Genomic DNA, 243,793 nt, shown 5'->3' with positions numbered 1-243,793 from the left:
GTTTGTGTCCATGTTTTCCCTTTTATTTTTCTAAGATCTTATCCTACCCTGTGTCCCATTCTCACCTTCAGTAACCTCACTTCCTCACTTTCATGCCTGGAAGCCCTCTCCCTTCAACTCACATTGAATATACTCATTTATTTGCTGATATGTAGTAAGAATATTTCTATTTAAGTTATTTAATTTTACACTATTTTTAGAGTTGCAAACATGTTATTTTCTGGGAATTTATCCATTGTTTTTTTTTTGTATGTCAATATTATAGTAAGAATTTTTACTTGGCATGATATAATTTATAATCTGAAATCTAAAAGATAAATAGCAACATTCAATTTATAAAAATTTAAAAAACCACACACACACTTTCTACTTTAAATGGTATTTAATTATTCTAAAAAGATATCATATGAAAGACAAGTAGAAGTATGATATTTTAAGAGATTAAAAAATAGATTCACTATATTGAACATAAGACAGTCAAGACAGAAAATGTCTTATTTTTTTAAAGTGATTTTTAAGAACTTTCCAAAGTTTGCAGTGTATTCTGGGGCAGAAATGATGGTGAGTATTTTTAAAACCTATTCTGGGAAGGTGCTTTCAGATAGTCCCTGTATTAGTTTCCTGTTACCATTGCCACAAACCACCACAAATTTAGTGGCTTAAAACAACACACATATATACTCTTATACAGTTGTGGAGGTCAGTAGTCTGCAATCATTTTTACTGGGCTAATGTCAAGATGTTGGCAGGACCGGTTCCCTCTGGAAGCTCTGAGGGAGGATCTGTGTTGTTACTTTTTTCCCTTCTAATGGTGTCTGTATTCTGTGGCTGGTGGCCCCTCTCTCCATCTTCAAATTGTATCACTCTGACCTCTCCTTCTCTGACTCTAATCCTCCTTTGTCCCTCTTGTAAAAACCGTGTAATTATATTGAGCCCATCTGGGTGCTTCAGGGTATCTTCCCCAGTTCAAAAGCCTTAATTAACCTAGTCACATCTGTAAAGTTTCTTGTACCTTAAAAGGGAACATACACAGGTTCTGAGGATTAGAATGTAGACTTTTTTGAGGTGGGGAGCACATTATTCTATCTACCACAATCCCACTTTCCACTGAAAACACTGCTCTTGTCTCCTTCCTCAGCTTTACTTGATTTGCTGTTACAGCTAAGATAATGGGGTTCCCTAACATGTCATCTAGGTATCAATCTGTTTTAGAACAGATTTAGAAAAATAAGTTCTTAGGGGGTGGGTATACCGCAGTGGTAGAGCATGCATGAGGTCCTGGGTTCAATCTCTAGTACCTCCATTAAAAAAAAAAAAAAAAAGAAAAAAATTTCTTGGAGCCAGAAGCTTCTGAATGAATTCTTCTTCTCCACAGAATGGCTCATCTTTGAATATGCCAAGTGGGTTTGCTAGGTCCATCTCTTACAAAAGCAGCAGACCTTATCTCTGCCCTCCCCACAGCCCCTCATCCTTCCCGTTCAGCGCATCTGCCTTTAGACTGCTAAGTGCTGGCTATTTGCCTCCCTCAGCTGGAAGGCTGCCCTGGTCTCTGAGCCTGTTCTGCCTGTGCTTGGACAGGCTGGAAATGCTGTGGAAATGAAATCCCATCCCTCAGCAGCCCTGACTAATGCATGGAGCTAATGTATACATATCCCAGCTCCCTCATTTCTTGTAATTAGTTTTATTGAGATATAATTCACATAGAATTCTTATTAAAGTATAAAACTCAGTGGATTTTAGTAAATTCACAAAATTCGAGAACATTCTATCCCTCTCTCAAAGAAATCCTATACCTGTTAGCAGTTACTCCCAACCCTCCCCTCCCTCTCCCCTGGCAACCACTAATCTAATTTCTGTCTCTATGAATTGGCCTTTTTTGGATATTTCATATAAATGGAATCATATAGTAACTGGTCACTCATTTCTGGATGGGTAACTTCAAGGCACATGTCCGCTGCTGGCTCTCAGATTTCGCCAGCAGGATGAGGCTGATCGCCCACAGCTGTGATGGGTAATTAATTGGCTGCTTTGCCTTTCTGATCTCACTTGCCTGCTTTCCCACCAGTGTTTCCTGGAATCGCCGCTCAGATAAAGGGTTTGTACTCGACTCCCTGCTTTAGGATCTGCTTCTGGGAGAACCCAAACTAAAATGCAAGGTATGTCTAGTTAACTAATCCATTCATCAAATAAACGCTGAATATTGACTCTGCGTTTGGCACATCGCTCAACATTGAGGACGCAGCACAATCCAGCGGGACATCTTCCCTGCTCTAACGGACGGGTGTGCGCAGGGAATAAAGGCATTAGGCAAACTAAGTGAGATGAATGTTATAAAGGAATGGGTGAGGGAAGGCCTTCCTAAGAATGAGATCTGAGGAATGGGCAGGAGTCAGCCGGGGGAGAGGGTAGAAAAGCGTTCCAGGCAAGAGTCCCAGACCAAGATAAAGGAGAGCGTGGTGATTTGGCGAGTGGAGAGAAATCCGCAGGGCTCTTGCAGAGAGTTGGAGGAGGACAGTAGTGCTAGATACTCGCATCTCCCTTCAAGGAAGGATTTGGTGTCCAGCTGTGGCGCATGAAGTGATCAGGGAACAGGATACAGCTGTCGGCACCTCAGTAAGCCTCGCCTCTCCTCTCCTGCGCAGACTCGCCCAAGGTCACGCCCTTCCCGGGGTCGCTTGCCGTCGTCTGGTGGCTGGTGAGACGGGGAGACCCAGGCACAGCCAGCGGCCCGGGGTGCGGAGAACACCCTCCCGGGCAACGCTCACCCCAGAGCTCCCGGCTTCGTTGGGTCTGCATCGCCCTTCAGCTGCTTCCCCGCGCTAACCCGGCGTCTGCCCGCCTCCTTTCACAGGCGCGGATCCTTGCTCTTCACCTCGCTTCTTAAACTTGGTGCCAGAGCCAGCTCCAGGAGGACCCAGCCTCCCCCAGCAAGGAAGGAGGAAGGTTTTTCTGGTCATGTGTGATCTCCTCAGACACGGGGGAGGTAAGAGTCCCTGAGGCCTAACAGGAATGGACCCCACGTCCGGTGAGCAGGAACAACTTTGGCGTCTTCATGGAAGGATCTGAAGGTAAGTTTGCGTTTGGGAGATTCGGAAAGTCTAAGAACAACTCAGGGGGGAGTGAGGATTGGTGGTGAGCATCAGCGTTTTGGGGGTTCATTTAAATTGCATTTTACTCTTTGTACGTAGTTTTCTACATTTGTCTCAAGTGATAACATTTGTATATACCTGTATAAACTAACCACAGGTCTGCTTGGGTTTATATATTTTTTCATCCCTGGATCCCCGAGGAATGTGAGCAAAAATGAACATAATGGAAATATGTTTTCCATAGAGGATAATATTAGATTATGTATGCTGGCATTTTACATTTTATGTTCTGTCTGGGTAGCAGACTTTTAAAATAATAATTAGATACTACTCCAGTGGGTACTTTGCAAAGCACTAAAATATTAAATAACTTGTATGTTTAACTTATTAGCTGGAACAGTGGTATCTACATTCCTCTGCCCTTTCTTTCGGGTGTATCACTATGGTCTAGTCTGCCCTCAGATTACAGATACAGGAGCACTTTCCCACCCTAAGGGTCTTAGGATGCTGCAGAGGTGGGTCTTCATTGCAGATATCCTGGAGCCCGTGGGCAGTCCCTACAGGCCTGGAGCTTAGTTGCTACAAAGCCAGTGGTGTGGCTGCCTCTTGGAGCCCACTGAGATGCTGGAGTTGTTCCCCATCTGGCACGGCTCGGAGCATTCTCTTGCAGCCCCTTACATTCAACGCCTTCTGCAGTTTCCTAACACCAGCACTTCTTGGGGACTCATCTCAAGAGGTCAACAGGGATCTCCGACCTCAAGCATGCTTTTCCTGATCCTCCCTCTAGTCATTCCCCTCAGACCTGAAAAGCATCCAGCACCCTTCCTGCCCTTGAGGGTGGGGGATGGGGTACTAACTTGAGGGCTTTAGAGGCAATTTCAGAGAAAAAGAGAAATACCCTTTAAATTCCCTTCCATAGAGCCAAATGTTTTGAATATGTGAAAATGAAAGCAATTTGACTTACTCGAAGTTCTAGAGCAACAAAACTAATGTGTGGTGATAAAAATCAGAACAACGGTTGCTTCTGGTGGTGAGGGGAGGTTGACTGGAAAGGGGCTCGAGGATCTCTTCTGGAGTGAAGGAAATGTTCTGTATCTTGATGGGGTGGGGGTACACGTTTGTCAAAACTTACTGAAATGTGTATTTGAGATCTATATGTTTTATGTACATTTAAAAAGAAAATAGGATGACAGTTCAAAAATGAAAAAAAAAATGACTATGTAAAAGTAAATCAGGAAGGATTTAGATTTCAGAATTGTTTTGTTTTAATTGTCTGACTTAACTAGGGACGGTTGTGGGAAAGGACCCACCGTCAGCATGTGGCTCCAGTAAGGGATATAAAAATTTTTTTTGGTCTATAGTTAATTATTTCTTAATAGAAATCTAGAACCTTGCATGAAACATAAGGCTCTTGGAACAGAAGTTTTCACGTTTCATTGTGGAATCTGATACACATTTCTTTAGCTTTTGTCTTCAGCTGACACTCAAGATTTCTGCCTACAGAGTGCACAGGTGACTATCCTGTTCGACTGTGTTAAGTGACCACCAATTAGTGTATGCCGTTGACAGGTGAGGGGAGGTCACTCAGACACCAATCACCACGTAACATCAGTGGTGAGAGACGGGTAGAGTGATAATTTCTAAAATTATTATGGATTAGATGACGTAGCCCTGTGGAGGATGCTGACTGATGGCCAGATCAGAACACTTGTGTATGGATGCCAGAAAAACTCAGGACACAGGATGAAATAAATGTTCAATTTGAATCAGATAAGCAACAAATAATTTTTTAGTGTAAGTAGGCATGGAGATAGTTCTATATATCACTTGCATAAGTGGGATATATACATGGGACATACCTGCAAGGACGCAATTATACTAAAAATTTACTTTTTTATCTGAAATTCAAATTTAACTGGTGTCCTATATTTTTATTTGCTAAATCTGGCAACTCTATGCTTGGGGTATGCTGAAAGGGCAGAGTTTTTTGTTTATTTGTTTTTTACTTGGCAAAAAATCAGAGGCACAGGTTATCTGAGCCTGCGGTTCTCAAAATTTAGCTTGCATCAAAATCACCTGCAGTCCTTGTTAAGCCAGACAACTGAGCCCAAATTTCTGATACAGCAAGTCTGGGGTAAGGCCCTGAAAATGTTCGTTTTTAACACTCCCAAGCGTTGCTGGTGTTGATTTCAGGCATCACATCTGAGAACTAATGATGGAAGGCAATGTGTTACAGCTGTACGTGCCAGGACTGCTAGAAATGCTTCATTAATGCATCCTGTCCCTTGCCATTCTGCCCAGCACACTAAACTCTGCATCATTAATGAGGGACAACAATCAGACATATCGTGTATTGTCATGTAATAGCAATAAGCCTTTTATTTTATATGGTTGCCTATGTTTCCAGACTTGATGGCCACTCTGTATGTAAGTTATTTGCCTCTGTAGTGAATGGATTGCCTTTTAATGAGTGTGATGTTAAAATTCTGTATTAAAATTAGAATAAATTAAAAATTTGATAAACCCATAGAACAGTAATACCTGAGAAGCCTGGTTAAATTATATGCCAAATAAATATTTAACAAGGTTAGACACCAGAAATTATTTAGATTTTATTAAATACCATCACAATTTGCCTAGTGAAGTAGATACACATAGCCTCTGCACAACCGAGGATTTTTGGAGGACCCAGGATGGAATTTCCACATCATGACTTTTTTCTTGGAGGAAAATAAGAGGGATTTGCTTGTGTGTTTTGTGGAGCCTGAACATATTGAAATGTTTTAACGTAACCTTAAAGCTGACATTTTACATTTCTGCCATCAGGATGATTGGGGTTTGTTTCTGTTTCTTTTTACTTTTCTGTTTATTGACCTATTAAAATTGATGTGGATTTCCTCTTTTGAGGGAGAGAAATACATAGAGGAAAAAAGTGGAAGAAGGATACCAGTATATTTTGTTAGGTGTCCAAGTCCTTTGGCCACTTTTTGGAAATTGTTGATCTACCACAAATGCACATAAAATGTAGAGATAAGTATATAAATATAAAAATATTAGAGATATGCACTGAAGTGTATATGAGTGAAATATATCTAAGATCTGCTTCAAAATACTGCAGTAAGAAATTCAGAGGAGGAACGGTGAAATGTTTGGCAAAGTAAAATGGTGATAATTGCTGAGACTGGGTGATGGGAGTGTGAAGTTTATCATATTATACCACCTTTGTGTGTTTAGAAATTTCTATAAGTTAAAAGAACTCAATGACTTGTCTTATAGTCTCAGCTTTGCCACTAATTAGTCAAGAAAACAGACTCAAATCTTAAAAATACAGTGTCTCACTTTTTACAAATGACCATACTGCAAATAATCAGCAAGTAATTACTGAGCTAGGCTTACTGTGCAGGTAGCATTCTGAGGTTACTCTCTAAATTCCCAAGGATGTTGTCAGTTTACCAGAATGAACAATTTACGTTATTAAACTAAAACCCCTTTTTAAGTATTATCACAGAATTCATTGTTGAACTTCTTAGAGTACAAATGCTTGGAGCACTTGGTAAATAAAAGTTCCCGAAGACTTTTTTTTCATGTCTAAAAATAGTTATTTGGGTTAGGTGTCTGCTGAGAGAGCAGTTACTCAGACTCCCACGTGAGATTAGGACAGGGCAAAAAAGTAGTATGTTACAAATCCTGGCTCCTTTTGTGTTTCGGAGGTAAAAGCAAAACGGCCTTTAAGGTTTTAATCATACTGTCTGTATCTACTACACGGTAATATAATTTAACTCCCCAAAAGGCAGGTAAACACAGAAGGACACACGTAAAGGTTAAGAATATGCAAGCTTGTGTGTCTCTTGCTGTGTATGCTCGAGCATGAATGATGTGGAAAATCTGGAACACAGTCCAGGCATGGCTGTGTGGCACACTGCCAGACCAGGGGAAAGGATGTTCCTCTTTTTGTGGACCAGAAGCCATGGCATGGTTCAGGACCAGAAATGGCCTGTGGCTGGAAGGTCTGGGGGCAGGAGTGTGTGACCGCGTGCCTGGCCATCAGTGGAGTGGTTTACTGCATGTGTTTCACTGACACTGAAGAGCAGGAACCATGAGACATTGTAAATCAGAAGAGGTCGCTTTGCAGCCAGTGGAGCAGGGTAGGCACAGGTGCCGTGTGATAAATGTCCTTACCCTCCTGAATCACTAGAAATTCCTTCCTATGGTTATTAAGCAATTATTCCCTGCCAGAAGGTGCATTCTGTGCAAAGAGGATTAAAGTCCTTTCATCATGTGGTGTGTTTGAGTTAACTGTATCCCTTCTGTTCTGCACCGAATGTGGGTGTGTCCCCGCCCCCTGCAAATTCATATGTTGAAGCCCTAACCCCTAGTGTAGATGTATGTGGAGATGGGGCCTCTGAGGAAGCAATTAAGGTTAAATAAAGCCATAAAGGTATAGCCCTGATCCAGTAGGATTTGTGTCTTTATGAGAAGTGACCTCAGAGAGTTCGCTCTGTCTGTCTCCCTCGCTCCATGCCATGCACCAAAGAAAGGCAAGGTAGCTGCCTGCAAGCCGGGAGGAGAGGCCTGACCAGAAGCTGAATCAGCTGGAACCTTGGTCTTGGACTCTTAGCCTCCAGATCTGTGAGAAAAACGTGTTTGTTATTTAAGCCACCCAGTCTCCGGCATTTTGTTATGGTTGCTGGGACTGACTGATAACCCCCCAAAAGGCAGTTAGATGAGAGCGCTTCCTTGTGGGGCCCACCAGAGGGGTCGGAGTGGAGAGACCTATCTGGAAAGGCAGGTCAGAGTTGGGTGCTTCCGCTGGGGATGGGATGGTGGTAGTGGGATTTCCCGAGCAGTCAGAGGCATTAGAGGATGCTGGCTAGTCTAGCTGCCAGGAGAGATGGCACTGGTGATCAATTTATGCCTTCCTTATGATTTCCCTCCTGAATCACCTTGGCAGGAGGCCGTAGCAATCAGAGTCGTTGCTCAGTAAACCTTTGGGTAAAGCATGAGTTCCTTTGGGACGTGGATTTGCGCTGGCACGTTGCTTTTTTGTCATACAGGCAGAATGGTAAATGTATCCGGTAACTATTTCAATCTTGTTAGTGTAAGCTTTTAAGAATAAAATCTTTATTACTCTGGAGTACTGAGTAGAGATATTTTCTCCCATCAAAGCCTATATTTAAATGATTTCTTCTTCCTTTTAGATGAGATATGTATTGAAATATTTTTCTTCTAAGTTGACTTACTTTGTCAACAGTGTGCTATAGAAAAAAATTTCCTGTAGTTAAACAAGGTGTCCAGTAGCTTGATTGTGATAAAAGTGGATGAAGATGGACCCTTAATGATCATGTACCCATCTTCAATGAAGATCTCTGTAAGCTCTGATTAGGTTAAAAGCCCCCACCTGCCACCTCCATCCAAGCCCAGTAAAATCTGCCTGCATCTCCTACCTTATGTTCTTACATTTTAGTAAAATTTAGAAAAGGTTGCTCAGTATGAATGTGAGGGTCAGGCCCTTTGCTGATATTTTTCATATGTTACCTACTTTAATCCTCACTGTAGACCCGCAGTACAGGCCTTGGCATCCGTATTTTACAGATAAAAACTAAAGGAGGACTTCTCTGGAGATTTAAAGACCTAGGCTTGCTGATCACAATCTTCTTTCTCTTGTAAATATAAAGCCAAACATAGTTCTTGTCTCATGTGTCCTCTCTTGACGAGAGAAATTACATTTGGAATTTTGAAAACACCTTTCTTCCATGGTCTACTCATGTATTTTCATTAATATTTTGGAAACAAAACCTTACTCTGAAGTAAAAGCCACTGATTAAAATCCACAAGTAACATTATGCAGCAAATAATGCCTGGGCTCTGGAATATCAGAGTAAATATGGAAAACTGAGCCATTATTCTCATATGCAACCCAAAAAGAGTTTTAATGAAACATTTTGTGTGGCACCAGAAATTGGCACTGGCTGACTGATTAAACAGGAAAGGAGTTTATTATGTAAATATTTGTGGGAGAACCAGTCCAAAGCGAAATCTGGGGACGATGTCCAACTGCAGGCAGTTGAGCAGACCTGCTGAGTTTAACCACAGCCTCTACCACATCAGCACTTCTGCTGCCCCCGCCCCGCCACTGCTGTTTCTGCAGCATGAATTTGGCTGCCATTTTTGCCACCCCATGGATTCTGTGTGGAGCCTCCTTTCTCAAGTTGCTCACTTCTTTTTCTTTAAAAAAAAAAAATTCCTACACTAATTAAGAAAAAAATCTTGTTATGATTATATGAGATCTACCCTCTTAACAAATTAAGTATACATTCCAGCATTGCTAACTCTAGGCACAATGCTGTAAACAGATCCCTGGAGCTTCTATAACTGAAACTTATTACTGTTGAATAGCAGCTCTCACTTCTGAACCTATTCTCATTAGGGGAGCCTGAGTCATGCTTGTATGCTGCAAACGATATTACTGCTGGGTTCTATCTTGGGAAGACAGGATTCTTAAGAATTCATATTCCCTAGGCAAGGCAGGGCATTCTAAGGTGTGAGCCACACAAATTATAATAAATATCCAGTGAGACTTCAATGTTTATAAAACTAGGATCCAAATGGTTTATTCTCAAATAATGATATAGTCAAAAGAATATGGCCCACTAATTTCAAAGCCTTTGTTGAATACCACAAAAGCCATATATAATCTTCGGCGATAATTCTTTAAGTTCCTTCTTTACTCCTGTCCATCATCCTACAAACTGCAGCTGCCCGAGCCTCCTGGCCTCAAAGTCCCTGGGAAATTCCCATTCCTGCCTAAGGAGCCCCCTGCTCCCCTTCTGCCTTCTCATCTTTCCTCTCAGTTCCCCATTACAAAAGCTCAAGACCGCAAGAACAGGTCTACTAAGAAAGGACCGACCTTGGAGGGAGGCAGAGGCAAGAGATTAAGACAGGCAAAAGTAGAGTTCTCTGTAGCCCTTAAAAGAAGGGGAATGGTAGGGAAAGAGGGTGGTGCACTAAAAATTTGTATCCAGTCATAAGGAAACACTTACTAGTGATACTTACACACTTGGATTAATGTACTGGTCTTAATAAAATATGCAGATTGCTGTAAGATCTGTGTTTGAAATGTTGATTGTGATTCAAAGTCTTCTTTATAAAAGCAGCTTAGCTAAAGATGATAAATAAAAAGGAACAGACTCCCAAGTATTTTAAAGGAAATAGAAAGGCTAGTGTCCCCATTTATGAGTCTAAAAATTAGATTTCAAGCTCCCAGTACAGAATTACTTCTTTAGTAGTAACTCAGAGTTACAATTATCATAAATAATTGATTCTTGGACACCCCTAGGGAGCTCAGGACTACCTCTTCAGGATCCTCATGTATCTCCCATGATCGTTGGTGACAGGTGCAGTGACACTTCAAATATTCATTCTTTTGTGAGATTCTGTTGACCCTGTCCCAGAGCCTTTAGAATGTCTGTTCATGTTTGGTGCTCTACCAAATGAAAACCTTAGACAATATTCCTGACCAATATTGCTTGAGATAGACAGCTGGATATTAATACATTCAGTAACAGTTTCTGCTGAGCAGATATCAGATAGCCTCCCTTAGAATATTGAATACAGCTTTAAATTACTGAAGAATTCTACCTAGGATGGCAGGGACCTGCGCTTCTTACCAGAAGTACAGCTATAATAGAAATTCAATAACTGAACCCAACACCAGTCACTCGGTGGTTGTGAGTTATTTCCTCCAGAGCATGTACCCGGAACTGCTGGTCACTTTCGTGGTAGGGTTGGGTATTCCTGCGACCTTTTAAACTTCTTCCCAATCAGGGAAGCATTTACTCTTAAGTCAGTTTAAAACTTAGAACACATTATTTCAGTGTTTTGTGGGAAGCTATCCTCTTAGTTGAACTCATAACTAAATTATAAGGTGGATAGCATTCCAGAGTCTATGATGTCTTGAGTTATTTGATGTGCTTCTCTCCCCAAGCCTGGGCTGGTGGAATAAGGCGGATGCACTGGGGCAGAAACTCCCACAGGAGAAAGAGGAAGTGGTCCTAGAAGTCCTAACTGCAGAAACACAGTGTGGGGATCGGCAGCACATTGGAAATGAAGAATTAAGAGTCTGCTTTAGAAGAACTTCAAGTTGCCTTTATTTTCATGTGCACTGTTCAGGCGTCTTAGCAGTTCTCAGTGCCATTTGCTTTGTGAAGTATATTAGGTATTCAGTGTGGCTGTTTCCAGGTTTATTATGCAATATTCTGATTCTGATTCATAAAAATATTCCATTAAATGCAATCGCTCATGTAATTACTTTGCTTAATCTACAGCATACTTTAATTAACTTTGCATAGAATTCTGATTTAATCAATTAGACTTGATCTAGTATAACTTAGCTGTAAATACTTTCCATGGTGCCGCAGCCCCAAATCATTATCGGGAGCTAAGGTAATATATGACCCTACCTAAAACAAACAAATTTCCTAAGTTAAGAAAAGCAAATCATAATTTAAACTATAATGTTTGTATTTTAAAAAGTAAACTATAATGAGCGGATCATTCTATTTTCATTAGTGGTCTATTAAAAACAATGTCATTGGGAGTGCCAGAACTTAAAAAGTAGATTTTATTTGCATCTATTCCCAAAGCCTTGAGAACAAAAGAGTAAACTCAAGCAAGAGTCACCACATTTTGGCTTAGTAAACAGACTCATGAACAGCAATGTCTCATGATACTTGTTCACTGTTCTGGGTTGAGTTTTGTCTTCCCACAAAAAGATACATTGAAGTTCCAATTCCCCCAGGACCTCAGGATGTGACCTTATTTGGAAATAGGCTCATTGCAGATGTAATTATTTAAGCTGAGATCTTACAGGAGTAGGGTGGGCTCCCAATCTGATACGGCTGGTGGCCTTAGAAGAAGACCGCTGTGTGATGACACAGACACACAGAGGGCTATGAGAGAGGAAGGCTGAGTTTGAAGTTAAGCAGCTGCAAACCAAGGAGCACTACAGATTGCTGGCAACCAACCAGCAGCTAGGAAGAGGCAAGGAAGGATTCTCCTGCAGGTTTCAGAGGGAGCACTGCCCTGCTGACACCTTGATTTTGGACTTCTAGCATCTTAGAACTGTGGGAAAACAAATTGCTGTTTTAAGCAACCCAATTTGTGATGCTTTGTTACGGCAGACCTTGGAAACAAAAACACTCCCTAAAACTAAGCTGAGAGCTACAACTCAGCATAACCAGAATCTGTAAAATTACTATTAATAAAAGTGGGGGATGGGGGATTGTATCTTGCTAAACTATTTTTAATTTATTTTTATTTCTTTCTACTTTTTTAAAACATCTTTTTATTGAGTAATAGTCATTTTACAATGTTGTGTCAAATTCTAGTGTAGAGCACAATTTTTCAGTTATACATGAACATACATATATTCATTGTCACATTTTTTTTTTTCGCTGTGAGCTACCACAAGATCTTGTATATATTTCCCTGTGCTATACAGTATAGTCTTGTTTATCTATTCTACATTTTGAAATCCCAGTCTGTCCCTTCCCATCCCCTGCCCCCTTGGCAATCACAAGCCTGTATTCTATGTCCATGAGTCTGTTTCCGTTTCGTATTTGTTTTGTTTTGTTTTTTTTAGATTCCACATATGAGTGATCTCATCTGGTATTTTTCTTTCTCTTTCTGGCTTACTTCACTTAGAATGACATTCTCCAGGAACATCCATGTTGTGCAAATGGCGTTATGTTGTTGGTTTTTATGGCTGAGTAGTATTCCATTGTATAAATATACCATCTCTTTATCCAGTCGTCTGTTGATGGACATTTAGGCTGTTTCCATGTCTTGGCTATTGTAAATAGTGCTGCTATGAACATTGGGATGCAGGTGTCATTTTGAAGTAGGGTTCCTTCTGGATATATGCCCAGGAGCGGGATTCCTGGGTCATATGGTAAGTCTATTCCTAGTCTTTTTTTTTTTTTTTTTTTTTTGGTTTCACTTTGTTTTATTTATTTATTTATTATTCATTTTTTTTAATTGAAGTAAAATTCACATAACATAAAAATAACCTTTCAAAAGAGTACAATTAGTGGCATTTAGTACATTTTCAAAGTTCTACAACCACCACCTCTACCTGGTTCCAAAACATTTTCAACACTGTCAAGGGAGACTCCATACCGACGATGCAGGCATTCCCTATTTCTTCCCTTCTCCAGCCCCTGGACCTAATCTGCTTTCTGTCTCTATGGATTTAACTATTCTGGATATTTCATACAAATGGAAGCATATAATTACATGACCTTTTGTGTCTGGCTCCTTTCACTTAGCATTTTGAAGTTCTTCAGGATGTAGCATGTATCAGTACTTCATTTCTTTTTATGGCTGAATAATATTTCGTATTATGGATATACCATGTTTGTTTGTCTTTTCATCCACTGATGGAAATTTTGGTTGTTTCCACCTTTTGGTTATTGTGAATAATGCCACTATGAACATTGGTGTACAAGTATCTGTTTGAATACCTGTTTTCAATTATCTTAGGTATGTACCTAGGAATTTCAGATCACATGGTAGTTGTATGTTTAACTTTTTGAGGAGTCACAAATATTCCTAGTCTTTTGAGGAGTCTCCATACCGTTTTCCACAGTGGCTGCACCAAACTGCATTCCCACCAGCAGTGTAGGAGGGTTCCCTTTTCTCCACAGCCTCTCCAGCATTTGTCATTTGTGGACTTTTGAATGATGGCCATTCTGACTGGTGTGAGGTGATACCTCATTGTAGTTCTGATAATTAGTGATATTGAGCATTTTTTCATGTGCCTATTGATCATTTGTATGTCTTCCTTGGAGCATTGCTTGTTTAGGTCTTCTGCCCATTTTTGGATTGGGTTGGTTGTTTTTTTTTTCTTTTTAAGTCATATGAGCTGCTTATATATTCTGGAGATCAAGCCTTTGTCGGTTTCATTTGCAAAAATTTTCTCCCATTCTGTAGGTTGTCATTTTGTTTTGCTTATGGTTTCCTTTGCTGTGCAAAAACTTGTAAGTTTAATTAGGTCCTATTTGGGTTTTTTGCTTTTATTTCTATTGCTTGGGTAGACTGTCATAGGAGAACATTTTTGAGATGTATGTCAGATAATGTTTTGCCTATATTTTCTTCTAGGAGGTTTATTATATCTTATGTTTAAGTCTTTGATCCATTTTGAGTTTTTTTTTTTGTGTGTATGGTGTAAGGGAGTGTTCTAGCTTCATTGATTTATATGCTGCTGTCCAGTTTTCCCAGCACCATTTGCTGAAGAGACTGTCTTTATTCCACTGTATATTCTTGCCTCCTTTGTTGAAGATTAGTTGACCAAAGCTAAACTATTTTTTAAAATGTAGGTGCCGTTTTTAGTTTGAAGTTTACTTCTACATTCCTAAGCAAGTATAGATTGATAAATTTAACATGTTTTGTTTCCAGCACCCCCTCCTCATACACAGCGCCTAGTAGAGTGCCTTGAACATAAATCATGCATCAGTACATCTTGTAGCTTAATTTAAAAAGATTAAAAATGAAAATAGCCTATAAATATTAAAATACCCACTTATAGAACTTGAGCTGTAAAATATATATAGTGCTACCGAAATGTGAGAATAATCATTGAAAAGAACTTACATGAGGTTTTTTAAGGTAAAATTCTATCTTGAATCTGTATGTAGATAATAAACTATATACTAGTTAGTTTGTAGACTATTCAGATTCTATATTTTTCTGTTGCCCTCATTTTGACTTTGAAAAAATTACTCTCAGCATCTGCATTATGTGAAGGGCAAGGAAAAGTAAAATAATACAAATTTAAGTTCTTGGTATTAACTTGCTAACAGATCTATTGCATAGGGTATAGAATAGGTAGAAATTTAAAATACAATAAAAAAATGAATTTCAGGGATTATCTGTAAATTCTTTTTTTTCCCCCCTGAATATTCAAGAGTTGACTACTGTTTGGTTGTTACAGGAGTGATGTTTGGAAAGGCATCCATAGACACTAGCAAAGAATCTGGACACAGACAGCTCCCAGAGCAGGGGATACACTGTGCACTCCCAGTCAAAGGGGAAAGTTTCCTTACGGGTCCGTGAAAGTTGCCAGATGACCGTGGTTGATTGTGTGAGTCTTTGACAGGTTCTGTGAGAAGCAGCCCCTTCCCATTTTGGGGAGTCTTCATAAATCTCCGGCTCTCCTGGTTGTTTCTGGACACTTTTGGCTTTCACCTGTTCTGTGGGTAGAAATAACTAGTATAAGGCAACCCTCTCAGCCCCAGGTCATCTCTGAGCATTTACTGCCAGATGGGATGCACTGAAGTCCCAGGTGTGGTGTTCCTCAGCAGGACTGAGCCTCAAGCCTGCCTGAGACCATTCCTGCAAACATGTAACTGGGACTACAACAAGATAGAAAGATAATTTAGATTTGTAAAACATAGACAAAACTACTATTTCCTGACTACTATATTCTAGGTTCTAGGCTAGGCATTCCACGTACAATCTCATTTAATATGTCTTTTAAATTTAATTTTGATTATTTTTATTGAAACAATGTACATTTGATAAACATCAAAAAGACTGGATGGTGAGCAGTTGGGAGTGTTTTAAAAAACCAATCTTCCTTTTAAAAGGAATATACTCTATGACATTTTTTATCATTAAAAAAAGTCAAATAATATGATAAAGCTTACATTAAAAACAGCAGTCCTCTGCTCCATCCTGCCTTACTCTCAGTTCCCTCCCATTAGCCTAATAATTCTTAATCATTAAAATTAATTCTTCTAGTACTTTATTTCTAAAAAACATTCGGATACTGATTTTTTTGATTTTTTTTCCCTCCAGTTTTAAATGTTGTCTATTGACTTATTATGGCAGATGAGGAGTTAACCCTTTATACCCCCTCCTCTCACATACATTTACTTCTTTCTATCCTTTTACATTTATATCACAGTTATTGGTTAAGTCAGTAATTAGGGCTAACATTTTAACTATATAAATATTATTTATAGCTAAGTCATAAATAAAGTAGGCTGTGATTTTATTTCTTCTCTTGAATAACTCATTGTCTTCACCAGGGTTAACAATTGCTTTTTTTTTTGTTTGCTTGGTTTCTGTACTTTTATTATTAAATTAAAAAACTGAAGTATAGTTGATTCACAATGTTGAGTTAGTTTCAGGTGTACAGCAAAGTGATCCTATTCAATTACACATACACACACATACATAATCTTTTTCAGATTCCTTTCCATTATAGGTTAAGACAAGATACTGAATGTAGTTCCCTGTGCTGTATAGTAGGTCTTTGTCGTTTATCTCTTACAGATAGTAATGTGTATATGTTAATCCCAAACTCCGAATTTCTCTCTTCCCAACCTCCTTCCCCTTTAGTAACCATAATTTGTTTTCTATGTCTGTGAGCCTATTTCTGGTTTGTAAATCAGTTTATTCATACCACATATAAGTGATACCATCTTACATTTGTCTTTCCTAAATTTTTTGATAGAAGTAGAAGTCTGCACATGTTTAAGTGTTCTGTTCATATTTATCTTGGAGAATTTCATCTGAAGCCTTCAGTTCTCTTCCTCCTATTCCAAGGTAGTTGTTCTCTAAGCCTGGCATTTGCTCTTACTGGGATTTTTCCTTTCACCATTATCTTGATTCCCTCCCCCCCCCCCCCAATTCCTTTCTCCTATGTTGGATTTCCTATTTTCTGGGCTCCTACATCATTCTCTTAGTTTACTCCCTCATTTTGGTAAAGCATATCCTTCAGAAGTTTCCTGAGAAAGATACGTATCTAGGACCTCAGTTGTACAAAAATGTCCATATTCTACCCTCACATTTCATTGATTGTTTTGCTGGGTATAGATTTTTTAGGACAGAAATTTCCCGCAGAATTCTGAAGGCATTTCTCCATCTTCAAGCTTCAGTGGTGCTGTTGAGAAGTTTCATTCTACTCTAGTCCTCATTCCTTTATCTGTGACTATTTGTTTTTTGTTTTTTTCTCTCTCTGGGAGTTTTTAGGCTCATCTCTTTATCCTGGTGTTCATGATGTGTTTTGGTCAGATAAATCTGCTAAGAGGATTTGCAGTTGCTTCTACCAAATACTTGGAGACTATAATTTAACCAATCTGGGATTTATCAGAAGTAAAACTCTTGGCTAGAGGTTTATCAGACCAGTCAGGTAGTAGGAATTTGGGCTGCAAAATTGGGTGAGGGCTGACTTGTGTTTCCAAATTCTCAGTAGCAATTGCTCCCCTCTGTACTCTTGCCAAGATTTTAAATAGTCTATTTTCGGTGTGGTCCACTGGAAGTGGCATGGTGTTTGCTTGTAGTTTGTCCTTACACTGAAGGATTAGCAGGAGGAGAATCTGCTAGTAGACTCCCCACCTTGGAGTAGCGCTGGGTTTTGTTCTCTGCTCCCATTCCCCGAAGTGCTGTGAAAACCAGAGTCTGCACTCAGCTGCTCTGACACACTCTCTCAGGGTAACAGTGCACCTCTTACCTTTCTAGGACCCTGCCTTCACTTCATGTCCGGTCTGAGATTTCCTTACTTTTTTTATCTGATGTTTCAAAGATAAATTTTAAAAAATTGTGTTTTGTCCAGAAGTTTTACTTATTTCCAGCAGTCCCGACACTTATCCTGTCATATTCCTGGACGTGGGAGACTGTATCACCTTTTTAAGCCTCAATTTCCTCATTTGAAAAATGGGGATGATAATAGAATTTGAGGAATTGGTGAGATTATTAGTAAGTATAAATCTCTTAACACTCTGTGGAATCTCAATGTTTACTCTTTTTTTTTTTAAGTGGTATTTTCAGAGTCTGAACCTAAGTGCTCTTTCTTGCTACATTTTTATAGGTCCTTGGTGTGCTAATGCCAGGGGATGATGTGAGTAACTCGAGGTCTTATTAAGTTGTATATTTATTAAGAAATATCATTCTTTCCATTTCAAAAATCTGCGTTTCAGATGAGAACCAAGTCATTTAACATTAGTAGTCTAGATCTTAATTGAGAACGTGAGATTTATTGACATGGAATCCTCAATTTGTACATTTCTTGAGACAAAAGGGTTTGAAAATATCCCCTCCCCCCTTAAATAACGCTAAAGGGAGAGAAAGTGGATACCTTTTCTTACAACAGACTAGGTTATACTCTAATTTCTTTTTTACCGCCATTTTTTTTTTTTATTGCCATAGAGTGGGATTGCATGAGAGGGTCCTTTTAAAGTCCACAGATAAGTTCACTCTAAGCGGTCAACCCTCTCTTTAAAAACAATTTCCACCCACTGGCAAGCAGCTCTTGGGCAGAATCCGCTCCCTCTGGCAGTTAACCTGACCCTTGGGCCGTCTCAGGGACACTTCTTCAGTAGATGCATTGTGATGTTCTTCACAGCCAGCATGGTCTCTGTGCAGGTGGGTTTGATAAGCATCTCTGGGAGTAAAAATCCAAAATGCCCGGTGTCACGTAGTTCAAAAGCAAATGTGTAGGGTATTCCATTTTTGTAGGCCCAATCCATTGAGCTACCAGAGCTCACATCTAAAAGTTAAAAAAAAAAAACAAACAAAAAAAGTCAGCTTCATTAAAGAGTCTGCATAATTTTCAAAATGTATATATAGTACTTGCTTACGAAGCTATACTAAATCTTTCCAATTAAATACCCTTTCAACAAGAACGATTTAACCATAGTTCCTCAGCGTCAGGCTCATGGAACTTATAAATCATACCTGCTATCATCATAAATCACACCAGCCACTATCAGTCTGGTTCTTGCCTCTGCCATCTCTGAAAACTTTGTTCTCTGTTCTGAAAACTAGTCTAAGTATTAATGCTTTATCAGCCCAAGGACCTCAATTTCTCAGCCTCAACTCCGTTATCATTTATCTGCACCCGCACTTTATTCACCACACTGTGGACTTTTATCACTCAGTTCTCTTTCCAAGGTCTAGAATATTGAAGATCTGTTCCCAGAAAACCTTATTTCTTCTACTTCCCCTATTTTTTTCACCCCTGATGAATTTGCTCTTTGCCTTTACTTAGTTTCCAGACTCCCCCTGAGGCTTCTTAGAATTTCACTGAACTCTACAGGCTATGGTCAATTACTCCACTGAATTTCTCACCAGATCGTTTCTAATCCTTTCCTGCTTTTGTTTTGCTAATTCTCAATCCCTAGTCTAGTTTCTGTTTTCTCCCTTGCGAGGGAGATGGAGAAAGTCTTTGCTGTAAATTCATACTAGTCTCTGAAGTCCTTCTCCTTTACCAGTGGTGCTCCAGGGTCCTTTTTTCTAGATCTTCACTTACAGAACCTCTCTTATTCTCTCCTGGTCCTGCCCCTCACTTTGCCACTGTCTCCAGTCTCATGATGGGTAATTAGCCCATCATCTCCTCTGCTTACATCACAGTTCTGACTTTTGTCCTTCCAGCTCAGGAAGAAATGCTGCTGGTCGTCTACATGTGACATTGTTTGATACCATGTTGTCTCTGGTAGCAAGAGGTCCCCTTCTCCAGGACCTTGTTTTGTTGATAGAACCCCCACCCCCCGCATCTGCACTGACTGAGATGTCCAACCACCACTCTCCTAGAGCATTTCCTTCTCATGATCCTATTAGGTCTCATATTCTTTTACTTCTTCCTTCTGCTTTAGAACTCAAAAGAGAATCTATATGTGTTGTTTCTTCATCCTCAACCACTTTCAGTCTGGTTCTTGACTCTCCCTGGCTCTGAAACCTTTGTTCTTGAAGGCCACCAATGAGAGCAGGCCCAGTCTCCTTTGGGGTGTTTTTTTTTTTTTTCCTTCTTCCTTAGATCCCACTTCCAACTTCTCAGCAGCACTTAACCTAGCTGACAATCCATTCTGGCAAGTCTCCCCTTCTGGCTGCTGCCACCTCACATGCTTCAGCTTTCCAGCACAGAGCTGAAAGTGTGGACTTCAGGAAGCTTTAGGCAGACTGTGGGTGTGGGCTGTATCTGATCCATCACCTACTGTGGCTGTGCCTCAAGTCTCCCCTTTTGAAAACGGGATTGTAATACCTACTGCGTAGGGTTGTTGGGGAAATTAAATAATGTGCTCAGGATATATTAGATGTTAGTGTTTTGTGTCTTTACACTCCAAAGTGCCTAGTGTACAGTTTTTAGCATCACATGCTTTTAATAATTAATGAACAAATGTTTCATAGAAGACTATATACTTTTCCCCCCAAATTTATATGATCCAGCCTGACATAACACGATTTTATTTTTAAATTCCCCAATTCAAATGATACCACTTTTTATGCCACTTTTGCCAGGACAAGTTAGAGACAGAATTATGTGAAGATGACAATTACATGACTCTGCTGTTTCCCAGGCCCCCCTTGCTTCAGTTGGGGACAGATGGTCGTCTGTGGTTCATTGTCCCTCCGGGTTAGAGTTCACTGGAACTACAAATAGTAGTCATAGTAGCCAAAGTCAGGGACAATATTTGCCAACACTTACATCATGGTGATAGGACAGCCTCATTTCTATGGTAGCAGGTTATTCTCGGTAAATATGCTACTATGACTGTGCCTTGATACCAAACTGAAAAGGTCAACTGTGAGTAAGATTTTTAAAAATCAGTATTTTAAGATTATTAATATATATTGTGCTGGCATTAACTGATGTGATTCCCCCTCCCCCCATACTATATTTCAGCTTTCAAGGTGGTGCTGTTGAAAAAGCTATGAAAAGGTCAGTGTAAGACCAGTGATCATGGACTTAAAAAATTCTGATACATCAGACATTATCACTATTAGGATAAATTTATATGATAAGCAATGTTCATTAACAAACCAACGTTTTCTTCTGAAGACTGAAGAAAGTGAGTGATTAGGAATATAACAAGTAAATTAAAGAAATCAAGGAGAAATTTACTACCTCGCTGAAAAGCATTATTAGATGTCACCATCTATACATAAAACATGTGTATACACCTTCATATGCACACATAGACATTCAGATATATGTGACTTCTCGCTAGAGTTTGCAAGTTATATAGTCAATGAATTTTAGAGTTTGAAAGGCCATGAGAAATGACCTAGTCCAATTCCTCACTGAGCAGTTGTGGAAACTGAAGCCCGGGATTAATATCTTGACCAGGATGACATTAACTCGTGGCAGAATGAAGACTAGGATCCATGCCTCCTGGCTCTTTGCCCAAGGGCTTTCCATGTGCCCAGTTGCTCTTTACTTCACATAAAATAAGAAATATTTTAATAACCTTGTAAGATGCGTTATGTAAGAAACAGAATGTCATAACAAGAATTGTGGAGGAAAGGATAAAAGGGAAGCTCTTTTAGGGCTGAAACATTACTCCATTATCTTCTTGAGGCTCATTTCCACTTTTACAGTAGTTACAATTGCTTAAGGAGCTCATCTTGGTACTTTGTACTGTCATAAGATCTCAATTCAACTTCGCAGTCTTTACTACATGCTTAGAATATTCTCTGCTTAGTATTTGTTTGGATTGGTATAGTGATTTTTGTTAAGCAGTAGAAAACTCATCAAACTCCCTCCATCTTCCTTGGCTAATTGAACAGTCAAAAATTTCACTTTAAGGGGGGGAACACATTTTCTCTTTTTTTTTTTTTTTTAAGAAGGGAAGTCATTACACAGGATATTGGTTCAAGAGATGATTCCAACACAACATCCATAGGAAACTTACACAACGTGCTGGAGGCAGGTCCATATCTATACTGTACCCCATGTACCGACCGGAGTGCATTCACAGCTTTATAAGCGGCAGATTCCTGTGAGGTTGAATACAGAAATTATATCACTTATATCATTGGACTGAAACCTTAAGGAATACTGGCATGTTGTCTGAGCCTTAGGGGTCATTAATTTGGAGAACCGGGATAGGCATGTTAATTAATAGTCTAATAATTTTGTTACATGATGCACTTTTGCAGTACGTTTTAGAACACATTATTTCCCTGGATTAAGTCTCACAGTGAGCCAGTGATCACTAATATTTCCGTATACAGACAAGAAAGGAAGGCTCAGCGAGGTTAATGGGCCAGCTGGGGTTATACAGCAAGGTGTAGAGTTGGGATAAGCACTCAGTTTCTGATGCTGATTTAGTGTTCTGTCCTATTCCCTTTGTGGTTCAGGTACACCCACTTCTATAAATTACAAACTGCTTGACAGGGCAGGACCCCTGTCAGTCTTACTCAGAGCTACACATACAGTAGTTAGCAGTGTGTCTGTACATAACTGACACTTAATCAATATTTCTTGCATGAATGTTGAATAAGCATAGATCTGCAAGAATATCAAGATAATCTTATTGATCCTCAGTACATACTCCAGTGGCTAGGTACAAGGTTTTTAAAACACATTTGGATCAATTAAGAAACCAGTTCCTTCGGTAAGAATGACTTCTCTTGCTCTCTGTTTTCCCCACTGGGAATGGAAACAATTTCAGAGTGCTTCCTGGCATCTGAGGTTACACATGCCTCTGGCAGAGCTCATCCAGGCTCTGCTAAGATGTAGCAATTCTGAGGTAGAAATTCCTACCAATGCCCCAAGTCAGGAAAAATAAGCCTCATCAAATACAAAAAGGTGAACATTCTAACACGAACTAGAACAATACAGGCTACCCTTGAAAATATTTTCAAGTGGTATAAAAGCACTAGTTTCAACAGGGAGTTTGAGAAGTATTGTATGACCAGCGAGAGGAAAAGAATAGAAGTCTGTTGAAACCAGTATACAACTCTCCCATTTCCATTTGCCTGTGAATAATTTAATATGGCCACTGAAGCTCTCTGGGCAGCGTGATGCTTTGTGTTGGACCCAGCTTCAGCTTGCTGTCCTCACTCACCTCAAGGATGCAGAAAGCAGCACTGGCGGCAAATGCCACCCTTGATGGATATTCGGGGACCTGGCAGGCATTTATTATTGATCTCACTGATGATGGCAGTCTCCTCACAGGAGCCAGCAGAAAAGGAATGTAAACACCATAATGAGGGAGCTTTAAGGAGAAAGTGCTAAGACTTTTAACATCTTCTCCAATGGTCTCAGCAGTATTCCATGGCAAAGGCAGACATTTCTACATTTAGAAGATGACTGCATTCTGCTGCTGAGGAGACCTTTGTTGGTCATTATTTCAGATGATTAAACTCAAGGGGGAAAAAATCTTTTGAGAAAAACAAACTATTGAGGAAAAAACAAGCTTTGCCTATTTTCACAAAACATATGCCTATTTCAGCCCTTTGAGCTCACGGTACTTCTGCCACTCGGTGGGAGCAGGCTGATAAAAGGTTTAGATGTGATTCTCCCACAAAGAGTGGAAACTTCATCAAATTTTCTAAGAATTATTTTCCAGGGTGGCACCTGTTGGAAAGAGTTTAAGCAATTCTTCCTTTCTCCATTGCATCTGTTTTCCAATTGTCCGGAAGGACCCAGGCCTCACTTGTTGGACCTCGGCTTAGTAAGGTGTATATTTTTCTACTTAAATATTTTCATATTTAAAGCAATTTAGTGACCCAAAAATGTTAGCAGAAACACTCCTGCATATTGATGGAATGCTTTTGAACAAGTTTAATAGAATTCAGGGATTTCTGGTTAACATTCAGAGACAACGTAGTTTCAGAGAATTGGTTTTTTGTTGTTGTTATATGAGGCCATTTTTAGTTTCGGAGAATTGTAATCTTGGTTTTAGCAATTCAGCTTATCTGCAGCCCACTAACAGGATTTCTCAATGGTGGCACTACTGACAGTTTGGACTAAATCATTCTTTGCTGTGGGAGGCGGTCCTGTGCAAAGTAGGATGTTTCACAGCATCCTTGGCCTCTACCCAGCAGATGTCAATAGCATGTCCCGCCCCTGTTGTGACAATCAAAAATTGTCTCCAACATTGTCCAGTGTCCCTTGGGAGGCAAATTCATAGTCATTTATGAACCACTGATGCTCTCCTTATAACACATCCTCCAATGCAAGACAAAAGGAAAATAGGCTTAACTCCTGGTGGGAAGGTAAGTTCAAAATATGGAGAACATTCTCCTGTGATAGTTGTGATATATTGCATATTCCAGATAATCTGTTGTGAGACTATAAGTAGGCACTATGCCCCACTGAGAATGGGCTGAACATTTGCCTGTAGAAACATTGTGGTGCAAGGTGGTTAGGGTGCCAGGACAGCAGTAACAAGAAACCTATTTGACCCACCGAGGAGCTGAAGAGTAGCACTGTTAACCATCACCCCCCTCCCCACCTTTACAATATTTCTCAAGAGAGAGAATTTGCTCAGAATTCTTGCATGAAACACTTAAGAACAGAGTTCTTCTTTTGGACAGAATACAAGTCTTCCCCCAGGCCACCTTCTGACCTCCTCATGGTCCTCATTCTTTCCGGGTCCTAGGTATCTAGATCAGGAATTCCAGCAACCCCAAGCAACTGGGGTAGGATTTGGAGGTCAAGGTAGAGGGAGAAAGAGGATGCTTCTCTTTTATAAAAACTTTAAAATTCAAGTATAACATACATTCAGAAATGTACACAAATTTTAAGTCTATAGCTTAATGAACGATCGCAAGTTGTACACACTGATGTAACCATAGTCCAGGAAAGAATAGGGCGTCAACAGCTGCCCAAAGCCCGCCTGTGCCCCCTCCCAATCTCAGCTCCCTCCCTCTTCCTCACTTCTAACATTGTGTACTAGTTTGGCCTGGTTTTGAACTTTAACGGCCTTTAGATGCTATAGGCTCTGAACCGGACTCCCTTTGTGAGGAATTATGCCTTACAGGGGATAGCTTGTTGAGTTCCTGTAATGAGGAGAGGGATGAACCCTGCTTTTTCACTTTCAGCTAATCTCACGCCTGAAAGGCCGTTCATTCATAGCATTAACTTGTCAGATACACACCCAGAGACTTAGTAGCATTAAGCAAATAGTGCTCATAAATTAAAACTTGCTTTTAATGAATGAGAGTCAGATTGTAATTTATGAACAATTATTTACTCAATAAAGTTGATTACAGCTTTGCATATGTGACGAAGCCGTGATATTAATCAAATCCATCCTGACATTTTCCATAGAACCTGTGGTAAGAATGTAAATAGGTTTTGAAATGATTGCATTTGAGAAGCAGCATGGAACAGTGGTCGAAAGCAACAATGCTCGAGCTAGATTTGAGGTGAATCCTGGCTTTGTCACTTAGTAGCTGTGTGTTCTAAGTCTAATTATCTAATTTCCTTAGGTTTCAGTTTCCTCATCTGTGAAATTGGGATAATAGAGCATACAATTTATGAAAAATGAGCTTATATATGAAATGCTTATTAGAACAAACAATCTGTTTGCCATCATCATGACTACATAGAACCATCTTGGCGTTATAAAAGCATGAAACTGACACACATGCTCAGCTTCAAATACTTACCACGCAGCTGAAGTTGGGGATTGTTGCATATTTGTAGGAATAGGGATACAGCAACATCTGAGCATATGCGTGAAAAGAGAGGTAAGCCCTGATGTGCTTCCGGTGTTTCCGGAGGAAGTTAGCTACAGCTTTCACTTCCGGTTCAGATTCTGGGAAGGGTCCGCAGTACGTGTCATCACAGGGGTATGTAGAAGCTCCTTCTTCTGCAAGTTAGAAAATGGGGTGTAGGAGTGGGCAGGCAAGAAGCAAGAAACACAAACTAACGTGGTTAAATTGATTTTTCTTTCATTTCTATGAACATTCGATATTATTAAGCAATTCATCTAATTTCTCATTTACAACTATCAATACTCCGAAAAATCCAAGGTGGGTTCAGGCCTCCATACATCATAAGAGGTTAGCCTGAATAGGAAATCGGTGCTGCCCGTTTAACTGGCCTGCGTAAATTACACTTAAGGGCTGTCTGTATCAGCTGGGGAGAACTAATTCTATGTTGTCCCCCAGAGCAGTTTCGCCCGTTTATATGCTCCATGATTCTGACACTTCCCTTCCGTAACACTCAACACACTTTTAAATAGTGTCAAAAATTTACTCATTTAACATTCACTCAATATTTACACTGTTCTGGGTGCCTGGGATACAATGGAAAGCAATACAGAAAGAAAGCTCTGCTCTAACAAACTGCATTCAGCCTGGATTCTTTGTTAGACTAATGTTCTGTGAAGGCAGGGACTGTGTCTTTCGCTGGGCACCTGACAGCTAGAATAGTCACGTGGCAAGTGTTCAACAAATACTTGTTGAGTAAGTGAATGTCAGAGCAAAAGAAAAGGCTGGACATCTGTACAGGTGTCTGGTAAGACACCAATACTAATATGTCAAGAAGAGGGAGGCAAGACAGAAATAATTCCACAGAACATGCCAGACCAATTTCTATAATATTTTTAGATCAGGTATATCCAAACAGGTTTTGTAAAACCCAAAAGGCTTCTTCAGTTATCTTAGGGGTCAGTGAGGGTTCAGTTAAGAAATCCTCAAAACCAAATTTTAATAATTTTTGAATTAAAAAATTATATAAGTCTCTGAAGGGGAGGAAGGAAAATAAGATTCACTCAGACAATCACAAAGTATTAAGGTTCCAAGGAATCTTGGAAATAATGACACTTTCCATAGTAATTTGGCATTCTGAGTCCTTATTATCCCTCCCTGACCCCTAGAGAACTATAACTCTTTCTATAACAAATGGAAAATGTTTGGTGATTCTGTGTCACATACTCTGTTTCTGCTGAAAAGGAAAAGACAGCCAAGTCAGATCAGGCTAATTTTTGAGGACATTGTCTTGTTTATCCCACAGGAGAGTCAAGATGGGGAGCTTAGAGCAATTGTGGTTTTCCTCCTATGAGCCTAATTCTGGAGATGCCCCAAAAGCAAGTAGGATATGGATGGAGCTCAGCACTTAATATAAACACATAGCTGATATCCAAAGAGAATGGGAAAAATAGACATTTGAGGAACATTGATGTAAAACACTGTAAAGGAGAGTTCACAGATTGAGCAACAAATTCCAGAGGGAGCAGAAGTAATGAGCCAGAGAAATAAGGATTCACAATAATCCTAATAAATATTCTCAAGGGCATACAGGAGAGCATTGGAAACATTAAATAGGGATAAGAAGCTATATATATAAAAAAAGAACCAGTGAGTTATAATGGAAATAAAAAACTTAATTCATGGGTTGAATGAATACAGTTGATGAGTGATTGATGAGATGGAGTAAGTTTTGAAACATTCCCGGAAGGCATTAAAAAGGAACAAAGAATAGGAAAAATGAGAAAAAAAATTAAAGGGCATGAAAAATAGAATACTTGTCAACATCTCATTAATAGGGCTTCTAAAAGAGAAAAAAAGTTAAATATTTGAAGAACTGCTAATTGAAATTTTGCCACAATTAAGGAAAAATTGAATGGGCTTATTGTGCACCAAAAAAAAAAAAAGAAAGAAAGAAAAGGGACAATATTAACACTTTGAAACAGTAAAATGAAATTTAAGAAAAGGAAACAATTCCAGAGAGAAGCAGGTCATCTATAAACGAAGAAAAATTAGATTCACATCTGACGTTTTAAATAGCAGCAGTAGAGTAATATTTTCAAAGTACTTTTGAAAAAGGAAACTTGAATCCAGACTGACTGTAGTTGAACTCTTACTGAAATGTGAGAGTAAAATAAAGATGTCATAGATATTGTGGCATATTTTCATTGGTTATTGTTCCATTTTCAATGTTTTACTTTTAGGTATAGCTTTTAAATTTCACAGAATACAAAGTACAAAATTTTAAAGTTTTAAAAAAGATTTTAATTTTTGTAGATTTTTGCCAGTTGTTTGCTAAGATTGTTACTGTTCACACTTCCACAAGCAGTGTATGAGTACAATCTCTCCTTAATCCTTGCCAAAATACCCTGAAAGTGTATCACCTTTTGATTTTTCCCAGTTTGATGGCAAAAATTTCATTTGCCTTCTTTACCGCAAGTATGTTTGAGCTGCGATTCATATGTTGACTCTGGATTGGACTCCGCTCTGAATTGCTTCATCATGTCCTTAGCTCATGTCGGTTTCTCCTGTTTATCTTTTCTTGCCCATGTATAAAAGAGCTTTGTGTAGATGTTTGTCATCTGCGTTGCATTTTATCCTTGATTTTATAATTTTTCTGTTCAGTTGTTTATGATTACTTCTATCATTTTAGACATTCTAAATTTTGTATAATTACGATGTCTTTTCTTTTTGAACAGCTCTTGGGTTTCCTGTCTTGGTTAAGAAAGTTGTCCCTATTCTGAAAGATTTTAGGTAATTTATAGACTTTCTTCTGAGAACTTTATTATTTTCTTTTTCCATCTAAGTGTTTAATCCTTCTGGATTTATTTTTATACATATGGAACATATGGTTATACCTTCAGTTTTTCTATATTGATAGTCAATTCTATCAGCATTATTTATTAAATATTCTATCATTTCCCAGTGAAGTGAAACACCACCTTGGTCATATATTAAAGTCTGCTGTATTTGTGAATCTTGGGTTTTTATTCTTGGCTTCTCTGTTCTGCTGATCTATTTGACTAGCTCCATACTGTCACCCTATCAATCTGTAGTAGCATTAAGTTATGCCCTAATATCAGGCAAGACAAGTTCCCCTTACTATTATTCTTTTTCAGTTTTATTGGCTTTTCAGGGTCTATTTATTTTTCCATAAAAACTTTATGATCATTTTATCAATTCCCCAGAACATAAAGCAAAATGAAAAACTATGTTGAGATTCTAATTGGAATTGCATTAAATTTATACTGATTTTGGGATGATATTACTATATTGAGTCACCCAATCCAAGGACATGTTATGCCATTGCATTTGCTCAGATGGCGTTTCGTGTTCTTCAGTACATTTTATCATTTTTTCCTTTAGTATATCTTCTTGGTTGTTGTTGTTGCTGTTGTTATTATGAATTGGTAACTATTTTTAAAATGGTCTTCTCAGAGTGCGGTGGTAGAAGTCACTTCATGACACCACCAGAGTTCCTCCCATCCTCTCCCTTCCTGTCCTCCACCTCCAGCTCCATCCAATATAACTGGGAATTAGTTGCCCAAACTATTTCTTTAAATTTCATTTGGGAGGCTTATGTGCTATCAAAATAAAAATGTGACCCATTGAGCAAATTTTACATAAAATATTATATATATGTCATTTACATATATAAACAAACATAGTGTTCTAACTTAAAGATAATATCATATTTGGAATAATGAGTAACAATTCAAATGACATTTCCTTAGAAAATCAGACCCTCTTCTAAATAATATTCTAAGGTGCTAAAGATAAATTACTTGCTCTGTTACAGTGTCAAAAAAACGCATTTAATTCTTTAGTGTTTTCATTTTTTATTTTCTCTGTACATTGTAACTATTTTAAGCCACTCCTGAGTTTCGTAGAGGCTAAAGACTTGTTTTTCAACTAACATTGGGTAGGAATTGCGTCCTTTATCCTTTATAAGGGAAGAAAAACCAAACTTACTGATTTTCTTCTTCAAGATTAAGTAGCAAGAGGGATAAAGATTTGGTACTGAAAACAGGGCCAGCGCAGTGGTTCCTTTTTGGAGTGGGGAACAATTGGGGCTGTAGCTGGAGATGCGGGTGCTAAGTGCCTGGTATCCCTGGCCACATAGCCACAGTGATACACCTCTGTTACCTGAAGAACTTGCCTTATCCACATCATCCTCACTAGATCTTCTCTGGTTAGGCTTGAGCCCCCCTTATGTGGCTTCTCACAGAGCTTGAAATAGTCTCCTCCCTTGGCTTTTGACACACTGTTATTTTTCTTCCAGCAAGGCTGTTCTTTCCTTCTCAGTCCTCTTTATGGGTTTCTCTTCCTCTGTCAGTCCCTTAAAAGAAGGAATAGCCAGTTGTTCTGCCCTTAGTCCATTTTCTCTAGTGATCTCTCTCTTCAGTGAATATGGCTTCTTCAGCTACTACTTGTAGATTGATGCTTTCATTCATTCAACTAGTATTTACTATGTACGTGCCATGTACCACAGGCTGGGATATGATGATGAACAAAGCAAAGGTTTCTGCCTTGTAGCGCTTACATTCTAACAGTGGCCATGATGTTGGTGGGGAGACAATAAACAACACAGTGAATAAGTAATTACGCTGTAGTAGGAAGGTGTGGTGGGAAAGAGAAAAATGCAGAGGAGGGTAATAAAGATCAAGAATTCTGGGGAGATGAGTTGCAATTATAAATACGGAGATGAGGATTATTCTCAGAAACTGACTTTTGAGCAGACTTGAAGAACACAGGGAGTTAGCCATAGTTTTAGGCAGAGGGAACAGCCATTGCAGAGACTCCAAGGCCTGGAGTGTGCCTGGCCAGTGTGGAGGGAGCCAAGTATTGAGGAGAAGGTAGAGATTGATGATATCAGACATCAGTGGGGGCCCAGACCACGTGAAGTTTTATAGGCTGGTTTATGTCCTGTGGGTGAGTAAATTGGGAAGTCACTGTAGCACTTTGAGCTGAGGATTGACAACATCTGACTTACAATTCAAAGGCTCATTCTGTCTGAGGAGAGAGACAGTTTGTTATGGGGGTGGGAGGATGTGTACAAAGGTAGAAACTATGAGACTGGCTAGAAGACTCCTACAGTAATTTGGATGGGAGATGGTGGCTTGGACCAAGGTGGTAGTAATCGACGTGGTCAGGAGTCGTTGGAATCTGGAGCTATTCTGAACGTAAAAACAAAAGGATTTCCTAATGGATTAGATGAAGGTTATAAAAAAAAGGAGTTCAAGTTTATTCCATGGTTTTAGACTTGAGTGACTGGAAGCTTGGAGTTGCCATCACCTGAACTGAGAAATGGAAGAACAGGTCTGGCAGAGTAAAGATTAAGTGTTCAGTTTTGGATATTTTGAGTTTGAGATGTCTGTTAGATACTCCTGTCGAGGTGGCAAGTAGGTGTTATACACAGGAGTTTGGGAGAATGTTTTAGGCTGAAGATACACATTTAGGAGTCAGAAGCATGTGGTAGAGGATGAGATCGCTAAAGGAATGACCACACGTAGAGAGGAGAAAAGGTCTAAGACTGACCCCTGGACATGCCAGTGATCAGCATTTAGGGGGAAGAAGCCTCTTCTTCCCCCCAAAAATAGACTGAAAAGAAATGATCAAGCAACCAATGAGTTTAGAAGAGAGTTGAATATTCCAGAAGCCAAGTGAAGCTAAACGTATTGAAAAATAGAGCATGATCCACTTTGTCAGTGCAGCTTAGGAATCAAGTAAAATGAGATCAAGATTTGACTGCTGTATTTAGCAACATGAGGAATGATTTGATGAGAGTATAACACTATGTGTAGTGAGCTTAGACCACAGGTAGAGGATTAGATACTTCAAAAAGGAACAAAGAAATGGGGCAGTTGCTGGTAGAAGATGTGGAGACAAGAAAAGGATTTTTTCAGGTAGAAGGATTACCAGCATGTTTTTATGCCGAGGGGGAAAAGTCCAGTAGAGAACAAACACCCCACCTAACCAGCCAAAAAGACAACAGAACAAAAGAGCTGGGGAAATTCCTGGAGCAGTATTCCTGAGTAGGCAAGCAGACATGGGATCTAGCATGAGTCAATGACTTGAATCTCCATCTCTAGCTTCAAACTCATGTATACAGTAGCCTCATGCACATCTCCACTTGCTTGTCTCAAGAGGGCTCTGGAAGCTCAAGATGTCCTTAGATGAAACCATCTCTCTCTTTCCTACCCACCAACTTGACTTTTGCTATGTTTCTTGGTCTGTTTCCCTCATTCTAGTGGCCTAAGTCAGAAACGTAGGTGGAGCAATTCTTGAGGTTTTCTTCTCCCTTGTCCCTCCATTCAATTGGAGAGCAAACTTGGTTGATCTTGTCTACTGAATCTCTCTATGCCACTTCCAGCCAACAAAGTTCAGGCCCCCATTCATTCCCCTGCATTATCAGAAGAGTTCCCTATCTTCAGACTGGCCTGCCTTCTCAACAAAGTCATGGTCATCTTCTAAAAACATAAATATGATCTTACTGCTCTGCTGCTTCAAATCCTTCAGTGGTTGCCTTCCAGATGAAGTTCTGGAATCTTGACTCCAGCTTAAAAGCCATAGAAGTAATGTGATCAAAGTGTTTGAATGGAGCAGTGATAGGTACTATAGTTTATCTCGTGTGTGTGTTTTCCTGTCTTAAAAAACAATTTGTGAATTTTGTCCTGTTGCTGTACAGATAGGACTGTGATTGCTAATTTGCCATTTACTAGATAATTTCACATACTTTCTATGGCTCTGTAATAATATCAAGATTGTATAGTTTCTCCTTCCTTGGAAGTCAGGGTCGTGCTCCCTCCCTCTGACCAGATGCTTATGGGATAAGGCCCTTCATGTTTTTGGTTGACCTGCTTGAAATTTTAGTTTCTATCGGTCTGCCTCAAACCTTCTACTTGTCCTCCTACTACACTATTGGTCATTTTCTCGAGGTTCCATGCACTTTGTCTTTATGACTTGGCACATGCTGTTCCTTTTGTCTGAAGCATCTCTTTTCCTCACAGTCTGATCTTACGTGTCCTCCAATCCTCCATTCAGTTACCACTTCTCAGCACCTGCTCCAGTGCTCTTAGGCTGGGTCAGGTGCCTGTCCTCTGTGCTCATAATACCCTTTACCTGCGTTTGTCATAAAACTTCGCGTCCTGTGTTAAAATTGTAGGCATCCCCATTTCCCTACTCGATTAAGCATAGCACAGCATTTAACCAATCAATATCGGGCGTGTGATAAACTAAAAAAAATTTTATTTCATGATTATCACACATGAGTTAAACTGCCTTATATTAAGAAGGGCCATGCCTCAATTTAATGCTGTTTGCCTGAGAAACACATTAGACACTGGAATATTCTATAGCATTTTATGGATTGGCATCCTGCCAATGTTATTTACCGCAGATTAAGTATTGATTCAGCAGCAGAATGGGAATGTCACACTGAGACTTCTTTCTGCTAGTGTTTCTCTCTGATATTTTTTGCCTCTCCTATACCAACCCTGTCTTTAAAAAATAAAATCCAAATCCTGAATAGTGGGGCCTCTAAGAGGGAAATAAATTAATTCAGGTGGAAAGAAAACCACTAAAGCAATCTAATTTTATTTATAGCCTTTTGGGGGCACTATCCAGGCTTTACTAAAATGTGAAGAAACAGCTTACAAATATTATTGAACAGTAAGTCCTTTGGGGATTTTAAGTAGCTGTGCTGGGTGTACAATTTGAAGAGTCCTGTCCAGATGTGGCTTCAGTTACACAGATTCTGATCAGAAATATCGAACGAATAACAGAAGATCAAGAAAGCAGGAAGCTAAAGCACCAGGACACAACAAGGAAACAAAAAACACTGAAAAAGAACTTAATACCCAGGAAACAATGATAAAACAGGCTTCTAAGGGAACAGAACAAGAATCATTAAAACCCATCACTCTAGGTTCTAGGAGCACGAGGTTATTAGTTTTCTCTTAGTTTATGGGGGCCAATATATTGTTTCTGTAGCTAAAACAACATTCTCTTTCCCATCTTTACATGCAGAACTACTGCAGAATATATAACAAGATCTCTGCAGTGCAGAGTCTTGTCAAATAAAGCTGCATACATCTCTGTTCTGAACACTTCAGCAATTTAACTTCCATACCATACATCGCCTCTTTAGTTTTTGAGTATTGAGATGCAAAACTCTATAAGGACCTCATAAATCTAGACAGAAGACAAGATGTGGGCATATGAGGAAATTAGACAAGCCAATGTAGGATATGGTACAATTGTAAAGTGTGCATTGCAGGCTAAGTACACTCGAGCGTGAGAGAAGAAGGGAACAGGAAGGTGAGGCGCCCTGGTGAAGCTGCAGCAGCAGAGAAACTCAGTGGGACTCAGGGTGGATGAAACTTGAAAAAATATGATTTTACTTAAAAAAAAAATAGTAGCTAGTCACACATTATAAAATTACTTAACTAAAAAATTGGTTTAGTTCTCCTGATCAATAACTTTTAATTTATTCTTTTTTTTTAAAATTGAAGTATAGTCAATTTACAATGTTTTAGTTTCTGGTGTACAGCATAGTGATTCAGTTTATATACACACACACACACACACACACACACACACACACACACACACACACACACACACACATACATACATATATTCCTTTTCATGTTCTTTTTCATTATAGGCCATTACAAGGCATTGAATATAGTTCCCTGTGCTATACAGTAGGACCTTGTTTTTTTTTAAAATCTGTTTTATATGTAGTAGTAGTATCTGTAAATCCCAAACTCCCAGTTTATCCCTCCACCCCCTACCCCTTTGTGCCCTGGTAACCCAAAGTTTGTTTTCTATGTCTGTGAATCTGTTTCTGTTTTGTAAATAAGTTCAATTGTTTCATTTTTAAAGATTTCACATAGAAGCGATGTACTCTTGTAATGGAGGAGAGAAAAGATAAATCGAATGGATGTGCTTGGAATGAACCACAGGACGGTGCCCTCACCATCGGCCGAGTGCGTGGGAGTGGGGAAAAAGTAGGCTGAGAACTGATGGATTAGAGAATGATCGCTATGACTCTTTGCAGCACTGATAGTTTATGGTTCCAGGCCAGAGGAATAATTTTTTTTCAGTGTGATTACATACTTAATTTTCCTTAACATCCTTAGATGCCCCAGCCCCAGCCGTCGCTCGTGGGTCCAGCTCCCTCACCCCTCCCACACTCCTTTGCCTTTGTTTCTCTCCTCCCTTCAGCCTGGGCTGTCCAGCTCCAATCTTGAGACCTGCCAAAGTCCTCCCACACCTGGAGGGCTCAGCTCAAAAGTCACTTGTCTGCAGCTTTCCCATCTCATGCTTGTCAGAATTTCTCTTTCCTCTCCTCTTGTGAGGGCTCAGATTTCACTCGGCCTCAAATCACCACTGTTGTTTACTCGCCGGGTCTCCCTCACCGGACAGCTGGTTCCCAAGAACAAGAACTGAATAGTATTCCTATTTGCTTATCAGTCATAGCAGAGCTCAATAAATGTTTATTGTGTGAATCAATCTGCCCTATAGCAAGGTCCCTCTTAGTCTATCACATTAAAATTCCGCTTGTGTTTTACATTTTAAGGTCAGTTTTATTGTAAGTTAAGGTTGTAGGAAAAGGTAGGAGATGGCACAAGAGTCTGAACAATGATGTTTTCTAGCTTTCTGGCATATCTGTGAAATATGTGCAAATAAAATTATACCTGAGAGTAAGACTATGCCTGAGGATGAAAACACATAGAAAGGGAATTCAGCAGTTGTAAATCACATTACTGCTCTGTCTCTCACTGTTGCCCATGATTCGTCCCGATCTAGGGGTGATGAACGAGATGCATCAGTGCCATTTTTTGCTGTGGAACTTGCTGGAAGCCCATTCTGGAATCTCTCTCCCTCAGAATTACATAGTCTAAAATGGCATGCCGGAACCTCACTTTAAGTAGATGCCAGTATAAGAAAACAGATAGTGTGTTCTAATGAAATATGTCACGTTTGTTCAAAATTTTTGCTGACATAGTTTGTTTCTCTACCAGATAAAACAAGTTTTTGTAAAATGTTTTGAATCAAAGTAAAACTTTTTTCTCTCAATCTGTTTCCCAGTCAACACCTCTAGAGCAGTATCAAGAAACATGATGGGGGTGGGGAGGGTATAGCTCTAGTGGTAGAGCACATGGTTAGCATGCACGAGGTCCTGGGTTCAATCCCCAGTACCTCCTCCAAGAATAAATAAATAAACCTAATTACCCCCCCCACCAAAAACAAACAAAAATGAGACATAATGGGGAAGGCCAGATCGATAGAGGGCAATCAATGCATTTGGTGTTTGTTGGATTAAATGATATATAATTAAGTATCCTCCACCCCATTTGGTGGAGTGGTGAGTGGAGGCAGTGAAGAATGGTGCTGGAAGGAGTGTGATACGATTAGTGTACAGGCCCAAGGGATACTTGTTTTTGGTCCCACTCCCCTATGTTTTACTAATATAATAACTAATTAAACTAAATGACAGAAACTAACATAAAATGAGGGAAAGTGATTTGAATGGTAGTAGTGCATCTGGAGCTCAATTTTAGCTGAAATTTTATTTTTAGCTTTTTCAGAAAAAAATGTTGACTTATTTTTACTGGTTTTAATTTTTTTGAATGGCCAATGGATGTACATGGCTATGTCAAGTTCTCCCTCCCTCATCGGTCTAGCCATCCATTTCTTTTCCCCAGAAGCAATCAGTTACTACTCTCTTGCACTGTTCCAGGGTTTGGGCATTTATAAGCAAAAAGCCAAAGTTATATTATAATAAATATATTATTATATTTGTGGGAATAAAAACCTTTTTAAAAAACCTGGAGATTTTATGTAATCCTGGAGATTTTTCCATATCAACCCATAAAATAGCTACCTAATTCTATTTGTCTGTTTCACTGTATGACTGTAGCCTAATTTACTTAACTAGTCCTTTGTTGAAGGACATCTGGGATGCTTCTCTTGTTATGATAAAGAATACTGCAATGGTTATCTTTGTACATATGTTATTTTCTATGTATAGCCATAGGATAAGTTCCTAAAATGAGAGTTACTTAATTACTCAGTCAAAAGGATGTGCATTTTTTTTGGTAGACATTGCCAAATACCCTTCCACAGTTGTACCCATTCACATTCTCAAAAGGAATGTATAATATTGCCTATTTTCCTATATCCTTCAAATTTTATTCTTTCTCTCTTAACACACAGGACTGTGGTGAATAATAAAATTATAAGAATAGCAATAGGTCCAAGTTTTATGGTCAGAAAAGATGTTTTTATTTAAAGTGTCATTTGAACGTAGATAGGTAGAGAAAAATACATTTTGGAGAAGAAAATTGAAATCTGTTTCTTTGATCTGAAGAAACATTTATTCCAAAGTAGCATCCAAAGAGTACCGGCGTATAGTAGGTACTCAGTAAATTTGTTGAATGACTTCTGTGGCTCTGAGTTTTGCTAACTTCTCAGTAGTATAAGAGGATGGGCTTATTTAAAGTCTCATAGTGGAAAAAAAATTTCTTTTGTATAGCACAAGGAACTACGTTCAATATCTTGTAATAACCTTTAATGGAAAAATATGAAAATGAATATATGTATGTATATGCATGACTGGGACAGTGCTATACACCAGAGACTGACACATTGTAATTGACTGTACTTCAATTAAAAAAAATATATAAAGTCTTATAGTGGCAACAAGCTCATATATTTAAATGGCACTTATCTCTGAGATTCATTTCAATATATGCATCTTTAAAAAATCACGTTGCTTGATTGGTCATTTGTCTAATCTATTTGCAGTTTGAATGGGAAAAATAAATATAGAATATACATTATTTAAGGCAAATTCGTTCCTTAAAGTAAAATTCTAAAACTAAGTTAAGAAAACATTTAAAAGATGAAAAAACACTAGTCCTCCAATTCTAGCCTTTTTGTATATTTTTCCCAGTCTTTTATTCCCCCATGTGTTAGTGTGTAAATGTGTGTATGTCACACACATTTCTGTCATATGTACGTATGGAATCATTATATATTTTATAGAATTGTAATCACAGTGAAAAAATAATAATATAGCCAGAATCAGACTCAATATTATATAAATTGTATATATGTATACTCATATATATATATTTTATATTTACTGTATTTTAAAGTAAATTCTAATCCATTTTATGGCTTCCTAAAATTTCACCAAATGAATATATACTAATTTATTTAACCGTTGCCCTGTTCAATATTTGGCTTGTTTTCCATCTTTTATTATAAATAAAAGACCAGCATCCTTTTGTTTCCTTATACCCTGTTTTAAAAATGGAACACTTACAACAAGGGGAGTACGCACAGCCTTAAGGTTCGGCTCTTACTTGCTTCTCTTCACTCATGTGTACTGATCTGATCCATCCCTGAGGCTTCAATTACTCCCTGCGTGCTGAGGACCCACAAGTGTGTATGTTCAGACTAGACCCTTTTCAGTATCCAAGCCTATATCCAGCTACCTATTGAACATCCTTCCCTACAATCCCACAAGCACTGCAGATCCACTGCTCAAAACTAGACTTATATTTTCCACCAAATCCTCACCTCTTAGTAGCTGCCAAATCTTGGCAAGTGATGCCTCTATCCACCAGTCAGACACTCTAGCCAGAAACGGAACCATCCTAAACTCCGGTTTTCCCTCTGAACTTTATCATGTACATCTCGCTGGGGCCCAGTGAGTGCTGCTGCTTCCACATTTCTTGTGTGTGCATTTCCCCTCCATTCTTGCCACTTCCTCCTGGATGAGGGTCCTACTGTAGGTTACTAACCAGTCCTCTGCCTGACAGTCCTATTCAAATGGCACTCAGATCAGTCATTTTCTTCCCAGCTTTAAAAGCTCCCAATGATTCTTCCTTTTAAAGGTCCCCAATTATCCAGTGTTGGTAAAATTTTCCATCAAAATACTCCTCACGGGCAAAGTCAACAAAGACTGTAAGTCCATAACTTCTTTGAAATCTTTGTTTTACTTACCTTAAAAATTCATGTGAATTGTCCAGTCTACTCAATTATGTATTTGTGTTTGCTCTTACATAAAACATTTCTCCTTCTGGAATCTTCAAATGAAATTGATATGCACTGAAGGTGTGCTATGGCTTTTTGTGACTTTCTCTGTGACATGAATCCACATACATATAACCTCAGTTCAGTTTGAAAGTCTTGGCTTCTAGAATAAAATCCATAGAGCTCAGCACAGCACTGAACCTCAGCACGCCCTTCATGAACTGTACCCTGGGACTTCTCCTGCCTCATCTCTCACCAGTCCTTCCAGTCATCCTGTGTCCCAGCCACACAGGGCCACCTGCCCTCTTAACAACTCCCCAGTCTGTTTCATGTTGCAAGAACACACCTGTTTCCCCTACCTGGAATGCCCTTGGGACTCTGAATCCTTGCTCTGTTTACTTTCTGCTCCATGGTTAGTCTACTGAATGACAAATATATTTTTAGTATTCAGACCTGCTAGTATCTCTTCTATGAAGACTTCTCTGACTTTATCAAGTAGAACTGGTTCCTTCTTCCTTTATAGTTGCACTGTACTGTATCCATATAGATCTTCCCAGACTTCAATGGGGTTATGTCCAGATAAACCCATCATAAGTTGTAAATACCACAAGCTGAAAACGCATTTCATACACCTAACCTACCACGTATCATAGCTTAGCCTAGCCTACCTTGAATGTGCTCAGAATACTTACATCAGCATACAGTTGGGTAAATCATCGGACATAAAGCTTATTTGATAGTGTGTTGTATATCTCTCATGTAATTTATTGAATACTGTACTGAAAGTGAAAAACAGAATGGTTGTCTGGGTACAGATTGGCTGTAAGTGTTAAATCAGTTTACTTTTGTAATTGTATGGCTGACTGGGACTCACTGTCACTGCCCAGCATCATAAGAGAATATTGTACTGCACATATCATTAGCCTGTGAAAAGATCAAGATTCAAAATCTGAAGTACATTTTCTACTGAGTCCCTATTGCTTTCACATCATCATGAGGTTGAAAAATTGTATGTTGAACCATCATAAGTTGGGGACCGTCTGTGTAGGTATATCTCTAACATTTTGTTTCTTTTTCCTTTCCCTTCCTTCCCCCTCCCTTCTTTCCTCCTTTCTCTTCCTTGTCTTCACCAATCCAACCTCTGAGATTTTAAACCCCATGAGGACAGGGAAACGGTTGGATCTGTCTCTGCTTGCCAAGTGCCTAGCCTAGTGTGGCAAGTAGAATGAATGTGGTACTTTTTTTTGTTTTTGTTTTTGGAATGAATGGAAGAATGAATCATGTTTTCAATGTGTGGTAAAATTGCTTTCTGATGCCCCCAAGGATCCATGTTATCCCATTTTTACCACTGATTCCAGCTTAGGTTATCACATTAAACATTTTTGAGGACAATTTAATAGATGAAATGTTATCTTGTTTTATTTTAATGTTGACTTTTGATTACCAGGAGGTTGCCCATTTTATCATATTGCTTTATTTTCATGAATTATGACTTTTTAAAAATTTCACCTCTAGAGTCTTGAAGTTTCTCTTTACATTTTATATGGACTCTTAAAATTATTTTCATTATGTAATGTTTGATTCTGAAGTGTTTATTTAAAAATTATAGTAAAGCTTTCCCTGCTTTGTTTACTGCAAATATTTTTTTCTTGCATGGTTGTTTATCTTTACTATGGTACCTTAAAAAAATACCAACACGTAGTTCTTTATATAATAAAGATATGTTTATGTTTAGAATTCATTGTGGTATATGTCATGGTTGTCTCAAGATGCGAATAATACTCTTAGGTTAGACTTATTATATTTTGAAAGCAGTGCTTTCAAATGGGAAAGTATAATTTGAATCCAAATATCTGCCCTCAACCATCCATTTGGTACAGAGTGGCCAGAATAATTATCTTAAGAAGTTCGTTACATCACATAACTTCTCAGTTAAAAATTCTACAGTGATTTCCCATCCCATTTAGAGCAAAATCCGAAGTCCTTCCTAAGATGCTGGACCTACATCATCTTCCCTCTGGCTACTTCTCTGACTTCACCTCCTCTCCCTACCTCCTCCCTCTGTCCTCCCTCAGTTCCAGCCACAGCAGCCGTCCTTGCTCTTCCTTAAACACATCAGAGATGCTCCCATTCCAAGCCTTTATACTACTGATCCCTCCGCCTGCTCTTTCCCCAGACCTCCTCCACTCCCAAGTCTCATCAGATGAGATCATCTTCCCTACGCCACCTGAAACAGCTAACCCAGCCCCCACCTGCCATTCTCTTACTTCCCTGGTAGTAGATCTTTCTTCACAGCATGTATGACAACCTGACTGTTTTGTTTACAGCTGTTTTCCCCATAACCGTCTCAGAAAATAGTTGTTGCATAAACAAATGAATGAATTTAGTCACTTATCTGATAACCTCTGAGATGGCAACTATATCAAATACATTTGATATGCTTTTTTACATTGTTAAAAGAAATTTTTTTTTCTTACAACTTAAAAATACTACCATAATTAGTGTCAGTTATTGCTATGGTTTAAATTTTGTGTCTGTCCCAAATTCATACGTTGAAATCCTAATGCTCAGTGTGATAGTGTTGGGAGGTGGGGCCTTTGGGAGGTAATTAGGTCATGAGGGTGGAGCCCTCATGAATGGGATTAGTGACCTTATAAAAGTGAGAACACAGTGAGAAGGCTTTACTTGTGAACCAGGAAGCCCTCACTAAATGCTGAATCTGCTGGCACTGTGATCATGGAATTCTTAGCCTTCAGAACTGTGAGAAATAAATACTTTTTATAAGCCACTCAGTCTCTGGTATAGTTGACCCTTGAACACCTTGGCTTTTGAACTGCATGGGTTCATGTATCTGTGGAGTTTTTCAAACTTAAGTGCTATGGTATTGCATGATCCTGGTTGGTTGAATCCTTCCTCTAATCTGGAGGAACCACAGATAAAGAGGACAGACTATCAATTATACTTGGACTTTGAGCTGTGGAGGGTCGGCACCCCTAACCCCCATGTTGTTTAAGGGTCAATTGTATTTTATTATAGAAGCTTGAATAGACTAAGATAATTATTTGGGGGGGCACCTAGTAACTTCTCCTGGACTGCTAGGTTTCTACAGCTCACTAGGATTTTGTGTGATTTGGGAAATTCTGTCCCAGAAGACAGTGTAAAGGCAAGGTTGCGGCCTATGTGTTTCTTGTCATTATTCAGCACATCACAGCTTTTCAAACAATTATAAAAAGTGGTAGATAAAGAGAATACCATTGTTTTCCTATTTCTGCATGCAGGAATGGCATTCAAAAGAGACTTTTAGTAATAGAAAAGTTACTTCAAAAGGAGTTTCGATTAAAAATAAGCAGATAGATTGAAAGAGAATTGGGAATCTGTAAACAAGGAAAATATATAACAACATTAGTGACCCAGAAGGAACATGGTAATACTATGATGCTTATGAGATGTTAAAAACGGTAACAAGGACCACAAAATTCAAAGTGATAAGTTATGCAGGAATTTATGAAAATAAAAATTTACATGACTTGTGAAATGCAAATGATACAGCTGGAGGAAAATTATCAGAGATGCAGTTTGTTTCTGGCGAAATCCAATAATGCTGAAGAGCCAACAGCATCATGAAACAAGAATTAGTAGATAAAAGCTTTCAAATCCTTCCTCGTATGCCCAGTGTAAGACTAAGGGTCTCCTAAAGATTGAGTAGCAGGGTAGAGTTACCTGCTGAAACAGGTACAATGAAATTACTGGACTTAAAAATCAGTTACCAAATGAAAAATCAGTAGCTAAGTGTCCCAGGAGCCGAGGGAGTAATTCTACCATGTCCATCATGACTTTCTTCAAAAATATCATTTTTATATGCTACTTCAGTGATTTTTGAATATGAGCTTTTTGTAAAAGGGTTTTAAACTTTACTTTAAACATTATTTTCAAAAACTTCAGCAAAAATATTTGTTCATGATGTTGGAATAGATGTTATAAAAAATGAAGACATTATCATTCACATGCAAATTCTTACATAGTTACCCAGGAGAATGATCAGAGAAATAAAACAATGTATCATTTTGTGTATACACACACACACATGCACACACATACCCCAATACCAAACATTATTTAATCTATGGTTACAAAAAGCTCATTTTTAGAAGCATTTGGGTGTGTCTTGCATAAGGAACATGAAATATAAAACAGGAAGATGAAGTGAGTTTTGCATGTAATCAGTATCTGGATTAGGAAAAATTGGATTTAAAAGTGATTTTACAAAAGATAGAATAGCTCTTTTTAGTGGCATATTAGCTGGAAATTATGTGTTTGAATCATGATGGATGGAAATGAAAGTTTTTTGTATTTTCTTTAAGTCTCAGAAACATACGGATTTGCAGTTTGCCCTTGTAATCGTCTATCTTGGAGAGAATGAAGTTTGCAAAAACCATGTTTAAGGTTGATGAGTTAGAGTAGCACCGAAAGGAACTGACGATAAGGATACTTCAGCTAAGTAATACTACGGAGATGGAGATAATAGCCTACGAATATTGCTAATAGGTACCTTATTCTAAAAGGCCAAAATAGTATGGACGGTAATTAAATATGAACAGGTGGAATAGTAGCAGTAATAGAAACAAATAAATAGAAGAATTAAACTGAATATCAGAAAAAGCTTATGAGAGTGTAAAATTCTTGGCTGAGGTAGTAGATGTGGACTGGGAAGTGACATGTCTATGAGAGACTCTGTTGGTTAGGGTTTTACGAAAGGGCACAGAATTGACCGTGGCTACTTCAACCAAAGGGGACTTTTAAAAAGATGTTAAACGTCTTTCAGGGCCATTGGGAAAGAAACCCTAGTTTGAGCCTTCTTGGATGACCTCAAGAGGCATGACACAGTTACCAGGAGGGCACCTGCTGCTTCTAAGATGAGGAAGCAGCACATTTAGAGGAGAGCAGAGGTGGAGAAGCTGCCTCAGATAAACCACCCTAGCTCCACAAAGGTGCTGGACAGCTGGGATGGTAGAAGCCACGGAGAAATGACCTCTGTCTCTCCTCCACATTCTAAATTGCCCACGAGGACACCAAAATGGCAGGACTTAGATCACACTCAGTCCCTGTTTGTAAGGGGTTCTAGGATATGCAGTCTTTATCTTTCGGGCCTCAGCCGTACAGGAAGGCACACTAGAGAGAGGCTGGAATGGATGGCGTGCCTGTTCGTGACACACACACCACAGACTTCACTGCAAGAGAAATTGAAAAAGAAAACCCTACAGTAACAACACAACTAGATAATCAATAAGAACCAGTTCTTCCTAAGTTTCAGCATTCCTCGTCAGCTCTCCCCAAACAGTGAAAGGACTATTATACAAGGATTTAAAAGACAACATTTCTGGAGGGGGGAGGATAATAGTTCAGGGGAAGAGCGATGCTTAGCATGCACGAGGTCCTGGGTTCAATCCCTGGTACCTCCATTAAAAAAAAAAACAAGACAACATTTGAATTAAGAATAAGAAATACTTTAAAGCTACATACTTTTGTTTTGAAACCTTTATTTTGAAGCTGAGAGTATTGCTCTTGTGGCATTACTTGAGGAGGCAGCTGATAAGAAGGTTGCCTGGTGTTGGTAGGTTCTGTATGATCAGGTTCAGGTAGGATTGTTTTAGACAATTGGGTGATGATAGAAGTCTTAAAACCATCACCAACAAGTCAGGCCAACACTAATTCTAATCGTGTTAATGTCTAAAATGACAGCTGGGGTTTTCTGGCAACATGGCAGAATTGTAGCAGATACTGTGATAAAAGCCCCTGCTCTGAGCACCTTTATATGTTGAGTAATTCAATTTAAATACACAGCAGCATTCTCAGAAATGTTCCCGAGGGATCAGACACAAAGAGGGAGCAAATGAGCAGGGCTGAGGCAAAAGCTCTGGCCATTCTTGCAGGGTTTGCTGATCTCGCAGGCTTGTGCAGTGATGCGGTGGAGGCAGGGGATGGAGGTTTGGGTCCTCAATATGCAGGAAGGGGGAGGAGAGCCGGGCATACATCTGGGATCCTCAAGGGTGACACTTGCCATAAAAGTGGAAGCTATAAAAAAAATCTGCTTTCATGGGAGGACCTCGAGCTCTGGCTGGGAGAAAAGAAGTCTTTTTGGAGAATTCATAGTCACATTCCTGATGTCATGTGTAAATTCAAACCACATGCATAGTCTGAGGTGCCTCAAGATCAGAAATAGCACCTGGGGAGTCTTTCTCTCCCTCTTACCAAACATTCTCAATCTTTCTTTCTCTTGTCTGTGTTTCATAATTTTGGATAAAACTGTGCCAGTTCTATTATTCTTCTGATACCTAAACTACTTTGCAGCCACACCTTGTTTAACATCTTGACAACGTGGAGTGACCATTGATGGCCAGCTCATCCCTAAGGGTCAGACTAATGGCTGGAATCAGGGGCACCAGAATTGGTCAGACTTGACTTCTCATTCTGGCTCAGTTTGTGTGTAATCTGGAGCAAGTCTCCTCATTTCTTTGAATCTTAGTTTCTTCATCAGTTAAAGAGGGATAATAATAGCATAGACCAATGAGAAATTCATCTTGAGTGCTTAGCAAATACTTGGTACACAGTGGATCCTTAACAGATGTTAGCCACATATCAATGCCAGCGAGCAAATCCTGTGTGATCTAAATTTCTAAATCTCCAAGATTGTGTCCTTTACTCCCTTTATAAAAAGCACAACTAAGCGTAGTAATTTAACTCATTGATTCTCTAATTTCAAGTTTCTCTACCAACTTCCACAGATTATTTTAGGTGATTGATATATCTTTTTACACTAAACTCATTGCAAAGCAAATAGGATAAGCCAACAGATTTCCCCTTTTATTTTTCTAGAATCCCAAATAATTCCTTGGGAGTTAGGTCGTTAAATCTTTCAGGACATTGCTATATAACTTACAGCACCTTGAATTGTAGAAGGTGCTCAATACACTTGTTTTGATTTAAAATTGGATTAAATTATAATATGTTAGAATCACCCTTCACAGGGGTGGCGGGGATCTTAAGGCTCTAGTCTGACCAGCTATTTGGTTTAATTCATCACTGTCAGCTTGAAAGTATACAACTCTTGTCTGTAAATCTCTGATAGTATAAATTCACTTGCTTTCCTGTTGTGCATTCCATGCCTCTGGAAATTTGATGTGGAATAGTTCTCTTCCTGAGCTGACCTGGAGGCCAGACTTAGCACTCCCTGACATCCCCATATAGCAGATCCAATTCCCCAAAACCTTAGGAAGTGAAGTAGATTGTCCTGAATGTGAACAGAGGTAGTTTGTTATGAAACACATACTGAAGAGAATTTATATACGTCACAGTAACATTTAATTAAAATCCTCATTAGACATCTTTGAGTTCCAGACCCCTTTCTAGATATTCAGGCAACATTACTTCTCTTTTAACCCCTCATCTCCTTTTGCCCACAATTTTCTGAAATTCCCTATATTTTTACAGCAATTCAGGCCAGGTTCTCAGCTAGAATAACTCCCTAAAAACTGAAGCCCTTCAGCTGGAGGAACTTATTCTCTTAGAAAGCAGACCAGTGACCATCTACTGTTCTTTTATAGGCATTGGCTGAAAATAACCACTAGGTTATAGTTTCCTTTTCATCTTAGTTGATCTATCAAAATATTTGCCCAACTAAAACAGAGCCCTCTTATTTTGATAGAGTTGGGGGGGGTGTTGGCAGGAGAAGGGCAATGTGGAGGGAGCATATGCGATTGGGCTCCTAAAAAATATGGTTTTCTCTGTATTACATGTAATTTACAATATTAGGTAACTGAGTATTCTAAAAAGAGTAGTTACATTTTAGTAAGTGCCTAACTTGCTCCTAAATGGTAATTAAAATCCTTTATAACAGCTTTATTGAGCCATAATTATATGCCATAAAATTCACTCTCGAAGTGTACAATTCACTGAGTTTTAGTATAGTCACAATCATCACCACTATCTAATTAAAAAACATTTTCATCTTCCCCAAAGGAAACCCCTTACCCATTAGCCGTCACTACCCCATCTCTCTTGCCCTTGGCAACCACTAATAATCTGCCCTTTGTCTCTGGATTTGTCTATTGTGGACATTTTATATAAATGGAATCATATAATATTGTTATTTTGTGACTGACTTATTTCTCTTAGCATAATATTTTCAAGGTTCATCCATGTTGCAGCGTTTATCAGCACTTAATTCTTTTTTATGGCCAAATAGTATTCTATTGTATGGATATACCATATTTTGTTTATCTGTTCATCAGTTGATAGCTGCCATTTGGTTTGTTTCTACTTTTTGTTTATTATAAATACTGCCGGTAAACATCCATGTACAAGTTATTGTATGGACGAATGTCATTTCTTGTAGATATATGCCTAGGCCATATGGTAACTCTATATTTAACTTAGGAAAACTGTTTAATAGTTCTTCAAAAGTGGCCACATCATTTTACTTTCTCACCAGCAAGCATGAGTGTTTCAGTTTTTCCACACCCTCACTAACACATACTATTATTGTCTGTCTGTTTTATTATAGTCATCTTAGTGGGTGTGAAGTGATACCTTAATGTGCATTTTCCTGATGGCCAGTGATGTTGAGTATCTTTTTATGTGCTTATTCTCATTTATTTATCTTCTTTGGAGAAATATCTGTTCAAATCATTTGTGCATTTAAAATTGGGTTGCCTTTTTGTTGTTGAGTTGTAAGAATTGTTTAAATATTCTGAATACAATCCCTTACCAGATATATGATTTGCAAACATGTTTTCATATCTGTTGGTTGTCCTAATAGTGATTTATGTTCAGGCAACACTTGAATTATTCACGGATTAAAGCTCAGTATGGATATCACCCAAACCCTTTGCCTTTCTCCTGGATTTATTCCAATTTGGAAAAATCAGTGCTCAAGTGTTCTCTAAAAAGAGGGCATAGAGGAAAGAAAAAACAACATAGTATCTAGCAGAAAGCATGTGCTCAATTAATTTTGGCAAATGAATGAATGAAATGTATATATTTATTCTTGGTTCCTAACCACTACTGACTTGTTGAGTCCCTCTGCTGGGCTTGCGGAGCACTGATACTTCTTTCATGGCCTGAAGGCCCTGGGGGAGCTATGAAGTATTGCAAGGTGTCCCTGTGTCCATGTGTGTGCTCTAAGCTATCTGTCTCCTCCACGTTGAGTGTGCTCAAGATTCACACTGTCGTATGCGAGGCTAGAGTTTTCATGATAAAGAGCAGTTTCATGTTCAACTCTTTAAATTGGAGACTTGATCATTTTAGAGAAAGAAACATTTGTGGTAGCTCACAGCAAAAAAAAAAATGTGACAATGAGTATATGTATGTTCATGTATAACTGAAAAATTGTGCTCTACACTGGAATTTGACACAACATTGTAAAATGACTATAACTCAATAAGAGAAAGAAACATTTGTTTTTGTCAGTTCAATGTTGACTCAATGGTGTTTTCAGTGGTCCTGGGCTTTTCTGTATCAATTATATATACTATGGGTTTTAGTTGGACATTAACTTAGGGATTTCATTTCCTTTAATGCCCTTGACCTAAGAGTGGTTCCTTCCCTCCGTGAGAGTCACTGTCCCCTTGGCCAGGCATACAGCTGTGGGGAGATGGGTCTGAAGCTGGGAGGAAGCCACATCTGTCTGCCTGTCAGACCAGCCAAGTCCACTCAGAAGACCTTGAGTGGGAGATGGGCCCAGTGGGATCGTCTGCATTTCTACCTCATTTACAACGGTCCATTGAGGTCATTTTGCAACTGACAACGACGAAGTCCCTTGTACATATTGAGCGTTGACTCACAGGAGGAATCAGAAATGATTCAAAAATGGGGAGACTCAAAGGAATTCTGGTTGGGACTTCTCTTTGGAACTAAGAAATCAAAGAAAGCATATGCATGAGGGAAGCAGGGGAAAGGAAGAGGAGCAGAGGGAAGCTAGACACCTACTTGTAACTGGTTACTGACAGGAGTCTAACCTGACGCAGGCCGAGCTGGCTGACCTGAGCATGTGACTCAGCTCAGTTACCCTTTCAGTGGAGTCTCTCAGGTGATCGAGGGCGTCATGCCTGTGACACAAGTGTGGACACAGGTGCCTGCCAGCTAGTGGAAGGGGACACATAGTTGTGAGCATGCAAAGCGGGTCTATCCTAGAGATGGAAAAAAGAAGGTTTAAAAAAATTACTGGTCTCAGGGAGTTAAGGTGGACAAGTTTGCTGTCTCAGTCCAGGCTGAAGGAAAAAAATATCTAAACAGCCACAAATCCTACCACTTTATAGGATTTACACAATGCTTTGTCTTTTCCCATAAGTACAAACACTTTAAAGCTGGCCTCACGGCTTGTCATTACAACACTCTGCTAAAGGGAAGAGGCAGTTTTAGGAACGATTGACCTGAGGCTCAGGGATGAATTGACTGTTCCAGAGGGTGAGCAAGAAGGTTTGGGTCATTGAGATTTGGACCCCTGTTTGGAGCTGGGACTGAATCAGGCATTCAACATATGTAAAATCCTTTAATTCCTGTATGAACTCTATGAGGTGGGTACTATTACTGTAGTTTGGTAAATTGAAGAAAATCATCCAAATCACTGAGCTAATGCTGGTAACTCCAACCATAACTGCCATCTTCTAGAATCCCATTCTTTCTGCTCTACCATATTCTGATTTGTCAGTTCTAACTGATTGAGGGTGCCCGGAGGACTATGTGGAAGGAGTCTCAGCCTGTGCCCAGTTGTTCTGTCTGACGCTGGTGGGATGGGGGGAGTGGCCGAGATACAGAACCAGAGCATCACAGAAGGAGGGGTTTTGTGACGGGCCTCACTTCTAAGAGACCAACAGAAGACTTTCTATTACACAGTGGCCTGTATTTTGAGGGAACTAAGGAAGGACTCTGAGAAAGGGCAGCTCCTAACAACTGCATTTAGGTAACACTTCTCCCCTCTCTGCCATTGCCAAGTATGATACTAGCAAAGAAAACCAGAATACGTCACCTCCAAATATGCCTCTTTGACATAAAAATTATTTTGAGCTGAAGGCAGTTAAGCAGCAGCAAGTGCAGGAAAAGCTCTCTCTCTGCTGTCCCCTTTCCTGCCTAAAGACAGGACATAAATCCTCTTGCTGGAGACAGACTCTTAGCCCAGAGACAGCACCAGAAGAATCTGCAAACAAACCTTCTTCGTTAGTTTCCTCCCATTTATTTACCTTCCCACCGGGTGCCGCCCTTGGAAGCCTAAAACTGCTTCCCTTTGTTCTATCATTTTCTCTACAGATTTATTGCTCTTTGCTGCAGACGCTGTATAGCTGGAGTTCTAAGTTGCCACTTTGAGTTACTTTTCATAAGGTTTCTCTCATGTGACATGCGCTGCAGACATTAATAAGCTGTTTTTCTCTTGTTAATCTGTCTTTTTGAGAGCCCAGTTAAATACCCAAGATGGGTAAAGTTTTGCCTCCTTTATACTAGCCATGGCTAATTTTCTGTTTCTCTCCTTCTCTTTTGCTACCTACCTGCTTCTTTATTTTGCAACAAGAGTTTCTGTCCTTAAAATGACATCCTCTCCTTCCCTGAAAGGTATCATGAAAATGTAGTGGAAATATTTTCACTGTGTGAGGGGCCAATCAGTGCACGACTGTCTGGTTGGTAGATTCTAGACAAGGATTTGGCATCTTTGCTCATCGCAGACAGATGAAGGCAGAATCAGGTTGCTCTCAGTGAAAGGATTGAATACATTTCACTGGATTCATACCACAAACTATAGTTCCTGTTTTAGTTTCTGAATAATGAATATTCCTCAGTTTTCTGCTTTTTACATCTGTGCTTAGATTTTCAATTTTTAGGGTTAGGTTGACTGATTGAAATCTTTGATACTTAAGTATTTTTTATAAAAACGTTTTCATTTTCTTTTGCAAATTACAGCTACACTGTACAACGTACTAGGTTTTTGCAGACAGAAAAACATCGATCTTACAGTGGAGTCCTAACAGGCTCACCATCTTTGAGAGTGAAAGCTGTGGGAAACTTTGTACTGGAATCCCAAATAGTCCCCAACTTACCGCACCATTTCACCCTCCAGTTACGATTGGCATCCACCCCACGGCAGCGAAACCTCGAGTTCCTTGACCTTGTTTTTCTCCAGAATCTATCCTAGATGTAATTAAGAAAATAGGTACAGAAGAAATACTCAGGAAGGTTATTCACATGTATTTCAGTAGCTCAATCAGTGAATGAGTCACAGCACTGAGGGGAGGGAGGCTTCCTCGGGGACTAGACCAGTCCAGGGAGTGGGAAGAGAACGGGATTAGCAGTGGAGACACCACGTTCATGCTCCAGTTTCTGCCACAAACTTGTTCTCTCTTTTCTTCTCTTGGCCTCGCTTCTTCAAAGGCAAAATTGAATGAACTGGACTAGACCAGTGACTTTTCATAATTTATTTGGAAGGAGAAATCTTTATTTACATGAAATCTTATGCAAAGCCAAACATATATAAACAAAATTAAAAGGTTGCTGCTGTGCTAGGGGGGAGAATGGAAGTCTCTTTTGTGGCTCTGGAAGCACTAGGCTGGTGGCCCACCAAGCTTCCTTCCTGTTTTGGGACTGTTTTCCATGATTTATTCAGTCTCTCGTTTCAATTGGATAGGCTAAATGACTTACATTGGTCCAGCTAAAATGATATCCATCAACGTTAAACACAGGCATGATATAGAAATACAGATGAGTCAACATTTTTCTCATGGTTGGGTCACTCTTATATGTTAGAAGAGCCTAAAAGACAAAGGTGACATTTTTTGTTTTTCTTACACATTGACCCCAAATACACATTTAGAAAAAAAAAAATGAAAAATCCTTTCTATCCATGGGAAGTACCAAATATGTTGGGTTAAAGAGTAAAAAGTTAATATGAACTATACTCTTTGACATCACATGTTCTTTATTGAGACTTTTGTCTCTTCATTACTGATAATGTTTTAGCAATGGTGGCAAAATAGATTATTTGGGCAGCCTCTTGCAGTTTTTCAGATCTGGCTAAATTTTAGGCTGATTAAGAAATCAACAATTTAGATAGGCTTTTGAATAATCGGTTCTTTTTAAGATCCCAACAATTGTGGACAAAATAATTACCTAAATATTTTGATATCTTTACATGATATATTGTAATACAGGCTAGTTATATATGTTACTTAATTGTTTATGTCTAATTGGTATGACTCAAGTCTTGGAACTTACTGCATGGACACCCTTCTCTCCTGACTTTGCTACAGAAAGTTCAGTGACTATTACCTATTGGGTCACCTTTATTGTGGCTCCTTTGAAATCTTGCTCTTGGGATTGGGTCCTGACCCCAAGTCTGAAGATTCTGCACCATAGACTTGGCCTCAAATAGAAAAGCATTGAATGTGCTAAGTCAAGAATACAAACGTTTTGAAATATCATTCATATGAAGTGGACTTTTTTAAAAAAAAAGTTCATTTTGATGCATGTTTGTCTATTTGTAAGTATCTCAGAGAAACACATAGAAAATTTCCAACAATGGCTGCCTTTGGGGAGGAGAACTGGGGGACAAGGAATGGGAAGGAGAATTACCTTTCATTGTATTCCCATTTGGATTGTTTGAATTTTTATCATATTAAAAACACAAGGCAAAATAAAATAATTCTTACATATATCCTGCCTTGCAAACTTAATACTTAAAATTTCAATTTTGTTTTATATCCAGTTAAGTAGGATTTCTGAACCCATCATAAGCAGCATTCTGTATTTACATGATGAGAATTCTGTTCATAGGCAGCAATCTAATAATATAATTTATTGTTAGAAACTATCACTATATTAGAAATAATAAAAATATAGGGATATATTCAAGAACATGAGTTAAGTACAATTTTATTAAATATAATTTAAATATCCGTGGATATCAACACAAGTTGATAAATGTTAATACAATTCTTTTTGTTCTCCTTTATTTAAGATTCAATAATTTGTTGGCCAAATAGCTTCAGTAGAATTTTCATATATGCTTGAATTTCTATTAACTGTCCAGTGCCTCAAACTAGAGGAAAATCCCTGGTATGTGATCAATTGTACATATTCTGGAATTTTGTTTTCTGCTAATAAATGGAGATCCCCCAGTTCTTGGAGGAAGTCTCCTGTTGGGGATGGCAGAGACAGCTGTAAGATGAGCTAACATTCCCCCCTTAAAATTAGGCAATTGTGGCTTTTTATGTCACTCTAGGGAGGAAGAGAGAAGAGATGTAAGGAAAGGGAGTTGGAGCAACAAGTCAGGAAAGAAGGGGTAGGAAAAAGTCATGGTAATTTCTCTGCCTTCTTTCTTAGCATTGGGGACCATGGCTCATTTGTCTTAGTCCAAACTGGGGCAGTCTCGCCTTTTCCAAAGACAGACCCTGTTAGCACCTAAGTGCCAGGCTGTGCTGGAGACTTGCATGGACAGGTTCTCATCTTATCCTGCCTTCTCCTCCTCCAATGCAATTGACCGCCATATTTTTGTTTTGGAGAAAATATTGCTAAGTTCCTTTTTAAAAATCACAATATATTTTAAGATAGAAAAAAATACAGAGAAAAATATTACATGCATGTGCCCACCAGCTATTTCTTGCCATATTTTATCAAATCTTTTAAAAAAAGACAATCAAGACATTATAAATAAAACTGAAGCTCCCTTTTTATTACTCTCTAATCACTGATTCTCTAAGAATATAATGACCTGCCAATCATTTATCCTAAATTTGACATTATCATTCCCATGCATGATCTATGTTTTGCTCCATACAGATGGACTCATGAACAATTTATAACATGTGCATGCTTTGAAATTTCATGCTAATGAGATCATTATGTGTCAGTCTTCAGTCTGATTTTCTCCCCAATGTTATTTTTTGACACTTTAGTTGATCATTTCTTCATTTTAACTGTGAGATGGTATTTCATCATAGGTAAATGCACAATAAATCTATCCTTTGTTTTGCTGATGGACAGTAAAGTTATTTTTGATATTTCATTGTTATAAGATTGCAGTGAACATTTTTGCACAATTCTAAACATGTGTGAGTTTCTTTATGATCTATATCTAGGAATAATTTGCTGGGTTGTGGATTTACCTGCCTTCCACTTTATTAAATGTTGCCAATTTCTGTCTAACTCAGTAAATGTTTTCCTCTTCAGTATTGAATGAGAGTTCCCATTGCTCTACAACCTTACCAACTCTTGGTTTTGTTAAGTTTTCAATTAAAAATAAAATTAATGGGTATGAGATTGTGTTTTGTTCTTTTACTTCACATTTCCCTGATTACAAATTATGCTGAACAGCTTTTATATAATAGGCCATTCTATAAATTGTTCACTCATATTTTTACCCATTTTTTCCATTAAACTCTCTTCTTATTCTTATATTTTGAATTTTAATCCTTAGGTTATATGCATCATGAGCATCTTCCTTTCTTGCAGCTTATTGTTTCCTATTTTCATCATGTCCTTGTACATGTTTTTAATTTTATCACCATTAAATGTATAGGTTTTATTTAAGAACCCATCTCTGCCTTATGATCATAAAGCTATTATCTTGTATTTTCTTCAAAAAACTGTTTTAAAGTTTCTTTTTAAGTGTAGGTCTTAATCCTCCCAGAAATGATTTTTTTTACATGATGTGCAGTTGAGATTTATGAATTAATTAATTTTCCATTAGGGAAGACCAGTTGCATCACTGTACTCATTTGGATGTGTCGTCTTCTCCCCAGTGAGTTAGTGTGCCACCTCTGTCGAGCATCACGATTTCCTTTGTGGGTGGAAATGCTCTAGTGCACTTTGGTTTCTACCCATTCACCAAAACCATACCGTGGTTTACATAGAATATATTGAGTCTGATAGGATGTGTCTCCCCATGCTGTTTCACTTCAAAATTGTCTTGGCTATTTTTGACCCTTCTCCCTTCACATTAATTTTGAAACCATGGTTGAGAATATTAAAGATGTTCTGTTCTATATTAGGCTGGTTGTTTATTTTTTTTGTCATTACTACTGGATTTTAGCAAAATAATCTTCATGTATTAATATAATCATAGTTGTTATGATCAATTTCAATAAGCAATATTCTATTGTGAAATCATTCTTATGTTCCTGGGATAAGCCCATTTGGTTATGATATGTATTCTTATTACATTGACTGGATTCAGGTTGCTAATATTTACATCTATATTCCTGAGTGAGGTAGGCCTATAATTTCTTATTTTGTCCTTGTTTTGGTATCAAGGTTATATTACTCTGTTATTGGGAGAGTAAACCATCTAGGCCTACAGCAGAAATTAATTAAATAATAAACAAAAGATATAATAGGGAAGCTATATCTTAGTTTTTGTTTCATTGGTTTCTACTCTGTTGTTTCTTTTGTTGACCCTTTTTCTAATTTGTTGTGTTGAAAGCTTAGCTCATTAATTTTGAGACCTTATTCTTTTCTAATATATTTATTTAAACTGTAATTTCCCCTTCAGTAATATATTAGCTATATTTTATATGTTTTGATATACAATAGCTTTATTTCCATTTAGTTATAAATATTGAAAAATTTCCTTGATTTGTATAAACCATGGGTTATTTATAAATATTGTATTTTAAAATGTGAGTTTTAAGTCACATTTTTATAGATTCTAATAACAGCATTATAGCTAGAGAATGTGGTCTATGTGATACAGATTTTTTAGTGTTTCTTGAACCTTGCTTTGTGGCCTAGCATATAGTCAATTTTTGCAAATACGCATTCTCAAATTATTGGGTATGGATTCTATGTGTTTGTTAGATTAAGCTTATTAATTACATTGTTTTTATCATCTGTATTTTTACTAAAAATTTTGTCTGTCTGCTGTCTTAATCACTGAGTTGTACTAGAAAACTCATTATTATTTTAGGTTTATCACTTTTTCTTATAACTCTATCAAATACCGTTTTATATATTTTGAAGCCATTAACATGGCCTCATTTTAAAGTTCTTCATTTCCAAATAATATATTAACTAAAAGCTATTCTCTAGTATTCTATTCTGGAGCAGATTTAATTTCTGAGACTTGCCAGAACATCCTTTTCCTCTGACAAATAAACAGGGTGTCATTGTATTGCATATGCTACATTCGTGATTTTTAGAACTCTAAGAATCACCGCCATTCTCCATCTGGTCAGACAAAGTGAGAATGATCACAATGTGATGACTGTTCAGTGCTGAATAGGATGATTCAGAGCCCTCCTTGCTTGAATGCTTTAAGTAATAGGACATAGATCATTTCTCTTGTATGATTTAGGTGGTGTTTTCAGAAAAAAGACGACCAGGTGACTTTCTATTTCCTATTATTCTAGCATATGATAACCAGTAAAGAACGTGGTGGGGGGGGGGTGCTCTCCTTCTAATGTGTAGGACTCTTTAGCAATCAATTCCCACCACCTCTACACACAGAAAAGGAGATGGCTACTAACCAAGTTCCATCTGGACTTTACATGTTTAATTTCTTGACTATTGTTGACAATTCTTCCTTATGAGGCTTGAAGGCCTTAGTCATGATCTGAAAGCCAGTCACAAAACAATGCACCACACGCCTCAGTGTGGCAGTCTTTAGGTACTGCACTCACCTAACTGGCTCAACTTACTTAAAAATACTTCGCTGAAGGGGATTTTGATTTTTAAATGGAAATACCAGAGATATTTTTGAGGATTACCTTCTGGTAGGAGAATTGTATATTTGGGATTAGGTCAGGGAATTTCTGAGGTTGATTTAAGAAAGACAAAGAATGAATCTATTTGGTACTTATCACTTACCAAGACTACTTTGGCTTGCCCATAGTAGATGCCATGTCATACACTATAATTTACCAAATTGGTTAAATTTGAAGAACTTTTTGCATTTATTTAAGTCTTTGTCTAGTAGGACAAAGTTAGGCCTGAGAATTTCCTTCCTTTTCACTGGTTTTGGATTTATGGGTGGTTGGATGTTGTTTTCTTAGAGCCCAAGGCAACCTGGAATGTGGGTGTTTTTGTTTTTGTTTTTGTTTTTGTTTTTGTTTTTGTTTTTTGAGGATTGGTGTTGCTGGCTTTTAAAAAGGTAGCTTTTAAATTTTCCATTATTTTTGGTTTTCTTCTAGAGTCACTATAGAAGTCACTCAAAATAATAACCACACAAACAATGAAGGGCACACTGGGAGAATTAGCTGTTAACAGCTGAGGCCAAAGGAACAGAATAGTCACCAGTCAAGCTGAAGAATGTTCTCACCTAGACTGGAGGGGAGTAAAATTATTTAGGGTGGAAAAAAGTTGTAGCACCAAAGTAGGTGCACCTTGACACAAAGGAGGTATTTACAATTTGATACTAGGAGAATTAATCAGAGCAGGAAAGAGTTTCTAGGGAAATTTTTAAAAAGGGAGCTTAATTTATAAAGATATTCGATGTTGCAATGTGGGAAGCTCATTAAATACACTATGGTAACTAAATAATGGTTTTTAAGCAGCCTGAGCAAAGGTTCTGTGAATGAAGGATGGAGAAAAGAATATGCTAATCTAGTTATTTTTGTACTTAATTTACACTTAAAACCTTCAGATATTGATTAACCTAACAGGGCAAGCGACAATTGAAAATATTATCTATTAATCTATATTTTCTAATAAGAGATACACATAAATCTATGAAATGTTTTGTATAACCAGGAAGACTATGTAATACTAGATGCATGTCCACTCTACTTTTTTCTTACTTCACATTTCTAGAACTCTTATACAGAGCTAGCCTAATAACAATGGTTGGTTTTATTCACCCAGGACCAACAGAGTAGAGGCCAGGACCAACTCTGTGGCATTATTAAAATCTACTACGTAAGAATCTTTTACCTACAAAAAAGAAAGTGTTGGTGTCTGCACTTTGCGTGGCTCCGATATATGCGAATTTCAGTTACCATGGCTTAGTTAAATTACACCAGTCCTCCAACAAGTACAGCTCATGTTTCAGTTACTACCCCTAGGTCTTCAGTCTACAAATCCCTACGCAAGTAACAGCCACGCATCACGATCTGTGACCCATTGTGCCACTTCTTTTAAAGTCTGGGTGAGGCATTGGTCACTGAGCATGTGTTACTCAGTTCACGTGCAGAAAGCAAAATGTGTAGCTGTAGCACCCCTTGTCTTCCAGTGAGAAACCCATGTAGCATTTTACAAAAATGGATGATGGTCAGAGGGAACTGGACCAGAAAGTGCAGAGATGCAATGTGAATCAGATGTAAATGAAATTACAGAAGAAATAGCTGACTGCAGGCATGTGGATACTGCCACCGTTCAGCTCTATGTGTGCAGCCAGAGGAACTTAACGAAGACAAACTTACTGACAAAAATGAGGAAAATGGTTGTAATAGAAAGGCGGAAGATGTTCCAGAAGAAAGCACGCTGTCAACATTTTATGTTAAAGGAACTCTTGTAGATATTTTTTGACATTGAAAGTGCAGGGGAAAAAATAGTGGAAGCTAATGCAAACTAAGAAAGGAGTATGACAGTTTGCCAAAGCATAAGGAAGATGCTCACTTCGTTGTAAGTTGTATCCAAACTACCCATGGTACAGTTATTTTACAAAGAAATTAGACATTTTAATGATCGATGTTTCTAATGTCTTAATTTAGTGTAATGAATAAATATTAGTTTGATTATTTTTGGCCGTTTCCCTACATATTTAAAACAGAGTAAGAGTTTTTAATCTTTTGACAAAAATACGTGAGGGTCATAGAACAAATACAATTTTCCCCATTGATTATCAAGATAGATTTTTATGGCTTCAGTGTGCCTGGTCGCATCTACAGCCCTGCACTTCTGTGCAGAAAATGTGAAGACTGCCTCTATAAACAGTGACCTGAACATCCTCAAGTATTGAATAGTGGAGTACCTTGGGTGCAATGGCTTTCAATTCAATTAAGGTGAACAAACATTAATACAGATCCTGCTATGTATAAGGCATAAATTGAATGAAAGGGGAGAAAGAGCCAGGCTGGAAGGTGCAGAGGATTAAAGAGAAGATTGGGGGAGGGGAAGTTAAAGGTAATAAAAGGTTGGCATAAAACAAATCAAAATATCAGTTACTTGAGACGGTAGTGAACAAAGTCAGACAATTTTTAAAATGCAGATCATTCTTATATGATGAACTGTTTTTCTTAAATTATGCTGTTAAGAACAAAGACTTATTCATTTACTCAACTGAACTCATTAGATATTTGATTTGGGCTTCATAACCCTCTCAATTCTTTATTCCCTGGCTTTTGGCACATTTTATACATGCAATTTAAGTTCTCTTCTTTAAAAGGCTTCTCTTATTTTTAGTGGTATATTTCTTAATGAAAACTTTGAATTTCATACCTACATTTGAGGGGTTACATTATGTTTTTACATTTAATTCCTGCCAAGACATAATCATGAGACTGAAAGGTGATAATCTAAAATGAGTAGTTTTCGGAAAACTCTTGGATTCTGAGAGAAAGAACCTTCCCGTTCTGGAAAGATTTCCCAATTGAAGGGCTTCTCCGACAGTCACGACTCCAAGTCTTCCTTAGCACTCCGCCCCGTACACATAGCCCACCGCAGTCTGCAAATGTTACTGCTGACCCTGCTTAGAATCACCAGCTGGTTCTTAGAAAATAACTCTTCCCTGAAAAATCTCCTATTCCTATGTTTGGCGATGTGAACCATCTACATATTACATCTGAATCACGCGCCAGGTTTCGGCACCAGGACTAGCCAACCTTAGTGCCAAGTGTAGGTGTGTGGGAATGTGCAATGAATGTGGTTTTCCAGTGTAACCAGGTTGGGTCCAGAAGGGTGAGCTTTCACTTTATGTAGCAGCAAAGGAACACCTGGGAAACTAAGAAAGTTTTCCTTTGCTTTTTCTTTTCCTTCTCCTCCTCCTTTTTTCTGCTGCTACCTTTCTGTAACAGGACCAAATTAGACCCGCCTGTATATTCACTGCTTCAAAGTCTGGAAGAACTTTCCATTTCAGACCATTTTTGTCCCAATTTTCCCATAGATCATTTTCCCCCAAACCTTTGCTTTATCTTTAGTCTGCCACTGAGTTAAACAGAATTCACCCACTGATTTAAAAATACCTGTAGGAATATATGACTCAAGCCTAGATGACTTTGGTTTGAGAATGAAATTATTCAGTTTTGGCTGGGTTCAATTTGTTTAAAAAATATTATCATTTTTAGTTTTGTTCAATATAGAAAACTTGGGAAATTAAAAAAAATAAGAATAAAAATCACCCATAATTATTTTAACATTTAGCATATTTCTCATATATATGTATCTCAGATGCAGATTTTACAAATTATAATGTCCATGCTGGTTTTTATTTTACTTTTAGTTTTTGATATAGCAGCATGGTTATTTTATTTTTGATATAGCAACAGTTTTCCCTATCATGAAATACTCCTTTGAAATATTTAACGAAACCAGGGCTGTCAATCATTTCCTTTATACCTTCCTCCTTTGCTTTTAGGCTTGAAAATATCTTCCTCACTTGGGAAATCAAATGAATATTTCCCAGAGTTACTCACTAAATATTCTATGAATAAAGACTGGTCAAATTTGTCCCAGCAGTTTAGAATTATCTGAGGCAAAAATTAAATGCTATACATAACTCCAGGGCCAGCTAGCACCAGCCATGGCTTGAGATGCTCAACCCTGGAGACTGACAATTTTAAACTCTCAAAAGTGAACAAAGCCCAAATGACCTCAATTCAGTTTGAGATAATTCTGAGAAATGAAGCAAATGCTATTCCATCTGCACCGGCAACAAAGAATTAAGTGGCCTCTCTACAATTAAAGAATAAAAAGATGAAAAATAAAAAGATGTAAAAATGGGCTGCTGTTGAAAATTGCTTGACTACCCCATCTATGAATAGGACTCCCCCGAACTTGTATCAGAACTCCAGGGGTGAACTGTTACAGTCTTCCATCCTTTTCCCATTTCTTCTTATCTGGTTAAATATTACAGACAAGAAAAATACTTAAAAACAACTCTGTTACAGTTGGCAAAATCACTGGAATTTATCCTTGGATGTCTGCTGCCCAAGTTAAGCCTGTGAATCAGGTATTCATTCATTTGGCTACTTCCTGAATCTCTGTAACCTCTCATCAGAGTATTTCCTTCTTTTGCTCCGTGAGAATCAAGTTGCAAGAGAGCAGAATTTTTGATAGTCCTTTGTCTCCCTTGCCAGTACCCACGGTGCCTGGCCTAGTGTGTGGTAGGCACTTAGTCATTCTTGTTGGATAAATCAATCATTTAACTTGCTTCACATAGTGTGGTGTTGGGTTCTTCCCTTCAGACTAATGATACTGCCAGCATTTCGATTGGTGCTCCCACCAAGTTCAATGACACCATCACTCTCTTGGGCATCTTGCCATCTTTGACCCATCCTGCACTTTCATCCCCATATCAAGCCAATCATCAGTTCCTAGAGACTTCCTTTATTGGTGCTGCCTTTGTGTTTCTCATTTCCCCAGTAGAATTGTAGTAAATGAATTGAGGAAAAGGTTAATGTTGTATACATTACAGTATACTATTTGTACCATGATAGAACCCATCAAGCTGCCTTCACATAAAAAGAAGTGAGCCTTTGGTTCAATCAGCCTTTGGTTGAATGAATGAGTGATTTTTCTTTTCATTTGAACTATATACACCCTTTCTTTACTTTCCATTCCTGCATCTACTCTTCCTGTCCATGTGTAGATTCTTAATCTAAACTCTTTGAGTTTGTTGCCCTCACTCTGGGCTCCTGCTTTCTTTCTTCTGTGTATCATTGCTGTTCATCTTTAATGCAGACAATGACACATGCTTTTCCCTCCATGTCGGTATTTTCTCATTTTTGTTTATTGGACCGAACACTGTTTGGCTTACAAGGCTAACGATAATTTTTCAGCCAGTCTCATGTTGCGTTCGTCTACTCACACAGACTACAGGCTTTGGTCTCAGTTAATCTACATCATGTTCTCAACATCAGTCTTTTCCCTTTTTTAGAGCACTACTATAACTCTCTGCTCAAATTCCCACATCTCAGCCAAGGCCTAATGAGACTCACTTCCCCACAAATTTTACCCTAATCTTTTCTTCCCAAGTCTCCTGGATTTCTCTGATTCTTGAATTCCTTCAGTGTAATTTAATCCCCAAAGATACTCTGTTTTATGTTATATACTACATAAGTATTTCCCCTCAAATACAACGTGGGCTCCTTGAGTGCTGGGACCATGACTTATACTTCTGCTGACCCCCATAATGCAGAGTGCTGAAAATGGAGTGATAAGAAATTGTTAGACCAATTAATATAAATATTTTCTAGGGAACTGTACTTAAGACTAATTTTTTTTCTTAAACTTTTAATTTTGAATTAATTGTAGATTCACATGTAGTTGTAAGAAACAATAGAGAGAGTTCCTGTGTATCCCTCACCCCATTTCCCCAACGGTAATATCTTGTAAAACTATCACACAACATCACACCAGGATACTGACATTGGTACAGCCAAAATACAGGACATTCCAGGGATCCCTCATGTCGCCCTTAAATAGTCCCACTCACTTCCCTCCTACAACCTCCAATTTGAAGCCCTGGCAACTACTAATCTATTATCCATTTGTATAAATTTGTATTTAAGACTAATTTTTAAAATAAGAGCTTTATTGAGATATAACTCACACATTTGATAGTTCTTCTTTTTAAAGTGTACGATTCAGTGGTTTTTAATAGATTCAAAGTTATGCAACCATCACCACTATATAATTTTAGAATATTTTCATCATCCAAAAAAGAAATTTCATATCCTTTAGGTATCAGCTCCCCAGTGCCCTCAATTCCCTCAGCCATAGGCAACCACTCGTCTGCTTTCTGTCTCTATAAATTTTGGACATTGCATATAAGTGGAATTGTGTAATTTGTGGTCTTCTGTGACTGGCTTCTTGCAGTTAGCATAGTGCTTTTAAGGTTCAATGTGTAGCAAATATCAACACTTCATTCTTTTTTTTTTTTTCAATTGAGATGTAATTCATTTAAAAATGTACAGTTCCATGGTTTTTTTAGTGTATTTATAATGTTGTGCAATCATCACTATCTAATTCTAGAACTTTCCCATCACCCCCAAAAGAAACATTGTACCTGTTAATAGTCATTCCCAATTCCTCTCTCCCCTCATCCTCTGGAAACCATGAATCTACATCCAGTTCCTATGGATTTGCCTATTCTGGACATTTCATATAAATGGAATGATATGTGGCTTTTTGGGTCTGGCTTATTTCACTTAACACATTTTTGTTGTAGCTTGTCTTGTACTTATTATAGCTGAATAATATTCCATTTTATGGATATGCCACTTTTTGTTTATCCTTCAGTTGGTGGACGTCTGAGTTGCTTTTACTTTTTGGTTATTATGAAAAATGCTGCTATGAACATTCATGTACACATTTCTGTGTGGATATATGTTTTCATTTATCTTGGTTATATACACAGGAGTGGAATTTTGGGGTTGCATGGTAACTCTATGTTTAACTTTTTGAGGAAATGCTAAACTGTTTTTAATCCTACTTTAACTTGGTGGTTTCCTTTGCTTTGCAATTAAATTTTTAAGTCCATTTGTTTTAAGCTTAGTTACTGTTCCTTTTCAAAAGTCTCGACTTGTCTATTTTCTTTATTCTCTGCCCTCTGTTTGCCCTTGGATTTAAGTCTCTTACTCTTTGGCAATAATGTCTGTTCACTGTTACAGAAAGATAACTTTCGGGTTCTGTATATTTACCTCTGTTTCCTTCTCCTGTTTATCTATTCTAGGCTTCTTTCTTTGATGAATTTAGTATCTGTATCAACCCTTTTGGCCCATGACAAATTTAAGAAAAGTTTATCACCATAAAAAAAAATAGGTAGTTTTTCTTAAAGCTCCTTTTTGGTTTTGTGGTGAAGGGGCACCTGTAATACACATTTCAATAGTAAGTCTACCATGTTGTCCCCCCTTAGGCTCCGCTCGACAGAAACTCCACAGTTCTAAGAATATAACATTAATAATGGCTCTGCTAACCTGCTATAAACAAGCATTGAATAAGAGAAAGATTTTGCAATGTAAGTGTAACTCTATTGGTTTCCTTTATTTTGCTTACAGGGTATAAAAATTTGTAATATAAAAATTAGAAAAAAGAGGTAGCAAGTATTGAAATCAAAAGTGATGGCCCTCTGTTTTTCCACATAATTAAATGATTTTCAGTTTAAAAGATAAAAGCCCACAATCTTATTGTGTATTTTGCATCTTAAAAATGTCTGCCAGCCAGCAGTTATATGTTGAGATAATGAATACAAGTATCAGTTATGTATTGAGATAATGAGTTCATTTGAGCAATTCTCAAAATAAGAAGATAATCAAGCGCCTCTCACCGGTCGATTAAACCAGGTAGCTTGCTTCTGTGTCACTGTTTTCTGAGCTTTGTGTGTCCAAGACATTCAGGGACTCATTCGCTAAACTGGGAGTGGGGAGCAGCAGTGTGGGCAGCTCCCAGGGCCATGGTACAGTGAGTCAGGCTCAGCTGATGAGGGTTATACAGCAGAGAAGACAGAGCAGGGATGAAATCATCTGATTCTCTAGGCAGGAAGTAGCACCTGGTTCCCAAGCGAATGGAACCCAGGAGTCTGGAGACCTGGTTATTATTTTTTACAATTCATTTAAAATTTTGAGATAAATGTAGATACACACATAATCATAAGAATTAATACAGAGAAATCCCTGTACCCTTTACCCACTTTCCTCTAATGGTAGTATCTTAAAAAACTATAGTCTAATATCACAATCAGGATACTGAAATTGATAGTCAAGTTACAGAACCTTTCCATCACTACCAGGACCCTTCCTGATGCCCTTTTATAGCCACGCCCACTTTCCTTTCCTTAACCCCCACCAACCACTAATCTGTTCTCCATTTGTATGTAGTTGACCCTTGAACAATGTGGGGGCTGAGGCGCCGACCCTCCAAAAGCAGTAGAAAATCCACGTATAACTTTACAGCCAGCCCTTGATATCTGCTGTTCCACATCCCTGGATTCAGCCTACCGAGGATCACGTAGTACTGTAGTTTTATTGAAAAAAAAATCTGGGTGTAAGTGGGTCCTCATCATTCAAACCCATGTTGTTTAAGAGTCAACTGTAATCTGTCACTTCAAGAACATTAAATAAATGAAATCATACAGTATGTGTCTATTTGGGTTTGGTTTTCCATCCAGCATAACTCTCTGGAGGTTCATTCACATTGTACGTTTCCATAGTTTGTTCCTTTTTTTTTTTTTTTTTTTTTTTTTTTTGCGGAGTATAGTTTTTTGTAATTTGCCCATTGAAGGATATTGTGATTGTTTCCAGTTTTTGCCTATTATATATAAAGCTGCTATAAATGTTTGTGTACAGATTTTTGAGCAAACGTAAGTTTTAATTTCTCTGGGATAAATGCCAGGAGTGCAATTACTGGGTTACATGATACTAGCATGTCTAGTTTTAAAAGAAACTAGTTTTCAAGAGTAGCTCCATCATCTTGTGTTCCCACCAGCGATGTGTGTGTCCAGTTTTTCCGCATCCTCCCAGCGTTGGCTGGTGGGTCAGTCCCTCTCTCTCTCTCTGCCTGTGTGTATGCATATAATTTTAGCCGTTCTGTTAGGGAATGCTCATTGTGGTTTTAATTTGAATTGCTCTAACGGCATCTTTTTTGTGTGTGGTTTTTTTTTTCTTTGCCATCTGTATACTTTTTGGAGAAATGTTTCTTCATGTCTTTTTCTCATTTTCTAATTGGACTGCTTGCATTTTTATTGTCAAGTTTTGAATTTATATATTTCAAATATGAGTCCTTTATCAGATATATGACAAAATTTGTAGCTTGTCTTTTTCTTCACAGAGTCTTTCACACAGCAACGTTTTACATTTTGATTAAGTTTGATAATGTCCAGTTTATCAACTTTTCCTTTTATGGAGCATGGCTTTGGTGTCAGGGCTAAGGACTCTTTGCCTAGCTTTAGATCCTGAAAATTTTTCCTTAAAAGTTTTGTAATTTTACACTTTACATTTAAATCTGTGATCCATTTTGAGTTAATATTTGTAGAAGGTATGAGACTTAGGTTGAAGTTCATTTATTCGCCTATGGAAGTCCCCTTGCTCCAGCACCATTAGTTGAAAAGTCTGTGTTTCCTCCATTGAATTGCTTTTGCACCTTCGGTGAAAATCGCTTGGGCACATTTGTGTAGCTCTGTTTTTGGGTCTTCTGTTCCGTTTATCTTTGTCAATCCGTCCACCAGCACTACATATTTTTGATTACTGTAGATATATAATAGGTCTTAAATTTGGGTAGAATGATTCTTTTACAAAATAGTTTTAGCTCGTCTAGTTCCTTTGCCTTTTCATATAAATTTTGGAATAATTTTACCTATACCTACAAAAAGTTTTGCTGGAATTTTTATAGAAATGGTGTTAAAACTATATATAAATTTGGGGAGAATTGACATTTTCCTTTCTTTTTTTTTAATAGACTTTATTCTTTTAGAGCAGTTTCAGGTTCACAACAGAATTGAGCAGAATATACAGAGAGTTCACACATAGCCCTCCCCATCCACACATATATATTCCCCTAGACATTTTTCTGTATTGTGTCTTCCAATCCATGAATATGGTGTCTCTCCATTTATTTAGGTTTTGTTTGATTTATTTCATCAATATTTTGTAGTTTTCAGCATGTAAGTCCTATACGTGTTTTGTCAAATTTACTCCAAAGTATTTCATTTTTTGAGTGATTATAAATGGTATTGTATTTTTAACTTCAGCATTCATGTGTTCGTTGCTCGTATATAGAAATGCAGTTGATTTTTGTGTGTTTATCTTGTATCCTGTGATCTTGCTGAACTCACTTGCTGAACTTAGTTCTATTTTCCTGCAGATTCCATGGGATTTTCTATGTAGACAATCATGTCATCTATGAATAGGAAAATTTTATTTATTCATCTCTGATCTGTATGTCTTTTATTTCCTCCTCTTCTGCTTCAGCACTATGTTAATTAAGAGTTGAGAGTGGACATCCTTAACCTTGTTCTTGATCTTAAGGAGAAGCCATTGGTCATTTACCATTAAGTGTAATGTTTGCTGTAGGATTTCTGTAGGTGTTCTTTATAAAACTGAGGATGTTCCCCTCTATTCCTCTTTTTCTGGGTGTTTTTATCATGCATGTCTGTTGAATTTTGTCAGTCTTTTTCTGTATGAATTGCTAACATTATGTAGACTTTTTTCTTCTTTGGCTTGTTAATATGGTTAAATTCAAATATTAAACCAGGCCTGCATCCCTGAAATAAACCCCACTTGGTCATGCTGTAGAATTATTTTTAGAGATTGCTAAATTCTATTTGCTAATATTTTATTAAGGATTTCTGAATCTATTTTCTAGTTTTTTTTTTTTTTGGTCTGATTTTGTCTTTGTCTGATTTTGGTATTAGGGTAATAGTAGCCTTATAAAATGAATTGAAAATGTTCTCTCCTATTTTCAGAAAGAGATGTTGTAGAATTGGTGTTAGTTCTTCTTTAAACATTTGGTTGAATTCTTCAGTGAAATCATCTGGGTCTGGAGATTTCTTTCTTTTTGAATTTTAGAATTATGAATTCAGTGTCCTTAGTGTAGTAATAGAGATATTCAAATTACTTATTTCATAATAGATGAATTGTGGTATTTTGTGTTTTCCAACTTCCCGGCACATTTTGCCGAAGCTGTCACACTTATATGTGTAGAATTGTTCATACTATGCTCTTACCGTCCTTTTGGTATCTGCAGAGTCTGCAGTGATATCCCCCTTTCATTCCTAACATTGGTAATTTGTATCTTCTTTTTCCTTTGTCTCTCTTGATAGAAATTTAATTTCATTGATCTTTTCAAGAACCAGCTCCCTATTTCACTGATTTTCTCTAATGATTTTCTGTTTTCAATTTCATTGACTTTTGCTCTTATTCCTATTACTTCCTTTTTCTTGCTCTGGCTTTATTTTCTATTGTTTTTCTAGGCTCTTGAGGTGAGAGCTTAGATTACTGTTTTGAGAGTTTCCCTCTTTTCTAATGTATGCATTTACTGCTGTAAACATTCCTCTTAGCATTGTTTTAGCTGTGACTTACAAATTTTGATATGTTATATTTTCATTTTCATTCAATTCAATGTGTTGAATTGAATGGCTTCCACAAGGACACTAGGACTAGTGACCCCACCCCACTGCACCGTCCTCCTTTTTTTTCCCTCTCTGGTTGCTGCCCTGACTCAGATGGGAAATGTATGATTAAGTCGTGGAGGGGTAGCAAGGTGAGGGCAAGTGACAGCCATAAACAGCGAACATGAGAGAGGCGTGGAAAGGGTAGCAGAGGCGCAGAAATCGAGAGTCATCTGCATGCATGAAGCTGGCCTGGCGTAGGAGGGAGAAGCCTTTCCCCCCATCATCGGTGAAATAGATCCTGATCTTAATTGATGCTCTTGCTCTAAAATCAGTTACCCTCATTTGATAGTCATCATACATGCCTCTTCCTTTTTTCTGTGGTTATACTGCATTCTCCTCTTCCTTGGGAATTTAGCTTGGGTCCTAGGGTTGCCGTGGATGGCTGTACAGATCGCGCACTGCCAAACTCCAGGTGGCACCATTCATATCCTTGTGAGATGAACTGACAGGTCATTTCCCAGAAATCTTTCCCTGTCGTAACCACTGGATTCCCATTATTCCCATTCATTTGCAAGTATCTGAAGAGCTATTTAGTGTCAGGTACTGGGGATTTAGCAATGAACAAGACAAATAGTTTCTGCCCTTGATGCTGGTACAGGAAGAGACGGGTGATTACCACCTGAACAAATAAAGTAAGTTTAGGAGTTACAAAGAAGTTGCACATGTGTGGGTGAGGTAAATGTTTGGGAGATAACATTCTTATGTTCTCCAGTAATACACAGGGCCATAGTCTATAAACAACAGATATTCTGTACTTTAACAATTCCCCCCTTTTCTTTTTGAATTTTGAGAGCAGTCAATATGTTGTGTGTATGCAATGGATTTTTAATACAAGGTAGTAGAGTGAACAATTTTAGTTTTTGCATTTGTCCTACCAGGATGAAATGGTAGGACAAGAGAAGATGAATATGAATTGCTCAATACTCCGAGTGGGAATAGTTTGAAAATTTTATTATTACGTAATATTTATAAAATTAAGCCTATTTTTGTGGGTTTGGTAGTGATGGAGAGGCAGATTTTACAAATTTACTACATTCTTGACATTTGTGAGGCAGATTTTCCAAGACTAGGAGAGTCTTCATAATCACAAACTTCACTAGGTCTCATAATTTTCCCATAAAACATAGTGAAATATAACTGAAATATTTAAATATCTTTTGTATCTTTAATGGTTTTCTATAAGTAATTTGTAGGGTTATTCTCTGGCTAAGAATCTTCATTTCCTTAGGCTTCTTCACTTTTATTACCAGTACCAGCAGTTGGTTTTATTTTAGGAGCCTTAAAAAAAAACCCTAAGAAGTCAAGGTTAAAAAGAAAAACTATGAAAGTCATTGCATTCTTGACAATAGAAAAATATCAGAACATATTAAGATGTTGGTCCATGAGTTTGGCCCACTCCTGGGATAAGAACCCACTTGTATGCTAGCCTCAGAGGGCTTACAATTTCAATGAAGCCCTCAGAAAATGAGAAATCACTATGAGTCATCAACCATCAGAGTCACTGAAAAGTATTGAAACAGAGGATGTTAAATCGACAGATGCTAAAGGTCTTTGGTACCTAAATCACAGATCCATAGCAGGAGGGCAAAATGCAATCACTTGCTCATCTTTTTCCTGCCATAGCATACATGGGATCACTTTGATGGGGAAGACAAGTGATGTAGAATTTTCCAACCTGACTATTATATGAAGAACTATTCTGGAACACCATCAGTTGGATTTTTAGTCCTTTGCCACATATCAGCTACATGGCTGGTTCATAATTTGTCAGAAATTCATAAATGCTCTGAATCTCAGGTTCTTTCTCCTTAATGAGGGTTGGTAATGCCAACCTCTCAGGGTAGAGTAAAGATAAACTGGGCCAGGGCTTTGAGAGGTCTTCATAAACATGAAAGCAACCCACAGAATCATGGTGGTGTTATCATTTAATTAGGTGTCGCCAGCTTCACATTCCCAGTTTTGTTCCTTGAGCAGAATAAAAACACATGGGAAGCACAGGCTAGCTGAAATGAACACTGTGTAAGGGGTTTAACTTACTTCTTTTACAAACCACTGACAAAAGGCAGGACCAATCCATTCTCTTGCATGAATACCGCAGTCTATCCAGACAGCTCTTTTGTAAGCTCGTGATCTTCTGCCCAGCTGAAAACAAGAGTATTCATAGTCACCAATGCAGCCTTTTATTTCTGGATTCACTGACCAGCATAATTAAATGTTTTCAGCATACTACTTCACTAGCATTTGGTTCATTAGGTAACCCATTAAAAAAGACAGAGATTTCCTATCGATTTCAGAAGTCCAGGCTTGTTTATGCAGAAACAATAAATTTATTACCTTAATTACAAATCAGAGAAGTGGAACACACACAAGGAAAAGGCAATTCCTAAAATAGGTTTGCTTCTCCATTTTAATGTAATACATGATGGTTAAGAAGCTAAGTTTCTTCCCTTTCTCTCCCCTCTCCACCCCATGCAAGGAATCAGAAACATTCCCAAGCGATATCAAAGAAACAGCTATGTCTTATAGGTGGACAAATCAAATTTTTATTACAATACAAAATGGAAACACAAAACTACTTGATTTGTAGAACCAAGCGATGGGTTTTTCTTTATAATCCTATTATATCACTATCACTTATAATGTGATTTCTAACCCAGTAATCAGTTGAAATTGTATTTACTATATAGTAAATCTAGTTTTCATTCATTCACTAATTCACTCAACTAACACTTCAGGAAATCCTTTTTAATGTCAGACACAGTGCTCAGCCCTGGAGATTCAGAGATGTGAGGACAAGGAGTTTATATGCTAATGAGGTGGGCAGACACACAGGCAATTCGTCATTATAATGTAATATGCATAAGTTATTTTGGGAACATGGGGGTGCTACGTCTAATTTTCCTGGGGAACAAGATAAGTCTTCTAAGAGGAGCACTTGAGTAGTTGAGCAAGACTTTAAGCTTGCCTGGCAGACACGTGGAAGGAGGCAGCTCAAGCTTGGCAGGGAGTCTGAGCACACTACACTTGAGGAGCTGCTTCTGGGGTATGAGGAAAGAAAGGTGGGTGCAGCTGGACACAGAAGCAGAGGACACAGGAAATTCCTGGATTCTACATAAAAGAGGTAAGGCTTCATCCTGTGTCCCCAGGGAGAGGCATGTGCTTGCGTGAGAGAGGGGATGGAGGAGGGCGGGGGGAGAGTGCTCGTTGACACATACTGACGCAGTGTAGACATGGATGAGAGGTTAGAGGATGGGGACTTGAGGAGGTTGAGTGCTGAGGCCATTATTGCAATAGTCCACGGAGAAGAGATGCAGAAATAAGCGAGGGCAACAGCAGCAGGACAAGAGCAGAGGTGGTGAAAAATCCGAAAGATAGAAGGAAAAGTTGTCAGTTCTTCATAATGGATTGAAAGGAAGTGGATAAAATAAAGGAGAGGAATTGAGGATGATGCTCAGGTTTCCTGACTCGAGGCGCCATTCAGAGTCGGAGGGCTTCCGTGGGTATCGAGATGAGATGTCAAGGAGGCAACGAGGCATGAATCTACAGCTCTAGACAGCCGACTCCACTGAATAGGAATGACTGCTGAAACCATGGGGTGGATGTGCCCATCTGGAGAGGGTTGGAAGAGTGAGCACAGATGGAGAGAGAATCCCGGGTTTACCAGGACGCGAGGAAAGGACAAGGTGAGAGGAGCCAGTGACTGAGACCCCAGGGGATGGTCAGAGCCGAGAGGAGCGCCGCCTAGGGGCCATCGTAGATGTTTTAGAGAGCTGTGGGCAAAGGCCAGTGCGTCAAGGTCTGAACGGGAAATGAAGTTGAGACGGATATAGAGACATCTTTTTAGATGTTTGGCCGAGAAGGGATGGAGAGCTGCAGAGAACGTGGGCTCAAGGGCTGGGAGTAACATATACCTTCTTATACATTTATGTAGTTTTGCCTTGGTTCATCCTAAGCAGCACCAACTCACAAATAATTCTGGAGATCATTATTTTTTCAGTGCATCAGTCACTCTGAATATGTTAGAAACAGTACTAACGGGAACACTCAATGACAAATACTAAATATGCCTCAGAAACTCAAGGAAATTTTTTTCTGAAATTACCAGACGATGTTAACTAGGAGACACTATGAAAGACCAGTTCATTTCTTCCCCCGTAAATCGAACCTGAAAAAGATGAATGTTTAGTAAATATTTAGTTAGTAATTTCTTTTTACCTTTAAAACAAAGAGAGATCTTCCCTCATATGAGTTCCCAATAGAGAACATGTGAATGAGGCCTGAATGAGTTTTATTCAGATGATGCATCCAATGTTGAATCTAAAAGCAAATAAATAAAAACCATATCAGACTCACAATTATGGAGCTTTTAGTAAACAAAACGTAACACAAAGACAACGGTAGGTCTCAGAATTCAAAAAGCATGCATGAAGTATAAAATTGAACGAAAACCCAATTTTGTAGTTTTAATTTTATTCAGGATACTTAAAACCACATTTTATTTTTATGTTTTTATAAATAGTAGCTTAATGCCTTTATATTGCTCCCTTTTATAAATTGTCATTAATATCTTGATGGCAGAATCTTAAGAAAATTAATGTGTTCTGGGTTCTTTTTGAAAATCAAAATTTATTTCCATTTTCCTCCAAGTATTTAAGGGGAAAAGAAGTCAGCTTCAGAAAAACCACCCCAACTCTTTGAAAGTGCTTATTAGAAGTCTTGCATATTATAATTTGCCACCAAGTAGAAGATGCTGAGAAAAAGGCATTATCTTTTCACACTTCATGGTAATTCTGTGCAGCCACACATCGGAGGGCAAGCTCTGAATAATTCCCCCAGTAATAGCGATATATTTGCATTGATCCATTCACACACATTTATCTGTCTTCAGGAAAAGGTATATTTGAGATGGAGAAATAAGGCACTTAGATGGATGACATTTCTGACTTAAAAGCCCAATAAAGGAGTAAGGAAGTCACACAGAAGTGTCCCACTGTTTCCCTGATGTGAAAAAAGCCTATCCTGAAAAAACAGATTTTGGAAGGTACCCATATTTTCTTTTCTTTCTATTTTTATGTAGTCTAATGAGCAGGATGCACACATGTTTGTGTATATGCACATGTGTGTTTATGTATGTGTATATACGTATCTGTTTTAATATACTTTTACATTTTGACTTTTTCCTAGTGCGTGTTAATAGCACTTTGAAGTGTCAAGTTATCTAAAGCTTTTCCATTGCTTCTAATTTCAAGCTTCTAAAAAGTAAGTTAAAAAATGTAAACTATGTGCCAATAATTTTGAAAGAAAAGTTGTTATCAAGAGAACCAAAGATTCTCTTAAGAATGTCACAGGATCTCAGTAATTCCATGACTGGCATTCCTTTGCTCAGTTCAGGGGAATAAAGAAAAAATGTATGTACGCATTCATTCATTCATCCTCTCAACAACTATCTATTTGGAAGTCCTCTCTTTGCTTGCCCTGGGGTAGAGTGGTGAAGGAGACAGCTGTGGCCTGCCCCCGTGGCACTGGCAGCTTTTCAGGAGTGAAAGGTGTTGCTCAAATAATCATACAATTCCTTAATTAAAAACCATGATCGGCATCACATCCATGCCCTATGAGAGCAAGTAATACTCTGGGGGTTGGAGACAGGGAGTTCTGACCCAGTCTGGGAGAGCAGAAGCAGCCATCCTCTTGCTCAGGCTGCATAGGAAGAATAACTGGTTTTTACCCAGGCGTACAGGAGTGGGAGTGGGGATGGGGTCGCTGAGTTTTCCTGGTGGAATAAATATCTGCGAGCTCAAAGACCCTGCGGTGCCACAAATGAAGCTTGGTTTTGGGGAGATCTCAGCTTTGTAGAGGGTGTGGGGCACACAACAAAGTTCACTGCCCTCCAACTCTGGCTCACTCCACCTTCCACGGATTTTTCATGAAGGTGTTGGTAATTGCAGCTGGCCCTCTGTATCGGTGGGTGCAGAACCCGCGGGTCCGGAGGGCGGACTGTACTACAGCCACTGCACACTAGGGACCTGAGCATCTGCGGGTTTTTGCATCCACAGAGGGTCCTGGACCCAACGCCGTGTGGATACCGAGGGCTGACTGTATAGCCACTTTACTGCACTCTTCTGTTGCACTTCCCCGTCCTTTGTAGGGTGGGTTGGATAAAGCAGGTGAAGTTAAAATTATTTTGCTACCTCTTATATCTCCGTAAAAGGCTTAGTGGAAGAGAAGTGAGGTGTGTGGGCAATGCCAGTATTTTTCATGTAGTCCCTGCCTCTGTCTTTATGCTTCTCTCCCCGTCCTGAAACCTAAGTGGTAAAAACGCACTTATAAAAAGGCAACAAAAGCTCCTCGGATTACCTACTTCTTCTTAAGGAGTGATAAACTTCATAATTATATCCAGAGAGGGATCTCCGACTTCTCTGGGTGGGCAAACTGCTTCCCTCTTCCAGTGCTTTCTGAAGATCTTCTATGAGGATCCTGGATTTGAAATGATAGACATGATGAACATTAAATGGAGATAGTATAAAAATTGTTCACTATCAAAAGAATATCATGCATCTATGGAAAGGACAGTGAAGACAAAAGAACAGTGGAGACTGACATTTCTAAAAATACCCAGTTGTGGGAAAATAAACATTTTCAGGAAATAAAAACTTAAATAAATGGTGTAATGAATATAAAATGTAAAATTATCGGCAGATGTTCCCAAGTAATAATGATGCTGATAATAACACTGTTGCTTGAGCAGCTAGGAGAACCAAATGATGGGGTGGCTATGCTTGAATTTACTGAGCACCTGCAGGTGGTAGGCTCTGTGCTGTGTGTTCTACATACATGATCTTACTTAACCGTAATGAGGTAGATTTTATTGCTAGCTCCATTTTACAAATGGGGAGCCCAAGCCTCAAAAGGGTTAAGAACTTGCCAATATCACTCTCCTAGTGAGTCCAGAGCCAGAATTGGAACTTGGACTGTGAACCCAAATTCCAGGCTCTAGACTCAAGTCCAGTGTGACATCATGAAAAATGGAGCATGACAAGTCCCCCCCACCCCCTCGTTATCTGCTGCTTCTATCTGTTCCTATCCCTCTGGTCATTGAAAGACTTCTCTCGTGTCATCACCCAGCACACCTGACCCAAATACTCAGAGAAAAGGGGAAGGAAAGAAGTTACAATCCTCAGGAGGAAATGGAAGAAATAACCAGAGTGGGGAAAAAGCTAATTTCACTGCCTACCAGTCCAATCAAGGAAGCTAGAAGAAGACAAGCTCAGATAATCAAAGTGAATGCATTTGGAAATTGAAGGCTGAGGCCAGGCTGAGGGATTCCAAGGTCATGGAAATGTGTGGAACCAGCTCCAGCTAGAGTCATTGGTGTTCTTGATGAGATAGGCTTGCCTCCCCAGTGCTCACCCATCTCCTCTAACTGGAGTGCCATGAAGTAACAAGACATTCAGATCATCTAGAATACTTAAAGATGTCAAAGAACCTCTGAGTGATTTTCCTGGTCCTGGCAGGTAGCTAAAACACTTTGCTTTCATATTTCATCTTCCAAAAGAACCTGTTACTTGGTGGTTTAAATGCTATTAAAAGCACATGTAATGGCATCTTTAAAGGACTTTCAAAGTTGACCTATATAAGCCACTTAATAAAAAAAATTATCCTGAATTACTTGAAAAAATGCTTTTTGGTCCATGAAGGAGGTAGATTACTTAGGGTCATGTTGGGTGTAGGACATTCTTTTTGATTTACTCATTTGTTATTTACCGAGTACCCACTGTGGACAAAGCACTTAATCAGGAATTTATCATCAGCTCACTGTTCTATTTCAATTTTTGACATTAAAACTAGAAACATATTAAATATCAAGATAAGATGGACTGGTACAAACTTGGCGGACTTGCTTGGTAGTTGCTTGCAGTGGCTCAAAATGCCAGTGGAGGTTAGATTGTCAGTCTGAACATAATCTGTCTCAGTGCTTTCTTTCTTCCTTCAAGGAAAGGAGTTACAGATGAAAGCAGGTTTGCCTGGACTAAAGACTATTGCCAGGGTGGGTGTTAAGAACCAAATGAACCTCTATGTCAATGCTGAATCTTCCTGTATTGTGAGAGAATCTGGGATGGTCAAGAAAAATGCAAGTTTGATGAGGGCTGAGATGGTTGTATATTGTCAGGAATTTCTAGTTCCTGCAGGCAATCTTCAGAGAGATGTTTCCCTTACCAGTACTGTCTATCCATTTCTCTTGGCTACTTTTCCCTATTTCAGGAAATTAAGGGGTGGGGGTGGGGGGAAAGTGAATAGATGTGCCAAAGCCAGAAATCTACAGAATAAATCTCCTTCTGAATTTCCAGTTTAAAAAGATATATAATCACACAGAAAAAAGTTTTCAAAGGTATAATAACCTTTTTGGAATGTTTACAAAATTGAGCTGTAGAATATTGCATTATTTCCAAAGTGGACAGATCTTCTAAATTATAAACAAATGCAGATAGCTTGTTTCCACTCAAGGTAAGACCAGTTCCTCATATTCATCACCAGAAAGTTCTGAAGTTCAGGTGCTGATGCAGTTCTTGGTAGAACCACCAACTGTACCCCTTAGAAAACTAATAGTTTCCTAGGATTTTCAGTATGAAAAACTCTGCTTCTTAACTGATTAGATTCTTTATCATTACCAATTGATAAATGACTGAATGTATTACTAATCACATAATGAAATGCCCATTCAGAGAATTGTCTTTCTAATTCTACTGGATAATTGCTTCTACAGAAGATTTATCTTAATACTTTCTAGTCAAGTTTGCTAGTATTTTCACCAAAGTAAGAAAATGTTGAAGTTTTTCGTTTTGAAGTTGTGGAATCCCTCTAGTTGGGTGGGTAGCTTCTTTGATGAGTAAACTCTCAGGGCTTCTCAGTCTCATTTTAAAGTTTCCAAGTGCCCTAGTCTTGGAATGCCTAGTATTTATCCATTCATTTAGGCTAGTGATTCTCAAGATAGGCTGCTTTAAAATCACCCACGAGCTTTACAAAATGTGCCACACTGAGCCCGACTTAGACAAAAATCTCTGTGCACAGGTAGCAGGCGGTGCTAAAAGCTCACCAGGTGATTTTAATATATTGTCAGGATCAAATTTAGGCTAACCATCCGGAAACCAGTAATTTAGGCTAATCAATCTAGAAACCACTCTCCGTCTTCTCAGTGTCTGTATTAAATAAAAACGGAAGACAGTATGAGAATATGGCTGGTCCCTGCTTCCTCCTTCCTCTCCTGAGTGTCTGTGCTAGACGTGGTCACCTGCCTCTCAGCACTCATCCCTCCTCCCTCTCTGGGCTTCCTGTGCTGAAAGGGCTGGGAAGCTGAAAAGGACTTTTCCTCAGCTCTCTTGCAGCTGTGGTTCTGGGTACAAATTCATGAACTCTGGCCAGGTGGGAAGTCAGGAGCCGGGCAGAGGCCGCCTCTTGCTGCGGTGCTGTGGCTGGGGCCGTGTCGGGGCCGCAGAGACGGGACTGTTCAGAGGCGGCTGGGGGACAGGACTCAGAGCTCCAGGGGCCGGTCACCAGCGTCGTGGCATGAGAGGCAGTTATGGTCATGACAGGGGTGGCAGCAACAGCTCCCTGACCTCTAGACAGTTGGCTTCACTTAAATCATTGTGTTTTGGGGTCTGTTATGGGTTGAATTGCATTCCCTACCCCTAAATCCACATTTAAGGTCCTAACCCAAATCTGAAGGTAACTCTAGTACCTCAGAGTGTGACCTTGTTTGGAAATAGGGTTGTTGTACATGTAATTAGTTATGTTGAGGTGACTGCAGTGGGCCCTAATCTGCCTGGGGTCCTTATAAAGAAAAAAAAAAAAAAAGGATTGGGGGAATTAGTTCAGTTTGGGAAGATGCTAAAGTTCTGGAAATGGATAGGTGCTGAATGTGCTTAATGACACTGAATTGTATGGTTAAAATGGTCAATTTTATGTATATTTTACCATAGTTTAAAAAAAGGTTGGGGGAGAATTAGGACCCAAAGACAGATACATGTAGAGGGAAGCTGATAGGAAGAGAAAAAGGGAGGAGACGGCCACGTACAAAGCCAGGACAGAGGCCTGGGGCCTGTCCCTCCCTCACAGCTCTCAGGAGGAACCAGCCCTGCCTCTGACTTCCAGCCTCCAGAATCATGAGACAGTACATTCCTGTCTTTCAAGCCAGCCAGTCTGGGGTCCTGTTACGGCGGCCCTAGCAAACTAACACAGGGCCTCTGTTCAGTAGCTTAGACTGTACCTTGACACAGGCCCTTAGACACCCACCTGGAAATTAAAATAATTGTGATGTGGCAGGTCTGGCCCCATTTGTCTTGTCAAGTTAGTTGACGGGAACCGAGCAGATTGATAGAAGCCCAGGAAGTGGAGCCCCCCCGTGGCTTTTGTAACTCTCGTTGTTTCTTAGTTCTTTATGGCTGACTATTCTTTCTACTCCAATTGTATGCACTCTTAAAAGTGACCAGATCTGTTAAGAACTTTCCAAGTGATGTCATCAATTAGTACGAAACCACCTCCCAAAGTTTTCAGGGTGGAGAGGAGGCTCAGCATTTGAAATTCCATTACCAGTTTTTGCAGGTATTTAATTTACAAAATGATTGAATTATTTTTTATAGCAAAATGAGTCACCTCATCTGTCATGTCGTTAAGAGGGGTTGATCATGTAGGGGCCAGACCCATGGGGTCACATTATCTCTGCTAGAAAGATGACTATAGCTTCACAGTATATACAGTTGTACAGAGTAAATGATAATCTTTTGAAAATACCCCAGGATACAGTCATAAAAGTCAATTAAAATGATCTCTACCTACTGCCCCATGGAATTTAATTGACTCTTACGTATTATTATCTTGGGATCAACAAAATGAATAATCCTTAATGATTGCTCTCCATGAGGAGACAACTGGTTCAAAACACTCATTTTTTATATTCTCTTCTCTGTGACATGAAGTGTGATATTTCATTCTGTGTCAGTTCCACATGACCCATATTGAATGGCAGAAACAGGGACCTGTTAAAATAACTGGTATATTCTTTTCTTCCAAATAATAATTAACGAAGCATGTGAGTTGTTACTGAGCCCCTACAGATATAAACTCTTTCCTGCCAGGCATTCAGAGAATCAAAGCTACAGCGGAGCCTAAAAGTGTTCAATATGAACAATAGTTTTATGCACAGCTGTGGCTCTACCCTGTTCTAGAAGCACAGATAAAATATCTGTTTGCAAAAAGCCTATCTGTACTTTAATAACTGGCAGGGAGGTATTTGTGTGGACCAGGGAGGATGTCACTGCCCCTCTGCACCCCTCAGCCCATCTTGCACAGAGATTAGGGCTCTCACCTTAGTCTCACAGAGCCACGAACCCTTCCCAGGCCCTGCTGGACATCATCAGGGGTCTTTGTGCCAGTTTTGGCAGTACAACCACTTGCTAAAAAGTTGGAGTCACTGAGGTTAGTCATTTACAATTATGCTTCTCCACCCTGAAATCCTAGGGTTCCAAACCAAAAGTAAGTCACTCCTTCCTGTCTCATTAATTCACTATGCTGCATTTCTCCCCCGAGATTCTGCACTGACTCTCCACCTCTTGACCATTTCCTTTCCCCTTGTGCCTGCTAGAATCCCTCTTTCATCGTAAACAAAATTCCTACATCCTCTAGTCTCTTCAGAGAACTCTCTTCTCATAGTCTTGCCCCAACAGAAATTGGACTTTCTCAAGGACACAGGTTCTTTTGTGTCTTTCTCTTTTCCCACTTCTCCTACTATGGCGCCAGAAGGGAAGGAGGTCTGCATTCTCCAGGACCCCCATTTGTGCTTCCTCATTAATCTTCTAACTTCCAGGAAGAGTTCATCCACCCTTCAGCATCATGTCATTCCTGGCTGTTTACTTCTAACTCCTGGCTACTCCCTGAATTTCCTGTCCTAGGAGCACGTTCTCTCCCTCCACCTCAAATCCTTCCATCAGCCAAGGAGATTCAAGACTGCTGTGGTGATTTTCTGGTGACGACGCCCACTCATTCTTGACCGCATCAGCCTCAATGATCTCCACTCCACTTCAGCCATCTCCTTCATTGCTACCCCTATCTTGTCACCAGTCATAAATGTCCTACCTTGGAACTCTAAGCATCCAACAGCCTACACTTTGTCAAAACTTCTTTCCTTCCAGTTTGTTGCCCTTAGTCACACCATACCTGTTTTCAAAATAAAGATCTCAGTATCTCCCTTGATTCTTCTGTTATGTCCCATCATTCTTCCTAGACTCTCCTCCCTTCCTATCCAGATTAGACCCCATGGATGGAAAGTTGAGCTCATATCTCACTGGGAACCTCAGCTTCCTTGCCACCCTGATCTTTTGTCATCCTGCCCAACAACCTCAGCTCCGCGTCAGTGCTACGACCTCTCTTCTCTGCCACAGCCACTTTTATTGGTTCTTACCCCAGTTTTTCCCATGGCAATGCTCTTCAACTCCTATTTCTTCACTCTGAGTAGATCATTTTGCTTCTCACTTCATCCAGAAGATTTGGCTGTCAGTTACAATCTCTTTAAACTTGTTGACTCTCTTATCCACCATCTTACCTAGACCTGCATTTACCTCTTTGGTTATATGGATAAATTATCCTTCCTACTGTTCAAACCCACTTCTCCATTGATGCATTCTTTCCTGCATCATCAATGTCTCCTTCCCTGCTGGTCCTTCCTCTCAGGTGACATGCTGAAATTGCCCCCGAACCAAACATATTCCAAATCTCAAGCAGTTACTGATGCAGCGTCTCTCCTTGCTTTCTGCCTCTCCTCTGACTGTAACTTCTAAGAGTAGTCTGCTCTGCTGGTCTGTGTTCTCATCTCCTGCTCACTTCTGTCTTCTACTCCTAACAATCCAACCCCGCCATTAGCGTTACCAGTGCAATCTCATCACCAGATCCAAAGGAAACTGGTCACTCCTTTGCTTGCAGGACATCACTGCAGCGCTTGGCACCGTTAACAGCCCTTCTCTCAAAGGTTTTCTGTTTCCTCTTTGACTCCTGTGACTCTCCCCCATCTCTCACTTGTTCCATTCTTACTACTTAACTATTCCTTAAAAAAAAAAAAACCCTCAAAATAGCCAAATCTGTCTCCTTGGTCACCAAAAATGGAAGACTTGGAGTCATCCTTGACTTCTTCCTCTGCCCCTCTATGTCCAAACAAGTGCAGAGTCCACGTGGTTTTGCCTCTGAAGTATATTTTTGAATTCTCTTGATCCCCCTACTCTGGTCCTGACTCGGGGCCTCACTATCTCTTATCTGGGTTACTACTGCAGTCTCCTGTTGCCCCTCCAGCCCAGTTACCTGGGGTCCCCTTGCTTACATCCTCCAGTTGTGCAGCCTCACCCCCAAGATGACATCTGAGCAGCAGGCTTCCCACAACCCGACCTCCCCGGTCTCTTCAGTGCCTTTTCTTTCTACTCTCTGACTTGCACTTTGTACGCCACAGCACTGCACTACACCAGCTCCCTGCACACATACTGCTTCTTACCTTTGCTTGCATTGTCCCCTCCTCCAAGGTCCCAGCTCTCATCCTTTGCCTAGGTGACGCAGCTCCTGCCGAGTCTAGCTTTTTTCTGCCCCTGCCCCCTCCATTCACTTCTAGCATTGATAAGCTACTCCTTTCCTCATACAGTAAAATCCTTCTGTGTTTACACTGAGTGCTTAGTGGTGATGGTGAAATGACAGGGAAGTGTGGTTGCTCCCCCTTCCCCTCATTACACTAATAATAAGCCCATGAAAGGTGAATATAACTGTATTATATTCATGTTGGTTTCTCCAATGTGAAAATAGTACCTGAAACACTGTTGTTGGCATTTAAGAAATAACCCGAATACAGTTATCTTTCAGTTCCATTTGCGACAAATGAATTAAGCAATGAAAAGGAATGCTTACTTGTATTGGATGTTGGTTTCCTGTAGGAAGGCTAGCAAGGCTTGGGAACCATTGTGGGGAATACGGACATCAGTGACTGTTCCCTCGGATACATAGAAGATACTGCCGGGCTGCCACAGGTCCACCTGTAGTGCAGGAACCAGCCTATAATTCATATTCAGTGTAGGTGGGGAAAGATCCATGTCACAATGTCAAACACGTTGTCTTGTTTGCACACAGCAATACCAAACACATTTTAGAGTTAGACTCAATGCTTTCATCATTGGGGCAAAACTCTTTGTTGATTTTGAATTTAGTGTCCAAGTTATATCACATCTATATAGAATCTGATGATAATTTACAATAAAGACCAATAAAGTCACAAGATAAAAATGAGATAAAATAGTTTTAAGTGTGACTTTGATATTGTTTCAAATTATTTATTGCACAAACTATTTGAATAAGAAGAAAGAGAAAGATCTAAATGACCCTTCCTCCTACTGCACAAGCAAACTGTGGTAGCTTGACAACGTTTAGTAACTTTAAATGGAACACCTCCAGGTGCCTCCTCCCCCCACGACACCTGCCATATTGACCAGTTCCTACCCGGCCTTCACGTGTCAGTAGAAACATGCCTTTCTCAGGGGGACTTGTCAGCTAGGGTAGGTCTCCCTGTCGTAGTTGTCAGAGCACCTTGTGCTTCTTGCATCATGTAACTTCCTCTTACCAGAATGTAAGCTCCATGAGGACAAAGGATTTATCCATTTGGTTACCACCTCATTCCAAGTGCCTAGAATGATGCCTTGAGCATATTAGCAACTCAGTCATTACTTGCTGCATGAATTTAGACCCCACTGAGTATTTCCCTACGTGTTCACCGTGTGTTCAGAGTTTTGCAGGAAAGCAGGATTTGTATCGTCTTGGCCTACGGTAGTGTCCCCAGTGCCTTGTTCCGTGCTCCACACCTGGTAGGAGCTCTGCATTCATTGAAAGAATGACTGAAGCCAACTGGGATGGAGCAGAGCCCCATCTTCTGTACAAGCCACAGGCTCCATTTTCAGTTAGGCAGAGTTTGTCTTTACAGTTATGTCTGTGTCCTCCTGCATTTCCAGTCTTGGGCTCTTAGAGGATCTTGATCTCTGCTAAGACGTTATCTGATAAGGTTCAGTTACTTCATCTTAGGTGTTAGTGCCTGCATTCTGTTAGAGAACTCTGGAAGACCAAAAATACTTCGTGGTTCAAGGGAATACACCTCTAGTGGTTCAGTTTCATCTGGAATAGGGTAGAGAGGCATTTATTTTGGGGACAAAGAGTTTACCTGTTTTCTTTCAAGCAGCTGACTCCTCCACTAACTTGCAAGGGCAACTCTGACTCAGCTAACGTGCTAGTCCAACAAGCACAGAACAACAGAAGTGTGGGGCTGGGAGGGGTGCTGAGAGGGCACCTGATCCATCTGTCAGCCCCTGGGCAAGGACACATCTAGGACTGAACCAAACTGTTCCCAATAGATGCATCTAAACCACATCTTTGAAGTTTCCCAAAGAGGAGAGTCGACGATGTCCCAATTTAACTCATATCCACATTGAACAAGATCATTAGACACTTTCTTAATCCCTTACATGGCAGCACAGTTTTATTTTTTCTTGTGCCATTCTTCAGCGAAGAATGGCTGCTTTTTTGCCTTTGTGAGATAAAGCATGTTTGTATCTTTCACTTTTCCTTAAAGGGTTAGGAAAATCTAACATACAATCATCTTTGCCTCTAAACCCATTACAGAGACAGATTTTGATATTAAGGTGCATCTCCTAATAATGCCTGTGGAGATGAGGAAATAGAGCTGTATTTAGAGGGTAGAGAGCCACAGGAACCTGAAATGTATGAATAACCACTCTGGAGAGGACTCTGTCAGTGCCGTTTTCTGGGGCATATGCTAAAATAAGAAGCCTCATCCCACAGAAGAGAGTAGCTTCCCCATAGGAAAATTCCATGGAAGAAGCAAACCCTACGCCCCGACCTGGAGGGGGGCTTCCTAGCAAACGTCATCAGAAAGCAGCTGGTCTAAAAGAAACCAACGGAAAAGAATGTGCAAAAATCAGAAACTGTATTTTGGCTTGATATTAGGAAAGTAAACTAAGATCAATTATCAGCTTTCTTCAGTAATGTTTTAGGGAAAGGGTGCTTGGCTAAGTAACATGGACAGTTCCGCCTGGGTGGCAGGCAGACGCCTGTGTTAAGATATAGGGGACAGTAATACTCACGCGAGATTTGTAAAGTGCCACCCATTTTTTAGGTATTTTTGATCTTTTCAATAATACTTTGAGATAGGAGTTCATTACAGATACATTTCATGAACAAGAAGATGGATTCATAGAGGCAAAGCCACTTTCTCAAGGATGCACAGCTACAAAATGGTGACACAGGATATGCCTAACTTCAGTGTCCATAATTTAAGGTAGTCTACTTAAATATTGTCCACTCATCCTGCTTCTCTACTCACAAGCCCTTAATTTTGAATTTTTATTATATTCAAGTGTAATCTCAGACGATGCTGCTTCTTAGGTACTGCATCCTTTTCTGGTGACAGTGGCTACTTCTGCTACTCGGTTAAAGAAATGCTTCTTTTTTTTTTTTTTTGAAATAGTATTATTTGTCCTTTGTCTACCTCTGATGACTTGTTAACATTTAAAATATTGGTGAGCTGCTGGAAGGGGAACTTGGCCAGAGAATATGGTCTTCTATAAACGAAAGGCATTTGGTAAGTTGTTAATATTATGGAGCTAACTTTACTCAGTCCCCATTCTCTCCAAGCCCAGAAGCATTTTGCAAATTACCACTTCCCCAAAGTACAACCCCCCAAAAATTCAACAAAAGTCTCCAGAAATTTAGGCAACCAAGTCTCCTGTTGTTTCACCATTAAAGATGAAAATATATTAACAACTAATTAGGGTTTGAAAATATCATAAAAATTAATGGCAGCCCAATAGTGGAATGAAATTAAGTTAATCCAAATGAAGCATTGCTTGTAAATTTGAATATAACAAATTCATACTGCTAGCCTAAGTGCTAGTCATCAGAAAAGCATTATTCCTACAGCATTAGGTACAGGTGGAAAGGCCTAGTAGAGCTTTGCTTTGGTGCCCAAGTTTTCCCTCTAATCCTCTTTCGGGCTGAATGATGATTGTCATAATTAAGTCTCATTTATCAGACCAAAACACACATGTTGGAAAAGAAAAAATTCGTTAACAATTACCTGAACTATTAACTGGTATATGCACTGATTTGAAAGAATTGTTGAAGCCCATCTGTCAGACTCTCAGAACATATGAGTAATCAAAAAAAAAAAAAATTATAACTCTCCCAGACTTCAGACAATACTACATAGCTACAGTAATCAAGACAGCATGGTATTGGAACAAAAACAGACATATGGACCAATGGAACAGAATAGAGAGCCCAGAAATGAACCCGCAAACTTTTTTGGTCAACTAATTTTCGACAAAGGAGGCAAGAATATACAATGGAATAAAGACAGTCTCTTCAGCAAATGGTGTTGGGAAAACTGGACAGCAGCATGTAAATCAATGAAGCTATAACACTCCCTTATACCATACACAAAAATCAACTCAAAATGGATCAAAGACTTAAACATAAGACAAGATACAATAAACCTCCTAGAAGAAAATACAGGCAAAACATTATCTGACATACATCTCAAAAATGCTCTCCTAGGGCAGTCTACCCAAGCAATAGAAATAAAAGCAAGAATAAACTGGGACCTAATGAAACTTACAAGCTTCTGCACAGCAAAGGAAACCATAAGTAAAACAAAAAGACAACCTACGGAATGGGAGAAAATTTTTGCAAATGAAACTGACAAAGGCTTGATCCCCAAAATATATAAGCAGCTTCATACAACTTAAAAAGAAAAAAACAACCCAATCCAAAAATGGGCAGAAGACCTAAACAAGCAATTCTCCAAGGAAGACATACAAATGATCAATAGGCACATGAAAAAATGCTCAATATCACTAACTATCAGAGAAATGCAAATCAAAACTACAATGAGGTATCTCCTCACATCAGTCAGAATGGCCATTATTCAAAAATCCACAAATGATAAATGCTGGAGAGGCTGTGGAGAAAGGGGAACCCTCCTACACTGCTGGTAGGAATGCAGTTTCATGCAGCCACTGTGGAAAACACTATGGAGATTCCTCAAAAGACTAGGAATAGACTTACCATATGACCCAGGAATCATGCTCCTGGGCATATATCCAGAAGGAACCCTACTTCAAAATGACACCTGCACCCCAATGTTCATAGCAGCACTATTTACAATAGCCAAGACATGGAAACAGCCTAAATGTCCATCAACAGATGACTGGATAAAGAAGAGGTGGTATATTTATACAATGGAATACTATTCAGCCATAAAAACCGACAACATAATGCCATTTGCAGCAACATGGATGTTCCTGGAGAATGTCATTCTAAGTGAAGTAAGCCAGAAAGAGAAAGAAAAATACCAGATGAGATCACTCATATGCGGAAAAAAACCCATAAATACATAACAGAAACAGACTCATAGACATAGAATACAAACTTGTGGTTGCCTGGGGGACGGGGGTGGGAAGGGACAGACTGGGATTTCAAAATGTAGAATAGGTAAACAAGATTGTACTGTGTAGCACAGGGAAATATATACAGGATCTTGTGGCTCACAATGAAAGAGAATATGACAATGATTGCATGTATGTTCATATATAACTGAAAAATTGTGCTCTGCACTGAAATTTGACATAACATTATAAAATGACTATAACTCAATAAAAAAAAGTTTAAAAAAATTGGTTTGTATTGTCTTGTTGCAACAAGGAGTGATCTCAGTAAAAGGGTGTTACAAATTACGAGATTTGGACTTGTGTTAGGTGATTTTGTGGAGGGTTTAAACTGGGATTTTTCTCTGGATTGAAAGCTATCAGAAGAAGGGCAATTCTATCATTGGATATCTTGACTTTTATATAGGAGGTGGGAGAAACAAAGTGAGGCTAAAGCTGTAATTGAGAAAAAAAAAGCCATAGTCACTTAAGTCAGCTAAAAAAGGATGTATTTGTTTTTGTTCTGTTTGGATAGTATTTTTTTCCCCATCTGTGTTTAGAAATGATCTTAGAGGTCTTTTTATCTTATTTCACGAAGGACACAGGTTGGTCTTGTCTGATACTGGTGTTCTGTGAAATGGTTCATGTTCAACAGAACACCAATGTTTTCAGGATGAACACTGTTCTACTTCAGGCCATGTGATAACTAACAGTATTGCTGGCTGAGGGGTGGGAATTCTCACGTGATTAGGCCAGGGTGGCTTGGAGGTGATTTGGAGACCAAGAAGGTTGGGATTATGTAACGAAAGATACAGACATGTGACGGTCCACCCCGGAGAAACCACACACCACCACCTTTCTCACGTGAAAGAGTCGATACCAGCTTAATTCCTGCCCTCTAAGTGAATATTTTAAGACTTAGGATACTAAGGAAATGTTCTTAACTTCTACACTCGAGGCTCCAAGAACTTTAGAAAACTCATTAGATGAGGGAAATAATACTTCACTATATTTTGCTAGCTTAAAATAATTCTTTACCCAAGAATTGAGTTAGCATTTTTAGCCTGGCTTTGTAGAATGGGTAGAAATTATCAGAGATCACCTGGTGCATCACCTGGCTATCCCTTAATAAGGACCTTTGAAGACAAGAGTCCCTGGGCTGCACCTCATCAAGTAACAGATTTCCTTCCACCCTGTTTTGGTGATTTGTGCTTTTAACATTGATGACTTCTTCATGATATTTGATTACTACATTCAGAAGTATTCCATTTGAGGTCCTAAACAAGAGTATGATAGTGCATTTAGATTAAATAAATTTTGATTCTTTTCATTAATAGTTGATGAAAATCACTTCAGAGTTTGTTATGCATTTCCTTTTTCAAGTGCCGGTGTAAGAATTCTACTATGTATTAACCACAGAAATCAAACAGAACTCATCTTTGGCCTAGTGAAAAAAATTCCCAACTTAAAAGAATCAGGAAGAAGCCATTTCTTTTATTTATCTAAACTTTGATATATCACATTTCAGAGCCTTAATTTTCTTAATTACAAATAAAGAGGTTGAACCTATGTGATTTCCAAGTGTCCCTTAAACACTATAATCTGCCAGACTCAGTGTGCTTTTCTGAGTATAAAAGTTTGCATTTCCTTAGGAAAATCTCTGAGTCACTAATAGTTTTTTCACCCTCAGAATCAGAAAAAAGACCCTCTCAAAACTCAGCCCTCGTATCACCTGCCAGTCATCAGTTATATTGACTTAGGTCTGTCCTGTAAATAACATACAAAATAATATTCAATCTTTAAGAAGTTATTGTCAACCCATTTACAACCCATTTGGAAAGCATTTTTCCAAATCAGCTAAGAAGATGAAATGGAAACCAGTACCTTATTTTCTTCTACATTAACTGCAAGCTGTTTTAAAGGCCAGTGAAGAATCCTCCAAGGAGGTCTGGTTGTTCACATGGGGTTGTCATCCTCTGAATCATCCAGAGGATCTGGAGATTGTTCCATCTCTCACTTGTCGGAGGGAATGGGTTGATTTCCAAACATGACAGCTAAGGTAACCACCCCACATCTGTTCACTGTTTACCAAACACCTACAGGGTCTCAGCCATTGAGCTGGGTGCTGGGGATACAGTGATGACGAAGACATACCTCACCCTCAAGAACTAGTGGACATCACCCACTTAGTCTACGAAGAGAAGACACACTAAGACTGTTCAAGTACATTTGGGAGGTAAGTTGGGACACCTTCCCAGGAGAGGTGTTGACTATATGTAATACAGAAGGATGAGGAGGAGTCAGCCTGGCAAAGATGAAAGGAAGTGGGAGTAAGAGATGCCCTTAAGAGGTCTGGGTCAGGGGTTGAAGTTTACCTGAGCCCTACAATCCTGGAAAACATCTTACTGCCCCTTTGTGTTCTAGAAATGGCTTACTGCAAGGAACCGTGCTCCCCAGAAGGCTCATGGATTTCCCCCTTGCTTACCTCTTACAAGCAGACGGAGACCCTCAGATTCCCATTCTTTGCCTTATAAATAATTAGCTGAACTGTTTGTCCTCACTGACCAACCTGGACAAAATACTTGATATCTTGACTAAGAGTTAATTCAGCTTGTCTCTTTCCAGTGGGCCTCTGAACTTTTACTCACCCTCAGCCTGAGACAGCACCCAGCTCCTCTGTAACAGCCCCTCCTGAGCACCTGCTGACCTCATGGTGAAATGCTCTCTGACCTACTCTGGTCAACTCTTCATCCCACTTCCCCATACCTGGTTCTTTCTAGCCTTGTTCACGCCTCCTCACAAATGAAAAGCCCTTTTCTTTCAGCCGTTTGAGACTTAGGCAGCTTGGCATGGTCACTCTGCTGCAATAGTTTTTCCTGCATTTGTAATAAATCCTTTTGAATAAGTATCTCCTTGCTTAGCTCTGGATTTTTCACTTGGCGGTACTATACAAAGGCATGCTCGTAATCTATTTAGAGAATGGAAAGTACAGGAATTCTTTTAACCCATTTCCACGTAACAGGTCCTCGCTTAACTAATGCTCTTCTCTATTGACAAGACTTCCTGTTTCAACACGTGGGATAAAGATATTGCTATCCCATTCCCCACACAGTCACTTCCAAAATAACAAGGAGAACTTGAATGAGAAACGCTGACTTTATCTTTGGTGAAATTTGCTACAGACCTGAGCAATAAAATATAAAGATGAAAAGCGATTAGAGAAATGGTAAATCACTCAGCTGATAAGGGAGAGTTCAAATCTAAGCAGCGAGGGATGAGGAGTGGGGTATCATAGTAGAGCAAATTCAGGAGCTCCACAGAAGCCCTGGATGGGCTCCAGAACTGGAATATGGAAGGTGGGAGTGAAGAGGTGGTGAGAAGGAAACAAGGAGACCTTGTGGAAATGTGCAGATACACACTACTTTATATAAAACAGATAAACAGCAAAGCCCTCCTACAGAGCACAGGGAACTATATTCAAGACCTCGTAATATCTTATAATGAAAAAGAATATGAAAAGAAATATATATAAACTTGAATTACCATGCTGTGCACCAAAAATTAACCCAACATTGTAAAGTGACTATACTTCAATAAAAAAAAGAATCTGAAGAAGGACTCTAAATTTTCTATGCACCAATCCCACCCTTAGGTAACAGCCCTTCCCATATCCCCTGAGAAATATGTTTTCTGGAGAAATTGAAACAGAGGGACTTTAAAGCAGTGATAAAGGGTGCAGAGCGATGAAGTACAATGGTTGGATGGAAAACAGGGAGGTAAAGTGAAAATCTACACAGTAATTGGCTACTTTTACCCAGAGAAGTCAGGGATATACACTCCAGACAGGAGACTGGAGAAACCATTCTATCCCAAAGGAGGCAATTTGTAGTAATAAATGCAAAATCTCTCCAGACAAAGATTCACCCTCAAGCCAGGCCACACAGAATTCTTACATCTGAAACCTTTTTGAAAGTTTCATGGTTTACCAAAAAAAAAAAAAAAAAAAAAAAAAAACCAACAAAAAAAAACCACTCATGAGCAAGGTGCCCACTATAAATAAAAGCCAACATATTCAACACACAGCAGGATTATTCAACTCAAGATCTTCATAGTATCTAAAAGAATGGCTAGAGGTAATTCCTGAAAAAAGAAAGGAAATGAAGAAATCTTGGAATATCTGAAGATGATATTTTGATGTGGTTATGGATGCACACAGATGGAATATTTAAGACAATTACATTATTAATGGGAAAGGTAAAGGGACTTCAAGAGAAGTAAGATGTCTAAAAGGCAGAAAAGCACAGAAAAAAGCATCAGAAAAAGGTTTTCAAAAAAAAAAGTAAGACTATGCCAATATGTCAATATAGTAAATAAAAAGGATTACATTCTTCAGTTAAAAGAGCATGTGTATTGACTATTTACAATAGTCAAGACATGGAAACAATCTAAATGTCCATCAGCAGATACTTAGATAAAGAAGATGTGATATACACACACACACACAGGAATATTACTCAGCCATAAAAAAGAATGAAATAATGCCATTTGCAGCAATAGGGATGAACCTACAGATTGTCATATTGAATGAAGTAAGTCAAAGACAAATGTCATATGATATCAGTTATATGTGGAATCTGAAAAATATGGTTAATTCTATTACAAACCAAAAACAGACTCATGGACATAGGAAACAAACTATGGTTACCAAAGCAGGAAGGTCAGGGAGGGATAAATTAGGGGTTGGGGATTAACAGACACACAGTATCATATATAAAATAAACAACAAGGACCTACTGTATAGCACAGGGAACTATATTTAAATTCTTATAACATATAATGGAAAAGAATCTGAAAATAAAAAATATATGTATATGTATAACTGAATCACTTTGCTGTACACCTGAAACCAACATTGTAAATCAACTACACTTTGGTAAAAAATTTAAAAAAAAAAGAGCATGTGTATTGAATAATAAAAAGCATTCTCCCAAGTTCTGGTCACAAGAGACATTAAATAAAAATGTTGAAAATAAAAAAATGAAAAAAGATATACTGTATAAATACCAAAGAAAAAAAGCTGGTATAGCTATAATAGCAAAGCATTTATGGCAAAACCATTTTTTAAGGATTATATATATCACTATATGTATATATATAAGTCTATATCTATATACATATGTATATTAATATGGGTCTATATATACTGATAAAATATTCAATTTATTAGGGAGATATAAATACTGTTAATCTGAATGCATCCATACAACAGCATCAAAATATGTACATGGCAAAAATGGACAATATTATAAGGGCTGTAAATTATAAATCCTCCATTATATCCCAGTAACCAAAAGATCAGACTTCCTTCCCAAGCACACACAGAATGTTTTTGAAAATTAACTCAATACCAGGCTACAAAATAAGTTTTAACAGATGTCAGAGAATTCATGTCAAACAAATGTTCTCTGATTACGGTGTAATTAAATTTAGAAGTCAATGACAAAATATATCTACATTTAGAAATTAAAAAAACAGACTTTAACTTGTGAGTTAAAGAAGACACTGTAGTAAAATTAGAACCAAAGCAAAACTAAATAGGACATTTCTAAGAGAGAAATTTATGACCTTAAATGCTCCTGTTGCAGAAGAATAAAGATGAGAAATTAATGAGTCATATGTCTAAATCAAGAAGTAAGAAAAATGATAACAGTAGAAACTACAAAAAGTAGAATACAGGGCATAATAAAAAGAGGATAAATTGATGAAATTGAAAACAAAAGTTATAGAATCAACAAAACCAAAAATGATCTTTGAAACATATTTAAAATAGAAAAATTATTAGGAAATCCACTTAAGAACAAAAGAATGAAGAGTCAAATGATCAATATTAGCAATGAGAAAGTGACAAGGAAAATAGTTATATGCCAATTTTACTTATGAACACAGGTGCCTAAAAATGTATACCAGCAAACTAAATATGAAAGGTTCTAACATCATATCTGAATGCAGTTATGGTTTAACATTAGAAAAACCTATTAGTGTATTGCATCCTATTAATAGTAATGTATTAAACCATATGATCATAACAATTCACTCAGAAAAATGACTTTCAAAATTCTACTTCTATTATAAAATCTGTAGAAATAATGAAAAAGTGTATTTCCTTAGCCTATTAAAGAGTATCTACCAAAAATCTTTATAAACATATGTACACAAGTGTAGAGTTAGAAGCATTCATTTTAAAGTCAGAAACAAAGTAAACGTACTGTAATAGCAATTCCACAGATTCTCATACTGCGGGTCACTGCCAGCAAGAAAATAAAGGAGAAAAAAAGGCTAAGAATCAGAAAGGGAGAAATAAGACTGACATTATTCGTAAACCACTGTCTACAGAGAAGTCAAGAGAGCCAGCACAGGTGAACGATGAGAATTCAAAGATTAGCAGCATTTAGGGATATAAGGTCAAAGTAAATATACACATACATCAATGTAAATGTATATTGATTGGCTTTGAAATATCTTCACAAAAATAACATTAAGTGAAAAGGGTTATAGAATAGTAGGTAGAGGTGATGTTGCCGAAATGGTGACATAGGAGACCCCAGCCTCCATCTTCCAACAAAGGCCAACAATTAGACAGACATCCACGAATAAAAACAGCTCTGGAGTCTACTTAATAAGTTATAGCAACACAGTGGAGTAAAAAAACCTGAGGACAACTGCACGAGAAGAAAAGAAAGGCAGCTTCATTTTGCCTGTATCATCTCATCCCTGGGAGGAGGAACCAAAGGCCAGCGCAGCTGCCGCCCACCTCCTGCAGCTTCCATCAGCTTTTGCCCCACAGGCATTCATAGTTGCTCATGCCATCTGTCTGAGTCCCTCCCGGCTCCCCCTCTGCCGACCTCCCACCTCCAACCCTGGCAGAGCCTGGGAACAGTACCAGCAGCCAGCTCAGGCCTCTGTGGGCATGGAAATGCACACCTTTGACCTGCTTTGACCCCTGTGCTGACCCCCACCACTGCACGTGTACTCAGGGCTGCCAGTCCAGCTGGTATTTTTATGCTACTGAACTGATGCCCATTACCAGCCTCCAGTGCTGCATGCACACCTTGAGGGAGATTGTACAGCCACAGGGGAGCATGCTGACAGCCCAGTGAGGGGTGGGCCCAGCTCAGGCTCTGTCTTCTGTCACTGGCCTGCACCATGATACCCACCTGGAGTTAGCTTCTCCAGCTGCACACCTGCCTGGCCTGACTCTGTCCCCAGCCTCACTGCAGTGTGCGCACCCAGGGGAACACTGTGCAGTGATGGGAGAGCACACCAACAGCCAGGGCTCCTGCAGTTGTCAGTAAGGCCATAGTTAACCCCAGCCCTTGCTGCCTGCCTTGGCCTCTGTTACTACAAGTATATCTGCATCCAGCCCCTGCCTCGACACAGGCACCTGCAGCTGGTGCCTGCAGCCGAGTGTGTGCATACCACCTGCTCTGGTCACCAGTGTTGCCTGTCCCGATCTCTAGGCGTTGGACCTGGAGGTGCTGCTGAGGACCCCTACAGCCCTGGCAGCCACTGGGAACCCCCACCAGTGTTTGCCAAGGACCACACAGTTGTTGATGCTTTGGGTCTCAGTGATCTGAGCCAAAGAGCCACCATGCACCCCTGGACCTGGGACCACTACATGCCCTCACACTCGGTGCCCTGTACCATTAGACCCAGGGTCGCATTACGCCCCAGCATACTGCCCCAGCGCATTGCAAGGGAATGTCTTCCCTTAGTGAAGTCAGCCCACAATATCTGGAAGAAGTGACTGCTGCCTCAAATGTGCAGACACCTGTGCAAGGCTGCAGGGGTTTCAAAGAATTAGGGAATCATGACTCCACTAAAGGAATATAGTAACCTCTGGTAACTGGACCCAAGGAGATGGAGATTCAGGAATTACCTGACAAAGAATTCAAAATAGTTATTCAAAAAAGGGGGCACAAATCTTATTTAAAGAATAATGGCTGAGAATGTCCCAAATCTGAGTAGAGATTTGGACATTCAAGTTTGTGAAGCTAATAGATCACCCCAAAATTTCAATCCAGAAAGATCTTCTCCAAAACACATTGTAAGAAAACTAAAATCAAAGACAGCAGCAAGAGGAAAAGAAATTCTCTCATCAAAGGGAAACCCCATTAAGCTATCAATGTCATAGAACTTGCAGAGCAGAAAAGAATGGGAGGATATATTCAAAGTGCTGAAAGAAAGAAACTGTCAACCAAGAATACTCAGAAAAGTTGTCCTTCACAAGTGAAGGCCAAATAAATACTTTCCCTAATAAACAAAAGCTGAGGAAATTCACCATCAGTACACTTGCCTTACAAGAAAGGTTGAAAGGAGTTCAAGCTGAAATGAAAGGATGCTAATTAGAAACATGAAAACTATGAAAATATACACAACACTGTTAAAGATAAGCTTACAGTCGTATTCAAAATGCTCCAATACGGTAATACGGCGGTGCGTTTACTTAACTCCAGTGTAAATGGTAAAGGACAAAAGTATTAAAAAAGGCTATAGCTATAATTTGTTAACGGGTAATATAAAAAGATGTAAATTGTGACATTAAAAACATAAAGTGGGTAGTAAAAGGGTAATTTTTGTATGTGATTGAAGTTGAATTGTTACCAGAGTAAAATGGGCTGTGATATATATATACGTCTCATGTTTTAAAGCCTCCAAGTAACCATAAAACAAAAACTATGATACATTCACAAGAGATAGAGAAGGAAATAAAAACATACCACTGTGGAAAAATCATCAATTTACACACAAAGGCAGCAAGAGAAGAAGGGAATAAGGGAACAACAAAATAGCCAGAAAAAATAATTCAGTTGGCATTAGTAAGTCCTGATATATCAATAATTACTCTAAATGTAAGTGGACTTAATTCTCCAATCAAAGGGCATAAAGTAGCTGAAGTATGAAAAACAAGAACCAGCTATATTCTGTCTAGAAGAGACTCACTTCAGCTTAAGAACACCTATAACTCAAAGGGAAGGGATGGAAAGAGATATTCTATCCAAGTAGAAAAACCAAAAAAGATTGGGCATAGGTATACTTGCATCAGACAAAATAGACTTTAAGTTGGTAAATTTTTAAATAGACTTTAAAAAATGGTAACGAGAGACAAAGAAAGTCATCAGACAAGGATAAGGGGGTCAATTAATCAAGAAGTTATAGCAGTTAAAGATATATATAATTGCCACCAGATCTAAATATATTAAGCAAATACTAATGAATCTGAAGGGAGAATAGTCAACAATACAATAATAGCAGGGGATCTCAATATTTCACTTTCAACAATGGATACATCATTTAGACATAAAATCAACAATAAAGCATTGGACTTGGACCGTCCTTGAGACTGAATGGACCTAACAGAGATATACAGAAATTGCATCCAACAGCAGCAGAATACACATTCTTCTCAAGTGCACACAGAGATGATGTGATAGGTCCCCAAACAAGTCTTGGCAAATTTAAGAAGACTGAAGTCTTACCAGATATCTTTTCTGAACACAATGCTATGAAACTAGAAATCAATACCAGGAGGAAAACTGGACAACTCATATGTGTGTAAATGGAACAACACAACCCTGAACAGCCAAAGGGTCAAAGAAGAACTCCAAAGAGACTATAAAAATATCTTGAAGCAAAGATGGAAACCCAAAACATAACAAAACCTTTGGGATGCTGCAAGCACTTCTTAGATAAAAATTTGTAGTGATAAATACCTGCATTAAGAAAAAAAGATCTCAAACAACCTAACTTTGTAACTCAAGTAACTAGAAAAAAGAACACACTAAGCCCAAAGTAAGCAGAAGGAAGGAAAAAATGACCAGAGTGAAAATAAATGAGAGACCAGAAAAACAATAGCAAAGATTAATGAAACAGATAGCTGTTCTTTTTTGAAAAGATAAGCAAAATTTATAAAACTTCAGCTAGACTAAGAAAAAAAGATAGAAGTCTGAATAGTTTTTTTTTTTTTAGACCAAGAAAAAAGATTTTACTTACTCATATAAGTAAGATAAGACATGGAAGAGGAGACATTACAAATAATACAACAGATACAAAGGGTCATAAGAGACACTTATAAATAATTATACACCAAAAAATTGGTCAACCTAGAAGAAATGGATACATACCTAGAAACTTATGATTTACCAAGATGGAATCATGAAGAAATAGAAAATCTGAAAAGACTAATAAGCAAATTGGATCAGTAATTAAAAACCTAACATAGAAAGGCCCAGGATGAGATGGTTCTACTGGTGAATCCTATCAAACATTTAAAGAAGAATTAACACCTATGCTTCTCAAACTCTTCCAAAAAAACTGAAAAGGAGTAAAGACTCATAAATTCATTTTACAAGGCCAACCTTACCCTGATACCACAGAAAAGCAAACTACAGGACAATATCCCTGATGAATACAGATGCAAAAATTCTCAACAAAATATTAGCAAATCAAATACAACAGCACATTAAAAGGACTGTACACTGTGGTCAAGTGGAATTTATCCCTGGGATTGAAGGGTGGCTCAACATATAAAAACCAGTTAATGAGACACACTGCATTAATAGAATAAAATATAAAAATCATATGATAATCTCAACAGATGAAGAAAAAGCATTTGACAAAATACATCCTTTCATGACAAAAATGCTCAACAAATTTGGTATAGAAGGAAGTATCTCCACACAATAAAGACCGTATATGACAAACCCACAGCCAACATCATACTCAACAGTGGAAAGCTGAAAGCTTTTCCTAAGATCAAAAACAATACAAGTCCTCACCACTTCTACTCAAAATAGTACTCAAAGTCCTAGCCAGAGCAATCAGTCAAGAAAAAGAAAGAAAAGGCATCCAAATTGGAAAGGAAGAAGTAAAACTGTGTTTGTCTGCAGACGATATGATCTTATATGTAGAAAGTCCTGAAGACTCTATCAAAAGTAGTAAACAAATTCAATAGAGTTGCAGGATAGAAAACCAATATTTAAAAAACAGTTGAATTTCTATACACCGACAATGAACTAGAGAAAAAAATTAAGAAAATAATCCCATTTACAATTGCTTCAAACAATAAAAATACTTAGGAATAAATTTAACCAAGGGTGTGTAAGATTTGTAGACTGACAATTGCCTAGAGGAGTGATGCAGGGTCGTGTCAAAGTAATGCTGAATTTGCATTGGTTCATACACGATTTTCCCAGGCATTCATGTTTTACACTGATAAGTAACAGGAGTTGAACATAAAGTCCTACTTCAGAGGAACAGAAGCAGTTAAAAATTTACCCCATCTACCCCATATTCTCACTCTTGGCTCAGCTTGGCCACTGATCATCCTTGGAAGTACCCTTTGCTTGGTTTTCCCTGCTCCTTCTGAATTTTGTCCTTGTCATTCTGAAGCTCAGTAGCCTCAACCCTCCTGTCACCCTTTTCTATCAGGCCACTTATTTCTTGCAATAAATACCTACACTTATCATACCTGTATCAACTGTAATATTTATTCATTAGGAATTTAACATATCTTTTAAATTATGCTAGTATTTTATTGTTTTTGTTAGTATTCTGTATATAAAGTTGCACAGGTTTCAGTGATCAGTCACTAATCTAATTTTTCTCAAAAGCCTTGTTATTTGTAGTTTAGAATGCAAGGTTTTCTGGAATGCGTATTTATGTATTCCAGCATTATAGCAAAAACACCTATACTCTTAAACAAAACAGAAACAATCATCTATTTATGTGCTATTTGAACTCATTTATGTCTTTTTCCCCAGGAAGAGAAATACTGAAGAATGGACAGGTTTAGCTCTGAGTTTGGAATCATTAAGCATGGCTTTTCTGCACCATGTCAAGGGCTTTGATTTAGGAATTGCACACCCTCTTACAGCAGCAGATACACAATTCTTCTTTTAACCCAGCTTCAGAGCGTATGCCTGTCAGTTGAATATGCTGCCCAGTTTCTGTTTGACAAATATATAGTTAAAGATGCAAGAATCAAATCGGAACACTATACCAAAACAAGTATGGAAAGAACGGGGTGGATTTCTTTGGGGCATTTGTAAGAATGGAGCTACCCTTTAAGGGCCTGGGGCCTCTTGTGGCGTAATACATGATAAGAAGGAGAATTTTTACTCCTCTATTATTTTTTTTAAACTATCTTGACCATTTTTAAGTGTGCACAGTCCAGTAGTATGAAGTATAGTGACACTGAAACAGGTCTCCAGAATCTCTTCACCTATACCCCTTAAACCACAACTTCCCTTTCCCCACTTCTCCACTATTGTTTCTTAAAATTCCTGACCATTTGCCAATTGAGCAGGTGGTAACTGAATGACTGTCTAAAATCGCCCTTAGCTTGCAGAGTCATAAAAAATTCAGAGAACCAAAGGAATTAACTTCAACCAGGCTTGAGATAAATCCAGGAAAACAAATACTTTGAATCCTAAGGGTAGAAATGTGGTCAGGTTGTATCAATTCCTAATTCACAGCAAGAAACTCTTTGATCAAGATGAAGCTGGCCTGAGGACTTTCATGGCAACTGAGGAGCAGCCACGGCTTCTCTCTGTTGTGTTTAGCAGGGCCTCGGCTCAGCAAACAAGACTATGAATTAGGAGTGGGGGTGCCCTGGCAGTGGCTTTTCTGTTAAATGGCCATGAATAAGTCATGAGGTCTAACAGGTCCTGCAAAGCTCATGCACCAAAAACAGGTGTCCCTCATCTTCGAGGAATTTACTCTTTCTGAGTCATCTCAGGGAACAATCCTTTAGGGACACTGAGACGACCTTGTTGTTGAGACATCATGCTGCTTTATGCTTTGCTAAATGTCTAATCCGTATAATTATATCAAGGCACCGAATCTCTTCAGTCTTCTTTGATGTGGATTGCAGATACAATTCACTGCTCTGTCATGTATATCTCTGATGTGGAACTTTCAACTTTCTTCCATTAACCCCCAACCTCCTCCCGGATCCAAGCAGACTTACTGTTACTTCTCTTTATCTGCTCTGCCACCTTCCATTTAATAATATAAATGGACCTTTTCATCCAGAAGCTATTTGCAGATATTTTGGATATTTAGCTATTTTGCAGATATTTTAGAACCATTTTCCCAGCCGTCAAAGACGGTGCTAAACGATTTTAAAGCCTACTTGATTCATATTTTATCAGCAGGATAGATTTTTTTGCCTACGTACTTAAATCCCACTCTTCAAAAAAAAAGAACTAGTTATTTAATGACCATAGAATGTAATTTCTAGAATAATGATATTGTATAGTTATAAAGCACTGGGCCATGTATAAGTGATTTTTCTTTCAAATGTGTAGCTCTTTTCAAAAAGCAGTTAATTAGACTTATGTATGTATTTCCAAATGATAGAAGCATAATGTAGAAAAACTCAACTTACTGAAAACAGAGCTCGTTATTTTCTCCATGAAACCCACTGCTCCTCTCATATTTTTCTTTGAGTTGAGAGGTTTATTGTCCACACTATACGACACCCAAACCACTCAGACTATAAATCTGAAAGTTGCCTTTAATGCCTCTTCTTGGTCTATCTTCCAGTTAGTCCTCAGGTGGACTGTCTCTCTGAAGGGCCCCTCAAATTCACTCCCGTTGCCTGAACCTATACCTTCGACATTTCCCTCCTGGTTGATTTCAATCTGCTGCCGCCTGGTGTCCTGGGCTCGTCTCTCCCTGTGTCATTTTGTGCACAGTTATTGGCTGGGGACAGGTAAGTCAGGTCAAGAGAAATATTTCACAGTTAGTATAAGGACAGGAGACCAAAAATACACTTCAGGGGTTCTCAGGGAAACAGTATAACTTCATTTCAAGTTAACGTGCAGAACAATGTTTTCTTATTGTGGTAAAAAAAAGAAAAACCCATATAACATGATATCTACACTACTGACAAATTTATTGCTAACTGTAAGCACAATATTGTACAGCCAATCTCTAGAACTTTTCCACCTTGCATGCCCACTGAACAGCAGCTCCCCTGTTTCCACTTCCCTGCTGTCTTTGGCAGCCACCATTCTACTTTGTTTCCATGAATTTGACTATTTTAAAAATACCTCATGTGTAAGTGGAATCATGCAGTATTTATTCTTGTGAGTGGCTTATTTTTTACTCAGCATAATGTTCTCCTGTTGTTGCAAATGACAGGATTTCCTTCTATTTTTATGGCTGAATATTATTTCACTGTACATATATACCACATTCTCTTTATCCATTTCTCCATCAGGGAACATTTAGGTTGCTTCCACCTCTTGTCTATTGGGGATAGAGCTGCAGTGAACACGGAAGAGCAAATGTCTCTTCCGAATCCTGATTTCAATTCCTTTGGATAAACCCTCAGAAGTGGGATTGCTGGGTCATATAGTAGTTCTATTTTCAGTTTTTCGAGGAACCTCCCAACTATTTTCCACCGTAGCTACGCCAATTTACATTCCCACCAAGAGTGCACAAGTTCCCTTTTTTCCACATCCTCACCAACACTTGTTCTTTCTTGTCTTTTTTTTTTTTTTTGGCCTCTTTTTTAAAGAGTGGAGGTACTGGGGATTAAACCCAGGACTTTGTGCGTGCTAAGCATGCGCTCTACCACTGAGCTATCCACCCCTTTTCTTGTCTTTTTGTTTAGTCATTCCGACAGGTGTGGGATTACCTGTAATCTCCATCTGGTTTCAACTTGCATTTGCCTGATGACTTGTGATAAGCACTATTTTCACATTCCTGCTGGCCATGTGTATGTCTTCTTTAGAGAAATGTCTCTCCTTATCCTTTTTAATTGGGTTATTTTTATTTTAGTTTTTATTTATTTATTTATTTTGCTATTGAGTTGTTTTTTATGATTTGTGTGTGTGTGTGTTTTAGGAGGAGGGAGGGAATTCGGTTTTTATTTGTTTTATTTTTAGTGGAGGTATGGGGAATTGAACCCAGGACCTTGTGCATGCCAGGCACAAACTCTACCACTGAACTATACCCTCCCCACTGTTTTGCTATTGAGTTGTATGAGTTTGGTTAGTAACCCTTTGTCAGATATAACTGACATAGCCGGTATTCTGCAGATACTTTCTCCCATGCTGTAAGTTGCCTTTTCACCCTGTTGATTGTTTCTTTGGCTGTGAAGAAGCTTTTTGGTTTGATACATTCCCACTTGTCTATGTAGAATAATTTTTAAGAACTTTTAGTTTTGAAAGATGACAGATTCCCAAGAAGTGGCAAATAAATGAACAGGGAGGTCATATGTACCCTTCACCCAGTTTCTGTCAAAGACAGCACCTTGGGTTACTACAGAAAACATCACAACCGGGATAATTCATATTTCACCAATTTGTAGGGGGTCAGTGTGTGTGTATATGTGTGTATATGTGTGTCTGTAGTTCTATGCAACTTTATCACGTGTGTAGGTTCGTGTAACCACCATCACAATTAGGATGCAGCCTCAGAGAGCTCAGCGCCGTCCAGCCAGCCAACCCTGCCATCCTCAGAGGTTCGATCTCATCTCTGCAGGGTGTGTGCCCGAAGCGCTGGGGGCAGCAGTATCAGCCAAGTAGCTCCCTTCCTCCAAGGTCTGAATTCTGCCTCTGAGGGAGCCTTTGTGTAAGTCTAAAGTCTAATAATCTTTACCCAGTCCCTTTGTTCATGAGTTTGGCATTAAGGATGGAATGGACACTAAGCACTGGTTGTACTAAAATTTCAAGAGAAAGTAGACTCCTAACCACATTTGTTAACCCTTGGGGAAGACCATTTTCAATATCAGTTGTGTATTATGGCTATGAGGGTCCATTCATGGAAGAAAATGTTTTTCTTTAGATCATATCATACCTCTGTTTCAAAGGTCAGCTATTTACTGTCCTCAGAACAAATCCTCAATTTTTGTCCTTTTCTCCAAGGCCTTGAATGACCTTGTCCTGGGCTGTATCTCTTAGACCTCATGTCTTCCACCTCTCCCTTCTGTTTACTGCAATGCAGCCACACTAACTTTATTTTTATCCATCAAACAACTAAGCTCAGCCAGGCAAATCTGCCTTTGTGCTTACAATGATCTTTGCCTGGAATGTTTTCTTCTGAGACCTTTGCATGACAGGTTATAGCCTTATTATCACCTTTTAAAAGAGGCCTTTTCTGAGCTTTCAAAGAATCCCATTCCCCCCGTTTAATCTGGTTTATTCCTTTCATAACATTTACCATAATCTTTAACTGCCTTGTTTACTTCTTCATTCACCTATTTTCTTCCCCACTGATCAGAATATAAGCTCATAAGGGCATCTATCTTGTTAATTACACTACCTCTTTAAATATCTATTGGATAAAAAATAAATTTAGCTTTTGGCACTGTTTAAAATATGCAAACAAATGCAAATGGATTACTTTTATCCTTCAAAGGAACACAGAAACTCAAAGTACCTAAATATAAAGGTTTACTCTTCTAAGCATACTCAGAGCAGGTGGACAACTGTTTTTGATGGGTTGGTCTGTTGATGCACTACACTAAGTCATCTTGGAGAAAGAGATCAGCAGCAAGGGGGGTTAAGCATAGTTTTGATGCTTGTTGACTGTGTCAACACAAGACTCTGTCAGAATCAAGAAGAGCTGTTGCAAACCGTTCACCAATGTCTTTGATGCCAGTAAACGCACATCACAAATCTTGCAGGCTTATGGCCGTCCATCCCATCTGTTCCCACCTCATCATGAGCCTGAAGGTGTCTGTAAACATGCCATGAACACTAGTTCAAAGGGAAAAATGTATAATGGTTTAGAACCAGAATGATTTTCTTGTCATGTAAGCAAACATTTCAGGCAAAGTACAAGAATTAGTGAAATTGATGACATTTTCTTTCACAAAGTCCTGTCATGATATACTGGCCCAGGGAGTTTACCAGACTGTCTCACACTGACTCACCTTTCTTTTCCAAACGCATCTGAGGCCCACTTGAATCAGAGGGTTGACTAGGACAGTGTCATGGCACCAAAGCTTGGGGTCTGACTTAATACATTACACTTTTGGAGAACTGTATTACGTTAAGAGGTGGATGAATATTTCTCTCTGTCCCCATGTCTCGGCACACTCTTGTGGCACCATAACTGTACTATCAGTGATATTTGTTTCTAACTCATTTAATGTTTACATACATGTTACCTAATAAGCTCAATATGAAATTTTGTCTATCTTATTCAGGGAGTGATTTCTCAACTGATAGACTATCCAAGTCTTACTCTTCTCCCACTGAAAGTATTCATTACCCGTTCCCGCAAACACACATACACAGGAAACCAGGTAGACAAGTGAATAAGGCCGAGCTCATCTGTAAATTCAGTTTCGGGACAAGGATACAAGCTTGCCCACCACCCCCGCACTGCTCCACAGCCACGGTGCCCTACGAGCACCCCACTCTGAGGCAGAGGACTGAGACGTGTAAGTGCACAGTCTTCAGATGTCTGCCCACGTTCCGTCATTATGACTTTACAGGAACAGTGGAACTGACTTTCTCCGTTGTCAACACCCCAAGTCTATTCAAATTTTACAGCTGTGGAGATACAGGCAAGCCTTCTTCCTTATACTACTCTGTTTACCCTTTTAAGGCCTTGACAAACCTTAGGATAAACCTCTTCTAAATCGCAGCTCACAATCATGCACGTCATGCTCTGAGTCACTCAGGGAAGGCAGCAAGATGGGAAACTTGAATGTAGTCTCATAAACAAAGGATTTGACCCTGGGCTTTCTACTGCTGATGATTTGGACAAAAAAATCCTGTTTCCCAGATGTCCTTTTGGCAGGGCTCTGGTTCTAAACCATTGCGCAGTGAGATGGAGAGAACCCTGTAATTACAGAAGACACGACTCCATCTCTCATGACGTTTAGTAACGTTAACCTGATTTACAGTCTCCCTCGGTGGGACAAAGCGAACTTTCTCAAACTTGGATTTCTCAGACGCCTACCCTTTAGGACAGGTGTGTGCTAGGGAGAAAGACAAAGCTTTCAAAAGCAGAGACAGTTACCAGTGCTCTGCAAGCCCTTTGATCTTTCCCGGGCTACAGAGCCACTTTTGGTGCCTGTGGACAGGGAAAGCCTTTGTTGTTAAGGGGTGGGGAGGTGTGACTCAGGGGTGAGGGGTCCTGGAATCACTGCTCACTCTTTCACGCTCTCTCTCTCCCTCCCTCCCTCCCTCTCTTCTTCTACCAGAAGGGCTCACACAAGGTGGGGGAGAGGTTGAACTGAAGGAAGCTGAGGTTTGTCAACTTTTCAACTGCTCCTGACTTCCTAACTTGGCTACTGACATCCTAAGTGGTCAGCTGACACCAGGGCCTCAGGCCAAATGGAAATGAACTACTAGGTCCCCTCCCTGCCTTCTCCGCCCATTTTGTGAGTCCCTGCCTTTCTGCTGCCCCCAGGTCAGCCCCATCCCCTACTCCCCATTTACCCAGACCCTGCAAACAAAAACACTCCCACACCCATGTTGAAAGCAAGTAATTACTGTTTGGAGGGTAAATGCAGCTTGGCACACGAAACCCTGATTATGTGAAACCACATTATAAACATGCGAGTAGGGAAGATTCTTTGCAGTTGACCAAATAAACAGACAATGTCTGAATCTCTACTTTCAGTTCCTACCCTAATTCATCTTATACAGAACCGTCCAATTAATCACTCTTTAACCACATTTCTGGTGTCTCTGCCATACCCCCGAATTTATAATTACTACAAATTGTCTGTAGAATAAAACTCCCAAATTTTCATCTCAGTAATTTAAAGCTCTCCATTAATTTAGTGAAAAAATACGTGCCAGGAACTCCTCCAGGCATTGCTGAGGATACAAAATGTGCATGTGAGATTCTTGCTTTCAATGAATTTACAACCTAGTTGAGAGAATGTATGTACAAAAATAACTCCAAGGCAGAATACAGGTGCCACAGAGGAGGCATAAACTATACCAGCAATTATATACTAAGCATTTTTTGTGCACCAGGTCACTCACATCTCTTCTCAGGGACCCTCCCAACAACCCTGTAACATGGACGCTGACAGCCCTACTTACAGATTAACAGCAGCAACTGCCCAGTTCCCGCCAGGGCAGGCGCTCTGTGTACACGATCACACTTAATCCCCCAACAACGGACTTTATAAATGAGTGCGTGTGATTCTGTGCCCGAGGTCACAGAACTAGCCAGTGGCTGCTCTGGTCTGAGTGTACGTGTCTCCCTCCCAAAGACACATGTTGGAATCTTAACGTCCAGTGTGATGGTATTTGGGGATGGGGACTGTGGGAGACGATTAGGTGTTGAGGGCAGGTGCTCCTGAATGGGATTAGTGCCTCGATAAAGAAACCCCAGAAAGCTCCCCAGGCCCCGTCCCCACGTGAGGAGACAGTGAAAAGTCGGCAGCCTGCAGCCCGGACGAGGGACCTCATCAGATCCCGACCGCCGTGCTGGCACCCTGACCTTGGACTTCCAGTCTCCAGAACTGTGAAAAATAGTATTTCTGTTGGTTGTAAGTCACCCAGTCTGTGGTATTTTGTTCGAGCAGCCTGAATTGGCTCAGACAGTGGCAGAAACCAGGTTTCAAGCCAGGTCTCTCTGACTCTCAGCCTTTCTTCTTTGGACTGTGCCATGTGACCTCTTAGAGAAGAAGCTCAGAGAAGGTCAGCAGCTTTGCCAGAGCTCATCAGCCTCCCAAGTGGTAATGACTGAAAGATACATTTATTTTACTTCAAAGTACATGCTTGCTTTCTTTTCCTCTTTCTCCTCCTCTTTCCTTCTCTTCCTAAGCAATTCAGCCCTAAAGCCTTGAGGTAGGGCAGAGCAAAGTAGGTGTCCCTGTTTGGGAGTGAGTTTTGGAAACACAGAACCTGGTTCTATAGGCAGGAGGGTGAGGAGGGTGTCACACTGATGGGGGAAGGGAGGTGTGTGGTGTCAGAGCCGGGGCAGGGCCATGGAGGTGCCCACATGGAAGAGGGCTTGGCCAGGTGATGTGGTAGAGCCATGTGGGGTGAGGAGGGTGCCCATGTGGATGGGGACCCAGTGTGCATGTTAGAGCTTGCGCAGGTTAAGAAGGGTTTCCACATGGGGTAGCAGTGGCCTGGCACAGGGTTTTAGAGCCTAAATAGGGTAAGGAGGGAAGTGAGTGTGTGTGTATGTGTGTGTGTGTGTGTGTGTGTGTGTAAAGGCAGGGAGTGGTGGGGATGGGTTACATACAGGGGGATTGGTCAAATATATAAACACATATCAAGTCATGGGAGGTTGATTTCTCAGTGCCAAAAAAGGGAATTATGAACACAGATGAGCACAAAATAAAAATAAAGCAAATAAACGTTGTAAAATAAAAATTAAAATAGGCATTAACGTAAACCCATGATTTTCAATATAAAAGCAGATACAAAACCAAATATTCATGTAAATGTTGAAATGCGTATGTGTGTGTGTGCGTGTGTGTGTGTAAATGCGTATGTTCCCTAGCTCTGTACACCTAGCATCAGTGAGCACACCTGCTATCCAGACCTTGGCTTCTAAAATGCCATTTTCCATGAAAAGGAACCAGGACTCTTTGGAGAAATGGGCAATTCCAGGGCTGGGGCAAGGAAAGCACAAGATGAGGTGGGAACTCCCTCTTGTGCCAGAAAGTAGTCAAAGAAGGATGGGAACACGGAAAAAAGACACACAAGCCAACTTAAAGGGCTCCCCCTGGCTTAATACAGGACAGATTGGACATCGATATAGATTATGATAATAAGAGATCAAATCTCTTGAATAAAAATAGGAAACCATGAATCCATAGATAAAAGTTTTATGAGGAATGGGGCATTATATAGTTTCAAAATACCTCTCTACAAAACACTTAAAGAAAAGATGGTGGAGAAGCCGGGCAGACCCCTTCTCAATCAGGAAATCTCAGAGAGCGTCATGCGCCTCGGGGCACACTGACACTCATGCCAGCAGAGAACTCGGTCGCACTTTCTGATGTATCTGCCATGGAAGCACAACCAGATTCCAGGCACGAGGAAGCATCAGAAAACCCAAACGGAGCAACTCTACAAATCACTGGCCTGAAACCTTCAAAAGTATCACAGTCATTAAAGTTAAGGAAAGACTTGTTTCAGACTGAGGGAAACTAAAGAGAGATGACGGCTTAATCCAATCACGCGATTCAGTACCAGATGCTTTTACTACAGAGGACACTACTGGGAGAATTTGGGTGGGGTCTGAAGAGTAAATGGTGGTAAGTATCAGTGTTAATTTCTGAGTTGGAGGGTCCCCACCGCGGTTGTTAGGAGAACGCCCTTGTTGGAAGTACACTCTGAAGTGCTCAGCATAATGGGGCAAGTTAGCTTCAAATGATTTTGGAAAAGAAGCCCTTTGTACTGTACTTCCAAATTTTCTGTAAGCTTCAGATTGTTTCAAAATGAAAGAAGTTATTAGAAAGAGATGCTCTCCTGTGTGCTATTCTGCTTTTCTTCATGGAGAAGATGGAATTTAGGGAGAATTGAGATAGGCAGAGATGTCTAGGAAGAAATCTAGAAAAAAAAAAGTGGTGTGTTCAAATACACTTAGTGTTCCTCTATTTCTTGCCTTACAAACTCCCAGGGAAATGAGAGGCAGAATGGAAAAGTGGCTAAGATGGGTCTTGGAGTTAGGCCAGGATTTAAAGGCTGATTTTATCTTTTAATAAGTCATGTGACTTTTGTCTGTTTGAGTCTCAATTTCATTATCTGTAAAATGGAAATAAAGCTGATGTTGGTGTCTCTGTGAGAATTAATGAGATGACGTATGTCCAGGGCTCAGCGTAGATCCTGTCACATAGTAGTGTTAGCAGTGATGATGATGAAGGTGTGGTAACAGTGATGATCTGAACTAGGCTCCAGGGAAGGCAATCTGCCTGTGTTGTACAGAAGGGATTGGGATTGGTTCAGGGTGACCCTGAAAGAAAGCAGGGCAGTCAGGAAGCTATTAGCAATCGTCCACATGCGAGTAGTGTAATGGCTATGGGGACGGAAGAACAGGTGAGAGTCTGTTGGGTTAAATTCTTCAGGTTTAAAACAGTGAATTAGATCCCAGGAAGAGCCCCAGAAGCTTAAAGACTGCTCTGAGATGCAGTCTCTGGCAGAGAGGAGCAGTGCTATTGCTGATCAGGGGAACCTGAAGTTAGCAGGGTTCCTTAAAGGAGAGCTCCGAGTCCAATTCTCCCCAGCTCTCCCCTTCTAACCACATAAGTGGAAACAAATATATAGACACACACTTTCCAGCTTATTGTGTCCATTTTCCTCCTGCTGTGCCTTTATTCCTTCCTCCCCGTGTTTCTGGCCCATGCTCCCTGCACATTCCACTTAGGACCTCAAATGCATATTCTTGTTCAAGATGTGTGCTTTTTCCAGCCCAAAGAGAAGGTCTTATCCAAGCACCACAGCAAGTGATGATGGCTGAGAGCATGGGGACTTCCCGATGCTGTTCTTAGACTGACAGCGTTTTCAGCGCAGCTCCCTAACTCCTGTCCTGTAGTTCCACATGCAGCTGGTATCATACCTTCTTGCATTTGCTGACATGGTATATTGCAATGGTATGTCTGCTGTCTACATTTTGCCTCACTCACAAGATGGCAAGGTCTTCCAGGGCGGATGCTGTGTTTCCATAGCAACAATCACTGTGATGATCACAGAGTAGGTGCTCAATGAATGTTTGTAGAACTGAACTCAGTCAAAAATTAGAATGATGACAAGAGAAGAAAAAACAGTTCTAAACAAGATGTGAAATCATGCTTTCCTCATTTGATTAAAACAGGAGCCATAAAAATAAATGCTCCAGCTACAACATGATGCAACTGTCCTTGGGGAAATTAATTGTCATGTTTGAGAACACAGGCCTGGGGTCAGCTGCCTGGGTTGCATTTGGATCATTGCTCTAATGCTTCCTAGCTTTGGAATCCTTGAATTATTAGTAGCATTTGCTGCATAAGGTTTTTGTATTAAATGAAATCATGTACGTAAAGAATAGAGCGTGTTTGGTCAATAGTAACAACTCAAGGAAGGTTAGCTATTATTATTAATTTCTTCCTAAAAATTATTGGAAGAATTGCTCTGAAATTCTTTCAGGGAGGTCAGTCTTCTCTGTGGCTTCAGCTGGGAGACCCTCTGTTGGAATAACCCACCCGGACTCTGAGTGGAGAGAAGAAATCTTCTTGTACCCAGTTCCTCTTCCTGGCGGCAGTTACACAAGGCAGGCTGTGGAGCTCAGGATTGAGTGAGCTGGTCCCCAAAGATCTGAGACGTACGTAGCCTCAAATCTCAGTCCTCTCCTCGAGTAAGGCCGCTTCTTTCCAACTTCTGTTTCTACATTTTCCCTCTGAAACTGCAATTCTGCATGTTTAGCCTGTGTCCTTCAAGGCTGCACTTGGTGCTAATTTTAACTGATTTCCCACTGCCTTCTCAGAGGCACAATTAGAATGATTTTTATCCACTGCTCCTCCCAGGAACTGAAGCCGTCATCTGGGCTGGAAGGCTCTCCCCTGTGTGGGGGGTTGTGGAGCTCACTGGTAAGCTACCTCTCTAACTCCCTCAGCATGGAGGAGTGTTTTGTACTGTGTCTTACTGGCTCAGATCACTCCCTATTGAATATAAGTTAGGCGGTCCTGGGACTTTGCACAAATTGTTTACAGCTGTATCTGCGGTACTTAGAAGGGCGCCTGGAACACTGCAGGTGCTTAATGTTGAAAGAATGACACAATTGCTGCAGAAGAGGGTAGCCTCTTGTTGGCAGGACAAGATGTATGTGTAAGAAACAGAAAGAATCATGCAATCGATCTTGGCTCTTGGAGTAAACCTCGCAGAATTCTGAAGTGGTCAAACTCAGATTTCCCCCTCTATTCTCTGCCTCTTTCTCTCCTAAAACTTTGTGTGTGTGTGTGTGTGTGTGTAGCCTATGCTTCAACTGGGACACAAACTGAGCAGTGGCTACTAAAGCCTATTCCTAATTTTTTTTAATATGTTGTATATTTTTAAAAAATGTTTTAGAGATATAGGTCTGCATCTAAGATGCTAGTTTATTTAATTCAGGCTTCCTACTTGTGCAAGGATACTGAATTTACGAAACCAAATTCTTCTCTTACATGAGGGCGTTCTCAAGGTCACAGGAAGAGCAGTGCAGGTCGGCATCAGATGCACAGAATGTTTGTGTAACATCATGTCAGCTAATTCATTATACCCATCACTATCCATCAGAAGGGATATGTGTCTGTTTTCAACCACTATCCCTGCATGAAGTGAATTTTCTAATTTAAAAAGGCTTAATTCAGCTCATTTTACACATTAAGAATGATGTCATTGTATTTTAATTAGTGATTAAAACTGCCCACGTAATTCTGTGGGTTTTCTAAGACGTAAAATGATCCATAAAGTGGCAATATGACCATCCTAATTAAGCAGTAATCAGAGCCATCATCGCAAACAACAAAGGGTAAGGCTGCTGTCCTTTAAAGGAATTTTATAAGGATTATTTGACTCAATGTCAAAAACATTTACTGAGAAACGAATTGAGAACCACAGTGTGGTCTCCAGTTCAGTTAGTATGTAATATTTGGTCAGATCAGTCACGCCATTTGAATGAAAGCTGGAGACAGAAACCTAAATCAAAACGACCCCCAGACAAACCTATTGGTTAATGGAGAGCAGGTGGGAGACAATTAGAGACACGATCTGGGATCATGCCGTGTCTTTTTCTTTTCTTTTGGGAGGATCTTGGTTGGTAGGTATGATGTAAACCACTGCAGAAGCCCCCCCGAAACCCAGATGCAGGGCTTGTGTGCAAACACTTCAAAGAGGGAGGGCTGGAAGGGTAATGGGACACAGAAGAATAAAAATGACGAGGAAGGTTCTGTCGGCGGTATGTGATTAAAAAACCCCATACAGTCCTGGAAGAGTGCGCTTATTTCTGAAAATGACACTCACTTTGAAGTCTGTCCTTTGAGTCAGACCTCTGTTGGGCTAAGGGCCTCCCTCACTGCTGACATGATGGATCAAAGGAAGCACCTTGCCCTGCATGTGCGGTGCACGGCCAGCTCGAGACACTAGAAATAGAGCAGCAGAGCAGCTAATGGACACGGAGCCAAAGTCCTACACAGAAACCTCACTCTTTTTGCTTTTCAAAGGATGAAATGCTTTGAAAAAGACCTTTAGGACAGCAAATTTAATGGTGTTACTTGTCATGTTGCTGTTAGTTTTTTCCAAGGGAAAAATAATAGCAAATGATTCGTTGGTATCAATCAAGCACCGGGAAACCTTTGAAAATATGGCTTGACTTGTCATGCAAGTTTGTTCCAGGCACCTGGACTCTGAGGGGGATGACATGTCTCTGAAATGCCATCTTCACTTTGCCAGAGTTTTCGGAGAACACCAGGCTCCTTGTGCAACACTCTGGAGAAGGCCTCCTGCAGACACTCGGATAGCAAGCCACCGGACAAGTGAACCTTCCTTTGCCGTTGTCAAGACCAAACTAAATTTGCAGAGAGAATTTCACCCATAAATGGTTACAGCTGATTCACTATTTTTCATTTCTTTGCCAGACACCCAAATGGCTTTTGAAAAGCCTTCTAGGGCAGAAGCAAATCCTCACTTCTGGAAAAGTTGCCCGAATCTGGTGGGAGGTAACAGCCAGTCTTCCCGTCCTCTCCCTGCTCAGGGTTCCCTGGCTCCCACTGTTGCTTTCCTAAGACTCCTCCTTGGTGTCCTGTAGAAGAGGAGCGTCTTCCTCCAACAAGAATGCTATTTGGGTATAATGACAGCTGTCCTGTGCTGACCTCGCAGTCCTCTCCCTCCTGCACTGGGATGGGGCACCTCCTCACGGCCTGCAGTCAGCACCCCACCTGCAGACAACACCCCAGAAGCCATCAGTGTCCGTATCTGACACCTGAGCTTTCACCATCTTGACTCCAATGACTGGAATCTCAAAGTATTTTTGTTTTGATTTTAACTATTAAAAAAATATAAAAAACATTTTTAGTTTGAAGGCTAGACAAAAACAGTTGGCAGGCCAGCTTTTGCCCCAGACTATGGTTGCTGATCTCTGTTCTAAAGTATGCTCAGGAGAGACCTAAGATGAGGCAGAAGGCAGGTTTAGATGGACACCAATGGTCTGTTCTACATTTCTATGCAGAGGGTGTTTCTCAAGTTATAGGGGATATTGTGTATCAGCTTCTAGGCAGGCATCATGCTGAGAATCTAAAACACTGTTTGGGGGTCTCCTACCTCAGAGTGCTCAAGAACCACATTAACACCTTCCAGACCCACTTTTGATTGGCTCTTGGTGGTCTGGCTTGGCTATTGCTCTGGATCAAGAGCTGGTCTTACAGAGACACAGAACCAACATAGTGCCGTGGGCACAACCCAATTTGGTACATCACCATTGGCAGTCAAGCAGGTGGCACCTCGATTGTCAAGATGAACTGGCCAGTCCTGCCGTCTGTACGTGGTGTCCTTCCTGTCACTGTGCTCCTCATAGGTCCCTCTTATTATCATGAGTTTTGAAGTCCAAGAGGGTTTTTTGCAGAAAGGATTAGTTTCAGTTACTTGCACTTTTAAGAAATATCAACTTGGTAATGTTCCCTAATTTAAAAACATCCTTTTCATTAACTTTCAAATCCAACATACAAATTTTATTCTATTTGTAAATTCATATCTGAAATAACAGTTTTACCTTTCCTTGTTCTTTGATTAATGTTATTTAAGTGGCACAGGGTAAACATCCTGGAAGAGTCAGTCTTTAGTTTATCTCATTTGTTTAAACATTTTACATTGCATTTATAAATGTATTCAATGAATTTTACTTCAGATGCTTGACCAGGCAAGTTTACTACCTAAACAGATAAATCCTGTCTGCATACTTAAACAACATAAATTAAACTTATAAATTTTAATATAAACTATTAAACTTTTAAATATAGACTTAAGTTCTTCCAAACATTCTTTTATTGTTTATGAGTGTAGTTAAACTCCCTTCCAACTTTTAACTTAAAATCAAGAGTCTATAACCAATTATACATTTTAATTGGAATCGCCCTAACTAATCCATCGGATTCTCTATCACACCAGAATCTCTTAAACATTACAAGCAAATAAATATCAAACACACACAGAATGTCCCAATGAGTATAACACCTACACCTAAACTTAATCATCAAAGTACAAGTAATATGGGTCAATTTGCCTTTGCTGATTTTTAATTTTGAAGCAAAAAGATCTTACCTTTTAGGTCAAGGGTTAGCAAACACAGCCCAGTGAAAATCTGGTCTGCTGCCTGTTTTGGTATGATCCCATGCTAGGAATGGTTTTTAATATTCTTAAACGTAAGTGGAAAAAAAAAAAGTAAAAAGATTTCAGCACCCATAAATAAAGTTTTATGGGAAGACAGTTACACTCGTTTGTTTAAATATTACCTATGACTGCTTTCGGGCTACGACGTCAGTGTTGAGTGGTTAAGACAGAGACCATATGGCCCTTAAACCTAAAGCATTTACTCTCTGGCCCTTTATAGAAAATGTGCTCCCTGCCTGCCTCCCTCTCTCTGTTTTTTTTTTTTTTTTTTTGATGTAAGTCATGCTGTGCTTGAATTTCAAAATCCCAAATAAAGGATCATTATAGCAGAAAGTTTTGCCTGAGGGGTGTTTGTGGACTAAAGGCACAGAGCTTACAAAACTGTTTACACTCCTTCTTACTCCATTTACCCAGAGAACAGCAAACAGTAACAACTGAGGATAGGAAAGCAGGCGGAGGAAAGAGAAGAGAAATATTTTTTAGAATAAGAAACGAGACACCCCTCCCCTCATACACCCAGGTACCCACCCACTTTTCTTAAGAGCATCAAAGAACCATATGTCCTAGACAATTCAAATCATGTCAGATAGTGTTTAATACTGTAAAACTTTAAGTGAGAGGCGGTTTTTAGGTCATATGAACATTTAGTAATACCAACTTAGACATGTTTTAATCTTTCCTGTTTAATATCACCGCAAAGAATGTTTCCTCCCAGAACCTCACTTTGCAAGAACAAGGATTTTCAAGAGAAGCCCATGAATAAATAGTAAACTTTGGTTGGTATTACAGTATTAATCAAATATTTCTATAAAACTGAACAAGATCTAATACTTTAGAACTCTGGCCAACACTAGTCTCTCTGGAGAACAGCAAGGCTCTGCAGCATACCTGAACATACAGGTATGTAGTAAAATCTTGAGAATTTCCTGTAATTGCTGTAAATGGAGAGACCCATTACAAGATAGCTGTGACACAGCTTATGGTTGAGTACAAATCCTCATTTGGAATCTCAGACATTTCGACTACACCTTTGCAAACGCTGTATAGATAAGGTGCAGGAGGCTAGCTGTGCGGGGACAGGCAACATACATTGAAACATCTCATAAAAACTAATTTCTCACTTGGCAGAACTTCTTTGTTCAGCATGAATATCACAAATCCCAACCCATACATATTTTTGAAATCCCTACCCCTACTACAGATATATATTTAAATACCATATATAAAATGATATTTTCTACTTTTCATTAGATGAATATTTCCACATTTTTCCCAAAAGTGACCAAATCATAGTATCAGAGGCTCCATTATATTGTTAAGTTTCTTTGATAGTCCTGGAGATGTTTTGTGTCAAGTGTTTATTGAAACAACTTTTTAGCTGGCTGAGGTTTAAAATCTGACACACACGATTGTTTCGGCAAAGCTATGGTCATATGAATGAGGTATGACCTGTCCTGTTAAGTAATTTTATGTCCTGTTTAAATTTTTAAAAATTGTTTTTTTGAAGATATGTGAAAGTTATTTTAAATTTGAGGGCCTGTGAAAACATAAGATATCTTTTGATGTATCAAGTATCTCCTTTAAGAACTGGAAAACTCATTATTTAGTCTATAATGTCTCTTTGAGTTAAACAGTTTGATTGTACACCATGTTGGCATGGATGTAGCAATATAGAAATTCTCAGGTATTTCTGGTGGGTGTCTGAACTGATAAAGTCCTCAATGGAGAACAATTTGAAAAATATCTATAAATTAAACTCTTTGACCCAGGAATGCCATTTCTGAGAAATTATTCTACTTGTACATATGGGAAATGAATTTCCTATCAGGTTCTTCATTGCAACAATATTTATAATAGCACAAGATTGGAAGCAATCTTAATATCATCAGTAGAAGATCAGGTAAAGGCATTTGATATGTTCGCACAATGGAAGACTATGTAGCTATAAAAAATACGGGGACTTTTGTATTTGGTTACGGAATGATTGCTAAGATATCTTAAGTGAAGAGAGCAAGTAGTAGAACAGTGTGTATAGTTTTGTTATAATTTACACAATATCTTTATTTATTCTCTCCTCCCCGCCCCCACCCCCCTTCCTGGATTTGTGTCAAATGTCCCTAAGAAACGTAACACTGGTTTTGCCTCTGTGGGAAGAATTGCATGACTAGAGGAGAGGAGGGGGAGGGAGACTTTTTACTGTGTCTCCTCTAAACATTTGGAATTTTGAACACTCTATCATGTTGTATATTCAAAAATAAATAAACCTGACTTTTAATGAGTCCCTCTGAACCTTATATATGTCAAGACAAAAAGGAATTGCTCATTAGAATAACTCTCATGTAATGAGACCCAGTACCCTAAACGTTTACTCCCCTTAAAACAGAAACAAAGCTGCTATCCTGTCCTTCATCTCATCAAGTTCTACATGAAGGCGTGGACTGTGATGCTCCACTGCCAGACCTAAGAGAAATAGAAATAAGAGCAAAACTGGACCATAACTGCCCAACTTGGAGGGAGGTAGAATGAGGTCAGGTCAGCGCCTCAACCGAACCTTAGGAAATAAAGCTCCGTTTCTGCTTGGAGAGTAGCTGTGACTACATTCCCTAGCAGAAGATGAGATAAAACCCACCATAAACACTGCTTGTCACTTCTTTACCTGCTTGGGAGCCTTGAGAATTAAGTCAACTAACATTTTATCAAGAGTTTGGATTCCCTTGATAGCAAAGTGTTATAAAATAATTTTATAATCCTGCACTTTCTACATCTTACTTAAAAAAAGCTAATGTTCTCATGACAAGCAAGAAATTAAGTGTGACACAACACTGATCTTTAGGTGTCCTTCCAGGAAAGAGATAAGTTCCTATTTTTGAGGTTTGATCTGCATTTTACCTATTACATCCTTAAACAAAATGCTTTTAGTTCCAAGGATCATTCCGTCTCTATGAAACATCCTTCTATATCAGACAAGAATTGCATTCTTGAAATGTTTCTATTTTAATTACACAGCATCACTTTGAGCTTGTAATTTACATGCATGTATTCTTTACCTCCCTGGTAGACATGGGTGCAGGATTTGTCCCAAACTGACTTAATTTTAGCAATTCTTCGTACAAAATTCTTTGAGGAGAACCATTTAGAAATTCATTTAACGTTTCATTAAATTACAAACTCATTTATTCTTGAAAGAGTTCGTTCTGTATTTTATTACGCTTCTTTCAGGATTATGGTTTTCCAAGAGGAATGAGGTTGTTACTAAAGGGAAGAAAGGATCTGTAAATTTAAAATGAATGCTAGATGAAACTGACAGTTGCTACAGCAGGTCCATGAATTTTTGTTAAACAACATTAAAGATAAACAATTATAGATTCTTGGAAGAGTATTGGGAACGTTCAGATCTCTAGTGAACGTTGACTAAGTTTCCTTTAAGATACCCTAGAGTTGTGGTGGTGCATATTCAGTGAGATAGTCTGCAAAAAGTTTCCAGGCAAATCAGATTTTTCCTTCCACCCTTTTCTACCCTTTTTTCCTTTGAGAATAACCAAGGTACTTGAATCACTGACCATTATGTTCTTTCTTATGCCTTCCTGTTAACCTCAGATTAAGTTGAACCTAAAACTCTGTAATTGATTTTGCTTTGTTTTTACCTTCAAACTGTCTCATAAGTCTGTCTCTTATTGTCTCTACCATTAGGTCCCCTTGACTCCATTTAAGCCTATAGGTGTCATTAACATTTTTCATCTTTCTGATTAACAAACATACTACAAATCTTTTTAAAAAATGTATCCTTTGTACGTGAGGCACGAAAGGTAGATTTCTACATGGAAGGGGTGCATAAGCAGCAATTTGGCTGAAAAGAGTGAAAAGATGTTGAGAAACGTCAACTGTCAATATCAAAACATGTCGGGTGGTGATAGAGGTTGTGTGGGGTTAAGGCAAAGAGAGCTACAATCTATTAACCTTAGGTTGTCCTCATCAAATTGGTTTGTTCCCCAAAACTTGTAAGTGAATTAGAACATGTGTTTGAGTAAGAAAACCAGAATGTGAGAACAGATTGTGCAGGAGAATAACAAAGTTCTTCACAGGCACAAGAAGGAGAATGAATATGTCATGTTGTGGCAGTTGGCGAAAGTTTCTCATGAGTCAGCATTTGGGACTGGCCCTTTTGACATGTAAATAAGGAAGGAGGGGGGTATTCCCAAAGGTGTAGGAATAAAACTCACTCTTCCCTTTTTCAAGCCTTTGCTCAAATGTCATCTTTTCAATGATCTCTTTCCTCACCATACTATTTAAAATTATATTATATGCCTTTCACCCTTCTTCTCTGCTTCACTTCCCCTACAACTATGACCATCTGATGTTGACATGCTGTACTTTTCACTTCTTTTGGGTCAGGTCTGTGATATTTTGGGCCATCTCTCTGAAATTAGATAGCCTTTTAACCACAACCCTAAGTTTTTTCCTAGATGTCATTCTCAAATCTGTTTTATTATTATTTTTGGCTTCCTGGTCCTGGGCACTGCCTCCTCCCCAACTTAATGGAAGCCACTCTGAGAGCAGTGGAAACAGTAGGCTGGAGAGGGAAGGTAGAAAAGAAATTCACTTAATCTAAGTCACTTTGCAAATCTGAGAACCCTTAAGGGACTTTTTTTTTTTTTGCTGAAAAAACCTTTTCCAGTCTTATTTTCTTGTGTTTAGGATCTACAAGCAGTCTGATTTTCTTGCCTTTTTCTACCAAGTCCTTTTCATTTCTGCTTGTAAACTGGTCAATTCCTGCCTGAACTCAGCTCCTTTGTGTGCTGTCTTTCTATAAATAGCGAACCAACTTGTGCTAAGAACCGACATGTGCTAAAATTCTGGGTGTTTGCAGCTAGTTTCCTCAGAGCTATGGGATCAATAGACATGTTCTCTGCCTTCCAAGTTCAGCTGATAGTTTCACCAAATGCTCTCACACGACATGGGTCTTGCTCTTTCCAGATTGTGGTATCTACGTTCCTTCCACCTACCACCCAATGGCTAAGCTAATGCCGTGTATTTTTGTTTTTGTGAAGGTGGTGCTCTAATGTACCATCTTCAGTATTAGTTGTTTTGACACCGAAGGGCAGCAGAATATGCCAGCCCAAAATATGCGTGGAGGAGTTCAGGACATGCCACCTCCACATATGCTGCTGTGGTATGTTCATTATTTTAAGCCGTAGGCACTTGAACAATAGCAAATACAGGGAGAAGCTTTTTCTTTACTCTCCTTATCTGCCTAAAAACACATCCTCTTAAAACCACTCCTGTCAATTGTCATAACTCTCCTTCCCAGGAGTTCCATCAACCAGGGAAGACTGAGCCATCACAGGAGAGGAGACTGGAAATTGGTACTACAGCCAGACAAACTTTGTCACAAATGATTATACCTCCCATCTATTCTCCTGAGGGCCAGTTCATTTTTCCCCCAAGTCATTTACTCGCCCCCAAGAGGCCTATATCCCCTCTTCCCGTTCTCGGTTAGGATGGTATTTAAGTCTGAATGCTAAGCCACCCTGAGGAGTTGCTTTCCCCTGGGTATCTCCCATGTGTACATGAGGTGTACCTGTTAATACTCTTCTATTTGTTTTTCTTTTGTTATGGCTTTTTATTACTGGGGTCTCAGCTAAGAACACAGAAAGGAGAAGGAAAATTATTCCTCCTTTCCTACAATGCTCACATACCAAAAAGTGACTCAAATACAAGAGAGGTTTTTTCCTTTGCTCACTTAACAAAGGTGGGCATTTCTTGTTCGTGGGCAGCTTTCCTCTACTTAGTGATTCAGGGATCCAAAAATTTCCCACGTCATGGCTCCTCTGTCCTTTTGGGGCGTGTCATTACTGACATCCAGGCAGCAGGAGAGGAAAGACGGTGTGAAGGGAAAGCTTCCTTTCTCTAAAGTTTTGGCCCAGAAATGGCCCACATCACTTGTATATGGTCCATTGGTTCCATTACCTATCTTACAGACATGTGGCCATTCCTACCTCCAAGGGGGATTGGAAATACAGTGCCCAGGAAGAAGAGAGACAGAATTTTGTTGCACAACTCATGGGCTGCCATACAAAGGTCACTCCAGGAATCTGTGAAGGCCCAGGGTCCCTGCATCCTCACAGACACACCAGCTTACAGGTGTGTAACACTCCTTGTTTGTGATAAGCTCACATTTCACTGTGGTCTTTGGTGTTTCCCTTCTGTGTGATTTACCGTCTAAAAATTTGCAAGTGTTACTCTGCATTTGTCCTTAAGATAACTTTTAATTTCTGTGTTTCTGAACCTTCTACGACTTCATGAAAATTATTTGGAATTCTGATTATAGCCCCTCAAGTAGCTGACTCCTCCTTCTCCACTGATGCCACCCTCTGGCTTCCTGGATGTTTTCTAGAGACTGTTAATCACAGGTTTGATAAAGAAAAAGAGGCTCAGTGTCACTGGCCAGAGAGTTAACTTTTATGGCTAATGTTTCTTACATTCCTTATCTGCGATCGAATCTACTTAGGGTTGTATGAGACAGACCTTAATTGTGAAAGTTATTAAGGAATAAATGATTCTAGGCGAGTAAGTCCTGTGAAAATCAACCTTTAGGATCTATCATTTATCTTGATCAACCTTGATCAATTGATTTCTTGACCAATAAGGACTCTTACTCTCCTGAAAGAGACCAGGGGACCCCAAGATATTTTACTATTCCCGAATCGATGTTGTGTTTCCTTTACAATCAGGGAATTGTTTTGCCCAGTGTTTTTTTCAAATGCACATGCTGAACAATAAGCTCTGTGATGCGGAGCCAACCTTAGATTTGTTACAACGGAAGCACCGCCCTCACTGCCACTATGTCTCCCTTCGTCTCTTAACTGTGCCTCCATTATTCAAGTATTCATGGTAGAAAAATAATTTTTTCATGTTTGATGTTAATTATTTAGATATACTAAGATAAAATGTGCTGAGATGGTTTGAAGACATCATTAATTGAGAAATAAAAAAGCGAGGCGGGTTGCTTGAGGCGGCAGGAGAGCTGACCGACGGCCGCCCGTACTGCTCCGGGGGAGGCTGTGAAGGGAGCCAGGTTGCCCGGAGCAAGCCCCCAGGCCTTCCACCCAGACTCCCCGCCTCAGCACATCTGGCCTCCCAGTGTCCTTTCTTGCTCTCAGCTGGCCACCGAATCATCTCAGCAAAGTTTTTTTAAAACTGATAGAAAAGATTTCAGGGGAAACTTCTTAAATCATGTTCAGAAGGAACTCTTTAAATTAAAAAAAAAACTTCTGTGGAATGGAAAGTAGGATGGTTCCTTTTTTTTTTTTTAAATCTACAAAACTGGGATAACAACCTTTACACTGTGGGGGTTCCATGAGATAATGACTATCTGGTACTTGGCAGAGCGCTTGGCACACGGTTGGCGCAGAATCACGTTAAATCCCTTCTCTCTGCTTCTCTGGTGGGTAGGGTGATTTTATGTTGTCCCTCGATAGCTCCCCCTTGTCGTGACCTTTTTACTGTTCTTTACCCCTCTTTAGGTGGTGGGGTTCCGGAGAACAAGGGCCTTGATCCACCTTGTTAATTCCTGCATCTCTGGGGCTGGCAGAGGAGCTGTCAGTCATTAATACATGGCATTTCAACTCCAAACCCAGTGTCTTTTCATCTCGCTCCATGATGCTGGAGCTGTACATTGTGAACATTTCTCCTTTGATTGGGTCAGTGTTAGGTTTGTCGAGAGAGGGCTGCAGAGGGTGAGACACAGCAGAGGAAGGAGCGTCTTTCTCTGGTTCCCACGTGCTTTCTTCCCTCCCTATGACACGGCTCCAGCTGGCACATGGGGGTCCCAGCTGTACTCATTGTCTGGCAAGTTCTTCTGACACCACAGCCAGCAGCTGCCTTTGGACCAGCCCTGGCCTGCTGGTGCCCTGGGCGTTTCTCCACCCCTCAGGGGGCCCCTGACTCCAGCGTCGCCTGGGGTAGGGGTGAAAAGGCTCTGTCAAGGTCTCGGTCCCTTCTTGTGTATTCTTTCTCATCCCCATGAAGGAAAAGGAAACGAACTAACTTCCCTGATGCTAAAAATGCTGCTTCTTTCTAAGAAATTCTGCAGTTTGCTTTCTCTCCCTTACTGCTTTTGTGCTAAGCACCCCCTAGACTTCTCCCTGATGAGCTTTACAATAGTTTTATCCCAGAGGCTGTGCTCCAGGAAGAAGGCAATGGGCCGGTAATCTCAGAAGAATGGACAGACCCTCTGAGGTTCCCCATGACGCTGAGGCTACAAGGAAGGGAGCCGCACCTGTCAAGCGCCCTGATGGTCACCACCTTTCCTGATCCGCCTAGTTTTTCTGTAAGGTCTCATGATGGACTCACAGTCTCTAAGGCATGAGCCTGCTGGGATTACCCTTTTGCCTGGCAAAGCAACAAAGCTGCTCTTTCTCTCCCAAAACTCTGCCTCTGAGTCTCAATGTAGTTTTTGGGGTGCAGAGGCCAGTTTTGCGACACCCCTCCGGGGTAGTAGTTGCTCTCTGCATTTGTATTTTCTCTCTCATGCCTTTTAGTAGTTGGGTCACCATTTACTAGTTAGTACAACTTTATATAAAAATTTTCCTGTTCAAATTATTGGTGTGGTTCCTGTCTTCCGACTGGACCCTGACTGATTTTGTTGGCTGAACGAATGGGCTGTCTCCTCTGGGCCAGGCTCTGGATATGGTGGCTTGGGCTTAGGGCAAGGAGGGATGGGACTACTGAATGCAAGAAGAATACATCCTGTCCTTTCCCTGTCCTCCTATCCAGTCACTCCTTTCCTGAGAGCCCAAGCCTTGCTCCCTCAGTCTTTCATAAGTCTCAGCTCAGCCCATCCACTCGGAGGCATCTTTGGCCTGTGATCCCAGCATTCTCTCCCTACGGGAGTGAACAAACAAGATGTGTGATGTAACCTCTTAAGACCACTGATCCCTGCACTGGGTCAGTACCTTCTCCCTGCTAGATTATGACCCATTCTCTCTGTATCTTCTCCTTTCTTCTTTCTCAAGAATATAATGCTGCATATGTCATTACTTAATTCTTTTTTATGGCTGAGTAGTATTCCATTGTATATGTATATGTATATGTATATGTATATGTATGTGTATGTGTATGTGTATGCATATATATATACACACACACCCCACCCCTGCAACTTCTTTATCTAGCCATCTGTTGATGGACATTTAGGTTGGAAAGGGGGTAGGAAGGGATAAATTGGGAGTTTGAGATTTGCAGACACTAACCACTATATATATATATATATATATATATATATATATATATATATATATATATATATAATAGATGAAAACCCAGTTTATACTGTATAGCACAGGAAACTATTTTACTGAATATTGAAAAATAATAATTTTCATTATTCAACGTATAATGAAAAAGAATATGCAAAGAAATATGTAGGTATACATATGACTGAAACATCATGCTGTATACCAGAAATTGATATAACATTGTAAACTGACTATTTTTCAATTAAAAAATGGTTAAAAAATGCTGATTCTTAGCCCAGATCATAGTCCATGTTCAAAATGTGACTAAAATTTGAGAGAAGAGAAGAAAGCTCAGAATCAGATAGCCTCAAAGCAAATGCAATTATCAGGAAAAGATCTAAGAGACATATTTGTGGGACCATGGGAATTTTAATCACTCCACATTTATACAGCTATAAAAACAAAATGGTAGAAAACAGGAAACTTCTTTAATCAAGTCAAGTCTTTGTGGTGGTGGCTGATGAATATGTAAAAGCTGCTCCAAATCTTTTTTTAGGGCACAGAGAACTGCCACACAGGCACCCCTAATAACTGTTTTTAGGTTATAAGAAAGCAATGGATTTGTTAATCAAGTATGTCAGAGGCTTAAAGAGATATAGACATTTTTGATTCTGCAAGACAACAGACTGACTTCTAGAGCACCTGAGCTCTGATTTTCCAATTGAAGTATTTCTGGTAATTAGTATTATATTCATTGAGCTTGTCAACGCCCAAAGGCAAAATCCTAAAGTTACCCAAGGCTCTAGCAGGAAAAACGGCAGGTCTTAGAGATGATTCTCTCAAGAAACATCATCAGGCTCTTAGAGAAATCTTCCTTCCTTCATAAAACTGCCTTTGTAATTGAAGAGGTAATTTCCTCTACTTCACACCTTTGCCTATTTCGTGACACTCCCTTAAGCCATCATCATTCTATAGTAATTCTTATTTCTATCTCTATTTTCCTTTTTTTTTGGATCCTGTTGTAAATGTATTCAGTCATACATATGTTCTTGATTAGAATCCAAGTTAGAGTTGCTTGTATTACGATTATAGGCAAGTCGATGGATGAATGAATTCCATTTGCTCATTCCTTCAAAGGTTTGTTGAGTGCCTACTACGGCCAGGCGCCGGGGAAACAAAGATGAGTCAGACACTGAACCCACCCAAAGAAGAACGGTCAGTAGTCTGTGCTCTTGGGGGGTTCTCAGTCTGCTAAGGGAGACACAACACGGGAATGAAGAGCTGCGGTGGAGAGATACATATGTTCCAGCTACAGGTTAACACAAACGTGGGGATGATCCACTCTTTCTGAATTTCCCTACATATGGGATTAGGAAGTGGAGGCACAAAGAAATTAGGTCATTTGCTGATACTCACACGACTAGTACATGCAAGAGTCTGGATATGAACCCTGGAAGTATGTCTGCAGGGGTCATACTCTCATTTATCACCATGCTGACGCTTTCCACCTGTGACCTGTACAAGACCTCGCATGGTTACATATTTAATGAATGTGTTTGAGTGGCGATAGTCACTCTCATTAAGTCACTGGTACTCATTTACATGCTCGTGCCCATTTCTCTAAAAAAAGTTCTTTCCTTCTCACCAAAAATGATCTCTAAAACCAAATAACGCAGGGGAAATCACTCCACATTTATGCAGCTAGCCAAAAGGAAACTTTTAAAATCAAGCAAAGTCTTGGTGACTGTGGCTGATGGATAGGGTGCTGCAAGCTCATGGGGCCAAGAAATGGCGCCAGGTATGGTCTGCCCGCCTGACAGGAGACCCCTCAGTCACCAAGAAGCCTCATCTCTGCCCTTGAAGAAGGCACTTCATCTGTTCCCATGCCCTTGGGTCACATGTTCATGTCCTTTAAAAGTGGAAATAGTGAGATCCACATTTCACAAAGCAAAAATCATGCCCTCCAATCCTTACTGTTTTTCTGGGTGAAATCACAAGGATACATACAAAGAGTGATCTACTAAGAACAGGAAAAAGAAAAAAAGTACAGCCTGAGGGGGGAGTCCTAAAGGAGTAATGGTCTCTTCTGAGTCTCGGCAGGACTGCGTTCCTAGGAGTAAGCGCCTGACTGTGCGCATAAACCTCTTTCGGCATCAGCTGAAGAGTCGCTCCTTCCGCTCCTCAGTGCCTCCCTATTCACTGTATGGAATTCAGGGGTGTGCAAAGTTTCAGATCTGTGAGGTTGACGGCTTTGGGACCCTACTTACATTTGTAAAATCCTTTAAAAGCAGTACCTAGATTCATGTTGTGATGGGCTAGTTGGGAGAAGGCGTGTATACACCAGGGCTAAGAACCTTGCAGGCTGAAGAATTCTGCCTATCACGGCCATGCTTAGGAGATCCTATAGAGCACAATGTTTCTAATGAAACTTGGAACAAGTAACTCCCATAGCAAGAACTCTCGCACCTGTCTTCTTCCTCACAAGTGTCCCAGTCCATTAAACCAACCAGTTGGATGTCTGAGCTTGTAAGTGCCTAGGGACCACAGGTGTTCTGGCGTTCCCGTAGGCCCAGCTGCGTGACCTGGGAGGGCACCAAGGAGGATTAGACAAGAGAGCAGTCAGATGCTGAGGAGGGAGGTCACACCGGGGAAAAGGCAGCAGCCAATTTCACAACCTAGCAAAAGAGAAAGGACGGAGCCTTCCTGCTATGAAGCGCAGTCTCTCCCCACGGAAACAAAGGACCCGTGGTATGTCAACTTGATACCTGATACCTGACGAGCCAACTAATAGTGCTGAGGCTATGTTTTAGTTTGAAAAAATGATCCACTTTTGGACACAGGACAGTGATTTACTCCTACAGATCTCTGATGAGAAAGCTGGAAGCGAACATCATTAATTTTTCTTTCAACAAAGAGGTGTCAAGTCTATAATAGAAACTGTGATCTTACATAAAACCATTTCTCTTCCTTCAGAGCACAAAGATTCTGTGAAGAAATGTAGGCAGAACGTGGTGTTCAGACTCTAATTTTGCTCACCTGCAAACTGTCCCCTTTCTATCATAACTTTATTTAAATCATGGCTATGCTCTTAATTAACAATTTAATTGGTTGGTGCCTTCTCAGTCCAGTTCTCTGGAGGCATGGTTTCCATTTAACTTTCTTGTTTTAATTCTTCAGCAAAACCATAAAATTTAATTAGGAAAGTAACCAGCTTTGTAACAGCAGCTCTGTCTAATTAGCTATGCTCTGACTGTACCTTCTCAGAGTCCATTCAACACTGCACATATATTTTGCATTTGTTCATGATTCAGATAAGACATTGTGAATTTAGCCTAAACAATATATCCAACTGCTTTTCACTTTTCCAAAACTGCTTGGTTACCTCCAGTGAAATCAGAAAAAGTAACCTAAAGTGTTCATAAATGCTGTCACACCAAGAGCCATCAAAGGCCAAGATGTAGGAACGTTTTCTTACTGTGCACATTCATTTCTCTTGCTACAGGACAAGCTACCACAAACTCAGCAGCTTAAATTTATCATCTCACAGTTTTGTTGGTCAGAAGCCCAGACACAGCTGGCTGGATTTTCTCTTCCAGGGTCTTACTGAACAAAAATCAAGTACTAGCTAGGCTGGGACTTCATGTGGACCTCAAAGTTGTCTTCCAAGCTCATATGTTGTGGCATAATTCAGTTCCTTGAGGTTGTAGGACTGACAGCTCCATTTCCTTGCTGCCTATCCTCTGGGGATGGCTCTGACGTCCTAGAGGCCACTACCCTGATCATGTGGCTCCTGTGGACAGTTCACCACACAGCAACTTGATGCTACACCAGCAGGAGCACTTCTCTGTCTCCGTCCTCTCAGAACACCTGGAGATAAATCTCTGCATTGAAGGGGCTCACCTGATTAGGTCAGGCCCACCCCAGGTAATCTTCCTTTTGCTGCATATGTTATATATTAAGAGAATAACTATCCCATCCTATTAACAGGCCCACACTCAGAGGGAGGATTATGCAGGGTGTGTTCACCATGGGGCAGAAATCCTGGGGCCACCTTAGAACTGTGGCTACCACAGTGTGCTATAGGGAAAGAAGACACCTAAAGGCTTCCCAGCAAATCCTCCTCCCTTCCCCTCGGATGAAGTGCACAGGATGCACAAAGGAGCTGTTAACAGTGGCCCCAATTTTGCCCCATCAGCTCCACAGGGCATCAGATGACAGACAGTCATATTCTTTCCTCTCTGCGGGCTGCTTTCTCTGGCTGGCCAGAACTGGTGCTTTCAGGAGTGCAAGAGGATCATGGGATGCAATCATCAGAATTTAAAATGGCATCAAGTTAACAAGATGCTTTTAGATAAACATTTATTTAAGCTCGGTGCCTCAAACTTCAGCCTGATAAAACAATTTCTGTAACGAAGGAAGTGAAATGTGCAGAAAAGAGTTAACGAGCAAGCCCGGAACTGCTAACCTTAGAAAGTCCTGCTTGCAAGACTGGACTGGGAACGTAGATGGTGGGAGGGTTCCCACCACCGTAACAGAGAAGAGTGCTTCACTGTGCCTCCAGGGTTTGTGCAAACAGCACAGTTCACGCTGTACACCTGCTCTCTCCTGCAGGAGTCTGGGGTTTCGATATGTGTGAGACAGAGGGCACCTATGTGACTAGGTCCAATAAGATCCTATAAATAAAATAGGATAAAAAGTCTGTAATGAGCTTCCCTGATAGACAGTGCTTCACACGTGTTGTCACAGCTTGTGCTGCGGGAAGGAGGAGCATCCCGTGTGCCTCCGCTGGCCGACCAGCCTTGGAAGCTTGTGCCTGGTTCTCTGGGACTGGCCCCCACGGGCCTTCTCCCTCCGCTGATTTGGCTTTGTATCCGTTTGCTATACTAAGTCACAGGTCTGATCGGGACTATAGTTTGAGCTGCGAGGGTCCTCCTGCCAAACACTGAACCCAGGGGTGGTCTTGGTGAGCCCTGACCCAAGGGATACAGTAAGTCAGAGCGTGATAATGACCACATTCTGACGCCAGGCGAACTCGGCCTTAATCCTCTACATCGTGAAGACGATCAGAGGAAAGAGACTAGAGCGAGAGCAGCCTCACTTGTGTTCTAGAGAGACTGGCACTGCCTGGATGTGTGTTCCAATTCTGCACTGTGACCTGGGGGCAAGTTACTTAGCCTCTGTCCGTCTCTCCCAGTTTCTTTATCTGTAAAATAGCAGTAATAATGGTACCCAATTCATAGAGTTGTTAAAATGAGGCAGTTTATAGAAGGCATTTTGCACCATGACTGGCACACAGTGACTGGGAGGGGCTGGGTGTAATTCTCCATGGAGTGGATTCACCAGGGCATCGTTGGTATCCTGATGTCAACTCCTCTCCTTCCCTTCACCTGCTCCCCTCTTTCCTCACCAGCTCCCCTTTCCCCTCTTCCTCAGTTGTCTCTAAGCTCCTTTACATCCAAACCATCCCCTCCCCCAGTTTGCTGCTTTTCCTTAAGGACCCAACGAAAACAACACGCAGAAATGTTTTTCTCTAAGTACAAAAAGGGCACGAGGTAATTGTGTTGTCATCGGTGTCCACAGTCCTAGCTCTGCTCGACCTCTTTTGGTTCCAGCTGCAGTGATTTATGAGTTTATACGTAATCCCCACAGTTCTCACTGATGTAGTTTCACTGCTTTTGATAATGGTTAGTGAACATCACAAATAGAACGATACAATTTCATTTTCATGACTTTGTAAGGCCTGCCGTGTAACTGTAGTCACAAAAATGCTTCAGTAAATCATGTTTTGCAACGTTTGGCTCAGTGTATTTGTTCCCTGAAATACTGTACTCTAAGATGCAGAGGGGCTATTTTATTTTTCCAGTGGTATTTCTACAACACAATGTCAGCGGAGACAGAAACTTCTACTCGAAACTTGCTTTGTTTCTGTGCAACTTTTGAGTCTTGGGTGGACTGTTCAGAGGGTGTTCAGGTATCGCTGCTGAAAAGGCTATAATGGGGTTGATGATCATACGTGACCAGAGGAAGGTCCTTGTCAGTATCCAAAAGCAGAGATTCCTTTGAGGAAGAGAGGAGGTTTAGGAAATGCCCTGTAAGCATGGCCTCTCTGTTGGATAAAATCACAACAGTTTGGAAGAAGCTCCCGCAGCCTCACTCCGGGGCGGGGGAGCGCCCTTGTAATGAGACCCCAGGCCTAAACTGTATACTGCGTGTGGAGGGGGTAGGAATAAGGAGGAAGAATGGAAATCAATAAAAGTTCAAAACTTCATTTGCAAATAAATTCAATATCTGAAGGGAAGATGTCAAAGAGAAAAATCAAACCAAAAACAAAGGACCAAAAGTCTGATAATTATAAATACCTCCAGAAGCTATGAGGCTGTCCCCCATCTGTCACTCCCCCCTCATGCCATCCCCAGGTAGGATGGGACATCTGCCGTAGGACACCTGTTTGTCTATCCCATAGTGAACGTTAGAGGCCTCCTCAGTTACCTGCTTTGCTGTCCATCAGATTGAAGCTAAACCATCACACACTTTATGGGATGCTTCTGTTCCTGGTAGGCGTGGAGAAGAGCCCATCGCCATCCTTCTTATAACTTCTTGGCTAAAGCTAACACTCAATTATATGCAATAATGGGCAGACGAGAAACTCTTTAATTCTAAAATCCATAGAATTCATCAAAGGTTGAATAATCAGAGCCCTTCAACCTTTACCAGCAAAATTCTCTTATCGGACCCACTGAAACATAGCAAAATTAATTAACTTGAATTTCTAGCTTTCTTTTCATCAACTCACATCTGCCTGAAGTTTTAATTAGAAGGAAAGTATCCAGATGATCAGCAAGAAGATTTCAAGAAGGGAAAGTGAACCTCTGGAAAATTGGAAGCTAAATTCACTCTTTCATTAAAAAAAAAAATTACTGAGCTTCTAGGATGTTCAAGACACTCATTGAGAGCAGAGCACTGAACAAAAATAGACAAGCTCTCTCATGAAGTTTACATTCCATTAAGGGAGATGGTGAATAAATAAATGAACTAATAAATAGTCATATGTATCATATTTTGAGTAACATTAACTACCCTTTAAAAGTGCTTTCAAATTATCTCTTAGCATTTTCTTCCCTTGACTAAAGAAATCCAATTACTCAACTCCAGTCAGCAAAGCCCTGTAAACACATTACAAACAAAATAATAAGTAAGTGGACACTCACCTTAAGCTTGTGGCATATTTTCTTCAGTGCATATGCTTCCTCTTCTGTGTTGGGAATAAGTCTTATCACCTTATCACTGTAAGAAAGGGAAAAAATGATGATATTTACCTTCCCCCAAAAAAGATACAATCACCTCTATCTTCTTACCTTTAAAAAAAAAGCCCCTGCATTTAAGAAAAACAGCAAAAGTTCGGACTGGCCAGCAGGAATCTGATCCAGTTCTTGTTACTCTCTGATTGTACTGGTCTTTTCCCCTTTGTCTTAAAACTATTCATTTTTTTTTTCTTCAGCTTTTGAAGATTGCAGACTCACACTCAAGCAGAGAAAGGCTGAAAACACAAGGAACAGTGGCAACAGGACCAGAATATTCATGAACACCTCAGAGCAGATACCAAGCAAGAAAATTCCTGATGACAGGGGAAAAAAAAAAAGAAAACAAACAAAAAGCCAAACAACCCTACCTTAAAAATTTTTTAACTTAATGCTGAAAAAGAACATGACTTTTGATGAGAGGACCTATGAAATCCACATACAATGGAACATTTCTGGTTAGATTCTTCCCACAGTGAGACCAGTGAAGGTAAACCATCCCTGTGGGGCATCTTACTTCTCTGGTACAGAGCTTCCCAACTGGTATGTGGGGCCAAACTGCAGGGCCACCAGTTGTTTGCAGATGTGCCATGAGATACAGATGGCTATACAATTTTTAAAGTGGTAAAAAATTTAAAATCAATCTTTACAGCCATTAAAATTTTACCACAGTTGAAATTATATTTGAACAGTCTGTAATGTTCTTTCAGTACAGATTCTGAATTGCTTAAGAAGACTCGAGGTGTCATGCTATTTGCTAGAGCTCTCTGCCGTGGTCACCGCTCCCCTAGGTGTGCCCGACAGGTGGTGTCATTTTCTAACGCAGTCAGGATGAGGGCAGGTTGGGAAGCACAGCTCTAGCATTGAATAATCAAAAGCAGTCCATGTGTTTTCCATAGTTACTTATTAAATATTTATTAACACATTGGTATAAAGGAGATCACTGAGAATAGCTGGCTTCCAGAAAAAAATGTAAGGAAAAACTAAGGAAAGCACAAGAGGAATGAATATTTTTCATAATCCTCTGTGGCATCTTACCATGACTGAAGATAAAGTAGAATATTATGAATAGTACATATGTATAAAGCCCAAAACAAACACTTGAGCAGTTCACCCAAAACTTCTCTCTCCAGCCCCACAGTTGCACCAGAACATGGACGGAATTTGCCTGTCTCTGCATGGTGTCACTACTTAGATGAATAAGAGTCTCCAAGGCAAGGTGGGATGAATCGGGAGCGCGTCGGAGCCTAAGGGAGACTTCCAGACTTGTCTAGGGCTGTGTGTTCATTTCCAATCACTTTAGCTTTGTTCTTTCAGATCATCCCATTAAACCTTCATTAGGCCCATGGATTCCATGGATTTAACCCTCCCTGGCTTGCTGATGATAACTTAGAATGTTCTGGGCACTGCTACTCTGTTATGGCTTTGTAGCTTTGGTTTCCTCAAAAATCACACAAAACCACCTCTTAGCATCATAAAGTCCATTTTTCTGGAAAGAGTAAAAAAGTAGAAGGAAAGGAAATAAAAAACCATCATGTCACTGTTAAACAATTCCAAACATGACCTTCGGAACTGCAATGTCATCCCACATTTCCTCTTTTTCATTTCTGTTACACGTTTCTCTGACCTTCGTTTTTCCTGGATCCATCACCTCCTGGCCTCTCCCCCTTGACCCAACAGAATTCTTGGCAAAGAAACACGGCTCCCCTGGATGATGTGGTTGTTTTTGAGGGATGGGTTATTTGACAGCTTGCTGAAAAACACCTCCATCTGGGGCCCTGTCAGCTCCTCAGAAACGCAAAGAAAGCAATCTGTAGCTGTTTTACAGCCATGGGAAGATTTTTCTTTTTCTCCCTTTTTTTTTTTAAAAGATGATGGATAATTCAACGTGGCAATTTGTTCCTCCTCCGTGGGCACAGGATAAAAGGGGACCCCACCCCACCCCGGGATTATTCACACCTGAAAGTGATGGCTCAAACCCAGCCTTGTCATTTCTATCACAAAAAGTTCACTTCACCTCAGCTTATAGGAATTCTCAGGTGTGACTTGAGAAATGTGTTTATTACTGTTTGATTACTTATCAAAGAACAGAGAAGAAGGAAAGCTATTTAGGAAAACCTGTGAAGTGTCATACTTTTTTTTACAAGCCCATAAATTACATTGGTAGACCAGCTGGTCACCCAAATCCAGGCGCTCTTTATTCAGCAGGTAGAACCTATTGCCTCTCAAATGCCCCATTTGTTTCACCAAACAGAAAGCTTACCCCTCCTACATCTGACAGCTAGTCTTTTTTGAAGTGAACAATAATTCGGTACCACAAACAGGAAGGTTTCAGGTAGTGAAGGAGCTACTGGCACTTAGAAAAACTAGCTGTGCACGACTATCAAAAAAGCTGAATAGAGGCTCCCTTTTTAATGTATCAGTTTTTCCAACCACTAGGGGGCAACATCACTTTAAGACCCCTTGGCTACTCTTTGGGGTTAAGATGAGGGAATCAAAGGTCTGAATGCAGGCTGAGGTTAGAAAGATGACTCGGCAACCAGCTGCTCATATTGGTGTCCTTAAAGAGGAAGAAATCTGGGCACAGACACTCACAGAGGGAGGCCCACGTAAAGACACAGGAGAAGTCAGCCTCAGAGGAAACCCAGCCCGCAGACGCCCTGACCTCAGACTTGTACTACACGTGTGAGAAGATGGGTTCCTGGGGCTTAAGTCACCCTGTCTGTGGACTGTGCTATTGCAGCCCCGGCAGACGAACCCACACTCTGACAATGGTAGCTTAATGGTTATATCCTCACGGAGCTGTTCTTTGATATCTGGAGAATTTTGGTCACCCTGTTCCTATGCTTTCGCAATACTCTCCACATTTCCCATTACACTCGCCGTGATTATCTGTTTGATGTCTCTCTCATTAAACTCTGAACTCCATCTAAGCAGGAACTCAATATATTTTAGTGTATTTATGGGACTCCTGGGCTGTGAGAGTGTCTCTGCAGGATGGCTTGGAGCTAATCTTGAGGGGTCCAGGGCCAGTATTTTTGTTTTAATTGCAATTCCTCTGTCATGCAGAGTGTAACAGGATCCCACACCCCCGCATGGTAAAGGCCTGGGGTCTCTGCTTTTCAGAGGCACCTCCCACCTTCCACTTCCCTAAGGGACTAAAACCTTCCACAGTATCTTCCAGCTGAATGGAAAGCTTTCCTTGACACTTCAAGGCTCCCTGCTTCAAGCAGACTTGCTTCTAGTCCCCTGCGCACAGCAGGCACTGGAACCCGGCCTCAGCTGGAGGGCTCCTTTTCATAGTCCCAACTCCCAGACCGCAAGGCATCAGCTCTTCCTTTCTTCTTTAGCTTCGTACCCCTGACTCTACCCCTAACAAGTGTGTGGCACCTGGAAGCTTCCTCTTCTTTCTTTCTACAAAGCCCAGTTATCTACTAGAACAGACGACAGGGTGGTAGGATCACCCTCTGGACGCGAGGTGCCAGCACCGTCTCTGTGGCCTTAGCCCAGCTGTTTAACCTCTCTGCGCCTCCGTCCCTCTCTCTGTGGATTGCGGAGACTTGTACTTAGTTCACGGACGATTAAATGAGTGAAGGCTGAATGAGTATTCAAGTCAAGGGCTTAGAATAATACCTGACACATAGTCAGAGATATTATAAATGTTTGATATTATTATGACATTTAGGCATTTTCAGCATTTTTTCACTTTATTTATACTTTGAGGATTCCTGACGGCATCAACTCAGTGCTCCATGTTCTCGCCTTTTCTAATCTGTTGAATGGAAGAATGAAGAGGATTCTCTCAAGAGGAAGCTGCTTGTAGCAAATCTCCTGGGCTGTAGTCTCCCTTCCAGGTGTCCTCTGCTTGGTGTCGCCTAACTCCTTCCCTTGGGACTACACCTAACTGAAAGGCAGTCGGTGGGCGGTTGGGTGGAATGACAAGTGAGTCCTGCCCGGCGGGCTCACTCTCCCGGCCAGCGAATGACAGCTGATGCAGCCAGATCTCATCGTTGGGAGTTTGCACTTGAGACAAAGAACAAGATCAACGAGTCTGCAGTGTCAGGAGCAGCAGCACCAGATACAGTCACCAGCGGCAAATTCTCAAGCAGGGAGCACGGGCACTTGACGCCGAGCCCTTTGGATGCTTCTGGCTGTCCCTCCTAAATTCCATTTCCCCTCCTTAAACTCCAGCAGGACTGATTTGCTCAGATACACATTTCATCCTCATTTCAGAAATAAGTGTGGATCAGCCAATGAGAGCCTGGCTATCCCCTGGCAACCTTGTTAGTCTGGAGAGAGACATGTGCTATAAATTGGCCCAATCAGATTTAAGGGAAGGATTGGTATTCCCCGGTTGGAGGGAAATAGAAGATTCTCTCTTGTTGAACATGAACAATGTGTAAGCCTGCTTGTGCCTGGCAGCCTGTAATTTTGAAGGGAGTAAGTAATTACTCGAGAGTAAAGCAGACTCTGCACCCTGCGGAGGGGAGAGACAGGACCTGGGTTTCCAGAGATCCTGTAGAATCACCCCACCTGAAAGCATGTCCTTCCTTTGGACTTCCTGACACATCGTGGAAAACTTTTCTCTATTGTGCAGGACAGTTTGAGTCATTTGTCTCCCACTTGCAACCAAGAGCACGCTGCATTATGACAGTAATTGTACTTACTTTGGCTTTTTTTTTTTTTTTAAGGAATGAGATAAGGAAAAACCAATAGAATAACTAAATTTACTGTTAAAGTCTTCATGGCTGGGAAAACACATATTGACATTCCTTCTTTCCTCCCTGAATACCATTCTTTAAAACACCCCTTTAATTTTGATGGCAGCTTAAAAAACTCTGTGCTTTCAGAAGGGAAGGTTTACAGTACTCAGTGGCTAAGACTCAGCTCACATCGGTGAGAAAAATAGGATAATTTAAAATATTTGCTGAATTTTCTGAAAGCTTGTGTCTTGTCGAAGAGTGAGTAATAGGATGTTCACTTATTTAAAAAAAAAATCTCATGCACGAGCCCAAAATAATCCATTAAGTATTCTCATCTGGAAAAATTAATGTTCACCTGTAGATTCAATATTAAAAAAGTCTGAGCTGTATTTCCTTTGTTGAAAGATTGTGTTTTGATGCACATGAAGAATTTCATTAAAAAGCAATAAATAAGAGACAACCTGGCAGAGAATACTCTAGAGAGCTAAATGGAGTCTCCCGTCTCTGGTCATGGTTCATAGCTGTGAATATAAAGTACTCACAACATGAAGAAGCTCCCTGTGGCAGTTTGCTCAGGACATGAAGATTTAGACTTCACTCCTGGATTAACATTAGGCAGAAGTAATGACTTTCTTCTTCTTCTTTTTTTTTTTTTCTGCTACAGTTATTTTAATAGGAGAGAAAAGAAAATCACAGTCTTGAAAAGCCTTACTGATCTACTTCACTTTATAACAGAAATTTTCTCCAGAGCCTGAATGCCTACCAAGGTGTCTCATAGGTAATGGAGGATCAGTAAGTGTCTGCTGAATTGAATTGAAATTGGCTTTCTGTAAACGGCCATCTTCTAAATTTCTGAAACTGGCTTCCATTCTAAGGTTAAAAAATTTCCCCTTCTCCCATTAGCACAAGTCAGAGAGGGAAAAAGCAATAGAATGTAACCTTGCCATTAAATTAATTTCTTACAGTGAGATGTTAGCTTCACCGTGTCTCAAGGACTTGCTATATACTATTGTCAAATCATTATTTGACAAGTCCTTCCTGTGGTGTTTAGGAGTAGAACTCAATCTGAGAAAATTGTTCCCACAAGGGAGAATAAACCGTTTATCCGACAGATTATCTATGTAGCAATTATTCCCTGCAAGTCCCTGGTGGGGAGGAAAAAGGAAAGGCGTTACAAGGCATAAGGGAAGAACTTTCAGAGATGTATAGCCTAGTTGGGTACAAAATACATAAATAATGCCTTATATTATTTTTGTGATATAAGGTAGTGTGTGAAAACATTTTAGAAATTACGCAGAAAATGAAACCAAGCAGGACCCTGTGGAGCCTTCCCTGGGACAGAACTCTGTGTCCCCCTCCTCGCATTTGTAGACAAGTTTTAGCCTCCTAGGTCTTCCCCAAGTTTGGAAGAGCAAATTTAATCAGAGAAGTGTTTTTAGAGTTCATTTTCTGGGGGACTTTGACCTGTGACATAACTTACCCCTAGTTTTCTAGCAGACAAAATGCAAATCCTTTCTAGAGGAAACCATCTTAAAACCTGTTCAGTTGTCTTTCCTAGATTGCACTGAGGGTTAGAGGGATGCGTGCTGGGGGTAATTTGGTGGGCTTTAATGTACACGAGGGACAACCTGCAGGGGTCAGAGTGGGGAATAATCTTGCAGGCTCCTACAAGCCAAAGCCTGCTAGAAGAATATTCTGAGGATGCAGATTTTCAACATTTAACAGTGGCTCAGGAGTAAGTTTAATGAAGAATAATCGGTGAGGGGATGTTAATATTAGCAGTCTAAAATTAACCATCAGAAGCCAAAGAGTCAAAGAATTGTTGTCAGCTATGTTCAAAGGCAAAATCTAAAATCTACTTCTGTTCTTTGTCTCCCCAAAAGGAATTTACATGACGCTTAGTGGCTTTGTGATTATATAAAGGTCGTTACTTTGCAGTACCACCTTGTACGGGCGGCATTTCTTAGTGTCTTCTTGCCAGGTACTCAGTTTTCCCCACTGAGTGGATAACATGTGCATGGTGTAGACTTTTTGCTATTTGAATGACCAGATCCTGGGAAGAAACACAGATCTAAAATGTTACGAGATTCGGGAAGTCTGGACTAGCGGAGGTTTTCTAGAATGTGAATGCCTTTATTTGTATCGTGCGGCACAGAATATGTAAGGAGGTGAGGGCTCCTGATGGCAAACATCAGAGACCTCAACCCCCGCACTGGCTTCCCTCCTGCCCCACACTGCACACCTCTCCCTCTTGTAATAATAATAATGTGGGTTGGAGCAGAATTGAGGGCAGTTGATGAAGAGTTTGGTACAGGACAGATGCCAACCTTCTGTGACAATGTCCTTCTCCAAGTGTGGCTGGAAACAGAGCTCTGTGGGCATCGTGATATTACTCTGACATCTCTACACTGGCCTCTTCCTTTTCTACACTACCGCGGCCTCAAGGGCTTACAGCGATCGGTGGCTAGATCCGTCTAATTTTCTGTTTCTGCACTTGAGATTCTAGTACTGGCTTTTTAAAAATCACTTGCTGTGAAACTCGAGGGAAATGATTTCACCTTTGCGATCTTCCTGTAAGACATGGAGAATGCTACCCTTCATTAGAGAACTGCCAGTAGGCTCAAATTCTCTGAATGTCATAAAGTTATACAATGGTAGAGAATTATTGTTTAATCTCTCCAACACCTGAAATGGTCTGGAGTGTTTCCACCATGCAGTCTTTTCAACCATGCAGTCTTCTCAATGTGCCTGAGGTTTCTTTGTTGCAATGGAAATTCTTATTGCAGTGATATAAGTTGATCATTCTAGACAGCAGAGCACTAAGATGCTCCTACTTTATAAAATTAGATACTGGGGAAAAAGCATATGCAAGTCTTTCGGCTGCCATCATTCGAGTAGAATAGCAGTTAAATCCCTGATAACAGGGATTCGACCCTACCGTTAGCTTGGTTTCTGTGATATCACTTGCTCTAATGAGCTGAAGAGAGGGAATGCTTACTGTGAAATACATAACAGTTACGAGGCAGGAGTAGATTTTGATGAGATGACATGAGGATATATATCCCTCTTGAGATTAATTCTGAAACCTCATTACTTTGGCCATGAAAAAAACATTTAAAGTCCTTACTCTAAACTGATTAAACATAACATTTTATTCTGCCAGAATTCTTTTGTTCTGCGTTAAACAGGATCCACGGAGAAAAGCGAGTGAGCCCTCCTCTCAGTCTCATCTCGCGGGAGATCACACAGGCTGGCTCTGATGCCCGTTCACAAGTTCCTGGAAAAGCTGGAAATGACAGGGAGGTCCCATGTGTGGCTCTCTGTGATGGCATCGTTAAAAAGCAGCGTTTAATCTCTGCAATCCCCGACTTTAAAATGACTGCCGTTGTGTGAGTCGGAAGACGTGGCGACAGGGCTGAGGAGGTCACGGCGGCAAAGATACAAGGAAGTATCTGAAAAGAATTCTTTAAAAAAATAAAAAAAATCTCTTTGTACAGAACCTTTCCCTTAGTTCATCCTTGGCTCTGTTTTCCCTGAGGGTATTTCTTATCCGGCTCCCTTCCTGGACATAAAACACTTGGTATTGGTATTACCGTAGGGCTTATGGGTTTGGGTGTGTGCTGGAATCCTCCTCGTCCGAGTCTCTGTGGAAACAGAGAAGCACACAAGGGCAGGCAGTTGGAGGAACGATCACTACTCCTCTTTATTCAGTCTTGTCTCCTTCCCCGACCATGCGTGGGGTTGGGTGGGTGGGAAGTCTGGAAGAGAAGGGCTGGTGGAGCTGATGTTTTTCTCATCTTCACATCCCTGACTTCAGAAACCGTTCCACTTCCCTATGAAACCCATCACTCTGAATCAACACTGTTGGTTTGAAGTGGTTTCTGTCCCAGACATTTCTATTTCCAGGATCCCAATCTTCCTCTCCAAATACCCCCACAAATGCCAGGGAACAGGAAACACGGATCACTACTGATCAGCCCCAAATCTAACTTATTTACAATTTAGTGCTCGTAGAGCACACATCGTGACAGACAACCCAGGGGACTCCAGGTGATGTGACCACCCTGTGATGCCCGGTTGTAAACCTGACCTTATGCCGTCTGTTTGGAGTGAGAAAAAAACACTTGAATTCAGGCCGTTAAAACGGGTTTCACGGTTTGGCTCATTTGCTTTAATCTCCCTGATGCCTGATCACCTATAAAATGGAGAAACCTCACGTAAGTAACAGGGCCTTGGGAGGGCTGGTGAGGGCGGAAATGAAGGCTCTTGATAAAACAGTCAAATGTCATATAATAATGAGGTTCTGTCTGGGCCTATGGCCCTTGGGATTTTGAGGATGGTCTTTATGAGTTTGGGGGTGTTCCTTAATGGTCCAGAACAGAGCGCCGGAGCCAAACGGACATGACCCTGCACTTGGTTCTCTGAATCTATGCAAAGTGTTTCCAAGCAGTTTGGCCTCGAAGATTGAGCTGGGGAACCTGAGGCAATGGGGTGCCATTTCCTTTCATCTCAAATATAAAACCAAGCAACGAAGACTACTACTTCACCTTCTACATGGATCTGCCATCTGCCCACCTCTTATCACTAGATTTATTTTGCTTAAATATTTGGCACCTCCAGGTTCAGACCATGGGTTGGAAGAGCATGGGTGATAATGGCTTTGAAGGTTACAAACGCCAGGTGAGGAAGACACCAAGAGGGGAACGATCTGGGGATACAGAGAGGCCAAAAACAGGTGTCACCTTCCATTTCCCTCCAGAAAGAATAAGTAAATAAAATGAAACAAATTAAAAAGAGAACATTTAAAGATACTTGATGATAGGAAGTCACAGGGGTTAAAAAAAATCCTCAAGTCCTTTGTGTTGACAGACTTGTGATTGTGTTGGAATCAACCATTGTCTATCTCTGGGAAATAATCCCATGTTGCCGGGGAATAAAAGTAACCAAAGAATTGTTAAATAGGACAAAAAAGTAAAAAACCAACCAGCCAACCAGCACCTGCGTAATGTATCCAGCAATTAAACAATGATCCTCCTATACTTTTTCAAAAAGGTAAGACGTATCAGAAGTGCTGGTTTTATAAGTCAACAGCAAAGATCATTGTTCCGCCCCTGTCGTCCTTGCTAAGGGTAGGCTCTGTCCACACCTGATGCACTGTGTTCACTGGTGTTTCCAGCAAACAGCCCCGCCCCTGGTCCATCGTCAGCAAATATTTGGTGCATCAAAGTTTCTTTAAATCTTGGAGGTTCTAAAGTTTTTATTTTATTGTTTTTAGGTGGAATAGTGGTCATACCCAGGATGGCTGCAGTCTTCCATGCACTCTACCTCCCCTCCCACCTGTCTTTCCATCCTGCCTTCACACAAGCGCTCCCTCATGGCTCAGCTGGTTCCCCCAGTGGACCCCCTACTCTACTTTCTCCTCAGGCCAATGTGCTCTCTCTGCTGCCACCAGTAGGGTCTTTGTGAAACGTAAATCTGACTGTGAATTCATTAATGCAGAATTTACTGAGTTCCTGTGGGCTGCTAGCCACTGCTCTAGGTTGTGAAGACCCCATCCACAACTTTCCATCACACAGGGAACTGCGTGGGAACCGGCATTCTCTCCTCCTGACTTCCTCATCCATCTCACTTTTGAGCCACACCAGAGTCCTTCCATTTCCTGAGCGCGGTGCGGACTCAACCCCTCTTGACTTTGTTATTCCCCTGGCAGTGAAAACCCTTCCCTACCTCCTTGATCTGAAGCATCCCATTCATCCTGTAACACCCAGCTAAGGGGCTTTTCTGTAAATGCTTCTCTGACCTCTTTTCCTGTCTAACCCGGAGTGAGGGCACCACTGTACGCCGTGTCTCCCCCAGGTGCCACGGCACTTCCAGCCCGTGCTTGTGCATTACATTTGTGTCTTGCACGTGCGTTAATTACATATGCAGCATTGGACTGTAACACGTTCTTTCCTTGGCTGTCTCGCTGGCTGCAGTGCCGGCTTCTAGGGTCAGGCGTTAGTTCTAGCTCACCCTGGCACGCCCAGCACCTAGTGAGGTATGTAACACTCGCTGTTAAAGAAATAGCAATGTCGGCATAACTCATACATCAGATTTCCCTGTGGATCAGCCTCCTGCACCTGCCTCTAAATGTCTGTCGTTTCTCAGGGCCTCACTCCCTTCTCACTCCCCAGCTCCTTCCCGAGGCAACCTCACCTAGTCCCATCACTCCGACATGCCTGTATACTGACGATTCCCCTAAATTGATCTCTGCATCAGTTCTCTCTTACTAGTTCTTGCTCACATATCTGGCTGTATATCTAATTATCTCTTCCTGGGTGTTTCCCAGACATCTCAAATGTAACATCCAACAATGATGTTAATCTTTCCCTCAAATCCATGTCTCCATTTTGTTAGGTGATACTAAAAATGCCCCCCTCCAAGCCAGAAGCCATCCATTACCAAGTCTCATCCATTCTCCTTTTAATACAGATCTTGACTCTTGCTCTCTTCCCTCCACTGCTCCCTGCTCCTCCATCTCTGTCTTGTCTGCTTTCTCAGCCTCCTAACCGGTCTGTTACCATCTTGCTCCCCTTCAAATGGCTCTCCACAAAGCAGGCAAACCAATTTTTAAATAATGCAAATGGCATTCTGTCCCTCTTTGCTTTAAACTCTTCAGTATCTTTCCACTCACAGAAAAGCAAAATTCACAAAATCTTAGCATGACCTGCAAAACCCTGTCCCAACTGGCCTCTGCCCTTCCTCTCCAGGCTCCTCCTGCACCCCCCACCCCTCACTCTTTATGCTTCAGACATCCAGGCTTTACTTTTTGCACTTAATAGCCTAGGATTCTCCCTGCCACATGGAAGCAGATGTGTAATAGAGTTCAAATTCAGATTATCCCAGTTATCAGGGGATGCTGAGATCCCCTGATTAGATTATGACTGACAGTCATCACTCAAACTAAAGAAATTGCTAATTAAGGTACAAGGCAATGCGATACATGTGTAACTGAGCACTACCTAAGGTGGGGAAGGAGTCTGCCAGCCTATTTATTTCAATTAAAATTAGTTGAGTCACTGAGGATCTAGTTTATCTTGGAAAAAAATGAGATCAATTAAGTTATAATGGCTGTTCTAAGACTGATAATTCTTTCTCCTCTGATGCACACTAAAAAAAATTATCACTTTTTTTCCCCCATTTTCTTTCAGAGAGTCTCTTGGCACCTGGATTATTATTGAAAATATATTATCTATTGGAGAACTTTGAATCTACACTTTAATAAACTACAAACCTAATTATATTTGTAAAGCTGCCCCGAGGTCCTTCTCTACATCTCAACAAGGTATTCAACCAACTGAAAGCGAGAGGCAGGACTTCACATTACCAAAACTGTGCTATTCATGAATTCCACAAAAACAATTTATTTTCACATTTATCATCAGTAATAAATAAATCATGCTGTTACCCAGATGCAAAGCACATTTTATGATACATTGCCTTTTTCTTTTCATTGCATTTCTTTTATTACTGGGAGATTTTCCCCAGTGATAAGCCAAGATGATCTTCAAGAAAATGAATTGGAAAAGATAGTAACCTTTAAAATATCATTTCCCTCTACTGTGGAAAAGTTTCATTGCTGCTGTCAGTGTTTTAATAATCCAGGTAGAAAGTGGTTATCGAGAATTGGTAATTTCAAATCTAGCTCAGGGTCAGCAAAACCAAAATGATTTTATTATTTATACAGGCAGTGGAGCATAATGGAAGGGCTTTGGAGGCTGGGTTCAGAAAACCTAAGTTGAATCCCACAGCAATATAAATTTGGGAAGATGACTTCTCTGAGCCTCAGGTTTCTCTGAAGAAGTAGGGTGGTGAGGTTTAGATGATCTTAACTGCCAGTGTCGTGTTAGGCGCATAGCAAGGGTTAAAAATTGCAGTTCAGTGAATTGTAATGATGGAACGCTCTCTGCCCTCTCCTGCTCTTATGTGCAGCAGCAAATGCCAGGCTGCCTTTTGTGTTCATAGCATTGTACAATTGCAATGGATATGGTGACTTGATGCCATTAGCTTCCCAGAGCATGTGGGTTTTCTGGGAAGGCTGGGTTTATTTTGTCACGTTTCACTTTGAGAGTTTAGTGATCTTGGCATGAGTACTATTGCCAGTCATCTGAATTAACATGCTTTGGTTGCTGCAGAATTCTGGAACCACAGTGGACCTACACAGCTTCCACATAATATAATCCCATCCTAAAGCGAGAGAGCTTTTTGTATAGCGGTATGATTCCTAACCATTCTAGGGAGCAAACACTAGTTCATTCTTTTACTTAGTAATTTATTCAAGACTTCATTCAGGTACCACACGCCACACACTGTTCTAAGCAAAGAGGAAACAGCAATGGTCAAAAATTTAAAAAACTCTCTGACCTCTGTCAGTGAGGAAATACTCAGACATAATAAGTAAGTAAACCATCCAGTCTGCAAGATGGTGAGAACCACTCTGGGGAGCAGGAGGCAGGGGAGCTTTAGAGAGAGTGCCAGAGGAGGGGCTGCAAATTTTAAATATGGTGGTCAAGGCAGGTGTAAGTGAGGAGGTGACACTTGAGTGAAGACGTGATGGAGATTAATGAGAAAGCCATGTGGACCCCTGTGGGAGGAATGCTCCAGGCAAAGCAAGGCCAAATGCACAGGCTGAGACGTGAGAGGGTGCTTGGTGATGAATGAATAATGAGGAGCCCAGTGTGACTGGAAGGAGTGAGCCAGGGGGAACAGAAGGAGGCATCAGATAGGCAGGTTCTTGACGGCCATTGGAAGGACTTTGGCTTTTAATCTGAAGCAGAGGGGAAGTGACCAGAGGGTTTTAAGCAGAGGAATGGTATGATCTGAGCTGAGCAAAGGGATTTCTTTAAAAGTTATCCTTTTCAGGTTGCAGGAAGCACCTTACTCCTATGGTTTCTGCAGCCTACCTTAGGGGCTCGCCCCCCTAACTGGACCCCTCAAAGCTCAAGCATCCAATGAGCCCTTTGGGACCCACGGGAACTTCACATCACCATGACCCATCCCAACATGAAGACTCCTCTATTACAGCATAAGAGAATCTGGGGTAAAACTACAAGAGTTTTTAGCTACAATAATTTTATAGCACAGGGAATACATTCTAAACATTTCTGAGACATGGGAAATCTGAAACAGAGCAAGTGAGGGTAGAGAGAAAAAACACCAACTGCCTGTATCCCCTCCTCCCCAGCCCCTAGCAACCACCATTCTACTTCTTATCTCTACGAATCTGACTGCACTAGGAGTTTCATTTAAGAAGAATCATACAAAGTCTGTCTTTTTGTGCCTGGCTTATTTTACTTCAGCAAAATGCCTTCAAGTTTCATCCATTTTGTAGCATGTGCCAGAATTTCATTCCTTTTTAGGGCTGAATAATATTCCATTGTGTGGATATACTCAAACCCTTTTAACTTCTACTCCTTCAGCATAGCATCACCATCTTGAACATTCCTCCATCCTTTTGGGTCACTACAACTTTCTCAGGCAATGATTTTGAGGAGGGACTTGGAGGAGGCAGGTAGTTGCGGCCAGGGGGCCAAAGGATTTCCGCTCTCCCCTCTGACAGGAGGGAAGTTCAGGGTGGCTGGCACAATAGAGAAGTTTCGAGTTAAAGATGAGCATGTGAGAAAATGATCTCTTGGTGGCTTCTATGTCTTCTTGGAGTATGAGGGGGAAGTTCATCTACAAAAATGCAGGAGGTGACTAGAAACCAACAACTTCCTGGGGCAGTCCATCCCAATTCTATCTCCATCTTGGGTATTGGCACTAATCTCTTGATTTTGTGGAACAAAGTTATAACTGGTGATGTTACTCTAAAAAAATGAGATCCCAGACTACACAGTTATTCTAAAGGAGTGAACATTTACTCCTGCATCTAATGACTTATTGCTTATTTGGTCCTTAAGATAAAGTATTTTGTTGTGTTATTTTAATGTGTGTCTCAAGGGGACACAAGGCTCTGCAGTGAGCACGTTGGGAAGTTATTGGATGTCAGTAACACAGAGGCACATCTCTCCTCTCCTCCACTTATCCTCAGAAGGAATCAGTTTCCTGACAACTCTCAATTAGAGCTGAGTTACCCTGAGGTGAGAAGAACAGGCAGCAGGAGAATGATGGGAGGAAAGAGAACTTGTGCAGTCAGACGGCTCTCCCCTGAGAAGGGGGCTAGTGAGGCTGGTGGCCACTGCTGGTGACAAAGCTTCCCCTTAGACCTCTCCAGACAGAGCAGTTGCAGCTCCCTATTACCTGCCCTTCCTATGAAAAGTTCTCTATTCGGAACCTGAAAAATAAAACCCAGTATATACACTGCACTGCCTCAGAGAAAAAAAGCTCTAAATCTCAAGGCAAATATAAAACAGAGATGAAATAATAATTGAAAACCAGTGAAGATCATTTTTCAGTTACAACATGTAGGCACAGTTGATTTGGTTAAGCCTGGGTAGTATAACACTCAGCCTATTATTAGCCAGTTGTAAGAGCCATCCAGCTAGCCTCTTTGAACTGCTGGATGTAGGTACAGTCTTTATAAATGACATGGAAAGCCTCCAACATAATGTTGTGGGCTATTCAGCAATACATTAGTTAAGACTCACTGTCTAGGTAGAAACACAGATTATGAGATGCAAGTAATGGACTCCCCTTTCAAAATAAGGAAGAAGAAAAGGCCTTTACAGGAAGAATGCTGGGTTGTCCTATAGAATTTAAGGAAAGGTTGAGCAGCCAAGACTTGGCTAGAACAGAAACCAGGGCTCCTTTAAAGTTCTCATTCCAGAAGTTCACAGACTACAACTGATGGTCCTACTGTTGACGGAATTCAGTTCCTAAGTTGGCATGTTCCCAGTTCACACAGTCAGAGGAAATGAAGGCTGCCACACATCACTCCACATTCCAAGGTCAGAGAGTCTGATTCAGTGGTTTCAAGTCAGATGTCAACCCTGGCCTCCCCTAACGTTTGATGGGCCTGGGTTAAGAGGGTAAAGGAGACCCCTCCCATCCCAAATCTGTAAATATTAAAAGTCATACATCAAGATGATAAGAGGATAAAATGTTTTCTCCTCTTCCCTCGACAGGCATACCTTCCCAACAGCCTGGAGGTCCAGGTTCAAATGTACAATTCTAAGATGCCGTGGGGTGCCGTGCCCACCCACAGCAGCACAGAGAGAGTTGACCCCTAGCCTGCTGCCTTCTCCTACTCCTGCCTCACGGGTACCCCAGTCTGCAGAGCCACGCTCCACGTGCAGCCTACACAAATACATGCCCTTCCTACCACTTGGGTGTTGGGCTGGCAAAACTTATGCAGGCCCTAGAGGTGGGATGGAGGCAGTTTGAGCATGAATTCCAGGGTCCTGGATTCCCAAAACAGTCAATGGAAAGGGTACACTTTGAGTAGGATGAGGGTGCAGTTGGATGAGGTCCAGAGCATGACACCCAGTGGAGGGGTCCCTCTCAGCTGGGAATTAAGATGTAACACCAGCTGTCATATCAGGAGATACTATGACTCTGGTTGTAGTTGGGTAACTATGGACGCATCCTGTCACATGTTAAAAAACAGAAAAGGAGCCTTACACTCAACGACTTGGCGTATTGCACACTAAACCCCAAATCACATAGGTCCCACCCAGCAAGCGGGAAAACAGAAAGAAAATGATCATAGTAACACAATACATCCTAAGCAACTTATCTCCTTACTTCTGAAGTAAAAACTGCTTGTTCTTCTGCCAAAAAAGCTCAGCAAAGGTTTCACTTTTAAAGGTCAAACAGACTATCAGTGCCATTTTTGTGGCTTTGTTTTACAAGATTTTTATTTCTTCTCAGGGAAACTAAACAAAACCAGATACCACAACACCTGAAAACAATTCCGGTTAAAAGTGTGCCAAGCTTTTATTCCATTACTTTCTCTTCTGGATTCCTTAATAGGCAAGTCTGTGTACAGCTGAGATCTTCAGGACTGTACATGACTGATTCTCTGTATGCAGTTGTAACTTCCTATTTTCTGCCCTCAATTTCCACTGCTGACATTGAATAGCATGACACCAGCAGGATGAAAAAAATGACATAGGAACAGATCTCTCAAGAAACAGTCAGGATAAATATCTCCAACTATGGAGACTGGAAAAATGGAAAATACAGTTTGTAGAAAACTATTTTGAAAATATTTTTATAATTATAAATGAATTTTCAAATTAATCACGTACACCGTGGTTTCTCATTGCCTAAACAACAAAGTCCAAATTTATTGAGATTTTCACCTTTCTGGTTTTCTTGCTTCTTTATAGCCTCTCGTTTTTTCTTTCCAAAGCTGTTTTCACATGCACCATTCTTCTTGTTCTAGAACTTCCAGTGGGGCTCTGTTTGCTAAAGCAGTAATCTTTGCTAAAGCAGTAATCCTCAAGCGTGCAGGCAATAAAGTTTGAATATGAGCTTTAGAATCCAAAAAACTTGGGTCTGAGTTCCAGTTCTGCCACTGACAAGCTGTGTAATTCTGGACATGTTACTTAACCTTTCTAGCCTCCAGTTTCCTCATCTTTAAAATGAAAATAACAGTGCCTATCATATTGGGCTGTGGTAGATATTAGAAGAATTAATACAGATAAACTCTTCTGGCAGTACCTGGCAAGTGCTAAACCTCCCATAAGTCATTAATGAAATATACGTGTCCTCTTAGAGTTTGTTGCCCTCACCCATCCCTACAGGCTCATCTCTTCCTGTTCCCAGTCTTATAACTTGCATTTCAGAACTACTGAACTACTCAGAGTTCTGTGAATATCCTATACTGGTTTGTTTTTTTTTTTTTTGTTTTTTGTTTTTTTTTTTTTGGCTCATGGCTTCCTTTGCTTATAAGTTTAATTAGGTCCCATTTGTGTATTTTTGCTTTTATTTCTATTGACACGGTGCTATTCTGCACATACAGAAAGCTCTGCAATATTTCAGTTCAGCTGGCACTGATCATGCACAATTTTTTTACATATTTACATATTATTAAAATCATCCTCTTTGAAGAGCTTTAGAATGCAAACTTAAGTTATTATCAACTTAAGATAGAATGTTATCAACAAAAGTTTTATTTTTATGTAAGCCTCATAGTAACTGCAAGTAAAAACCTAGAGTAGGCACACAAGGCAAAGAGAAAGAACATAAGCCTCTACCACTACAGAAAGTGGTCACAGAAGAAGACAGCAAGAGAAGAAGAAAGGAACAGATGAAGGACAAAGCAGCCAGGAAACAATGAACAAAATGGCAGCAAGTATATACCTGCCAATAACTACTTTAAACGTAAGTAGACTAAACTCTCCAATCAAAAGAAATAAAGGGGCTGAATGGATAAAACAACAAGGCCCATTTATATGCTGCCTACAAGAGACTCACTTCAGTATAGGGACGCACACAGACTAAAAGTGGGGGATAGGAAAAGATGCTCCATGGAAATGGAAACAAACAGAAATCTGGGAGAGCTATACCTATGTCGGACAAAACAGACTTCAAGACAAAACTGTAATAAGAGACAGAAAAAGTCATTACATTTTGATAAAGGGTCACTCTAGCATGAGGCTATAACATTTGTAAATTTTTTCACTCAACATAGAGGCACCTAAATATATAAAATAAATAGTAACAGACCTACAGGGAGAAACAGACAGCAACACCACAGCAGCAGGGGCTTTATACTCCACTTTCACCAATGAAAAGATCACCCAGACAGAAAATCAGTAAGGAAACACTGCCCTTGAGTAACACGTTAGACCACATGGACTTAAACAGACATATACAGAGTATTTCATCCAAAAGCAACAAAATACAATTTCTTTCTCAAGTGAACATCACTCTCCAGGGCAGATCATATGTTAGGGTACAAAACAAGTTTGAACAAATTTAAGACTGAAATTATATAAAGCCTCTTTTCCAACCACAATGATATGAGACTAGAAATCAATTTAAAAAAAATTGGAAAGTTAACAAATATATGGAGATTAAACAACATGTTATGGAACAACCAATGGCTCAAAGAAAAAAAATCAAAAGAAGAATCAAAAAGCACATCGAGACAAATGAAAATGGAAATACAACATAGCAAAATTTGCAAGATGCAGCAAAAGCAGTTATAAGAGGGAAATTCATACATGTAATGTCTACAGCAAGAAACAAGAAAAATCTCAACCTAACTTTACAACACAAGGAACTAAAAAAAGAACAAATAAAGCCCAAAGTTATTAGAAGGAAAGAAATAACAAAGAATGGAAATAAATACAACAAACTAGGAAGATAATAAAAAGATCAATAAAATTAAGAGCTGTTGTTTTTGAAAAAATAAACAAAATTGGAACACCTTTAGCTAGACTCACAAATTAAAAAAAAAAATAGAAGACTCAAAGTCAGAAACTAAAGAGGAGACATTTTAACTGATTCCACATAAATATAAAGGATCATAAGAGACTATTATGAACAATTAGATGCTGACAAATTGGACAACCTAGAAACGGATAAACTTCTAGAAACAAACCACATATTGAGACTGAATCATTAAGAAAAAGAAAATCTGAACAGATTGATTACTAGCAAGGAGATGGAATCAGTAATCAAACACCTCCCAACAAACAAAAGTCCAGGATCAGATGGCTTTACTGGTGAATTCTATCAAACATTTAAAGAATAATTAATTCCAATTCGTCTAAAACTCTTACAAAAACAGAAGAGGAGGGAATACTTCCAAACTCATTTCATGAGGCCAGCATTACTCTGATACCAAGACCAGACAAAGATGCCACAAGAAGAGAAAATTAGAGGCCAACAAAGATGCAAAATTCCTCAACCAAATATTAACAAAATAAATTCAATAATACATTAAAAGGATCATACACCATGATGAAGTGGGATTTATTCCAAAGATGCAAGGATGGTTTATGATCCACACATCAGTGTGATATACCACATGAATGTGCTAATGTGATATCCACATCATCCTCATCAAAATAAGACTAAAAATTGTAAGGTCATCTCAATAGACGCAGGAAGAGCATCTGACAAAATTCAACATCCATTATGATACAAAGCTCTCAACAAAGCAGGTATAGAGGGACTGTATCTCAACACAGTAAAAGCCGTATATGACAAGCCCACAGCTGCCCTCATACTCAATGGTAAAATACTTTTCCTCTAAGATCAGGAAAAAGACTGGGATGCTCACTCTTGCCACTTTGATTTAACGTAATATTGGAAATCCTAGACAGATCAATTAAGCAAGAAAAAGATATAAAAGAAATACAAGTGGGAAATGAAGAAGTAAACTGTTACTATTTACAGATAACATGATATTAAAGCTGTTGGAACTAATAAAATTCAGTAAAGTTGCAGGATACAAAATCAATACACAAAATTTATTGTGTTTCCATACACTAACAACAGACTGTCAGAAAGAGTTTAGTAAACAATCCCATTTACAATTGCATCAAAAAGAATAAAATACCTAGGAATAAATTTAATCAAGGGGGCGAAAGATCTGTACACAGAAAACTGTAAGGCATTGATGAATGAACTCAGACACAAATAAATGTAAAGATATCCCATGCTTATAGATTGAAACAATAAATAATTAAGTGTCCATGCTACCCAAAGCAATCTACAGATTCAATGCAACCCCTATCAAAATTCCAACGGCATTTTCCACAGAACTATAAAAAAACCTAAAATTTGTGTGTTGCACTAGACAAAACAATCTTGAGAGAGAAAAACAAAGCTGGAGGCATCTTACCATGCATATATTGTCAATTAATTTACGACAGAGGAGCCAAAAATATATAATAGGGAAAGGATAATCACTTCAATAAATGGTGTTGGGAAAACTGGACAGCCACATGCAAAAGAATGAAGCTAGACCACTGCCTTACACCACACACAAAAACAAACTCAAAATGGATTGAAGACTTCAATATAAGATCTGAAACTGTAAAACTCCTAAAAGAAAACATAAGTGATAAGTTCCTTGACATTGGTCTTGGCAATGATTTTTGGACTTGACACCAAAAGCAAAGGCAACAAAAGTAAAAAATAAACAAGTGGGACTATATCAAGCTAAAAAGCTTTGGCACAGCAAAGGAAACCATGAACCAAATGAAAAGGCAACTGATCAAATGAGAGAAAATATTTACGAATCATATATCTGTTGGGAGATTCATGTCTAAAATAAATAAAGAAGAATATAACTCAACAGCAGAAAAACAGTTAAGTTAACAATGAGTAGAGGATCTGCATAGACATTTTCTCAAAGAAGACACGCAGTTGGCCAACAGGTACATGAAATGGTCCTGAACACCACTAATCATCAAGGAAATGTACATCAAAACCACAATGACAGATCACCTCATATCTGTTAGGATGTTTATTATAAAAAAAATAAGAAATAAGTTTTGGTGAGGATGTAGGGAAAAGAGAACCCATGTACATTATTGGCAGGAATGTAAATTTGTATAGATACTTTGGAAAACAGTACAGAGTTTCTTCAAAAAATTAAAAATAGGATGGCCATATAAGCCAGCAATTCTACTACTGGGTATTTATCCAAAGGAAAAGAAAACACTAACTCAAAAAGATAAAAGCACTCACATGTTCATTGCAGCACTATATACAATAGCCAACATGTAGAAGCAACCTAAGTGTCCATTGATGGATGAATGGATAAAGAAAATACACACATACACAATAGAATATTACTGAGTCAGAAAAAAGATCTTGCCATTTGTGACATCGATGGACCTTGAGGGCAATATGCTAAATAAATTAGGTTAGACAAGTTAGACAGATAAGGACAAAAAGTGTATGGTCTCATGTGTATGTGGAATCTAACCCCCGCAAACAAACAAGCTCATAGATACTGAGAACAGATTAATTGTTGCCAGAGGTAGGGGTTTGGGGTGGGTGAAATGGGTGAAGGTAGTCAAAAGAGACAAACTTCCAATTTTAAAATAAGTAAGTCACAGTGATGTAATGTATAGCATGGTGACCATAGTTAATAATATTGTATTGAATATTTGAAAGTTGCTAAGAGAGTAGATCTAAAAAGTTCTTATCACAAGAAAAAAATTCATAACTGTGTGGTAATGGATGTTAACTAGACTTATTATGGGCATATTTCACAGTATATTCACATAGCCAATCATTACATTAAACACCTGAAACTAATATAACGTTATATGTCAATTGTATTGCAATAAAAAAAGCACCTCCCTTGAACTAAAAAAAAAAAATTCATCTCCACTACATACATAAACACAAAATCATGTATGTTTTACCATCTTTGTTCTTTTTATAACCCAAGTTGATGGTGCCAGGGGTATCTTCAGTTTTATTTTGGAGGAAAAACAGTATTTTTCTATACGTTGATGTGAGTTCTTATTCTGATCGATGTTTACAGTTCCTGTGGATCCCAGACCTGTTTTTTAAAATGCACTCTCATGTGGTCAGCCTTGAAAAGCTCAGTCTTGCTCCTAGCGCACGATAGTGTCCTCCAGCTCATAACAGGCACTCATTAAATATTTTGGGGGGGATTAAAATCAGCCTGCACATTTATCTTTCATTCATTTGTAAACTTGGTACCTTCCCCCTGATCCTGGGCTCTGACAGCTTTTTGTCTTCCTTGTTAGGCAACCCTACTTCGATACCGCAGCTCACTTGGCAAGAGATGCTCTTCACAAAGGCCCTTCTCAGGGGCATCACGTTGCTGCGCACATCTGTGTAAAACTCGCAGAGTCACAGCATTTTGACTTCTTAATATCAGCTAGTGTTTCATAGGGTTTATTGGTGATGCTAATTGAAATGATTAAGAATTAGGCTGAGATGCCTGAAGTGTAAAAATATATGAAACAAGATTGAATACTGCTCTCTCCTTATATATCTTCATTCTGGTCTCATACTTTTTACTTACATATATAAATAAAATATACAAATATATTTATATAAAAAACATATATATATATATATGTATGTGGCACCAGCTCTGCCAGTCAACTAAAGGATATGATGTCCTTGAATCTGAAACCCACCAGTGCGTGGTTTGCTGCAGAAACAGGAGGCTTTGGAAAAAGCTTTTACTTTGCTAGTGGTGAGAAAACCATTTGACATCAGATCGTCTTCATGCAGGCTTGACTGTTATCTTGATTTTCTTCTGCAGTAGTCTTCAAACATTTTTTGTTCAATTATACACTAAAAATTTTGAAGAACTAGCTCATCACAGGTTTTAAAGCTGTTGTCAAATATTTTCATAAGTTTAAATAGCTACAGTGGATATAGTTCTGGTGTATTATAAATATGGACATTTTTAAAATACATCACATTTTAAGATGTATCTAAAGGAATCCAAGAATCATTTAACAGTGGGATATTTTATATCCTTTTTCTCTTTGAACTCATATCTTCATTCCAATTCTAGTGCAAAATGTTCTGTTACCGGCAAGTTGTCTAGACCACCCTTTCATATTTCTGTGCAACCCAAAGCAGTTCATTTGCCCTTTTTTTTTTTTTTAAATTTCACTAAATAGTATCACTTTCTATCTAGGTCCTCACGCTTGTTACCTAGAAGTCATCCTTTCTTTTATCTTTCTCACTCATCCTATCCATCATCAAGCCCTTTTTACTCTACCTCCAGCATCAAGTCAAATCCATGCAAGGCTCCCCAGCACCCCAGGGGTCTCCCGGAATTCCTGAACAGCGGTTTGTCAGGGAGCTGCGGCCCAACAGGAAAATACAGAGGCAAAAGCCAGAGAAATTTCTATTTTATTTAAAAAGTGTCATAGTTAAAGTGCTATTAACCTAGGTACCAACCAGTCTGAAGTCCTTCTCGGAACCCAGTCATGATGCTTTATTGTAAGTCCCATAAATTGATGTTCTGCTTTTAACATTGATGAAATGAGAAATCAGAGTCTTCTCTGAACAAATATGCCCTAAGTACCTTGCTTGCTTTAAACTTATAGGAATGCTTTAGGCACTACAAAGGAATGTATTATTTTACTGTTTTTTTTTTTTTAAATCAAGTTTTTATGTAACAAAGTGAGTTTCAAAAGTTGTGGATGACAGCGACTTGGGAGCTATAGCAAACGCTGCAGTAAGGAACACTGCAACTAGATGTGATTTGCAGGTTTAGGGTAATCAAATGTAGCCCAGAGAGAAATACAAAAAGATGAACTGTGGAAAAGGAAGAAGGAGACAGCAACTTCTGCTCAATAAAAGCATCAGGGATATGATGCCAGGGCTGAGTTCTCTGGTCTTGTTTTTCTTATATCGTCCCTCCTCTCTTACTCTATCTGGCAGCATTAAAACCCGATTCTGAAGGGACGAAATAAAGGATGTTCAAATTTGCTTACTCTAGGATAGAAAACAGTTCATTTAAAATTTGGATTCGAATGTTCAAGGCTGCATTATTTTTATTTTGTAATGTCTTTCAATGGCTTTGTTACTTTTATCCTCAGAAAACAGTAACACTGTAGCGCTCACATGGAATGCAGTGGACTTAATTCAGCAAAATTAATTTAACAGAGGTGTATTAAATGCCTCCTGTGCAGCAGGCACTATTTGAGGCATTGGGGGTCTGGTGTTGATCAAAGACACTAGGTGGAGGCAGAAGACACAAATGTCTTTCTCCTCAAGGAATCTGACTTTAGCTAAAGTCTTCTGAATAAGGATAGAGACTGTATGACTGATTCTCTTCACGGGTTTACTGACCCTTTAAAACTTTCAAAGGTGCAGCCACACTGATACTGGCTCTAGGTGCTTTCCCACCAGAGTCTACCCCATCGCTGGGTTGGTTGCCCTCCTCACTCCTGCTGGGACCTTCCATTCAGCACAACAGAGGGGATGCCTGCCTGCAGTTCTGGGAGCTCTGCTGGCGACATGCACCTGCTGGAGGTACCTTTGCCCCCTTTTTCTACTCATCCCATCATCCCTCACAATTTAAATTCTAGTTAAATTCTTCTAATTCAGTTCTCACCACCCTGGTAGCTTGGTCATCTCACCCCTCCCCTATTCCATCAAAACTCACTCTGACCCACTCATTTTCAGTGCAGAGGATCTAACTTTCTAATTCACTCAGCACTTCTGCGGGACCCTTCTCTCCGGCATTCAGGGGCAACCTATTTTGTGTGTGCAGTAAGAATCTAGTGTTATTTGACTTGAGAGACGTTTGTGGGGTTTAGGGAGGGGGGCTTTGTGCAAACCCTCAGATCACACCACCGGTGCCTCACCTGCTTATAACCCTAATGCTGCAGGGCATCTTTGCTCTGAAACCCATTTGCTCCTTTGGCAGGGATCAAGGTATTGGTCACTTTAAGATCATCAAAATCTTATTTCCCTGCTAAAAGCCACATTCTTAAATTGCAGTGCTTTCAAGTAGGTGTGAACATTCTACTTCTATGTCAATGGTATGATTAGCTGAGTTTTTTTTTTTTTTTTTTTTTGGCTTTTTGCTTTTTAACAGGGTTACAGGAGTGTTTGCAGAGGGGACGTGAGAACACGTATTATTATTTAGTCTGCACAGTGGGGGTTCTTTTGGACAGTTCATAAATACAGAGGGGTGGCAGCGCCTTTACTTCCCACCAACAGAGTCTGCATTTATCAGGGTTAGCACTCATTCAAATAAGGTTGAAAAGAAATCAGATCTCATTTACTAAAATACCAAGTTCAGGCAAGTCTACATCTTTTTTTAAACCTCTAGTCTTAATTACTCTCTGTGGCTGTTTGGACATGTCAGATATTATTTTATTTTTTAAGCTGATGGCAGCAACTTCAGTAACTTCAAAAGATGTCAGACTGCTCTGCTGTGGGAAGAGGGTTACTGCACTGCCACTTAGCTTTCAACTTGGACACTCAGCCACGTTATAAAACTTTTATAGATTAATTGCACAGAAATAACCAGCATCAGTTATAATAGGTTCATTTGAATTCTTTTCCTTAGACAGGCTTTTACACGCCTAGTGGACACGCCTTGGGAGCACTGAACTTGAGCAACAGAAATAGTAAAAGAAGGAAGTTTGCGTTACCTGAAGAGGTATAGTACATCATGAACTCTCTTCTTTCATAAAAGTGTGTTGTTCAAAATGCATCTAGTATAAAAGCCTTTGAATGCTGAAATCCTCACTTATAACTATTATTAATATTATATCTGCAGATTTTTGACATTCCAATTTTAGCAACAACTTCTCCCCAATACCTGGGAAAATGTGTATGACGTCTATCTATATTTATATCTACCTCCATTCAGCAGGACCACTGTATGGAGCCGGACTGCACAACTCCATGGGCACCATTCTCACTGATCTGTTAATGCTGGTTCCTTCCCAGGAGTTGTGTAGGACACAATCTTCACAGTTTTACATGGAAGGCCTGGGATCTGCCAGTACAATTCCTGGCTTGCCCTGGGAGATACTATTTCTCCATTCAGAATGTTTGGGAAGTGATGAAGACTTTGCTACCCATAAGTTATTAATGAATGTGCTTATTACTGTTCAGTGGCAGCTGCTTCACTCTTTCACACACATTCCTGTTGAAGTCCATCTCTTTCTTCACTCTCAAAGCACCATTTTATCTTGCTGCTAGTGAAGGGGAAGTCCGGGGGTCTGGGATTGGAACTGGACTGCATTTTATACTCTACTGGTACAGTGTACTTGGAACAGTAGGTGCCAAGTAGGCTTTTGTAAGTTATCCTGGAAAATAACTCTCGTTAACAACACTGGATGTATGTAGAAGCATAAAAAAACCAACTCACAAATAAATGTTTGGAGCACAGTCTGGACCTCAACACGTGTGTGTATATATATATGATGCATACATGATACACATCCATATGTATGTGTACATACATATGTGTATCTGTGCATCTATGTTATTGTGACTTACTGCCTTTGCTCCACTAGAGAAATAACCAAATGCCCAGGGAGGTAAATATCTAGGCAAGAATATATAGAAAAAGATAAATCTTGACTATTTTACACAACATACAAAAATTAATTCCATGTGCATTTTTAGCTCTAAATAAAAAAAAACAGTAAAGATTTTGAAAAAATAAAGTATCTTCAAATCCTCAGGGTAGGCAAAGATTTATTAAAAGAAATAAACAAAGTGCCAAACCTAAAAAAACCTGATAAATGAGACTACATTAAAATGAAGAAATTCTGTTCATCAAAAGACACCACAGAACAGAAGAGGAAATTTACAGCTTGTTATAAATTATTATTACAGTTATACTACATGTATCCAATAAGACCACATATCCAAAATACATAAAGGACTCGTATAACTCAACAAGAAGCGGTAATCCAGAGAAATATGAGCAAAGGATTTGAATAGCCGCTTTATGAAAGAAGACATCCAAAATGGCCAAGAAACATACAAAATGGCATGTCATCAATCATCAGAGTCATGCAAGCTAAAACTCAGTGCAATACTACCACACATTCACTGGAATGGCTCAAATGAAAGGCAAATTATATCAAGAATTAGCAAAGTTGGGCAACAGCTAGAATACTTGTGGACGCAAGTGTAAATTGTTGCAACTGCTTGGGAAAACTGTTTATAGTAGTATTTACTAAAGCTACCTAATGACTCAGCAGTTCCTATCATGTCCCCAACAGAAATACAGCCATATGGTCAGCAGAAGACACACACAGGAACATTTATAGCAGTGATATGTGTTATAGCCCCAAACTAGAAATAACCCAAGGTCTATAAGCCGTAGAATGGGTATATTATGGTATGAAAATAAATGAACCACGACTACAGTGCACAAACATGGACACCTCTCCTGAACACAACGTTGAGTGAAAGAAAATCAGATGTGAACAGTATGATTTCATTATTATAAAGTTCAGACAGGTAAAACTAAACTATAACTTAAAAGTTAGGGTGCTGATTATCCTTGCAGGGAGGTGCAGGGACAACGAGGACCGCAAGGGAACTTGTAAGTGCCGGAAACATTCTGTGTCTTGGTCTGCTTATCAGTTATGTGGGTCTGGTCACTTTCTGAACAGTCATTCAACTGAACATGTATGGTTTGTGCACTTCTTTTTTTAATGTGTTATACTTCTATGTTATGCCAATAAAAAATTCACATTAAAAAAATAGCTTTAAACATTCCAAGAACTAAAAGCTTTTTATGTGTATTCTATCCATGAGAGCTTATTGATTTAACAGTCCTTGGTCTTACCCAGCTTTTTACAGAAAGGACATTTTTGCTCAGATCAAACATATGCCTCTGTGTTAAAAACTTTATTTAATATTTGGAAGAGAAAATACTCTTGACACAAAATGCTTCTAGGCATCTGTTTTGAATGGATTTTAATGCCTCTGAAAGTCTTTTTATTGATAATGTGCTAAGCTAAACATTTTCAGTTTCATATCATTGACTTGAATCTGCGTACTGGGCTTTTTACTACTAAAAGATCAACAAATGCTTATGTTAATCGGTTTAATATTTGGGATGCCAGAGTGGAAATCTCTTTGTCTGCATAAAGTAATCAAACTGCAAAATACCCATGGGTATCCATAGCTGTCATGATTTCGATGTATAGGAAGCCACAATCAAGAACGGCTTAGCCAAAACACCCTCACCAAATTAATCTGCATGCTGCTGAGTTTTAGTTTGTTCCTGTGTAGATGGCTGCCTACCACATGCAGGGCATTTCCTCACATAGCTCAATCTATTGTTAGGCTTAGATCCAAGGATGTTAGGACTTAATTGTCTCATTTCCTCTGTAAGTGATGTGGCATGTTACTACTTGTCTACAATTGTTGATGGTGATCATAACACAGACTTGGAGGTGGGAGTGCGAAGGATTAAAGCACTGTTTTTGATAGTCAAGGAGGAGAAGACATGCATATAAAACTAACTTGCATGCAGACTGGACTTAAAGCTATTCATTGTCCTTTACTAAAGATTAGTATTAAAACACATTTTCCCCAGGATTCCCATCTTTATGTCACGCTAAACAGAGGAGTAGATGAGATGAGAGTTGAGAATGCCATCTGTTCCCACCCAAACCAAGTGCAATTTAACAAACATTTGAGTGCTTGCTACTTTCAAGGCAATTAAGTAACCATACAAGCTTTTCACACGACTAAACACATGACAGAGACACATACAAAGAAACATCTATCATCAGTACACAACACACACACATATACATACATAGAATCATCTATCATCAAAGAAATCATTTGGATATAGATTCTTCTTATGCAGGTCTGTTTTTAACAATTGTATATACAGATATCACCCATCTTCCTACTTTTAGTCCTGTAACTTTACCTGTCAGATATTTCCACTCTGAATATTCCCCAGTTACCTTAAAAGGAACATGTCTAGAATTCAACCCTTTACCTCCACCTCTAGCTGGCTTTCCTATTTTAGCAATCAGATATACCATCAATCTTTTAGTTACCAAGGTCTTGCTTAACCCAGGGTCACAAAGATTTTTTTCCCTATATTTTCTTCTACAAGTTCTATAGTTCTAGGTTTTACATTTAGATGTGCAATCCATTTTGACTTAATTTTTGTAAATGGTATAATGTATGGATTTTTTTTTTCATAAGACTGTCTAGCACTTTTTGTTGAAAAGATTTTCTTCCCACCTTTGTGAAAAATCAGCTGGCCGTGTATGTGTGGTTCTATTTCTAGACTGTCTGTAATGTGCTCTATTTGTCTATCTTTATGCCAATATTATATTGTCTTGATTACGGTAGCTTTAGCTCTTAAAATCATATATCATTAGGTCCTTCAACTTTGTTCTTTTAAAAAAATTGTTTGGCTTTTCTAGGTTCTTTCATTTCTTAATGAATTTTGTGTGTGTGTGTGTGTTTGTTGCTGTTTTCCTTCTTGATGCTTTTTTTTTTTAAACTGACTTATAGTCAGTTTATATTGTTGTGTTAATTTTTGGTGTAGAGCATGGTGATTAAGTTATACATACACATACATATTCCTTTGCATATTCTTTTTCATTATAGGCTATTACAAGGTATTGAATATAGTTCCTTGTGCCATACAGTAGGACCTTCTTGTTTATCTATTTTATTTATAGTGGTTAGTATCTGCAAATCCTGAACTCCCAGTTTATCCTGCCACCCCCTGAATTTTAAAAATCAGCATGTCACTTTCTTAAAAAAAAATCGCTAGAATTTTGACTGGAATTATATTGAATGTATAGACTAATTTATGGAGAAAAAAAATTTACTGTCTTATTTTGTTTGTCTGTTCCTCCAACTTTTAAAAAACTATTTGTCTTTATTCCTGGTTTTAAGCAATTTGATGTGATTATGTTGTATCTCGGTGTTTTCTTCGTGTTTCTTGTGCTCCAGGTTCATTGAGCTTCTTGGATCTGTGAGTTTAAGTCTTGATTCAATTTGTAAAAGTTTTTGGCCATTATCTCTTCAAATATTTTTTTTCTGCCCTCCTCCCTATGATCTCATTTTTCCTAGCATTTGAGGAGTTCAGTTACATATACACCAGGCTGCTTGATGTTTTCCCATAGTTTACTAATAAGCTGGTCTTTTTTTTTTTTTTGTATATTTCTATTTCATTTAAGGTCATTTCTATTGCCATGTCTTCTTCAACTTCACTAATCTCTTATTCTGCCTTGTCTAATTTGCTATTCACCCTTTCTAGTATATTTTTCATTTTAAACATTATAGTTTTCATTCTCTAGAATTTCTATTTATGTCTTTTTTTGTATTGTCCATGTCTCTATTTATATGCTTAATCTTTTGTCTGCCTTCCTTAACATATGGAATACTGTTATAATGACTGTTACAACATTCTTATCTACTGATTCTATCATTGGTGGCATTTATAGGTATATTTCTATTGATTAATTTTTCTCCCCATGGCTCATATCTTCTTACTCTTTTGCATGCCTGGTAATATTTGATTGGATGCCTGACATTGGGTAAAATTCCAATTTTGGGGTCTTGGGCATTTTTTTCTATTTGAATCTTTTTGAGCTTTGTTCTCAGAAGCTGTTAAGTTACTTGTAAACAGTTTGATTCTTCTATGTCTTGCTTTATAGCTTTGCTAGTCAGGATTAGAGCAGCTTCTGTTCTATAGCTAGTTTTGTTCCACTAATGCAGGCAGACCCTTCTGCATATTCTTCCTGACGTCCCCTGAAGTAAGCGGATTTTCTACCTTGTCCTTTGGGAAGGTAAACTTTTCCTGTCCTACCTGAGATACAGAGATTGTTCTTAATCTTTTTTGCTGGTCCTTTCTCCAGGCGTGGGGAGTTTCTTCATACTCACTTGTTGGTTAATACTCAGCTGAAGACTTGAGGGACCCCGCTGCAGGTCTCCGTAGCTCTCTTCTTCCCCACATCCTTCCCTGTAAGCTCTTGCTGCTATGGACTCCCAACTTTTTCCTCTTCAACTTAGGGAGACTTTCAGGCTCCACCTGGGTTTCCCCTGCCTGGGCTACTTCCCAGAAACTGTCTCCAGTCAGGAACCTGGAGCAATCACCCTGCGGACCTTATTTATTTCCTCTCTCTTAGTGATCCTTGTCCTGCCATGTCTGATGCTCAATATCTGAAAACCAATTTATCATTTGGTTTTCTTTAGTTGTTTTAGGCAGGGGGTTATATCCAGTCTCTGCTACTCCATCTCAGTCACAACTAGAAGTTGCTGTACCTTTGTAAACTTGCAATTCATTCACTCTAACTTAGTCACAGATTTTATAGACCATGGCTTTCTTCAAAACCAGCAAAGGGTCCCCTTTGGTTTCAGGATGCAATTCAAATTCCTTGTCTGGCATGCAAGATCCTCCTCTATCTGATCTCCACTCATCTTTCCAAAACTGGCTTTTAACTATTCCAGCCAGGCTGAACTCAACATGTCCCCAACATTACTTGTGCATCCCAGTCCCTTTGCCTTGTTATATTATCCCCACAAGGAACATTTTCCTTTATGTCTATTCAAATTCTACCCATTTTCAAGAAATAGTTTAAAGTCTCACTTCCTTTATGGATCCTTTAAGACCCCAGGCTGCCTATCAAGACAGTAATTTTGTAAGTAACTTAACACTTTTCCCAAGTAACCTAACAGCTGTTTAGAACAAAGCTCAAAAGTTAAGTTACTTTTCATTCTTAAAAATGAATTTTTGATAGGCAATTCTGATTTTCCCTCACTAGATGAGATAGTTCTTGACATCAGAAGCTTGTCTTACACATCATTCCCCTCAGACATAAGCTCATCACCATCACATGTCATGTAGGAGCTTGCAGGGAATATGTGAATACATATTCAAATGTGGGATATATTTAAAGGACAACAAAATGCCAATGAATACAAACTTGAGATGGCAAATACAACTATATCACGTGGTTAGTTTGGTACAAGTTTATCCACAATGTATCTGTTGTATCAGTCACTTTTTTATAAACAGAATAATTAAGGATGATTCACTGGTCTAACTAAACCATATTCCCTGTTCATTAACTTGAAAATTACATTCTGATAACTGCAAGCACTTGTCCCTTCTTTTTTCTTGTGGCTTAATACAAAAAGGAATCTTACAAAAACAAAGAAAACAGGAGGAAATTCACATACAAACCAAATACTTGTCTCAAGTGTTTAGAAATAAAACGCGCTGGCCTCCTACACCTTCACACGGAGTCCACATTACAGTTGGATGCAAATGCACAGCCCTATGCCTGTGCCTGGGATCAGTGGGCTCCTCAGCATCCTTGCTTTGCAATCCCTTTTTGGCACACTACAGACCAGGTTTTTCACCTGCTGACATCTGCGTGGCCTTGGGGGACCAGTCTGGTCAATGGCATGCAGGTAGAAGTGAAATGTGCCTCTTTCAGACTTGGCCCCTGGAACTTCCCTTGAAATCCTCTTCACCTCTCTTCCCCCATTTGCTGAAGTGTGCAGAGGGGCTGCTACAAAATTCTGAGGTCTGAGAGGATGACAGAAAGGACAAAAAGAGCTTGAACCCCTGAGTGCCTCTGGCACAGAGCACCCTCAGCTCCCAACTGTGTCATGAGCAACAAACAAATAAACCTTCAGTGCCCCTTGCATATGTCTCTGCTGGGATGGTTTGTGATATTTAAATTCAAGATAGAAACATCGCTGTTAAATGCTTTACCAAGTTACTTCACAGACTTATATTTTTAAACGTATCTGATGTTTTATCTACACAGCACTCTGAAATGCTGAACAGGCTCCAGGAAACTGGCTTTCAGTGAAAATACCCAAGTGTCAGTACAGGCCCATTTTACAAGGAAAATATTACCTGCAGGGACCGAAACACGAACTGATAAATTAAAACGAAGCCCCAAACCTTTGGCAGCAACTCCAAAGCTTTTTTGGCTGATAGAGAATAATTCCCTTAGGAACTATGCTGGAGCTGTTTAATTAACACATCATCTTTTTATCCTAGCAAATGCCTGGGCAGAAACAAAAGCAGATTTAGAGAACAAGAGAGTGGTGAGACTTGAGTGTGATGAAGAGATATTTCACTTGTTAAAGTGTGAACTGTGTGCTGGCAGCTGCTTGAAAATATAATTTATTTTCATAGGTCTAACATAATGTGTTTCACCACTGTACTATTGTTATTGAAACTGTTCTGTAAAGTATTTTAGCAATGAATAGTAAACATTTTTTTCCCTATTAAGATTTTTAACAGTGAAACTTATCTTTCTTGCTGTAACTTATTATGAATACATCATGTATTCCTTAGCTATACTATTTCAAGAGCGGGCATGCTAGGCTATTTTTCATGAAAGCAGGTATCACACAGAACGCCGACCCTACACTGATGGGTTTATTAAGTAGCGACAGGTCCTATTAGGGGGAAGTTTGTGTACTTCTCCACCGTTAAATCACAGGTTTCCATAAAAGTGTTGACCTCTTTGATTCAAACTGTGGCACAGATAATCAGTGCAAATTCATACTCAAAGTAGTTCTGTGATGTAACCTTTATTAGTGATAATATGCTGGTGGTGTAAAAGTAGGTATATATTTACCAAGAATCGTACCAGTTAGTCTAGATCCATAAGCCCAGGGCACAGAGGACCCCAGTAAGGGGCTAGTTCACAGAAGCAGGAGTGGAAACCTGAGTAAAAATGTCAAGGATGACTGAGCACCATCATTTTGTCCATCTCTCGTTACGGAGGCTGACGGCTGCCAACAGTGTCAGCACACTGGCGACTGTGAAAAGACTGGCCCCAAACGAGCAAAGAGCTGTGAAATGAAATTCCTTCTGTTTCCCATCAGCATTTGTAAATTGTGTGCCCCAGGATTACTTTTTTCTATAGCATTATCTCAGGGAATAAACGATGGGATAGTCAGACCTATTGCTAGAGTTCCCCTTCATGCCTCCCACCACCCCCTGTACATCTTTGGTAAAACCAGCAAACTTAATTAGGGCCATTTTTAACCTCCTAGTTTATAAACTATCAGGAGAAATAGGACACTCACAGAATGTGGAATGTACCATGGTGGACTCAGGACCTCTGGTTTACTCCTGGAATTAGTGCAAGTTGGGCAAAGGGGCCTGGCACATTGCAAGTCATCAAAATTTCCTGTTGAATGGATGAGTTCCTGTTCTAGAGAACTTTGAAAAAAGATCTTTAAAAGGTTTGTTCCCCCAAAGACCTGTTTGAAAGCAGATCTAGAACAGCCAATAGGGACCTTACTCTGGGCTGTTCTCTTGAACAATGCTTCCTAAACATCATGGCACACATAGAAAATGATAAAATTTGAATGGGACACTTGAGTCAACTGAGGAATTTGTTTCCTCATCTGGGTGAGGTGGAAGTGACAGACAACCTGAGGGTTGATAAGATTGATTTCTCAGCACATATTTTGGAAGCTCTGTTCCAGGACATGAATGAGGGGTCTAGGATCTATGAAGTATTAATAACAATAATAGGAAGAGCTGTCATTCATCGAGCACTTACCACGTGCCAGCCACTGCACCCAACGCATTGTGTACACTATTCTTTTGTATCCTCAGAATAATCCTATGGACTCCACTTTTGCTAATGACATCATGAAAAGGTCAGATTATTCTCCACAGAAAATGACTATGCACTGGACAAAATTATTAATGACAATCATTTCAGGGCACTGGAGAACCAAAGGTAGGCAACAACTTGAGAAGTATTTACTCACAAGAAACTGCTACTGTGTTGAGTAAGAGATATGAGTTGGCAGGTTTTTTTTTTTCTCATGGGCAGGAGTGTCTGGGAGTATTCCTGTCCTCCACCAACTGCCCAATGTGGGCAGCGAAAATCGTCAAGTTTATAAGCTGGCAGAGACAGACTCAGCCAGAAGCAGTTGGCAAAGCAGCTAAAAACTTGAGAGATTTTGGATGTGAGAGAACAACAGAAAAGCTGATAGAATAAACTTTCCTGGCTGAGTGCTGAACAGAGAAAACAAGGCCCTTGAGGAGGGGTAACATTCTGCCTTTGCCACCTAACACCCAGAAGACCTTACACAAGCCATTCAACTTTTCAGCTTTAGTTCCTTAATCTATGAAAATGACTTAAAGACATATAACTTCCCTTATTGAGTTGTTTTGGGTTTTGAATGAGATAAATGACATAAAGGACCAAATGCTTTTAGTAGAGCCTCAATAAAAGTAAGTTCCCTTCCCTTTTCTCTCTTGAGGGAAGAAATCCCTGTAATAATCAGAAGAAGGATTTAGATCACTTTAAAAAATGTTCTTTACTGAGCAACAGTAAATAGGAATTTTCATCAGGACCCCTCTTGGGCATCAGAGTTAGGTGGCCCTCAAATTCTACCCAGGATCTTGCAGTTATGGAAAAAAATATACATAAAACTCATTTTACTGTACAATTCTTTCCTTTCCTTGCTTCATTTCTATGAAGTCTGGCAATATAAAGCTACAAACACTTCGCATAAGTTTCAATAAAAATCAAGATGAATTATGTATATGTGTGTGTAACTTACACGTACATGAAAGAACTCACATTATTTGAACCATTTTTTTTTGGCAGGAAGTAAACAAATGTTTGGAACTATATACTAAGATGGAATCCTAAATGACAATTTCAGAAATACCAGCTGTTCATCTGTTCATTCTATTAGGTTCAGCAAAGGATACAGCCTGGTAGAAGGCACTAAATGGAAAATCTCATAATTTCACAAAGAGCCCAAAGTATTTTATTATTTAATATTATTTAGCTAGATAGTAAGGAATGCTTTCTCTCTTCATTATGTGTGTCCATAGTGGGGGGTTCCCACGCCCCCCTCCATGGACACACAAACATATATGTGTACATAAAAACAACCGAGGTGTTAAACGGCAGAGAGCCAAGACTCCCACACCAGAAATTATGATTTCATAGGACAGAGGTAGGGCCCAGTAATGAATATATTTTTTTAAAAAACAAATAACTTTTGGTGATTCTGGTGCAGGTCATTCTGAACCATACTTAAATCCGACCTATTTCTCAAGGTCTTTCTCCCTCAGGAAAAGTTTTCATGATAATTCTAGTTCAGGATTCCACCACACTGTCCTCTTTGGCATCTTAATTGATGTTGTAAAATAGGATTTATGACCAAATACATTTGAGAACACACACTGACAAATACTTATGAAGTTTATCATGATGTAATTCTATACTTGATATTAGTATCAATTAGCACATATCAATCTGTTTCTTTATTCTGTGTCAATACTGAATAATTAACTATTTTTTTGTTTTACTTCCTGTTTCAGGTATAGGTCTCCTCCTCACTCTAACTTATAAGATCCTTGAGATAGGTGTGTATTTTTTAAGTTCTTTGCATCACACAGGGCCTCTGCGATGATGGATACTGGGTAGCAAAGGCACTGATACGCAGGCTGTCTTAGCTAAGTGATTATCACAGTGGAACTAGTTGGGAAGGGCAAGAATGGTGCCCAGAAGTTCTATCACTGCCTTCCAGGTCCAGTTCCTTTTTGTTTCCTGAATATGGCTTCAAATAAGTTTCCAGAGGAAACCATACATTTCAACGACCAGAAGCCCATGGCAGGTCACACATAAGCAAACAATGCCAACTGCTATATTTTAACAATAAAAAGAGAAAGATGTGGAACCATGGTGTGGTATCCACTGCCACTACAGTAACTTTTCCCAAATGCTGTGTCACTCTGGCTTCTGGACACTTGTACCCAGATGAAGGTAATAAGAAAGGGGTTAAGCAGAAAAACAGACAAGTTAATTAATTCACTAACTAATTAACAATTTTCAGTCCAAGTAGGCTTGTGCCTGAAAAATTGAAGCAATGTTTACTGAGATGGATGAGCTTCTGAGAGTAGAGAATCCTTAAAAATTGTATGTAAAATTTTGTGTCTATTTCCACTTTGTAGGACCACGTATATAATATTCATCAGAATCATAAAAGGATTCACAACTCAAAAGAAGTTTACCACTCTCTGGTGTAAAGATTTTACTTTAGCTAATACATGAAGTTTTCAAAACAAGGGATTTTCTTATGTATTTCTCCAAATGACTCTTTTTTTTTAAGTTAATTTTAAGCACTCTAATATAGTAGTTCTAAGAGAGGCACTATGTACAGATCTGAAGCTGTAATGTCTTTGTTGGTCTCTGGAGCCAGATATTTATATAGTTACCGAAAAAGGCTTACTGAATAAACTTGGTTACAAAGTTAAATAACACACATTCTTTTAGTTTTATAAATATCCGGGAGTTTATAAACTTGAAAGAAAAACCCACCATTTCTGGTAATTAACCTCAAACTGTATTTGCTAAGCTAAAACAAACCATTGTTCTCAATCAATAGAGCCATTTTCTCCAGCAATCGCTGGGCGGTATTTCCCGGAGGATGGAAGTCTGCAATGCTGAGGTGAGCGAAAGGCTTGCAAGTCACTGGACGTTGTAATTCTTTTGGTATGTTTTTCAGAGACAAAGGAATCATTAGATCTACAATTCCAAGGTTTAAAACAATGTGGTCAACAAATGTATGGGGGCAGTGGAGTAGTTTTGCCCTAAGGATGACTTTTATTGCATGGGCCTTCTGCCTTCAACTTTCTGGTGATTTTGGTTGGGGTTTGCAGTAAGTATATTTTTACACTATAAAACATCAACAACTAACTGTATTAACTACAACCAAAAAAAGTAAAATAATTTTGCTTCAAGGGAGTTGCATTTTATGTGTCATTATCTGGGAAGAAAAATATTCCAGAACTAGCAGGTGAATTTTAGTGGCGCCAGTAAAAACATGTTAATATTCAAGTGTAAAATTCTGATCACCCCTCCCCACTAATCACAGATTTGTGATAACTTCTTCTTCTCCGACTAACCTTCTTTATGCCAGGAGCACATAAAGACAAGTCACTGGCTGGGAATATACATACATATGATGGTAGAATATTGTATACATAATTAGGGCTTACGGAAACAGTTATTTCTTCATGTAGGAACAGAGCGTATCTCAGGCTAATCTCAGAGGAAACATGGCACAGGGGAGAGAGGATAGACTTTGAATAAAACAGTCATTCATTTATTCCTCACTCATATATTCATTATGGGCCCATTTGGTGCTAAGGAATAAATTAGGAAAATCAAGGACACAGTCCCTGGTGCCTGGAATTTAACAGCTTCCATTCTGAGGATGCTGGTGAGCACTTAAATACTAAGTATTTACTTAGCTGGGCCTCAGTTACCCCATCTGTCAAAGGGGATAGTATCCCTCATTTCTCAGAGCATTGTGAGAGTACGCATGAAGAAGTATCTGGTTTAATATCTCACAAACAGGTAATATTTAAATCTGAACTATTAAACAGCTACTTCTTATCTTGAAGGGATAGACCGGCCCTGACTGTGAAACCATGGCAGTTCAGAGAACACGATTTAAACAACAAAGGATGCAACCGCCCTGTGTGATGGTTTCATGAAAGTGATTACCGCCTAAGGATTATTTTATTTTGTTAAACTGCATTCAACCCCCCTACACGTAGCAAGAGAAATGCAAAAACACTGGAGGGTTTAAACAGATCAAAACTTCAACCTAGGAATGTGTGAAACTGTGGCTAGAACCAAATTCAAAGGCGGCAAGCGAGAGAAGTCTCCTTTATGAAGTTTTTCCTGGGAAGAACTGTAACTCCCTGTTCAGAGCAGAATGTTTTTACTTCTGCATCAGATGCTGAGCTGAAACTGAAGACCTAGTTCAGTGGCTCCCAATCTTCTTTGACATTTAAACACTTCTTTTCTTCCTTTTTCATGAACCCCAGGTTTGGAAAGATCGTGTCTGCAGGGCATGTGAGAGTGCAGGCATGCGGAAAACCCTGCATTGTTTGCTGTTGTCACTACACTGGGTTTACTTAATAACGTCTCCATTGTTCAATAAAGAATATTTTATATAACAAATATTTCTCATCATGAGGACATAAGGAGCATTATCACATCACATTAATACCATTTTTTTGCCAAAAATCAAAGGAACTCAAGGTCCTAAGGATCTTGCACAGCTTTATCGTGGTAAATAAATGAAAGCCTTTAGGAAATACTGGAGTACGTGAATGTCCAGAAGCCCTGTCTTTACCTTTTTGGGTGTAGGGAACCCAAGTTTAGAACCACTGGGTTTATTTTCAAGGTCCCTTTTCTTTCTTTTTTTCCTTTCAAAAACCCTCGGCTCACCTGAGGGCCAATGAAAATTTATTTATTTTTTTGTCCTTTCCATCTTTCCCCAAGTGAATTTTCCTTGTAAAATGCCTGACGTGACACCAGAGGGGTACTTGAGAGTTGAGAGGGGACCCCATGGGGCTGCCCAGGGACAAATACAAGCTGGAGGGCAGGGTGCAGGGGGGACAGGTAAGAGGAAGCACAGGGACATGGCTTCTCAGGTAGAGACCAAAGGTTTGTTTCCTGCAGGAAGAAGCTGTGTCAGGGGGCAGGGGGCAAGGATCCCGAGTGTGAGCGGTAGGTGCACCAACCCCGGGCTGCACCCACATTCCCAGAGAAGTAGTGACAGGGGATGAGGATCTGCCCTCACAGACTCCAAGGGACGAAGCGGGGACTAAGCCAGGTAATCATTCCTTTCTGAAAAACATGTTCAGTAGTCTCATATGAACCATGAGTTAAAGAGATGTCAGTCATTTGATCATTACTGGTGCCTTAATAATAATAACAATAATGAATGAATGCTCCCTATCGCGGAGACTTTTTGGAGCCTGGTCCACAGACATCCTCATCTCGGCAGCTTGACTACAGGGCCGGGCCCCAGGCATTTGGTTTGAGTTACCTGAAACTGTGTCCCTGAACTTGGCTGGCTAGAACATGGCTGGACAGACACCCAATTCTTTCTGCCTAGAATCTAGGATTTTAACTGTGATACACAGAGACTGCAAACAAAGATCAGAAGAACACAGAGCTCTTAGAGGAAGGCCCAGGATCGCGCCCTGACGTCCCCAGAGCCCTGCCCGGAGCCTTGCAGCAAATTTCCCATTTTGGTCTAAAGTGGCTCACGTTGGCTTCTGTTACTTTCAAACAATAAACACCCTTTTACCCAATATAAATGCTCATTTGTGAGAAAACCCAGACTATCTAAGATAAATAATACAGAAACTATCAGATTCATCAGGGCTTCTATGGAGACTCTGAAGCACACTTATTATAAGAACCAGCATCACTTCCAGGGCCCCAGGATACCGGAGCAGGGGCTGTGCGGGGCTGGTGAGCACACTGAGATTAAACCGGTTTGTGGAATTGGACCCCATCTCTCCGCCTAAGTGCCTATTTGCACTAGCTCATTGACACAAGCCTAAGAAGGCTCCAAGTTTTTAGTGGGGTGGGATCCAAGCCCTGTAGCCATCAGTAGTGTGTGTGTTTGCATGACCGTATGCACACACACACACGTGCGCACACACACACACATGCACAAATCTGAAAGATAAGGAGATGCCTTTCTTAAGCCATTTCTCAAAGAGGGATGTCAGACCCCTGGGGGAGATTCAGGAGAAAGGAGAGGGTGTCTGATGAGCCAGTGAGCAGTGAGTCTTGAACAGTAGGTGGGAAGGGGTGGCTTGAGTAAAAGGCAGTCTGGTAGCACCCCAGTCAACACCCTGGTGGCATGGTCTCCCCAAGGCAGAGTGGTGGACAGACTCACAAAGCTGTGTAATACTTTGGAGTCCAAGCTGACCTGCACTGTGACAGATCCCAGATTCTCCTAAGGGGCAGGATCTCTCTCTCTCCCCCAGCCCCTCTGTCCCACACCCAGTTCCTCTGGCCTGGGGAGTGTGCAGCAACCCACCTATATGCACACTTGGGCTACTACACGTAGTTGCCGTGAAGGAAGTGAATCCCAGCTGGAGCTGCTTGGAGATGGCTCAGGGGCAGGGAACAGTGTCATTCCAGGGCCAAGGCAGGGACACAGGGTAACAGAGCTCCCTCGCCCAGGCCTTGGCACAACTTAAGTAGAGAGAACCAGTGCAGCTGGACAATTGAGGCTGCAACCTTATGTTCTAAAGGGTCTGGCAGCATCGGGAGAGCCACCATCAAATTCGCAGACACACATTTACACCCTGAGCAGACAGCCAGCTCTCTGGGCAGCAGCAGGAAGAATTTTGTCTGGGACTGCAATCAGCAAAGTGCGTGAACCAACAAGGCTTCCCATGCTGCTCTGAGCACAGAGACACGTGAGCACACTGCAGTTGTCTGTGGATTTGCCACACAGTAGAGTAATATCTTGTACACAAGAAACAAGATAAAGACCCATGAAGATCTGTTTTGTGCAGCTTAAACTGGGAGCATGAATCCTCACAAGGGCTTTCGAGTTCCTTCTAGAAGGCCAGAGAGAGGGCCCACACTTATGGTCACTGATATGGAGATATAGGAAGTCAGAAAGCCTTCTCCCACAAAAGTAAAACTCACTTAAATAGACAAAAGATCGCTACCTGACATTTTGTCCTGGTAAAGGAATAAACTCTGAAGGGAGAGAAGTGGATTAAGCGGCCTGCCTTCAGGAAATTCTTAGCCACGTCGTTTCCTTATTTCAAGTTTTTATGGGGGACCCTTACAAGTCATTTACTCCTCATGACTCTGCTTTTCAAAAAAGAAGAGGGAAGAAAATCTTCCCCTGCTCCAGCGGTTAAGCTTGGTGGGACCGAACACACACATTCTGGGTGACAAGAGGCAGACCGTTAAGTGCCCCGGGAAGTTCACAGGCGGCCTTGGAATAGTTCATCCAGTGTGGCTAAGTCACCCAGACTTCTAACTGCAGTTTCCACCATAGGCATTTGACACAATGAGCATTTCTAAAGTGCTTTCCAGTCTCCAAATAGTTTCATTCAGTTTTTCTTTAATTCTAAGGGAAGATAGATTTTACAATATACTGGCTAGTGGAAGGCTACTTTAGTTTTCTATATTAAATTAACTTCTGTATATATTTCTGACTCATAGCTGCCTTCAATTGCTTTTGTTTATTTACTTTCTGCTCCTGTCTCTCAGCACAGGGACTAAGCTGAAATTCAGGTGCTCTGATTTTTAAACGCTAGCCACACATGAATTTTAATCCTGCTGGTTTTGCACAAGATCCAAATTCAAATAATTGTAATCTCAAAATTTTAAAAATCTCAAATCTAAACTTTTTGTCTAGGAATGGAATTCTTTAAAAGGTTGTCACTTAAATATTCAAAATATCCCTAAGCTTGAATTCTGACTATAAATACATCTGCTTATTGTACACAAATAAGATACATCATGGCAGGTCCTGGGGTGCGCAGGTTGACCATGATCTCTTCACTCTAAAGATACACAGAACTATACCACGGATGGAAGGTGGAGTATCAGGTGTATGCAAAAACAGAAGGGAAAGTGAGAGCAGAATTCTGATAGTGAGAACCAAAAAAGAACCAGGGGTCTTCAGGTAGTGACAACTCCCAAAAGATCTTGAGAGTATCTTTTCTTAGTCTAAAGCAGAGTCTTAACCCCAAATTTGGCATCAATCCCAGTTAATGGTTTTTTCAGTATTAAAATATCCTTTACTTATGTAGCAGAAATAGAGTATATGGAATTTTTTTCATTTTGTTTTTTAAATTGAGGTACAGCTGATTTACAATATTAGTTTCAGGTGTACAACATAGTGATTCAATATTTTTATAGATTATACTCCATTTAACATTATCATAAAATATTGGCTATATTCCCTGTGCTGTACAATATGTACTTGTAGCTTATTTAATTTTATACATGGTAGTTTGTATCTCTTAATTTCCTACCCCTATGTTGCCCCTCCTCCTTCCTATTCCCATTGGTAACCATTAGTTTGTTCCCTATATCTGTGAGTCTTTCTTTTTTGTTATATTTACTACTTTTACTCTTTAGATTCCACAGATAAGTGATAACATATAGTATTTGTCTTTCTCTGACTTTTTTTACTAAACATAATACCGTCCCGGTCCATCCGTGTCATTGCAAATGGCAAAATTTCATTCTTTTCTATGGCTGAGTAGTATTCCATTCTCTGTATATATTGATATACCACTTCATTTTCCATTCATCTGTTGAAGGACACTTAGGCTGCTTCCATATCTTGGCTGTTATGAACAATGAATGCCGTTATGAACATTGGGGTGCATGTATCTTTTTGAATTAGTGCTTTCATTTCCTTTGGATATATATACACAGGAGTGGAATTGCTGGATTGTTTGGTAGTTCTATTTTTAGTTTTTTGAGGAGCCTTCCTACTGCTTTCCACAGTGGCTGCACCAATTTACATTCCCACCAACAGTGTACTAGGGTTCCCTTTTCTCTACATCGTTGCCAACATTTGTCATTTGTGTTTTGATGATAGTCATTCTGACAGGTTTGAGGTGATATTGCAGTTTTGATTTGCATTTCTCTGATAATTAATGATGCCGAGCATCTTTTGTGTGCCTGTTAACCATCTGTATGTCTTCTTTGGAAAAAGATCTATTCAGGTCTTCTGCCCACTTTTTAATTTTTTTTTTTTTATATATTGAGTTGTATGAGCTGTTTATATATTTTGGACATAAACCCCTTGTCAGTCATATCATTTGCAAATATCTTCTCCCATTCAGTAGGTTATGTTTTCATTTTGTCAATAGTTTCTTTTGCTGTGCAAAAGCTTTTACATTTAATTTGGTCCCATTTGTTAATTTTTTCTTTTTTTTCTTTGCCTTGGGAGATGGATCCAAAAAAAACTGCCACAAATTATGTCAAAGAGTATTCTACCTATGTTTTCTTCCAGGAGTTTTATGATTTCTGGTCTTAAATTTAAGTCTTTAATCCATTTTGAATTTATTTTTGTATATGGTATGAGAAAATATTCTAATTTTATTTTTTTACATATAACTGTCCAGTTTCCCCAGCACCAGTTATTGAAGAGACTGACTTTTCTCCATTATATATTCTTACCTCTTTTGTTGTAGAATAATTGATCAAAAGTGTGTGGGTTTATTTCTGGTGTGTTGGTATGTTCCTCTTTGGGTTAATCCTGTTGGGGACTCTGCACTTCCTGGATTTGGGTGACTGTTTCCTTTATCAGGTTAGGGAAGTTTTCAGCTATTGTATCTTCAGCCCATTTCTCTCTCTCTCTTCTCCTTCTGGGACCTCTATAATGCCATATTAGTATACTTGTTTTCTTTCCTTCCCTTCCTTCCTTCCTTTCTTTCTCTGTTCAGCATCAGTGATTTCCACTACTCAGTCTTCTAGCTCCCTGATCAATTCTTCTGTGTCATATAGTCTACTTTTGATTCCTTCTAGTGTATTTTCATTTCAGTTACTGTAGTCTTCTTCTATGCTTGTTCTTTATACTTTCTAACTCTTTGTTAGTTTAACTAATAAGCTAGAGGGAGGATTCCAAAATGGCACTGGCCAGCGCTGGTGTCCATGTGGTAAAACAATCTCCCAGAAATGGCTGCAAGCAGTATCTATGTCCCCAGGGTGTGCTCCAGTTGCCTCCTTCCTTTATGGGAGACTCTCCAAGATCAGCAGGTGGGTCTGACCCCAGATCCTTTCAAATTATTGCTTCTTCCTTGGGTCCTGGACCATGTGAGATTGTGAGTGCATCCTTTAAGAATGGAGCCTCTATTTCCCACAGCCTTCGGGGTCTCGAAAAAGTAAGTCCTGCTGTCCTTCAAAGCCAAATGTTCTGGGGACTTGTCTTCCCAGTGCAGGGCCCCTGGGCTGGGGAGCCTGATGTGGGGCTCAGACCCCCTGCTTCTTGGGGAGAGGCTCTGCGATTGTAATTTTTCTCCTGTTTGTGGGTCGCCCACCCAAGGGGATGGGTCCTGACTGTGCCATAACTCTGCCCCTCCTACCCAGCTCGTGATTCCTTCTTTGTATCTTTGATTGTGGGAGATCTTTTCTGGTAGGTTCCTATCTTTCTTTTTTTTATCGATAGTTGTTCGTACATAGTTGTAATTGTGGGGTGCCCATTTGAGAAGGTGATTTCAGGGTCTTTCCACTCTGACATCTTGGGAAGTCTCCTGAAGTTAACATTTAAAGCTTGGGTTTAACTGCCTTCCTAAGCTCTCTCAGGTGTTTTATTGGCAAAAACAGCAGCTCATAGACTGGGCTAACTGGCAACGCTTTGTAGAGACAGAGCAGTCATAATATTCAATTAGAGACACATCTGTTGAATATTTAATATGCACCTAGCCCTTTTGGGATCCTGTTTCTGCTCTCAATGAGTTTATAGTATCATTTGGGAATTTAAAAATACATACATTTTTAAAGTCCAGACTAAACCAAGCAACTGAAAGAACTGAGGATCTATTGTAGGCTTACAGTATCAGAAGGGCAGCCCTGGATTAGAGCCCCTGTAAGTCTCCAAAAAGGACACTAATGTTTGGTACCTCAAAGGAGAAGGTATGAGACTTCAGCCATCTCAGGACCGAGCTGAGGACTGTTTTCGCAGTTTCACAAAAGCAGCGGTCTTGAGTCCTCTTGGTGTTGCTCGTCTGCAAGGCCAACCACTGTAGCAGTGTTCTTACCTGGGGGCTTGTTAAAATGCAGAACCTCAGGCCCTAGCCCCGCCCCAATGAATCAGAATCTAGTTTCACAAAACCCCTAGGTGATTTCTATGCATTTTAAGTTGGAGAAGCTTGGCTGTATGTTTTTTTCCTATGATTTATCTACCTAGATGATTTCCTCCTTTAAAAAAAAAATCAACCCTGCTTTTGATTTTATTGTCAATGAAAACTAGCCGCTCTCTGCAATATTTAAAGTGAATAAAAGGAAGATATTAGTGGCACCTTTTAATAGATTTCCCACCTCCTTTTTCCAGAGTATTCCAACCACAAGCCCATACCAGCTGTGTTTACCTCTGTGATTAGACAGTATAATAAATGCACCTAGTGATAAATCAAGTTGATTTAATTAAATGCCTGATTGCATATACATGTGAAAACAGTTCATTTTTTCACCAAAGCAATGAAAAATGTCCTATGTCACTTGAAACTGCAAACACCTTTATTGGCATGGTCAAATAGATGTCATCTAACAGTGATTCTAATTCCTTGATCTGTTTGTAAAAAAGTTATTGATTTCCAAATTTGTTCTTTAAAATAATGAAATCTCCTTTCAAGAGAAACAACATTCTTCCCTAATTCAAAATGTTTGGTATTAGTTATCAGACCTATGGACTCTTCAAACTTTCTGGGGCAGTCTGTAAAGAAACTGGATGTTAGAGAAGAGAGAAAGAAATGATCAGTCACCAGGGAACTGTAGGCATTTTGAGTTAGTGACACTGGATCTTGGCAGCAGATTGAGGGAAAAGTGGAAAAATTGACCCTACGAATTTTTAGGGCAAGCCTCTCTTATTCCTGACTGCATTCTCAGCCGGTCATCTATATGACCTGGAAAACCAGCAACTGCTCCAGGAATACAGGCTGACAAAGTGAGTGAATGGTACATAGTCAGCAGCAGAGCAAAGACCAAAAGCAAACAAAAAACACCCTCTGCAAATGGTAGGGATTTAGGCACAAAGGACTAAGTGGATTTGTCCCCATGAAGTGGGACACTGCAGCCCTCGTTGAGAAGAAAAAAACAAAACCAACAGGGATCTCAGAACACAAAAAAGAAATACCCTCTATTTCCTCTAGTTCCTCTCTTTGTCCCCTTCCTTCTGGAAAGTCTTTGGTCTTTGAAGGAAAAAATTAGGAAAAATAGCCCGTCTGCAGCAGAAGGAACAGCAGGGACTTTGGAGCCAAGCAAATCCGAGTTTGGATGTAATTGCCTCAAGTGTGTTTTCAATCCAAATTGCATGGATGAGGGAGAAGAGAGCAGCTGTGGGGAGGGGGTGCCGGAAAGAAGTGCTGTGGAATACACAGTGAAAATTCCCAACTAGGGCATCGTTTGCTTCCTTTAATATTGCCGGAAGTATCTTTTTTCCTCTTTAATTCTTATTCTTTTATCCCTAAACACAAACGCATAAATCACATGCTCTTTGTAAAAGAGTAAAATGTTTCAGAAGAATCTTGAAAGTGAAAATTCCCCAGCATCCCACTCCTAAGGGCCATCCATTGTTAGCCATATGCTGTGTTTTCTCCTAAGAAAAGTCTTGCTGCTTTATAATTTTAAAATTTAATTATGTGTATTTTATGTAAACAAAATATTAATAGTCATTGTGATAGGCTGAATAACGGCCCCTCAAAAGATATTCACATCCCAATTCCTGGAACCTGTGTATTACCTTATATTGCAAAAAAGGACATTGCATTTGCAGATGTGATTAAATTAAGGGTTTTGAGATGTGAGATTACCCTGGATTATCTGAGTGGGCCCTCCATGCAAATCACAAGTATCTTTATAACAAGGAGGCAGGCGATCTGACACATCTGGAAGAGGGGAGAAGGCATTGTGACCACAGAGGAATAGTGTGGAGTGAGGAGGTCACAAAGCAGCATCACCAGAAGTGGGAGGAAGGAGGCGATGGATTCTCCCCCAGGGCCTCCAGAGGGAATGCGGCCCCCTTGGCACCTTCATTTCAACCTCACTGGCATCGTCTTAGGAGAAGCAGGCTTTGGGGAGGTAAACGCTTTTGGGACTGAATCTATAATACAAAGAGATGGGTGTGTGTTTTTGTGTGTGTGTGTGTGTGTGTGTGTTTGTTTAATATTTATTATGTTCTTTTGCTTTCCAGAAGAGTTAGATTTGCACTCTCCCAACCCAGCCTACTTTGGTTCCATCTCTGGGTCCACCATTTTCTAGAACATTTAACCTCTTCTTAAAGCTACCCAATTCCCTACAGCAAAATATATCAAGTCATAATCAATCCTGGTTGGCACAACTAAGAAAATAATGTATCTATCCAGAAATTGTACGAGGGTTTTAAGAATCATACTTTAATTTTTTAAGCAAGTTTGGGCTAAAGAAAACACAGCCAGGTAAAATCATAGCTTATTCTTTTGGATAAAGGTCAGGAACATGGAATTTGCAAAGTCTTAGGGAAACCCTTCGGGTCTATGTGCAGCGCCTCCCTCACATAGAGGGGGGCTGTGGGTTACGTGGGGGCTGTGGTGAGGGGTATTATCCATGTCAGACAATTTCCCTAAAGGAATTTTATCAAGCTGGGACATCAGGAAACCTCCTCTGGCAATCGTCTCTCCTCCACATCTTGATCTGGGCTGACCCCTTTCCCCAGGTACAGAGCTCCCAGTTTTAGGAGATGTCGATTATTTGAACAGAGACAAGTGAGGGTTAAATTCACTTCACAGAGCTATTCTCCTGTTTGAATCTTTGCTAAATAGGAGTGAAAAAGAAGTCCCTCTGCTGATATCTTCCTTTGGCTTTTTGTTGTTTCCCTGTTTGGGGCAGGTTGAATTGAGAATCTTGACCAAGACAATGGGCCAGGCTCTAAATCTAATCAAAATACATCTTTTCTGAGCATTTACTATTTATGAAGCAGTACCAGAGGTACAAGAAGAAGTTGAAGACATGCCTAGAGTTGACCAAAAAAAAGCTAGAGGAGAGAGATGACTCTGTGGGCTTGTTTATTGGTCACGACAGGGGTGGAACTCAGACACACAGGTTGAAGGGCAGGAACACGTCAGATAGGAGGACAGAGTGAAGGCCAGCATCCTGGGTGACAGAGTGAGCGGACTGCAAGCATGTGATGGTCAGCCCACTCCGACCAGAACCAGGATTTGTTTTGAAGTGAAAAAGAGAAGTTAAAATGGGAAAAGGAAAGGGCTACAGAGGGCCAAGTTGCAGAGGGCCTTGGATGCCAGACAAATGAGTTTGGACATGATTCCCGGGCTGTCACAGCCTGCTGAAGTGTTCTGGATCAGCAGAGGGACATACGAGAAAGGCACTTTAGGAAGACTAATTTGGTACTGATGTGCAGACGGATTCAAGCGGGCAAAACTGGGAGCAGAGAGGCAAATGATGAGGTTGTTATGGCCACACAGGTACGACAGGATGAGATGGCACAAGAGAAATGAAACTACCAAGGGAGGAGATGGAGAAAGAAAAACAGAGGTTTTGACTCTGGGTGGCTGGAGTTCTCTCAACTGAAGGAGTACCAGGAAAAGAGGCAGGGAAGAATTGTGTGTAGAATAAAAGGATGAACTATTTCAGAGAAGCTGGCATCCACTTGGGGATGTCCAGCAGCCAACTGGACATATGGGACTGAATTGTGGGTAAACAGCCAGGGCTGGAGCTAAAGGCTGGAGACTCCTCAGAACACTGGCATGAGCTAAAGCCGTGGAATCGGCAAACAATCTTTGAGACAGAGAACATAGAGCTCACAGAGACAGAGACAGAGACAGCCCTGAGTGATTCCCTAAGCATCAGGTTGGGGGGAGGGCTTGGAGAGGGACCCAGTGATGGAGACAAAGAAGTGGTCAGAGAGAGACAAGCAACCCATTTGGACAATGCCACAGACATCTAGGAAATAGAACTTACAGAAAGGCGTGGCCGTGGTAATTTTATAAATACATCTCTGTATTGTGTACCTTGAACTTCAGAAACGGCTCCCTTCAGTGTTTGAATTAGGGACTTTGTGCTCAGTAACAACTCTTCTCTGGATTTTCTTCATCATGTTAGTCATTTCCCGGCTGGCTTCATTCTCTCGTGGGGTGAGTGTGCTTTGTGAAGCTAATGTAACCTCAGAGGTCAGCTTTGGTTGATCTTCCCTTTCCAACTGTACAATTAGAAGGTAGCCGGTGATACTGTCCCCAAATATTTGCTAAGCAACCTACTGTGTGAAAGACCCCACATTAGGGGCTGAACACACATCTTACTTATGTTCTCTATTTTAATAAGAAAGGTAAGCATTACAAATGTTTAAGTAAATCAAATGCAGGTTTGAGAAAAAGCCTTAAATCTAACATATGGAGTTAATGGTGCCAAGCTGATTGTTATTATAAGCACAAGAGCTTTTTAAAGCCGAGCACTCCGGCTCCGCCCATCAGGCTGCACGGTCCCCTTGGACGCTGTTGTATGACATCTGGTCCTTTACTGCCTTAGAGGCTAAGCTGACATACCACGCATGCCATTTGCTTTGTCTCAGTGTTTCTAAAAGGTTCCCTTTCCGCTTGGTCTTTCTCTTTTAGTGGTAATATCCTTCAAGGTTTTCAGATAATGAAAGTCTAACGTTAACAGATTTTCCATCAACTTTTAAACAAGTCACACAACCATTACTCAAGATGGAAGTAAGGGAATTTACAGCTAAGACCTGTACACTAGCTTTACCCTTGTAGGGATTTAGAAGGACGGTGTTGCCCACATGACAGAGTTTTGGACACAGAGTATATGCACTGCGGCCGAGGACTAGGACAGACCACCCTCAGGACACTGACTGAGAGTGTCAGGTGCAGGTAAAGGGTGGAGGCTCGGGTGACACTTTTTATGGCAAAGATGGTATGTTACTTTAGCAAAAATCCGGCATCAAGGATCAACGGCTTCTGGTGTGTGAAAAAAAATGAAAAATTTCAAACATGTTTGAATTTCACGCATTTTGCTAGCTGTGCAGGAGGACTTAGCACTAAAATGTACTTTTAAAGTCAGGGTTTTACAACCTACATTACCTTTCGCAGGCGGCTTGGCCTTCTGAGTGGCTAAGCTTCATCCGTCGTTCACAAGCGCTCGTCTACAGATGAGATGCTTCAGAACCACTTGGTAATCATTCAAAAAGGAGATTCATGGGCCTGATTTCTGAATACTCTGATCCAGTACATTTGGGGGACATCCAGCATGTTTGTATTTACATTTGGTAACTCTGCAGGTGATTCTGATAAGCAGTCAGCTTTGAGGTCAGCTCAGTTCTCTCTCGCTGTTTCAGGGCGAGTGTACATGCTGCACTGGCTAAATATGGGCAACGAGGCACTGAAGCTTTGCCCGAGGAGAAAATGATGGTCCTTCTCTAGCGGCTTGAGACAGACACTAATTTATGAGCTTGTAAATCTTGGTTTTTAACTACAGCGAGTGTAAAAACTATAGGGGAAACATTATCCCATTGCCCCACGTGGCCCTTATTTCAGGGGCGTTTGGAGCATTTGATATTTTCTTATTTCCTCAACACATGCTGGAAGAAGAAAGAACAGAAACCCAGTGACACGCCTAGGACCTGTAAGTCAAAACAGAACCCAGATTTCCTCTCCCCTGGTCTAGTTCTTAGGAAATATCTAATTACATGATAAAATTAAATCGCTCATGTTGCCCTATCAGCTCATTTTAATATGAAAAGGGAGAACATAATAGTTACTTTCGCAGCATACCATGGCCACCATCTCCTCCCCACCCCCTAAAAAGCAGAAACGAATCAACACAAGTGACATTCCAAGAAAGCATCTCTACAATGTGGAAACTAACACATTTCAAAAATAAGCTTATACACATTACTCTGCAACTTTCTGTTTTCATTTAACACCATGCACACTTCTCTGTCCATAGTGCATTCTTTGTAAGAGCTTCATAAGATTTCAAAGTCTAGCCAGATACATCATGATTTTTCCAATAATTTCCTCCCTGGTGGGCTTTGTTTTCAGGAATTACTATATACAGCTCTGTGATAAACTCTGTAACACACATGCTAATACTTTCATTTTGACAATTTCTTTCCAACGAATGGTATTGCATTGTACAAGGGTACAAGGATCTTAACTCTTACTAGATTCGGGTGGATCATTTTCCAAGGAATGTGTAGCAACTTCGCATTTCCACCTACACTGTATGAAAGTTCCTCATTTCTTCCATACCTTCACCAGCACTGAGTGTTTCCAATCTTTTAAAGTTTTGCTAATCTGACATATGCAAAATGGCATTTTATTCCTTCAATTTGCATTTCCCTGTGAGTGAAATGCATCTTTTCATATATGTTGGCTCTCTGCATGTCCTGTTCTGTAAGTGGCCCTCTAAAATAAAATAAAGTTGTACTCTTCTTCACAGCACGTAAAAAAATTCCATATAGAGTATAGGCCTAAAAAAGAAGACTGCAAAATCAGAAGGAAAAAAAAAAAAAAACCTAGAACATTTGTATGACCTTGAGTGGAAGAGACATTTGATATTTTAAATAAATCTAAATGCCACAGAGGAGGAAAAATTCAGGGTAGATTTGAATTTACAGGTATTAAAGTTGTGTATATTGTCTTTTGCCTTACAGAAAGTCAAAAGACAAATGATAATTGGTTAAAAAAAAAGTATGTGTTATTTACATGATACAAAGGATTAATAGCCCTAATATATGAGTCTCTCAAAAATTAATACAAAAAAGGCAAAAGGAAAAAGAAGCAAAAGAAAAATGAGCAAAGGGTACATAATACTGGTATCTTTTCACTCTCACACACTGCTTCTGAATATCCCTGTGTTTAAAATGTAGACAAAGTGTGTGTTCCTATCTGAGTATTGAATAGAAGGCGTATCTCCTCCTACATGACCTTCATACATTCACATTCATTCTGTCTGCAGAGCCTCTTGGCATTTGGGTCTGGTTCCCACGTGGCATGTTGCCTTTGGGAAACCTCACATACCAACTAATCATATCTGAATTTTCCTTTTGACATTTCCCTCCAACCTCCCATTTCAACTCTGCAGCCAACTCACAGCAGCTCAACTGCCTCTTGAAGCCAAGAGCTAATATTCAGAAAGCTCTGTTTGGAATATTAGCAAAGCAAAGTGCCCCACTGAGAACCATTCCATGATTTCAGGTGTGCCCTACAGTGGGGGAGGGGGGGGGACCACATCCAGTTCTAGAGTTTAGAAACTGAGTTTAGGAGAGGCACCTGCATTGCTTTTATATATATTAGCATTTAAAGCACCACACGTGCGGTGGGCAGCAGCTGAGACAGTCCCTGAGCAAGGGCTTTGCAAAGTCCCAGGTACTACACACAAATGACAGCAAGCTCTTGGGCCAGATTTTCTTTTAAAAAATTACACAATTAAAAATAGTCAGTGAGCAGTGGGAACATCATGTACCCCTCTCTCCTTTCTCCCTAGGTGGGGCAAGCATCGCTTGCTCTCATCTATCGTAATAACCATTCCCAGTAAACTCTTTCAGCCTGCCTTACATAACATCCTCCAAAAGCCCTCTCCTATCTTAGATTCCTCCCCCAATTTTAAGCTGTCAGTTCCTTCTGAACTGGCAGCACACTGTACTGCTTCTCCTTTGTAACTTTCATCGTGGTTGTGATCAACACTTGTCACCTTGACTGGAGTTTAAACTCAGTGAAAGCAAACACCACATCTATTTTGTGTGGGATGCTTAGCGCAGTAGTAGGTTACACGGCAGATGATCAATAAATTTTTGTGGAATAAGTGAAAATCGCAGTATCTTGTTTATATTCTATCTGTGGTAAGAATCTGTAATCATTATTGTTTGTCCACTTGCACACTGCCCATATCCCTCATGGAAATACAAGCCTCACAAGAACAGGGGATTTGCCTGCTTTATTCCTAGTCCTCTGTGTTCTAGTATCTGAAACACCTTGGGACATATAGGTGCTCAATGAAAACTTGATAAATAAATAGAGGTCCCAGTATGATATTGTTGGCTGACTTAATGGAACTCTGAGATTATCCTCATCCTCATTTTCAAACCTCCGGGACTGAATATTGTGAGCTCTCAGTCTATATATTTCTAAGTCATTTACATGTAATGTTGACTGTACCATGACCTATATTATAAAACATGCAAAAATAAAAATTATAATAAGGAAGAGATCAAATAAATGTTAGGCAAATAATTTTTTTGGCACCCTGCTTTGGAGACCTGTTTTTCTGGATGACAGTGAGTCACCCACAGTTAAACAGCAACCAGCTACAAAGTTAGCTGCAAATTATTTGCAATATGCTTTAACCCAAAGCCTCTGTTTTAAGACAAAATGCTTTTTAATCAAAATTCTAGAATGCTTGAGTGAGAGGAAGACAAAGACAAATGATTTGCAAGTGATTGAAATATGGTGTTTCTTTAAACGTTCTTTTTTTTTTTTTTTTTAACAGATTCTAGGTTGAGGTTACTGGTTAGGGAGAGAAATCAAGCATCCATAGGTCATAAGTAAGGTACACGCCAAAAGTGAGAAGTTCAAAGTACTAAAAAGTCAGATAAAAATTAAGGATGAGGATTTTTATCAGGCAGTAGAGCAGTAGTAGAAAGTTTATGCAGATAAACGTTCAATCCATGCCCCAGAGAGGCAAGATGAAATAGCCCTTAATCGTTTTTGGCAAGTCAGAAGACATTGAACTTGGACTAGGTTCTGATTAGCACTACCATGGCAGCTTTATGGTGTGGGAAACTGCGAGCAAATACTTTTCCTGAATTTCTTCTCAAAGTATAATGGGCTAGCTCAGGCTGGAAAAAAATCTGTCATGGGGGGATATAGGTAAAAGCATAATGGATTCTCCCTCCAGTCACTTCAAATGCTTTTTCCTGACCCATTGTATTAACTTTTAAATAAAAATCTAAATACAGATTTCAACAGACTGTGGAATGGAGACCACGGTAGGATTTTTATTTGAAAATCCATCTACTTAAACGCACACATCAGCACGGCGCTGGCTGTTACTGGTATTATTCTAAACTGAAAAGCCTTGAGCTCTGCTCCTCGTTTCGCAGTCTCCCCAGCATCTTGCTGACACACAGCAGGCAGCCGCTTTCGCCACTTAATGCCTCACTGGAATACCCCCACGATCGCATTGTTCAGAAATAAAAAATGAACATGCTTGTTTTACTTCTTAGTCACTAGTTTGGCACTGAGTATTGTATTATTAAATTCACTGATTTCTGACTCTTCTTTGCAATGCTGTGAGAACACTTTTGGCATAAGACATCACAGAAGCTAAAATCCTTGCTATGGGTGTTTTGTGCATGTGGGAGGGGTGGGAGGGGAATTTACACATGTTTAAAATTACATTTTCTCTGAATATAAAAGTCATTCATGCTTTATGTAAAACTAGTAAGTAGAGAAAAAGGTATAGAGAGGAAAAAATTCATTTAAAATGCTGTCACTTAGTCATAATAGTCACTTAGTGTTTTGAAGCATTTCCCCCAGACATAGTTAACTATATCGTACGTAAGAAATCATCGTTAAATTGAGCTGTTGATAAAGCTCCGTATCTTGTTTTCTCCCCATTTCTTATTGTATCTCAAGCATTAAAAATTATTTATAGATGTTTACAAGGGGCGCAAAAGATTCCATAATATGCACTATAACACATCTTTCTCTCACTGCTGAACATATGGATAGCTTCTCAGAATTTGACAGAATAAATAAATTGGTGATAAACATCTTTTCATACACTAAATCTTTGCCCATATTCCCTTAAGAAATCTTCGAAATGAAACCACAGAGAACATTAATGCTACAAATAGTGTAAAAGAATTGAGTTTACATGCGTTAGGCTCTATTGTAAGCACTTACATAAACTAATTCAACATTAGTTTAGTTTTACAGATGAGGAAACTGAGGCACACAAAGATTAAGTAACTCCCTCAAGGTCACTTAGCTAGAAAGTGGAGACGCTGGGACAAACCGGGCAGTCTGAGGATGGGGCTGGTGCTCCTCACCTCTGTGCTGCAGGAACGCTCCAGGCACGTACGTAAACATGACCCTAGCAGGTCATAAACACTGGACTTGGAAGGAGTTGACCCCCTAAATGAACCCCCAGACATTACAGAAAGCAAACCCCAAAAAGAGTAAGTCACTTATTAAAGTCACCCTGATAGCTTGTAGCAGATCTAGAACTTACATCTCCTGCTATGAAAGAAAACAGTTATTTCCTTCTATTAGTGGCAAGAGAGATGGGCTGGCAATTTTGCGAAATTATTAAGAGGGTATCGCCATAAATTGTCAGATCCTGATAGAACAAATAGGTAAAGAATATAAGGTATTTTACAAAGTGCTTTTTTTTGAAATGTGAATTACTGTTTGAACTGTGAAAGCAAGGTGACTGTGTTGTTCTTAATGACGGCAGCGGGTAAAGAAAGTTGGGGGTTTTACCAGGTAGTGTGTGCTGTTTACATGGGCACCAATTTGGCCATTTCTATTTTTTTTTTTTGAAGTTAATGGATATTTTTAGCTAGATGAAATGAAGTGGCTTCTCACTGTACTGTGAAATAAACAGAAGAATCTTTGGTGTAATTAATAAAGATACAATATGTTTACCAGAAGTTGTGCCTAGCTTCTAAATAAACTGTACAGTATATATCAGAATACAAAACTTCTGTTAAATATTTACCACAAAAATTTTCCATTCTCAATAAATCATTCCTTTAAGTATTTGCAATTGGCTGTTACAGAAATGAGACTGGGCCGTCCTGTTGATTTTGCATGTTTCCACTGGTTGGTTTAGAAGGCTTAATTTGGGGCGAACTGACTGAGCATTGGCAGTAATTCCACTTAACCAGTTCCTCTAACTTTCTTACTAAGATTGCTTTCCCAGAAAGAACTAACCTACCAAGAGCTGGGCCCATGGTGAACCATTCAACCTGTAGTTAGATTCTCTCTCTATAAATTACATTAAAGGAAGAATAAATGCCTTTTCACCCACAAAAAGGAGGCCGAGATGGTGGTGAGTCCTCCGGTGTCTCGTGTCCTATGTTTTCTTGAGAAGCTATGGACTGGTTTCACAACTAGGGAGTTAATTCTCCAACCTTGGGACACTCCTCCTCCTATTGCTCAGCTGGTCCTTTTTCTTCAAAACTCCTGATCTCAAGGTTTTTTAAGAGGTTAAGCCTTTCTCACAGGGACCAACTGATGTCACACAATTTCTGTCTGAATATTTATAGATTTTACTAAACTTGACTGCTGCCGTGGGAAGTGTGCTGAGCTCCAAGCAGGAAATGCTGTGAGTCTGAGGACACTTTGAACCACATAGCACTGTATTTGATCCATTCGACCTATTCAAATTTTCACTGCTAATCTTATTTCAAAGGAAGCCTGCCTCTGCTCTCCAGGGCCATTCTGTTTCTGCGGCACCTGGAATTTACATGGCAATCTGAGTAGGAGAACTGAGTATAGGAACTGCATGCAAACTTACATTCTTATTGCATCAAGACACCTGAAGAGTTAGAAAAAGATAAGCTAAAAGGAGGAACATGTACAATAAAGCTCTGAGAGGTAAAGTGGAAGTGTAAGCAGATAGGGTAGGGGGTCCTCAGAGAAAGAGAACCAGCCATGGCTTTCTTGACATAAGGGAAGCCATTTTTGGCCCAAGTCATTTTGTGATCCAAGCTTGGCCACAGTGGTTGTCCTTGAACAGGTCTCAATAATTAATGATCTTAAGGGAACAAAATAATGCCAGAACAAACTGACTTATCATGCAAGAGAAGTAACAATAGCAAAGGTAATGAATCAGTTGTTAAGACTCCCAGTTCCATTTCAACTGTGAAGATAAGCTAGAAGCATGTTCTCAAGCTGTTTTGCAGAATTCAAACCCCACTTGACCACTGAAGCAGCAGAACAAATGGAACATAAGGAATGATGATGTTGACCTTTCCTGACCCTTGTGAATTCAATCGACTAGAGCTGGACTCTGGCAACCCTTGCCTTAATTCAGTGCTGAATTCTCCTCTGCTCAAGCCCCTTGATGAATAGGCATGCACTGCCCAAACCCTTTCATGAATATGCATGTATCCTGAGCTTAATTTTGCCGTGCAAGGAAGACACTGCTTTGGGAAAGATGCCCCGTGTTCTCATTGCTTGCTGCAAGTAATGTTCTTCCTTCCCCTAATCTTTGGTTTGGTTGTGTCCTTTGGCTCAACACCCGCCAAGAGGCAAACCCAGTTTTCGGGTCACAGAAGTCCTTGGGTTAGTAAAAATTATTCAAAGACTAGAGAAGATGTTAAATCGATGATTAAGGAACAATCTATAATCTCAAATGCATTCATGTGTATTCTGTGGAGGATAAAACCACAAAGGCAAAAAGGCAAGGATCACTTCTCTAAATTTGGCAAAAGGCAGGGGCTAATGAACATGTTGACCAGCTGGTGCCCATCGTGACACTTGCAGAAAGCAGCAGTTTCATCTCACATCTCCTCCCCAAACTCAGAATGCTGTTCAAAGCATTTTAGGAGCCTATAAAACACCTGAGACCGAATTTGGGTCATTGTGCAGGTGATACCGGGAGCACAGTGAGCAGGGAGAAGATGACATGAGGCTGGAAATACCGCACTTAGTCACCTACAGGTGGCCCCAGGGATCCCCACCTTCCTCCTGCAGCCACAGGGGGCAAACGGTTTCTATTTTTCACTCCTAGTCCTTGATGGAATCTAGTCTGGCAAAACCGCCGGCAGAGGTCAGCAGTCTGATTCCTTGTTTGTTAGTTTCCTTCCTTGCCAACCTCTTCTCCCTCCTTTCCAGCCATCTAAACTTTTACCGAATATGCTAAAGACCATCTGGGGACCATGAGAATATGGGTAAGAGTAAGACACAGCACCTTCCTCTCAACCTGCTTATAACTGAAAAGGGAAGACAGGACACCCACAAACAAGTGTGACACCCAGCAGTGGGTGGTGATTGCTGTACAGGACAGAGGGTGCTGTGTGACCTCAGAGGAGGGAGATGCCACAGCTGACCGATCAGTTGACTGGGACTCTTGCTGCAGGAGTCCTGCGTGAACTCGCTCTGGGAAGGTGGCAGGCATGGAGGAAGGAGGGCTTCCTAGACACAGGCCCAGAGGAAGAGAGGTGGCGGTGACTTTGACACATTTCACAGTGTTAAGAGGAACTAGAGGGCTACCTACAGGAGAGCAGCAGGAATGGATGGCGAGTAACTGTTCCCTGAAAGGCTCAGTTCCAGCCCTGTCACCTGGGTGCTGGCTCTCTCCAGTGGTTCCTCAACGTCAGCTTGCAACACCTGGAGGGCTCCACCCCCAGAGTCCCCGGTTGGGGGAGGGTGTGGCCTGCACATTGACATGTCTAGCCTGTTTCCAGGCGACGCTGATGCTCCTGGTCTGAGAAGCACTGCCTCTGTCCAGGGACAAAGCCAAAAGCCTCCCACCCCACGTTGCTGTCTCCCACTGGGAAATTTCCATCCTCAGATAGTCCCTTGGCTCCTGGTCTCACTTTCTTCTTCTCTTAACACTCCTTGTTCCCTTTCTGTGTCATCTCTGTACACTTTTCAGGACTTAACACCATGGGATCCGAATGTCATCCCACTAGGATGTAAATCCCATGAGAGACTGTTTCATTCACAAGCTCCTAAAGCAGTGCTGTATTCTGAGCACCCACACTCCTGTCCTCATAGGACCTAAAATAGTGTCAGGCATACAGTAGACACTCAATAGTACTGACTGGACGAATGAGATGCTGTCTTAGGAGGACGAGAGTCAGGGTAAGGGGCCTGGTGTAATCTGAGGGAGCGGCAATGGAGGCCAGGATAACTCGGATGCCACATCGCCTTCATCTTGGGAGTAAAGGAAAAGGTCCATTTCTTTGCTCTTATTAGAAAAGGTCTGGGGTTGGGGGTGGGAAGAAGGGAGGGTTACATAGCCTGGGGCTTGAAGTAACTGGAGAGTTTCTAGAGCAGCGGTTGTGAAGAGTGGACCAGCTCAGCAAACTAGGCTCCTCGGGGAAGAAGAGAAAGAAGAAATCCTCATGTGAGACAGAGGAAGCAGGCTGGCTGCATCTCTCTCTGCAACACCGTGTGGTGTTTCCTATCGGATATTGTATTAAGGTGATTTTCTACTCAAGACTTGCAGCCTGTTCCAGTTGCTTCCACACCGAGGTCTGAGAGCTCAGGGAGAATTAGCCTCTCCCATGTGTCTTCCTCTTAGGCCCTATAAGTCAAGGGCTTAGAATATTTTTTTTCAGCAGCAAATTTCTAACTAGTCTAAACATTTTGCTACATAGGCTCATCTCAGATGTTTCTAACCTTCCATATGTTCAATAATTTTGATACCAAATATATGGCTATCATATCATTGCATATCATACACACATTACATACATTCCCCGGAAATGTGATTGACAGGCTATAAATAGGACCCCAACCATTTTATTACAAGTCTTGGGTCCTCATTACATTCACCAAAAAAAAAAAAAAAAAAAAAAAAGAATCACAAAAAGGAACTTAGTAAACATTGAAGTGGCTCACAACTTAGTTTGGTAAGAGGACAGTCTGAAAGGTGGATGGGGAGACAGAGGTATGGCAGGTGAGGTCACTTGTGCAATGGCTACAGATGCTGTAAGTGCAACCGACCAAGATTCTCATCTGCTGGTAAAATGTGTGCGCCTGTAGAAGTTTCACCCGTCAGCAGCTGGTAATCTCAGACGGAGATGCTATAAAAATACATGATGTGTGTGTGTGTTGAGAAAACAGAGGTCGAGAAAGAGCAGGAAGAGGGTGTGCTGACATGATATATTTGCATTTTCATTTGTTTTTTCCAATTTAGGTCATTGGATAAGCCTTTAGGATGCAGAGATGTGACTGCTCTCTCCTCTGAAGATTCCTAACCTTACTTAGGGCACAAGGGAGGGGGGTCAGTGAGTCATCATTTGTACTCTAGGTACTTGATCAGTAAGTGTTGTGAAGTGAAGGGGGATGGGAGGACTGGAAAGACAGAAGAGGAGACAGTACCTCCAGTTCTAGGTAACTGACAGGAGGAGGCAGAGGAAGGCCCCTTTATTTGCCTGAGAGGATCCATTTTCATGGATCTTTTACTTAATTCCCCAGAAGGATAGAAGGATAATGGAAAAGTAGTCAATTTTGTAACAGGATGTGTTTGCACAAGAGCCTTTCCAACTAATATTAGACATGATCATTACCTAATACAGTACTTTATAATACATTCCGATTTACAAAGCACTTAATCATTTCATTCAATGCTAGAGAAACACAACTTAATGGCTGCCTTTCCTTACCCCCTCTTCCATTGCTGTATCCTTTCTGCCCTCTTTTCGTTTTATTTTGAGCTCCACAAGTTGCTCTAACACAAATCTTCAGAGTTAAAGGTTTATTCTCTCTGCTTTGAATTCCAGCTTGGTGTCTCTTTCAGTCAGGGTCCCAGAAGAAACAGAATTCTGCTTAATTAACTGAAGAGACATTCATAAAGGACCTATAAAGGCACCTCGAGTCATACATATCCAAAAACGTACTGACTTGTTCTGCAAGGAGCTCAGTCCTGTTACCCAGTCCTGAGAATCACTTTACACTATTTGCTCTCTCCTCTCCCCTTTGGTTTCGCGCACGTGAAAATTCTACCTCCTCAATATTTCTTTAACTGGTTCCCTCCTTTCCCTTCAGCTGTCACTACCATAAGCCAGGCTGCACTGTGTATTACTGTGGTCACCACGATATTCCAGTCTTCTTGCCTCCAAATCTTCAGCCAAAGTCTCCCCTTCTCAATGATGGCAGAGGGAACTTAAAGAAAGCTTATCATCTAAATTCCCCGCTGAAAATTCCTCATCAGCACCCAGTCACCTTTGGGCATAAGGTGATTCATAACCTTGAAGCCTTCCCTCATCTCTCCTTACTGCCACCAAGAGAATGCCCTTTATTGTAGCCATAATTAATTGCTCTGATTTTTCAGACTTGACAAGCTCTCTTACCTGTAGTTCTTTGCACAGGCAGCATATTCCCTGTGTCTGGAAAACTTTAACGTGATTTCTACTTGTTCTTTATGACTGATGTCAGGGTCACGTCCTTTGAGTACCAAACTTTAAAAAGAAAAATGTAAAATATCTTGCATATTTAATAATCCACTCAACTTCCTGTTTGTCTTCTAAGCTTCATTTCACAACCAAGAAGCCTTCTTCGACCTCTTTGCACCCTTCAGTCTGGGTTAAGTGATCCTCTCCTGCACTCACCCAGCTCTAAGAGTTTTCTCTGAGGGCACAGTGATCCCAGAGTTGGAACTGTTTGTTTACTTGCCCAAATACTCATTGCGCTGTTCACATGTCCTGTCCTTTTATCTCTGAGTCCCAGACTAGCAGAGGGCCAGATACCTTACAAATATTTATAGAAATGAAATGAAATCCTCCCTCATTAAACACTTCCCAGCTTTGCCAGCTCACTTTGCTTCATCCCCAACGACTCTAGGGAATAGGAGAGGGTAGGAAGTTTTCTGGATTCACTAAAGATAGTGCTGTCAACTGTGAAAAATGCTGCGAACTTGGATGACCTGGCTTTTAGTCCCAACTCCACCACCAGCTCTGCAAATCCCTTTACCTTTTTGGAGTTCTGCTTCCTTGTGTATTAAATGAAAAGGATTGGGCTCGCTCTGATTTTTTTTCCCTCCTTCAGTTCTGACACTCTGCCTTTAAAAAGACCATATACAGAATAAAAATGCATGCTCTCAAATCAGCCTGAAGTACAAAAGTCTGAAAGCCCATTTGGACAAATATTTTTCTTCAGGAGAACCAAGAGAGAATGGGCTGGTATTCATTAAATATTGGAGTGACCACCGAGAGAGAGACTGCTAGTTACTTCACAGTATGTTCTCCTGGATCTGGCCATTATTTCATAGCCTCCCTTGCAGCTAAGGCCATCTAACTGATTGTGGCCCCTAGGAAGTGATGTTTGAACTTCTGGACTGTGCTTTTAAAGGAAAAGAGAGTGACAATCCCTTTGCGCTTTCCTGCCAGCTTGGTTCTCTGGCACTGTCAACTATACAGGCTCCAGAGTTTTACATGAGAGAAAATAAATTTCTCATTTAAGCATTGAATTTTGAGGTCTTTGTTCTGGGGAAAAAGAGAAAGAATAACAAAACAACAATAACAATCCTTAATAACACAGATTCTAAAGAAAATGTTTTACTATGTTCAAAGTACACTGAGAAAAAGAACAAGGATGACAGTTTTGTTGACGAAAACCACTTAGAGAAGTTTGCTTCAACCTTTAATAAGATAATTAATTGTTTAGGAACTTTACTATACTATCCAGAACAAGGTCCTAAAGCTTCATATTCTACATTCTGCTTTGTCGTAAAGAAGCTAATGCCCAGAGGCGGACTGAGAAGGCATTTATTTGGCAAAGCAAATTTTAATCCTATTGACCAGTTATCTTCCAATTGATCATAATGAAGACTCAAAAATAAGTCATCGAAAGAGTTTTTATTTTCTGTTCAGTAACTCCAAAAGACAGAAAAGCTTTTGTAGCTTGCACAACCTAGGCTGTGAAGTTACGAGGCATTAACATCCTTCACTGCTTTTCATGGGGTGGAAGTGATTACGCTTAATGGTATTTCCCAGAAAGTATCCTGGCGCCATAAAATAAAGGCTCCATTCTCAGGCTGGGCTCCACGGAGAAGGTGGCCCAAAGCACATGAAACACTCCTCCTTCCACTCGCTTAGTGGCAGAAGGAATGCTGACGCCGCGGAGTACCATCTGCTGGTGAGTTCAGGTCAGGAGCAGGGAGCTGCAGCATTGCACGTCTTTAACAAGCAAAGCCGGAGGCCCCAACACACAGAGCACATTGCAGGGAAGAAAGACTTTGGTCTAGTCAGTGACAAACAATCAGCACTGAGGGGTTGCACTTTTTGAGCTAGTGCATAAGGAAAACCAAAAATAGTCCCCCATTAATAAGAGCCACATTCTAAAAGGATCCTGCAGAAACACTGGAGGACTATTCCATTAACCGCAAACCAATTCGTGGGGGCAAAGGTTCAAAAGCAACCTTAGAGCCCACAATACACCCTTCACAACTCCTCACACCCTAAATCTGTATCTATCTCACACATTTTAATCCATCATTCATGATCTGAGATTGTTCCTTCTCGCTTTTGGCTCTTGTTATGAGAGGGGCTGCCTGCTTGGCTTGTTAAAGGTAAATGATGCTGAAGTTCTCTGTTTCTCTGCCCTGACTAGAGGAGGCTGAAATAGAGGCAGGAGAACCAGAGTCTGATTACAGAGGCCTTGAGAGCCAGGCAGAGGATTATGGATTTGATGGCAATAGGGAGCCAAAGTGGCTCTTTGAGCAAGAGAGAACACAACAGAGTCCTATTTTAGTAAGATCATCAGTTTGAGAAAGGTAGACCAGTTAGGAGAAAATTACCTTAATGGAAGCCGAGATGAGAAGTCCTGCCCCTGGCTGGTGGCTATTACAAGAGAGAGGAGAGGACCAGTAGGACACTTTTTGTAGGAATGGAAGGACCTGGAGATAACACGACTCTCAGATTTCATGTGACCACAGGATCTCTTGCACTCCAGCCTTAGGTTTCCAAAAGATCAGAGCATTACAAGGAAGCCACCATCAGAGGGTAAAAGAATTAAAAGCTGCTGTTGGGAGACAGAGGGGACCAGCCAGAGAGGTAGGAGGGAAACAAGTACGACGTCCCTGAAGTCAAGTCTGTTCCCCGAGTCTCCGTTTCTCAGTCATCTTCTCTCCAATATGACCCATTCCAACCTGGGGCCTCTTTGCTTACAGGATTTTGAGGACTAAACTGCCCTGAAATATTTTAATTTCCTTAAAGTCTAAATTCTTGAATCTCCATATCCGGCTCCCATGGATGACTAGTGACCTTGACGAATAACCGTGGGGGTGTCGGGGTGGGAGCGCAGGGTTGGGGGTGGCATGAGGGTGGGGGTGGGTACCGCACCAACACTGACTAATCAGAACGCACCAGCCGGCTGGCGGGCTGTGGCCAGCCCTGCACACACCTATGGTCGTGGGGAAAGGCTGAGTCCCTGAGCTTCTCCCCTGGGAAAGAGAAGAGGAGGAGGAGGAGGAGGAACTGCGCTGAGACATGAAAGGGTTCTTCAGTAAATGCGGGGCTGGTGAGGAGGGAGGGGTCCGGGAGGCCCCACACCAGGCGGCTCAGGCGCACGGAGCAGCTCTGGTGGCGGCAAGTCCGTTCTCTCTCCTCGCCCCACCGAGGTACCGGAGGGCTGGGTGAGCAGAGTCGGGGAGGCCCGGCAAGGGGTCCGCGCACAAAGCCCCCATCCAGCACTCGGACGCTGTACGGACTCAGGTTAACGTGTGGGGCTGCTTTTCGTACTAAACTGTAAGCTGCCAGAGGGCATCGCTGTGGGGATCAGCGCTCTCGGCACAAGCAGGCATTGGAATAACACTCGTTGCGCAACGAGGCGCACACCCACGGCCACCTTCTCTGCTGCTTTACTTCAGTGACAATCTGAAGTTCCTTCATCTTCCGTTTTTCTATGCCGTACAGCCCGCTTGCTTTTCTAATAACTATTTGCCATCAACGACTTATCGGTACCCTAGAGAAGGCGACCGGGGTTAAATCTCCAATTTTACCCAGTTACCTACTTTTCCTTTCTCATCCTGAAACTATCAGTTCCCTAAATAAGGTTAAATCTTCAGTTTTTCTGAAAACCCATTCTCTTCCATGCCTAAACAGGTGGCAGAGGGAGAGGAGCTGGTGGAGGTGGAGTCAGGTGGAGCTGGGGGGAATTCCAGCTGTGCCCGCCCAGCTACCCTGGGTTAGTGAGCTGTGAACCTGCGTTACCCTGTCTGTCCCTCATTTAGCTTCTTTGTAAAATGAGGGTACCAAAAACTGCATAATGCTATTAAGAAATTAATATTTTTTAATAAACGTTTGTATTAAGTATTGGTAAGTATTAGTAAGTACTTGACATGATGGTAAAAAGCTAAGTTGCTAAGAACCTTGCAATATCCATGCTATTGCATTTAACCCTCATGACAATTCGGTGGGGAAGGCTCTAATATTGTTTCTAGGTCCCAGATAAAGAAACTGAGGCTCAGAGAGGTTAAGGAACGTATCCAAGGTAACAGATCTACCAGGTGTAGGAAAGCAGAAACTGAAGCCCAGGCAGCTGAACTTCAGGACTTACTTACAAACATTATGCTCCATTGACTGGCATGAGTAAGGTATTGAGTAAGTAGTTCTTGAAGAATCATAGCCACTTTGGTTTTCCAGCATTGCCAGAATTTATTGCTTTACGCTCTCAGGTCTCTCTTTTACTTATCACTAAAAAAACACTACCCTAATTTCATGTGGTGGAGAAGATCCTTATTTTTTGCCCTCAAGATCACAGTAAAATAACTAACTAGGTCTGCTTCCAGGAATATGAGGAAATGAGGGAAAAGGAGAGAGAACACAGAGCGATGTCTGCCCAGGTCGGAGGCTCATTCACTGACTGATATTTATCACCGAAATGTTTGACTTGTGTTTAGCCCTTGAAGGCTGCTAACAGTTGAGTATCAATAAATGTTATTTGATGTGAAGTTATTTTCCACACTTGGCTTCCTTCCTTTTCTATGTATTTTTAACATTCCTTGTAAACGTGTAATTTGATAGTTATCCGAAAAGGTCTTTGTTGTTGTCATCAGATTTTCCTGTTGTGTTTTTTTTTTTTTCTGAAACACTCAAATTTTCTATTTCCCAAGCCCCTATTATATACCTGGCACCATACAATTGTTATTAGTTTATATAGAAGAAAGACCATTAGCTGCTCTCAGAAAGTATGCCAGTTCTATTTTTTGTTCATGCTCAGAGTCGTGCAAAAGATAATCACATATTATTAGATTCAACCAAGACCTACAAAAAATATATATATATTTTACAAAAATGTAAGAAATAGGGCTGCTTCATTAATCACTGCCAACAACACCAAGACAAATTACTTAAGGGACAAAAAAATGAGGTGGTTTAGAATCACTTTGGATGCGCAACAAAAATAATGCTTAATACTATTCTACCCTATCATTCTGCCAAGTTCTTGTTCCCTGAAGAGCTAGACTCGTAGGAAGTAGTTCCTGGGGAAGTAAAGCAAAATAACCCCAAATCTAAGCTGCATCTGTCTTTGGCAATGAGAATGACCTGCAGCTAGTAAAGGGGAGGTAAAACCCCCATTTTCAATGGTGAGTGTGCTCAGAGACGTTTCTGGTTTTGAAGACGCTCTGCTGGGATGGACCGGGAGGGCTCCCTGCAGTTTCTCATTGTTTCATCTTTTCCTTCCGACTTCCAGACACCTGTAATTTGTACGTTTGGGACTCAATTATGTAGCAGCCAAAGAGAAAATGGCAACTATTACTTTCTTTGCAAAACAACAGAAAAGGTAGTGCAACATCCTCCAGAAAGTTTCCAGATTCTGTAGGAAAAGGACACTGTCTTTTGCCTCATTTCGTTTGCAAGTGGTGCTTAGGAAAGTGTGCACACCGGCTCAGCTGAAGCAGGCCTGGTACCTTCCCTGTCGACAAGCGCCACACACCGAAACAATATGGACAGGACCATGGCTGAGTGGGGGAGGGAGGTCCTATGTCATATGGACATGTCAAAATCTGTGAAATATGTTTATCACATGGCCTGGCATCTGTTAGGAGAGTCAGAGTAAACTCCTCCACACCCTTAGTCCGCACTGCCAGAGACTAAGCTTGGCTTCCTTACCCAGATCTCCAAGGGCCGTGACAAACAACAGGATGTCACGCCGGGACCATGTGTGTCCAGGAGACAGAAAAGCAGCTCTCACAGGTTAACTCCTTCTCTGTTTCTCCCAGGAACACTTGGGTCGAAAACTTGGGGATTGAATTACCATCTATAGCCCTTACCTCCACCAACACCTCCGCCCCCACCCTGTGTCCCCTTAAACTGAGGGCACATTTTAAACATTTCCTCTGTAAGCACTGTATTCAGGGGAACCCTAAAGCAGTGCCCAGTTCTTAGGAGAGGAAGGGAAACAATTCTCTTTCCAGGGTCACACTTATAAATTCTTCTTTATGCTGCTGCTAGAAGAAACAGCTATGCTTTAAGACCTGGCCATAATCCAGTTCTATGTGAAGGTTTTCCTCAACTGGTCATTATTGAGCAATAGTAGACTGTTTAAAAAGATTTAAGACACTACTTTTCCTCCTCTGCAGAAAGAGGCACTAATTAGGGTTCTTCCAGCCCTAAAATGCAGGAATGCCATCATTTCCAGATTCAAAGAACGACCCCCTGCAAATTCAAGCAAAGCACATGCTGTATGTTACACAGCCAGCCTTCAGGATAATCAGATGCATGCAGTCCCACACCGCTTTATACGCAGCCCTGTGTCTCCTCATGGAGGGAAAACACAAAGCATGCTAACCCACAGAAGGGGCAAAAACAAACTGTTTTGCCCTTCACTGTTTCTCCTTTTAGAAAAACACCCATCATTGTACAGTTTGCTACGTTTGTTCTGCTTATTTTGAGTTGACTCATTTGCATGGCTCAGATTTGAAAATCTTTCTAATAACCACACTGTAGGCTAACAAGCACTAGAAAGAAAAAAAAAATCACACTCAATTCTTAAATTAATCACTGGTGAATTTCTACCCACTGCCCCTGCGTGCTGTTCTAAAGGGGAAGCCTTAGTTTTCAGGTCACAATTCACGTGGCGCAACAGCATCCTTCCTGCCAAGCATCAACCAAGGCAAATACTGCACATACTGGCCACGGCTACTCCAAAAACAGAATCCCAACCAACACTGGTCCACAGCTGAGGTCGGCACATCATAAAAAGTAGGGGAAACATGACTTGCGCCTGCCGCCTTCTCTCCAAAGAGCCGGGAACTGCACGTACATTTAATTTTAGGAAAGTGGACAGAGTCACGCAGAGACCACAGACCAGAAAAAGCGAAGCGTGCTCAGGAGCAAACCAGCCCCCTCATCCGACTAAAAGTCACGCAGGGCATGAAAGTTGTTCCACTTACCCGGCATAGCGGTTGCTGTAAAGGTGGCCGTGCCCTGGTTGCAGAATCTTCAAAAAGAGCAAGCAAAGAGGCAGAAGAGCAGCTGTCCGGCTCCTGGGCTTCCCGAGGAGCTTCATAGTGGGACGATGAGAGGAGCTGAAAGTTTCTCACTGCAGTCACCCAAGGCTGGAGGTGGCTCCCAGCACCCCCTCCACATGCACACGCTGCCTCTGGGAGAGGGTGGGGGAGCGAGGTTGTGAGTGAGCAAAATGTGACACTTCTTTCCAGTCACAGGGGGGAAAAAAAAAGCTTAAGCAGCCGAGGGAGGGAAGTTGCTATTAAGACTTGGTCCTGGGACGAGCAAGCAGCAGCAAACAGCGCCCTGCCCTGCTCAGCAGCTGAGCCTGGTCCTCAGTCAGGCTCCCCGAGGAGGGGCTGGGCCTGGCCTGCGCTGACTCACCGCACGGCTGTGCGGGTGCTGCTTCCTTGGGTAACTCCTCTTTTTGTTTTTTCGTTTTGTGTTTTTGTTTTTGTTTGCTGTCCCACTTCAAGCCCCTAAATTTCTTTGGACAAACTTTCTCCTTCCGTTACCCTCTAGAGCAGAGGACCCTATCCTAATTGCAAAAGATTTGTTTGAGGATGAGCTAAACACAGGCATAGAGCATTCCAGGCTTAATGTTTTGATCAACCATGGCAAATTTCTTCGTGGATTCCACATCCTGAAATGCACAGTAAATAGTCTCGAGGAGTGTGTCCACAGGGGCGAGTTGGGGCCCCTGGGTGTGGGTGGATGGCCAGCCCAGGTCCCTGCTCCTGCCTGCACCAGGAAGGGGCAGCGCTGCCCGGGGCTTCGGGGACATCTTGTGCTCGCTCCACGTCGTCAGCAGTGCTCAGACCTGGGGCCATTGCAAAGGTTCTCGTAGGGAACAGGAGACCTCTGGGTGCTCAACCTCCTTCGCAGCACTTTCGGAATCACTTAGGGAGCCAGGCCATTTAAATCAGAACTCCCGGGGGTGGGGTCAGTTGTTTAAAAAGCTCCTCAGGTGATTCCAGGTTCAGCCACCACCACCGTGCTGGTCTAGCGCGAGGCTTCTCAAACCCCATCATGCATGCGGATCACCTGCGGAGCTTGTTAAGTGCGCAGCTTCTGATGCAGTGGGCTGGGGCTGGGGCCGCAGGTCCCGCAGGTCTGACGAGCTGCCAGCTGACGCTCTGGCTGCTGGTCTTTCAGTCACACTCTGAGGAGGAAGGCTCTTCTTTAGAACGAGGTCTGCTTTTTCCCGTTTCTCTAAGAACTAGGGGTTGGAGGGCAACTTTGGAGCAAAACCAGTTCCTTCTTGTTTTTCCCACGTTGGTGATGAAGCAGGCCTTTTTTTTTTTTTGAATTGCAGAATAGTTAGTTTACAATGTTGTGTCAATTTCTGGTGGGCAGTATAATGTTTCAATCATACATATATATACATATATATATTCCTCTTCATATTCAAAGCAGGCTTTTTTTGCATTCACTTGCTTCTACCCCAGTACACCAGGTTACCCATCTTAGGGGGAGGGGGATGTGCTTTGCTCTCGTAAATAAGAACACTGTTATCTAAGGTGCCTCCGGCTATCCCCCATGCCAAGGCCCGCTTGTGCACTGGAAGAGACTGAGCCATGTCTCTCTGTCACACTCACTCATTTACTTCTCAAATCTCCTGAAGAGGCATGACCAAGGATTCCTGTACCCTCTAACCTTGTAGCCAGAGCCCCTGGGAGAAGAGAATGCGCCAAATCTGCCCCGTGTTCCCTCCCTCGGCAGTTGAACTGAACTCATAGGAGTCTGGTCCGTAACAGCTGAAATGATTTTCATCTGAGATGACTCTCTGACATTTTCTCCAACTACGCATGATCATTAGTTCATCCCTTCTCCGTGCTTTCCTCCCTCACACCTGGGTGTCCTCCGCTGCAGGGCAGGGCGCCTGGAAAGTGAGCGTCGGTCTGGTTTCCTCACACGGCTGCCTTCTCCTTGAAGGCAGAGCCGAGTTCCTTTCTCACTCGTATGGCTGCCTTTTCTCTCCTGGAGGGAACACAGTGTTCACTGAAGGAATGATCAACAGGGTTTGTTGAGTAAGCGATGAACCTGGGAAGGGACTCATTCAACAAGCATTCACGGTGTGGCCTCTGTGTCCAGAGAGAGGAGAGGCCCCCGGAGAAGCCGAGAGCTGTGCCGCTGAGGTCTCCTGCTTTTGCTTCTTACTCGTTTGTGGTGGTGATTTCTTCCTTCCTGATTTCACAGCCCGGCGCCTCGGTCTCTGTGACCTGGTGAGGTCGCTCTCGGGGCTCACAGCGACGCTTCCTGGGGCCTTTTGGAGGAGGCCAAGAAAGCCTATGCAGCAGCCAGTGAGCCGTGGAAATCAGAGGTTACTGTGTAAATAAAACGCTTCATCTCTTTGCATTTCGTTATGTCAGAACAATGTATAAATCTGTCATATTATATCACAACATTAAACTAGGAATGTTCCGTTTCCGACTGGGGATTAAGCTCATCCTCAAATCATTCTGAAGGATTGGACCCAGTGAAAATGTTCAGCAAAGTCTCTCCGGACCTGGAGACCAAGGTAACAATTTCCTGGGCCATCAAAAAATGCAAAACACCCTGGAGACATCCTATAACCTTCCTAAAAATTTCAGATCAAAGAGAGGTTCTCAAACAATAGAAACCATTCCTAACTATCTTCGTCTGCTTTTCTAAGGACCAGGTTATCTGATCAGACTTCCCTTGGAGCAGATAAGCACCCATAAAATGAGTGATGAATGGAGTCCACTTAGCCAGTGGGAGGAGAAGAGAATGGTTCTACAGATGGATTCAAAGATAAAGGTCTCGTTTTTAAGGCACCGAGAGGGAGTGAATTATTAAACCAGTTAGAGATTTGGAGATGGAAAGATGAGAAATTCTATCTATTGGCTATGACTTCATCATATTTTAGTGGAAGAATGAACTTTATTAAAAGAAATATTAGTCTGCAGAGAAAAAAAGCAAACTACAATAGGGAAAAGGAAAAGTGTCATCCTTGATTTGGGTCCATTGTTGCTGATGATAAGATAATTTTCAATGTCTCTTCCAGAGCTGGAATTCAAGAGGATCTGGGTCTGGAAGAGATGGAAGGATTTGGCTGAACAGGGCTGGGGAGGCTGGGTGGAGGTGGTCCTTGTTATTAAGGAAACATTGCAAACAAACACAGAGGACGCAGTCCCTAACTCTGTGACACTTTGTGCAGGTGGAGGGGCTGGCCACATAAACACATCATTACACTAGGTGGTCCAATTAATTATTTAGAAACAAATCACAGATGCTGTGGTCAGAAGTTAAGAGGAAATGGATCGCGTGTGTAGGGTGTCCTGAGGAAGTGAACTATAAGCAAAATATGAGAAGGAGCCGCTGTACCAAGAAAAGGGGAGCAACGTGGAGGGAGTGAGGGGTGGGGACAAGACCTTGCAGGCACAGGGAACAGCACATGCAAAGAAGGCTTGTTCAGAATTCACTGTCCTTCCTTCAGTGAAGATGGGATGAACAGTGACATTCATGCTGCTCGGTTTGGCATTTAAGACCCTGAAAAAGTTTTTGATTTTTATCTTTGTCGGTATTCCCTGGATAATCTGTTTCTTTTTCCTTCCTCTGCGTTTCCCTGCCTCTGTCCTTGGCCATGTCCTTCATGGATGAGGAGTGCTGCTCACTGAGATGAAAGAACAATTTGAAGAGCAAGTGTAATTGATGGACAAGCCTGTTATTCTATTTTAGGTTGTAATTACGCTACAAAGATGTTTTATAGAAGTTATAGAGTAAAACCAAAGTGTTTTAATGTAGGAAGGATAGAATGAGGAGCTTTACTTGCTGATTCCAAGCAGCAGAAGAGGCTTCCCCACCTTTTCCATCTCTGCTTTTCCTTCTTCTTCTCCGTCCTTCTCTGCCATTCTCCTTTCTGCTTCCCCTTCCTTCCTGATACCTGTCTCCAAGGCGATTATGAAGAAATAAGGTAGAGAAAATATAGCGGGGGGAGGGTACATCTCAGTGGTAGAGCATGTGCTTAGTATGCACAGGGTCCTGGGTCCAATCCCCAGTAGCTCAATTAAAAAAACTAATAAACTTAATTACCTCCCCCCTCCAAAAAACATAATAGGTATGAGTAGCTCAGAGATTACCATTTCAAAATGACAAACAAATGATGTTTGTGTTATGCCATTTGTGACATTGTTTTACTGAAAATCAAAAGAAATTTGAGATGGATGGAATATGAGGCAGAGATTAAGACAGTTTGATTAGAATAAAGTCAAAAACAGTAATGAACAAGGGATTGACGCCAACGACTGTCCAATCTGTTTGCCTCCGGCAGTGAGAGATGATGGAAAAAATGACAAAAACGAATAAGAATGGAAACATGGAACAATGGAAAAGATTCAGTTTTAAACAGAACTTTTACAGAAAGGACTAAGGGTAGAGGGGATGAATTTCAGGTGTAACAAAGATCAAAGAATAGGTGATGGAACTTGTCTTAAGAAAGAAAGGCTGCCATGAGGAATGAGGGAAGTCAGACAGGCAGCCCTGCCTCCCCTTCAGACAGAATAGACATGCCACAGGGGAGGGAACTTGTCTTGGTGCTGAAGGACAGGGAAAGGGACAGAGCAGAAAAATAAAGGCGCTCTGTTCCAATTGGCTTATAGAGATAAATAAGTGTCCTTTCAATGTCCCTAAAATTCCAAGAAAATAGGGAACTTGAACTAATAATGCTTTCAATATGCTACAAATTTTTTTAGAAAATGCTCTTGCAGAAAGTACTTGCAGTAACTCAGAAACATTTTAAGAGTCTGAGTTCACACAATTAAAGTAAATCTTTGGCAAATAAGACTAGTTGTATAATTTTGGTATAATAAAAAACAGCAGTATTCTCTGATTTATCATTGTTAAGTATAACGTAAAGGCATATTTTAAAATTCTATTTGGACACACTTTCTCTCAACTTATACAGCTGTACTGATTGGTTATGAAAAATGTCAACTTGTGTAAACTAAATTGAATCATTATTTTGACACTTTATTTCAACAGGAATCATGTTTTGTAGTATGTCAGTTTGTAGATAATTTCCAAGATCTTTAGGAAGCTTAACAAAATGACAAATAAAACAGCTGGAAAATGGGCAAAGGATCTGAATAGACATTTCTATAATGTCTAGAATATACAAATGGCCAAAAAATACATAAAAAGATGCTTGACATCATTAGTTATTAAGGAATTGCAGATGAAAACTGCAACAAGTGTAGCACAGGGAACTGTATTCAAATTCTTGTATATGGAAAAGAATCTGAAAAGAAAAAAGTGTGTACATGTATAACTGAATCACTTTGCTGTTCTCCTGAAACTAACACTGTAAATCAACTACAGTTAAAAAAAAAAATAGGATATGGTGGATAAAAAAAAAACCCCAAAACCTCACAATGAGATACCACTTCATGTGCACCAAGATGGCTATAGTCAAAGACACAATAATGAGTGTTGGTGAGAATATAGAGAAATTGGAACCCTAAGACACTGCTGGTATGAATGTAAAGTAATGCAGCTGCTGTGGAAAACAGTTCTGTCATTCTACAAAAATTAAATATAGAGTTACCCTGTGATCTAGAAATTCCACTCCTAGGTTCCACTCAAGAAAGTTCAAAACGTATGTTCACACCAAGACTTGTAAGCAAATGGTCATAGCAGCGTTATTCACAGCAGCCAAAAAGTGGAGGCAACCCGTATGTCCATCAACTAATGAACAGCTAAACAAAATGTGGTCTAGCTACAATGGAATATTATTTGGCCCTAAAAGGCATGAAATACTGATACGTGCTGCAGCCTGGATGAACTTTGAAAACATTATGCTGAGTGAAAGAAGCCAGACACAAAAGGCCATGTGTTGTATATTCTATTTATATGAAACTTCCAGAAGAGGTAAAACATAGAGACATAAGTATATGAGCAGTTGCTGGGAGTAGGGGAAAGGGAGTTCCAGAGAGTGACTGCTGATGGGGTGGGTTTTCTTTTTGGGATGATGAAAATATTCTGAAACTGGGTAATGGTAATGGTTGTACAATCTTGTGAGTATACTAAAAACTACTAAATTGTACACATTAAAAAGGTGAATTTTATGGTATGTGAATTACGGCTCAGTTAAAAAAAAAAAAAGAACCCTAGGGAATTTGAAACCTTAGACTGATTAAATAGAGCTGATTAATGGATAATCATTGGATACCTAAATTATTTCAAAGTAAGATAGACCATTGAAACACTGATTCCCTAAGCACAATTTTGTGTTTATATGCTTTTGCTTTTAATGTGCTACATACAGATAGGCTACATCTTTCATTAATTTTTGCCACTTTCAGAAGGTATGTAAAGTTGTAGCAAGTATGTGTCTTTAGAAAGTTGTTTTATACATATTTATGAGTTCTTCTTGTGGCTAAAATGCTGATTTGTAACAGGCAATTCTCCATTATCCCCAGTAAAGTCTTCTCTGTGAAATAGAAGTTAGTTACTTTGATTTGGTTTAAAGTTACAATTAACATTGGTATTTGAGACCATACTAGGAGCAATATTGACAAAGAAAGTATGACTACATATGTGCTTCTATTTTTCAAGTCAAAGAATAGTTTTTCCCCTAAAATAGTACTTTTCTGTTGTTTTTCCTTTCCACTTTTCTCTTTTTGTTCTTCAGACCCATTTACACACTTAAATCTTGTTGAGGACTCCAAAGAGTTTGTTTATGTGGGTCGTAGCTACTGATACAGACTGGATTGGAAATTGAAACTGAGAACTTTTAAAAATGCTTATTTACTGCTTCATTTGAAGGTAGTAATGATGAAAGCATTGTATGCTAATAACATCTTCTGAAATTAGTTCTTGTGCCCTTGCAAGATTTATCCTAGAGTGCCAGTATGTTCCAGAAAATGAATAGGCACAATGAAAGGCAAAGCTTGGAATGTAAATTTTATTTGCTTTGGTTTATTATACCTGAGTCTGAAAAGCTATGGAATGTGTTAATAGCTTAGCAAAGTTTGCTCAATGTGGATGGAATTGCTTCCTTGGTTTACCATTTATTGCTTTTGCTTAACAATTTGAAGGGTCAGTGTCAGCCACCTACATAGCAAAGACTGTCTTATCAGAGTGACTTTCTGTGCGTTATGTTGTCTTTGTTACATCCTGGATTATTTAAGCAAACAACAACAAAACAAGAACAAAGTAATTCTCACTTCTGAAAGAGCTAACATTTTTACAATATGTTACCTTCAATGTTTATTTTTAATTTTTTTGTCACTTCAATTAAATAGGTAACAAGTATTATTTCTCTGGCACCTACTCGATTAAGCTTCTGCATCTCCTCCGATATTTTTAATTTTATCTTCCCAGAATCAGACCCTCAGTATAGAACAAAAAATAAAGTAAAACTTTCAGGATAGCTTCTGCACCTTAAAGTTCTATGTATGATTTCCCAGAGGGTGCCTGCAAAATCACAAAGATTTGTTCTTTCACCCTGTAAAGTACTAGAAATAATTAGGTTTTTTTTTTTTTAAATCTATATTCCTATTGATGCATTGCATGAGAAGAGCTGTCAAATCTATAGAGACGCGTATCCTTCCTTAGGGAAAAAATTATAAGGAAAATATTATTAATACAAATATTTCAGAAACTGAATCCTGTATGGGAAGTTCCTGGGGATTTTCGAAGCCCTTGTGGTCCATGGCTTGTGTCCATCTCTCAGAGCACAGTATTGATGGACAATATTAGGCGTCAACACTAAAGTGTCGTTAGTCATAAATTTCAGTTATTATTTAAAATGCTGATTAACCACAAGCTTATTCTTCATTTGCATCTGACATCTTCCAGGCCAGTGGTTGTCACTTGGGGATGTTCATCAGATGCATGCATGAGGTTTTATAAAAATAAAGATGTCTGGACTCTACTCCAGGCTTAGTAAATCTCTTTTCTTGGTAATCTTGGGATGTCTCAGCATATGTTTGCATATTGCTTTTATGTTATGTGTATTTATGCCTCAGGATCGTTATGTTGTTTATCAAAGTTATTTCCTCTGCAAAAAGTATGTTCATCTACTTTTATAAATTAGATGTAACATTTCACTAACTGCTTTGAAAATAGGCTTAATCGTGGGCTTTAACAGACCTTTCACCTAAGCTTTTTGACATGGCTCTGTTAACTTGTTCTTCACGCCACGTGTACAACCAAATTTGCATGTCAGTTCCACCATCTTTGTCATGCACACTCACCAGAACTTTCACATTGGAAAATTATCAGTAATAAACGAACCGCAGCTATTTGAATCTATGTCATCTACTGATAGTTTCTGTATTATTCTGATGCTTGTCTGCTGTAGGTATGACCGTTTGAAAAGTCACTAACAGTGGCAGAAATGAGTGACTGTGATTATCCTTCCTCTTTCAAATCAGAACCTGGACAGTCTTCTCCCAGCTTCTGCCCTGACCACCCTCATCGTCTGGTTCTACGCTGGTCCCTTTCCTTTCCTTGCCCCAAAGTTTACCAAGTTAACTGGCCTTCTTATTCCTTTTCTCTCTTGTTTGGGGACTGTCTTCTTTTTCCTTCTTTCTTTCTTTTTTTCTTTTTTTTTTCCTAATCTCTCCTGTTCCCAATGACAAGTTCTTTATTGTTTTATCTCCCCCTTATCTCAGATCAGGGATCTCTTTATTTTTTTTCTCAGGTCTTTCTTTTCCAATTGCCACCCCAATTCCAAACCACCAGCACCCCTCTTCTAACCTCTGAATCCTCCTATCCAGAAAGGGCACTTCCATCCAATATCCCCCCTGATTTTGTCCACATTTCCTTCTGTATAAGCTCTTTATTGCATATAAGCAAACTCTTTGTCCAGATTGCATTTCCGACTCCATTTTACCTGCTTGCTGGACCAGAAAACACTCACACAGTCTTACTGAAACTGTTTCCTACTTGCTCCGTGAACACGGGATTCCCAAGCTGAAAATCAACCCAGTGATCCCCTAAGTGCTTTAAGTGCTTTTCTGAATTAAAGGAAAGCATCAAATATCCAACCAGAATTTCAACACAAAAGTTAACAGCTGGCGTACAAAGAATCTCCTACAGCCTCTTTTTATCTGAGTTAGGCCTTCTTTATTGAACTTTATTTGAAATATGCAACTTGGCCTTAAACTCACAGCTGCAATATTTCTAGGAGGGAGAAAAAAACAGTCTGGATAGGGTTACACCAGCTACAGAAGGAATAAAACCTATCTGTGATCTTAATTCTTTTTTTTTAATTGAAGTATAGTTGATTTGCAATGTTGTCTGAGTTTCTGGTGTACAGCAGAGTGATTCAGTTATACATATACACGTATTCTTTTTATTATTACAAGCTATTGAATATAGTTCCCTGTGCTATACAGTAGGACCTTGTTGTTTATCTAGTCTGTGTGCAGTAATTTGCATGTGATCTTAATTCTTCAGGCAGTCTGAAGTCGTGGTAGGAATCATTTTTAGAACTGCTTGGGAAACATCCCTACAAATCGTCACTGGGGCTGAGGGTGACACTTCACTGGCTTTTCAGTCTGTACATCCTGGTCTTGTCAACATTTGGAGGCATAAGTCTCCTCCTTAGAGACATTTTCTTTACCTCTGCCTGACACTTGCTGAGTAGAAACAAATAGCTACCTAATTTTGTTATATGGACCAAAAATTTCGGTGCACCAAATGTAACTTGTAATGAAAATTTTTCTTCAAATGTAATTACGTTTGCCAGCGCAACCCACGAATGACGAGCACTCAGTTTACAATTATGCTGTCCACATAATTTGTTAGTTGCACACTGATTTCCACCCTCTTCCTCCCCCCAAATCCTCTCTCTTCCCACAAGCTTACTCAACTTAATTTATACTGAAAAAGCTGGGCATTGTTCGAAACTAGCGTGGTCCAAACTTTGCTGCACACTAGATTCAGATAAGGAGCTTTAAAAACTCCTAATCAGAGTGTTTAGGGGAGCGAGCCAGGTATCACACTTTTTAAAGATTCTCCGGTAATTCCAAAATGCAGTCAAGCTTGGAAACCATCATCCTAAGTGATTTACCTGTATTGACTCTCTGTCTTGGCCATTAGCACTCGGTTATCAGACTATCCCAGATCACATGGGACTGTCAATCCAGTTCTCCATCCTCATCTCACGTGTCATAAGTGGTAGCTCATCGTCCTTAATCTACTTACTCTCTCACCTGTCTTCCGGGAAACTGCACTCTGATTCTTAGTCTCTGTTTATAGCTTCCCTTCTCCTTCCTGTCCTTCTAACACGGAAGCGCTCCAGAATCTAGACCTTGATCATCTCTTATTTACCTTACACTTATCCCTTTGATGATCTCATCCAATCTTGTGGCTGAAAGTACTATTTATATGCTGAAAATCCTCATATTCCCACATTTATATTTCTAGCTCTGAATTTTCTCCTAAATTCCAGGTTATTAAATCCAACCCTTCATTCAGTTGTCTCTGCTTGGATGTCTAATAGTCATGATGATTGACATAGACAAAATAGAATGTATGATTCTTTTCTAATTTCCCCTCCAAACCTACTCCTTCTACAGAAGCTTCCATTTGAGTTGGTGACAGTTCCATTCTTTCAGTTGCTCAGATGAAAAAGAAATTACCCTTGACCCCTCTTTCTCTGAGCACATTGAATCTGTCAGAAAATCCTGTTGGCTCTATCCTACACAGTGTCTCCAGAATCCAACCACGTCTGACCACTTCCGCTGATACCACCCTGGCATAAGTTGCCATCATCTTTCACCTACATCACCGCCAGCACCTTCTCTTGCTCTCCCTGTCTGTCATGCTTCCCTGTAGTCTCTGCACAGCCACTGGGGTGGCCCTTAAAGGCACAGCTCACTATGTCACGCCTCTGCCTGGCTTTCCACAACTTTTGCTGGAACCTAAGATTCTAAGGGGGCCTCCAAGGCCCATATGATGCAGTTCCCAGTCACCTCTCTGGCCTCGTCTCCAACTACCCCCCACCCCTTGCTCACTACGCAGCAGTGTGGGCAGGCAGGATAATGGTCCCCACAATGCCCCTGTCCCAATATCTGGAACCTGCGAATGTTACTCAGTGTAGCCAAAGAGACTTCGCAGATGGCATTAAGTTAAAGATCTCGAGATAAGGAGATCCTCTTGGATTATCAGGGTAGGCCCAATGTAATCACAAGTTTCCTTATAAGAAGGAGGCAAGAGGGTCAGATTAAATAAATGAAGATGTGATAATGGAAGCAAGAGGTTGTGATATGACTTGGGAAAATCACCAATTTGGCAAACCTCAGTAGCATCACCCATAACGTGGCAAATACATTAGTGGGGATTGTATCACTTGGACCCCTCACGGGGTCATTCTGAAGATAAAGTAAGAAGAGCCTTGTATATTTTGAACTGATATATAAAATGTTCTATTTACATTTCATAAATTTTATTTTATTTATTTTGGATGCAATTTTTACAAGTCTGGGAAAAAAGGCAAAAAAAAAAAAAGAAAAAAGATTAAGTTACTTATTCTGTCATTTAATGAGTTAATCAAGCAACTGAGATTTATGTGCCTTCTTGGTATTTGTGGGACAACATTACAGAAAAGAACTAGACCAGATAGAAAACTCCTTAAACCTTTAAGTGGACTCTTACCCATATTTAATATTATTCAACCATCTGAATTCACCTATACTGAGCCTGCAAATATGCCCTTGGTTTGTGGATTTTTTTTTTTTTTTTTTGAGAAGCTTGTAAACTGCATTGCTAAAATCCTGATATATAGCTTCTGTGGCAACTCCTTAACTGATAGCGGGGCAATTCTTTCCCCTAGTGAATCCACTTGGATTCTATGGGTCACCTTGACCATCTCTTTGTTTCCTAAGTATTGGCAAGTCATAAACCATTTTAGGATTTTGCCATATATATACATATACATATATACATGCATATACATATATATATATATATATATTATTTATATATATATATATATGAAGTTTATTTGTTGATAGTTTCTTGGGCTTACCTTTTGGATGAGAGAGTATTTTTTCCCCCTCGAGTCTTAAGATTCCTCTCTATTTCTCTGTGATTTCTCACTAGTAATCTATTTGGGCCCTTGACTATACCCACACATCCCTTTTATATCTTGAGATAGAATATATTTTGGTCTGAAAGCATGGTAATGTTTACTGTGACCAAATACTCTTTTACTCCATTGTATCTAGGGAGTCAGTTCCCTTTTAACAATGCTTGTCTTATCTGCATAGTATGAAGACCATTCTTCTTAATAGACAAGGAGACATTGTGAGCACTGCCAGGTGATTTTGTACTCCCAATCTTCTTAAGGCATCAATTTTGATACAGAACTAGGCATTCTGTTTTCCAACATGACTACCATATTTAATTTCACAGAGACAAATTTTATGTTTTTCCCTAGACATTTTGTTTTTACTCATTAGATTTCATTTCCATCCCTTGGCTTTATTTTTCCTTTTATAAAAAAAAATTAGAAAACTTCACTTAACTTTTGGGTTCTTGGTATGATAAGGGTGATTTAGGATTTTAGTATATAGCCCTCAAGTTGGATTAGTTCCCATGTTTTAAGATATTCCACTTTCTAATATGAGAAAATGTAAAATGTGTACCTGGCACAGTTTCCCAGGGGAAAAACTCACTGAAATGTGTTGCTGTTTCCTTTTATCAGCTCCAGAAATAGCTGCAGTGTGTTCCTTTGCCCTGCGTGAGAAACGCCAGCCCTCCCCTTGCAGTAGTCTCTAAAGATGTCAGCTCTCTCTAGTGAACCAATTTTATTAACTGGACAGCTTGGTTTTTACTAAACAAGGAAACTATGAAAATAAGGACAGAAAGATAAAATTTCTTGTTAATTAGCTCACTCCAAAGTTAATGTTAAGACAGTCATATTTTGCATATTTTATTTTGCCTCACCAGCAAACTGAAAGCAATTTCTCAATAATCTGTAACTTCCTACTTTTTTGCTTCATAAAGAGATACTCAGCTCTAAAAAGGTGAATTACATGGGTGTCCTTCACTCTGTGGAAAGGAAACATCTAGAAAAGTAACTCTTCAAAAATGCTGATTTACATTATACCTTTGAAAATGTTACCCCTGAGATCTCCATTTCTTGCTGTTTTGCCCTTCTGACTGGGGAAGCTGAAACGGTGTCACCTTCATGGTCATGATTGTAGTAACTAACAGTGAGTGCCTCACCATGTGTTAGGGGCTATGAAAAGGACAGGGTGTCATCATACTCAGTCCTCACGGCAGCACCGTGAAGAAGATGCTGTATTATTGTCCTTGATAGAAAAAAGAAGCAGTGATTCACAGAGGTTAATAAAATTGCCCAATTCAGACAGTTATTAACTGGCAGAGTCTAAGTTTTAAAGCAAATGTGCCTGACCTGGATGGAGGCTTGCTCTTATCCACTGTGTAATATGTTCTTCTGAGCTTAGCCACCATTAGAGACCCCCCTGGAAGTTCAGTTCTCCTCTCAAGTGACTCCTGCATTTGTTCTAGGGGTCTCTAAGTTGTGTCACGGGTATGCATTGATAACACTCTGGAGTTAACCTTGGGAATCGTCTATTTCCCTACAGTATGAAGCCTCCTCAAGAAAACTGAAAATAGAGTTACCAAATGATCCAGCCATTCTGCTTCTAGGTATAAATCTGAAGAAAATAAAAATACTAATTCAAAAAGATACATCCACCCTAATGTTCATAGCATTATTTACAATAGCCAAGATATGGAAGCAATCTAAGTGTCCATCAACAGATGAATGTATAAAGGAGATGTGGTATATATCTGCAATGGAACATTACTCATCCATACAATAGAATGGAATTCGGCCATTTGCAACAGCATGGATGGACGTAGAGGGTACTTATGCTTAGTGAAATAAATAGAAAGAGAAAGACAAATACTATATGATATCTTATATGTGGAATCCAGAAATTGAAACAAACAAATTTATATAACAAAACAGAAATACAATGTAGAGAACAAACTAGTGGTTACCAGAAAGGAGAGGGAAGCAGGGAGGGGCAAGATAGGGGTATGGGATGGAGAGGTACAAACTACTATGTATAAAATAAATAAGCTACAAGAATACATTGTACTGCACAGAGATTATAGCCAATATTTTATAACTTTAAATGGAGTATAGTCTAAAAATATTAAATCACTATGGTGCACACCTGAAACTAACATAATACTGTAAGTCAAGTATACGTCAATAAAGAAAAAGAAAAAAAGTCATATAAAATCCATGTTTGCAACTCCTCCGACCTAGACACGTGTGTCACAGTAGGGCTTCAGTAAGTCTGTGTGGGATTGCTGTGAACATCTGTCGCTCCTGACAGGTCACCTCCATTGGGATGTCTGGTCACTGCGTCAAGGCCAGTTCATCCAGAACGATCACAGTGTCTCTCAGCAAGTTGACTTCCCATTCCAACTTCTCCAGTTTTCTCTTTTCCTAGGTTAGAAAATGGGAAGTCACCTTGGGTTCTCCCACCCTATTATCTCGTAGCACTTTGACTATTTTCAAGCTGCAATTGTGCTCTCTTTGGAAGGTCTTTACAGTCTGCCCTTCATCTCTGCCACATCCCAGCTCTGACCCTGGTAAGTTATTTAGCCACTCTGTGTCTCAGCTTCCCCTTGTGAAAACTGAAATAATTTTCTTTTTTTAATCTTCTAGACTGAAGTTGTTGCGAGAATAAGTTGTACATTTAGAACGCTTAAACAGTGCCTGGCACACAGAGAGTGCTGAATAAATAAATGTTTGATGTGATTGTTACTATTATTTTCAATGTCATTACATCAATATGGGATTATCATGATGGTCTCCTAGCAGGTATGCTTACCCATCCCCTATCCTTCTTGAGTAAAACTTCCCAACCACCCTTTTAAAGCCATTTGAATCATATTTTTACGCCAGAGAACATATAACGGCCCTGTGCTACTCATTTAATCAAGCACACAATTTTCTGCCTCGTGCGTTCCACAACATGTTCTTGCCTTTCTTATTCATTTACTCATCCATTCAACAAAAATATGCCAGGCACTACTATGCTAAGCATTAGGGATATGACGATGGATAAAAACAAGACATTGTTTCTTCCAGAGAAACCAGAGAGACTACTCACTCACTCTCCCTTTCTCTCCACGTGAGCACACCAAGGAAAGGCCATGTGAGGACACAGCAAGAAGGCGGCTGTCTGCAGCCCAAGGAGGGAACCCTCCCAGACATCAGTCCTACTGGCACCTTGATCTTGGACTTCCAGCCTCCAGAACTCTGAGGATATAAATTTCTGCTGTTTAAGCATCCAGTCTACGGCATTTTGTTAGGGCGACTAACCTGACCAGGACAGAAGGTAATTCAGTAGCTGAGCAGGAGGATGGGAGTTGGCAAAAGGCAAGAGACTAGGCTGAAAAGTAAGTGATAACTACGATATTGAAGGTCTTGTGTCTCAGGGTTAGGCTTCTCCCTGGAGGTACTAGGTGAGTCATGGAACGGTTTTAAGCAAAAAAGTTAGTTGCATGTACCATTTGATACTGGGAGGGTCATTCTGTGGAGGAGGGGTTCGAGGCAGGCAGTAGTGGAGGCAGGAAGGGCCATTTGATAGCTGTAGCAGGAATAGAGGTGAACTGCAGTGAGGTCCTGAGTTAAGGTGGAGGCTGTGGGGATGGAGAAAAGTGGATGGATGTGAGATTTGACCTGATGACAGCTGCCAACTGAGTGGACTGGTGGGAGATGTGGGAAGACTCTTGAAGACACCAGCAGCCTCAGTCAGTTTCACTTTGAAGGGAGCCTACCTCTCTCCAATATGCTTGTCTCCATGACCCTCACCTGTTAAAACCTCCCCGATCCTGAAGCCTCCAACCTCTGCAAAATGTCTCAAGACTGATATGAAGTCATTCCTCACTGTGTTCTACTTTCTCTCACTTACATAGTCTAACCACACAATTTAGCTTTTGATTATATATTATGTGCATGGGTATCAGATATATCCTTCCAGTTTTACTGTGAGCTCTTTAAGGCCAGGAGCCACGTCATAACTTTCTTCCTGTAATTATCAAGGCCAGCACACCACTGAAGCTGTTCTCAACCCCTCTTTCTTTCTGTGACACTCACAAAAGGTGATGTTCACATGTCCCTCATGCAAAGTCTAGGTGTCACTGTAACTCCACTCATTTCCATCCCACTCAGGAAAGCAAATCAGAATGATCGCAAACACTAGATGGATGACTTTAAAGTGATCTAACTTGCAAAGAAGAAAGAAAATCATCCACTGTGGTCAGTAGATCAGTAGTGGTGCTATGTGTGGTAACGACTTACTTTGTAACTGGTGTGTGGTGATGTCAGTATTGAAAACTGTACCAAGGGTAATTCCTTGAAGGCAAGGACTGTGTCTCTCTCATCCTTATACAGCCAATGCCAACACCATGCACACCCGCCAAAGAGGTAAATGCTTAGGGAATGATAACACCTGGGCTGGGATGCTGTGAGAGAACAGGTGCCTCTGATCCATGGCATCAAAGCTGCTCTGGTATATTCAAAGTTTCAGGAAGAAGTTTTCTGGTTTTTTAAATAACATTTCCAGAAAATGTGTAATTTCTGGGAGTCTCATGTTGTAGCTAACAAGAATTTATTTCCTGTGAATTTATTTCAAATGGAAGAGGATTTTCCTCACTGTAGGCCAGCGGTGAGAAGAGTATTAAGGCTGTCATATGCTTATGAAGGGTAATAATAAGTTTTATATTTTTGAGAAGGAGAAAAAGAAAAACACAGCTTTCTCTGTGTCCCTTTTTCCTCCCCCCAAAAAGAAGCCTGAAAAGGCGAACAGAGGAAAAGGAGCTAGCCGTCCTCTCTCAGACGAGCAGGGTTTAGAGTTCAGTGATGAATTTCTACAGAGTTGGTGTGTGCTTGGCAGTTTTATAGGAAGGAGGGCTCCTGGGCCATTTTGCCTGTTCTTTTATGTTGAGTGCAGCTTTTAACCCATTCATGCTTCCAGGAGACTGATTCAAGAGGCAATTTGAAAGGATGACTAAGACAGAAATCCCTAAAACCAGCCCTTTGGAGCAAGGGCAGACAGATTGCTCCAGAAGTCCTGATTAGGAAATCTGTAACACAAAGAGTTGTTGGCTTCCACGAATGCAGGTCACAAAGACCAAACCCTCACAGGAAATATTACACACACTTAGGGACCCTGCTTGGACAGTCCTGAGTTTGGGGAGCTCAGTGTCTGAGAAGTCAACAGTGGGTAGTCTAAATCCTGGAGCTTAACCACCCACAATTGCTTTTTTGTCTTCCAAGGATATTTTAGGATGCTATTATTTTAAGAATGAGTTATGTTTAAAAAATTGTAATAGAAAGAATTATAGGATACAGAATATCTACTCTCAAGTGGATAAGATTCTGATGCTTCTGAACTTGAGAAAAGTTGGGGAGAAGGTGGGGTTCACTCAATAGTAATTAACAAGAGTTGAATTTAGATGTGATAAAGGTTCTGCAAAGCACCTACCTAGGTGTCTGTATTTTTCAACATTCACTATGTTAATACACAGCACCTTCACATGCATTCTTTCACTTATTTCATTCACGACAACTTTTAGAGTGCTGGCTGTTATTTACGTATTTAACACATGAGGAAATTGAAACCCAGAGAATTAGGTGACTTGCCCAAAGTCGCTTGGGAGATGAGATTGAATTGCAAAACAGCTCTCTGGATTCCAGACAGTCCAGAGAGCATGGAGGGGATCTCTGTGTAGAATTTAAATATTAGGCAAGCCACAATTGGGGGTTCCATCTAGTCCGTTTTCCTGGACTGCATTGCTTCTGTCTAGTTCTCTTCTGTGCATCATTACTAGGGAGTGATGCTGAAGAACTTCTCAAGGAGTTGGAGATGGAAGAAATGATGGATTTCGTCAGCCATCTGTTGGTGTGAGCCATATCTTAGCATGACCAAGAAATAGTTTGTGATTATGCAGCAGAAAAGAAGAGTTGGAAATTTGCCTAACTCCAACCAAAGCAACCTAGAAATAAAAAGTAAGGCAGAATATGAATTTAATTTGGTAAGGGGAAACCTGATTTGAAGAAAGGCTGTATGAGTCAGGTTGCAGGGGATGCTAACCTGAGTGGATGGGACTGTGTTTCATTATATTTGGTTTCATTTAAAATCTTATGTATTAGAGTATGCTTTAAAAAATATTCTGAGCCTGGGCATACATCTGGAGGAACTCTAATTCAAAAAGATACTCGCACCCCAATATTCATAGCAGCACTACTTACAATAGTCAAGACATGGAAGCAACCTAAATGTCCATTGACAGATGATTCAATAAAGAAGTTGTGGTGTATCTATGTGTGTGTGTGTGTGTTTATACACACACAATGGAATACTACTCAGCCATAAAAAAGAATAAAATAATACCTCATGCAGCAACATGGATGGACCTGGAGATCATCATTCTAAGAGAAGTAAGCCAGAAAGAAAAAGAGAAATACCATATGATATCATTCATATGTGGAATCTTAAAAAAAAGAACATAAATGAATTTATTTACAAGATGGAGACAGACTCATAGACATAGAAAACAAACTTACGGTTACTGGGGGAAGGGAGTGGGAGGGATAAACTGGGAGTTCAGGATTTGCAGATACTAACTACTACATATAATAGATAAACAACAAGGTCCTACTGTATAGCACAGGGAACTACATTCAATACATTGTAATGGCATATAATGAAAAAGAATATGAAAAGGAATATATACATAAATGAATCACTATGCTGTACACCAGAAATTAATACATTGTAAATCAACTATAGTTCAATAAAAAAAAAAAAGAAAATTTATTCTGAGAAGGGATCCAGGGGATCTGTCAGACTGCCAAAGGCGTGGGTGGCCAACAAACTTAGTAACCCCAGATGTCATAACATTAAAAGGGGGCGTGAATGTCCAGAACTAGATGATGGTGTCCATCCAAGCCCTGCTTAGAAGAGAGGTGTCCTGTCAGGCCAGTGTGAGGACCACATGCCTGGCAGAAACCTGCCCGCTTTAGAGATGGATGCAGCAAGATAACAGTGCCTGATGCCACAAAACAAAAAGTGTACACTTTATCCCTTTCCTCTGATCAAACTAAAGAACCCCCTGGAATATGGCTTTCCACGCACCCCTTCTTTTGGCTGCTTTCTCAAGCAGATGTGAATGTCCCGCCACCTGGTGGCTACATTGTTAATATAAATTAGTAAATTGGCATTCTGCTTTCTATCCATCCTTCTGTGTGAGCCTGCAGAACTGAAGACAAAACCTTGTGCTGCTGGGGAATTCACCACTCACTGCTATTTTATGAGCAGCTGGTCAACCAGCCAGCCTTCTCCTCAGAAATGAGAATGGCTTCCATTGCAAATCACAATGCTGTTTCTACCAAGAAATTGGTGGAAGTTATTTTTTGCTTGCTCTTCCTAATGAGGTATGTGTGAACAATTATAATCAAAAGAGATTACTCTTTCTTCTTTTCCTGATTTACAGGTAGGGAAATCAGGGAACCATAAATCTAAGGCAACATGGTTCCATGTCTGCATCTACCTAAATGCTGGACTGGGTGCCTTGACAACCCACACACAGGACATGCTGACCAGAATCACACAGTCTAACATGCAAGGTCCTGCATAGGTACCAAGAACCCAAAGATGCATTTCCTCTGCTCAAGGAGCCCACAATGGTGTTGTGTTGGTATAAATATTGTAGTGTTACAGTCAGCAGGAATTAAAATCTGTTAACACTCCATGTTTCTTCCAAGTGATTTGCAACAACTTCTCCAAATTGTGACCAATTTTCTCCTAGCAGTTTCTGGCACATCATAAGTACTCTGTTGGTTTGGCAGAGCTGAAATGCAATGCTCCTTTGGTTTTAGAAGCTAAGTTTCTCCAAGCCCCCACTCATGCATTGTTGTCCTATATGTGCAAAAAGAACATTCCTGATAGGAATGACGTTCATTTGTTCAAGCGTGGTTTCACACAAAGTCTTTTGTTCAGTTTTGTTTAGTTTTGTTTTTCCAAGTTGCAAGACACAGAGACATGCTCAGAGACACTATGTGCTCAGAGAGATCACAGAGACATCTATGGTGGTAGGAATTTCTATAAGGATACATAACGAATGATACCTGCAGTTTCATAGCCAGGCACGAAGGAAGTGAGATGCCACTCATGGCTGTTCAGTCTGCTGCCGTCGCTGCACCAGAATCAGGCATCTGGCATTCCCCACTCTGTTCCAGTTACAACACTCTTCTGGGGCTTCAGTTTCTATTGCTGTGCTTGATGCCAAGCTACAGCCTCTCCGCCACCTCCTACTGCCTTCTTCACGGTTGTCCCGCACTCTGTGTCATGATGGCTTGTGCCTGCTCCCCGGATGCTTTTGCCACCTGGCTTCTGCTTCCATTGAGACTTCTCCAGAAAGAAAAAGTAATTGCATCGGGTTGACATGCTTTAGCGCAGAGTGCCTCTGTGGGGTTCTCAGGCTAAACCGCTTTGTAGGCTGCTGATCATAGTCGCTGACTCAGATCCTAATCCCATTTGCTTGTGGCCAAGATGATGGGGTCACATAACATAAGGTATGAAACCTGTGGGTAAGAGAGTGCTGCCGACTGCTTGGAGGCTGGTGAGAGTGGGCGAGGAAGGCATTTGTAACTCAAATGCTATTCATGACAGTCACCAAAGCATCAGTGTTGGCTCAGACCAAAGCTTGACCGTATTCGATTCCATTCCAGGAGGTAATGTGCAGCAGAGTACATGCGCATTTAGGCATTATTATTGAGAATCTGTGTCCTTAATTATAGACTGTATGCTGCTAATTTACCACACCATATGTTCCAGAGCCAGAACTAAAGCTGTCGGTTTCCACTTTCATTCAGATGTGGCTCACACTGAACATTTCCCTGAGGACCTGCTGCCCAGTGTGTAGGTGGTGATGGCTCCCTCAAAACCTTTGGATTGTAGAAAGGGTTTCATTTGCTTCTATAATTACCTATTTGGGGCCTGACAGAGGAGCTGAAAAACTGGAAAAACTGCTTGGCTGTAAAGTCCAAGTAAAGCGATGATTTGCTTGTTCCAGCAAAAGTGATGATAATAACAATAAAAATATTTCAGTCTTGACATTTCCCATTTAGGATGTATGGAATCCTTTAGCAGCAGGGTTTCCTGTTGAAAACTTTTCTATCACCTTTCAGGGATATCTATTTAGGGCTCAAGTCCTGCAGGAACTGTTCGTTGCCCTGTAGAATGGACCAGGCTCCTCCCAAACTCTTGCGTTCAAGGCTCATCTTTAGGGATGCACTGTATGGAATCTCACTGCCTGGGCTATGGAAATGAGAAAGAAGGTGCATGCTCTTCCTCCATTAGATGGAATTAAAACTGTTGTTCAGTCCCTCACAACATACACAAAAGTAAACTCAAAATGGCTTAAGGACTTAAATATAAGACACGACACAATAAAACTCCCAGAAGAGAACATAGGCAAAACATTCTGTGACATAAATTGTACCAACATCCTCTTAGGTCAGTCTCCCAAGGAAATAGAAATAAAAGCAAAAAAAAAAAAAAAAAAAAAAAAAAAAAAACCAAATGGGACCTAATCAAACTTATAAGCTTCTGTAAAGCAAAAGAAACCATAAACAAAATGAAAAGACAACTTACAGATTGGGAGCAAATATTTGCAAACTATGCTACTGACAAGGACTTAACTTCCAAAATATACAAACAGCTCGTACAACTCAATACAAAGAAACAAACAACTCAATCAAAAAATGGGCAGAAGACTTAAATAGACATTTCTCCAAAGAAGACATACACATGGACAACAGGCACATGAAAATTTGCTCAACATTGATAATTATTAGAGAAATGCAAACCAAAACTACAATGAATTATCACTTCACACCAGTCAGAAATAGTCTACAAATAATAAATGCTGGGGAGGGTGTGGAGAACCCATGTATACTGTTAGTGGGAACGTAAATTGGTGCAGCCATTATGGAGAACAATATGGAGGCTCCTTAAAAACTAAAAATAGAGTTACTATATGATCCAGCAATCCCACTCCTGGGCATCTATCCAGAAAAGATGAGCTCTAATTTGAAAAGACACATGCACCCCAATGTTCATAGCAGCACTATTTAGAATAGCCAAGACATGGAAGCAATCTAAGTGTCCATCAACAGAAGAATGGATAAAGAAGTTGTGGTATATATGTACAATGGAATATTACCCAGCCATAAAAAAGAATGAAATAATGCCATTTGAAGCAACATAGATGGACCTAGAGATTATCATACTAAGTGCAGTAAGTTAGACAGAGAGAGACAAATATTATATGGTATCACTTACACATGGAATCTAAAAAATAGGACAAATGAACTTACTTACAAAACAGAAGTGAGACTCACAGACGTGGAAAATTGCCAAAGGGGCAGAGGGAAAGGGATAAATTGGGAGTATGGGATTAACAGATGCACATACCATATATAAAATAAACAACAAAGATTCATTGTACAGCACAGGGAACTATATTCAATATCTTATAATAAGCTGTAATGGAAAGAATAAAAAAAGAATATAGATATATACATATGAATGTATAACAAGTCACTTTGCTGTACGCCTAAAATTAACACAATATTGTAAATCAGCTAGACTTCAATAAATAGCAGAAATTAAAAATAAGATTAAAACACCTGCTGTTCAGGGCCTACATGAGGCTCCGTGCAGGGCTGATCACAGGATGGAACTGCCCATGCTTCAGGCTGCTCTAATCGTACCCATTCTGTGTCTGACCAAGTCAGAACTCTGCTAAATAAATGGAAGCCTGCTAAGACCATCTTAGTTCCTGTGTTTGGCTGGAATGGAAGGTACACATAATTTTCACAGGCAATATCCAAAAACGATTATCTTTGTTCTGGGTTGTGGCCAACACTTATATCTCAGGGCAGGATGTTATATGCCGTGACTGGTGGGAGAAGGGGTGAAGCTGGTTAGATTTTATTTCTTCAAGTCTCCCAGCCTTACCAAAATATATGTCATGAGTGAGTGGCATGATTATTCTGTGTGTCCCAAGGCCTTGGCAGGTCCAAGGTTCCAGGAAAGCCCCCCTCCCCTTACACCTCAGGCCTGTGGGTGGTAGTGGTTTCCGGCTGTCGCTAGTCTCCGAGCATGCTTCAACACCCGTTGGTTCCCTTAACCCAGCTACACCACAGCAAACAATTCCTTCACCAGAAAGGATTTCTTAAAAATCCCAGGTGATGATGCCATCTGTCTAATTCCAGGACCTTGACTGAAACACCTCGTATGCAAACATCCTCGTTGTTAAGATAGTTGGGTTTCCAAAGTAGATAACTCCCTTTCCCATTTCTGAGACTTATCAATAGGGTAGCAACTTATGCTTATACGTTTAAAATAATTTCTTTAAATTATTAATAGCATATTTATAGAAAGCCACAGTTTTATTTCCAGTTTTGATCCAGGCCCAAATGAAATGAATGCCTTAATGGAAGATCACTGTGGTTCAGTCCCCGAAGGCTCGCTCTCCTTTAACAATATTTATGGCATATGGGAGGGGCTAGACGCCACCCACATTCTTGGCTTGTGGCCCTGCTCCACATCTTCAATGCTAGCAATTGTGGGTCAGTTCCCTCTCACACTTCTAATCTCTCCTGCTGCTTCTTTTGTCTCATCTTTCTGGACCCCCTGCTTCTGCTTCCTTCTTCTGATTTTAAACATATGCTTATGGCAACGATGGAGAAAACCAGGATACAGGTATACTAGCTCATGCAACTAGACTGTTCCACCTTGATAATCGAGGAAAATCTCTCCCTCTTAAGGTCCTTCACCTCAGTTATCTCTGCAAGTCCCTTTGCCACGGAAGGTAACATATTCACAGGTTCTGGGAGGCTACTATTCTGCCTGCCTCCCCAGGGTTGAAACAAATGAACAGTGGAAGCCTGAGATCGCTTGATTTGAATTCTATGCTCACAGAATTCACATTGGATCATTTTCCTTTTTATTAGTTTTGTTATATAAATTTCTAACTTTCGCTTTGTATTTGGAATTCAAAGAATATAGGAAGGGACTCAGCTCTACCTGGTTCATTTGGTAAGTACTTAAAGAAATGCTAAACGTGCAAATACTTCTCAGGGCATTTACCTGGAGGTCTTATGCAGGAAGGTACTCACAGGTGTGCCAGTTATGGAAAAGTGCCTGGAAAGCCAATTAGGAAGATGACTGGAAATCAATAGATGGAATTCCTTATTTAAGATTTAAACGATTAGCTAACGATTTAACAAGGTTAAATAAACTTCTGAGAAAAGAAACTTGTCACATGATGAATAACTGCAGCAAAAAGGAATTTTTTACAGCAAGTGAAAACTATTAAACAAAAGACATATTGTTTTAGGAGAAATATCCATTAAAAAAAATGTCATCTGGTGGGGAGGGTGTAGCTCAAGTGGTAGACACACACAGGGTCTTGGGTTCAATCCCCAGCACCTCCTCCAAAAATAAATAAGTAAACTGAATTATCTCCCCTCCAAAAAGTAAAAAATCAAAAGTTAGTCATCCAATAGAATTTCATATTTCTTTCCTATAAAAATTATTAAAGCAAAAACAGTTGAGTTTATTATTTGCTGAATTTATTAGTACTTATGACTTATTTGTTAGGGTAATATTTATTTACTGAATTATTTCCTTCTTTTAGGAAATCATTATGATTCACTAAATATAATACTTTAAGCTTTAAGGGATTTTGGAAATAATGTACTTTAATTTCCTGCCCTCTAGTGACAAAAATAATGCACTCATGCCTTTATATTGAACAAATTCTACATGTTTTAGTATCAGCAAGTTAAATTATTTTAGAGAATTTGGGTACAGAAAATAGAAAGTCTAGCTATCATTATTAATGTACAACAATCATTTTTGTTTGGCAAAAATTTGTATTCAAAGTTGGATGGATGACTTTAAAATTGTTAAGTAAAAAGTCAATGTGTGGTTTCTAGCCATCACTTGGCTATGACCCATATCTTTATAATAATAGGGTACATACTATAGAAAACTCTGGTAAAAACCAGGAAATTGATCCTTTTAATATCTTTAATCTTAAATACCAGAATTGAAGGAAATTTACTCATTCTAAAAATGACCTCCAATATTGCATTCATTTGAATTTTAAGTCCAGGCAATAATCAATTGGATCTGCTCCAAATAATCACTGTGGATAACAAATGCATTTGTTAAAATTTAAATCATAAAAAACTCACTATTTCAAGAGAAAATAACCAAAAAGAGGGTCAGGATGGATATTTATGAATTCAGCTGATTAAAAGACAATGGCAGATGGTGTTAGTGAAAAGGATAAGAATGAATAGTTCAGCATTTTTATTATCTTCAAAAATGCATTTCTCACAAGGATTCTTTGATGTAGATTTTAGTTCAGTTTTCAAGTGAGGACTCAAATGAAAGTCAGTCGCCCAAGGGCACACAATTAGTAAATGAAAAAACCCAGAACTGAGCCCAGCTTGGTCTGACCCCACTCTACTAGGGATTGAGAGTGTGCGTCAGTATGTGGGGTCCCTGACCACCCACTGGCCAATCCTCGTGCCCGCATCAGCAATCAAGCATGGCCCTCTTGCTCCGGAACTGGCATCTTCTCTGTGGAATCCTCCTCCTGGCACTTTCCAGGCAGCTATGCATCTTCCGGGTTTGCACTGAGCGGAGCCCTCCCTGCCATGCCTGCTCCTCACCTGCTGCCTCTCCACTCAAGTTCAGAGTAGCTGCAAGGACAACTTGGGATCATGCAATGGACCTCACGGCCAGAACAGGACAAATGCAAGTGCTTTAAGAGAGACAGATCTCACTTAAAGGAAACATTGGCTATTGAGAGAACATACAAGGAGAGAGAAAAGGAGAGAACATTCAAGGAGAGAAGCCACGGACAGTTGTTCTTAAGCCAATTCAACACTGGCTCAGGAGCAAGAAATAATGGCCATAGGGGCTTCCACTGTCTGGAACTTGCTGGGGCTTTTATTGCCAAGAATTGAGCATCTGAAAATTTACTGACTTCTTTTTTAATGACAATTTGGTCTCTCAAAAGCCAAAAGAAGCAATGAGAGTTACTGGTGCTACTAGTATAATTCTGGCTAATAAGACAACTTGTAAGCGGCAGATCTAACTAATTGCAAACACGTCCCTCTAACGCTGCCTCCCCTTCTGCTGAGCTCTGGGCATGAAGACCATGGAGCTGGGTTGGGGTGGAGGTAGGGAAGACACTTTTGGAGCTTGGAGCCCTTTGTTTGCAGGGGGTGAGTGGGGGGCGGGGAGGACCTGCTGGGAGTGTACCACCAAAGCTAGCTGGTGACACAAGGTAGCTCTGAGGACAGGAGAACTAGCAAGGGATGGAGAGCTACTGAATGAGAGGTGAGAGAATGGCCAAGACATGCTTAACCTATTTAATATACAATAATATTAACACAAAGACAAAGGCGGCAAGCGGCAACCTCACTGTATCTCCTTTCTTCCTGCTCTACCACAAAGGCCCTGTTGCCTGGACCCGGAATCCAGGCTATGCTGTTGGAACAATGGCTTAGGTATGTCGTGACCTGGCTTAACTGAGGTGGGCAGTCCAGGAAATTATTCACCATTTATTTCCACAAGAGGATCCATTCTGAGTTCCAAATAGTCAACTTCCCAGTACATTTTTGGAATGCAATCAAGTTTTAAATTGGGAACGGCCTGTAACACCTCATTAGCATTCCTGTGTGCCAATGCATGTAATCCTATTTAGAATGCACTTTAAGAAATCATTCAGCAAAAATGTGAAATTCATGTACACTAAAGAAAGTAATGATCTATATCAAATTTTAAGGGTATGGGGGAGATGCACTGGTTGGGGCTGGCATTTCTGGATTAATAGCTAAAGAACACTAACTCAATGCAAAATAATGCTGAAAGGCCAATTATAATTTCAAAATACTGAATGGCATGTCTATTTTAGTTAAGAGTTTCCTGATGTAGCTGTAGGACTGAATTTAGTTTTGCACTTTTGGAAAGTCCTCAGTTTTTTTCTTTGTAAGCTTAACATACATCAATCTCTCTTGCTCTCCCCTCTTCACTCATTGGCTCCCATTCCTGTATATTTTAGCTTGGACTTTCCCATCGTACATAGCTGTGGTTGTGAAAATTATATGCAGTGGTTATAAAACTCACAAGGAGATGTACAACGTTAAATGTTATGTTTTATCACATTTACCATGTTGTGTTTCTAAGCGTTTTATACTAAAGAAACAAGAATACTCATTTCAAATTTCTAAATCATAATTTTTATCGTATACCTTTCATCCTATGCATTTTTATCCGTTTTCATCTGACATCTGCTGGTAATCTGTCAATTAAATTGGAAGGCTATGCTTCCTTTAGTGTTGTCTATCAGTGGATTTTGCTCTTTCCAAACAAGACTGTTGTTCTCCTAGACCTTTTCATTTAGGTAACACTGTACTTCATTCTGTTGGAAGCATAAATACCCTTTTCCTAAAATCCTCTGAGAAGATAGGGTTATACATATTGAAACTTGCTTTTAAACAGTATCCTAAGAAACTACTTTCCAAAGTCAGGACAGTAGGGGGTCAAGACCTGTGCTGGGGTGGTGGTAACTCTGTTAAGACCTGTGGGACCCAGTGGGCCTGGGTCCACCTAACTCTTACTCTTACAGTGACTTCACTGCACCAAGATGGTCTCAGAAAGCGATTGTGTAAATTCTCTGCTTACAGGAGGAGAGAGAGATCTAACTTGTTAGGAACACGCAATTGTTCATAACTTAGCTGTTGAGGTTTCACTTCCAGATGTTCCTACCCAATCTCCTTCTCATTCTTTTTCCTGTCCAATGTCTCCATATCAGTTTTTGCAGATTTCTGTTAGAGCATTTAATGTCGTGTTATCCTTTGTTGTTGTTGTTCAAATAGGGTTTGGTGTGCACTCTTTCTCCTAGCTAGAATGTAGAGCACAGGGAACTATATTCAATTTCTTGTAATAACATATAATGAAAAAGAATCTGAAAAGAAAATGTATGTATATGTATAACTGAATCCCTTTGCTGTACACCTGAAACTAACATCGTAAATCAACTACACTTCAATAAATTTTTTTTAAAAAGATGTAAGCTTCTAAAATGCAGAAATCATATTTTATTTCTGTTTGTCTCATGGGGCTTCTTTCACAGTAAGTCTTAATAGATGTTGGCTAACTGAGAAAAATGAGAAAAGATGGGCTATTTTCCAGGGAAAGGTAACATTCATTCATTGCTACTTATTAATTGCATTACAATTTTTGTCAGAGAAGGAAGATGATACCAGGGTTCTAAGAGATAAGAATGAAACAGAATGTACAATATTTGATTGCATTTAGGAGGGGAGGAGATCATCTTTCTTATTCAGATAACCAGGTGCTACTCAGGAAGGGCAAATCCGGATAGGACCTCCCCACCCACCGTGGTCCCCTTCAGCTACTGGAGAACAGCATGTGGGTGGGGAGCGCTGGCAGGGTGTGGGCAGCCTGGATGAAAGGATTCTGAAATGCAGAGTGGGAAGGCAACCAAGGGAGACCTTATCAACCTTACAGGTTTTTCTAGATTTAGTCCTGTTCTTCTTGAAGTCTTTTTAGGGTATAGTTGGTTGGAAAGCCAGATGATGACAGCTGCTCTCTGTGTTTGTATGTGTTCAAATTAAGTGACCGGAGGTGGGAGGCAAGGTGGCGGGACAGATGGCTGACCCTTGGATGGCTGCGAGGAGGTGAACTGGGCTGCCCTTTCTCCACCTCCTGTTTCTCCTGGCAAGTCTGTGCGTTTGTCATGGTGTGGAAAAGGTGGGAAAACAGTGTCATGGAGGATGTTTTAATATACGTTGAAGGCAAAAATGTAATGATACTACATAAAGCTGCGAATGCCAAGTCCACTTACTTCAAGTGCAAGAAGATGCTGGACTTGGACTGTACCCCAGCACGAACAGTCTTACTATGTCTATATTGTGAATTTGAAGTCCGGGGGTCAGATTCATGTGTTTGGTGTGTGACTGGGTGGTCGGCACGGGATGGAGGACACACTCAAAATTACCAGCTGTCTTTGAACCAAGCAGAGAACAAGTCTTTGGGGTCTATGCTCTCTCCCCATGGAATTCCTGGTCTGTGGGATTCTATTATGAGGCTCATGGAAATGGGAGCAGCATTCCCTTGAATTTCAGCCTGTGTAATCCCAAAGAGACATAGTTGGACTGTTGGAGAACTGGGTGGCAGGGAGCAGGGGACCCTGAGGACAGAGCCAAAGCCCTAAATTTCACTCCACTGGGCACAGCAGTTTAACCCCTGAATGATGCCAAGTCACAGTGGAGGTCACTGAATCACCATGTCATTTGCAGACCCAGCGGCTGCTTCCTCAACTTTAGACATCCATGGAACAGAGTCCAGCAAATCAGTCACCCATTCAAAATTATGAGCAATCTCTTATTGTAAAGCATGTATTTCTGTGGAGATATTTTTTTAAAGCCCAATATTTTAGTTCTTGCTGCAAGAGCCAGTCTAGAAAGCAGCCCTGGTGCCTCCAGGTTTTAATGATCTGGGAGGAAGCACTCAGAGCCATATGTTTTGCATCTAGTTTGAAATGGAAAACTATTCCTGGGCTGAAGAAGCAGCTTGAGCTTCACGGAGGGCAGAACGTCCCTGCAGCATGCTGTGGGGCTTAACTGGAGATTGCTTTCTGGATAGAATGCCATCAGAACGGAAGCAAATAGCTCACAAATAAATTCATTCTCCTGTGAATCTAACTGCAAAGATAGTATGACGTTCATTTAATACAGGCAGACTTCAGCAGTCCAGAGTTGTACCGGTCCGGTGTTGACTCCTTTGGAAAACTAGTCCAACTCTTATTAAATGATCACACATGTGGTCTTCTTACCCTTGAACAAAGAAAGTACCTCGAAGGGCAGCTGAGACATCAGAGACCAGAGCATATACAAATGTGACAAGGGGACCCATTAGCAAATGCCACAACTGCGGGACAAATACCCAAGAATTATTTACCTCGCTGACTTTTAGCTACTAGGCTCTTAAAGATAAAGCACACCCTGGAATCCTTTATCATTAGAAGATCACACCTAAGTTTCACTGGAACCGACCAGGTAAAGAAGCTAGAGATCAACACCAAATACTTCAGAATGCGGTCCGTGTACTACTGTAAACAAGGGTTATAATGAAGTGGATGCTGAATTTAATTATTGCTTGGGATTATAATAGTGGAATAGGGGGTGCACTACAAGAACAAGCTGTAGAAAAGAAACAGAACATGTGAGCCCTTGATTTCTTAATCAGGTGCTCAATACACTAGAAGGCACATTCAAAATCTCAAGGACCTCAGGCTTCAGTTTTTCAGTTCACTTTCCTCTGTCTGGATAACACACACACACACAAGCACACATACACAATTGTGGCAGAATAAATGTTACTTTATGTAATTGAACATATTATGTTATTCAGGTGAGGGCAGCTTCCCATAAGCAGAGGTGAGAGAGAAAAATAAGCAGGGAGATTTTCATAGGATGCTACTGGGATGATATCCTTGTGAACCTATTTCAGACTCAGCTGAAGATGGAGCAAAGAAACAGAACAGAGTAGATCAACAGTTCTCAATTTTCACAGCATCAGAATCACCTGGAGGGCTTGTGAAAACAGATTTCTGGGCTTCACCCCAGAATTTCTGATCCAGAATTTTTAATTCAGACTTTTCTGATTCTGACCTTTTGTCCTAGAAAAAAGTTTGACTGTTTCTGAGCTGCCCGGCTCTACAGAACGAATGTAGCTTCAGACCCAGGAACGCTCCTCTGCCTTCCCCACCAGGGGCTGCGGGAGGACAAGCCTGGGGTCATGGGGACCAGGCAAAGGAGCAGAAGCCAAATGAGGGAGAGAGATTCCAGGAGGAGGGACGGCTGGATATCCACTCAGGACAAACTTTCTACAGTTCACAAGGAAACCAAGGAAATCAAGCTTGAGTACAAATCTCTGAAACAAAACATTTTTCTCTTTTGCTAGGTAGGCAAATGCCTATTGAATTTCTGCTGCCGGTTCCTGGAGCAGGCTTCAGATTGTTGACATCTTAATCCCAGCATTATTTGCATGTGCCTGGAAAGGGCTTCTCCTCCTAGAAGCAGGTGGCGTCACCTGCAGGGCCACTGTATTGCACAATCCGAGGCATCATCCCCTTTGCTGCAGTGCTAGAGACGGAACGGTTTTCAGTATTCCCTGGAAATCTAGTTATCACAATGACCTCTCCTATTCACTCCCATCTATTTTCTTTCATTGTGGGTATAATACCTTCAAATCCACTCATCTTCCAAATTCACTCTAACAGCAAACTAAAAACCGAATTTACAATAAAAATCTACACAAAAAGTGGAAGAAAAGAGCTCAAATGGACTAAGAGTCATCTCTAACCTAGGTCTCTGGTTTCACAGATGAGAAAACAGAGGCCACACAACACCCACTGAATACATTCAACACTTACCTATAACATAATTTTAATAGCATAGTGGTCCATCCTATATAGATGCAGTAATTTATTTAATGGATTCCATCTTGTAGAAAGTTAATTTTTTTTTTCAAAATTTCATTGTTATGGCAATTACCCAGATTACTGTTCATTGTAGAGGTGAGATGGTGCTATTTTTATATGTGATGGACCAGAATTTCAATATTATATCAGCAACGAAATTACAGAACCTCTCATTTAAGGTATCAGTAGTCAGTAACATACAAAGTGTGTACAGTGTTTTTAAATAGACATTTTACATAAGAATTACCCTTCCTTGAGTGTTCAGTCATAGGCAGGTCCTGCGCTAAGCGATCAGTGCAGAGTACCTCATACAATCCTTGTACATGTCCTAGGACTTAGATTGGATGATTATGGGATATCCCAGAGATATTGTAAGTTCAATTCCAGATCACAACAAGAAAGTGAATATCAAGATAAAGCAAGTCACATGAATTTTGACTTTCAGTTTTCCCAATGCATATAAAAGTTATGTTTCTACTATAGTACAGTCTATTAAGTGTGCAATAGAATTTTGTCTAAAAACACAATTTACATACCTTAATTAAAAATACTTAATTGCTAAAAAATGCTAACCATCACCTGAGCCTTCAGCGAGTCCGAATCATTTTTCAATAGTAACATCAAAGATCACTGATCACAGGTCATGATAACAAATATAAAAATAATTTAAAAGTTTGAAATATTGTAAGAATGACCAAAATGTGACACAGAGATACAAAGTGAGCAAATGCTGATAGGAAAATGGTGCCAAGAGACTTGCTCAATGCAGGGTTGCCACAAACCTTCAATTTGCAAAGAATGCAGTGTTTGCAAAGCACAATAAAGTGAAGTACAATAAAATGAGATATACCTGTACTCCCAATTAGCTAGGTGAGGACACTGAATTCGACAGTGACCAGAAGACTTGCCCCAGGTATACAGGTAGCAAAAAGGAGATTCAGGTGCCAACTCAAGTCCCCTCCCACCAGGGCCACTGTCAGGCTCCCTCCTCTTGCCTTGAGGATAATAAAACAGAAACTCTCACAGGAAAGAAATGGAAACATGGGAAAATGAAAACAGGATCGGGGGACAAAATTTATAAGGCAGGTTTTTCCACCTTATTTTCAAGAAAATATGGGTATTGTATGAAGAAATTAATAGCTTAGATGTTTTAAAGCCACTTAAATGAATATGACTTTTATGTATTAGAATGCTAATAACTCATTAGGTTTTCAGTTAAAACATGGAAACATTTAAACATCAAAAATGTACATTTCAATATCAATCCCACACTTCAAGGTCAACAATTACATTTTTCCTTGAGTGGAATTGCCAGGGGGAGGAGCGCTCGTTCGTTACACTTGGGAACTTCCCGGGTGAAATCTGAAACTGGCCACTGTACGCAGAGGTCAAGGAGAGACCAAAGAGAGAGGCAGACCACGCCAGACTGAGAGGTGGCAGGTTTGATAAGCGAGGGAACTTATGTACAAGTCGTCTTGAGCGGCTGCAAGAGGAGGAGACCTCTGCCCTAGCTCACCAGATCCTAAAAGCTCACAGAGAGGCCTTAAATGGGTTCAGTCATGTACCCAGTCCAGGTGGTCTCAACAACACATTACTCTCTCGAGGCGGGTCCTGGAAACCAGCTCCTACTGTGGAGCAGGGGGCAGAGCATCCGTGCCGAGCACAGGGAAAGGCGTGAGGCACTCCGGTCCCCGGGCGCAGCTCAAGGGTCAGCCGGCTGTCACGTCCTCTGGATGACCTCCTCCAACAAAGATGCAGGTACAACTTAATATTTTTAATATTTATTGCCAAACTGTCCTTCAAAGCATTTCTAACAATCTATTTTCATTCTAAGTTTTCTTCCTGAACTCTCCTGTCATATTGGAAGCACCTGTCATTTTTAGTTCAAGTACCTCTTTAAAAAAAAAAAATTCCTCAGGAGTACCTCTCTTAAAAATTTTGTTTTACTGTAACTCAATAAAAAAATGTTTAAAAAAATTTTTTTTGTTTTAATTCTGTTTAAGAGTGAACACTGTTCTTTCCTGTTTGAATTTCTTTGATTAATTATGGGGTTTTCTTGCTATATTTACTGGTGTGTGTTCCTTTGTGAATTTTCTATTCTTTGGCTTTGTTAAATTTTCTGTTGGGGTGTTTTATATACTTTTGTCCCTGTTGAGTTGTAAGGGCCTTTCCTATACTGAGGATGTTAACTCTCAGTTTGACATGTATATTGCAACCTCCTCCTCCAACCCCAGGTTTGTTGTTTGTATTTTAATATTATCTAGTGTTTTGTTCATATAGGCACTTTATAGTTATAGGAGTCAATTTTAATCTATCCATTCCTTTTATGCATTCTGCTTTTGCGTGCATAGTTGATTTCTGGTGGCTCTCTTACTGATTTTTATCAAGCCTTCCGTGTATGTTAATTTGCATAATTGTCTTGTCTCAGGAGGATGTTTGTGAGAAAATTATCTCATTAAAATGACCTGTCAGTTTTCTTTCTGACGTTCCTGTATCTGCCTTTCTCAGTGAGGTACACTTTATTTTTTTTTTTTGGCAAATGCTCCAACCCTCTGTTGACCCCAATAGGGCCTTTTAGCAGATAAATGGACAATTGCTTTTCTGTTGACGCCTGCTGCCTCAAAGTCATTTTCAGATTATAAAAAAACAAAAGACAAAAAAATAAAGGAATTTAGTTTAACAGGCTGGACCTCTTTTTGTGAAGATTAGAGAGACAATCTACATAGCTTTTCTGAAAGGTGATCTTGCCTGAGAGAAATGATAATGCCTAGAATAAAAGGCCTCTTCTGCATCTCATGTGGGCCCTCAGTGCATTTTAATCCTAATTAAGGAAGTCCAAGAGCGCCTTTCCAGAAGGAGCCGATTATAACCACAGCTCCATATGGAACACATTGAGGGTGACCAATGCAGCTCATGAGCAGTAGAGCCGCACACTGGAAATCTCTCCATCCGAAGCATTTATTGAAAAATGGTTTGTTAAACTTGGCTGTACAGGAGTCGGTGTTCTATTTTATACCAGGAGGCCCCCTTACTCCTTTAAGTCTTGCATGGATATTGCATGAAATCTTTTGAATTGCTGGAGTGACCTGGTTGCATCCCTGACAGAGGGCATGGTAGTGTTTTGGGGCAGTGGGCTTGGATTATTATGAACTAGGGGAAGATAGAAAACAGAAATGCAGTGGTTTCTAGGTCATCTGTTGTGGGGGGTGGTGCTGAAGTGCATGATGAGGGCAAGAGGCAGAAGGGCACTGGAGACGCACAAACCCCCAGAACAACAGGGTGTGCTTCTGCCATTCACAGCAGAGGGATTAGGACTAGAGAGGACTAGAGATCTGCTTATTATTTCAAAACTGGAATCAGGTTCTCGTCTTGCCTTGGCAGCAAAATGAGTGTTTTAATAGTTAAGACTTTTTCTCCTCTTACCCCTATGTCTGACTTAAGACACTTTTGCACCAGTAGTAACCCAAATGAATCAAGACCGTTAGACAAAACAGACATGAGAGAAAAAACATGTGTCACTGAAAACTAATCTCACATCTCATTCTAGCTCATGTTTCCTATTCCCACCTTTCCTCCAATTCTACTCTTAAAGGCTGTACAGTAATAAATGTTAGACTCAACTCCAAGGTGAAGCTGGGTGCAGGGGAGCATGAGAGAGCCAGCAGCCTGAATGTCTGGCTTTTCCCCAAGCTGTTCAGTGTTTCAGCAGATTCAAAGGAAGACAGGGAGAGAGGACACCCATGGGCAGGGTCTAGGACTGGGCGACCAGAGGGGTTGCTGTCACCCTTTCTGGGTCCTTGAGAGAGGACTTGTATTTTATTCTTTGGGGCTTTAGTCTCGAAACCCCTTGTGGTCCCCAGGTGAACTTGGTACCTAGGAACCTCTTGACTGGTTTGCTCAGAATGGGCAGTCCCAGTGGCATGGATGATGCCTTTCTCTTTGCTGCTGCTCCCCACTTGTCATTCTTGGATAAGAAGTGTCATATGAAAACTTCCCAAGTACAAGGTGATGTCTTAATTACATATAGGTTGGGACAGTCCCAAGGGATCTAGAGAAGCTTTGATATATTGAGTTTACAAAGTCAAAGCTGGGAGATTTTTTTTTTTAATAGAGGTACTGGGGATTGAACCCAGGACCTTATGCATGCTAAGCATGCACTCTACCTCTGAGCTATTACCCTCCCCCGAGTCTAGGAGATATTTGAAAATGGAGGGGGCACCCAAGACCCCAAAACAGATATGCTTGTGGCCTAGAACACCATGCAATGCTACCAACTTCCCCAAAACATGAAAAGCCGACCTTATGAGACAAGCAATTCAGAGGCCTTATGTTAATCAGTGGGGAAAAAGATGGTGTTTTATTTTAGTGATAGTTATGTGTGGTAAGGCAGGGAGAGATTTTTCCTCCAGGTGTCAAACAGCTAAATTAACTGCGGAGAGTCTAGGCCAAAAATATCTCTGGTCTTGAGGAGAAAGGGGTAACAGGCTTGGATAGTGAATAGCTTTTATGGCATAACTCATGAGAAAGTTACTCATGAATTTAAAATAAAATATCATTAGTGTTTCATAAGTTTATTTCCCAAGGATATACTTTTTAAACTACATGTAACTCTTACCTAGTTTTTCATAATTCAAGAAAAAAAAGGAACTACTAAATAATCCTGTCAAAGATATCTTAAAATGGTGTTTTGAGAAGTTTTGTTTTACATTCATTTGCACAAATGCGAGGAGAAAGATCACCACTGTAATTTATTATTTTCTATGAGGGATTGGCTTACACAGTTGTGGAGGCTGAGAAGCCCTACGATCGGCTGTCTGCCAGCCAGAGACCCACAAAAGCCAGTGGTGAACTTCAGTCTGAAGTTCTGAAGTCTGAGGCCCAGGAATTCAGGGAGCCTGATGGTGTAAATTCTTGTCTGAGGGCAGGAGGAGAGGAGATGAGATGAGATGTCCCCCCTGAGCAGTGAAGCAGGAAAAAGCGACAGGTTCTTCCTTCCTCTGTCTTTTCTTCTATCTCAGCTGTCAATGGACTGGATGATTCCATACCCACATTGTGGAGAGAAGTCTGCTTTACAGAGTCCATGGATTCAAGTGCTAATGTCATCTAGAAGCACCCTCCCAGGCACACCCAGAAATGCTTGATCTGGGTACCTCATGGCCAGTCACACTGACATACAAAATTAACCATCACAATCATGCCTGTAAAAACACTCAACTATTTCAATCTTTGAATTATACGAGCAATCTATTTCAAATGAGAGGGCATATGAAGAAAACAGAATCTTTCACATTAGAGGTACTAAAAACTTCATTTGTGCATATTCAGATTATATACTATGTAATTAGAAAATGTTGAGTTTTCACCAGGGTAAATTATTTCCATTTTAATAGGGACCTTATGTTGGAATTGACTAGCATCATGAAAAATAACACTTGTTGAAAGTCATGACTTTATAATGCAACACAGTAGTATAAACATCACCAGTGTTGCTGTTTTCACCATAACTTGGCCAGTTGCTTTCTCAAAAAAAAAGGGGGGGGGGTCCTGCAGTTTCGTTAACTGCATTTGCTATATATAAAAAAACAACCCCCGACCCCAAAAAACCCAAAATTGAGTAGTTGAGCAAAATAGATTTCTGTTCCTGTAAAAGTCAAGAGTGTATGTTCACCATCAGGAGGCAGCTTTCTCCTAGCGATGATTTGGGGACCAAGGCTCCTTCAGTCTTTTAGGTCTCAATGTCCCCCAGGGTCTCAAGTCTTTATCACCTTGCTGAAAGAGGAAAAGGCAATACAGAAGGCTCATCTGCATCTGTCCAAAACAGCTCAGCCTAGCTAATCCTGGTGCACATCCATGGACAAGATCTTACCATGGAGTCACAGCTTCCCTGTGTACACCTGCACAGTCACCTGCATACCTGCCTCTCAGTCCCAGCTTTCCCCTTTGGAAAGGAGAACCTGGATGCCTGTGAGACCTAGTCCCTGTTGCTGCCTGCCTCTAGCTTGTTGGTCAACACTAAATCAGAGCATTTGTCATAGAGCGTAACGTGTATCCAAGAGTTAATGTAGTGCATGTTGTCAGTGAGTTATTGTCCATCTGAGGAACATTTATGAACATATTGCTTGGGAAGAAATAAGATTAATTTAAAAAGTGAAAACAAACAGAAAACTCTTCAATAAGAATTCTAATCTAAAATGTGATTAAGGGATATAGATTTCATTTTATTTTTGAGAGAGTGATATTGTTGTGTTTCGTATTTTTCTCTTATTCTTAGTTTTACACCAAGTAATTATATGCATTTATCCATTATAAACATTGCATTTAGATATACGTTGAGTCTTAAGGAATTAGTAAGTAATAATAGTGAGGTGTTGTGTCAAAAGAATTAAAATATCTCATTGTGAATGATGCTAATAATTTAATTATACACAAATAATTAGTTTATTACAGTTTTTCTGTGTGTTGGGTACACAGTTTGAAAAAATGATTTGTGTTGTTCCATTGTCATTTACAGCCACAGCAGTAACATCTAGCATGTGTTTTTCAAAGCAGCAAATTTCAAAGTTTTCTGGCAATATGATGGTTTTGCATTCATTAGAGCTTTTGGTACCACGCTCCTGCCGCTGCAGGTTAGGTAATCATACCTTCTTGAAACCAGAGAATGAAAGTCCAGCAGTCATTGAAAAGGGGAATTAGGAAGGCATACTGAATAAATCAAACATGTTGACATTTTAAATGACTGCCACACAATTGCCATATATGTGATTTAGGGCAGGAAATATTTCAGAGCTACACACTGATCAAAAATTATTCTGATCATTATGCTTTATATTAATAAAACCATGCACACAGGGATAGTACCTAAAGTAACACAGATATAGAATCTGGGTGACGCCCAAATCACATGAGTAGAGAGAATTCAGAACACAAATGGAGCAGTAAGACCTTCCTGATCTCTTGAAATCATCCCCTGATTGGATTTCCCCTTGGCTGGCAGGCACTTTGGGCTCTTTTTGACTTCTCAGACCGTTTCAGTGGCCATTATTTCGTCTTTAATTTTCCATATTAAAACTTGTGTACTTTCAAATCTTAATTAGGATTTTAAAGAAAGAAAAAAAAATGAAAGAAAAAAATAGGTTTTTTTCCTCAAGGTAATAAAAGAGGACCATTTAATACTTAAAATGCAGGGGAGGAAAATACGGTACCATAAGCGTGGTTACTTTGGAAATTTTTCTGCTGCCTTTGGGGCACTGGTCATTTCCATTCTAGGGAAGTAATGCATAATTCATTCTTCAGTTTGAAAAAAGCTACTGTGACTAAGGTGTACGTGTTCTCAATTCAGAAATTTGAGACCCTCTGAGCGTCGGTTTTAGGCTGATATGGTCAGTCGCACTGTTGAATTTTATAGAAGAAAATCTAAAGACAGGAAGAAAACAAAAGATACTTTAAAAGAGGTTAGCCCTCCGAGGAAATTTAGTGACTATCTGGGAAACCGAAATTCGTCATCAGCCATTAATACATAATAAACAGGAACCCGCCTTCTCTGATCAAGCCCGCTTTGTTTTTACAAAAACTTGCATGTCCTCCAGGCGTCTCCTCGTCTCAACAGTAAGATGTTTGCTCAGGTTTCTTCAGAAACTTGGCGTCAGCTGTGTCAAGTTTGAGCTGGAGCTTGTTGAACCTGGTTTGGACCACCGCGCCTCCAACTGGGCATGCGCGAGTGTCCGCTCTGTGACCTTCTGACGTCAGAGGGCCCGGGGCTCCACCCTCAAAACGTGCTGTCGCCGCCATGTACTGGACATGCGTCCGGAGAAGCAGCCTGTAGCTTAGATAAGGCTGCAAAGAATGACGATTGCCTCACCTTTTTCTTATTTCCAATCACCTTTTGCCAGGCTTCCCACACCTCAGCTTTATGCCACAAATAGCCCCTCGCCTTCAGAGAGACGGGCTTGAGATCTGTTCGCCCATCTCCTCACTTGGCTGCCTTGTGAATAAACACTTCTTTGCTTCAAAACTCCTTATCTCAACGCATGGCTTGTGCATCAGGCCAATGAACCTGGTTCGGTAACATTTGTAAAATATAGATTCTGTTGGTGTCAGATGTCCCAGCTGCATACTACTTAACAACTATACCACATGTCAGATTGTAACGTTCACTTTATATAATTTCATAACATCTTTAAAAGATTTTACAAACCTGATTGCTTTCTAATGTGGATCGCCAGGAAGGGATAGAGCCTTTCATTCAGGGGTGAGGATGGGATAAAGCAACCTATAAAAGCCCCAGGAAGTGCTAACACAGATACAGTCAGTGTTAGGTTTGGAAGTACTGGGCTATCCTGGAGCTGGAATTGGAAGTGTAGGTAGGGGTGAAGGAGCAGAGGGTGTGCCCTGAAGGGCTGGCACCCTGAGGAGGGTACATCAGTGTTGGGGGGGCTGATTCCATTCTGAAGCTCTTGGTTCTGCCCATGGAGACTTCATTCCCATCAAGTCTCTCCAGTTATATTTTCATTCAAGATCCTGAGTGGCTATGGCTTCCCAACCGCACCCATTGTGGTTCAAGATGGCAGGGCAGTGGTCATACCTGGCGATTTCCTGTAGTAATAGTGGTTGTCAGTTTGTCTCTGCAGGCAAAGCCCCTTCAAGAGATCAGGAATGAATGAAGCTTTGGACAAATGACCTCACATATATAAAGAGGACTATGAATATATAATATGGACAATAGAAAGGTATTTGAGAGTAAGATAAGTGGAAACTGTCATAACTGAGGAAAGCTCCAGGTCTTGCAGGATGGGTAGGATTTGCATAACTGGAAAGAGAGGACAAGAGCTAGACCTGCAGACAGAGGAAAAGACAAAAAGTCACAGAACTAATAATGGGCATGATAAATTGCATGCAGTATAAAAAATAATAATACTTAAAAAAGCCCACAGTAGTGCATGTGTAACTATGCACATCTGGAGTTAGAAGTGACTCCTCAGGTACCAGGTTGCAACCTCTGAGTCAGGCTGCAGTTTTGTTTGTTCTTTGCACATATGTGTTAACATTTGTAGGGCTGAATTTGGACACAAATGGGAAAACCAATAGTAAAAATTACTTTAGAGAAAATTATACAGAGGATTTTGAAATTATTTAAAATTCAATATTTATCTTTCTTTGGAAAAGCAAGCACTATCCAAAATATATTTAATTAATTATTTAGCATCAAAATTCAAGCATATATGAATATGGATCACTGTGTGTTGCTATAGTATTATGCCAATCAGTAAACCTTAAAAACTTCCCCTTGAAGCATGATATAAATAACATGTAATTTCCTTAAAATGTCCAAATTCCCTTACTAGATTGTGAGTTTCTTTAGAGGAGGACCTGTCTGATTTGTTTTCATTTCCTCCAGAGCATTAACATATAGAAGCTATTCAGTAAATGTATACTTAATAGTGATTTGATTACTAATAATTTAAAAACTTGATAAATTACTAAAAGACTTGAATTAAGGGGCTGAGGAGGAAGTCTCTGATTAGAAATGATAATGATAATGAATAGTAGACATTTTGAGGGGGTGTGTATTTGATAACTTTGAGCATCAAGTAGAATACAAGTTAAAAGATGGAGAAAATATTACAGTGAGTCAGTGGGAGAATTTTGAGGAATAATTCTGCTCAAAAAAGTGAAGGATAGATGAAGTCACAGACCTGGATGAATTTTATGAAGAAAGAAAGAAAGAAAGAAAAAAAATCAGAGAATTAAGGGGTAGAAATCATAGAAGGTACATGGAATGATGAAAAGAAAGTTTATCATTAAAGACAACATACAGACTGGGAGAAAACATTGGCAAATGATGCAACTGATAAGGGCTTAACTTCTAGAATATATAAACAGTTCATACAACTCAACAGTAACAACAAAAAACTCAACCTAATAAAAAAAATTGGCAGAAGACCTAAACAGACATTTTTCCAAAGAAGACATATAGATGGCCAATAAGCACATGAAAAAATGCTCAATAGCACTAATTATCAGAGAAATGCAAGTGAAATCTACAGTGAGGTAGCACCTCACACCAGTCAGAGTGGAAATTATTAAAAAGTCCACAAATGATAAATGCTGGAGAGGGTATGGAGAAAAGGGGACCCTCCTACATTGTTGGTGGAAATGTAGTTTGGTGCAGCCACTATGGAAAACAGCATGGAGATTCCTTTAAAAACTAAAAATAGAGTTACTGTAGGATCCAGCAATCCCACTCCTAGGCATATATCTGGAGAAAATTCTAATTCAAAAAGATACATGCACCCCAATGTTCATAGCAGCATTATTTACAATAGCCAAGACATAGAAGCAAACTAAATGTCCACTGACAGATGACTGGATAAAGAATTTGTGGTAGGTATAAACACACACACACACACACACACACACACACACAGAGGAATACTACTCAGCCATAAAAAGAATAAAATAATGCCATTTGCAGCAACATGGATGGATGTAGAGATTATCACACCAAGTGACGTCAGACAGAGAAAGACAAATATCATGATATCACTTATATGTGGAATATTTTAAAAATGACACAAATGAACTTATTTACAAATCAGAAACAGACTCACAGACATAGAAAATAAACTTATGGTTGCCAAAGGGGAAAGCAGTTGGGGAGGGATAAATTAGGAGTTTGGGATTAGCAGATACAAACTACTATATATAAAATATATAAACAACAAAGTCCTATAGTATAGCACAGGGAACCATGTTAAATATCTTGCAATAACCTCTAATGAAAAAGAATATATATATATATACACACACACACACACGGAGGACTAAATCACTGTGCTGTACACTGGAAACTAACACAACATTGTAAATCAACCATACTTCAATAACAAAAAGAAAATGTATTATTTGCAAAAGTTTGATTCCTAGATTAGGTAAACTGTAAGAGATAAAAATCAGGTTAAGCTGATTTTTGTTATAATTATGTTTAAAATTTTAGAACTCATCAGTTTATAAGCACATAAACATATACATACACACATATAATTTATACTATAAGTATACTATTCATCCTATATAAGTAATTGAGAAATAAACTTTTGTTACTACCTAATGCCAAAACAATCCATTTACCTTGGAGAAATCAGAAATAGGTTCATTTTCCCCTTACATAAAAAACTGGAGCGTATTTATTGCTTTTATTTTTTTCCCTCTCAGGTTCACTCCTGTCTCACAGAACATGCATTTTCAGTTTTATTGCAACAGAACACCCATGGATTTTTGTTTCATTATCTTTGTCAACATTTTTACTTCCCCAGGGGACATCTCTGTGGAATCCATTTCTACTTCTGTGTGACCAGAGGACCTCTATTGGTCAAGTTCACTAACAACCTCGGTGTAATTTCAGAAGAAATTACAGAGAGCACTTCAGATCTAACACTTTCTGGGAGGAGAAATATTAACATGCTCACCTCTTGCTCCCAATATAAGATTCTGGGTAGGAGTGAGTGACTCATTTTCTGAAGGGGCATTAATTCCTTTATACCTCTCTAGTCACTTGGTGAATTACCTCTTCCATTACCCAGAACAGTGCCCAGAGGTTTTAAGGAATGAATACTTCTAAAGCAGAGAAGTGCTTAGAAACTCGTTATGGTTTCTAAAGAAAGTGGTTTCTTTCACATTTTGTTTTAAATACAATTTATTATATGTGTGTATGTACGTATATAAGTATATGAGTATATGTGTGCATTTATATTAATATAAAAGGATAGTGGAGATTTCAGTTGTACATTTGTATTAGTTTCAGTGAGGCTGTGGGTTTTTCTTCTATAATAGAAATCCAACCTAATACTAGCTTTAATTAGATCAGGGTTTTTCAACCTTGGCACTGTTGGCATTTTGAACCATCTAATTCTTAGTAGTGGGGGCTCTCCTCCTATGTATTGTAGGATGTTCACCAACATCCCTGGGCTCACAGATTCCAGAAGCAACCACACCCTCCCAGTTGTGACAACCAAAAATGTCTCCTGACCATGCCAAATGTCCCCTGAGGGGCAAAGTTGTCTCCTGTTGAGATGTACTGAGCTGGACAGAGATGTATGTCTCACCCCTGGGGAGTCCAAGCTGGCATGGTAGCTCTGCTCTGCCCTGGAGCCCAGGATCCTTGCTTCACCATCACTAGGAACTGCACTCATCACATGAACCCAAAGATCTCACTCCTGATTCTAGCGGGGGCAAGGACAATGTGTGCTGAGAAACTGCCTCTCTGAAAAAAATAAAAGAGTCTGGGGAGCGGAGGCCTGATCAGTAGTATTTGTGGATTTCCATGTTGTAAATAGTTTTACTGTGGCTGCTGTTAAACCACCAACAGTTTAACAACTGGCTTGCAAAATTCCTGTGTATTTAACAATCACTTCTTGTAAGGCAGTGTTAGTGGGTGACAGCCAGCATACCCCTGACAGAAGGAAGGCGCAGAGGCAGGAGACACACAACCTTCTGTTTACGGAGAAAGTGAGGTTTCTCTGCTGTTCACCGCCACGGGACAGAACTTAGTCACATGTCCATCCTAGCTGCAAAGGAGGCTGGAATGCTGTGTGTACTCTGGACATCACACAGCCAGCCAGTGAATCAGGGGAACCTATCACTAGGAGACAGAGGGAGAGACAAGGCTTACTACAGGAAAACTATCAGCCTCTGCCATGATATCATTTAAAAATTGACCAGAAATCCTAGTGAATTTTTATCTATGAGAATTTTAGAAATCTCAGCATTTAAAATGTAATAAATAAGAAGAGCTACATCACAGACTTCCTCCAACAGTCAAAGGTTCCCTAACCAGCTAACATCTGAGGACAGGTGATTGTTCTTGCTATTTTTTAAATTGATGGTAAATGTAACTCGAAACCTCAACACTTGTAGCTCAAGTTGTTTGAGTAGATGACCTATGTACTTCACCATTTGGATTCACTAGAAAATAAACATTATAGGATTTTAGAATTAGAATAGGCTTAATGGTAATAATTATAATAGATAAAACATTTAACGGTGTGGGCCAGTCACTGTCTAAACACTTTACATATTTTTGTGTTCTTTAATCTT

General features: G+C 40.1%; 1 protein-coding gene and 1 long non-coding RNA gene across 4 annotated transcripts; one reads left to right on the top strand and one right to left on the bottom strand.

Moving 5' to 3' along the window:
* The first annotated feature begins 2,653 nt into the window (after nucleotides 1-2,653).
* On the top strand, nucleotides 2,654-138,621 carry LOC116660420. Of its 3 annotated transcripts, none has more exons than XR_004315922.1 (3): nucleotides 2,654-3,068; nucleotides 88,535-88,668; nucleotides 138,193-138,621. It is a non-coding gene; the product is annotated as an uncharacterized LOC116660420 (long non-coding RNA). The 3 variants fall into 3 exon arrangements; XR_004315921.1 differs by lacking the exon at nucleotides 138,193-138,621 and adding an exon at nucleotides 130,502-130,970; XR_004315920.1 differs by lacking the exon at nucleotides 138,193-138,621 and adding an exon at nucleotides 100,038-100,571.
* Nucleotides 18,108-199,466, bottom strand: CPA6 (carboxypeptidase A6). The gene is made up of 11 exons (XM_032469855.1): nucleotides 199,018-199,466; nucleotides 130,212-130,287; nucleotides 81,856-81,980; nucleotides 74,285-74,397; nucleotides 72,139-72,242; nucleotides 69,961-70,065; nucleotides 51,309-51,419; nucleotides 50,711-50,801; nucleotides 25,491-25,693; nucleotides 21,782-21,866; nucleotides 18,108-18,639 (listed from the first exon to the last, which is right to left on the bottom strand). Exons 1-11 carry the CDS (start codon nucleotides 199,131-199,133, stop codon nucleotides 18,452-18,454), a joined length of 1,317 nt encoding a protein of 438 aa, XP_032325746.1. The 5' UTR covers nucleotides 199,134-199,466; the 3' UTR covers nucleotides 18,108-18,451.
* Nucleotides 199,467-243,793: the final 44,327 nt, after the last annotated feature.

This window comes from Camelus ferus, chromosome 29, assembly GCF_009834535.1.
Source record: "Camelus ferus isolate YT-003-E chromosome 29, BCGSAC_Cfer_1.0, whole genome shotgun sequence".
Taxonomy (NCBI): Eukaryota; Metazoa; Chordata; class Mammalia; order Artiodactyla; family Camelidae; genus Camelus; species Camelus ferus.
The sequence above is the reverse complement of the archived record's forward strand: the minus strand, read 5'-3'. Positions and strand labels throughout refer to the sequence as shown.

Bases quoted from the DNA above. Each gene is read 5' to 3' on its own strand.
- CPA6 (XM_032469855.1), bottom strand. From the start codon at position 199,133: ATGAAGCTCCTCGGGAAGCCCAGGAGCCGGACAGCTGCTCTTCTGCCT. The intron at 74,398-81,855 runs GTAAGCATTCCT...TTTCAAATCCAG, and splicing joins GAAACCAACATCCAATACAA to GATCCTCATAGAAGATCTTC. The intron at 50,802-51,308 runs GTAAGTCATTTA...AATTACATCTAG, and splicing joins ATCATTTTAGCTGGACCAAT to GATAGATTCTGGAGAAAAAC.